The sequence below is a fragment of the Marmota monax genome, unplaced genomic scaffold, assembly GCF_021218885.2.
Source record: "Marmota monax isolate L192 unplaced genomic scaffold, Marmota_monax_Labrador192_F-V1.1 WCK01_AAM20220418_F8-fsc00157, whole genome shotgun sequence".
NCBI lineage: Eukaryota > Metazoa > Chordata > Mammalia > Rodentia > Sciuridae > Marmota > Marmota monax.
Genome location: NW_026694573.1, coordinates 1,389,047 through 1,636,354, shown reverse-complemented (window position 1 = coordinate 1,636,354; position 247,308 = coordinate 1,389,047). Strand labels below are relative to the sequence as shown.

The following is a 247,308-nucleotide window of genomic DNA, read 5'->3' as shown; positions in this document are numbered from 1 at the left end:
TTAGAAAGCTGTACCAGCCACTATTGGATCTGTCTACCTCAGAAAAAAGGGGGATAATGATAATTATCACTGACCTCCTTGGGATCCTCCATTTGGCTAATAGTAAAGCCTATGAAGAATTTTCAGATTGTTGAAGTGTGGGAAGAAGTGGGTAGATCTTGGGGGGAAATGTACGGATCCTGGCTTCATTATCTTTTTTTTTTTTTTTTTTTTTTGGTGGTGCTGGGGATTGAACCCAGGGCAAGGCAAGCACTCTGTTGACTGAGCTATATCCCCAGTCCTCATTGTCCTATTTTTTCAATTCATGGAAACCTAGAAGGCTTCATACTGGATTTGACTATTGTACATAGCTGAGAGTATACAGGCTGATTCTCAACTTTTTTTTTTTTTTTTTTTGTACCAGGAATTGAACTCGGGGACACTCAACCACTGAGCCACATCCCCAGCCCTATTTTGTATTTTATTTAGTGACAGGATCTCACTGAGTTGCTTAGTGCCTCGTTAAGTTGCTGAGGCTGCCTTTGAACTCATGATCCTCCTGTCTCACCCGCCCCCCCAGGTGGTGGAATTACAGGCATGCGTCACCATGCCCAGTCACATGCTGATTCTCACTGACGGTATGACCTCTTTTTGATGGTCCTTGGCCACAAAGCCCAATGGGCACACCTGACTTTATTTCCAGAGCTAGCACACACTATTCTCAAATTCACTTTTTTTCTACAGTCCATGGTGTTTAAATTATACACACCATGTTTAGAAGAGATAGTCAGAGGGCCAATTGCAACGGTACACATAGTACAGGGTTTGTAGGTTGTTCATGAGGCTTGCAGGCCCACTCTTCCAAGAGAGGGATTTGGATGAGACTGCCCTGGGGATAAGACAAGACTACATCTGGAGGATCACTGATTTCACACCCAGCCTATCTTACTGCCCAACCCAGGCTGCGCCTTGTCTTCTGGTTGCTGACATGTAAACCTTCCCTACCCACCCCCACAAATGCTAACTACTGCACTCAGCTCCTGCTCCATACCCACACTCACTTGCTAGCTCATCATGTACTAGACCCTTTCCTGGCTGGCTGGTTTTATGGATCTGCTACACCTGGTTAAGGAGTAGCCAACCTGCTGCCACAACACCAACCATAACCTACTTATAGCTATCTGGGTCCCCATTGCAGGGCCATGTCTGGGTACTCTTCAACCAGAGGAAGAACATGTGCTCTAAGGCCAGAAAGAGAACAGATGTTTCCTAAGATACACTCTGACTTCCTGACAGGATAAGGCAGGTCCTGCATTCTGGTTCCTGGAAAAGCACAATCGGGCCTCTTGTATCGGAATGCATTGATACAGGTTCTAATCCTGGGTGATAGGAGGATTCTCTGATCTTTCCTCAACTCCCAGCCCAGGCAAGAGGATAGAGCTTTCCTTGGGACCCAACTGCAGGGCTCTCAGCGGTAGGGGCCAACCTGGACACCTCTAATCAATGGTGTATTGAGAGTGGCAACTGAAAAGGGTGATGTGCTTCAGTAGCATACCATATTGCTCTCTTGTCAGAGTACCCACCCTTTCAACATCTAGAGGTCCTTAGGCAGGCTGCATTCAGTTGATATGTTTTAGACACTAGATCCCTAGGGCACCTCTGTGCTTTAGGAGCACTATCATTGAGAAACTCCCACATGCATGGGAATCTGATGATTATCTCTAGGGTCCACTGCTGCCTGGTCTCTGACTGGTCTCTGAGGGTCCACAGATCAGAGTCCAGAGGTCCAGTTTCCTCTGTTGTTCTTGGGACTGTTCAGTTCCTTTAGTCATCATTCTCCAAGCCACAGAAAATGAGGGTCAGTACGGCACTTTCCTCACTCTGCATTGAGACCTCTACCTGTTTTAATTATGTCCCTAACCAAGCACCTCAGGCCTCCTGAGCTTTGAGACAGTGGCCCCCAGGTTTTCTACATCATCAGATGTGGGCCCCGCTTCACTTTTTTTTTTTTTAGTTACAGATTGACACAATATATTTGTTTGTTTGTTTGTTCCTTTATTTATTTATTATGTGGTGCTGAGGATCAAACCCAGTGCCTCACCCATGTGAGACAAGCACTCTACCACTGAGCCACAGTCCCAGCCCCCAGCTTCACTCTTTATATTCTAGGCAAACATCTTCCTGAAAGTCCTAGACATCTATTTTAATAGTTCTGGAGATTCTGGAGCTTCTGCAGTGGGTAAGGCCCTCAAGGCCAACAACGCGTTGGAAGAACTCAACAAGAGGTGAGAAGTATGGGGGTATCACGCAGGAACCAGGGGCACTGTGATCTCACTAATATTCATTTTCATTTCTGATCCTATGACAGTCTACTTAGGAAGGGGTTTGGCCACAATCCTAAGACATCCAGCTCCATCCTTCTCTCTCAAGATCATCACTGATACATTGTGACTCCTAATTCCTGCACTGCAGGCAGGTAGCTAGGGATACCCAAATGTAAGTGTGAATGACCTTCAGAAGGCCTGGCACAAGATGGTGACCTATGAGAACTTCCATGTCTTTCAATGGATCCTCTTCCGGATGGAGCAAGGCTAGGCTCTGACTGGTGGCCCCTCCGGCATGCTTTGCGTGAGGTTCTTCTCCAGGGGCCGGCTCTGAGTGAGGTTCTTCTCCAGGCCAGGCGGCGTCTCAGCCCTCAACAGGTAATAATGGGATAGGGGCAAACCCACTGGGGAAAAAAGAGGCAGATGTCAGTCAAGTTATAGGCTGTTGTGGCTGAGCCCCTCCCCAGGGGCTGCATCTTGCAGGCAAGAGGCCCCATTCAGTCCAGCACATCTTTCCTCCCCATGGGAAGAGCCAAGGCTGGAGGCAGCAACAGGAAATGCTGAAATTCATGGCACAGCCAGAGCCAACATGTGAGAAGTCAGAAGTGGGACTGGCTCCTGAGAAAAGGTGGCCCCGAGTTGAAGCCCAAAGTTGGTTTAGTAGGAGGAGAAGAGAGGATGAGAACAGGGAGATAGGTGATTATCGATAGTTATTGTCATGGTGATGGGTAGGTACCATGGAGCAGAACACGTGGGGGCACCTGCTGAGCTCAAAGGGCCAAGGAGTGACAGCTGGTCTCTACCACAGGAGGGACACTCTGGCCTGTTGGCTGGGTGACCTCCCTGGAAATGGAGTCACCCGTGAGGCGGCATAATACCCATCTTTTTCACCCTGAGTTGCCTGAAAGACCTGGGCATGAAGGGAGGGTTGGAATGAGAAGCCAATCCTGGTGGATGCAACAGAATATCCAGAAGAGACACTGGGGCAATCAGTCCTGCACAGCTCTTTGGAAAGCTGCAAGAGGAATGAGTCTTTTTTTGTCGTAGTTGCTATTGTGCATTAATTGTACAAAGTAATGGTGTTCTGTGTGATATTTCCATACTCACACTGATCAGATCCAAACTTTCTTTTTCCACCTCCCCACTTCCAAACCCTTCCCAAACTCTAGTAGTCACTAACCTATTTTCAGGTTGATATTTTTTAGCTTCCATATATGAGAGAGAACATGTGACCCTTGTGTTTCTGTGTCTGGCTTATTTCACTTAACATAATGTTCTCTAGTTTCATCCATGCTGCTAATGACAAGATGCCATTCTTCTTTATGGCTGAATAATACTCCATGGTGTATAGGTACCACATTTTATTTATCCGCTCACTTGTTGATGGACACCTAGGACTAATCCTGTATCTTGACTATGACTCATAAGTTTTATTTTTTTTTTTTTTTTTTTTTACCAGGAACAACCGAATCTCTGCAATGGGGGCCCGGCACCTGGGGTTGGGCCTCTGGGTCAACCAGACACTAAGGATTCTTGTTGTGAGTGCTAACCTCAAGAGGGAAGCCTCAGCATAGACCTGCTCTGTGCCTGTCCACACAGATGCCTCCTCCACCACATCACCAAACCCAGGGCCACTGGGTGAGCGGCAGTATACACAGACTCCAGAGCCCTGATGGGGTCTCTGGGAGGGGGGCCTCCTGGATTACTTTTGCAACTACTTCTTCCTTTTGCCATTCAGTCTCCCACCTCTGGCCTGGCCCATGCTGAGATTCACATTCCTCTTCTGTCCACCTATCCCTCCCAGCACTATGTCCTCAACAACATCTTGCTGACTTTTCTCCTCTTCCTTTTGGGGTGCTCCTCTATGGAAAGTTGCCAGAGAACCCCTCGCTTGGCATTCATCTCCCCTGCTCTTTCTCTTCTGTCCTGGAACCCAGGGTCAATGCAGGTGGATTTGTTTGTCACTGCTCAGACCTACCTGAGGCCTGTGTGTCTAAAGGGAGTTGCCTTTCTTCAGAGTTGCAGGTGAAAAGAGTCACTGAGCAGGGCTCAGAGTGGAAGATGGAGAAGGGAGGGAGCCAGGCAAATGTGGAGAAAAATCTCTGAGGTCTGCTGTACCAATAGCTTGTGCTAGGGGACAGTATCACCAGCTCTGGGGACAGGGTTGGCATCTGGCTCTGCTCCCCATCTTCAGCCTTCCCAGGTCTTCTCTCATTAGCTTTCCCACTCCTTGCCCCTCAAAAACTGTGACCTCTTTCCCAAGCTTACATGCACCTCTCCAGCACTGACAGTCTCCTAATCACAATGAACTCTTGAGAGTTTGTCATGAATGCTTCACCTCCACCTAGGGGTTGCCTCTCAGTGGGAGAAACCAAGTCAGAAGATGGGGGCCAGAGCCTGACCCATGTCTCTTCCCCACACTTTCCCTCCAGTATCACCTCCAGCAGAGTGCTCAGGCTGTTGGTTCTTCCTTTTCTCCCTTTCTCAGGTTCTGTTAAGCTGTTAGTTTTCTCAGTTCTGTCCTTCCTTCCCATCTGCTGCCTGATGATCTTTCTAAAATGACAATGCCCCTGTCTCTTTCTGCTAAACCTTTCACTTCTGATGAATCCAAGCTTTATACCTCATCAATAATAGCACATCATGGGGATCTGGACTCTTCTAAACCCTGCTTCCAAGTTCATTGCTCTTTCCTCAGGCTCTTCAGAATTTGCATGCACCCACGCATAAACATACACACACACACACACACACACATACACAGAGGATACTATTTACCACCTTTGCTTTTGCTCCTGTTGTTCTTGCTGATATGCCCCTATCAGCTTGGTTCTGGGATTATACTCTCCAATGACGACCTCCCAGGTGGTATTGGCATGCACTCTTGCATTGAACTTACCACACTGAATTTTACATTTCTTTTGCCTCACCTTCCCTGAGCAACTGAACTCTTATTTAAGAATCCAGTGTGTTTTGTCTCCCAGCATAGAGCTGAATAGGTGCCTTGTCAGCATCCATTCCATTCCTCTCTTGCCCAGCTCAATATCCTCACCCAGGGCAATATGTCACACAGACACACCTGTTGAGTTGAGGCAGTGGGGCCTTCCTAACCACACTATGAGAAGAAGTGCCCTCATTCCCTTGTAGGTCGCTCTCAGCCTACCTGGACTCAGCTTCTCTTAGTTCTGTGTTGTCTTTCTTAGGTGTCCAGGAATCCCATGCAAACTGAAGGCTGCTCTCATCTCCTCAAGTCTGTCCGGGACAACCCAGCATCTGCACTAGAACTGCTAGATTTCTCTGTAAGAGCTTTTTAAGCCATTTTCTGATCCTCCCAACAACCCTGTTACATCTCCATTTGAGAGGAAAGAAATGGGGATTACAGAAACAAAGTGCTCTACTCAGATACACCAGTGGCAAGTGAGAGTTCCAACGCAGGTCTCAATGCAGGTCATGACACTACTGCAACTCTGCTCCCACTCTGGGCTGGCATCTGTAGCCTGGTCTGATCTTGGGCCTAGACTGTGTTCTTCCTTAGCTGAAAGAGCAGAGGTGGAATTTGGGGGCACCATGCTTAATATGCATGGATGTTTCGATCTGCAGGTTCAGCACTGGGCAAGGGTACCCTTCTTCCCTCCCCCATCCCAGCCAGTACTGCCTGCAGGTGGACTGCACTGCTGGAAGATCCATTTGTGTGACAGCAAGGGAATTAGAACCCACTTTTAATGCCATTTTAATTTTTTTCATGTTTTCTTTCTTTTTTTTCTAGTTGGATAGTTTGCCTTTATTTATTTATTTTTAAGTGGTACTAAGGACAGAACCCAGTGCCTCACACATTTTAGGCAAGCACTCTGCCACTAAGCCACAACCCCAGCCCAATTTTGCTTTTTTAGTATGGGAAAGAAATGTCACTCTTTTCTATTCTATGTCAATTCATCATTAAGGAGAGACTCCAGAATCACTTTGTGTGTGTGTGTGTGGGTGTGCATGCACATGTGGTGTAGGGGATGGAACTCAGGACCTCACACATGCTAGGCAAACACTCTACCACTAAGCTATGTATCCAGCCTGATAAAATATGAAGTTTTAAAGTCTGGTTACCAATCAGTGCTCATTCTAACCTAGATTATTTAATACACACTTGAGTCACAATCATACCAGAACTGTGAAAACAGTTCTAGTCTTCCTAGATTGTCCTTAGAACTCCAAAGCCAGAAATGAGCATGATTTAACCATGTTTCTTCAGTTCTGAAAATGATTATTTATTTATTTTTTAGTTTTATATGGACACAATATCTTTATTTTATTTTTTTGTGGTGCTGAGGATCGAACCCAGTGCCTCAGGCTTGCCAGGCGAGCACGCTACCACTTGAGCCACATCCCGAGCCCCTGAAAATGCTTCTCAACACTGTATCCAATTATTCTAGAATAAGGGGGGTGGATAATATATACATTTGCCTGTTAAACTACATATTTATTCAATACAATATAGGTCATTAGCAGAGACCTCTAATATTACAGAAATAGCACTGGTTTTGCAATCAGTTCATGCCTGGGACCAAATCCTGGGTTCATAAATGTGGGAACTTGCACAAGGTTCTGAACCAAAGAATCATCACACAAGCCAGGCTCTAATGTTCTATTTTCTAGTCTTCAACTGTTACCATTAGTCTAATCTGACTAACCCAGATTTTATCCTCAGCTCTGAGGGGTATGCTTATGACTCTTGTAGTTGAAATCAACTCCCTTCCAGAGCTTAGCCTTTTCTTTATTTTCTTTTTTTTTAAAGAGAGAGAGAGAGAGAGAGAGAGAGAGAGAGAGAGAGAGAGAGAATTTTTTAATATTTATTTTTTAGTTTTATGTGGACATAACATCTTTATTTTATTTGTATGTGGTACTGAGGATGGAACCCAGCGCCCCACACATGCCAGGCCAGCACGCTACCACTTGTGCCACATCCCCTGCCCCTCAGCCTTTTCTTTATGTGAAATGGGGCTAATACCTGCCTTCCAGGGGCACTGTGTACAGGGAGTGGGAACTAGGTATAGTGGTGTGCATCTGTAGTCCCAGTTACTCAGGAGTCTGAGGCAGGAGGCTCTCTTGAGCCCAGGAGTTCAAGACCTGCCTTGGCAACACAGAAGGACTCCATCTGTGTTGAAGATAGTAAATTTAAAACATTTTAAAGTGAAAAAGATGGGATGAGATGATAGACCCTGTAGGTAGGACTTGCACAGAGAAAGTCTCAATTAGTATGCTAGTTCTCTTTTCCTCAGGCCTCTTCCCATGCTAAAGAGTGCCTAAAGATTAAGGTGGATCTCAAGCAGCATATAACCATGTAGCTATCCCCCCACATGGAGAAATAGAGCATGCCATTAAAAGCCCTCCCCTCTTGAATCCCTTCCCTTTTCTATTTTAATACTTTGGGCAGTGTGAGATCGTCATCCATGGGAGAGAAACTGCCTAGAGGAACTTCTTGGAGACCTTGTGTACAAGTAATACAACCAAGTTCTCAGAAAGGAAGAATGCACTGTCTTATCATGAGTTTCTCCTAGGATATGCAGGTGAACAGAGAGTTTGATGACCTCGCTAGCTCAGTGAAGGTGGAGATTCTTCCAGGGTTTTGCATAAAGACTAACACATTGGTGTGGACACAGGGTGAAAGATGTCCCTGTTCATCTTCCATATGTTCCTGTTTTGGTGACCTTGGAAGAGAAAATATAAGAAGGTGTACATATCGCACTTCCAACTACTTGCAAAAATGCAACTTGTCATAGCCCTTTGGGAAGGCAATTTGTTATTATGCACTGAGAGTCATCAAATTGTCCATTTTGATCCAAATTTTTGTGTAATTTTTTCTACAGAACTTAATCAGAGATACACAAAAAAATTGTTGCCTGAAGATGTTCACTGAAATGCTGTTTATGATAATGAAAAGCAGAAGTACCTTAAATGCCCACTAACTAAGATTTGGAACTCTGCAAATGTTAAAAACCCCATGCTCAAACAAAATTGAAGAATTCATGAAAGTACACAAATAGACATGATTAATCTAAATTTTTTTTCCTTTTGGAATTAACACCTGTTTTTTTTTTTTTAAAACTACTGAGCCTCATTCTCAGTCCTTTTTTAAAAATTTACCTTTTTTTTAAATTTTTACACTGGGTCTTGCAACATTCTTAGGGCCTTTCTAACTTGATGCTTTCTGAGTTGTTGGGATTACAGGTGTGTGCCACCACACTCAGTTTACATAATTTACATAATAGTTTACATAATTATAGTTTACATAATTAAAGTATGAAAATCAGGATTAATTTTGGTAATTTCTCAAATGGTTAATCATAGTATTGCCATGTTAACCAGTAATTTTACCCCCCAGGTATATACTCATAGAAACACAAACACATGGTTAGTGCCAAAACTTGTACATGAATGTTCTAGGTGGGTGCTATGGCACAGGCTTGGAATCCCAGTGACTCAGCAGGTTGAGGCAGAAAGATCACAAGTTGGATGCCAGTCTCAGCAATTTTGCTAGAACCTCAGCAACTTAGCAAGACTTTCATCTACTTAGTGAGACCCTGGCTCAAAAAAAAAAAAAATTAAGTACTGAGGATGTAGCTGTGTCATATATCATCCCTTGCTTCAATACCCAGTATTTTAAAAAAGAAAATTTATATCAGCATTACAAAAAGTGGAAATATTCACCAGCAGATAAATACAATGTGGCATATTCATCCATAATAATGGAATATTATTCTGTAATCAAAAGGAATAAAATTTGTAGTTAACAAAATGTTCCTCAGTTGATTTGGGTTATGAGTATATAATTCTGTGAATATATTAAAAGCAATTAAATTGTATCCAGTATTTTGAGAGAATTTTATGATATTTGAATTGTATCTCAGTATATCTATTTTTTAATAAAGGCAAAATATTAATACATATCATATGGATGAAACTTGAAACCATTACCTTAAGTGAAAGAAGCCAATCACAAGACCATATATGATGTGATTCTATTTATATGTAATATCAAGGATAGGTAAATATATAGAGACAGTACATTATGGGGGAATTAAGGGTTGACAGATATAGGATATGGGTTTCTTTGCAGGATGATAAAAATGTTCTAAAACTGGGCTATTATTGTAGTTCAGTAGTAGAATACTTGCCTAGCATGTGTGAAGCACTGGGTTCAATTCTCAGCACCACATATAAATAAAATAAAGGTTCACTAACAACTAAAAAAATATTTTTAAAAATGTTCTGAAGCTGATTATGTTCCGGTTGCACACTTGACTGATAAACTAAAAGCCAAGCCCAGTGTGATGGTGTCTTTAGTCCCAGCTATTCAGAAGGCTGAGGAAGGAGGATGGCTTTACTTAAGGAGTTTGATACTAGCCTGGGCAACATAATGAGACCCCCTCTCAATAAACAAAGAAAAAATTATCAAATTCTATACTGCAAATGAGTAAATTATACAGTATGTGTATTAAATTCCAAGAGACTTGTTAAAATGACAAAAATAGCTCCACTGAAATATTAAGCTTATCTCTACAATGTGGGTTTATGGGTGATTTTTATTTTGTTTTCCTACTGTTTCCATACTTTCTATTCTGAATGTGATAATTTTATAATAAGAAAAATAATTATTACTTTAAAACACAACATAATGAGGACTACAATTAAGTTGTGTATGTTAGCTGCAGCGCAGGCTGAACAAATGTTAGCTGCAGGGTGGGCTGAACACTCACCATCACCCATCTGGTTCCTTATCTCTTGTTTGCCTTAAGGCTGAACACTCAACCCCCACCATCTGGTGCAAAGGAAATCCACATATGGCCCCTGCCTGGTCTGTCTGAAGGCAGAAGATGATACCCTTAGCAACTACTGTATGATCCAATCACTGTATACCAACAAGGCAGCTTGTAGATCCAGAGACCCCATTAGATTTTGGCTATAAGAACTCTTTCCTGCAGGAACTCTCTCTCTCTTTCTTCTCTAGCTTTCTCTCTCTTCTGCTTTGCTCTCACCCACCCCCTCAGTTTGCCCTCTCTCCCTTTTTCTCTCTCGCTTTGCTCTCTCTGCTCTTTCCTTCTCTTTCCTCTCCTTCTCTCTCTCTCTCTCCCTCCCTCCCTCTCCCTCTCTCTCCGCTTTTTCCTCCAGTCAATCAGACACTGCTGCAATAAAGATCTCTTGGTTGCTCTGAGTGTCATGGTCACTTTCCTTTCAATGTACATGATGCAGTTGGACCCTTGAAGAAGGAGGGTGCTGTAAAATGAACTAAATATGTCCCCCCAAAATAATATGTTTAAAATCTAATCCCCTATGTGACTGTATTTGGTGACAGGGAAGGAGAGAATTAAGGATAAATGAGGTTAAATATATGAGGGCCTTATAGCCTAATTTAACCTTAATTAAATGATACAAAGAATTATTGTCAAGAGACCAGGTATTTTGCATGCTACTATCATGTGAGGACATGATAACAAGTGGCCGTGTGCTACCATATGAGTACATAGTGAGAGAGTGCCTTTATACAAGATAGAAAGAGAGGTCTCTCTTCCTTCTACCCTCAAAAACTGTGGGAACTTAAATTGCTTTTTTTTCAGCCAGTCTGTGGTATTCTGTTATTGCAACCTGGGGCTGACTAGTAAAGAATTTGCTCTCCTTAGTAAAAGAGGAAGGGAATGCCATAACTTTTTGCTTTCCCTCACTCTCATCAGACCTCCCTGCATTTTCCTTGTACCAAGGGGCTGTTTCTAAGCATATACCTGATGGTACTCTTCAGAGACTCTTCTTACTTCAGGAAAGTCCCTAGTTCTTGATGTGATATGCCTTATTGTAACGAATGTGTTCGAAACATTTTTTAAACATAAAGAGTTAAAGGTTTGCTTCCTCTCAGGAGACACCAGGAGGCTCCATTCTGGCCATGAGCAGGAATTCCTCCTCCCATGCTTTTCCCAAAAGTGAAATGCACACTGGATCTTAAAGGAATCTGAAATTATTTTTAAGAATGGAAGAATTGGGGGGCTGCGGTTGTGGATTAGTGGTAGAGTGCTTGCCTAGAATGTGTGAGGCACTGGGTTCCATTCTCAGCACACATAAAAATAAATAAAAGTCTATTGACAATTATAATCTATTTAAAAAAAAAAAGAAAGGAAGGAAGAATTGATGATTACTCCAAAGTTCTTCAAAATGGGCACTAGGTTGCAATCCAGATCTTCAGCGTCGAAGGTGTGCCCTCCCTCTCCCTAGTGCCTGGAAATCCACCTCTTCTCTCACTAAAGAAGGGTTCAGTTCCCCAAAATTGCCCAGTTCCCAAATGCTCAAAGAAAATGACTTTTCTGCACCTGAGAAAGCATGGAAGAGGGGGTTGTATTGATTTTCTATAGATGGCAGGAAGGCCTCTTGGAGGTCATCAAGTTCAGAAACTGGAATATATTGAAGAACAGGGAGGCAAGCACACCTGGGGCTCTAGGATGTCGGAGACAAAACGTAATCCCCATTTAGGATTCATAAGCGAAGGCCTTAACTTGCACGATAATGTATCCCCAACAAACGGTGTTAAAGCTGCTCCAATTCAAGGTTCTGAGGACTCTTGAAGCCCCACGTGCACTGCAGCCACCGGGGACTCTACAACCTTCCCGCCGAAACCCTATCCAACCAGAATGCTTCATCACTCTGAGTCGAGTAAAATGACCAATCAAAATGAAATCTGGGGCCTCGGCCCGCCCTGTGGAGCTCTGAACCAATGACCAACTGAGCATTGGGAGTTAATACACTCCAGCGCGCACCACCGGGTCGTTTCACGCATTTCGATAGATAAGGTTGGCTGTGTACAAAAGAGGCGTCGCGGAGGGAGATCAACATAGTAGGATCCTGAGACGGAGGGCGCAGCAGACTAGGGGGGGAGGGGGAGGGGGGAGGGGGGGCATTCAAAGTCCATTACGCAGCCAGGCGGCCAGGCAGAGGGACCTACCAGTGCCTAGGGTGCGGGGCTGAGCTGGGAGAGGAGCCAGGAGGAGTGTTCTTCGGCCCGAAGGCAAGAGAGACCCAGATGGAGAGAGATGTGTAGTAGGGAGTGTAGAAAGCGTGAGGGCAAATACGTTCGGTTCCCAGAGTTGAGCTGTATAAGAACCAGGGTGGCATCCACGTTTAGAAGTTTTTGTTTTAGAAGACACTCATGGCTTGACTTGGCAGAACAGAGATGTTAGGCAGTCTCTAAGGGAACAAAAAATACCAGTGGGGTCGTACAGACAGGGCGGTTTCACAGTTTCACAGCTTTCTGGTCTGGGATCTTCGCTACAAAACTAAAAATTATGGGGATCCCAAAGAGCTTCACTGTGGTTAATAGCTACTGCTGTTTCATATTAGAATATGAAACAAGAGAAGCTTTAAAACTATTTATATATTTACTTAAAAGAAACGCATGTTATTATAAATAATAACTATTTAAGCCTGAGTAGCAAATGTTTGTTAGGTTCCCCCTCCCCCAACCCAAATGAAGTATCCTAAGGATGCCTAAAATCCAATCTACTCTGGAGGCTGAGACAGGGGGATCACTTGAGCCCAGGAGTTTGAGACCAGCTTGAGCAACATAGACAGGTCCCTGCTCAAATTTAACACACACACACACACACACACACACAAGGTATCCTATAAAAAATTGGCACTGAAACTTGCAATTCACTCAAGTCATACTGTATTTAGTACGAGGATATGGGGTTTATATAATAGTCTGTCTGTAATGTTTTGAGCAACTAATAAAAAAATTTTAAAAAAAGAATAGAAATGTAATAAAATTAGTAGTTTTTAAATCACTTCCTCAAGGAAAATTTTCAATGAAACTGATTTTTTTTCCTCTAAGTTTATGGGGGTGGTGCCATTGCCTTGATCACTGCTAAGGTGTCAGCAGTTTTATGCACCCTTTCTGCACCCACTAGGTACTTGGGAGCTCCACTGAGGACTGTTTTGGGAAAAGAGATCAGCAGAAACAAAGAAGCATTGATTGGAGGAGGCACATCTTTATTATAAAGCAAAGGGAGGGCGGCTGCAGATTTGGTGGCAGGAAGTGATATACCTGCATAAGTATAAAACAAGGTCAGCTACAAAGAATATGGCCAGATTATTGGCCTGGGGTTTGAAAAGGTTGGATGAAATTTTCAATAATTTTTTCCTGCAGTGCCTGAGATTGAACCCAGGACCTCATACATCTTAGGCAAGCACTCTACCACTGATCTGCATCCCCAGCACACAAGTAATTTATTTTCAGAGGAGACCAAAGAAATGTAAAGTTCGATCAAAGAAATGTAAAGTTGGAAGATCATTGTGAGGTTGGCAATGCTGAATTTACATGGGAGTTCTCTTGAAAGCAAGGGTGGATTTACTTGGTTGCTTGGATTTGGCTCTTTTTTTCTTTTCTTTTCTTTTTTTTTTTTTTTGAAATGAGGAAATTAAGAGGGCTGGGAATGTAGCTCAGTGGTAGAGGACATGCCTGCATATGGGAAGCACTGGGGTTCATCCCAGCACAACAACAACAACAAAAGAAAAAGAAAGACAAGAAAAACAAAAGTAATGGCAGATTTGCCAAGTCAGATCTTACTGATTCAGGGTTAGCAGAATGCCAGTGATGATATCCTGTGAAATACAGTGTGTCTGGATTTCAGTAATGAAAAATCCTGTATTGTTGGATGGCTTCAAAAGGATTTTCCCAGAGTGCTGAGCAATTTCCTCAGAAGAGCAAGTTCCTTGCATTAAGAGGGAAATTTCTTGTTGTGGTTAAATTATGTAGAGTTTATTTGAGGAAAGGAAACATCACCTGTACATCTCCCAGAAGCAGAGCAGGTTCTGAGAACTCCATCTGACAACATGATCTGAGAGCATTCATTGATAAACTGAAGTGAAACCTAGAGACCAACTTCATTGGCAATAGCCTAGTCAATCGAACAGTCAAGTGGTTGCAGTTTAAATGCTCACTTGTTTACAGGTGACTCAGTCAGCTGACTCCAGGGACTTCTGCAACCAGCTAAGGCTTATTTACTCTGATTGAACCCTGAATGGGGTTGGTCTTTTGAGCCCACTGCAGGTACCCAGTTCAAATGCATAGCCTCCTACAAAATATCCTTTAACATTTGGCATTAGACAAGTTCCTTCTGGAACTGAATGCTCCATTAGGGATGATGGGGGTTTGTTGCATCATGTTAATTTTTTTGAGGGGTGGGTGGAGAGGGCACCAGGGATTGAACTCAGGAGAACTTGATCATTAAGCTCTATTTTGTATTTTATTCAGAGACCAGGTCTCACTGAGTTGCTTAGTGCCTTGCTTTTGCTGAGGCTGGCTTGGAACTCATGATCCTCTTGTTTCAGCCTCCTGAGCCACTGGGATTACAGGCGTGCACCACTGTGTCCATGTGGATTTTTTTTATGTCCTGCAGAGTCTGAGATTTGGTGCTCCTATAAAAGGAAATAGCATATCGAATGGGTATAGTCCCTCAATTTTATTTGATCTCCTCTATGTATTTGCGAAGGCAATGTATTTACAATTGAATAAGTAGCTAGTGAGTGTGCAGTTACCTCCCCTCCAGAAACAGATGCTTCATTGAAGATAGGTATTTTTGTTTTTTGAGAATACTTTAAAAGGGTACAATTGATAAAGTTATGGATAGCTTTATTTATTTATTTATTTTTGATGGTAAAGAAACCATCAAGAGGGCTGCAGATATAGCGCAGATGGTAGAGTGCTTGCCTTATATGCAAAAGGCCCTGGGTTCTAATCCCCAGCAACACCACCACCACAACAACAAAAAAAAAAAAAAAAGAAAAGAAAGAAAGAAAAGAAAAGAAAGAAGACATCAAAAGACAGTTTACTTGGGAGGCTTAGGCAGGAGGACCATGAGTTCAAAGCCAGCCTCAGCAAAAGCGAGGTGCTAAGGAACTCAGTGAGGATTCTCTAAATAATATACAAAATGGGGCTGGGGATGTGGCCCAGTGGTCGAGTTGCCCCTAAGTTCAATCCCTACTACGCCTCGCCACCAAAAAAAAAAAAAAAAAAAAAGACATTGTACTATAAGAGCACTTGTGATATCTGGGAGTCATTATACTCCTAGACTTAAAGGGGTGGGGAGAGAAGGGGAGGGAATGATTACTAGAAGTTGAGAGGGTATCTTTTTGAAGAGTATTGACTGTTGAAAGTAAGTTGTGGCCTGGATAAAGGGACTCAGGCAGTCCATTGTAGTCTGGCATGGAGAGCATCCTGACTACATTTGCTATAATCTCAAGTTCCTGCCACTGCTGTCTACTGGGAAAACCAACCAGAAGCCATAGGGCAAGAGTTAAGATGTCTCAGCAATCAAGCACAGTGGCACATACCTATTATTCTGGTTACTGAGGAGGCTGAAGCAGGAGGATGGCAAGTTTGAGTCCAGGCAGGACAACTTATTGAGATCCTGTCTAAAATAAAAAATGTAAAGTAGCTCAGTGAGAGCGCACCACAGGGTTCACTTCCCAGTACCATACACACACACATGGTCTTAGCCTCTGTCCTCTAAAGTGTCAGAGACAGGTAATACTACCTACATATGAAGCAGGAGAAGGAGTAAGTAGGATAGAGAATGACAGAGGTCAATCTGTCTGAGCAGATGGAAGACACACAGTGAATACCTGGGCTTGGGCCATGGTAATCTGGAACCTAGTCCATCTTTCCTTGCTTAACTCTTCATTTCATTATCTGTTGCCCAGTGCACAAACTGCTCTATCTTCCTCAGTTCCCATTATAAGCCACAATAAGGAGTTCATTATTAACGTTACATGGCTTGCAGGCTTTAAAAAGAATCCTGGTTTTGCAAAGAGGTTTAAGTTCTGTGGCTGACTGTGCCACTTAACAGCTAGAGTGGCATAGAGCAATTCAGGTAGCATAGAGAACAGGGGTTGAAAGTGAAGTTTATGAAAGTACCAGTCACGGAGGCACTGTAAAAATACTAAATTTTAATGCTTTGCATGCTATATGGTTTAATTTCCCTTGAAGAGGAGTGGGTTTCATGTTTATGTTCTGGTTCCCAGCGCGAGTGTATCTCTATCCACGTGGGGCAGGCAGGTGTCCAGATCGGCAATGCCTGCTGGGAACTGTACTGCCTTGAACATGGAATTCAGCCCGATGGTCAGATGCCAAGTGACAAAACCATTGGCGGCGGGGATGACTCGTTCAACACATTCTTCAGCGAAACCGGGGCTGGCAAGCACGTGCCCAGAGCAGTGTTTGTGGACCTGGAGCCCACCGTGGTTGGTAGGTGCTCAGGCCTGCAGGGAAGGCCTTCCTGGGAGGGTGGGAGAGCCTTGGTAAAGTCCCATGTAGACTCCTTGAATCCCTGTGCAGAAAGGAGGGATGTTGAAGCCTATGCTCCAAACTTTGCTGGGTGAGGAACTCACTGGTGTGGACTGAAGGATCTTGACTGTGGGATTCAGGAACATACCTCAGGAAACCTGCCCGGCAGAGAAAAGCTGCTTAACCAGCAGTAAGCTGGGCTGCAGAGAGATTCCCTCCTGGCTGACTCTGCTGGTCAGGTGGCTCCCGTGCACACCCAGTGCAGGGTGCACGGCCTTGGTTCCCTCCTTCATGCCACCCACACTGACATGCTGGCACACTATAGTCTTGAGCTGCCCGGAGCTGGAACCTTAAGTGTAGAACATTCATTGGGTTCCTCTAGATTGGAAGTCCTAGGTAGTTTCCCATAAGAGGTGTAAAACAGAGCACCTTTCATTGGTTCCCCCGGGACATAACAGAATACCTGTGTGACCAGGCCATATGCAATTCCCTGATGGCACGGCCCCGCTGAAGTCACGCTGACCTGGTGACTGCGGGTTTATGAGTGAGTTTTTAATTGTTCCCTTTGATGTAGCTAGGGGTAGGAAAGAAAGATGTACCTGGAGAATCACCCATATGGGCATGTGAGCATTTTGCCCTCAGTGGGAACTGATCCTGCTGGCATTTGTACAACTGTTGACTCTACCTTGTAAGAGCCGTAAGTGGCATTTGTGGTTTGTGTATCACACAGAGATTTTTCCAGTGTGTGCTTTGTAGATTCAGCCCTCCTGCGGCTGTGTCCACCTTAGTGAGTACAGCAGGCCAGGGAGACTCCCAGAACATGGGGTTGTTTTTTTTTTTGTAGATGAAGTGCGCACAGGGACCTACAGGCAGCTCTTCCACCCGGAACAGTTGATCACTGGGATGGAAGATGTCGCCAATAATTATGCCAGAGGCCATTACACCATTGGCAAGGAGATCGTGGACCTGATCCTGGACCAGATCCGCAAACTGGTAGGAAGAGCACCAAGGAGGCTTCTTGAAGAGGTTCCCGGGTGGGGACGGTGGGCCTTGGATTGTGAAAGGGAGGTCATCTGGGGAGGTCTTAGGTCAGGTTCTGGGATCTGACCAAGTCTACAGAGTCTTCTTGTATGGTGTCTGCTGGGATGCATTGATAGCTGTCTTTTGTCTGCTTTGACTTCTGAGGGTAATGCCTGCTGGTTAGGCACTTTATTTGAGTCCATGCGAACTTGTGAGAGCACAGAGAAGTGAGCCTGGCCTGTTGGAGTTCGGTGGTGTGTCTTCCACAGCCTTTGGCTCACATTATGTGGTTTCTTGCAGGCGGATCTGTGCACAGGACTGCAGGGCTTCCTCATCTTCCACAGCTTCGGGGGCGGCACGGGCTCCGGGTTCGCTTCTCTGCTCATGGAGCGGCTGTCAGTGGACTATGGCAAGAAGTCCAAGCTGGAATTTGCCATCTACCCAGCTCCGCAGGTTTCCACAGCTGTGGTAGAGCCCTACAACTCCATCCTGACCACCCACACGACCCTTGAGCACTCCGACTGTGCCTTCATGGTGGACAACGAAGCCATCTATGACATCTGTCGGCACAACCTGGACATCGAGTGGCCCACGTACACCAACCTCAATCGTCTCATTGGGCAGATCGTGTCCTCCATCACGGCCTCCCTGCGGTTCGATGGGGCCCTGAACGTGGATCTGACAGAATTCCAGACCAACCTGGTGCCATACCCCCGCATCCACTTCCCGCTGGCCACCTATGCCCCAGTCATCTCGGCAGAGAAAGCCTATCACGAGCAGCTCTCAGTGGCCGAGATCACCAATGCCTGCTTTGAGCCGGCCAACCAGATGGTGAAGTGTGACCCTCGCCATGGCAAGTACATGGCCTGCTGCATGTTGTACAGGGGGGACGTGGTCCCAAAAGATGTCAATGCGGCCATCGCCACCATCAAGACCAAGCGCACCATCCAGTTTGTGGATTGGTGCCCCACTGGGTTTAAGGTAGGACTGGGTGCTGTCTAGTCATCATGCTTGTCAGCAAACAGCAGGCCTGAATTTTCATGATGCTCCTGAGAACACAAATCCTTTTGGGAGTCAGTGCTTTTTTACTTGGGTTAGGCTCTTGGTTGCAAATTAGTGAATCAGAATAATTTATTCATTGATATCTCTTGAATTTCCTTTCTGAATCACACTATGTATTTGTAGTGAGCAGTTTTAAAAATTTTTGTTAAACCCATGAGTGTTTTTCCCACTTTTCAAGTTTATTTATTTATCTATTTATTTATTTTTAAAGAATATCTTTATTTTATTTTTATATGGTGCTGAGAATTGAACCCAGTGCCTCATGCATGCTAGGCGAGCACGCTACCACTTGAGCCACATCTCCAGCCCCTCAACTTTATTTATTTATTTACTTATTATTATCTTTTTTTAAAAAAATTTTTTTAATATTTATTTTCTTTAGATTTCGGCGGACACAACATCTTTGTTTGTATGTGGTGCTGAGGATCGAACCGGGGCTGCATGCATTCCAGGCGAGCGCACTACCGCTTGAGCCACATCCCCAGCCTATTACTTATTATTATCTTTTTGGTGGTGCTAGGGATTGAACTCAGGGTCTTATGCATGCTAGGCAAGCAATGTACCAACTGAGCTCTATGTCCTCAGTCCCATATTTTTTATTTTGAAATGGTCTGGCTATGTTGCTGAGGCTGGCCTTGAATTTGGGATCCTCCCACTCAATTCCCATGTTACTGGAATTACCACACCTGGTGCACTTATATTTATATTTTTTTAACAGAATATAGTATTTTCTGAAGAACTTTTGTGCCCCATTCTGATGGTAGGATTAGTGTGGGTACATTGGTGATTAATGTGTGTCTTTTTAACTATTTTGAATTTGGGTGTTACTAAAACAGACTATTGTCAGTTAATCTCACTTTATTGTATAGGTATGTAGAAACTAATTTCAGTTTCAATATCCTATGGATTATCCAATTTAAGGAAAAACCTCCATGAATCTTTTTGTGCTGAAAATGGCAATATATATTTTTTCTTTTAGCTTAGAAATTCTGGTGTGAGTTTTATAAAACACAAAACTTGAGTCACCTCTCCACTGGTACAAGATAGAAACTGCTATCTATCTACTCAGTTTTTCTAATAGTAGTTTCCTAAATCCTGTTGATTGTTAAAACTAGTTGTCCTTGGGCTTGGCTTGGCTTGGCTAGATTTTGTTTGGCTTTCTTTTTCTTTCTTCCTTCTTTTCTTCCCTCCTCAGGCATCAAGCCCAGCAAGTTGTGTATACTAGGAGAGCACTTTACCATTGAGCTCTTGTCTTTGGTTTTCATGCTATGTTCCCTGGGTTAGCTAGCCCCTTATTGCTTCTGGTGGCTATACTGCAGTAGGTTATTTTTAAAATATTTTTAATTGTCAATGGACCTTTATTTTGTTTATTTATATGCAGTGCTGAGAATCGAACCCAGTGCCTCACACATGCCAGGCACGTGCTCTACCACTGAGTCACAATCCCTTTAGATTCTTTATTTTATTTTATTTTTTGTAGTTGTAGATGGACAGAATGCCTTTATTTTATTTGTTCATTTTTATGTGGTGCTGAGGATTGAACCCAGTGCCTCACGCATGCTAGGCACGCACTCTACCACTAAGTCACAACCACAGCCCATACAGTAGGTCCTTATCTAGTATTTTTTGCTCTGGGTTTTCTTCTCTAGATCAGGGGTTTACACAGTTGTTAAACTGGCTGCCAAATTTTATAAATAAGGTTTGGTCTGACTAGTCACACTTGTTCACTTACAAATTGTTTATGGTTTTGCATATCAGCACAATTGAGCAGTTTGGACGAAGAATTGTGAAATGTGGAATTTTTACTTTATCACTTTTTACAGAATAAGTTTGGTTCATCCCTGCTCTAGTTGTTACTACACAGTTCTGCCAAAACTTCTGGTCAAGTTACTCCCTGATTCTGAAACATGGAATGCTTCCCCTTTGGTATCTCCTTGAGCATGTCACTCCCTCTCCCCACTTAAGACACAGATAGGCCACCTTCTGCCACTGTGGTAGTAGTATTCACATGACCTTTGATCTACCTTCGTATATATCACAAAGGTTTGGTTGCTGGGTCAGAAGGGGGAGATATTCCCTGAGCTTTCAGTTATATACAGTTCTCGGGATTTATCTGGGTGGAAAATGTTTTGGTTACAGAAATTCACCATCTTGTTATGGAGAAAATCCACAAAGAACACAAGGTAGTGTGTTTTCAGAGAGAAGATGGAGTCCTTTCCCTTAGTACCATAGTTGTCATAGTTGCTTAGACCCAGCCCTTCAGGCACTTGAGACTGAGCCAAGGATGACTAACTCCAAGGCTTATTTTTCCCTGCTTTTTCCTTTTCTGGAACCATTACCCTGTTGACCCAGCACCATGTGTGATACAAAGAAGGGCTCAGTGCCTGTTTGCAGGGTCAACTGAGCATTCTCAGAGGGTCATCAGAGGGCTCCTGCAGTGTATCTTTATATGAGGAAAAGTAGCCACCATTTCTGGGTTTGATATAAGTTTCATGGAATGCTTTCTTCCCTGGCAGGTGGGCATTAACTACCAGCCCCCCACAGTGGTGCCTGGAGGAGACCTGGCCAAGGTGCAGCGGGCTGTGTGCATGCTGAGCAACACCACTTCCATCGCGGAGGCCTGGGCCCGCCTGGACCATAAGTTCGACCTCATGTATGCCAAGCGGGCCTTTGTGCACTGGTATGTGGGAGAAGGCATGGAGGAAGGGGAATTCTCAGAGGCCCGAGAGGACCTGGCAGCGCTGGAGAAGGATTATGAAGAGGTGGGCGTGGATTCTGTGGAAGCAGAGGCTGAAGAAGGGGAAGAATATTGAGTGGAAAGATGAAACTGGCATGCATTCCTTGTCAACTCTTCTGCCACCCCTCAGCATAGGAGCCTTCACATTGTTTACAATTAAAGTTTCAGTATAAACCCTAAATTTCTGTGTGCTGCATAACTTTGTCCATAGGAGTGGATAGGATCTTAGAACCACACAGAAGGCCAGTCCAGACTCCATAGTCTACTGATTAAAGAGGGACTTGGGGATTATATTGCTGTAATGTTAAGGAACCACTGCTGAAATGATTTGACTTGATGAAAGTATTTCAAATCTAGTTTCAACCGGGTGTGGTGATACATGCCTGTAATCCCAGCGGCTTGGGAGGCTGAGGCAGGATTCACAAATTCAACTCAGTAACTTAGCAAGGCCGTATGCAACTTAGAGACACTATCTCAAAATAAAAAATAAAAGGACTGGGGATGTGGGGCTGAGATTGTGGCTCAGTGGTAGAGCGCTCACTTAGCATGGGTGGGACCCAGGTTCGATCCTCAGCACCACATAAAAATAAAGGCATTGTGTTTTGTTCATCTATACCTAAAAAATAAAATGTTAAAAAAAAAAAAGGACTGGGGATGTGGATCAGTCGTTGGGCACCCCTGAGATCAATCCTTAATAAACACACACACACACAAATCCAGTTTCAAAGCATAAAATTTATAAATTCCTAAGGAAACTGAGTTAGATTTTTCCCATTTTTTAAAAAAAATTTTTAATTTGGGGCCTTCTCTGTTGATGAGACTGAATAAAGCATAAGAGTTTAGAAATGGAGGGCTTAAAATCTGAGGTCTGAGGGTAGGATATGTCCACAAAATCCCTAAAACTGAGTCAAATGAGAAAGATCAAGGCAATTTGAGGGGAAAGGGATATTACTGAATTCCCCATAGCATGCATGACTCATTAAGTCACAACATATCACTATAACCTCAATGTTGTGTGGCCAGTTGGAGACAGTGCTCTCCTTCTATGTTCATACACTCACACCTCTTACCTAGTATTGTGAACAGTCCTAATAGGGAATTCCACCTCTTGCACTTCAAGGGAAACACGTTGAGCTGTTTATAATAAAGACCTGGCAATACATATATCTTCTCTTGGACTTAAAAGCTGGGACCAAGAAAGTCAAGTCACTGGTTTAAGTTACTTGGTTAGTTACGCTATAGAAAAACTGGGACCAGCACATACCTCATTCTAAATCTATGGGCTTTCATATGTTCAAAAAATGATAGAGAACATTTGATTTTTTTTCCTTAACACTTTATTATTGAAACTTCCCTCTGATCCTCATGGTTAAAATTCTTACATGTAAATTGAAAAAAAAGTTTCTTGTGTGGGATGACATGGACTGAGGATAAGAATGAAAGCTGGAGCCATGCACTTTGGAATGAAGGAGAATGGGTGTGATGACAAAATAGGTACAAATGAAATCCAAGAATTACACATGCATTATTACTATTTCCACAGTTCTCTTGTCCATAAAAGTTATCATGAGATTGCAATATTTATATATTTGTCGCGACCCCTCGCCGGCAAGGGAAAACACGACACAGGATTCTTCTTTCAGCAGTTTATTCAGGCCTTGTTTCATGTATCATCTTCTAGTGACCCCCCGCCGAGCGCCCAAGCATAGCCTAATAAAGCTTACTCAAGTCCAATCCAAAGCTGCCATGCGGGGTTTTCTCATAGGGTGTTGAGGGACAGCGTGCCAACCTTCCCTAATAAGGAGTTGTTTACCAAGATCCACAACGGAGACCGGCGCCATCTTCTAATGGCGGCAACGGTCTACAAACACGGCTCACCACATATATTCAAATCAATTTAAATGAAATCAATGTTTATAGGTGTTTTGTTGACCCAGAGGGCTGATACATGGAGAAAATATAGGACAATTTTGGTGTTTGAACAGAACTTTTAGTCTAGTGGCTCATTTCAATAAAAATTTTTTGTGTGGTGGCATGTGCTACTGTAGCTGTAAGACCTAAAAAGGGACAGATTTAGTTTATAATGTATTATAAGGACCGAGTTGTAAAGAAGTTTTGGGAGACCATGTCATATACTATCTATCCTATAATTTTAAAAATAAAATAGCCCTAATAAAGTAGAATAAAAGATGCCTTTAAAATCAAAAAGATACCTACTAAAATAAATTGTGTGTGAGGTATAAATGTTTACATAATTTTAAACTTATTTCTGATGTTTTCTTGTGGGGAGAACAATGATTTTGATTCTCAGCTTTTTAGAGAGACTTAGTGGAAGGAGATGGCACACAGCCTTTGCTGGGAGAACAATGGTTCTAGCACGCTGGCAATGCAGTCTGTTCTCTTCCTATGTGCTGCTCCTAGAGGTGCTCTTCCCAGGCCCGCCTCCCTTGGGCAGCCTTGTGGCACTGGGTTGGCGGGGCATCCTTTGGCTGGATCCTTCCCGGCTTCCACGTTCTGCCAGTGTAGGTGCTCCACTAAGAGTAGGGCCGCCTTTGTTTCTTCCTAAGAAAATAACACAACATTAGGAACCAGGGTAAACGCCATTGTCAAAGCTCAATTAATTATATTTGTGTTCCTTGAGTAACATTCACGTTAATGTTACGGTCTGGGTGCCCCACATCAGTCTGGAGTCCTGTGGCTCACATCTGCCTAAATTAGCACATCCCAGAGAAGCCCTTGACAGTGTGCAGGGGGCCTTCTAGATGTCATCCCAGGGATAAAGCAGGAATGTTTTGAAAGCAGAGGTGCATTCAGGGAAAGGATACCCCTACCTGGTCTGCCCTGGACAGTGTACATGATCTGCCCCTCAGCAGGTAACAGGAGGAACAGGCTGCCACCTCCTTCCCAATGTATATTCATACTGTACCATATGTAACTGCCTTGATCAGATTCTGACAGGAAGTACATTCACTAGAATTGAAAGCAGATTTCAGATTTTGAATATTATTTCTCATATTGTTTTTTCCCTACCTCTATGGACTATTCTTTAAATGCAGTGGTCAAGCCTCTTGTTTTCAGGGTTAGCTATCTGTTCCATAGTTGGATTCCTGCTGAGGTTTGAAAACTTGAAATTGTCCAACTGCTAGATAGTTAACCTGTGATGAATCCCACTGGTTCACATAGTCCTTGCTTTGCATATTCTTTTGTGCACAGAAAGAATGAAAGATCTGTAGCCACACTTGGACCAGAGTTTTATTTTAAAGGGATGGCTTCTCCTGGGCTCAAGATATTGACAGTATGAGCAAGACTGAGAAGATCCTGTGGGGACAAGACATGACTGGGAGCAGGCTTGCTCATGGGGTCACAGTCCCTTACACATGTAGAATCTATCTCTTCCCTGGCCTAGCAAGGTATGCTCTGCAGGTTTTGACCAGGATATATGTCTCCTGCTTGAGCCATGATATAGGGTTCCACCCCTATCTCTCCACCTCCAGATTTTTTCCTTGTCCTGATTAGAGACAGGATACCCTGGCTACTTTGAGACCCCTGCTTTGTTTTCCCCTGAAAGTACCGAATCTAAGCTTTGAAGATTCCCAGATACTGATCAACATTGTTTAGGTTGCCTGAAATACTAAAAGATGAAAGTGTTACCAAACTCACAGAAACAAGCCCTCTCCTGTAGCCAGTTTCCTTGAACCTAATATAAACTGTATATGCTGATCCCCTGGGGTTGGGGACATGCCAAAGTGACCTCTCCTATCACTGTATTTCTCCAGGAACATGCTACAGCCCCTCTATAAATCCCTCTAATAAATACTTTGGATTGATCACCCTGATGTTTAGTGCTTCTTTCTTTGACATTCCAACTGGCCTCAAGCCAGGGTGGTTATAGGAGTTCCCCTATTGCTACTTTTGGGGGCAGTTCCAGCTTTGGGCTCAGGCCTTTGATCATGGTTTTTCCATGGCCTATTCATCAAGTTTAGCCAAATAGCCTGCAAAAGAAAACTGTTTTTGGAGCAAAGATGCTACAAGGTGTCTTAGAATCCATGAGGTGGAAACCCATGTCTGAGATAGTAGAGACACTGGCTCCTGCAACTCACTTTTTATGCTCTAGAATCCTCACCATGAAACTCTCCCCAGATTCTTTTTCTTTCTTTCTTTTTTTTTTTAATTTGTAGCATAATATCCTTCATTGATATAGGTGGGGAATTCCTTTAAAGTCTACTAACAAATTGAATTCAACAGTAGTCAAATTCATGATCAATGTTTTCATCAATATTGAAAAGTTTTCAGAATTTTTTGAATATTGCTTTGCTTTGTATTCATTCTCTGGTTGATGAAGGAATTTTGCATTCCTGAAAGACCTCCATGGGAGGAGGGTAATCACCTAGGAATGTCACTTGAATTCTTCAATTGTGATGAGAGCCTCCCCGGATTCTTGTACAATAGGATGGCCCTCCTTATGAGAATTTCCAGAAAGTTCTTCCTTGGAGAACTAGGGGATCTTTGCTGTCTGGTTAGGTGGGAAGGATAACTGTGGTGCCACACTTTTAATGCTGATATCTTGTCCTTGTCTTCCTTTGATTTTCCCCCTGTCTCACCTCCCTGGAGGTGATTACATACAGTTGATCACTCAAGTGATTACATAAAGTTGATTCAATAAAAATGTAGTAACAGGGTACCCACAATTGAGGTGTAGAACAGATTGGAGCATGTGATAGGGTGAAGTTGGGCCCACTCAGCCTACCACTGGCTCACGAAAATGATACAAAGTAGAGAATGGTCAGCAGGAATTTCCTTTGGTACAAGCGGTCATCATTCTTGCCTTCATTGACTGGTCAGTGAGCACAGATCTTGTCACCATTGGTTGGATGGGCCTTATCACTCTCAGCATCTCCTACAATATGCAAATGGTCATAAGGGGCCACAGTCCCTCTGCACGCTAAACCAGGCATATGAAACTTTCTGTATCAGTTAGCCTAATTCTGGGTGCTCAGGTATCCACATGCTGGCTGCAAGGGATGTTTCCTGACAGAAGCAGAAATACAGCTCAGGGTGGGTCAATCAAGCTCGCTCCCAGCAACTGGCAGGGCAGGTCTCAGACATGGGCCTGACTCTGAAGCCAGCTTTTCCTCTTGCTCTGAGTTTCCTCCTTGTCAGGATAATGACCAGGTCCACCTAGAAGATGAAGGATGACAAGGAAATGGAAAGGGACAAATCATGCCCATCTTTAAATCTGACAGGATCAATAAGCCCAGTGTAATATGAAAGAGTGAACAGGTATAAATCTAAATCATAGAAGACATTAAGAAACAGTCTAAGACTTGGGGGTATAGCTCAATGATAAAGTGCTTGCCCAGCATGTACGAAGCCCTAGGTTTAGTCCTCAGAACCACACACACAAGAAATTTATATAATTATATATATGTGAGATAATTAAATGGATTTTTATAATCTATGTATTATATATGTGTTGTGTACAATACATGTACATTTTTAATATATATTCACATATATATGAATGCCAACCCATTTGTCCAGCTGTGATTCTTAGAACCCTTCAGGAATCACATACTTTCACTATTAGTAGGGACACTGATCCAGGCCTCCTCATTTTATGCATGGACAAGGAGGCCAAGGGTTTTAGGCCAAAGGGGAATGGTCTGTAGTGACATGATGGAGAAGCCTTTACAGTGCAGAACTAGTTTTATCAAGAACAGTGGGATTATTAAGGATTGGTGGAGTGGGAGGGTGGTGGCAACTTATGCTCCCAGGCCTGGTCACTTTTAATGAACCAAAGATAAACAAGAACCACTGAATGTTTAAAATATCCTGCCTAGTTCTCTTCAAACTTTCGTGCCACTCCTACCCCTAAAACCAGCTGGTGATCTCTCAGAATTTTATGATCTCCTATAGAAGCAACCCCCAAAATGTATCAGTCTGTCAGCTACCCTGTCATGGTTTGGTGAAATCCAGAAGCTAGGGAGTGGACCAAGTTGGAGTGGGATCCACTCTGCCATTTATCTTTTGAATAGCCTTTGTGAGCCCCAACTTGCCAACCCCTATAAACTTGACTGGCTGACTAGGCAAAGCAGGTAGAGAATGAGGATTTATAAAGATCCTTGGTGTAGCCAAGCATGGTTATGTGTGCCTGTCTAGCTACTTGGGAGGCTAAGTCAGGAGCCCACAAGTTTGAGACATCTTGGCAACATACTGAGAGCCCATCTCATGAATAAATAAATAATAAATAGAAACCTAGTATGTCCTGCTTTTCTCTGTTGGTCTAGGGAGGCTTGTCTCCTTTCTGAGTGGGAATGCCACCTTATGGTGACATGGGTCAGCAGGCATTGGTGTTAAGGAAGGTAAAAACTGGAGTGGGCAAGGAGAGGTAAGAACTGAAGAGAGGGTAAGAAAACACTACAGGATCCTCTTCAGGAGCATGCTGTGGTGAGGGCAAGTAGCATCAATAAGTCTATATCACACTGGTCAGTGGCAAAATAGCAAGCCACCCCAAAATCTTATTGAGCACACAAACTTGTGTCCTGGTAGAGGCCAATTTGGTTCCCCAGGCAAAGGGCACAATCTTCCTTAAGGCAAAAAAATCACAGGTCTGTGCTGTCACCAGCTACTACTGTTGCTCTCTGGCCACAGTAGAGGCCTACCTGATGCTTCCAGAACACATACAGACCTAGTGACAAAGACATACATATAGGACAGATGTACCCATGTGTACTCTTAACTCAGTCTATACTTGGGAAGGCGTTCTTTCATGTGGATGTATCCAGTGCCCCTACCCCTGGGCTTGTGCACGCATGCACAAACACCCACACCCACACACCTTTCCTTGGTGTTGCTGGAAAAAAGTGTTACCATCTAAGTGCTGAAGCAATGCTGTCCAACAGTAATATGATTTGAGCCACATATATATAATTTAAATAGCCACATTAAAATGAAAGGCTGGGGTTGTGGCTCAGCGTTAGAGCACTCGCCTACCATGTGCAGGTCCTTGGGTTCGATCCTTAGCACCACATAAAAATAAATAAATAAATAAAATAAAGGTATTGTGTCCAACTACAACTAAAAAATAAATATTAAAAAAAATAAGATAAAAAATAAAGAGAAAGTGGGAAGTTACATTCAGTCAGTTATTTACAGTACTGGGGATTGAACCCAGGAGTGCTGTACCACTAAACTACATCCTCAGCTTTTTTGTATTGAGACAGAGTCTTGCTAAATTGCCTAGGCTAGTCTTGAACTTGAGATCCTCCTTCCTCAGCCTTCCAAGTCAATGAAATTATAGGTGTGTGCCACCATAACCAAATAAATTATGTATTTTAATTAACCCAAAATATGCAATATACAGTCAGCCCTCTATCTGTGGTTTCCACATCCATGGATACAACCAATTTTGGATTGAAAATACTTAAAATAGCCAGTGTGTTGGTGCCCACTTGTAATTCAAGCACACTTGTTGATGCATACTTGCCTCAGTAGCCTGAGGCAAGAGGATCATAAGTTTGAGGCTAGCATAGACAACTTAACCAGACTCTGTCTCAAAATTTAAAAAATTTAAATAGGGCTAAGGGGCTGAGGGTGTTGCTCAGTGGTAGAATACTTGTCTAGCATGTATAAGGCCCTGGGTTGGATATCCAGCACTGACAAAAAAAAGGCGGGGTGCTGAGGATGCAACTCAGTGGTATAGATCCTAGGTTCAATCCCTACCACCACAAAATAATAAAAATAAAATTGGAAAAAAAATTGCATCCTTAAACAATATAGCAACTACTTATATAATATTTATATTGGATTAAGTATTCTCAAGCTGATTTTAAGTAAACAAGAGAGCTGGGTATGGTGGCATACATCTGTAGTCTCAGATCCTCCAAGGACTGACACAGGAGGAATGCTTGAGCTCAGGAGTTCAGAGCCAGCCTAGGCAACATAGCAAGGCCCCATTTCTAAAAAAATAAATAGAGGCTCAGGATATAGTTCAGTGGTAGAGTGCTTGCTTAGCATACATGAGGCCCTGGGTTCGATCCCCAGCATCATCCAACAGACACACACAAACACCATTCCTTTGAAGAAGTGTTAGATAATTTTTATGTATATTAAAAAAGAATAAGTGGGGGGGCTATGGTTGTAGTTCAGTGGTAGAGCGTTTGCCTGGCATGTGTGAAGCACAGGGTTCGATTCTTAGCACCATATATAAATAAATAAAGATCCATTGACAACTAAAAAAATATTTTAAAAAAAGGATAAGGGAGGATGACATAGGTTATATGCAAACACTCTGCCATTTTATATAAGGGACTCAAGATTTTGGTACTTATGGGGGTGTGCTAGAACCAATACCCACAGATACCAAGGGACAACTGTATTATCATTTCAACATGTAATCAGTATATAGCCATGAGCTGTTGCATTCATTTTTGTACCAGTTCTTTGACATCCAGTGTGTCTTGACTGCAACAGCCATACATGGCTCATGGCTCCCTTACTGACAGCACAGATCACATGACCCATCTTCCACATACCGAACCTCACTCTACATGTTCTGGAGGGACATATTTTCAAAATGTATAGTTTCCCTAAACCCAATTAGAGAACACTCAACTGAATTTAATTTCCCCTCAATGACTACAGGCCCTCACTGTGACCAGCATTCCCCATCTGTGTTTCTGAGGTCTTATGTTTCCCCCTTCTCTGCTGGGCATGGATGAGTCCCTGCAGGCTTCCTGGATGGCTAGGAATCCAGACAGCACCATCGTACTTGCTGTGATTTACAGACTCAAACTCCTGAGTCGGGCTCTGGCCCATGTGGCCTAGAGCACCTCCACACTGAGTTCTGTGGGAAACCTAGGGCAAGTTAACCTCAATGGTTCCAAACTCTGTCATCCCAAATGGATCACTTTGAGCATTCATATTTATTCCACTATATATTTTGTCATTTATAAGGTAGCTGGAATGTTTGTGTGGGTGGATGCTATGACATATAGGCCTTAGAGATCTCTATCTCATCTGGTGGCCCCTTGGCTGCAGCATACTCCTGGCATAGCCCTACCTCTGCCTCACTCCTCTGTATATCCTCCCCACCAACCAGCCACCCCAGTCTCTCCTCTGTCCCCCAGGCATCTTCTCAGGTCCTCCATGTCCTCCCAGGACTGGGGTCTAGTTAAGCTTCCAGGATTGAGTCTTTGAAAGCCAACAACCCTGTAGGGCCCAGCACTTCAGGCCACTCCTGTTCTTGTGCTGAGGCTTCTCCCCACTTCCCTGGAAGACCCATTCTTCCTCTTTGGTGGGTTATTAAACCCAGGAGAGCTTTACTACATCCCCAGCCCTTTTTATTTTGAAACAGGGTCTCACTAAGTTGCTGAGGCTGGCCTTAAATTTGTAATCCTTCTGCCTCAGCCTCCTGAATCTCTGGGATCAGAGGCATGCACCTCTGCACCCAGCTGAGCCCTCATGCATTCACACAGTGCTTCTGCTCCCTGTGCTTCACCCCCACATCTTTTGACTCTCTGTGCTTTTTCTCCCTTTTCCTTCTGCCCCAGGTTAGGCCATGCTCCTACCAGTGGCCAGGACACAACACATGACATACCACTATCCTGCATCTCTGCCTCACTTGGTTCAGCCCTCTCCACACCACACCATCTGGCAGGGCTGCAGAGGCCCTGCCTAACTGGCCCCTCCTGCCCCAACCTGCTATGGTAGTGCTGCAGGTTTATAACTGAATGGACCATACCTCTTTCTATCTTCATCATTGTACGTTTATCTTCTTTCACTGGACCCAAAGCAAGTCCATCTTATCTACCTTCTGGGCCTTCATTGGCAAGAACTGGACCTGATACCTGGGGTTACTGATTGAGTGAGCAGCAATGTCCCTTCAAGTGAAAGAGACCCTGTTCCCAGTCTCTCCTTCCCAGTCCCTTGGCCCTTCCCCACCCTCCCTGGGCCTGAGCTCCAGGCAGTATCTGGAATCTGGAGAACACAGAGGGAGGGTTTGCAGGAGGGTGCAATCAAAGCACCCTGAGGCCTCACACACCATGCTCTGGGCATCTGGCAATACCCAGAAGATACCCCTGTCCAGGATGAGAGAGGAAAGGGGACTCAGATTGCAAGTATGACTTATAGGACAAGCTTACATCACTCATATATATGGTACTGCCAAGGGGGCTGGCAGAAGCCATAGCATCTGTATTATCTTCTAGACCACCTATCCAGGTAGGGGACAGCATCTAAGAGGCTGAGATGCTTCTCATACCTGAGGTTGTGCTCCCAACACTATGCCATGTTGCCTCTTCCCTGCCTCTCAGCCTGCTGTCCTCCCCTGGAGTGGAGACCTTTACAGTGTAAAAGTCTTACCCACCAGAGTTAGTCTCTGGGGCATAGAGGTATTAGCCCCACCCCCTGACCAGCCTAACTACATGTTCTAGAAGTACTGTATCTTTAGTAAACTGAGTTAGAGAGAGTGGCCTGGCACTAAGCTGCAAGGCAGTAATGGCCTGCACATTCTGCCCTTGCAGTTCAAAGCTGCTCTGGCCTCACATGTGCCATGGCAGTTTCCAAGGAAACAAGAGAGCACACCAACCCCCAGAGATAAGCCAATAAACACGACCTGCAAAAGGAGAGAACAAGCAGCAAGAGAACCGGAGGGAAGCGGGGGGCCCTGGAGAGAGAGGCGAGTGCGTGGCAGCTGGGCCGTGGAGCAGAACCGGAGAGGCCGTAGGCCGCAGGGCAGAGGAAAATGAGGACCTTGCAGGGGGGCTACTGTTCCTGGCAGAGAGAAAGGAGGCCTCTGGAAGTCAGAGAAAGACACAAAGAGAGCAGACAGAGGGTAGGTAAGTGAGGCAACCTGAATGCCAGTGCCTGGGGCCTCTCCTGGCTCAGGCATATGGATCCCCAGGGCCCTGGCACTACTCCCCTCAGGGCCCTGCCTGTGTGGCTATCCCAAGTGCTTCTAGGCAGGAAGCCAGCCCTGGATCTCCTTTCATTTGCCTGGAAGATCCTGCTGAATTTCAGAGGGTTCCCAGCAGCCTCTGTGGGACAGAAGCAACACACAGGGAAGATGATCAAGGACAGTGGATCCATGGTGACATACTCTTAATCACCAGCATCTGCTCATTCCCAGTCATGATCAAGAAAATGAGGAAGCCCTTGAAACTTGAGTAGAGAGGTGCTCCAGTAATCCTTGGAGGGAAGCCCGGCTGGCCAGGACCCTGGGCAGAGCTCAGGTCAGGGTGAGGTACAGGCAAGGGGGAGCATGCCCTGGTCTATGTACACTTCCCTGAAGGTTTTAATGCCAGGACAGGTAACAAAGCCATCTTAATTCCCATGCTTGTGGAATGAAGGCATGAGTGAAGAGGCGAGAAGATGGGGCAGGTGAATTCCAGCCTGTTTGGAACACCCTAGGGCCCCCACTCTGCAATCATGATCTGGAAGTGCACTTCCAAGGGTGGCAATCGAGCCAGGGCCTTGAGTCTGTGGATGGCCCTAAAGGTTCTAACAGGAGACTCACTGGCAGGCATCGCCATTCACGGCTAAGCCTGGACTGTACCTTGACACCTCAGCCACCGGGGAGGGGAGAATGGGGCCCAGCTCTGACCTCGGGTCTCCGACACGCCCGACGTGGGCAGAGACAAAGCCAAAGGGTCCTGGGGATCGCTTGCCAGCCTCTGCCCGGCACACATGGACTTGAGCATCTGGAAGACGGCGAGAGGGGCCACGTTCAGATTCAGCAGGTCCACCAGGATCCTGGTGAGAACAAAAGTGATGCTCAGTGAACCCTTCCCGCCACAAGACAGGCCTGCCCTGGAGACCCGACACGGGCTGCGGGCTCTTCTACACCAGTGGGTCCAGGCTAGGGCGTGGCGGAGGCCAGGAACCGGGGTGTTTGCGGGTCGGAGGAGCAAGAAGTCACCACCCGCGCCCGCTCACTTGAACACGTCGGGATCCATGGCGGCGCCAGCCGCCTGCGCCAGCTCATACAGCTCCATCTCCTCGGCGCTCAGCACCTTCTTCCGCCGCAGCGCGAGTTTCTGCAGAGTTGCAGCCTCCAGAACCGGGGTCGCCCCGAGTCCGGGACCTCCGCCGGCAGCCGCCATGTAAGCTGCGGGTAAGACAGCGCGCGCCCTGACCCTGCCCACCAGGCCGCCGCTCCGCCAAGTCGCAGTCGGACGGGAGTTCCCACAGCGCCCTCTACCGGCTGCTGACAACCATCCTTTTCCCTGCAGCGTCCTTGCAGAGCCAACTAGACTTCCCCAGCTCTGAGGGCTGGCATGCGGGGCCATCTCACGGAGTTATTCGAGCCCTAGACTTTTATTGAGGGCCCACTGTGTACTATGTAGTGTGTTAGGCGTGTGGATGCCATAGTGGAACACAGAGATTAGCTTCTTACAACCAGATCTTCCCTGATAGATTGCATTGATCTTGCTCACTTACACAGCAACACCTAGCACAATGCCTGGCTTAGAGTGGGCGCTTCAATGTCGCGTGTAATTGTATTTTGGCGTAGGTCCTCCACTAGGGGGCGCTCCTAGAGAACACTAATGAATGACCTCTGTGCGCACGCGCACTCTTGGCAATGGCTAAACAGGCGTTAGGGGCGCAGATGCTGCAACTGCGCACGCGCTTTCAGGACCACCTCCCTTACATCTCAAACCCTGGCCGGCCTTCGCTTTGCGCACGCGCCTTTCAAGGTAGGGGCACTTTTCCCGCCCGGCCAGGAGGCGTAACGCCCTGCGCATTGTGATGACGACATTTCGGCGCCGGGTCGCCGAATGGCGGCTTCCATACCTGAGGCAAGTGGTGATAGGGGTCCCACAGGTGAGTGACGGGAAAAGCGCGCGAGACAGCTCCATGCTCCGTCGTCGTCGTTGTCCTCGAGCCCTCGCCGAGGCCGTCTCCGTTCTTTCGCGAGCCCCGGGACTTGGACCGGGCCCCGGCTACTCAGCCTGGGCCAGGCCTACAGGGGAGCCAAGGCTCCCGTCTGGGCCTTTATGCCACTCTCCTGGGCTATACCTTTATTCCACCTTCTTGCGCACCCCATCCCGGTAGGTGCTCTGTTAACGTTCGTTGAACGAAGTGATGGAAGGAAAGCTTCAAGTTGAAAACTGAGCCTTGTGAGCTGGGGCTGGGGCTCAGTGGTAGACCGCTTGCCTAGTATGTGTGAGGCACTGGGTTCGATTCTCAGCACCACATATAAGCAATTAAATAAATTAGAAAGGTGTGTTAATAACTAATAAAAAATGTTTTTAAAAAACTGAGCCTTGGGCTCAACAGTGTGGAAGAGCCAGGTGTGGATCTTGGCCCAGCCTTTTTACTTTGCATGGTTCGACTTCTCCGGGCCTCAGTTTTCTCCTCTGTAATAGGAGACTCTTGATACGTTACTCCATAGAACGTTGTAAGGAACAGGTGAGGTCTTATCAGTGGCGCTATACTCTAGATCTGATTGGCACCGGCTGAGGACTGCCGCCACCCGAAACCCCCAGAGTCCTAGCAGCTCTTGAAGAAAGTGGGTGTGGAAGGGGCGGGATGAGGCGAATTCTTGGTGCACTGCGCGCGGAGGGGTGTAACGAGGGTATAGGAATCTTTGCCCTCTTGGAAAGATCCGAATTTTATAACTCTGGGCTACATTTTTTCAGTCGTTGCCTAAGAAAGCTTCCTCTGAGCAAATATACACTTTCACTTCACCTCGAAATCTCTGCTATTATGAAACAGTTCACAATTTTATGTTGCCCCGATCAATTTGGAGTAATGCAATGTTCCCTTTAACCAAGTAGGTCAGGACTGAGGCGATTTCAGTTTTCCACTGAAACTGATAACTAGTATGAATTGAAATAGCCTGGGGGGTATTTCTCTTACCAAGTGGCAAAGATTTGAGTATCCTCTCAACACCCCAACTGCCTACATAACTTCCTTATGCCCAACCAGTCTCCTTCCATATAATCTTCCAGTTGTCACTTCAGCTTCTTTAATTGTGTGCTGGGCAGAGCTATGCCAGGAAAGCTGTCACTAGCAATTTGGTGGGACTCTTCAAGCTTCCTCTTTGCTCAGTCCAACTCTGTTTTCTGTTTTCTGGGAAGAAAGTATGAATCTAAAGAGCCATTCCAATTTTTTTTTTTTTTTCCAGAGACAAAAAGATTTATTTAGGAAAGCAGAAACATTCAAGGGAGATTGCGGGCTATCTCACATTCTGGGCCAAGAAGGGAGAGACAGTCCCATTCCTAATTTTTATTTTTTATTTATTTATTTATTTATTCATTCATTCATTTGGTACCAGGGATTGAACCCAGGGGCATTTAACCACTGAGCCACATCCCAGAGCCCTTTTTATTTTTCAGACAGTGTCTTGCTAAGTTGCTTAGGGCCTCATTAAATTGCTGAAGCTGGCCTTGAACTTGCGATCCTCCTGCCTCAGCTTCCTGAGCTGCTGGGATTACAGGCACACACCATTGCGCCTAACCTCCCTAATTGTTTGATGGCCCATTCAAATGTTCCCTTGACAGAGTTTGCTCTTCTCTTACATTTGTTCACTGTACAGAGCACAAGTGATGTGTTTTATCCATCTGTCTATGAGAGTTCTACTATTTACTAGCTAGGTGGAGGCAAGTGACTTAGAACCTTTCTGCCTGTTTCCTCATCTGTACTGATCTCGTGGGTTGTTGTGAGGATGTGTTTACTATTCTTGTTTTACAAACTTAGCAGCATAAAACAGCATCCATTTTGTTATCCCACAGTTACATAAGAAGAGCAGGCAGGCTCAGCTAGGGTCTTTACTTTTATCTGCAGGCTCTAGGGAAGAATCTGCCTCCAAGCTTATTTAAGTTGTTGGCAGAATGCAATTCTTTGGAGTTGTAGAATAGACTTATTAGTTTTGGACTGCTCTTTTATCTTAAAATCCACTGAATTGGGACTTTTAATTGCATCTGCAAAATTCCTTCACAGCAGTACTTAGATAAGTGATTGAATAACCAAAATATAGGACTTTTGAAGGACTGCCTTTAAGGTAGGATTAGATGACGAAATATATGGAAAGCCCTGAGAACCAGTTCTGGCATCTAGTATAAGTGCCAGTTCTGGCATCTAGTAAGGATTCACTACTACAAGTGTGGCTCTGAAGCTGGCCATCATAAACTGTATGAGAATGGCATTTCTATAAAAAATGGAAATTGACAGGGCAGCATGTGTTCAGTTACACAGATGTTCTCCTGGGCATCTTAAAACTGCATAACATTCTATTGTATGGCAGATACTGAGATTTCATCTTTGTTCTTCCACAGTGGTTTCCTAAGGCAATCATTTTTGACTCTCCACAGGAGGCTACCATGGCATTCCCTCACCTGCAGCAGCCCAGCTTCTTACTAGTAAGTATCAGGTACATTTGGGAGCATTAAAGTAATGATAGTTCTATAGCATAGAGACTTGGGAGTTCTTTCCACCGATCTGAAGAACTTTAGTGGTTGTTTTTAAGGGATGTATGATGGAAATAACACCATACTTAGGGGTTAGAATGCTTAAGCTTGACTTTTCCTCCTTATTGGTATAGGACTTTGAGTTTATGCAATCTCTGAACTCTTTCTTATCTACACAATGCTACCATTCAAATTTAGATGCCATTTTCCCCTACTTCCCAAAGCATGAGGAGGAGTAGTGAGAATGTACATCAGAAATCATAAATGTTGTCAATGAGAAATGGGGAGACCCTGTTATATTGGGGGTAGTTAGGACTACATTTAAGTGTTAAACACGATTCTAGAGAAGTTAGTTATAAAGCAGATATCAGAGACGAAGATTTCTAATTTCAGTTCCCAGAGAATTCTTTTTGTAAACATCTATTTGAAAGGACATTCTTCCTTGGTGCACCCTACTAAAGCCAGTAGGCCTGATACATGGCCTGAACAGCCCAGGTCTTCATGAGTGAGTCCAGTCCAGTGAAATCCACCCTAATTTGGCTTTAGACATCCTTGGGTATAAAGCCCTCTTGTTAAAATTCTGGCATCTCTTCCTGATATGAACATATTTGCATAGAGGTCTATTTTTATAGTTAGGGTTCTTTGCCCATATCCCATGACCTTGGATAGATTTCCTTGGTTCTTATCCTGAATTTTTGCTGATCTCTTCATTTCTTTCGTGGTTAGTGTTGACTACAGTTTCAGGCTGCCATATTTTTTAAGGTAATGAGTCCAGTAGATTCCTTAATATTAAGAGAGAAACTGAGCATGGAGGTATATATCTGTAATACCAGTGTCTTGAAAGTCTTAGGGAAAAGCTCACAAGTTAAAGGCCAACTGTACCAACTCAGTAAGACTATCTCAAAATAAAAAAAGGGCTGGGGATGTCGCTCCAAGGTAGAGTGCACCTGGGTTTAATCCCCATATTGCCAGGAAACAAAGAGAAAAAAACAAAAGCCAAGTGTACTAGTAGATAACTATAATCCCTGCTACTCAGGAGGTTAAAGCAGGAGGATTGCAAGATCAGAGTAACTTAGTAAGACTTCTGTCTCAAAAAATAGGGCTGGGACTATAGCTTGGTAGCAAAGCACCCTTGGTTTAATCCCTAATACTGGTGGATGGGAGTGGAGGGTTAGCTGGGCTTGATGGCATATACCTGTAATCCCAGCAGCCCTGTGGACTGAGGCAGGAGGTTAGGTTTGCAGGTTCAAGGTCAGCCTCAACAGTTTAGCAAGGCCAAGGCTTCTGCTGCAACCCTCGTTATTTTATTGGGCATTCTCACTGATGATCTCAGTGCTATAATCATGAGTGGTTAATGAGGTGAGAATTTTCCAATTCATGTGTACAAACTCAGTGAGTACTTGAGAACTGTGAGAGGTACCCTACATAACACAAATCCTCTCCTGGCTGTGTGGGCTGACACTGGTAGGAACCTCTGCTTGTGGGTGAGTGGAAGTCAGTTTCATTTTGACTCTGCACTCTTGAGGTAACAAGATGCCTAAAGGAGGATGTTGGGAAGCAAGCCTGAAAATTACTGATCTAGAGGAGTATAGAATTAAAACTTCTCTCTTCCAATAGCATTATTTGAGCCACTGATACACACAGGACCATGCGCATGAGGTGCCAGGGACCAGGCCAGTGGTTGTATAACTCATACTATTGCTTAGATTTCTGTTATGTGTTTATTCATTTTCATGTGGTGGCAGGGCAGTACAGGGGGTCCAATCCAGGGCCTCACACATTCTAGGCTAGTATTCTACCACTGAATTACACCCCCAACCCTTTTTTAAGATTTTATTTTGAAATAGGGTCTTGCTAAGTTGTCCATCCTGACCTTGGACTGACTTGTGATCCTCCAGCTTCAGTCACCTCCAAGTAGCTGAGATTACAAGTGTGTGACTATACTTGGTTTGGATTTTTTTTGGGCGGAGGGGGGTAATATATTTTAGAACTTGATGGACCTTTATTTATTTCATTCATTATATGCGGTGCTGAGAATCGAACCCAGAGCTTCACACGTGCTAGGCAAGTGCTCTACCACTGAAACACAACTCCATCTCTGGTTTGGATTTTTGTTTTGATTTGAGCCAGAATATTTGCAAAAACTGTGCAGTGAATACTTCATGTTTTTATTTTATTTATTTTTTTCCTCTTTATTTTCTAGGCTAGCCTAAAAGCTGATTCTATAAATAAACCTTTTGCACAGAGGTGCCAAGACCTGGTGAAAGTCATTGAGGATTTTCCAGCAAAGGTACAGCTCTGCTAGCCTCTGTGTTTGCAACATATCATATAATTTTTACATATCTCTCGTATATAGAGGTATAGAGTGCTATAGCTATCCTATAGTGCACAGGACAGTCCCCTGCAACAAGCAGGTATCCAGCTCAAAATGTCAATAGTGCCAAAGTTGAGAGATAAATCCTTAGAAATATGTCTTAATTCACACCTTGAAGAGTCAAGCCCAAGAAGCTGACCTGGACAAAAAATTAATATCAGATGACAATAGATCATGGTTAAATTTCAGGGGCCTGATTGTGAAAGAATGTTATTCTCCTTTTTAATGTCTCTTAAGATCAGAATTTCTGATATTTAATTAAAAAGTTTTTAATCACAGGTTCACTTATTTATCTGCCCCAAATATAATGTAGTGACGCTTGTTTTGGCATGTAAGTAACCCCAGTAGAAGAAACCAAAGCTGCTCTTCACTGTAGCACAAGGGTTTTTATGGATGCAGGGCTAGCCTTATGAATCTTTACCAAGGAGTGACCTCCTTAGAGGGAGGTGGGCAGTTGTGGTGCAACATAAAGCTGGGATGGGAGTGGGCACTGGTCCTCTGCCAGCTTGCTTAAAGGCTTACTGTACACTGTTTCAGGAGCTGCACACCATCTTCCCATGGCTAGTAGAGAGCATCTTTGGTAGCCTGGATGGCATTCTCATTGGCTGGAACCTCCGCTGCCTACAAGGGCGTATGAACCCTGTGGAATACAACATTGCAATGGAATTTCTAGACCCTGGGTAGGTTGGTTTGCAGCTGGAGAAGGATGGGGTGCTTCCTCATAATGACCCCATTTTCAAATAACTCTTTTTTTTTTTTTTTTTTTGGTGGTGCTGGGGATTGAACCCAGGGCTTTGTGCATGCAAGGCAAGCACTCTACCAACTAAGCTATATCCCCAGCCCTTTTTCTTAAATATAAGAAATAATCAATCAGCCATGTATGGTAATAATCAGAAGGTTGAGGAAAGAGGAGCACAAGTTCAAGACCAGCCTGTGTAACTTATGAGACCCTGTCTTAAAAATAAAATTAGAAAGGCTGAGGATGTAGCTGAGTGGTAGAACACTTGCCTAGCCTGCATGAAGCCCTGGTGGGTTCAATCCCCAGTACAGCGGGGTGAGGGAATCAGAACAAGGTAGTTTGTAGTTGATTTATCCTGTTTTTGTTTGATTTTTTTTTTTTTTTTTTTTTTTAATGTTCAGTGGCCCAATGATGAAGTTGGTTTATAAACTCCAAGCTGAAGACTATAAGTTTGACTTTCCTGTATCCTACCTCCCTGTAAGTAAGCCATGATGGTGAGAATGGTGTTTGAGGCAGAGTGTTCAGGAAAGTAGCTATGATCGTGAGGGGGCAGAGGCTTAGAGGTGTGGTGACAGTGGGCAGGAGAATTCCAGAGTCTGGTCAGAGCTCAGGAGGCATCACACATTAGAATTTTTAATATCAACTTTTTTAAAAAATCATTCCAAACTCTGCCAGTGGAGAAGGCATTATGCTGCCTGATGTGCTCCTGACTGAGCGGCCAACAGAGCCATGTGACTGCTTACTTTGATATTCTGAGCCTCCAGTCTTTTAGGGGAAAATTGAGGAATGACTTCCTATGTGGGTTTAAGAAGCAAGGGAGGGCTAGGGTTGTGGCTCAGTGGTAGAGTACTTGCCTAGCATGCATGAGGCACTGGGTTTAATCCTCAGCATCACATAAAAATGAAATAAAGATATTGTGTGCCCACCTACAACTAAAAAGTAAATTTTAAGAAAAAAAGAAAAGCAAGGGAAATGGACTTAAAAACACACCCAGCTGCTACGCTTGCTGTTTATAACTTTTTTTGAGGATAAAAGGAAAAATTATAAGCAAAACCTCTTTTGTCCAAGCACTGCCCACAGGAAGGACATTATCCACATAGGCAAGTTCTGTGTGCTGGTCTCTTCCTTAGCAGCCTTCCCAAAGGGCAGCACTACCTGGAGGGCACAGTGCTGGAGTCTGCCCATGAGCCCACATTCCTCTCTTTGCAGGGCCCTGTGAAGGCATCTATCCAGGAGCGTGTCCTCCCCGACAGCCCTCTGTACCACAACAAGGTCCAGTTCCCCCCAACTGGGGGCCTTGGCCTGAACCTGGCCCTCAGTATCCTTTGGTGTCCTGAATGGTGGGGAGGCTGTGAATAGCTCAGTACACATCATTGGAGGGTGGCCCACCAATACTGTTTTGCTCCTTGACACTGCTGTCAGATCCATTTGAGTATTACATATTCTTCTTTGCCTTGAGCCTCATCACTCAAAAGGTACAGAAGGAATGCCTCTTGAGTGCCTTCTTGCTTTACCAAGTCCTGCTGTGAAGGGTGGGGGCTTGGCCTGGGGTATCCCTGTAGTTGTTGGTGCTTGGAGGAAGCTAGCTTGGAACCCAGAGCCCACACTAATAATGAGTTTGGTTTTCTAGCCACTACCTGTGTCCCTCCATGTCCGTACTTCAGACTGTGCCTATTTCATCCTGGTCGACAGGTACCTGTCGTGGTTCCTGCCCACTGAAGGCAGTGTGCCTCCCCCACTCTCTTCCAGTCCAGGGGGGACCAGCCCCTCACCAGCTCCCAGGTAAGACGCCTTGGTCATAAAGGCCTGGCTCTTCTATAAAGAAGTGACCCGGTCAGTGGCATTGCCTACAGAGACAGGGGTACCACCCATTGTTTGAGAGTCTCTGATTTTTCTTACCTCTCATATCCCGATGCCAGCCATCCTACTACAGACTGGAGGGCATTTTGTGTTGTAGTTTTTGGTGGTCTGTGGCTTTATTTATGACCTTCTGGTATGGGAACAGGCTTATGTTCTCATAACAACCCTCACCAGTTGTAGCATCTAAACCCCATTGATGTGGCAAGCAGGGTGTAAGGTGAACAATTGTCCTGTGGACTAAAAATAATAGGGGGAGGCCATGGGATGAAAAACCTTTTGTGCCAGGTTATATAGACTGAGCCTAATGCTGTACTGCACATCTAGGGGATGTGTAGCAGTCTTAGCCTAAGTCATCCTGAGCATTCTCTGGATGACTCCATGGAGCCATTATAGACTTTTAACTCAGGACGTCTTGGCCAACTTTCTACAGGAGCCCCTCCTTCTCTAGTAGCAGTTGCCTGTGTTCCTTTCCTACTTCTTAACCTCACTGGCCCAGCTCCTACACTGGGAGGCTGCATACAGGCTGTGTGCTGCAGATACTGACCCAGCTCATATTTGCTGACATATGCACACTAGGCCATGCCTTCAGACAAAACTCACATGTGTGGACTGATGCCCTCAGAGAGTGGAGAGATAGGTTCAGGAGACAGGAGAAGCTGCCTAGGTGACAACAGTAGCTGGTGACCTTGACTGTACTCTGGTTAAGCAGGATTTGGAGGTGGGTTGGAGTCATACCCTCTCTAAGACAGAATGCAGCTTCCAAGAAGTATTCTGTTCTTGGTTTATTTAAACTTTTTATTTGGAAATAACTTCAGACTTACAGAAAAGTAACAAAAATGTTCCATAATCCTTTCACCCAGATTCTCAAATTGTTGACACTTTGCAATGTCTCTTTAATCCTTTCTCTTTAAATTCATTCCTATAGCACGTGCACGCGCACACACACACACACATACGCACACCCTCCTCCCACCCCCCTTGGACTGTTGGAACAACTTATAGATATGCTACCCCAGGACCTCTTAATATTCCAAACTGTATTTCCCAAAAGCTGTTGCATTCTCCTACATGACAATGGTACTTCTGTCCACAGCAGGAATACTGTTGTTACATGGTAGCTAGTACTGCTACCAGTCATCACCTAATCCTCAGACCCTGTGAAGAGTTTGCCGTCAGCCACCCAACTCACATCTGTTACCTAACTGAGCCTGACACAGGCTTGCTCGCTGTGTGCACTGGTTTCTCTAGTGCCTTTCAGTCTGGAACAGTCCCTCAGTCTCTGTCTTTCCCAACCATGGCTCCTCTTAATATACAGGCCACTTGTGTGTTGATGCTCCCTCACTTGAGCTGTCTGTTTTTTGTCCGCTCATGGCTAGGCCCAGCTTGGACTTTTTGGGCAGAAGCACAACAGCTGTGATGTTTGGTTTTTCCCTGGTGTCCAGTTGGGAGACTCATGGTGTCCCTTTGCCCTAATACTGGTGATATGAGCTTGGTCATTGGGTTAAGGGTGTTAGCCAGATTTTTCTATTGTTAAATCCATACTTTGCCCTAAATTAATACTGAGGATTTAGTGGGAAGATAAATTGAGAGTATGTAATCATCACTCATGTTAGCATCCACTGTTGATTCTTACCCAAATCAGATATTAATTGGGCAGTTGCCAAATGGTGATTTTCTGATTTCATCCCTTCAACATTTATTAAGTGGGGACTCTATGGTAAGGAGTCCCTTCTCCCTTATTTATTTATTTAAGAATATCACAGGCTGGAGTTGTAGCTCAGTAGCAGAACACTTGCCTAGCATTTGTGAGGTACTGGGTTCTATCCTTAGCACCGCATAAAAATAAGCAAATAAAATAAAGGTATGCTATCCATCTACAACTACAAAAAATTAATTAAAAAAAAAAGAATATAAATATGGACCTGGGGGTTGTTGTATATGGTTCAATATCTTATATTCAGTTACTGACATCATTGATTTTGATATCCAGATTGCCCCCAGCTTAGACAGCAATAATCCCTAACTCAGGCCTGTTTTCATATCACTGTCAGGACACCAGCCATGCCCTTTGCCTCCTACGGCCTTCATCACACCAGCCTTCTGAAGCGACACATCTCTCATCAGACATCTGTGAATGCAGACCCTGCCTCCCATGAGATCTGGAGGTCAGAAACTCTCCTCCAGGTGAGAGCCCAGGAGGCTGGGTCTGTCTCTGCTTCTATTTCTTTTTTTTAGAAAAATAGTGGGGGTTTTTTTGTTTTGTTTTGTTTTGTTTTGTTTTTTGTTTTTTAATATTTTTTAGGTGTAGATGGACACAATACAATGACTTTTTTTTTTTAATATGTGCTGAGGATTGAACCTGGGTCCTGCTGGTGCTAGGCGAGCGCTCCCCCGCCGAGCCATAATCCCAGCCCCCTCTGCTTCCATTTCAAAACAAACTGCTCAACCACTCTCCACCATATAGGGTAGAATGCTCAAAACATCTTGTGAGCCTGAAGGTAGTACTAAATGTTGGCATTTTCCTGCTGAGACATTTAGAAAACCTGTGAAAAGAAATCTATCCACCTGTTTAACCAATACGCTATTGATGATGTTTTCCATCACAGGTTCCCTGTTCAACTACAAGAGTTTTGTTTTGCTTGGGGATAGAACTTAGGGGTGCTCTACCACTAAACTAAATCCCCAGTCCTTTTAATGTTTTATTTTGAGACAAGGTCTAGTTAAGTTTCCAAGGCTGCCCTCAAACTTGCCTCAACCTCCCAAGTAGTTAGGATGATAAGTATGCACCACTGTTTCTGACTTGTTTTGTTTTTCTCTTGGTGATATAATCATTGCAGTTGCTGGTCATGGTGGCACACACCTGTAATCCTACCACTAGGAGCCTGAGGACTGCAACTTCGGCACCAGCCTGGGCAATTTAGTGAGACTCTATCTCAGAAAGGGCATAGAATATAGGTCAGTGGTAGAGCACCCCAGGGTTTAATCCCTGTAAAACATACACAGTAATAAATAAATAAAATGTTAAAAAAAAAAAAAAAAGATCTAGATATGTAGCTCACTGGTGGAGCACCCTGGGTTCAATCCCTAGTGTCCTGCATTTCCATACAAAAGAAGAAAGAAAGAGGGAGTTTTTTTTAAAAAAAGAGAAATCATTGTGTGAATGCTGTACATCCCACCCTGGTCCTCTGATCCTCTCACATGTTGTTTTAAGATGTTTCCTTTTGAACACCATCTTGTGGGTATTAAATCTTGCCAGAGAAGCATTTTTTTTTTTTTTTTTTTTAATATTTATTTTTTTTAGTATTTGGCGGACACAACATCTTTGTTTGTATGTGGTGCTGAGGATCGAACCCGGGCCGCACGCATGCCAGGCGAGCGCGCTACCGCCTGAGCCACATCCCCAGCCCCCAGAGAAGCATTTTTATGATGCTGAAACATGAGGGCCCTACAAAGCCTCCACTTTGGTCAGAAGGGAGCCACCACCCTTCGTGTCAGGAGATGCAAATGGGAGGGGGCCCTTGCTTGGGCTTGCTCACGTCCTAAGTGGTCCTACCCTTTTTTCTTTTGTTTATATACACATATACATATACATATATAATATTTTTAAGGTGTAGATGCACACAATACCTTTATTTTAATGTGGTGCTGGAATGAACCCAGTGTTTCAAACATTTTAGGCAAGCACTCTACCACTGAGCTACAACCCCAGCCCAGTTCTGCCCTTCTGTGTGCTGGCCACCCAGGCTCTAGAGAGAATCATCTGGTTCTGATGCTAGATTCTGGGGCTGACTTGTTATCCATAGTATTGCTATTGACAGCCTGGAACATGAATAGGATGGGATTTGATCTCCTACCTTGTAGTGGTGTGTGGAGTGCTGTGCTTTTAGAAGCCCCCAGGTTATTTTTCACAGCAGCCCTAGGAGGTAGAAATGATAGGAATTGTCATATTGTTGTTCATAGAGCAGACCATGGTAGTCCAGATGGTTCAAGCTAATGTGGGCTCTGTGCTGTGTTGGCTATGAGGAAGGCAGGTGAACGGACACTTTCAGGACAGAGTTGAAGAGTTCTGTTTCAAGTTGTTTTTGGTACTGGGAATTAAACCCAGAGGTTTACCACTGAGCCACATCCCCAGCCATTTTTTTATTTTTTATTTTGAGACAGGGTCTCACTAAGTTGCTTAGGGCCTCACTAAATTATTGAGGCTGGCCTCAAACTTGGATCCTCCTGCCTCAGTCTCCCGAGTCACTTGGAATTATAAGCCTGCCCCATTATGCCCAGCTAATGAAAAGTTGGTTTTTTTTTTTTTTTTAAATATTTATTTTTTAGTTGTAATTGGACACAATACCTTTATTTTACTTATTTGTTTTTTATGTGGTGCTGAGGATCGAACCCAGGGTCCCGCATGCACGTGCCAGGTGAGCGGTCTACCGCTGAGCCACAACCCCAGCCCAAAAAGTTTTAATTGTGGTTAAAATATAACATAAATTGTATCATCTTAACCATTTTTTATAAGTGTTCAGTAGTACTAAGTACATTCGCATTGTTGTGCATCTAAATTCTGAAACATTTTTTATCTTCAAAAACTGAAAGAATACCCATTAAACAACAGTGATCTATTTTCCCCTTCCCAACCCCCAGTAATTATTATTCTGTTTTCTGTTTCTATGAATTTGACTACTCTAGGTACTTCATATCTTAGAATATTTATCTAGATTACACACAGTATTTACTTAGCATAACCTCCTTTTTAAGGCTGAATTATTATATGGATATATCTATTATATGTACATATCATCTTTTGTTTATCCATTTTTCTGTTGATAGACATTTGGGTTGGTTCCAGTTTTAGCTATTGGGAATAATGTTACTATGAACATAAGGGTACAAATATCTCAAGATCCAGCTTTCAGCCAGGTACTCTGCCTGTAATCCTAGCAACTTAAGGCTGAGGCAGGAGGATCACAAGTTTGAGGCTAACCTTGGCAACTTATTAAGACCCTATCTCAAAAAATAAAAAGGACTGGGCAGGGGCTGGGGTTGTAGTTCAGCATAGAGTGCTTGCCGAGCATGTGGGAGGCACTGGGTTCAATGCTCAGTACCACATATAAATAAATAAAATAAAGGTCTATGGACAACCAAGAATAAAAAAAGGACTGGGCATATAGTTCAGTGGTAGAGAGCCCCTGGGTTCAATCACTAGTACTACATTAGAAAAAAAAAAAAAAATCCAGTATTTAGATCTTTTAGGGTACACCCAATATTCCTAGGAATGGAATTGCTGAATCACATGTTAATTTTATGTTTAATTTTTTTTTGAGGCATCACCATACTGTTTTGTTAGAGTTTCTGTACCATTTTATTATGTTCCCACCAGCGGGGTACATAGAGTTCTATTTTCTCCACATTTTTATGATCAATTATTTTTTGATAATAGCGACCCTGTGGTCAATATTGAAGTAGTATCTCATTTTGATTTGCGTTTCTCTAATGATTAGTTAATGGTGAGCATCTTAGTGGCCATTCATAAATCTTCTCTGGAAAAATATCTATTCAAGGTATTTAGGTGTTTTTTTTGGTGCTGGGGATAGAACCCTGAAGGGTTTCTCTACTGAACCACATTCCCAACCCTTTTTATTTTGAGACAGGGTCTTGCTAAGTTGCTTAAATCCTCACTAAATGGCTGAGGATGGCCTTGAATTTATGATCCTCCTGCTTTAGCCTCCAGAGTTGCTGGGATTACAGGCATGCACCATTACACCCAGAAAGATGTTTTTTCATTTTTCAGTCAGGTTGTTTTAACTTTTTGTCATAGAGTTTTAGACTTTGTGTATATTTCTGGAAATTAACCCTATATCAGATGTGTGGTTGCAAGTATTTTCTCCCATTCTGTGGACTGCCTTACTCTGTTGATAGTATCTTTTGAATCACCAAAGTTTTGGTTTTAATAATATCACAATGTCTTTTTTCCTTCTATTCGCCTGTGCTTTTGATCTCATAATGAAAAAGTCTTGATCAAATCTATTGTCATGAAGCTTTCTCTATGTTTTCTTCTAAGTTTTATGGTTTTAGCTCTTACATTTAGACTGCTGATCCATTTTGAGTTAATTTTATGTGTGGTATTTTATTCTTTTGTATGCGGACAACTGTCTTCCCAGCACTATTTGTTGGAAGGACTCCTTTCCCCATTGAATGGTCTTGGCACTGTTGTCAAACAATTTCGATCATGCTCTTTTGCAGGTTTTTGTTGAAATGTGGCTTCATCATTACTCCTTGGAGATGTACCAAAAAATGCAGTCTCCTCATGCCAAGGTATGTTACCATAGTTGGTCTACCTCTTGCCTTTGACCCTGGTCAATCTGCTATTCCTTGTCCATAGTCTGAGTTAGTTGTCACAGCCTAGATGATGGGACACAGAAGCCCACCATCTACCCCTTACTCAGACGTTGAACACAAATGAGTATTGTTCTCCAGTTATACGGGCAGCTTGCACTTCAAGGGCTAAGCCCTTAAGTGGTCTGTCCTTCTGGGGGTCTCCCTATGTGGATTCTTCCTGTAGCAGGAATGGCTGAGATTTTGGTGCTATTGCTCTGAGGGTAGGGGAAGCTGCAGTTGCCTCTGGGAGTCACATCCTGGTTTCCCCATTGCTATCAGCAATACTCTCATGCTCTCAGGTGAGGTGATAGCCCTCCACAGACCCCTACCACTAGTGAACCCAAACCTTCTTTGCTTGCCTGCACTGCATTTACCTACTCCAGAGCATCAACAACAACAAAACATTTTTATAGTGGATGGGGCCTGCTGCTCTCCTGCATATGGCCCAGCCTGCCTCCTCCTCCTCCCTCCCTTTCTATGGCTTTTCTTCTCCCTCCTTCCCTGGGCAGCATGCTCATTTGCTGAGACATGGAGGTGGCAGAGTCCCTGGAACCTCCAGCTATTTCTGCCTCGGACTGGGCCCATATTAGTGAGTGTCTGCATAGGCACTTAGAGTCACAGCAAGGTTCACATACTGTAAATAACTTGAATCACATACCCAAGCCCCTACCCAAGGCAGCATTAACTGTACCGTCTGTTGCCATGGTTTCTGTGTATAAGTTTGCTCTATAGATGTTGATTTTGTGACAACTCCACAGAATTCTTAAAAATTTCAAGATTTTTAAGAGTCTATGGGTGGGTGATGAAATTAAAAATGAGAAGGGTATGTGATAAATTATCTCAGATTTTGGGAAAGATCATGGTTCTGCTCCTGCTGCGGAGTCCTAGTTCTATAACCCCAGTGCTCTGCTGTGTGGAGAATGAGATTTGTACCTACTGCTGCTCTCTCAAAGCACACGGCACCCCAAATCTCCATCCTTGGCATCACATAGGAGGAGGAGAATGTGGAAAGGCTAAAGACTCTGTCCTGTGCCCCTTGAACACAAAGAGCCTGCAATGCCCTTTCTTCCAGTGCTTCCAATGTAGCCTTGCTTTATGTTCCTAGCTAGCGCATGGCAGCTGGGCTTCTCTCAAGTTGGTTCCCAGAGCTAAACTTCTCCCCTGGGACCCTGGGAGGCTCACTCAGTCCTGTGCATGATGCTTTGCTGCATTGTCTTCCTTTGTGCTTATACTGCCTTCTAAGTGAGTGGAAGCTATACCTACTTTCAAGGGTCAACCAGAAAGGCCCTTCTGGACTGTCACATGAAGATTCTGTGTCTTCATGAGCCATGCAGAAAGGTCAGTGGGTTGTCCATCCTCAGGAAGGAAAGCACCTTCCCTTTTGTCCCCAGCTTCCTCTTGGCCAGACCTTGGGTGAGACCTGCCCAGAATGATTGGCAATGGAAGGACAGTGCCCAAAGAGCATCTGCCCTTTGGCTTCTCCTGTTAAGGCAGAAAACAAAACCCAAGAATACTGAGTGGATGGGAGCTGGGGGAAGACAGCTGTGGAAGTCCCCATCATTCAAGGCCCCTTAACTGCTTATCATGACCTGTGCTGTCCCTATCTTATGGAAGTCCTTGCCAACCCCTCTCTAATTTCTAGATGCAAGAAGTGCAGCACCTAAGTCCCATTCTGGCCAGGCTGGGTTCAGGGCATGCATTCACTGCCCAGTGGCTGGGGGACAGTGACAGCTATGGCTCTGTAGGTGACTGTGGAACTTGCCCTGTGTTTCTACAGGGAGGGGCAGAGACTCAATTGGGAAACTACTCCCAGATTGCTCCCTGAGTGCTGCATCCAAGTCTGGGGTCTGGTACAGAGGAAAGCTATGAGGGGCCTTTGCCATCCTACTGTGCTTCCCACCCGGCCCTGCATTTCTCAGCATTGACTTGTGCATTCTGAGCTCTCCTGTATGAATCCTGGCAGGCATGCTGCTTTGGCAGGAGGCATGGCCTTTTCTGTGCCAGGCCTGCTCTGGGCTGGGTTAGATGAAGGGTATATCAGCAGGCAGTGATGGTGCAGGTCAGTAGGGTAGAGGATCCTGGGCTGGGGACCAGACAGCATGCTAGCTCAGCTGTCACCCTTGTTCCTGGGCTGTCCCAGCCTCAGGGTTCCTGCTGCCTCTAGGACTATGTGGCTATAGCCAAATTCTTGGGGCTTCTTCCATTGAGATCCCTGTGCATTTGGAGGGCAGGGAATCCTAGTGAGGTAGAAGCAGCTGTCTTCCCACAGTTAGGACTAATTTACAGTTGGGACTTAAATTTACAGAATGTGGGGTGTGGAGGGCAGAGAGTGGGCATGGTGGGCTGAGCCTGTGCTTATCTCTGTACCTGGAAACCTGTCCCTGTCCTCTCAGTTCTGAGAGAGAAACATTCGTGGAAGGAGCATTGATTGGATTTTAGACACATAAGAATTGATCATGTCATTTACCTAACTAATTTGGTAAATTTCTTCTCAAAGACAACCAGTGAAATCCAGTACATTACAGTTGTTCCTCAATATTTGTGGGGGACTGGTTCCAGGAGCATTGCCACCTGAGGATACCAAACCCATAAATCTTTAAGTCCCTTATATAAAATGATATAGTATTTGAATATAATCTATGCATATTCTCCTATATGCTTAAGTTACTTCTAAATTACTTATAATGCTTAATTCAATGTAAATATTATATAAATAGTTATTATACTGTATTATTTAGGAAATAATGACAAAAAAAATAGTCTATACATGATCAATACAGTCGCAACTTTTTTTTCCCCTGAATGTTTTCCATCAAAGATTAGTCACATCTGTGGATCAGAACCTACAGCTACAGAGGGCCAACAGCATATATACTTTTCTGGACAGAGAGTCCTGGGACTGGCTTCTCAAGTTTCTCTTTTGAGCTTGGTGCTGTGGTGCATACCTGTAATCCCAACACTTGGGAGGCTGAGGCAGGAAGATCAAAAAAAGATCAGTCTGGGCAATTTAGCAAGACCATCTCAGAATAAAAAAGGCTGGAGATATAGTTCGGTAGTAGAGCACCCTTGGGTTTAATCATCAGTATAACAACAACAAAAATTTTCTTTCCTGAGCCTTCTGGGCCTTGGTGGCTGACAGTATGTCCTAGTGCGGGACCTGGGTTCTGGTGGGCTATGGTGTGCATGTACCACATGTAGTGCAGTCTCTTGGTTGGTGGGAGAGCAGGTTCTTTCGAAGGACAGAGTTGGGCTAACTTCAGAGCTGAAGATGCCTTTAGCTCTAGCAACATTGAGGAGCTTCCCTAGTGATCTTGAGGGTCTGACTGTTTCTCAGTCTGTAAGGCTGAAGAATATGTCCAAATGGGCCTGGCTGTAGGTTTGCCTGTGCTGGGAGGCCCTGGTCTGGACCACTGAGAGGGGTGGTGCTTTGCTGGCCCAAGGCTGCTGGGGCTAAAATTGGTTGGATTGCCACTGACATGTTTTTGTTTTGTTTTGTTTTGTTTTGTTTGTTTGTTTGTTTCTCCTTCCTTCTGGGCTCCTTCTCACTGTTCTTTCTCTCCCCACTTCCCCCTTTCCCTGTCCTGTTTGGTCCCATCTCTCCCTTTCCCCACCCTGCCTCATCTTCCAACCCCCTGACTCTTGTTGGCTTCTCTCTTTGTGTTGTCTCTCAGCTGGAGGTTCTGCACTACCGACTCAGTGTCTCCAGCGCCCTCCACAGCCCTGCCCAACCCAGCCTCCAGGCCCTCCACGCCTACCAAGTACTGGCCGCTCTCGTTTCCTTCCCTTACCCTTGCCCCACAGTGGGAACACAGTGCATGTCAGCACATTGGCAGAGCAAGGTCTGGCTGGGGCCTGCTGCATGTGATTGAGAGGCTAGTATTCAGCAGAGGGATAGTCTGTGAATGAGACAGGAGGCCAGGCCTCCACCTTTGCAGACTAGCTTGGTTTGGGGGTATGTGGCCATGTGACAGAGTGAGGCATATGGCCTTGACGTCACAAAATGTGTCTGGGTGAACCCCAACCAGCAGAGGTATCTCAAGTTCTCAGGTATGAGAGTGAGCTTTGCAGTGGCTCAGCTCACCTTCACTGTGCAAGGTCATGATGCTCAGGAAGTGACCAAGGTGCAGAGGCCTTGGGACTTAGGGGTGGTGTGGGTTCTACCCTGTTCAGAGCCATCACCTGCTGGAGGCTGCAGCTATCCCAAGTCTGTATGTATAGCAAGGGGTGGGAAGAACTCAGGGCTTTGACAGTCTAGTGGGGTCTGGCCTGTTGAGCGCGAGCTACTGGTAGACTCTTCCAATAGCAAATGACATCAGGTGGTAACCTCATGGAGGCTGGTGTACTCAGAATAACAAGTATATCAATGGATTCAGGTCAAGAAGTGGAGTTTAGACCTGTCAGATATTTCAGGGATGATGACATTAGCTTATTTGTGAGAAACAGTGGAAATGTGGAGCCATGCTTGTGGCCAGGGCTCTGTTCTACTCACTCTGGAGAGGATCCCACAACAATAAAGCTTGAATTTGAGTACAAGATAAGAAAAATGGCTTGGCCACCCAGTGTTGGTGGGAGAGGATGGTGATTGCAGCATATGGCAGGGCTCAGAAGCAGGGGTTGCATTAAGGAGGGAGAAGAAGCCTCATGGGAGGACCAAATGTGTAACAGGATCCCTGGAAAAACATCTGGCTCATTCATCCCCAGAGTAGGAGAGGGGTGAGGGAAGAATCCTTGAGAGGTTGGGCCCAGTAGGAAATGCTGTAAGCTTTGGGGATTCATTCTTAGAAAGTAAGCAGGTGGGGACTACAGGTGTAGCTCAGTGGTAGAGTGCTTGCCTAGTATGTACAAGTCCCTGGATTCCATCCCCAGTACTGCATAGAGGCCCAAGTACAACTGTGGCATCATATTTTGCATGGGAATTTGGCCTAAGAGAGTTTAGGGAGTTAGGAGAGAAGTTTTGTTTGGCAAACCTAGCAGGAAAGTAGCCTGAGAGGGTGCCATGTGGTTGCCAGCAACAGGCATCTAGAGCCTGGCCCCCAGAAGCTAGCTCCTCAGATCTCTTAAAAATCCCACCTGGTCCCACCTCAGTAACTCTCAGTGGAGATTAAACAGAGGATGGGGCAAAGTGGGAGAGGTGCACAAGCAGGAGAAGGTGGACTACCAGTTCGTGTGATGATGGGAATGACATCGCATCTTAGGACCCCACGGGTCAGGAATGAGGGTGTAGAAAAGGGTAAGCCTCCTGAATTGGGGTGTTATAGTTTGGCATTGATATTCTTCTATTCTTTTAGTATTAATTAGCATTAACATTATTATTGTATCTTAGTCCGTTTTCTATTACTAATAAAACAAATTGAAAAGAATGGTAAGTTATAAAGAAAAGAGATTTATTGCCTGACACAGTGGTGCATACTTGTAGTCCCAGCAACTCAGGAGGCTGAGGCAGGAGGATGGCAGGTTTGAGGCCAGCCTTGACAACTTAGTGAGACCCTATCCCAAAAATAAAACAAAAGGGGCTGGGGGTGTAGCTCGGAGGTAAATGCCCCTGGATTCAATCCCCAGTCTCTCTTTCTCTCTCTTACACACACACACACACACACACACACACACACAGAGATTTATTTTGGCTCACAACTCTCATTCAAGGTCATGGGGCCACATCTGGTGATGGCTTTGTTGCTGGTAGAGTCCTTAGATGATGCAGGACGTCACCTTGCAAGGGATAAAGAACATGAGACGTACCTAGCCAAACTGGCTTTTGCAGCAGACCCACTTTTAGGATAACTATTCACCCTAATCACCTCTTAAAGGTCCCACCTGGTCCCACTTCAGTAACTCACAGTGGGGATTAAATTTCAACATGAGGGCTGGGTTGTGGCTCAGCGGTAGAGCGCTTACCTAGCATGTACAAGGTGCTGGGTTTGATCCTCAGCACCATGTGAAAATAAGTAAATCAAGGTAAAAAACAATTCTTAAAAAAATATTTCAACATGAGTTTCAGAGGGGACATCATATATTATATTTTTTTTTTCTTCAAAACCATTGTAAAGCTGAACATCATTGTGAGTGCCTGTACTCACAGCTACTCAGGAGACAGATAGGAATGCAAGTTCAAGGCTGTCCTGGGCAACTTAGACATTGTCTTAAAAAGAGCTGGAGGGCTGGGGCTATAGCTCATTGGCAGAGTGCTTGCCTAGCACTTATGAGGCACTGGGTTCAATCCTTAGCACCACATTAAAAAAATAAGCAAGTAAAATAAAGGCATGCTGTCCATCTACAACTACAAAAAAATCTTTAAAAAAACTGGAGATGTAGTTCAGTAGTAGAGTGCTTGCCCAGCACGCATGAAGCCCAAGGTTCAATCCCCGGTAATACATACATACACACACAAAAGGCAGTGAAATTCTTTGTACAAATTAAATTACAGACAAACAGAAGAAAATAACCTCCTGTTTGTAGTTCTATTCTCAGATTTAGTCAGTGAGGTATATCACCTAGATTTGGGGTATTTTCATGACGGAAGCCTGAGTGGATAGTGAAATGGTCAGCATCCTGTGTGTGATCTACTGCACCCGAGGGTCTACCAGGAGACTGGGCCCTATGCTGGCCTCAGCATTGCAAATGTGTTTGAAGCACAAGAAAACTGGGGGGGCGAGTGTGGGAAAGGAGTGTGTTCATCTGATTCCTGCCTTGAGGTGACACCCCAACACCCTGCCTCCACAGTTCAATTCCAAATCACACTACTGCACTCATGCCAAACAAGGGAAACCCTATAGCTAGCAAAAGGGCTGTCCTCTCAGGTCTTAGCCACAAAGATCCTGGATTTGTGCTGTCAATTAGAAGTGTAGCTCACAAGCTTGAGGATGCTCTTGCTTGGGAATTTTAGCTGACCACAGGTTCACTGGCAATGGAGGAAATGACATCCTGGGCTCCTCTGTGACTGAACTCCCCATTTGTCCATGGCCAGGAAGGGGAGCAGGTGGGAGGGCTTGGGGTTGTGGCCAGAGAAGGAACTGGGGAGAAAGAAGAAGTTCCCACTTCTGAAAGGTGATCCCCGGTGAATTTTCTACAAACACCCAGGAGGCAGGTGGGTGACCCTGAGTCCAGAACTCTGGTGGGTTACTGGCCTGTCTCGGTTCCTCGTCCTGACTGGCCAGGATGTGGGGACCCCTGAGGCCCAGCACAGACAGCAGTGCTGAGAATATATGGTCATGTGTTACAAAAGTAGGGCTAAGAAGTACTGGAAAGCACTTTGCAGATTTGCCTATTTAACCAGCCAACCCCAGGGCAGGTGCTATAGGCACTGGACGAATCCCTTCACCACTGAGCTGGTCTTAGTCCAAATCCAGCATTATGTCCAATGAATGTCAGGCACAGTGGGGTCCTAGAGGGTGGCTCTGATCCCAACCTGGCCCCTGCCTCCTGTCGGGGAGCAGAGCAGCTGGCCCAGGGGTGGGATAAGGTCAGACCTGGGGCCTAAGCACAGGGTGTCTCACACCTTCTCAGACCCTGATGCCTGCCTTCTCTGCCTCAGGAATCATTCACACCCACTGAAGAGCATGTGTTGGTGGTACGCCTGCTACTGAAGCACCTGCACGCCTTTGCCAACAGCCTGAAGCCAGAGCAGGCCTCTCCTTCCACCCATTCTCATGCTACCAGCCCCCTGGAAGAATTCAAACGGTCAGTGCAGGGCTGTGACAGGGTTTCCATGGCCTCTGACGTCCTTTTCTGGTGTGCATGTCACCTATCATGACTTTTCCCCAGGGCATGTGGAGTAGGATAAAGGGCAACCCTCTTGCTCAAAGAGCATGTGGGTTCTCTGCAAAGCTAGGCAGGTGAGCAGTGCCCTGACCCTCATGGGCTAGCAGAGTACGTGACTTGTATGGAGCTAGGTGACATGTTGGGGGAAATCACACTGGCACAACCACTTACTGTGTCCTTGGGGTTTTTGTCTTAACTTTCATTTTCTCTGAAGAGAGTAGCTAAAAACAGATCTTTCCTCGATGTTCCTGTCTGGTGAAGCAGAGACTCAGGCAGAGTGGTCCCACTGACTACAGAAGCTGAGGCAGGAGGATCACAAGTTCAGGGCCATCCTAAACAACTTAGCAAGATTCTGTCAAAGTAAAAAATTAAAAGCATTAGAGATCCTCAGTGATAGAGTATCCCTGGGTTCAATCCTCAGTATTCCCCACCGATAAAAGCAGATTCTTACACACCACAGGCCAGGCTACTCTTGAGCAGATCCTCCCCCTTGGGGCATGTGACATGACTGACTCCCTTTCCTTTCAGGGCCGCTGTCCCAAGGTTTGTCCAACAGAAACTGTACCTCTTCCTACAGCACTGCTTTGGCCACTGGCCCTTAGATGCGTCCTTCAGAGCTGTGAGTGTTGGCCCCATTGCACTTTTGCTTTTGTACTTTGGGCCCTGATAAGTAAACAACTGTTAGCACTGAGGCCTCGGAGAAGAGGCCTTGGTGAGCCATATAATTCTTCCTGTTTAAGTTTGCAGTCAACCCTTAGGTACAGAAAAGCCCTGGCTTGCCCCAGCTATATTGAGTGCTGGTCAGGCTCCCAGCCTCACACAGCTGTGCTTAGCTGCTTGAGAGCCCGGCTCCTGAAGGGTTAACATAAGAGTTAAACATCACAGGTATGCAAGTCCCTTGGGAGAATGTGGGAGAAATTCTTTGGCATCTATACTGAAGTCAAGAAGAGACCAGAACATAGGGTATCCCCTGCCCTTTCCCAGCACATCCCCTGCCCACAGCTGAAGTGCAGAACTTCCCACCTGAGCTGCATCCCAGGAATCAGTCTGTAGGCCACCAGATCTTCAGGACACATGTGTCCCTCACCAGGTCCTGGAAATGTGGCTGAGCTACCTACAACCATGGAGGTATGCACCTGAGAAACAGGCTCAGAGCAGTGATTCCCAGCCCCGATGTGTGTCAGAGAAATGGTAAGACTCTACTCTCTTCTCCAAGCAACAAGCTTTCATGGCTGGATGTTGAGCCAGGGGGGGAGGGGGGCTATGCATTAACTGTCTCAGCCCTGCCTCTGTTTACCTTCTTGGCTCTTCTCCCAGTCCCTACAAATGGTTACAGAGGTTGGTTCTTCCTAGACTGAGCTTTATCATGTCCTGCAATGGATTTCCCAAGGAAAACAATGCTTTATCCCCTTGCCCTTGACCTACTTCCTGGCTCAAATGTCACCCCTAAACCATCCCTCCACCCTTCACCAGCACAGAGAAGTAGTCACCCTCTTGTCATCTCCTATTGTTTCTCATAGCTGACTCCCAGGCCTTCCCTTGGCAACCCTCTCCTATTCTTCCCTCTACCCTGACAAGATATGGGCCAACCTTGCCATGGTAGCCTTGGGAAGGGCCTCATCCTTGAAGATCCATTAAGTCCTGCCTCTGTACCACCTTTCTCTCTGTTCTCCCCCCACCCTCCACCCCTTACCCACCAAAACCTGACTTCCTTGAGCTTCCATTTTTTGAATCCTTGACCAGAGTCTAGAAGTCCAGGGAGAAGCAAGGGTTTAATGGGTGAAGACCAGCACAACTTCTGCCTCTAGTGAGTGATCTAGCCTGGAGTCCTGCTCAGGCTGGCCCTTGACCTGCCACCCTGGTCCTCAGGGCACCCTTTGTCCAGGAGAACCTTCTGATGTACACCAAGTTGTTTGTGGGCTTCTTGAACCGTGCTCTCCGCACAGACCTGGTCAGCCCCAAGAATGCACTCATGGTGTTCCGAGTGGCCAAAGTCTTTGCCCAGCCCAACCTGGCCGAAATGATCCAAAAAGGTAAGTCATCAGTCCTGGGCCAATCAGGCAGGTCCCCACCCAGTTAAGCTGGGGCCAGATCCTTACTTGGCAGGAAGCAGCACTTAGGAGAAGAACCCAGGAACCCTGTGCCTCTAGGGCTTGCAGGGTGTCTTAAGTAGTACAAGTTGGTTTGGGAACTTTTAATACACAGCAGGACAGTGAAATCTCTAAGCCTAACTGAACCCCTGAACCCTGTTTTTCCCTGCTGAAACAGGGACAGCATGCCAGGTGGTAGGGCCAGGTATGTCCTAAGAGAGGGGCAGCAAAGCCACAGCTGTACCTTTATTAGAAATGTGATTTTCCTTGGTGATCAGTAGTGTCAAGAGATGATCTTGGTTTTCTTCTTTCTTTCTTTCTTTCTTTCTTTCCTTTCTTTCTTAGAATTATTTATTTTTAGTTTTCGGTGGATACAACGTCTTTATTTTATTTTTATGTGGTGCTGAGGATCGAACCCAGCGCCCCGCACATGCCAGGCAAGGGTGCTACCCCTTGAGCCACATTCCCAGCCCCCTTTTATATTTTTTGAAATAGGGTCTTGCTAAGTTGCTGAGGCTGGCTTTGAACTTGTGATCTTTCTGCCTCAGCCTCCCAAATTGCTGGGATTACAAGTGTGCACCACCATGCCTGGCATGATCTTGGTTTAATAGTATGGCTATGTCTCAGCTTTGTTGTGCCTTCTTGTTGGCACTGCCAGGGGGCCCCTAAGCATCAGGTGCTGGTGCTGGGTCTTTGGGCTGCTGGCTTCACCTACTTGTCAGTACCTGAGCACTGTACTCTGGGAAGCAGGTTTCAGACTTGTGTCCTACCTTCCAGGTGAGCAGCTATTCCTGGAGCCAGAACTGGTCATTCCCCACCGCCAGCACCGGCTCTTCACAGCCCCCACAGTCACTGGCAGCTTCCTGTCACCGTGGCCACCAGCTGTCACTGATGCCTCATTCAAGGTGAAGAGCCATGTCTATGGCCTGGAGGGCCAGGACTGCAAGTATACCCCAATGTTTGGACCTGAGGTTCGGACCCTGGTGAGTGATTGGAGTTGCCACTGGCATGGGGACCCTGAAGATGTAAAAACTGGCAGAACTTGGGAAGGTGCCCACAATTTAGAGAGGAAAGAAGGGAGATTGGGTGTTGAGTAGCTAGTCCTGTGGCTCCTGTCCCCTCTCCCCACTTTTTTTTTTTCCAGTAAAGTCTAATTTTTTTTTTAAATAAAGATAGAATTTGGAAGATCATAAGTCTTAAATCTGCTCTTCCTGGTCCCTTGCCTATGTGGGTATGCATACCTCCTGAGGTCAGCTCCCCAGGGCTGCCCTGCTCAGCTGGCAACAACATCTGTCCAGTGAGTGGCCAGATGCTAGGAGGTGGCCCCCTGAGTTTGGCCTGCCCATGCCTCCCTTGCAGGTCTTGCGCCTCGCTCAGCTCATCACGCAGGCCAAACAGACTGCTAAGTCCATCTCTGACCAGTGTGTGGAGAGCCCAGCTGGCCACTCATTCCTGTCATGGCTAGGCTTCAGCCCCACAGATCCAAATGGCCTATACCCAGCCAATGACCTGGATGAGATGGGCCAGGACAGCATCCGGAAGACAGACGAGTACCTAGAGAAGGCCCTGGAGTACCTGCGCCAGATATTTCGAGTATGAGTTGTGGAGCTTATCCCATATTCAACATGGTCCCCTCCCCAAAGAATTTATTCTCCACGGAATGACCAGCCAAGGGTCTGCACACATGGCCCCAACATGGCTCCTGTCCCAGGGCACGCCTGGGTTCATTTTGTGGGAGACAGGCCTACATCTTGGGTATAATGTCTGGGTTCCCCTTGTCGTTTACTATCAAGAAGCCATGGGGGGGGTCTGTTGTTGTGGCTCGGTGGTAGAGCACTCGCCTAGCAAGTGTGAGGCCCTGGGTTCAATCCTTAGCACCATATAAAAATAAATAAATAAAATAAAGGTATTTTTTTTTAAATAAATGAAAACAGAGAGAGACCAGTGGGTGGAGACCAGTCCCTTCTCTTCACCTTAATTGAAAGCAGAGGTGTTTTCTCTCTGCCAGCTCAGTGAAGCCCAGCTTGCCCAGCTCACGTTTGCCCTGGGGACCACACAGGATGAAAATGGGAAAAAGCAGCTCCCAGATTGCATTGTAGGGGATGATGGACTCATCCTCACTCCTCTGGGCCGCTACCAGGTAAAAGACTCATGTCACCAAGGGACATCCCCTGGTCATACAACCTGTTCTCAACCCTCCTTTGCCTCAGTAAACAGATTCTCTGGGTTGCTGGCAAAGAAGTGTTTTCTGAACTGTCTTCATAATCTTGGTTTCTAGATCATCAATGGATTGCGAAGATTTGAAATTGAATACCAGGGTGACTCAGAGCTACAGCCCATCCGAAGCTATGAGATTCCCAGCCTGGTCCGAGCACTCTTTAGGCTGTCATCCACCATCAACCACAGAGTGAGTGGGCTGCAAGGGTATCCTAATGGCTTCTAGAAATGGGTCACAGAGGATACTCCTGTCCCAGGGTGACACCCTCACCTTTGTGCCCCCATTAGGAGTCAGGGTGAAGAGAGAGCCTATGAGAAAGTTATCCCTGAGTTCTGCGGGGGACCTGGGAGGGAGGGTGCTCTGCTGTCCCTCATGTCACCTACTGTTCACACCTCATCTGAGCTCTTGTTTGTGCTTCAGTTTGCAGGCCAAATGGTAGCTCTGTGTTCTCGAGATGACTTCCTTGGCAGCTTTTGTCGCTACCACCTCACTGAGCCTGTGCTGGCCAACAGGCACCTCCTGAGCCCTGTGGGACGGAGGCAAGTGGCCAACCATGCCCGAGGCCCCAGGCTCAGTCTACGTTTCTTGGGCAGCTACCGGACACTGCTCTCACTCCTGCTGGTTTTTTTTGTGGCCTCTTTATTCTGCATTGGGCCCCTGCCCTGCTCCCTGCTCCTTGTCCTAGGATACCTCCTCTATGCCATGGCCATGACACTCCTGACTGAGAGAGGGAAGCTGCACCAGCTCTGATGAGCCAGCCACTGTCTCCAGAGCAGATCAGTGTGATTTGCCACACAGCCCCTTCCCTGGGCCTGAGGGGCCCTGGCAGGATACTTCCATTTTTCAGCTTCTAGGGGGTGTTTTCCTGCAGTGGGGGAGTAATCCAGAAGAAATAAATGGGTAAATCATCCAGGCTTGGCAAGAAAGAGGGCTTATGAACCACACAGTGTCCCAACCAGAGCTGACCATGGACCCTTCCTTCCTTCAGTCCAAGGCCCCAGAAGCCACTGAGCTCCTTCTCAGAGTTTTTATAACCATTTTAGGATTTTGTCATGTAATGCTTAGAGGCCAGTGTACCCATCGCTGGCTCTAGGCCTGTCCTCTCTGGGGCTCTGACCCAGCTTTGACTTTTAATCTCTGGCTGTCCTTGAAGTGGCATAGTAAGTTGGAATGTCTCTTCCTCATGAGATGCCAGCCTCCACTGCAGGGAAGAATCAAAGTTTCTAAAAAATTCTTGGAAAACTAGATAATGGCTCTCTGACTTAACTTTTAAAGCTAAATTTTCTACTGTATTTGGCAAAGCATTCTTAATGTTCTCCAGATGGCTCAAGGCTGGACCATAGAATTCCACTTTTCAGTTCCATGAAGACCCTCTCAGAGCACAGGTGCTTGTTAGGAGAGTGCTTCACCTTTGGCCCCCAAACCACTGAGCATGTCACTGAATGGGGCCCAGCTTCTGTGGTGCCATATCACACATGGGTATCACAGATGGGCACTGGTCTTTAGTGGGCAAAAGGGTATAGCAGAATCCTGCTAGTTTCTCTCTGCAACCAAAGAGCCAAAAGCATTGTTTGTATCTTCAATAAACCAAGTGCTCAAAACACAATAACCTTTGATAACACTGACATATTCATAGTATAGGACAATTACACATTCACTATCAATGAGAAATCACCAGGGGTCTCACTTTCTTTCATACTACAGATAACATAGTATACATACACCAGCAACAATAGCATCTCAGTGGTGACAAACCAAGCCTTTGTTTTTGGAGTATGTGTGGTTTTTTGAAAAACATTTCAAGTTGTAAATATTGGGCTTTGTATTTTGCTGTAAATCAAATGTGTTTTGGGGCCCACGACCAAAAAAAAAATCAAAGCAAAACTTGTAACTGACCATAGATCTGAATAAACAGGTCCTTGCTTCTGAGTGTTTTGGTGCCTTGGCTCATTCTCCAGAAGGTTTACCTAAACAGGGTCTCTGGGCAGTTGGGATCTATAGAACAGCTATAGCACCCTGATATCCCTTTTCTCCAGTGGCCACAAGCCTGTCCATTTGCTCATTGTGTTTCTCTCCCAGGGCATGGTAGGTTCATGTGCACAACAAAACCAAGGTGGATGTTAACACTGAAATGTCTGGTGGGAAGGATGGGGCTCCAAGGAAGGCATGCTCTGAAGTGGACTGAGCTGTGTGGATTTTGCCCTCTATTTCTCAACACATCAAAACTGGTCTTAATATCAAAATCTGACCATCTGTGGTTTCTAAAAGTTCCAAGTCATGGAAACAGCTAAAACAGCTGCACTGACCAGCCCTAGGTCAATATCTCACCATAAGCCGTCACTTGAGTGTTAAGGTCCCCCTTTCCATGGTCAGAGCCCTGCTGAATGAGCAGCCCACGTTAATAACACCTTTTCAATATTGATGAGGTGAATTTTTTGTTGTTTTGGTCAGTGCTGGGGATCAAACTCCTAGCCTTTGTGCATGGGCCAGAACTATCACTGAGCCTAACCCCCAGCCCACTCCACTAGAGATGACATGTAGCTTTTGCTTAACGCTTTTAGCTTGCTTCCTTTAACTCTGAAAACCAGAATTTTTAAGAAAAGGTTTATTTAGCTCACAACTTTGTGGGTTTTTTTTTTAATATTTATTTTTTAGTTGTAGTTGGACACAATATCTATTTATTTTTATGCTGCACTGAGAATCTAATCCAGGCCCTTGCACGTGCTAGGCGAGCGCTCTACCGCTGAACCACAACCCCAGACTTAGCTCACAATTTTGAATGCTTGAAAGTTCAAATAATGTGATATAGGTTCTGGCAAAAGCATGTGTGGGAGTGAGAGATCAAATCTCAAAAGATGAAACCTGAGAGAGTCAGGCTTATCACAATTCACTCTTGAGAATTCACTCACAATGATCTAAGGACTTTCTAATAGGCCCCATCTCTTCAAGGTTCATCACCTCTCATCACCATACTGAAGTTCAAGTCCCCAACACATGAACCTTTGAGGAACACAACATCCAAATGTAGCAGGGTCAAAAGAATTGCTGGCTGCACTTGACTTGAAACTTAAGCTATTTGGAGCACAGTCCTGAACAAGTATTTCCCAGCAGAGTAGGACCTTTGTAATTATACAGGATAGATCTGAACTAAAACTCAGCTTAAGGTGTACTGTGAAGTCCTCATATCATCCCCTCCACCCTCCCTCTCAGGTGAACATGCTATAAAATCCTTTAGTAGGGGATGGAAGAAATAAACACCAGGCCACTCTGATGCCTCTTCAGCTTTAGTTTACAAATGTCGTCTAAGAAACAGGTATTCCTTTTTTTAAAAAATTATTTTTTAGTTTTAGCTGGACACAATGTCTTTATTTTACATTTATGTAGTGCTAAGGATCAAACCCAGTGCCTCATGAATGCTAGTAAGCGCTCTACCACTGAGGCACAACCCCAGCTCCCAGACATCCCTTTCCATTACCTCCTCATCTTTTTAAAAAAAAAAATTTATTGTTGTAGATGACAGCATGCTTTTATTTTTTTATTTTATTTTTATGTGGTGCTGAGAATCGAACCCAGTGCTTCACACATGCAAGGCAAGCAATCTGCCACTGAGCTATAGCCCCAGCCTTCCCCATTCTCTTTTGTTCTTTCCTTCTTTACACAGTAAAGTCAGAGTCCGAGAGAAATTCCCTCTTTGGAATTTCTACTTAATCTAACTGTATTCCAGCTATAAAAATAGGTTTTGACTTTAATGTCCATGCCAGTCTCTGTGCTGCCTTAAGAGGTCAGAACAAAGAAGTGAAAGAAAAGGGTTTTTTTGGCCACAGCATAGAGTTACAGATTGGAAGATTTTTTTTTTAAGTCTTAACTCTTTAAGATAATATAATTAATAAAAATGAAGAAGATGGGGCTGGGATTGTGGCTCAGTGGTAGAGCGCTCGCCTAGCATGAGCAGGACCCGGGTTCGATCCTCAGCACCACATAAAAATAAAGGCATTGTGTTGTGTCCATCTACATCTAATAAATAAATAAATAATGAAGAAGAGCTTGGCATGGTGGCACATGCCTGTAATCCCAGCACCTCGAGAGGCTGAGACAGGAGGATTGCAAGTTCAAAACCAGCCTAAGCAAAAGCGAGGCGCTAAGCAACTCAGTGAGGCCCTGTCTCTAAATAAAATACAAAATAGGGCTGGGGATGTGGCTCAGTGGTTGAGTGAGTGCCCCTGAGTTCAATCCCCAGTACCAAAAAAAAAAAAAAAAGAAGGAAAAAAATAAAAGAAAAAGAAAATGCATATAAACCAGTAGCATTCGGAGACGCTGGTCAAGCTCTATGAGGAGATCAAGCACTTGCCTGGCACATGTGGAGCACTGGGTTCAATCCTCAGCCCCACATTTAGAATAACTAAATAAACAAAATAAAGATAAAAATAAACCAGTGGATGAAAGCTGGATACAAAAGTTGAAAAATATGCTTGACAATGACTTTTGCTCACATCAGAAAATCTATGGGAAAGTAAATAACTTGGCACTTGGGTCTGATGATGCTTTTCAGATCTTTGGGTCTCTGATCAGGAATCAGCTTCACAATTTTCCATATTTTTCATAAATATGGAGAAATGACTCCATACCAAAAACAGGGTTGAATACCACCACATTAGCCACCAGGCATCAAAGAATTTGGTTGTAACCATATTGAAAATCCCTCTTCTAATATTTCTTGACAGGTTTAGGCCAATTCTCATGTGAGTACAGAATCTTCAATTTCCCAAGGTCAGCCCGAAGGGTGGCCAGTTCTGTCAGGTTAAGCACCAGTCTTGCAAAGAGGATCCTCTAGTGCTCACTGATGGGAACATTCTGAAAGAAGTAGAAAGCTGCTGTCCATGCTTTCCAGTGCCACTTCTTTGCAGGAAACAGCTGCAGGTCCACCAGCTGTTTATGGCAGTGTCCATAGAATGCCTCAATGACACTCATTGGCCTGTTCAAACTTCAACTACAACAACAACTACTACTACTACCACTACTACTTCTTTTTCTTCTTCTTTATTCCTCTTCCTCCCCCCCCCCCCTTTTTTTTTGTACCAAGGATAGAACCCAGGGGTACTTAAACACTGAGCTACATTCCCAGCCCATTTTTATATTTTAGAGACAGGGATTCTTGCTAAGTTGTTTAGGGCCTTACTAAGATGCTGAGGCTGGCTTTGAACTTGGCATCCTCCTACTTCAGCCTCCCAAGCCTCGGGGATTACAGGCCCGTGCCACTGCACCAAGCTGGCCCATGCAAACTTCTATTACAACTCAACTTTTGTAGCAAGAAGAAAATATGTTCTTTCCTGTAGTCTTCTTGATAACCTTATAACCCAGGTTTACTGATATCTCTGCATCCATACAATCTGGCCTAGTGCAATGGTACCTCCTCCTCCTTGTCTCTCTCCCAACAATGTGGTGATGTTTTTATTTTATTTTTTTTTAAAAGAGAGGAGAGGAGAGGAGAGAGAGAATTTTTTAATATTTATTTTTTTGGCAGACACAACATCTTTGTTTGTATGTGGTGCTGAGAATCGAACCCGGGCCGCATGCATGCCAGGCAAGCACGCTACCGCTTGAGCCACATCCTCAGCCCTGTGGTGATGTTTTTAAAGGGTTTGCTTGTTTGTTTTTTTAAGTTGTTGATGAATTTTTATTCTATTTATTTATTTATATGCGGTGCTGAGGATTGAACCCAGTGCCTCACACAGATGAGGCAAGCACTCTACCACTGACTCACAACCCCAGCCTGTCACAAGGGTTTTAAATATCCAGTCCAGACTAGATGAGCTGTGGGTCAGTTTCTTCCACTGTCTAGTCTGGGTCTTCCTTTCACTAACACATCACAGATCAACTCCAAGCAGTTGCTTCCCCTCAAGACAGCAGCAGGTCCCAGGAAAACTGAGAGACCAGCCAGGGAGCATGGGCCTGATTTGTCTTTCTCCTGGCCTTCTTGGAGTCATGTCTAGGTATGTGCATACAGTTCAGAGACAACCACAGATTTTTCTTTCAATTTCTTCAATTTTCAGATGCCATGGCCTATAGAACCTCCATCCTCTGCTTTAAGTCAATAAACCTGTAGTGTCCTATTTGATGTCTAAATGACTAGAGAGAGCCCCCACAGCAAAAGCAGCTCTCCTTTCAAGTACTCACTCCCTTCCTAATTTTTGCCCCTCTCTGATGCCTTCAGACAACTGTTTTTCCTATTTTATCCACATTTCATTATGAATAGATTCTGTGATTATTGGAAGTAATTGGAAGTTAATTTTGAACCTATAATTGTATCTCCTGCTCAAAAAGTAAACTGCTATTAAAAATGAAGCATTAAGACCTACTGTAAATGCAGATGGTTCCAACGTTCAAGTCAGAGGATGCTTTTTAAGTCAAATGTACTCATCTAGACAGAACGTGGCTGTAGGCCCCGCCCCTCCTCCCTCCCCTCGGGCGTGTCTGTTCCCATGGCTACACGGCGCCAGGCCGGGTCAACCCGGCCACTAAGCTGAAGGCGGAGGCGGTGGCAGTGAAGACATGAGCGGGGTGGGGGTGGCGGCTGGGGCGCGGCCCCTCAGCTCGACGACCCCTGGCTCCCGGGCTACATCGCGCCCACGCCAGCGCCCGCTCGCGGGCCTCCAGTACCAGGTACCTCATCCCACACAGCTCGGGCTCAGCGAGGCACAGAAGCGGGTCCTGGACCTGGAGAAGAGCCTGCAGTTCCTGCAGCAGCAGCATTCGGAGACGCTGGTCAAACTCCATGAGGAGATCGAGCACTTGAAGCGGGAGAATAAGGGTGAGTCTTGAAGCTGGGACGCGAGAGACACGCAGCCCGTCTCTCCTGGTGCCCTAAACCCTTCCTGGGCCTGCAGCCAGAAGCACAGCACCATAAGTTCCAGATCCGTTTTGGGATACAGGGAGGGCACAGAGCAGTATTCCCTCACTCCTGGACAGGGCCAGGCCAATCTCATATTCATAAAAGTTTTTAAACAAGTTGAACATACTCAAGTGAGAGTGTACAGCTCAGTGAATTATAACCAAGTATCAAGGGCAGACACTGTCTGGACCTCTCCACGAGTGTCCATGTTATTCCCAGGCAGGGTCTTTCTAACTGCATCCTTGGGGTCTCCTCACCAGCTAAGCCATGCTTGACACAGAATCTGAAGCCTGTTGGGACTCTGGCCTCACTAGTTAGAGCGTCTCTGCCCATCACCTGGTCCCGCTTGCTTCAGTTTCTCTGGCCTGCTTCTAGTTTTGTCTTTATCTGGATTGACAAGGACTCAGTAATGGCATCTGTCATGTTAGGGCACCTTTCCACATATCTTCTTGAGTCTCACCCTGGTTCCTGACACCTGACCTGGCCAGCCCCATATCTGGGCATCACTTGATTATTGTCTTGCTCACATTTGCACATTCATGTCCAGGGCCTCCTGGAGGGCTGGGTTATCATGATTCACTTCTCTACCCCTGGAGCCAAGGCCTTGGCTGGCAGTGTGCCCTGCAGACATTAGGGACATGGTGGGAGATGAAAGAGAACAGCCAGAGGCATTTCTGGCCTAGGGCAAAGACTTGGTAGAAAAGGCTGGCAGGAACTACAAGCAAGAGCCAGTCAGCCATGATCACAAGCCAGGACTCTTGGGGACTAGGAGGGAGTAGGCAGGGCAGGCCAAGCCAAGCTTCTTCTTTCAGAGAAGCTATGGCTTTGAAAATGACAAGGAGAACATGTGCTTGCTTCCAGATCTCCACTACAAGCTAATAATGAATCAGAAGCCACAGAAGAAAGGTAAGGCTGAGGCCCCTTAGTGCCTGATAGGAAGTTACCTCTGTCTACTGCAGCCCCCATCCCCAGATTGCTCATGTCCATCTGGCATGCTAACTCAGTGGGAACTGGTTCTGGGGGAACTAAATAGATGCCACTTCCCCCACAGCTGGGTAACTTTATGCAGTGCAGCAGGTGTTCAGTCTCAAGGCCTGAGATCTGAGCAGATGGGGCTGCAGACCCTTCCTCATCTGAGCAGAGCTCCTGAATCAGGTGGGGGCCCTGGAACAGCCCCTTTCCTCCAGGGCTTCACTACCCTCTGGCTTCTCAGCCCTGTCTCTGGTCCCTTAAACCTTGGAAGAGGTGACTCTGGGTATACTCCCTATGAGAAATCTTTCCTGCCATCATCTCTGTAGACACCATGGGAATGAGTGGGGAAAGAAGCAGAGACTCAGCCTGCAGCACTTGTCCAAGACACTTTCTTGTCCCTGTTATGGCCCATTCTCCTTGCTTATTCCCTAGCCCAGCCCAGGGGTACCCCTATTGAGTTCTTGGGTTCATTCTTCTCCTTACCTTTAGAACATCAGGTGGTCTGACTGGCAAATGGTGCCATTTGGGAACATCCTATCTCAGGTGGTGCCCAGGGCTCTCCCTTCCTGAAGACATGCAGAAAATAGAGTGGAGGAACAACCCTCTGGTTTATCTGCAGATAACCTCTGGAGCAGCCCTAGCAAGCTGTTCTGGGCAAAGTGTAGCCCAAGTTAGTAGCTCTAGCCCTGCAGGACTGGAGGCCCTAATGAGACACCAGGAGAGGTTATGCTCTCACTCAGGACTTGATGTTCTTTAAGTCACAACTTCCTTGCTTTATGAATACCCCTCAGGAGACAACTTTTCCAGTGGCCTCTGTTCCTCTGGGAACTTGGCTGGGTATGGGGCTGCCTCAAGGGAGTGTTGGGTAGAACAGGCAGGACACATCCCCACCAGGTTTGGGGAGGAGTCCCCACAAACATTTAGGACTGAGGCCTGCGAAGGCCAGGAGGTTGGGACACGTGGGCTCTTGGGTGGTAGCTACTCTCATGTTGGGTTGAACCTTGCATGTTCTCTCTTACAGGCAGCATGTCCACATCAAGCTTTCAGTCCAACAAGTCCATCTCCAATTCAACAGTGTCAGGTGAGTGGGCCAGGACCCCCTATGTACTCTGAGCAAGGGCCCTACTGGGCCCAAGGCTGGGGTGGCCAGTATGGGTGCTGACCAGGGAGCTGTAAGCCCATAGTGGTCTTATGTTGGGCAGACTTTGGGAAGACCCCATGGATTCAGGGGAGAAGGGTTAGTTAAAGGGAGCCAAGAAGGGCAGTCCCTGGTACTCTGAGAGCTGAAGTCACAGGAGACTGAGGAGAGTGGGATAAGTCCGTGGCCCAGAGGGAGGCCTTGAAGGAAGGCTACCAAACAGGACAGGGTTGGGATATTGTTGCAGGGCAGCAAGATACTATGGCAGCTCCACCTGGGCAGGAGTGTGATCAGTTGGACTCACTGATAGAGGGGACTCCTAAGTGCCTGCCAAGGCCCCCAGTGGTCTCCCTGGGAGGATGTGCACAGACTGTCCAGCAGAAGGCCCGTTGACCTGTTATGCCCAGATAGGCAAGATGCAGGTGGGATGATCCTGCCCACAGAGCCCTTGCCTTATAACATCTTTTGAGGAATGAAGGGAGCAGAGAGCTTCTTCTCCCATTCTGACTGCCACAAGAGGCCAAGCTTCCTTACCAGTGGGCAATGGGCCTGGGCTTGGGCCTAGAGAATAAACCCATGCAGAGCTCCAGTGCTCTCCCCCAGTTCTATTTCACTCCAAATGGAAGCCAGCTTCCACCTGATTGTTCCGGCGTGTTCAGCAGGCACGACTCATAGACTTTACCCTCAGAACCCCAATTTATTCCTCCCATCAGACCTTCCAAGGGAGGCTCTTTCCATCTCCTATTTACAGAGGAAACCGGGGCAGGGGCAGGGGCTTCTTGGGTGCAAGCAGCTGATCCCAGAGGACTTGGGCAGTGACTGGCCCTGTCGGGTCTGACCTGCAGCCAACTCTCAAAGCAAGGCAAGGCCCCAGCCCAGCTCCAAGAGGCAAGAGTCGAAAGCTGATGCCCCCCAGAAGATGGACCTGGAAGAGGAGCCATTCAGTGCTGCCCTATTTCACAGCAGCAAGCTGGACAGAGTCCCTGGGGTGCAGGGGCAGGCCAAGTAAGGCTCACCTGCATCAAGGCACAGGCCTGCAACCCAAAGGCCCTAGGCTTGCACTTAGTAGGTTCCCACCCTGGGAACAGCAGATTTCTTCACCCACTTCTCCATTGGCTCATGAAGTCAGCCACCAGGCTGTCTGTTGGGTGCTGCCTTCTTCCTCTTCCCTGGGGGTCCTGGAGGGTCCCTGTGCTGACAAGGGCCCCCAAGAGAACCAGTTGCAGCTCCTAAACCTTTCTCAGAGAAAAGAAAAAAACCGATCTGATTTCCAAATTAGTTTTTTACCAAGAACACAGTAAGCCTGGTGTGGTGTACACCTGTAATTCCAGTGACCAAGGAGAATGAGGCAGGAGGATTGTAAATTCAAGGCAGCCTCAGCAACTTAGTGAGGCCCTGTCTCAAAGTAAAAATTAAAAAGGGTTGGGGGATGTGGCTTAGTGGTTAAACATCCTGGAATTTAATTTCAGGTATCAAAAAACAAAAACAAAAACAAAACCAACCAACCAACCAACCAAACAAAACACACACACACACACACACACAAACCACACACACACAAAAACCCCAAAAACAAATCCACACCACAGAGCACAGTGAGTGGGCCTGACTGATTATCTTGGAGTTGGGTGCCTGCCTTTGGAAAGCACTGGGCCAGCAAGGCACAGCAGAACTAAAATCTGGTGACCACTGTTTCTTGGACCTCCCTGGAATGCTAGAGTACATGATCTGGAATAGTGTAGTTAGTTGGACAGGATCCCACTTCTCTGAACAGACCTAACATTCCCTAGAGACCAGCCTGCAGTGAGAAGACCTGCTGGCCATGAGGTTAGGACCCAGTTAGCTGGTCCCCACTTCCCGGAATACCTATCCTCAGTGTACCTTGAAGGGGAAGGGACAGGTCCAGGTGGCTGGTTCCAAAGAACACACCTGGTTCCCAAAGAACCTTGGTCAGCAGAAGGGAGCCAGGCCCAGCATAAGATATGTAGATGGCCCTTTTCCCCTCATGGGCCCACACTGGCATGGACACTGCTGTGGGAAGGGTGGTAAGATCAATTCCTTAGGCCACCTCTGGGCTGCTGTTATGACATTTCAGAGACGAGGATGCGGAGAACTCTAATTCAGGGGCCACCTTTGTGGGGGTCACCCAGCACAAGGGCAGGCAGGTGACAGGAGCAGCTCCCTTGATGAGCCTGCCTCCACACCTGCGCAAGCCCACTACAGTACAGCAGTGCGAGGTAGTCATCCGGCAGCTGTGGAACGCCAACCTCCTACAGGCACAAGAGGTGAGGCCTGGGCAGGGCATGGCCTGGCACCTCTACAGGCCCTACCTTGTACCCCACCATGCCTCTCTTCTCTTTCAGCTGCAGCATCTCAAGTCCCTTCTGGAAGGGAACCAAAGGCCAAAAGCTGCCCCTGAGGAGGCTGGGCCTGGCTCTATAAAGTGAGTGCCCCTGTGCCACTGCCCCAGCCACCAGTGGGACCTAGTGTGGGGCTCACTGCTGACTTCCTTCCCCAGGGACCAGGAGGCCACTCAGTTCCCCAAGGTCTCGACCAAGGGCCTCTCAAAGAAATGGTGAGTTTCCTGGCACAGGAGAGTGGGTAATAGTCTGATGGCCACAGGGAAGAGGGCTGGTCTCAGGCAGGGCTGCCAGCTCTCAGTCCAGCTTCTACCCCAGGGGCCCAAAGGGCTTGAAGATGCTTACAGTGACTGCCCCTTTCCCCATTCCCAGCTTGATTCTGAGCCCAATGCCTGCAGCAGAGCGTGGTATCCTGCCCGCACTTAAACAGAGCCTTAAGAGTAATTTTGCGGAGCGGCAGAAAAGGCTGCAGGTGGTGCAAAGCCGGCGCCTGCACCGCTCAGTTCTCTGAGCCCAGTGCCCACAGCTGGAGGCTAGCTCTCTGTGCAGCAGTTCATATGCTTTCTACTACTTTTAAGCCACGATGTATTCCAAGACTGGGGAAACCCATGACAGATAAAGTACTTGATCTCAGAATTGAGAAACTGTTTATTTTCTAGCTATTATTTTGCTATTCTGCATTAAAACAAAACCAAATTATGAAATAAATATTATGCTACCTGTTGAAGACTGAAAATAAAACTTGTTTCTCCAAGTCCTAAGTCTCCTTCCTCACTGGCTATCAGTTGTTTTCTCCTGGCCATTTGAAGTAACTCTCTGCTAGTTTGGAAGGGACCTGCCTGGGCAGCCAGGGCTTGCTCATCCCATGAGTTGGCAACTCTCCCAGAAAAGAAGCATCTCCCTGGAGGCCAGATGGTTTTCCCCTCCCTTGTCTTGGCCAGGGGCTGCCTTTCCAAGCGATGATTATTCTGGGTCTCCTGCCCAGACTGGACACTGCTAGGGGCAAGATGCTGTCATTTGCTACACCAACACTACTGATTGGTCCAGCTGAGCTGTCTTGGACGGGCCACGTCTCGGGAGAATTTTCTCCTCCAGAATGCCATACCTCCCCTCATCAGAATAGCAGCTGCACATATCACCTTGTGGCGGTCAGTTCAGGGCCTAGTGCCATCCTACAGGCTCTCTGCCACCGTGCTCCATTTCCTGGCCACTAATCTCAGAAGGACCTTGACGAGGAATCTGGGCATGAACCAGACTGAGGAATAGTGTACTGTATCAGGAGCTAAGATCTGGAGCATCCTGGGCTAGACTGGACACTGTCCACCTGCAAGACTGACAGCATCCCTAACAGAACAATGGGCCCCAGCTTCACAGAGAAGAGGATGCAGTGATTAACTCATGAGAAACACGGGAATGATAAATTTATTATAAGAACCACATATGACAGGGTAGTGCACATATAAAAAGGGGAAATTATTATCACCAGAGGGCTGCCAGCTGGTGCTCAGTGTGAAAGGCAACACACGGAGGCAATGTACAGCTGCATCCCACAAGGAGCCTCCACTCTGGGGGCAGCACAGAGAATAGGGTACTCTGATGATGCCAGGTCCTCAGGACAATGCCCAAATGGTCCCTTTTCATCCCTCACAGCAGGGACATGGCATCCTTCACCCAAGAGCAGCACACGGGTACCAGGGACAGGCTCCTCAGATGCCACTGCTCCCTCACAGTGCTGAGTAAGAGCTTCAAAAAGTGTGAGCAGAACCCACCTAGCTGGTGGTAGGGAACTCACTGCTGCCCACAGGATAAACTTCTCTCAAAAATGGAGCCTGTGCCCTTAATCCAGGAGTGTCCCTGTGATATGACCCAACTGCCACAAGTGACACAGCCTGAATCCAAACCGATCAGAGATTGTACTTTAAGGTTTTCCTATGTCCTCCACATTCTCCTATAGAAATGAGTAAAACGTATTCTAACCAGATGCATGGACAAGACCCTGAGTTCTCCCTCATGCTGCTCAGAGTGGACACGGAGCCTGGAGAGATCACAGGAAGTGCAGTCCAAGGAGTGTGGGATCTGATTCCCTGGAGGAAAGTGTGAGGAGAATCTTCTCTAGAAAGTGTCCCCCATGCAGACAGCTCCACAGCCAACTGGCCCAGTACTGTACAAGTATGGGGAAATGTCTGGCAGGTCCCAAGGCAGAAGAGAAAAGCAGGAAAGCTAACCTATCCCAGGCTTTTTAAGGAAGTCAACACCTAGAAACATCCAATATGAGGCATGAGTCCACAGCCCCATCAAGGCTTCTGGCTGTCCCCGCAGTTCTTGGCTAGGAGGCTGAAAGGCAGGCCTGGTGGATGCTCTGTACCCAGGTGTTGAGCAAGGCTGTGACTGAATGCTTGTCAGGAAGCTGCAGCAGCCGGGAGGTCATGCACCGGTGCACTGACTGCAGAAAGGGGTTGGCATCTGCAACAGAGCAGCAGGCCATGAACACCAAACCCTCTCAAAGCAGTCAGACATGTCTGAACCTGGCCCATATGGACACCTCTCTGGGAAGCCCCCCAACCCCTAATCAGTCTCCTGTGCTCGTCTGGAAGTAGGGCTCTCCTCCCAGAGCAACAATGTCAGTGAAAAACTGGAATCTCAATGGGATCTGGACCCATAGGCTTTCCCTCTATGACACCCTAAGGGGACTGCCTATACCCAACATAGTCTCTCTGGAGTCACATCACCCATATAGATCCACATGCACCCAAGCTCCTGGTGGTGGGCCCATGTAAGCCCTGCTGAGCTCTAGGGGCCATCAGGATCAACTGGGTCTATCCTTGAGCAGTAGGCTTGTTTACCCCTCCCTGACTAAACATAGCTGCCCTGGAGCTGTAAGATAGGGGCAAAGGACACAATGGGGGAGGAGGTAGAGAGTCTCTTCTTCCTCCAGGTGACCACTGTTCCTCCCTGTGCAAGGGGAAACAGGAGGGATACACAGGTAATCCTGCTACACAGGAAACCCTGTTTGCCCAGAACTGACCCTTGCCTTTCCTGGGTTCCCAAATGTTTCCTCTTGGTTCACCCACCATATTGCCACTGCCGGTCAATCCACAGTGGGCTCTGGGCAGGGTAGTCAGCAGGCACACTGAGCTCCAGTGGTGGCACACTTGGGAGGTCCTTGTCGTCTGCAACACACAAGGCTGCCTGTGACCTGGCCCAAGCCTGGACCTGACACAAACACTGGCCTCAAAGCCCTGCTCCTGAACGGACCCTGCTCACAGTAAATCCAGTGTTTCTAGCAAGCAGAGCCACTGTGTATGGGGAAGAGGTGAGAGTACATGGGCTCAGGCCTGGGAGGTTGAGGCTAGGCCAACAGGAAGGAGGAGGAGTGAGGACAGAGTGGGCAGCTTGGTAGGATGAGTGCAGGGGCAGGCTCAGAGAAGGGAAGTACTTGTGTCTTGAAGGCTGAGCATTTCATGGTCTCTGGTGTAGGCAGTAGAGTCCTGGGGCTTCCAGGTTAGGATTCACTCTCCCAAGTCACCCCTATCCTACCCGGACACTCACCAAGCTTGCATATCAGGTGGACGGTGCCGTTGTTACTGCAGTGAGAAGGGTCCAAGTTCACCAGGAACTTGGGATCTAATCTGGCCACCTCCCCTTGGAGGACGTTGGGGATGCTCTGCCGATCATCCTCCTCAAACCTGCGCTTCCGGGTACACACCACCGGGGCCCTGGAGGAGGTGGCCATGGTGACCACGCTGGTTACATGCAGCCTTTGGCCTGCAACCCACCACAAGGCCCAGCCCTGGTTGTACATACGTAATAGGTGGGCCATGGATGGCTGTCATGGCTGGAACGAATGTGCGGTACAGGGAATGGTTGAAAACGGGAGAGCGGATGTTGGCCAGGACAGCATCCAGGAGTGGTTGGCATAGATCCTGCTGCTTTGTTGGTAGCACTGGGGGTGGTGGGGGCGTGGGCTAGGGATAAGACAGACAGAGTCAGCAGCTTGAGCTTGAGGCCTCACCCATTGTGAAGAGGACTTCCAGATCCCAAGGCCATCATCCTCACCCATCACAGAATCCTGAGGATTCACCCATAACCTCCACCCCTGTGTAGCCAGTGGTGGCCAATAACTGGATACAGTCCCCCACCCTGGCAGCCCTGCTCAGGCTTTACTGTCTAAGGGCAGCACCTTGTGCTGGGCTGGCAGATGCAGGGTGGCAGAGGCACCCTTGGGACCAAGGTCAGAAGGTGACTTTGTGTTCCCACTCTCCACAGCAATTGGGCCTGAAAGAAGCCTTGTGGGCAGAGTTCCCAGGTTAGGCCTAGACCCAAGCCCTGATTGCCCTTGACCATGAATGCTCCTCCCATACATCTTCTGAGATGCTGTGAGGTAAGCCTTGACTTCCCTAGAGGTGCCTGAGACTCCACTCACCACCGCCATGTCATTCTTGAGTTTTTCCAGGGCGATCTCACACTTCTGCAGGGTCTTCAAGGGACACCTGAGGAGAGAGAGAATGCAGGCTGGTTTCTGTGCAAGAGGGCTTGGGGAATCAGTGACTCTTGGGTGCTGACCCCAACCATTGCCTGCCTGGCCTCTCTAGGCTTTAGTCATTGGAAACCTCCATGGAAACCCCAGCTAGTAGCCAGCTGCTCCCAAACCAGGCTAAGGCCTCAGTCTTATCTAGGCCAGTCCCTGTCCCCCTTGGCCCTAAAACCCCAATGAATAATTAACCCAAGAAGACCTGGAGGGCTGTGGAACAGTGATTACCATTCAACACAGATAAGCAGAATTAAGAGAAACTTCTAGAAAGCAAGCAACAGCTTGAGCTGAGGCAGTGAGATAGGAGAGAAACAATGTGCACAGTTTTGCAGTGCTGTCCCAGCTCAGGTGCTCGTAGCAGCCCATGGCCAGCAGGAAGGGAAAAGGGATGAGAAGACGGCAAGCCATGGCTACCCACATATTTCTCATAGGCATCACCTATAGCTTCATTTCCACAATGAGCCACATGGCTGCTGCTAGCCCTGCAGCAGACAAGGTGACTGAGACATAGCTGCTAGCCAAAGATTACTGAAAAGTTGGGCAGAGCTAAAGATTAGCCTCAGGTAGACGTGGTGAGGCCACTGTAAACCAGGACCTGAGGAGACAAACTATGGTGGCCAAAGGATAGAAGCATGAGCTCCACAGCAGTGGCTGTGGAGTAGTGCAAAGGCTGGGTGCTGGAGGTGAAGTCTGGGATTGAAGCCCCAATACATACCTACATGGAGCCTCAGAGGCCTCTGGCAGGGCCCAAAGACCTGCTGGACCACTTTGCTAAACCCAGGTCATCACAAGCCCTGGGAGCCCTCCACAAGCTGTGGTATAGCACTATTCCGCCCCAGAACCCTCTGCAAAGCTCACCTCTTAGAGGGGTCAGTCAGAATGTCCAGAAGGCTCTTCATCTTACTCAGGTCCTTTTTCCTGTCTGGGACAGAGAGAGGACACTAAGATACAGGCTCTGAGTGTCTGTGGGGCCCCTGCACCCAGCCCTGGCCTCTGGCCCCACCTTCATTCTTGTCAATCTTGTTGATCATCCGGCGCAGGGGCTCAATATACTTGGAAAGTTGCTTCAGCTTGTCCAGGTATTGTTGTTCCTCTGCCTGGCTGGAGCCTGCTGGGCTCATGACGGAGCTGGGGTTCACTGTGGGACATGGTGCATGAGGCTGGCTCTCAGTGAATCCTTAGGTGAGGTGCTCAGGCTCTGAGTGATCTAAGAGCTCTTGCACTCCTTACAAGTTGTAAGGTCTTGTGAAGATGAAGGTGACTCTTGACACCTCCCAGGGCTCTGCCCACCCCAGCCGCAGGTCTCACTTACCAGGGGTATTTAAAGGTCCAGGGGAGGGCACACTGAAGTTCTGTGGGGTGCGAGCTGTCACTGGGCTCTGGGAGGGCTGTGGTGAGGGGCTGGGCAGGAAGCTGCTGGGGGATGGAGCAGGGCCCGAGCTGCAGCCAAATGAAAGGAAGCGGATCTGAGCCAGGGGCACTGGGCAGGCCTGCCCTGAGGGCCAGATGGGGAGGGCCATTCTTGGCCAGGCCTACCTGACATTGGAATTGGGCTGAGAGCCGGGTTGTGGAGATGGTTGGGGAGGGGGAGGCATCGACTGTGGGGTCTGCACCTGCTGGCCCGGCGATGGTGAGGACAGCATAGTGAGGCTGCTCTGGCTGACCTGGAAGAGGAGGGGCTCAGCTGGCTCACTGTCAGACACTCCTGCCTGCCTCCATGCTATTTGCCCACTGTCCCCACAGGCTTCACCTCCCTCATAGCCTCACCCTATATCCTTGTCTTCTTCCAGATGCCATTTAGATTCACTTAGGCAAAAACCCCATCCCTGGGCACATAGCACACAGTGACCAAAGCTGGTGGGAAGGCTAGATGGGCAGCCCCAGCTCTTTGGTAAAAGGCCATGAGGAGTGTGAATAGAAGGTGATGGCCTCATGTGTGCCCTGCCATACCCTGTCTTGCCTGGGATGCTGTCCTCTATGGGTCAGTAAGGACATTGCTCTGCTGTGGGAAAGTCTTCCACAAACTGTCTGCTGACTGCATTGAGAATAAGGCCAGCCATCTGAATCTCCTGTCCTGATACATGCAGATGGCACCTCCCTACTTGACCAGTAGGGGGCAGCAGGGAGATCATGTCTTACACTGTGTCCCACCTGGACCTACTTAATTAAAACAAGGTGGTTGGAAGAGCCATGTGCATATCCACAGGAAGCACCTGCATCAGTCTTACCAGTGACCCTGGTCCCTCAACTGGACTAGTAGAGTCCACTGGGAGAGGTGACTTAGCATCAGAGCTGCCTGGGCTCAGAGCTCGGCTCTGTCATGCAAGTGTATGCACCTGAGTCCTTAGAGGCTGTCCCTGTCCACAGAGCAGGGCTGTTCCTGCTCCCTAGTCTGTGTTGGGAACAATCCAAATGCAGTCATCTGTACCACTATCAGCACCAGGGACACCATCTTTTTTACCTGTGAACTCCAAGGGATTGAAACTATAGTAGTAGCCAGGCATCAGGGACAAGATGTATGTACCCACACCTTCCTGAGGAGAAGTGTAAGATGGCAGTCTAGATAAGAACAGTTGCATGCCAGGCCCTTGCCATAATGTGACCACCCTGAAGGCCCTGCTTGCTTCAGAGGTTCCCAAGGGCCTCAGGTGGCATCTCCCACATCCTAGTAATGAGGTACACTGAGCACCTCTCCTAGCCTCACTTGACTCCTGGACCATCCAGTTTTGCAGACCAGCTCAAGTGCCCTCCCAGGGCACTCTGAGGATACTGATGCCCAACTGGGGCGTCCACACTTCCCTCCCATGTACTCTTCTGCCACAGTGCCAGGAGTACTGGGTAAGGACTACTCTGAGTGGGTTCTCAGCTCCTCAAATTGGGAACAGACTCAGATCCCACCAGGAAAATGATGCCTGCCCTCGTCCCCACCTACCTACCAGTCAAGCAGAGGAGGGCAAGGGAGCTGGAGGTAGTCTGCTCAGTACCACATGGATCAAGCTCATGGAATGAAATGTCACCTCCCTTTTGCTCACTGGCTTCCCCACCTGTTTCCATTGACTGTGTCAGGCAGCACTGCCCTGGGTGCTAGATGGAGACTGCCCCTGGCACTATATGCAATGGGGTGTCAGGGTGCACAAGGCACCATATCACGGTGCTTCCCACATGATTGGGTCAGAGGCTCTAAACCAAAACCATGGGCCCAGGGGACAATAACAGAATGAACTGTTTCCATCACTTTGTGACTAAGACACCCCTGGCTAGGGAATGAAAGGGCAAGAGCAAGGGAGCTTGGACCTCTAATTGGTGGGCCCAGTTACTCCTCCAAGTGTATTCACGCTAATGTGAAACATGTTTCATCTGTAAAATGATGAATTAAATGCAGCAGGCTTCTCCCATGTAGGTCCAATACAATCATGGTGCTGGCTACACTGTAAATCCTGGGAAACCAGGTCAGGTGGTATGTTCCACACATTGGAAAACATGCTTCAGAATCAACCCAGATGCTAACAAAATGTAGGACCAGAACGTTCCATGCAAAGAACTACAGACAGTGCCAAGGAGCAGAGAGCAAAGGTCCTAAGACCCCATGCCCATCCCAGCCCTGTCAGGCAGGATCCTACCTATAGTGAGTTCCTCCCTATCCCTGTCCCTCATGTATCTCCAGGAGGCCCTGCCATCCCTGGTCTTTCCCTAGCATGAGTCCCTACCTGCTGCTCCATCTGCATTCAGCCCCTGCTCAAGCAGATGTCCCTTACAGGAGATGGTCAGACCTTGTCTGCAGCCTAAAAGTTTGCTGCCTCTCTGGCAAATAGTAGCAAGATACCCACAGGGCATCATGGCTGGATATGGCTGCTACAGCACGTAGACTGTCTCACAATCATGTTCTACCTCAGCTCTCAGCCCCTGGGGGCACAGCACATGTAGCTGACACCCTCTGTTTTTAATGAGAGGATGGGGTTCCAAGTAGTTGTGTCTGGCATGAGACAGCATGTCTAAGACAAGGTGAAGGGTGGATGGCTCAGAAAGCATCCAGTGGAGGTAGGACATCCAAGTCCAGGCCAGGGATCATGCCCCAGGGAACCAAAGGGCCTTTCTCCTCTGTCCAGGTAAGCCTGGGTCCCCAGCACCAGGTTTATCTAGTCACCCTAACATAATCTAGAAGCTTCTGCCTAAACTTTCTCCAGGATCCAGGCTGGCACACAGGTCTGCTCATGTATGAGGCTCCTCCAGACCCACCCACACAACTGTCTGACACCCTGAATCCCATTAGCACCTCACTGGGGCTGGGCCATCCAGAGAAAGCCCCAACACTTCTGCTTTGGTCACCGAAGAGCCCCCAGGCACCCACACAGCAAATGGGCCCATCTCAGCGCTTCAGTTGTCCCAGGACAGGACAGCCAGCAGACCCCAGAGGGCTGGAGGTGGGGAGAGATTTCCAGTAAGAGGGAAGGAAAACAAACCACAGACAATCTTTCACTTCCAAGAACAGGAAACCTGGGCCCTTCAGGTTGGCAGTGCTGGGTGGTCCAAGTCCCAAGTTACCTTAGACACACATGGTACAAGGAAGAGCCTAGTACCTCAAACCCACCTTAAGACAGAATTGGCCTACTGAGGCAGCCAATGGGACAGGAAAGAATCCCAGCCCACAGGGAGTAGAGAGGGAGCTGCCAGTGCTGCTCTCTAGTCAGGGAGGGAGCACTTGGGGGAAAAAAGAAATTGCCTTCTATTCTGTCAAGCCACCAGCAAGAACCACAGGATGAGAATGACACATATCCCACACACCCTGCACACTACTTGTTACCTGCATGTCACAGGTGACAACATAAGAGCTCAGAGAGGGGTGACATGCTCATGGTCACACAGCTTGTGTGTTGCAGGGGAAGCACAGGCAAGGTAAATGTGTCTTAGCATTAATGGCACAATCTGCTTTCCTGGGAAAGCACAATAGCTTAGACAGAAGCTGTGGGGCTACACAGGGTGGCCAGGCAAGATGGATGAAGAGTAAGGGAGAAGAACTGGGAGGGCAGAATGGGAAAGGGGCAATGGCCCAGAGGCAGCAGAACAGAAAGGCTGATCTAGACAGCTTCATTCCACAAAGAATCTCAGGACAAGACTGGTACCTAGCTTTCTCTGGACCACCAGTACCTGTTCAACACCCCAGAACTGCCCATTGCTCCTAGCCCAGCACTTAAGTGTGTCCCCTGGAATCACCATCTAGAAATACAGAGGAGCATGGTCCTACTGTGGTACTACCTCCTTATGCCCTCCAAGGGAGTACTAGGACAGAAGCTCCGTGTTACCCAGCTGAACTCTTGGGCTAAGGCACTGTGTCTGATATGTCTGGAACATATCAGACATGCTGTCATGTTTGTCAGAGTCCATGAAGCATTCCTACCGTGACACAAAGATACAGCCATGGAACTAAGGAATAACAAGTGGAAATGTAGGTGTTCTGTTGCTTTTTCTTGACACATCTCTTCTGGGGACCTCTATCTCCGTTGAGTGTCAGTGGGGTTCTTAGGAAAAGGCAACAGCCGGGAGTGGTGGTGCACACCTGTAATCCCAGGGGCTGAGGAGGCTGAGACAGGAGGACTGTGAGTTCAAAGCCAGCCTCAGCAACTGTGAGTGCTAAGCAACTCAGTGAGACCCTGCATCTAAATAAAATACAAAATAGAGCTGGGGATGTGGTTCAGTGGTCAAGTACCCCTGAGTTCAATCCCTGGTACTCACCTACCCCCGCGAAAAAGAAGAGGCTGGAAATGTTGCTCAGTGGCAGAGTGCTTGCCCAAAATATTCAAGGCCCTAGGTTCATCCCCAGCAGCCCCCTACACACACACACATAAGAGTAACAAGAGTAACAGAATGCTTACACTTCCACTAGCTTCTTGGTCCCAATGTGTTGCCACAAGGAAAAAATAAGACATGGTGGATGCTGAATTATGTCCTGCTGAAGAATGAGTACAGGTTGCTAGGGGAGGACAGCAGAAAAAGGATGTGCCCGGAAGACATCCAGTGTTAGGAGACACTGGAAAGCACAAGTAGGTGTAAATTCCAGTCCAGCCCACTGGCCAGATGAGCAACCGGGCAGCTCCTGGCTAGTTCACCACCCTACCCCCACTCGTGCCAAGAACAGAACCCTGGGCCTTGGGCATGTTAGGTAAGTGCTCTACCACTGAGCTATATGCCCAGCCCTTGGCTAGATTTTAAGGATACATTCCTGGGATAAGCTTTCTTTTCTTGAGAGGGTTTGGATTAGAAATACACATCAAAAAAGACTGCCATGGGCTGGGGTTGTGGCTCAATGGCAGAGTGCTCGCCTAGCACATGTGAGGCCCTGGGTTCGATTCTCAGCACCACATACAAATGAATAAATAAAATAAAGGTATTGTGTCCAACTACAACTAAAAAATAAATATTAAAATAAAAAAAAGTCTGCCATGTTTCTGGAGCTAGCCAGGGTGGCAGACGAATGCCCAGTGTGTAGGGCCCAGGTGCTTCACACAATCAGGGATCCTTTGAACAGGAGCTACCCATAGCCAGGTGTGCAGGAGGTTGCAGACGGGAGACAGGCTCTGAAGCCCCAGACAAGCCTAATGTTATGGGACTGTGTGGAGACAGAAGGAGGAAAGTTACTTGAGGGAAGGGTCATGATTACATAGAGCACTGTGTGGGCAGTGGGGTGGTTTCCACACTGGGGTTCTCTTTATCAACTTTTCTTCCTTCTGTAAGTATTTTTAGGGCCACCTTTCTCTCTATGGGCAAGCAAGAATGAGCCTGGATTAAAAAACAAAACCAGAACTTTGCCTAAGTTCCTTATTGCCAAAAATCCTCTGTGGAGACAGAAGTATTTTCTAAATGATACTGCATTTGTCCTCAATACACCACCCCAAAGCTTCAGATGTACACCTACCACCCTGCACTGGGGAAACATGGCAAATACATCTCTGTGGAGTTAGCAGGCATCTTCTGGTGATGACTCTTATCACTGAAGCCACATGAGGATGAACCAAAATTCTCTGTGCATGAACTTTATTTTGGCTTTATCTTACTTTTTCTCTTTCCTCTTTTCTACCTAGCTTCCCTGCCTTTGGGTTTGGGAAGGACTATAGGCAGTAAGATTTATTTAGTTGACACAACTCAGGGGACAAGGTTTATGTGGAAGGGAGCATGGAAGGCTGTGAAGTGGGGGGTGTCTGTGAGAAGTCAAGGTAGAAACACCAGCAGCTGGCTGTGTGGGGAGTGGCCACTGCGCAGCAGTGTGAGAGCAATAAAAGGCCCAGGACAGAACCCATCGCTGCAGGCATGGTAGAGCCCATCCAGGAGCATGGCTCCAACTGGGAAGAGGAATAAGGTTGGCAGTCCAGCAGTAAGATCAAAGTTGAGGGGTTTCTAGAAGAATCCTACTGAGAAGCTGAGGTGTGAGAATTTCATTTGAACCCCTGATCCTCAACATGCCGGCTCCTGGGGCCCTTCTCATTTCTTTCTTTCTTTCTTTTTTTAAATTTTAATATTTATTTTTTAGTTTTCGGCAGACATAACATCTTTTTTTGTATATGGTGCTGAGGATTGAACCCGGGCCGCACGCATGCCAGGTGAGCGTGCTACCGCTTGAGCCACATCCCCAGCTCCCCTTCTCATTTCTTTTCTTTTTCTGGGGGATTACTGGGGATTTAACCCAGGGACAATTTACAACAGATCTACATCTCCAGCGCCACCCCTGCTTTGTATTTTGAGAAAGGGTCTCACTAAATTGCTTAGAGTCTTGCTAAATTTCTGAGACTGGTCTCAAACCTGCTGTTCTCCTGTCTCAACCTCCTGAGCCACCACACCTGGCCTTTCTTATTTCTTAAAAGGGGCTAAATGCTTAAACTGTGTCCTGGAGCACTGAGAAACACAGAACTACAGACACAAAGAACCTAGCCCAACACCTAGCATGTATCACACCCTCAAAATGTTAGGGACTCTCGTTTTTATAAAATCAGTCCTACATGCTGTTGCTGAAGTTATCCCCACCTGACTCTGTGAAGCCAATGGGTACTAAGCCAGAGACCTAGACTTCCTTCTATGAAGGAGGCCATACAGGCACCACCTTACTGGCTTGGTTGTGACTACACTGTGAGAACAGTGCCTACATGCTGGCCCTCAGGGAACAATAGGGCTAGGATTACAGATGCATTTCACTGTAATGGAAAAGGAATTTTAAGGTCTTCTGGCAAATCTGAGATTTTTCACAAAAACACACATAAAATGAAAAGCCCTTGTGATGAGAGAACTTGAGCACCATTTTATTTTCAGAATCTCAGAACAGTGCTTAGCACACAGGACATGCGCTGTCTGTTTAACAAATAAATATACCATGGGATGATTTTAAATTTTACTTGACAATGAAAAACCAGAAATTCATTTCCCTGAAAAGTATAACACATATACAAGTCTATATCTACCTAGGAAAGCGTGTGTATAGTAAATTTTCCATTCTGTGTAATCTAGAACAACTTGGTCCAATACAACATATTTTGGGTGGAGGGGACAAGACAGACTGGGCACTTTACCACTGAGCTACATCCCCAGCTCTTTTTACTCTTTGATTCTAAGACAGGGTCTTACTAAATTGATGAGGCTGGCCTCAAACTTACGATCCTCCTGCCTCAGCCTCCTGAGCTGCTGGGATTATAGGTGTGCATCACCATACCCAGCTCTAACACAACTTTTGTTCATGGTGGCCATCTTCTATGATCTGTGCTGTACAGTGAGCTTCCCCACAGGATTACTGGGTGCTCAAAATATAACTGGTGCAACTGAGTAACTGCAATTTTAGTTTTATTTAATGTTGATTTAAATGTAAATTACCACACATCGTTAGTGGCTACAGTGTTTAGATTGCACAGTCCTAGAAAGCACAACTATTTGCTTGGCTTCTATTTTATTTTACCATGAAAATGACAGCAGCATGATTATCTTAAACTAGAGGGGGGTGGAGCAGATATTTATTTATATCCCCTTGAGAAATACTGCTGGGCTTGGCCTTATTTAAACAAACAAACAAACAAACAAAAAACCAATGACACCTGATTTGGCACTCTGAAAGCCACCGTGCAAAAAGTCACCAAGGATGACAGGTGCGCTTTACAAAGGCGCTCAGAGGAACCCCGAGCTCCCGGCCGAGCCCTATACGCGGCCCAGTCCTTAAATACCTGTGCTGTGGGCTGTCCGCCCAAAGGGATGGAGCTCGACTGGACGGCAGACATGGCAGAAGCGGGTGGGAACCGGGCTCTTACGTGCATCCCGCCTTGGGCCAAGGCTTCAGCAATCATCTTTGAGGACAGAGGGACAACAGACAAGGTGATTGCAACAAGAATCGCAGTGCATGGCAGGTGGAAAGGGTGTGTGCAATCTCTGCAAGAAGGACCGCCAGAGTGAGGCACCCTTGGGGCAGCTTGGAGCAACCTGAGAGGAGGAAGAGTTCAAGCTCACAGCATCTTCAGGCCTGGCTAGGAATCAGGGATCTAGAAGTTGACCCACAAAATATCAGAGTCAGACCTCAAGGGCCAAGGCAAGACAATGGTCTGGGAAACCACAACCTTAGGATAGACTTGAAAAGAAGACATGTCACCAAAGTTTGCTATGAGAGAAGTTGAGGATCACTGAAACAGAAGACGATCTCAGATAAGCCTGCTCAGAAATGCATGTCTTAGAACTCAAGCTCAAACCACTTCCTCTTCTCCAGGTCTCTCTGGGGTTGCTGGTCCTGCTTTCTATGGAGGAATTGGTTTTCTCTCATTAATTAAAAATGGGTGGAGCCAGGCACGGTGGCACCCGCCTGTAATTCCAGCAATTTGGAAGGTTGAGGCATGAGGATTGCAAGTTCAAAACCAGCTCAGCAACTTAGTGAGGCTCTAAGAAACTTGGCGAGACCCTCACTCAAAATATTAAAAAAAAAAAAAAAAAAAAAAAAAGGGCTGGGGATGTAGCTTGGTGGTACAGTATCCTTGGATTCAATTCCTAGTATCAACAAAACAAAACACAAAAACAAATCACAGGGGAAGGTGGGCAGGAGAGCCTTGGTCCTGCCTGGTGGGCTTCCTCCCTTTAAATGATGGATGGACGCACTTCCACAGAGATGCCTGTTAGGGCTGTTTTTAAATGCCAAAGATCCTCTCAGAGGCTAGAACTCCAGCACCAACCAGCTGAACCTTTCCTTGTCAATTTATACTTCATGAACTATAAAGGCAAAAAAGTAGGCTGAGCATTGTTGTGGTTCTGGGCCTGCACATGCCCAGAACTGTCACAGAACACAAACTAGAACAAAACAACCCAGGTTCAGAAAGAATGCAGGACTGACCCATAGGGAGAACAAAAACAAAACAAAAACCATTGAGGTGGAGGATCACTTCAACCCAGGAGCTTGAGACCAGCTTGATAACACAATGAGACCTCATTTCAAAAACAAAAAACCAAAAAACTAACCAACTAACAACTCCCATCAAATTCTAGGAGGTTGTGAGCTGGACCACTAGATCAAGACAGTGCTACAGGGCACTCAGTCCACACAGCAAGGTTGCCAAAGACAGGGCTCCAAAGCAGGACACAGGCTGCAGGAACACCTCTAGCATCACATGACGGGCCCATGCTCACACACATGGGGTACAATGCAGGAGCAGCAGATGCCAACTAGAACCTTACAATCTTAGGAACAAGACAGTCCTCATCCATGTCTGCAGTCAGATTAAAAAAAAAAAAAAAAAGAATCATCTTACTAGAGGCTGAGGAAATGATTCTGATAGTCTATCAAAACATGGGCCAGGTCTCAAAGAGTCTGCCACTCATAGGCCACTGTCAGACACAAACATGTTGGGGTCTGTGAGGGTCCGCTGCCTTTCCCGAGGGAGGTACTCTCCTTGGCTCTCGTGAGAACTGGAGGATGGCAGGTAGGGGTGATAGCATCCATTCACAACTAGCCACTGCAGTCAAGAGAAGCCTGGCTACAGTGCTCCCTCCAGAAAAGAGAAAGGTGCAGTAGGAAGTCAGATGGTTTGAGAGGTGCATTCTTTTCATGGGGGGGAAAATAAAAGATAAGAGGGCCAGTCATGGTAGTGTAGGCCTAGAAACCCAGTGCCTTGGGAGACTGAGGCAGGAGGATTACAAATTCAAAACCAGCCTCAGCAACTTACCAAATGCCCTGTTTCAAAAAAAAAAGGAGGGGGGAGGGGATGCAGATGTGGCTCAGTGGTTAAGCGACCCTGGGTTCAATCTCTCGTACCAAAAGAAAAAGAAGGAATGAAAAGCTCAAGTCTACTTTGCTGCTGATTGGTTTTCTTTTAACCAGAAATTCCAGTGAAAACATGCCAGTAATGTTCACTGGATGAGATGAGCCAGTCACTAACCAATAACTCATATCAAGTGATAACATTTCAATTACTTCTCAACACATAGCTGCCCAGAAAGGAATTTCAAGGAATTCCAGGAATCCCTGCTACAGCTCTAGCTGATTCACTATGTGGGGATTGGGGTGTGTGTGTGTGATAGAGTCCTCTGGGGCTGGTCAAGGAAGAGTGGCTGTTAATTCAGCTACATTAATGCACATCCATAACAAATGTCTGTTTTTGATGACAATTTCCTTCTTCCCTTTTTTTGTGTGTGTGTTTATGTGTGTATGTGTGTGTGTGTGGGGGGAGGGGGGTTGGGCAGGGATACTGGGATTAAACCCAGAAGCATTCTGCCATCGAGCTACATCCCCAGCTCTTTCTATTTATTTATTTATTTTCAACACAATGCCTTTATTTTTAAGTGGTGCTGAGGATCGAATCCATGTCCCGCCCGCGCTAGGAGAGGGCTCTACCGCTGAGCCACAATCCCAGCCCCTCTTTTTATTTTTTATTTCAAGACAGGGTCTAAGTTGCCCACACTAGCCTTGAACTTGAGATCTTCCCACCTTAGCCTCACAAATCACTGGATTACAGGCATATACCACTGTGCCATGGTGATGACAATTCTTGTAACCTGTAAATTATACTATTTTGTTTCGTTTTTAAATTTTGAGACAGGGTCTTGCTAAGTTGCCAGGGCTAACCTCATACTTAAGATTCTCCTGCTTCAGCCTCCCAAGTCAATAAGGTAGCTAAATTTCATGTACTAAAATGGAAGGTTAAAAGATAAAAGCTTAGCCCTGGGGGCTGGGGTGGTGGCTCAGTGGGAGAGCACTTGCCTATCATGTGTGAGGCAACACATATAAATAAGGTAAAGATCCATTGAAAACTAAAAAATAAAAATAAAAAAATAAAAAAAAAGCCAGGAATGGTGGTGCATGCCGTAATCCCAGCAATTCGGGAGGCTGAGGCAGGAGGATTATGAGTTCAAAGGCAGCCTCAGCAGATTAACAATAGGCACTTAGCAACAAGGTACTTAGCAACTCAACGAGATGCTGTCTCTAAATAAAAAACATAAAAAAAAGGGCTGGGGATGTGGCTCAGTGGTTAAGTGCCCTGGGTTCAATCCCCAGTACCAATAAAATAAAGGATAAAAGCTTAGGGATTATGTGAAAGTAGAATCACATTCTGTCATCATTTTACAGGAAAGAAAGAGAAGTCTATTGTGTCTAATAAATTCCCCTGAGGGTGACATCATCTCTCCCACCTATAAGAATATCAGATAAGAGAGATCCAAAGAGCCAGGAGAACATAGCACAGGGCCAACCCAATTCTCCTAGAGCATCCATCCCAAGTGGAGAGTCTGACCACCCATCATCATACTCATTAACTTAGAATGGGTGCAGGCTCCACAGGGGGCCTCTCTGCAGCTTCCAGAGCAGATTTAAAGGATGAGGCATGGAAAATGGATTCATAAGGTCCCCCATCCTGTTATCACTTTCATGGAACTGGCAGTCTGTTCTATAGCTTGAGGCAGCTCACACATAGAAATTTGCAAAACTTTGTTGGTCACTGTATCCTGATGTCAAATTTGTGAGACTATACCAGGGAGTTCCAGTTTGCATCTTTGAGCTCCTAGTGAGACAACTGGCTGATAAGATTCAAGGGCCCTCAAAGTGACTGACTCACTTTTGAAAAGCTGCAGGAAACCATCTAGAACTCAGCCAATGATCACTTGGTAATAGCAAAAAACTGGAAATTACCTAAAGATCCAATAATAAGACAATACCTAAGGATAGAAAGAGACAGAAGAGTATTGTATAGTCACTCAAAATAATGCTGACCAGTGGTTTCTTTTTTTTTCCTTTTTAACACAATGCCTTTATTTTTATGTGGTGCTAAGAATCGAATCCGGGTCCCGCCTGTACTAGGCGAGCGCTCTACTGAGCGCTCTACCGCTGAGCCACAATCCCAGGCCTGACCAGTGGTTTCTAATTACAGGATGCTATACTTTGGGTCTGGAATGTCCCCCACAGGCCCATGTGTTAGAAGTCTGGTTCCAGGTCTAGGGCATAGCTCTCTGGTAGAGTGTTTGCCTGACATCTGTAAGACTATCCATTCCCAGCACTGCAAAAAAAAAAAAAAAAAAAAATTTAAAAGGCTTGGTTCCTAGTTTGGCATTATTGGAAGGCAGTGTAAGCTTTAAGATGTAGGGCTAAATATGGGTATGCCCTTCAGGGAGACTGTGGAAAACTGATCTCTTCCTCTCTTTTGCTTCCAGACCACTATCCAGTGGCAGCTTGCTCTACAACATACTCCCTGCCCTAATGTGCTGCCTCACCAAAGGTTCAAAAGTAATTGGGCCAAGCCAACATGGGCTAAAACCTCCAAAACTCTGAGTCAAATAAACCCTTTTTAACATTATCTCAGATATTTTGCTATAGTAAAAGAAAATTGACTAAAATGCAACAGAACATTTCACTTCTATACTAACATGGAAGATAATGGACATAAAACCCCAGACAGTAAGACTTTGACAATGTGAAAGAACCAGAAAGGGGACACCAAACTGTTTCTCTCTAGACTGTTTCTTCTACATTTCTCTCTACTTTCTATCTGATATAGTTATCACATATAAAGTTTTAGGGATCAGAATACCGTGGTCTCTCTTTGTCTTCTGTGGTAACCCAGGTTCCAAACGAAGGCTATGAATCCAAGAATGCCCCCTCAGGAGGGCTTGTCCCACCAAGGCATAATCCCAGGATCCTGCTGTTACCAGAACAACTTAATGAGTTTGACTAACCAGCCTACATGAGAAAATGCAACATGACAAGATTAAGGACTGCAAGAAAACCTGTAGAAGGAGAAGGACCAAATCTTTGTATGTTGTATCAGCACTAAAAAAGCAGAATATGGACATGTACTCTCTGTTCCTGGGCTTTGAGAACCTATGAAGCTCTGCCACCAGCACTTGGCAATTCCACCATACAACAACAAAAGTCACAGGGCATTGTAGGGGAAGCGGCTCACACTACTGAAAATACTGAAGGCACAATCTCCAGAAAACAAAACCCACTTGGAAATAAACCAAGATAGTGACTACTTTCTAGCCTCCCTAGCTACTAGAGATCCTGAAAGCTTTCCATAGTACCTATGTGAATAGACTGGCCAGGGCCCAACCTCACCTTAACTCCATTTGCCACTGACTCTCAGTGTGTATTTCAATGGGCTGGGAGAAAATTAATAATCAGGTTGTGTGCTCCAGAGGTGACTGTGCCCATGGCTGGCCATGAATCCATGCTAGAACAGGGCCTCCACCAAAAGCAGCGGGGTGTGGAATTAGCAGAAGAGCTACACATCCTACACAGAAGCTCAGTGCAGGGTACTGAGCACACACAGCTGGCATTCTGCTTCTGGCAGCTGATGAACGCTAGCAAAGACACAGAATATACATTCCCTTGAACTAGCAGCCCATCAAAAAGTCAGCACACCAGCTGCATATGTTGCCCGTTCCATGGCTGCTTATTTTCCAAACATGGGATGCAAAGGTAACTTCTCCCTTTCATACTAGTTAGGCCAGAGGTGCAGAGTTTTCCATGAAGTGGGTTCCAAGGTCAAAAAGCAGCAAGGGCAGTGGCTTCCACTGGCAGGGTAGTTACCATGTGCCACTACTGCTGACTCTGAACACACTCTCAACTCCTTTGTACAGCAGACCAAGACGAAGAATTCCCCAGGAGGCCTGAGAACACACTTAAGACATACAGCAGTGGTAGTGAAGATGGCTTTCAACCTCACACAGGCTGGTCAGCCTTTTCTAGCTACAATCGTGAAGTCTATGTTGCATTTCACAAGGCTGCGTTTGAGCAGGCAGGTGATATGGGCACCCTGGGCCCAGGTCACTTAGAGGAAGGTTGTACGTAGCTGTAGCCAAATGTCTCCATTGGTACATGTCTCAGGCAGGGTCCCAGGACTCGAGCAATGCAGTGGGAACCAAGAAGGGCTATTACTTCCTCCCAAGAGTGAAATGATGTCTGACACAAAGGATATACCACATCCTGAAGTGCCTGACACACAAATTCTGTGCAACTGGCCACCAAGCTCAATAGGTTCACAGGTAAGCACTGCAAGAACACAGATGACGGTTTCCTGAGGGCAGCAAGATACACTAAGAGTGCCAGCTGTGGGCTAGCATCCAGCAAAAGCCTCACTACATCAACCAATATGTTCTGATTTTTTCCTAAAGCTAAACCCCTCTGAGTCAAGACTAGCATGTGGACCCAGGAAGGATCCAGGATTCAACTAGACGTCTCCTAACATTATCACCAGCATGAAGGTGAGGCACATGTATCAGAGACAAGTCCTAGGGACCCTGGATGTCTAATCCCTAGACACTAGGCAAGGTTAGAAAAAACATCCTATATGCCACCATTCCACTCACTGGTACCTGATATGCAGAGAATGGGATTGTGCTAGTCAGCAACAAGGAATTGGTGCACACTTCTGCCCACGTAGTGAACAAATCCCTGAAGGCAGAGCAAAGACAAGGATGCCCTCTCCTATACTGCTACTGTGGCACACGCCTGGTGCATGGATTCTAGAGCCAGGTGCCCAATACTGTTTCCATCCTCTTCCTAGTTTTTAGAGATCTAGCAGTCAGTTCTATACAGGAAGCTCAAATGGAAGATGAAATGTGGATGAAACTGTGGTGCTCTCCTCTCTAATGTACCTTCTCAGTCTGGTAGAAAGACAAGAAGATGAAGGATGTTTATTCTAGACAGTTGGTTGGGTCCCAGTAATGACCAAGCAGAGGTGGCTACCCTGAGGATCTTGAAGTTATCTCATAGAGGGGAAAGGAGAGAGGATTCCTCATGCTTTACCAACTAGGCGAATAAGCCAACCAGGACCCTTGTACAGCTTTGTGTGCTAGTGATTAAAGAAGCTCCTAACTCCCAAAGTCCCTCACCTGGACTCCAGGAGCCACCATCTGGGTAGTCTGAGCTGTCTGCACAGCTGCCTGCTGCTGTACCTGGGGCTGCACTTGGGCCTGCACTTGCGGCTGCACCTGCGGTTGCTGGACCACCATCGGAGCTCGCACCTTGAGGAAGGAAGGGAGAATGTATTTTGGAGCAACTTTGGGCATAGAGCAGAGTACCACTATCTCTGTGGTAGCTTTTGAGAACTGAACCTTTCAGAATTAAGGATGGAACTTTCTTGACTTCATGGGCTACGATGTCACCTTACTAGCCATCTCTGATCCTATAAGGTCATCGGAAAAATCCCATACCAGCCAAGTTCTGAGTTGGTGGAGCTGAGCCCCATATCTCCCAGGCGAGCAGCAGTGCAGCCTTCCCACTGGGACCCTCCATACACCTGTTAAGGCATGACTGCAAGCAAAGCCATGTCTGGAGTTGAGCAGTGTCCAGCCTGCTTATTCTCTGGCCAAACATGCTGATGGTCCATGAGATCCCTAAACAGAACCCATACTCCTTGAAGGAAACCAGGTCTGGCCAGCCAGCATCAGGCTCAGCTAGAAAAACAAGCATGGGCAACAGGCAGAGAGGAAAAGCAGGCAACTGAGGGACCGCTGTGTAGAGAAACCTCCACAGGGATGAGGTAGGCCTTGGTCAGACCCAGACAGGTAGCACCTCCCTAGATGTCTCCAAGCTGCAAGACCCAATCCCAACAGGGGACACACCCCACCACACAAAGGTTCAGGTCCCAGTAGGGGTGCCAGGATTGGGGGGTGTCTCTCATGTGACAGGTGAGTGACTGTTCCTCAAAACCCTCCCAGTCTGCCTCTGTGGGACCTCCTCTTCACCCTGATACTCAGTTCAGGTGAGGCCCCTGGCCCCATGCCACTTAATGAATCACAAAGAGAAAAGGCCACAAACACCAAGGGAGCCGAGAAGATGTCCAAAATATGGTCCCCATCATGGCCACCTCTGTCTTGATAGTGATAATCTGTCCTCTGTGTCATGGACTGTATTTACATTGTATAGAGATGTACAAAGAGACTGAAAATAATTATATTTTATGAATATTCTTCTCAAAAATATGGTAATGACAAGGCTAAAAGATCTTGGCTCAGGGCTGGGAGTGTGGACCAATGGCAGAACATGTGCTTGGCATGCCCTATTTTCCAATCCCAGTATACATGTGAGTGCATGCACACATACATGCATACAAATCTTAGCTCAGAACATAACTTCAAGCAGTTATTAAAACACATGGACACCTGATGGATCCTGTGGGACATTCTCCCACATGGTGAGGTTACTTGTCAACCTAATCATCCACTACCTTGAAGTTCCCAGTCACCACTGAAATTGTCTTAGAAGATGGGACACCCCCATGGAGCATGTAAAAGTAGCTCTCAGTACACACATTCCTTCAATTTATACTAGAGTCAAATGTGAGGGCCAGCATGAGGAAGAGCTACCCAAGTCCTAGCATGTAAAGGACATATTATCTATAGCTAAGGAACTTGACACCACTGCTGACAGAGCCACTAGCCATATATGACACCATAAGGGGTGCATGTGCTCTACCATGGGCTTGGCTTGGATACTTACAAATTTCAGCTGCTGTTGAGGGTACAACATCTGTCCAGGGAGGGCTTGAGCCTGAGACACCAAAGGCTGGTTCTGTGACTGTGGCGTGAGTTGTGATGGTTGATTCTGTGCAACTGAGGGCTGCTGAGCCTGTGGCGGTGGCTGGTGGTGCTGTGCGTGATGCATCTGTGGCAGCTGCTGAGGCAGGGCCTGGGAGGGGGGAGGCTGTGGCTGCTGCATTGGTGGCTGGGCCTGCAAAGCTTGCTGCTGTTGCTGCTGCTGTTGCTGTTGCTGTTGTAATTGCAGCTGTGCCATCCTCTGCAGCTGCTGCTGCTGCTGCTGTATCTAGAGACAGAACAAGCAGCACTTGGTTACTATCCATTAGCTTCTGTAGGGCCAGTTCTTCCCTGTGCCACCTTTGGCCCCAGGAAGCCCGGGGGGGCATGAACACAGCATTTTTAAGGCGGCCTTTCCAGTTGACCTCTTACTTGGGGAGGGGAACATGTTCCATAAAAGGGCTCTGGGCACCCAAGGTCAAATGCCAGCAGTCTTTCAGATACTTACAATACGACGAGTGTGTGCCTGTGCCATGGTCAGACCCAGACAGGTAGCACCTCCCTAGATGTGGACACTGGAAGAAGGTCCACCCTGGGATGGCCCAAGGGAAATAACTAGGTTTAAGAAAGGGTAATAAAGAATAGATGTAGTCCCACAGGTGGCCTAAAAGATTGGGCAACTGATATCTGCAGCCTCTCCAATGATGCTGTTTTGTCCCTATAGTGATCAGCAATACACAAGCCTCATGAGGATAGTCAATATCTGCTTTTCAGGATGGGACAGACTAATGGGGCAGAAGAGTCACTGTCAGCTCTGAGAGAAGAGTCTTCTAGATCGAGAGTAGGCAGCAGGTTTAGAGGCACCCCTAGAGCTTCTCTCCCTTAGCCAACACCTGCCATGAGGACAGATGCTGAAACATCTAAATTTTAACAACTGCAAACCATGGGAGAACAAAACAGCTTCTGATCAACAGGGTGTTTAATATGAAATTTCCACTGCCCTATAGAACACCATCTCTAGGAGGAACAGATATTATGCTCAGACACCAAGACACAGACAAAAGAGGAAGTGCCTATGTCCTCAAAAGAAAATGTCCAGGCCAAGCACATTGGCACATATCTGTAATACCAGCAACTTGGGAGGCTGAAGCAGGAGGATCCCAAGTTTGAGGTCAACCTGAGCAATTTAGTGAGACCCTGTCTCAAAACAAAAATAAAAAAAGGGCTGGGCATGTAACTCAATGGTAGAGTGCCCTGGGTTACATTCCTAGTACCACAAAAAAAAAAAAAGAAAGGAAGGAAAAAGAAATGTGTCCACAGCATGATTCAAACATCCCCCAAGTCTCCCTTCTCACTCCAATTAAATCTTTTGCAACGCTCTTACAGTTCCCACAGCACAGAGTAGGCCTGCAGCAAGATACCTGGAACCTGAGAGGCCTCTTCCTGTAATCACAGTACTTTCCTACTAAGCCAGAGATTATTTCTCTTGCCTAATCAACACATTTCTGGTCCATGAAGCAGAGCAGGTAGCAAGGTTATCAAGAGGACCTTTGCTGTCTCTGGGTTCCTGCACCTAGCACTGTGACTGACACCTGTCCCAGGCTCAAGGACTAAAAAAAGGAATTACAATGTGAGAATAGGGGAACACTGTACCTGTTGCTGGTTTTGATGGTGCAACTTAATCAGGTGCTGCTGCTGTTGCTGCTGCTGCTGGAGCTGTTGCTGCTGCTGTACCACTGCTTGGAACTGTTGCTGCATGGCACTCTGCTGCGCTTGGAATTGCTGTTGCTGTTGCTGCTGCTGTAGCGCAGCCTGCTGCTGTTGGAATTGCTGTTGTTGCTGCTGTTGCTGCTGCTGCTGCAGTGCCACCTGCTGGAGCTGGAGCTGAGCTGAAGAGGAGACCCAGATTTAGGCCCAAGTCAACCCAATGGCTGCCCCAGGCTGCACGGTAAGGGAAGCAGTAGCAAGCCAAGGTTCCACTGACACAGCTGCTCTGCAGACAGGAAGGGAATTTGGGTAGAGCTTCCTGCCCAGGCTGCTGCTGGAACCTGAACACTCCTGATCAGACAGGAAGTGGAATTTGTGTCAATTTACTATCATGAATTACTCTATAACAATCAAAGAGAAAAGGGCCAATGCCCAGTGACATAGGCCTGTAATCCCAGCTATATAGGAGGCTAAGGCAGAAGGATCAAGTTCAAGGCCAGTTGGGAATACACAACAAGACCCTGTCTCAAAAAACAAAAGGGCTGGGGTTGTAGTAGCTCAGTGGTAGAACACTCACCTAGCATGTGTGAGGCACTGGGTTGGTCCTCAGCACCACATAAAAAAGAATAAAATAGGGCTGGGATTGTGGCTCAGTGGCAGAGTGTTAGGATTGCACGTGTTAGGCACTGGATTCAATCTTCAGCACCACATAATACATAAATAAATAAAATAGAGGTACTGTGCCCATCTACAACTAAAAAATATATATTAAAAAAAATATATATATATATATTTAAAAAAGGGACTGGGAAGCTGGGCATGGCGGTGCATGCCTGTAATCCTAGTGGCTTGGGAGGCTGAGGCAGGAGGATTGTGAGTTCAAAGGGTTTAGTGAGGCGCTAAGCAACTCAGTGAGACCTTGTCTCTAAATAAAATACAAAATAGGGCTGGGAATGGGTTGAGTGTCCCTGAGTTCAATTCCTGGTAACAAAAACCAAGAAGTTGGGGGGCTGCAGATGTAGCTCAGTGGTAGAATGGATTCAATTCCTAGTACCATGGAAGAGGAAACAAGAGTCAACTAAGTCTAAGGATCAAACCCAGTACTTCATACATGCAAGGCAAGTGCTCTACTACTGAGGCACAACCCCAGATCCAACTAAGTCTTTTGGATGGACAAAAGGCAGTCTCTGGTCATCAGCATTAGCAAATGCTAATCTTCTATCTTTGTGGATTTGCCTATTGTGGACATTTCAAATGAATGGCATCAAACACACTGGGTGCAGTACCGCACAACTGTAATCCCATCAAGTTGGGCTGAAGCAGAAGAATCACAAGTTCAAAGCCAGCCTCAGCAACTTGGTGAGGCTCTGAGCAACTTAGTGAGACTCTGTCTCCCCCCACCCCCTCAAAAAATGGTGTGTGGGGGGGGCGGTTTGGAGATGTGGCTCAGTGATTAAGTTCAATTCCTGGTACCAAAGGAAAAAAAAAAGACCAAAAAAAGTTGTAGATTATTATCAGCTTTACTGATATTTTATTGCCAAATAACATTCCATTATAAGGATTTACCATATTTTGTTCAACAGTCATCAGCTAATGAACATATGGCTTGTTTCCATTTTGGGGCTACTGTTAACAATACTGATATAACAGTCACAAGATTTTCCACAGCAAGGTTTCTTTTGAGGTGATGAAAACGTTCTAAAATTGATTGTGGTGATGTCTGTGTAACTGTGACTGTAACAAAAAACCACTGACTGGTGCATTTTTTAAAAAAATATTTTAAAGTTGTTGATGGACTTTATTTATTTGTATGTGGTGCTGAGAATTGAACCCACTGCCTTATGCATGCCAGGCAAGCATGCTACCACTGAGCCACAACTCCAGCCCCAACTGGTGCATTTTTAATGGACGAATTATATACTAATAAGATCGATCAAGCTGTTAAAAAAAAAAAGTGAAGGAATGAACTGAGAGATCTTTTGTGTGCTTGGACCAGTTTCCCCAATGGTAACATTTTGTAATATTGTAACATCACAATCAGAATGTGTGCTAAAGGGGCTGGGAATGTGGCTCAAGCGGTAGGGCGCTCGCCTGGCATGCATGCGGCCTGGGTTCGATCCTTAGCACCACATACAAAGATATTGTGTCTGCCGAAAACTAAAAACTAAATCCTCAAGATCCAACAATTACTAAGGCGCCCTCTTTTTCCAAAATTTTGTCACTTCAAAATTATATAAAATAGTTTTAAAATGTTACATACTAAGAAAATGACACAGTATGAACTCTTCTGGGTTGGCCTTTTTTTTTTTTTTCTTCCACATAATTCTCTGAAGATCATCCACTGTCTAGTGATACCAATAGCTCCTCCTGCCAAGTATTATTCCATGGTATGAATATTGACTACTCAGGGCATCTGAGATGACTGCAGATTCAGTATATTACAAATAAAACTATAAGCCAGGTGCAGTGGTACACAATCTGTAATACCATAACTTGAAAGTCTTGAGACAGTGGGATTGCAAGTTTGAGGCCAGCTTAAGCATCTCAGCAAGACCTATCTCAAAATAAAGAGGGGCTGGTGAATGGAGCTCAGTGTTGGAGTATCCCTGGGTTCAATTCCTAGTGCTACAAAACAAACAAAACAAACTATAAGCACTTGTGCTGAGTCTTTCTGTTTTTGTTTTTATCGGTACCGGGGATTGAACTCAGGGGCACTTGACCACTGAACCACATCCCCAGCCTATTTCATATTTTATTTAGAGTCTCACTGAGTTGCTTAGTGCCTGGCTTCTGCTGAGGCTGGCTTTGAACTTGCGATCCTTCTGCCTCAGTTCCTGAGCTGCTGGGAATGCAGGTATGAGCCACCACTTCCTGCTTCTGCATGAGTTTTTATGGGAAGCTTCAATTTCTATGCAATAAATGCCCAGGAATGTTATGGCTGAAGTACATGTTTCCTTTTTAAAGAAGCTGTACTGAATTTTACCATCTGCAATATATGAGTGTTTCAGTTTCACCATCATCAGCACTTGATATTGTCATATGATTTATTTTAGCCATTCCTGGTAGGTGTAACAAGTATTATATTTACGTTTTAGATACAGACTTGTAACTCTGTTTAGAATTCAGAAAACATGAGAATGATAATAGTCCTTTAAATTTTTGAGGCTTGCTTTATGGTTAATTTTTATAAACATATTTGCTCCATGCTGTGCTTAGCTTAAGTTGCTCATTACATTGCTCGCTGCTTCTCTGAACATTTCAATTTTTGTCTGCTTAACTAACAATAACAAAAGAAGTAACTGAGGTACTTGTCCAGTAAATCTGTTCATTTTTGTATCTTTCTGTAACACTGTGTTTCCTGAAGGATAACACAGTTGTACTATTTCCTTACAGTTCTACTCAATTTCAGGTTTTTCGTCTTTTAGCAGGAAAAACTTAGATCATTCACATTTATTATGATTACTTACATTTTTAAAAAATATTTTTTTAAGTTGTTGACAGATTATTTTATTCATTTACATGCGGTGCTGAAAATCGAGCCCAGTGCCTCATACATGCCAGGCAAATGAGCTACCGCAGAGCCACAACCCCAGCCCTGATATACTCACATTTTTAAACACATTTCTATTTGTCTCTTCTCATCTTTTCCTTTTCAGGAACTGAACCCAAGGGTGCTTAACCAATGAGCCACATCCCTAATCACCAAAACCCCCTTTTTTGAGACAGGGTCTGGCTAAGTCCCTTAGGGCCTTGCTAGGTTTTCAGGTTGGCTTTGAATTTACAATCCTCTTGCTTCAGCCTCCTGAGTCGCTGGGGTTACAGGAGTGCACCACTGCAATGGCTTTTTTATTTTAGATTGTATTTTCTTTGAATGACTGGCTTGGACTTTGTGTGCTGTTTATTGTTTGTCACTTTTTTCATTATTCCATTTTTTTTCTATTGTTTAAAAATTTCTGTCTCAAAATTAAAAATAAGAAGGGCTGGGATCAGTAGCTCAGTGATACAGTGCCCCGGGCTAAATCCCCAGCAACTAAGCCAGGCTTTAAGCAACTTAGCTAGACGGGGTCTCCAAAAGTGGGGTGGTGGTGGAGTTAGGATGTGGCTAAGTGCCCCGGTACCATAAAAAAAAGAAAGAAAAAGAAAGAGAGGAAGGAAGGCAGGAAGGCAGGAAGGCAGGAAGGAAGGAAGGAAGGAAGGAAGGAGAGCTTACCAATACTTTAACCTCTTTCCCCAATTTACTATTTTTTATATCTTGGGGTACTAGAGATTGAACCCAGGGGCATGTAACCACCGAGCCACACATCCACCCATTTTTAAATTAGGCTTGGAGTGCAGCAAGGCTGTGTAGAAATTAGCTTTGCGCATTATTGACATTTTGGCCCAGATAATTAAATTTTATTTTGTGGGGTACCATTCTATGTAAGACGCTTTAGCAGTATCTCTGGTCTCTACCCACTATGTGCCAGTGGCACCCCTACAGTTGTGACATCCAAAATGATCTCCAGGCATTGTCAGATGTCTCTGTGGTACACAATTGCCCCAGCTGAGAATCAGTGGCTTAGATTTACACACATTTACTACCCCTCATGTTTAATATCTCTTTTCCCACTGTACCCTTATATCTCAAAAAGATGGTTTGAGGGGGAAGAGGAAATGGTGAGCAAATAAAAGACTATGCCTTTTAAAAAGCCTTTTGGTGAAGGTCCTAGATGTTGTTAATCTAAAAATATCTTGTCTCCCCTCGCCTTTTATGAGATTTGCGGGCATACAATGGTTGACAGCTCTGTTCCCAATGCCTTAACATTTTACCACCTTTTATACTACTGCTGGAGTTCACTTTAACCAGAACTAGCTGTTTCTAAGATACTCTCCTGGCTTTGATGTTTGCATTTTTGCAACAACAGGTTAAGACACAGGTGACCTAGTTAGTTCACTTGGGTCAGCTGGCTTTTTGTTACCTCTTCATGAACTATTTTCTTCTGTTCTCTCCATTTTGTGCTCTAGGGCTTCGATTAGAATCTGGTTATATTTTTGCTCTTTTTCAATTATTATTATTTTTTTTTTTAGTTGCAGTTGGACGCAATATCTTCACTTTATTTATTTCTTCATGTGGTGCTGAGGAAAGAACTCAGGTCCTGGAACGTGCTAGGTGGGTGCTCTGCCACTGAGCCACAACCTCAGCCTAGATATTTCTGCTCTGCTCTTCCACATTTTTTAAAATATATTTTTATTTGAACACAATATCTTTATTTTATTTATTTTATGTGGTGCCGGGGATCGAACACAGTGCCTCATGCATGCTAGGCAAGCACTCAATCACTGAGCCACATCCTCAGCCCCTATCTTCCACATTTCTTGCCCTTGCTTTTGTATTTTCCTCATCCTCTTCTCTGTGCTTCATTCTAGGTAATTTCTTCAGATCTAGCTTCTAGTTTACAAATTCTTTCTTCAGTTCCATTGAATCTGCTGTTCACTTATCCATACATTCTTCTTTCAATGTTGTATTTCTCATTTCTACAAGTTCCACTGGGTTCTTTTCAGATCTCCTTTGTCACTCCTGATAGGGCATTTTCAATTGCCATCCTATCTTTTATTTCTTTTCTTTTCCTCAGTACTGGGGATTTAGCCCAGGGCAGTGTACCACTGAGCTACATCCCCAGCCCTTCTTTTTTTTTTTTTTTTTTTACTATTGAGCATAAATGCATCAAAGGTCCCATTCAAAACCAGAGTCCATTAGTAAACTTGAAGAACTCCAAATAAATGATTAGTACACAAAGTTTGGGGTGCTTTTTTTTTTTTTTTACACAGCAATAGCTAACTGATGGCCTTTGTAGTGCTATTAGGGATTTTTTTTTAAAATTTGTTTTAATTAGTTACACATGACAGTACAATGATCTTGACATATCATACATTTGAATCAGATGGGATACAATTTCTCATTTTTCTGAATGTACAGGTTGCAGAATCACATTGGTCATGCAGTCATGTATATACCCACAGCAATAATAATGTCTATTTTATTCTGCTGTCCCCAGCCCTTATTTTAAATTTTGAGACAGAATCTAAGTTGCTTAGGGCTCTACTAAATTGCTGAGGCTGGCCTCAACTTGAGATTCTTTTGTCTCAGCCTCCCAAATTGATGGAATTATAGACTTTCACTACCATGTCCACATTATTTCTTTATTCATGTGGAGTGGACAGTACATATGTAACGATTTTCTGGTGTGGATTCTGAGAGCTTATACATCTGTTTACTATCTTTGTTCTCCCTTATGGTGTCTCTGCTTCCTCTCCTACCTGGTCATTTTTGATTATGTGCTCACTACATTACCTTAATCTGTGCAATTCTCACAGGTTTAAACTGGAGGTGTTTTCCTGCAATCTAAGATGATTCTGGGGCAGCTGGGGGGTACCACAGGCCCCAGAACAAATCCTAGTTGGAGAGAGGAATTCTAGACTTGCTTTCCCCATCTAGCAGTGAGTGACATTTAGCCTTCCAAAGTATAGCCTAATCAGGATCTAGGTATTCAGGAGAAGGGGTCTTCAATACCCAGTCTGTCACACAGCCAGAAGTAGAAGTTATTTTTGCTTTGTTATTTGAAGTGCTGGGAAATGAACCCAGGGGGCTCTACCACTGAGCCACATCCCCAGCCCTTTTTTATATTTTATTTAGAGAGAGTGTCTCACTGAGTTGCTTAGAGCCTCGCTGGCTTTGAACTCATAATTTTCCTGCCTCAGCCTCCTGAGCTGCTGGGATTACAGGCATGTGCCACTATGCCCAGCTAGAAATTATTATTATTATTATTTTTTATTTTTTTAGTTTTAAGTGGACATACAATCTCTCTCTCTCTCTTTTAAAGTCACTTTCACATGGTACAAAATTTGCTACAGAGCAAAAACACAGAGTGGGGGGAAAAAGTCCTTCTTTCAACCCTATACTGCAGCCCCTACCCATATGCACAGTTAGCAGTCTCAGCATTTTCTTGCTAACCTTGGTCACCTGGAGACAATGACAGTGTCCCCTGTCCTACCTTTTGGGAGTCCCTGAAAAATCCACACTTTGACTTCTTGGGGATACTGGGTAAAGACAGTAATCATGCAGTGATGTATGCAGAAGCCATCAGGAAGGGATATCAAATGTCCGTTGGGCAACACTCCTATTTCAGGTAGGCCAAGGAGGTAAGAAGTCTAGAGCAGGGAGGGACAGGAACAGTAACAGGACGGCAGAAGAAAACACATCAACTTTCAATTAGTGCCACCCAGTAGACCAGGCCCTGTGAAAGCTGAAAACAGGATGTGGGCCAAGGTTAGAATAGGGAGGGTGTGGGCAGGATACTAGAGCTTCACCACTGAATTTCTGACAAATAACTGGTTCAAGACAAAGACTAGGATTATAAGGCAAACCATGTAAGCACTCCAAACTCATATATTTAAAAACCATTTCCTATTATAAAACAGAAATCTAAAAAGGAATCCAACCAGTACACAGATCATACTGTAAAAGGTGCTGGAACTTCTGTATATCCTTGCCTAAACCCACCCCATGAGGTGCATGAAATCAGGAGATTGTGCTGAAGAGCTGAGATTGCCTAAGGATGAGATTGGAATGTACCAAGAGTTAGATGGCAAGAAATCAGTAAGAAGGAGAGAATAAAGATAAGAGAGGGAGTGACAAGGAAGGTAGGACGGAGGATGCTTGCAGCATCTGAGAAGGAAACCTGACACAGGTAGAGGCATGTGAGTGATCAGAAGTTTCCATTCCAGTGCTTGGCCCAAGTGCAATTCCAGTTCTTGGCTATAGCTGCCTCGCTGGCAAAGCAGGGAGAGCTGCTCTGCACTCCTCAAAGGGTTACTGTGAGAGATACATGGCAAAAATATACCCAAACACTAAAACCTATATACAGATGTCCACAGCATATTTACTTATAATAGCTCAAAACTGGAACTACCCAGATGTCCTTTAAAGTTTAGATGATAATTATGAAACATCCATTCCATGGCACTCTACACAGCAACTAAAGGAATGAACTATAGGTACAGCTTGGATTTTAAGGGCATCATGAGGAATACAAGAGCTAATCTCAAAAAGTCATGTATCATGTAAGTCTGTTTCTACAACTGAAAAGTGATAGTGTAGAGAGGAAAGGAAGATAGGTAGTTGTCACGGATTAGAGGGAAGGTGCAATTTTTTTTCTTTTTCTTAGCAATATAGCGAACTGAACCTGGGGCCTTGAAAATACAAGGCAAACTTCATCAATGAGTTACATCCCTAGTCCTCTTTGAAACAGGGTTTTGCTAGGTTGCCCAGGCTGGCCTGGAACATCTGATTCTCTTGCTTCAGCCTTCTGAGCACTCGGATTGTAGGTGTGAGCTATCATGCCCTGTGTGAGAGGATATAATTTCTCAGATATGATATAGGAGTTTGTTTGTTGGTGATGATGGAATAGTTCTGTATACTGTGTACAGTGATGGCTGCTTGATTACATATGTGAAGAAATCTCACAGAGCTATATATACTCTTACATGCACATCCAGGAATGCATATAAAAACTGGTGAAGTCTAGCGGCACAATTCACAATAGCTAGAATGTGGAACCAATCTAGATGCCCTTCAATAGATGAATGGATCAAAAAAATGTGGCATTTATACACAATGGAATATTACTCAGCACTAAAAAATAACAAGACCATGGCATTTGCAGGCAAATGGATGGCATTAGAGTATTATGCTAAGTGAAGTTAGCCAATCCCTAAAAAACAAATGCCGAATGTCTTCTCTGATATAAGGGGGATGACTCAAAATGGGATAGGGGGGAAGAGCATGAGAAGAAGACTACCACTAAATAGGGAAGAAAGGTGGGAGGGAAAAAGAGGGAGAAGGGGAGTTGCACGGAAGATGGAAGGAGAACCTCATTGTTATACAGAATACATATATAATGTTATAATGAGAAAAAGAAAAAAAAAAGTGTGTCACATTAGATTGGATAGAGAGAAAAGATGGGAGAGGAGGGGAGGAGAAGGGAGGATAGGAAGGGCAGCAGAATAGAATAGACAATATGATTGATGTATGTACATTCCATGTATGTATTATATGTCAAAATACATTCTGCTGTCATGTATGACTAAAAAAATAAAAATAAAAAAAAAGAATTGTAATGCATTCTGCTGTTATATATAAATAAAAAAATAATAATAAAATTTTAAAAATGAACTGGAAAACAAACAAAAAAAACAACCTGGTAAAGTCTGAATGAAAATCTCGACTTGTACTATTTCTAGCCCTGTGCTGTTTCTCACTTTGGATAATATACTAATTAAGATATTATCACTGGGCTGGGGTAGAGTGCTTGTCTGGCATGTGTGAGGCACTGGGTTCGATTCTCAGCACCACATATAAACAAATAAATAAAGATCCAAAAATAACTAATAAAAATTTTAAAAACATTATCAATGGAGACACTGAGTGAAGGACACATGAGAACTCTCTGTGCTAGTCTATAATTTCCTTTGACTGATAAACTATTTCAAAAATAAAAAGTTACGTAAAGGGTGGGGGGGGGGAGTACTAAAGCACTTTCCAGTGGACACAGTGCATTATAAGTACTGAATCAAAGTCTACGGGAATCAGAAGGACACCAAAAAGGATCCTGGAAAGCAGAAGGAAAAGGTGCTTTGTCCTGTGATTCCCCACCCCAAAGCAGCTGCATACAAGAACCAGGGGCATATCCCACAGAGTGATGCAAAGAGGACAAAGCACCCTCTTCAAGGAAGGGGAGCCCAGTGAAGATGTGGCTGTGAGCCACCAGCCAGGACTGACTGAGGTACAAGAGCAGCACTAGAAAAGACAGCCCTTGTCACACTGGGAGTGGTGGGGTGCTGACATGGCACTGCTTCATAGCTGAGAACCCCCTGAAACATACGTTTCTATTTCAATGACAAAACAACTCTTTGGATGTTGTCCCAGGCCCTCCCCAACCTCCTACAAGTATCCTTCCTCCTGTCCAGGGTTAGGAGAAGGACCTAATATCACTTAACCCTTCTGGTAGCTCAAAAAGGGCTTGAAGCTTTTCTCTCCATACCCAATATAGACAAAAGGACCAAGTTGTTTGTGACTTCTCTATCCTTTTCTTAATATCATCACAAGCAAAGGAGTAAAATGCAGTGTTATCTGCAAAGAAAGTTGCAAATTCTCTAGGAAGTATGGTACTCACTCTGAGGAGGTGCTGTAGACACCACAGCCATTCCATGAGGGGCCATCCCTGAGGTCCCAGGTGGCGGCTGCCCCGAGAGTGCCATTGACTGCCCCATGGCACCAAGGCTACTCATCCCACCCAGGGACTGTCCTGGGCCCCGAGGAGGCATGCTGATTCCGGCTGCTCCTGTACCAGGTCCTCCAGTCAGGCTCTGCAGGGCATTCATAGGGTCTATGGGAACACAAGGCAGCAGCAACTCAGGAAAGTGCCCCTGAATTGGGCAGGCTCAAGGGGCACAGACCTCCTCCCATCTATATATATGCTTTAGCCCCACAAAGCCTCAAATGGTGAAAGCCAGGGTCCCGGAGCCTCCCAAATGCCGAGAACTCTGGGTGTATCAGTCACTACTGCTGGAATGAGAGCCCCTTGAAAGCAGGAAGCATGCCCCTCATTCCTATGCCAGGGTCCCAGGGTCCACTCTGGGGGCTGGAATTGTGGCTCAGTGGTAGAGCGCATGCCTAGTATGGGCGGGGCCTGGGTTTGATCCTCAGAACCACATAAAAATAAAGGTATTGTGTTGTGTCCATCTACACCTAAAAAAAAAAAAAAAAAAAAAAAGGGACCACTCTGATGCCTGCAGCTAATGTGAAAACAGGCTGAGGCCTTGAGGGCAGAGATGACAACCAGGAGGGACTTCCAGAGACAACAAAATCTGAGGGGACTTACTCCTTAGCAGGTGGGAATAGGATGGCTAGATCAGAAAAGTAGAAGGGGCTAGACAGACACTCCCCAGCGAGGGTACAAGTACACCGACACATCAGTGCCCAACCTCTGCTGCCAAGTCTCTGCAGGACACTGCCCCAGGCCAGTCCCGTGGCAAGAACAGCACACCAGAGCAGACTACGAGGTGTAGGAGGGTTCCACAGAGAGCTGAGGGGCAGAGCTCTCAGAACAGGACAGCTCAGTGAGCAATGCCACAATCAAAGACAAGAAGGCTGACCCATCATTACAACAGTGTGGACTCATGACAAAAGGTTACTGCAGACAGATATGACCTGCCTGGGTCACCCTGCCATAGAAATGGGTAGTGCCTAAAGACTCCACACATCAAAGCCAGAGTCCAGGCCACATGTACTTGATCCCAACTGGCTCCATCTGTCTGAGAATCACTGCCCTGGTTGAGGCAGGGCCCAGAGAGGTAGGGCACCTGGCAATTTTAGCTCTGCTGTCTAGGGTGATTCAATCCATACCCTTTCTGACAGGCTAGAGATCAGCAAGAATTTGCTCAATCCCTTCACTGGCAGCTCAGTCAGCAGAGACCACAGCTAAACTGCCAAAATTCCCCTTATGTGATAAAACCCTGAAATTAAAATAGAAACATTTCTGAACTTGTAAAGAAATCTTATATAACTTAAGGGAAATGAATTTACAGCTATTATCTATAACATACTACTACAGATTATAGTTTTCTCTTAGGGAGCTCAGAATCTTTAGACAATAAGAGCTTTGTGAGTTTTTATAATCTTTTTGGTGGATGAACCTGGACAGAGAGGCATCATCTGATTTCAGTTTGCAAGAAAATGAAAAGTGAAGGAGAGGTTGGGTCATGACTACTCAGCCTCTCCTCTGCTGGAGATCTTTTGAACATTCTCCTCAGAAAATGCACACAAAGCATGTACCATCTTATTCCTGCCACCCCAAATCTTAGGATGGGAAAGACTTTATTTTAAAATAAAAAACTCTTACCACTGACAGAAGCTTGAGATTTCTTGTTTTCTATATAAAAAAAACACAAGCAGAAAAACAAAGTAAACAAACTTTATATAAACACATATTTTCAGGGATAAATCAGCTTTGTAGGCATTTGACCAGAGGTTATTTGCTAAAACCGAACTGACCCTGCCTAGAAACAAGGCAAACAGATCTCAGAGAGTCAACCCCAAGAAGCCACTGGTTTTGGCAACCGCATGAGGAGGTGTCTGTTCCTGACAGACTGAACACTCAAGAGGTCTGGGGGCAAAGGGCACCACTTGGAGGTTCATCTGTGGCCTTTGGGAAATGTCCAAGTCTCAGGTACCTTGGGCCTACTCTGCTTTTCCTTCCTTTTCAGGCCCTGAGGCACAAACTGTAAGAGGACACCAAGAAACCATGAAAGATCTAGCTAGAATAGTCCTGAGAATTCATAACACCTCCATTTTCAGATCACTCTGATGAAGAAGATCTCCATTTCCTAGGTGAAAGAACTGAGGCTGCCCAAGACCGACTGGTCTAGCTAGCCCCAGCACATGGGGGAGAATTTCTCTGATACCTGGTAGTCCTAAGATTCCTCCTGAGCCTTTCTATATGAGTCCAGAACACCCATAGAGCCATGTGTCACTAGGTCAAGGTTCTGATGAGCATAGCATAGGGTAGGAGTGTTCATTTCAGGACATCCAGTTGCCTATTCCTCAGACTTTTAGTTCCTTCTCTTCTACCTTTCCCAAGTTCTTCCCAAATTCCCCAGAGAAAGTGAAATCCCATGAAGTCCACCTTGGTGACCATTCTGGTAAAAGGTTAGTGTGGAAAGCAGCAAACCCTACTGAGCTCAGGGATTCTCCATTATCTCTCTGCCCTCATCGACTGAAACTAAAGCTGCACCTACTTCTACAGCCTATATTCTGACTGCCACTAAACCAAAATGGAATGGTTCTGACCTCTCCGGTGCTTACACAACCAGGGTGGGTAGGAAGGCTGCTGGCTGGAGCCCAGAGTAGCCAACAGCATCAGTTTCCTTCAGAGGCAACCGTCACACAGGAACACTCAAGGTCCACATGATTCCACATAACATATGAAAGCACACACACGCAAAAAATCTGTCTCAGGATGTCTTGAAAACTATTTAGGAACTAGGGCCACTGCCTGGTCAGCCTGAGAGAACAACAGAATTCCCTAAGTCAGGGGGACAAAACATGAGGTGAAGGAACCCTCCACATGGCAGGGAACAAGGGGTGGGGACTTAGTAGGATGACCCAGAAGCTTCAAGTCACAGAAACACACATTTATATCAGGCCTACATAGGTGAATAAAGCAAACTATTAAGGAAGAAAGCATCTCATCTGTTCCAGGATAAACTGCTTATTTAAAATTGCCCAGAGTGTAAAGCTTTCTATAAAAACAGAGATCAAGTACACAAGTGAAAACAGCAGTCCAGTATACACCATTTTGAGGCCAACATTTCCATGTCAGAATCAGCATTTTTGAGACTCAGGCTCTGGGAGGATGGAGAATTTGGAATCAAATGCTATGCAGTGAGGAATTTCCCAGAAGCAGACAAGTTGACACAGATGTTCCAACTCAGACACCCAGATCCACCCAGAGAGCTGCCAACAGATAGCAATAGAATTTGCCTCTCACAGTGATCACAACAAAACAGAAATGTGAAATCTTACTTACGAATATCTCGAAAATGGATAATGAGCCTGGCCACGAGGGAAAGGTATTCATCCTAAAAGTAAAAACAGGAAGCAGTTTAAATCCAAATGGAGAAGCATAGCCATGTGACTCCCCCATCCCACCCCCTCAACCCTGGCCAACCAGAGGTTCTTCCTTCAAGGCTGCTGGCCTCTGGGGCCAACTGAGATGGCTGCAGTCATTCAGCCCAGCTCAGCCTCCTCTGGAATCCATCTCTCAGAGGAGAGCTGTCAGTGCTCTGCTCTGCTGCTGATAAAAGGCACAAAGAAACAAAGAAAGAAAGGTACAGAGAGCCTTCAAAAGGCAGCTCCTCCAAACAAATGGAAAAAATCATTCAGCTGAGAGAGCTGGGAGTCACCTCAAGTCCTTTCTTGTCACAGAGGGCAAAATCAGGTCCAGAGAGGGCAAGAAGGTGGCCTAAGGTCAAGGCCTATCAGAAGCAGACGTGTACAGGCCACAGCTGTCTTTACACTACTGGTATGGAAGAGCTTTTGTTTTTAATGACCAGCCTGTTGCTGCCTTTCCCTTGCTGACGTGGTATGTGCACGCAAATCTGCTTGGGGCACCCCTGGCTGTGCCTGCTGGGAATCCATGTTTCACTGCTAGCTACACAGGCAAGGGAGGGAGCAAAATGCTACTCAAAGGTGACAGGTAAAAGCCACTGACTGCCCAGGCCCTGTCTAAGCTGCCACATTTCTGGAACTGCCCAGAAGGGCCTGTCTTCCACTAACTGTCCTGTGGGCACTCAAGGGTGTTCTGGGGAAATCACTACCAAGAAGGATGTCTGAGTTAAAATCTTATTTCAGAGAAGCATACTTCTTCTCCATGGAAATACCCATCCTTCTAACAAGGCAGCCCAGAAGGGGGAAGCCCTTATTCCTATGCTGCTGCACAATCATCCTCCTAAGTCACTGTGGTACTGAGGGTCCACTAGACAGAAGATAGCAGAGAAAAGGGACAAGAAAATAAACATGAATTGGGTGTGGGTTAAAACCTAAAGATACTGTATTTACATCATTATCACTCTTCACCTATTTCCACACTCCACCCTACTGCTATTTTTCAGCTAGGGTAATTAGAACAGGACAACAGGAAGGAGAAAAGGCCCAATGGAAAGAAGCTGGGAGGAATTGCTGAGGAGAAAAAGGTACAAGGAAGCACTGCTGGAACACAGGGAACCTGAGGGGGTTCTGTCAGTACTCTAACTTCTAATGACCCCAACAATTTCTAGTAGGAAAGACAACATGCCAGGGGTAGAAGGGACCCCCATACATACTCAGTTGCCTACCAATGCCACGTACCTGAAAGACCTGGGAAGTGGAAGCAATAGAAGTGTGGGAGCCAAAGGAAACCCGGGAATGGAAATGAGGCAGTCAGGTCTAGGGGGAGAGAACTTGGAAGTCAGCCAGTCCATATTTGACCTCTCATTAGGAGACTGGACTACCTTGTAGGTCTGCAATACCTTGAAAGAATCTGTTGAGTTTTCTCTATTATCATGAAAGAAAAACAGGTTTACGTAGACTTAAGACATGATAAATGATGCTCAAGAGCATGTCCCCAATGCCTTCGGCACAGAAGTAGAACCTAGTTACACCCACTGCCAGTAGTCAGATGAGTAGATGTTACCATGCTACAGTGCCTACTTCCACCTGCCACTCCTGGCCCAGAGCTAGGAAGCCATCAAGGTCTAGTCCAGCTCTGCAAATTTGAGGCTGGGTAGAGGAGAACAGATGCCTTGTGTGAAAAAGGGTCAGTAAGTCACCCTGATGGTCAAGAAACTTTCTAATAGATGAAACACATTTTTAATGTTCTCCCAAAAGCAAGTCACCCAAGAATATGTGGGGCTAAGTCTATGGGTCAGTTCCAGTATCTGACATTGCACTGCTGATCCCCCAGGGCTGGGCTATCTTTTACGCCCCCAGCTGCTTATTTTCTGCTGTGAATGATGGTACCTAACTTACCTCCCTACGGGTGAGAATTTCCAGTCCCTGTCCAGACAGAGAGATAATGGTACTCCCTTGCTCCAAAGCACCCAATCTGCCATAATGGTCCCAGAAAAAAGGGCAAGGGCAGATAACTACTACCTCATCTTCCCTCCAACTCCTCTGCTCATTATCAAAATTTAAAGTGTCCAGGCTACACCCAAGTCTGTTATTACAAGACCATAAACAATAATACCATAGAGGCTGGGGTTGTGGCTCAGTGGAAGAGTGCTTGCCTGGCATATGTGAGGCACTGGGTTTGATCCTCAGCACCATATAAAAATAAATAAATGAAAGGAAGGTACTATATCCATTTACAACCTCCCACAAAATATTAAAAAAATAACTCCATAACAAGAGCAGCCAACACTCAACTCACTCACCCCTGACAACACTCCTCTAAAGACTATACATATATTGATGCTTTTAATTACCCCAACTATCTAGTGCTGCTGATATGTCCAGATCACAGATGAGAAAATGAAAGCATTAAAAAAAAGCTTGAGGGCTGGGATTGGTAGAGCGCTAGTCTCAAATCTGTGAGGCACTGGGTTTGATTCTCAGCACCGCATATAAATGAATGAATAAAATAAAGGTCTGTCAACAACTAAAAAAGGGTAGCCTAGTGGTACAGCATGTGCTTAACATGTGTGAGGCCCCAGGTTTGATCCCTGGCACACCAAAAACACACGTATACAAGCTTAAGACTCAGAACACATGCTTGACGTGTGCAAGTCTTGCTTGCACAGAGGCTCAAAAATATGCCATGGAGTGAGCCTCAGAGAGAGTGGGAGAAGTTTGCACAGTCCGTATAAAATACCATCAACTATGTACTCTGTTACTAAGTGCTGCCTTTTGTGTAAGACCTGGGAAATCCAAAACACTTAAGTCTGTCAAAAGAAATACTGGAAGAATAAACCAAAATCATGGGTAAACAAGAAAGAGTAACTGGGCTGGAAATGAGCCTTTTCCAAACCTACTGGTCTTTGCCATGAAAACATGTAAATCTTTCACCACGGAAAAGATAAAACAGAGTGGTGGCACATACCTATAATCCCAGCAGCTCAGGAGGCTGAGACAGGAGGATCCCAAGTTCAAAGCCAGCCTCAGCAACTTAGACCCTAAACAACTCAGTGAGACTCTGTCTCTAAAAAGAATATAAAAAAGTTCTGGGGATGTGGCTGAGTGGTCATGTACCCCTGAGTTCAATTGTTGGTACCCCCCACAAAAAGGAAAAAAAAAAAAAAAAAGCAGCACAATTCCCTCCAAATTCAAAAACCAACCAAAACAAATGAGTTAACTATCAAGTCAGTGGTAGAAACATACAGGGAAAAGAATTCCTTTAAGTAGCTTTTTTTTTTTTTTTAAACAGGAAACAAAAAACTTAAACATGCTACAAGGATACATTTTTAAAGGACAAAGCTGCAAAATAATCTCAAACTTTTAGTCCACAATTTGTTACCATTTATTCTGAAACCCCTTGAGAGTAAAGCAAGCAATTATGCTAATGATATTGAAAAAACAAGATGTTCATAGTAACAGAAAAGACATGGTTTAAAACCAAAGTAAAAATCCTGCAAAAGAAATCTGAATTGGAAACATCACTTCAATAATACCTGGCTTTTTTTTTTTTTTGTCTTTCTTTTAATTTTGAAACAGGGTCTCATGAAGTTGCTGAGGCTAGCCACAAATTTGCAATCTTCCTGCTTCAGCCTCCCAAACTGCTGGGATTACAGGTATGCACCACCACACCTGACTTATGGGGCATTTCTGTTATTTCAAAAACATGTATTTCTTAGTTCTATTCACAAAAAGGCCCAAAAGCAATGAGCAGAGCTGAGTCCACAATTGCATGCACTAAATGCCATTTTACCCTCAAAAAAGGACTCAGGGATCCTTAGAGGAACAGGCAATCCCAGGGCCTAAATACCAGCAAGCTAGAAAAGACTAAAAGGGTTATGTAAGGAGCCCTAAGAGTGCAGGGGGCATGGGAGCTACCATCAAAGGAGGACAGGACCATGAAAACATCAATGCAAACTACTACAAAGAACTGAAATACACCAAATACACATCCCTGAAGTTAAAACGTTGCTCAAAGAAGAGAACCCATCTGTGGCCCACTGAGGGCACTCTTTGCCCTGGAAGGAATAATAACAGCATTCCTGGTGGTCTAGAACAAGTAATATTTAAAAAAAAAAAAAAATCCTCCCTGATGATAGATAATGCTTCTTGACCAAAAAAAAAAAAAAAACAAAACAAAACAAAACAAAACAACAACTTCCATGTAATAAATATGGAAGAGCCAGAATTAAAGACAGTTATCATTTTGTAATCCTTAATTAAACAATAGAATTATTGGATAATGGAGAACTTTACTAGGAGTCATGCTGCCACCCCTCTAAACCCCCAACAACTGTGCCTCACTGAAGCATCAAGTCACCCAGAAATATCAGAAAAGGTCATCTTGGGTCCATTCTTGCTAACAAGACTGTACCCCTCTGTTCTTTCATTCTAGAACCCAGTTCACAATGAGGGGGCAGGCAGGAGTGAGAGACCTTGCAGAAGACTGCTGGGCTGTTTTTTTCTACAGGCTGAGAGAGGCCTGAGGGGAGAACAGATCCTCATTTGGATCCTGATTCAAATAAACCAACTGCTAGGAAAAAAACTGCTGAGACGTGAACAAGGCCTTTACGCTGACTGAGGTTGGGTTATTGTTAAGTGGGGCCCTGGTGCATGTCCTGTGTGGAGAAATTCTGCAGTTGCAGACATACAACACCATGAAAGCTGAGACCTGCCCTGAACAATTCAAGAGGGACACAGACAGGCCAAACTGCAACAACTGCAGGCTCTACGAGTGTGGACATTTATGACTCTGAAAGTTTTCCTAACATATTTAAAAATCTATCAAACCTCAAGCCAAGGCAGCCCCAACAACATCCCTTACCCCTACCCACTCAAGGAAACCACGCTGCCCTGACCTTGCTACCAAGGACAGATAGACACATTCTCTACAACTTTCACTGATTCCATTTTTTAAAATATAAAAGTTTTAGCTGGGCATGATGGCACATGCCTGTAATCCCAGAAGCTTGGGAGGCTGAGGCATGAGGATCATAAGTTCAAACTCAGTCTCAAAGCCAGCCTCTACTTAGCAGGGCTCTGAGTAACTTAGTGAGAACCTATCTCAAAGCACAAACTAAACAAATATACACACACACAAATATAATCATTTTATTGAAATATAATTCACTTTCCATAAAGTCCACCCATTTAAAGTATACCATTCAGTAGTTTAAAAAATATATATATATATATATATATAAATATATATATATATTTTAGTTGTAGTTGGACACAATACCTTTATTTTATTTATTTATTTTTAAGTGGTGCCGAAGATCGAACCTACATGCTACGCAAGTGCTCTACAGCTGAGCCACAACCCCATCAGTAGGCAATCACTAGTCAACTTTCCATCTTTAGCGGGCTAAATAATAGGCCCCAATATACCAGGTCTGATCCCCTGGAACCCTGTAAGTGTTTCCTTATTTGGAGAAAGGGTTTTTGCAGATGTGCTTAAGGATCCTGAGAAAGGGGAGTGGCCCTTAACTGCAACCATATGTATCCTCATGAGGCGGCGGCAGAATGAAATTTCACTCTCAGAGAAGAAGGTGATGTTAAGGTAAAAAATGTGGCATTTATACACAATGGAATATTACTCAGCACTAAAAAATAACAAGATCATGGCATTTGCAGGGAAATGGATGGCATTTGAGCAGATTATGCTAAGTGAAGTTAGCCAATCCCTAAAAAACAAATGCCAAATGTCTTCTCTTATATAAGGGGGGTGACTCAAAACAGAGTAGGGAGGAAGAGCATGAGAAGAAGATTACCACTAAACAGGGAAGAGAGGTGGGAGGGCATGGGAGGGAAGAGGGGAATTGTATGGAAGATGGAAGGAGACCCTCATCGTTACACAAAATACATATATGATGGTGTGAGGGGGAAGGGAAAAAAGAGAGAGAGAAATGTATCACAGTAGATTGGGTAGACAAAGGTGATGGGAGGGGAGGGGGGATAGGGAGGGCAGCAGAATACAACTGACACTAGTATTACTGTATGTATATACATGGCTGTATAATCAATGTGATCTTACAATCTGTACATGTGGAAAAATGAGAATTCATACCCCTTTTGAGTCAAATGTATGATATGTCAAGATCACTGTATTGTCTTGAGCAACTAATAAAAAAAAAAAAAAGAGCAGAGCGACATTTTACCATATGATGCTGAGTCTTGTAGCCTGCCATGACACATTCATATACCAAGGGACACCAGCAGCTACCAGAAGCTGGAAGATGTAAGGAAAATTGTCCCTGAGAGCCTTTAGAGGGAATACAGACTTACCAACATGGTGATTTTTGACCAGTGATATTGATTTTTAGACTTTTGGACTTTAAAATTAAGAGAAACTAGATTTGTTTGTTCAAATTATGTATGTATGCATTCATTTATTTATTTACTTTTTTATGACTTGGTTTCCTTATAGGAATGGGGATGTAGCTCAGTGATAAAGCAGTCTTGAGCTCAATTCCTAGCACTGCAAAGGAGAAAACAAAACAAAACAAACAACAAAGAAAGCAAGAGAGAATCCAAGTATGCACAAGCCAACAAACGAGCTAAGCATCATGCATCCTTTGACTTGCCCTGTACTTGTTTTTTCCCACAGGTAAATTAGGGAGAATGTTGCTCTCTAGATGTTTGTAAAATGTTTCTCTAGGGCCTGGATACATTCATAATACAGCTCCTGAAAACTGAACAATTAGAATTTAAAATTAGGCTTGTGAACAAATGTTTACTAAAGGCAGTGCAGAAGTCCTGACAGTTATACATTTAGATGAAACTCATCAAAGCAAAGCAACACTGCTAATGGTGATAAGAACACTGGAGCCTCCTTATGAACCAGCAGCACCAAGCACAATCCCAGGACTTTCTAGGAAATCTCAACAGTTAAGAAAATGCTCATCTTGGGCTGGGATTATAGCTCAGTGGTAAAGCACCTACCTAGCACATGTGAGACACTGGGTTAGATCCTTAGCACCACATAAAATAAATAAATAAAATAAAGGTGTTGTGACCATCTAAAATTAAAATATCTTAAAAGAAAAGAAAATGCTCATCTTTTCATGTGTTTACAGCTTCTAATGTATATACTTTATGCTTTTATCAGTTCTAAGTATCAGCACTTCTAACGCCTGAACTCTTGGGCAGGTAAACTCCCTTGATGCAATAGGAATAGCAGAAGATATATTCAGATTCAATGAAAAGCTGGATCTTGGGCTTTTGAGGTCCCTAGAAAGGCTGAAAGTAGGCAATCAATATCAGACGAATATTTGTAAATCCCTCCCCCAAAGAATGGGCCTGATTATCTATGCTCTTGCTCATTTATTCCAGCTGGTTGGTAGTTCAGCTCTTGTTCCTCTTTGATTGATTAGTCCCAAGTGGCCTGCCAGTTTAATGCTCTCTGCTTCTTTTGTCAGGGTTCACTTCTGCACTAGTCAATTCATAATGTACGTGAATATACACATACATATACACAAACACATACACATACCTTCCACACATACACCCCTTGTGTCTCACCCTTACTAAGGCCTCCAGCAACTTAGTGAGACCCTGTCTCAAAATAAAAAAAATAAAAAATAAAATAGAGCTGGAGATGTAGCTCAGAGGTAAAGGGCTCCTAGGTTCAATCCCCAGTTCCAAACAAATAGATACAGTCTCATGGGGCATGGTGGTGTACACTTATAATACTTGTGATCCGGGAGATTGAGGTGGGAGGATCAGAAGTTTGAGGCCAGCCTCAGTCACTTAGCAAGATCTTGCCTCAAAATAAAAAATAAAAATGACTGAGGATGTAGCATAGGGATAAAGCATCCCTGGGTTCAATCCCTAGTACAAAAAAATAAATAAATAAATAAAAATAAATTGTATTCTGTACTGAACACACATAGCCATTTATCATTATTATTCCCTAGCCAATTTGGTACAATAAGTATTTGCATTAGATTAGGTATTATAGTAATCAAGAGATGATTTAAAGGATACCGGAAATGTGTGCAGTTTTTATGCAAGTATTATACCATTTTATACAAGGGACTTGAGCATCTATGAATTTTGGAATCCTTAGGGAATCCTGGATCCAATCCCTCACAGATACCAAAGAACAACTGTTTAATTTTAAAAAGATCAGGCAAACAGAAATACACCCAGTTCTAGGGGCTGGGGTTGTGGCTCAGCAGTAGAGCAAATTGCCTAGCACATGTGAGGCACTGGGTTCGATCCTCAGTACCACATGAAAATAAATAAAAATAAAGACACTGTGCCCATCTATAACTAAAAGAAAAAAAAAAAAAGAAACAAACAAATAAAATTAATATACCCAATAAGCATCTTTCCATACTCCCCTTTAGGTGATGACAGGTGCCAGGATCCCTGACTGCTAAACCTTCCTAAAGTATCAAAAGGCTGCCTGGAATGCATGGAGTTGTTATTATGAACTATGGCCCACCACCCAGACATGGCTATTTTTGTTTCCCTCAGCTCCTTCACATAGAGGAGTCCCATCCATAAGAATTAAAGTCTTCGAGGATTAAAGTGGGTGTCTGAATGTCTTTTGCTTTGCTGGGTGGGAGTCAATGAGAAACATGGCTTAAAAGCATCCACTCTGACACCAGACCCCTAGGATTACAACCCAGCTCTCCTCTAACCAGCCACATGATATTTTGAGCAGGGCAATTAGCACGTATGTGACTGAATTTCCTTGTATGTTGACTGGCAAAAATAATACTGTACCCTCTTTATAGGTCTAAGTGGGGCTCGAGAGATTCACATACGTGAAGAACTCAGAAGATGGCCTTGCACGGGGACATCACATTGTACTCTGAAGAGGAGATCTAGCTATGAAACCTAGAGTGAGCCAATGCCAGGATGGGTAGGGCTTTAACTTGGGGAATGAACACTGGAAGCATGTGTCGACTCTGGAAATTTGGTGAATTCTTCTGGAGAAAAACACTCAAGGTTTTCTCTGCCCTGGAGTATACACTAAACTGCCTGAAGTGCTCATTAGTTCTCCAGTTCCCTTAGAGAGGCATCTTTGGACCTGCAAGCCTATCAGAATTCCAAGGGAAGGTCATCCTCCTTCTCCGTGACTCACTACCTCAGAGCTCCTCTTGGGTCCACAGAGATATCATTATTCCCTAACTTTTCCCCTGCTCCAGAGTCCTACTTTTTAATTTTTTTCACAGCTGTTCTAACAGGGTCTCAGGCAGCAGGGGAGGTTAAAGTGTGCCTGAGTTGCAATTCTGACCTGAAGACAAATACAGATGGCAGTGCCCAAGTATGTCTGTCTCTGTGAAAATGACACAGGAATTTTCCTACACTGTTCTCATAAACACTTCTCTTTCAATTAGCCAGGGCCTCCTTTATAAATTAGGGATTTAAAGCCAACTCAAACAAAGCAAATGGACTGGAATCATTAAGGGGCAGCATAAATAATTCGATATGCAGTAAATGAAAGACTAAGGCAGAGTGAACGGGGATGGTCAGGGGCTGTTGTGTTTCTAAGCACGTCCTTTGGGATGGAAGGCTTACTCTTCAGCTGCTAGGAAGGTCTCTGAGGTAGTTTCCATTATAGCTAGGCAATAATCACTGGCCACTGGTCACGCCAAAAGGCAAAGGTGATTTTCCCAACCCGGAATCTTCACTGGACTTAACACTTCCTGTATGCAGATGCGCACCTATAATCTCAGAAATTAGAGAGGCTGAGGCAGAAGAACTGAAGTCTGAGGCCAACCCTGGCAACTTAGTAAGCCTGTTTCAAAATAAAAAGTAAAAGGGCTGGAAGGGCTAGGGATATAGCTCAATGGTAGAGTGCCCCTGGGTGAAATCCCCATCACACACACACACACACACCCTAAAAAAAATGTCCTGGGGCTGGGGATGTGTCTCAAGCAGTAGAGCGCGAGCGCCTGTCATGTGCAGGGCGCTGGGTTCGATCCGCAGCACCACATAAAAAAATAAAATAAAGATGTTGTGTCCACCAAAAACTAAAAAATAAATATTAAAAAAAATTCTCTCTCTCTCTTAAAAAAAATTCCTGTATTCAAACCTCTGAAGGCTGGCACTTCTTCTTTTTGAAAGCCAGCCACAGTACTATAATAAAGTCTGAGCTCTGCCACTAGAGATACCAGAGTGGAGGCCATACTGGGAAAAGTGACATGCAGTCACCTGAGTGAAGCCTTTATGGACCCTCCAGACAATCCCAGCTACCCTCACTAAGCAACCACATGAGATGTCAGAGCAAAACCAGAAAGGTGCAGCTGGGCAATTCCAATTGTTCCTACTCCGGACTCACAGAATCAGGAGAAATAACTTCCTGCTTTATTCTATTAAGTTTTGGAGTTTGTTTGTTATGAATAAACAATAAACAGTGCTTAACAATGTCTATATTTTTAAAGCTGAGACGGTCAGTTCAATAAGCCTCATCAAAGTTCTTTTAATTGTAAGAAAATACAAACTAACAAAATCAGTAAAATATCCCATCCCCCAAATATATAAATAAAAATAAAAAATTTTAAAAAATTTTTAAAAATTAAAATGAAAAGACCAACAACTCAATTAAAAAACAGGAGAAGGGTCATGCCTATAATCCCAGCAATACAAGAAGCTGAGGCAAAAGGATTTCAAGTTCAAGGTCAAACTCTCTGGCTAACTTAGCAAGACACTGTCACAAAAAAAAAAAAAAAAGAAAAAGAAAAAAATGCTGGCAACTTGGCTCAGTGGTTAATCTCTCCTGGGTTCAATTCCTAGTACAACCCCCACACACCCAAAATAGGCAAAGAATACAAATAGACATCTCTCCAAAGAAAATATACAAATGGCCAACCAGCATATAAAAAGATGCTGAATATCATAGTCACCAGGCGAATGTAAATCAAAAACACAATGGATACCATTTCACATTCATTATGATAACTGTTATGGTTTGGAAGTGAGGTGTCCCCTAAAAGCTCACATGTGAGACAATGCAAGAAGGTTCAGAGAAGAAATGACTGGGTGGTTAAGAGTTTCACCCAATTAGTGATTTACTGAGGGGTAAATAAAGTTGTAGGGTATGGCTGGAGGAGTTGAGAATTGGGGTGTGGCTTTGGTGTATATATTTGTATCTGGAGAATAGAGTCAGTCTATTTCCTGATCAGGGATGCTTTCCTCTGCCACACACTCTGCCATGATGTTCAGCCTCATCTTGAGCCCCGAGAAATGGAATCAGCCTTCTATGGATTAAGACCTCTGAAACTATGAACCCTCAAATAAACTCTTCCTCCTCAATAACTATGCTGGTTGGGTCCTTTAGTCACAGCAGTGAAAAAGCTGACTAAAACAATGACTACAATAAAAAGGACAATAATAAGTGTTGGGGACAAACGAAACCTAATAAGCTTCTGGTGGGTTCAACTGGTACAGCTGCTTTAGAAAACAGACTGATAGTTCCTCAAAAAGTTATACATGGAGTTTCCATGAACCAGCAACTCCACCCCTAGGTATGTATCCAAAGGAAAGGAAAACTTTGTCTACACAAAAACTTTTATAATGGGCTAGGGATGTAGCTCAGTAGAGAAGCATTTGCCTTGTATGCTCAAGGCCCTGAGCCCTGAGTTCTACCTCCAGCACCACACATACACACCCTATAAATATTTTACAGGAATATTTACAGCAGCATTATTCATAATAGCCAAAAGTGTAAATAATCCAAGTCCATCGACTGATAAGTGGAGGTTGGTGTGTGTATGTGTGTACATACACACGATCTACCCATCCACAGACAGAATGTTATTCAGCAATAAAAATAAATCAGGTACCTGCTGCTATAACATGGTTCAGTCATACACCAAAAATAAATAAATAAATAAATATAAATCCCCAGGAATCTTTTTTTTTTTTTTAAATAGTGCTTAGGATCAAACCTAGGACCTCAGGCATGCTAGGCAAGTGTTTTAACAATTAACTACATGCCAGTCCTGTATGACTACATTTATATGAAAAGTTCAGAATGGGAAAATCCATAGCAACAGAAAGTAGAAAAGTGGTTGCTAATGACTGAGGGGGAAATGAGGTGTGACTGCTAATGGTCACTAAGTTTCTTTTGGAAAAATATTCTAAAATTAGATTATAGTGATAGTTCACATAATTCTGAATATCCTAGGCAACTGAACTGTACACCTTAAACAGGTGAACTGTAGAGTATATGAATTCAATCTCAATAATGCTCTTAAAAGAAAAGCAAAATACTTATTACACATGTTCACAACAGAAGCCACCCTGCCCCACTTCAATATGCATGCTCTTGGGGCTCTTCCTTAAACAACTATGTACTCATAAACACACACCACTGTTTCATTTCATTTCATTTCTTCCATTTTGCTTCATTTCTACTAGAAGGGCTCTGCTCTGGGGAGAGCCCATGGAGGAAGCAAGACAATCATATGAAGCCCAAGATAAGAGGCCACATCGTAGAAATCCTTCTACCCACTCCACCTATGCTGTCCCAGGGCTCAGATCTTAACCAATATTACCTGCCTCACTTCACAAAAGGGAATAGGTGCACTTCTATATCCACGCATTAGAGCCTATGGGGCTCAGGGAAGATCCCTGTTGAGCTGAGGCTCAGGAGAGAGTCAGTGCTTACTCCCAGCATTTCCCATTCCATGGGAACAATAGGTTTTGAGGGAGCCCCCTGTAGGATACATAGGGGCTGGCCACAGATTGGAAGATACCAGCAGTGAAGCAAGGGATGCCCACGAAGTATCCTCCTCATTCCATTGACATAGAATGCTGCACACAAAGCCAACTATGTCTGTGATTAACCAGTGAGCAATCAAACAACCCACTCCCTAGGACCCTAGTGTAGAGTTCTCAGAATCTGCAACTTCCCACTCTCTGAACCTCTCTAACAAGGGACTCCACCCAAGGAGACCTTACCCGGGTCTTGGCCTTCAGGAATACATGGCTCTCCATATCCTTGCTAGATTTACTGTGGGCCACACCAGCTTTCCTCATGGCATCCTCACTGAAACACAAAAGAAGAGACATTTACACACAATAGCAAGTCTTAGCCATTAGGCCCTTCATGGTAGCTGCCCCTGGAAGGATCAGGTGCTGTTCCCAGAATGCAGCCTCACTGAGGTCCCATCAAGACATGTAGGGAGGGATCCTCAACAGAGCAATGACAGAAAGCTTAACAAGGGAGTAAGAGGACAGGGCCATGAGAAAGAAGGAATAGGAAAGGTGGTCACCATGAAGCAAAAGCAAGCCACTGGCTTGATGGGAAAGGGGAACTGTTCCTTAGAGACTGCTCACAACCAACACAAAATCAAGCATGACCATTGGGTGGCCAGCCAGTCTCTACTTCCTGCCTTCTGAGTGACCTGGGTGCCTACCCAAACCTGCCACTGAGCACAATGGAACCTCAGTTTCAGAATGTTCCTCTGTAAACTGAAGGGGCCCACAGAAGTCATCTCTCAGTTCCTCCCAAGGAAAGGGTCCCTTTGTGGAACAATTCATGTTCTCCTAACATGACCAAAGAGACCCGCCCCAAATTCAACAGCTTATAGCTGGGGACAGAAGGAGACAGATCACACGAATGTGAAAAACATCTTCAAAACACATTTACTAACAGAGGCACAACAAGAGAAAATATTACTAAAAGTTTTATACCACACTGCTGCTCCTGGTTATAAAGAATTATGCACATGAGCTAAACTCAGTTTTCCCTTGAATGACAGCATACACTACCCTCCTCCATGCCTGCACACATATGTATGCACACATGCATAACACAAACACACAGAGAAAGAACAGGAATGCATTGCTAGAAAGGAAGAAACACGATAGCAGGCTTGAGCTGGGCATCTATCTCCCAAGAGACAGGATGCTCTGTTCTGTTCACAGTCTGCCTTCTTCCCTGTAGTGTAGGTCTTCTTCCTGCCTGTTTTCCCAGCACTGGACTTGTTAATAAACAAACAAGACTTGTCAGGGCTCTGTGGCCTCACTTGAATGGAATAAATAAACCAGTCCAGTCCAGCTGGTGCTTGAAAACACCCTCACCACTCCAAACCCAAACAGGGTACTAAAGAATGCGCATGTGGGGCTGCAGCATCACCCTTGTGATCTCTAAGAAATCACAGAAAGAGGGGCTAAGGTTGTGGCTCAGCGGTAGAGCACTGGCCTAGTACATGCGAGTCCCTGGATTCAATCCTCAGTACCACATAAAAATAAATAAATAAAGTAAAGGTATTGTGTCCAACTAAAAGTAAAAAATAAATATTAAAAAAAAATCACAGAGGGGCTGGGGATGTGGCTCAAGCGGTAGCGCGCTCGCCTGGCATGCGTGTGGCCCGGGTTCGATCCTCAGCACCACATACAAACAAAGATGTTGTGTCCGCCAATAACTAAAAAAGAAATAAATATTAAAAAAAATTTCTCTCTCTCTCTCTCTCCATCTCTCTCTCTCTTTAAAAAAAAAAAAAAACATCACAGAAAAGGGGCTGGGCTGGGGTTGTGCTTGCCTGCCATGTATGAGGCACTGTGTTCGATCCTCAGCATCATATTAAAAAAATAAAGTTATATTAAAAAAAGAAATCACAGAAAGGAGGCTTCATGCTAAGAGATGTACAAACCTGTTTTAATGTAAATAAAAATAAAACAATGTTGACCCGTTGCGCTATTAGATCCTTCATTCAACAAGTATGGTTGGAGTCCCTACTTCTCCTGTTTCCTAAAGCCCACAGCAGAAACCTGTTGCTGCCAAGTGAGGCAGCAACAGGTTCCTGCTTGCAAGGCATCCAGGGGTGGAGCAGAAGCATGAGTGGAAAAGTCCACAGGTTCACAAGAGAAGTGAGAGGAATGATATAAAACAGTAACATGAGAACCAGCCCACATGCAACGCAGGATCAGATTTATAGGCAAGCACAGCAAAGGCACAACACAGGCAAGAGGGCTGGTGAGGACCTGGTGTGCACAGTTGAGGCCAGCATGGCACAGACACTTCACACTGGAAATGGACATGTCACCTGACAGGATTTAAGAAGCATTTTCAATAGGATAAGTGACACAGCACACCTCTGTAATTCACCCGTGACCCCAAGCCCTACAAGTTCCTCTTTCCACTTTCCAACAGCAGTGTCAAGATGGACTGGGAGGTAAATCAACCACACAGGTACTTAGAAGGGGATGAGGGCCACAGAGCCATGGACTAATAGGAGGTCCAAAGGAAGTAGAGCAGAAATAGCAAACATTTGTAGTCTAGCAACACAGCCTGGAGGCTTCCCAAGAGGGAGCAGAAGGCCATGGCCAGTGGCAGTGTAGCCGGGTCACTAGATATGAACACAGAAGAAAAGGGGGTACAGAGGAGCTTGAGGGGGAACATGGTCACAGAGATAGGCTCTGTGCTAGAGAGCACCAGTCACTGAAGGGTAAGCCAGGCTAGTAAGAGCATCCCTTCCAGGCTACCACCAGTCACTTTAGTCATAGTGAGCAAATTGGCCAGTTCCAGATGATAAGGTGCATTTCCACTGAAGCAAAGACAACTGGCATGTGGTCAGTCAGACCCAGAATACAGTTTACTGCAATAGCTTTGAGGTAGTGGGATGACCATGACTGGGCCAAAGAAGCATGTTTGATGAACAGTGGGCAAAGTATACTGAATGCCAGAAGACACACTGGAGGATGCCCTATTCTACCAGGGTATTGTCAGAGATGATGTGGACAGTGTGGGCACCAACTATTAGTGACTTAGAACTGGAGGAGCACTGACCTGGCTAAAGGCCAGAAATAAGCCTATCCTGACAAGCCAGAAAATGCCTCTCAAGAGCAGGAAGCTGAAAGAGGAAAATGGGTAGGTCATTACTGCCATGAGCTGCAAAGGAAGGGCTGTTGCATGGGCTCTAGAGAGCTAAGGAGGAAGGCACTCCATGTGTCAGGTTTCTTCAGGGCAGCCCAGTACCCTCTCATTCCCATGTCCCTTCCACAGTGCCTGCCCAGAGAGCTTCTTCATGTTTGAGGGCTGAAGAATAAATCAAAATGCTCTGAGCACTGTTTTAGTCATATATATACACACACACACACACACACACATATACACACATATATATGTGTATATATATATATGTGTGTGTATATATTCCATCTGCTATTATTGGTATTTATTTTTATGCGGTGCTGAGGATCAAACCCAGTGCCTGGTGAGCACTCTACCACTGAACCACAACCCCAGCCCCTGCTGGGGTTTAAGTATTTTAGCTCTTGTTTCTAATCTACAGATCATAAAATAGAAGACAGGCCAAGCAGAAAGCAGATACTTCTGCCTTTTTTAAATATCTAACTCCACCATCAGCAGACGCCAATCTTGGCTCCCTTGCTATCTTAGTATTTGGTCAAAGGCCCCTGTTCCTTCAGCACTGATTGCAAAGGCTCCACAATTCACACTAGGATCCTCCCTTCTGCAATCTGGCCCCTCAAATGTCAACAAGAGACTATGGTCAGGACCTGGTTACCTTGAGAATAGCACCAGCTTTGGTCAAGATCCCCTTCCACTCACCAACCCTAGAATGCCTCCTGACCACCTGGATCCAAATGACAACTCCTGTATACCCTAAAAACAAAAGTCTTCCTGCAACTGTCAATAAACAGAAGTAAATGAAGTTAAACTATCTCACCAGGCACAGTGGTACACACACATAAACTCAGGGACTTGGGAGGCTGAGGAAGGAGGATTGCAAATTCAAGGCCAGCCTCAGCAACTTAGCAAGACCCTGACTCAAAATGAGAGAGAGAGAGAGAGAGAAAGAGCTGGGGTGGCGGGGGGGGGGGGGGAGGGGAGGGGCAGGGAGGCGGAGAAAGAGAGCGAGAAACCATCTTACAACAAGAAATCCCCAAACAGAGCAGAGTATAACAGTAAGCTTTTGCAGAGTATAACAGTAAGCTTTTCCCCTACACAATAAAGGCTGGAGGTCAGTGCCCGACAAGGGTTTTCAGGCCAGGGGAGGTCAAGGAGCAAATTGATGTCAGCTCACAAGGCTAGACCCTAAGTGGCTGTCCTACCACATCCTGTCCAAAATTGACTATGTGTTCATAGAATATTAGGTGACCACCAAAGAACTGGAGGCTGCAAGGATGGTGTTAGAACCAGGTAACACAGGGGTCTAGAGTCATTCCCTGACTGCAACCAGCCAGCCCTCTTAAAATGGACATATGGATAGACACTAGCTCAAGAGCACATGGCCCTTTCTATAACCCAAGCTATACAAGCTCGCCCTTGAGCCAAGGACTAGCTTCCTCTTGGTCAAGGTTCAGCTAGTATCTGATTTTGACCAGCGCCTCAGAGGACAAACCCATCATTATAGGACTGCAACTCCACCTTCTAGGGAGTTTGAGGATGTCCTTACTGGCCAGACCTGCCTGGAACATAGTAGGTCTTAAAAACACTGCCTGACCCTGCCTGATTAGCTAGCAGTTTCACATGAAGAAAACCTCTTGATATCCTCATCTCTCTGCACCAAGTGCCCATGCCAGATACATGAGAACTCCCTTCACTTCCTCAATGCCACTTCCAACCCCTTAAAGTTCAAACTTGCCCTATCTCCCATCACAAAAGTGGCAATTCCTCAATGGGTCTTGGTCTCTAGTTTCCACCAACAACCTCGACCTACTCCACTCAAGTCACACAACTACCAATAAGTGTAGAAAGGAGTCACACGATGTCCCTGCCTGCCTTGAAGACCTCCTACTTTGTTCCTTATCAGTGCTCCCCAGGGCCCTGGAAACAGTGACTGGCACACTGCTTGAACATTGTACCAGCCTTCTTGGGACCTCCCACCTGCCGCCCCTGCTCTCTGCCTCACAGAAACCCTGTAGTCACCTGTGAAACATCCTGTAGGAATCACTGGTTCCTGTCTGTTGGTCCCACTATACTATCAACACCCTAAGGGCAGAAACAAGGGCATCCACCTCAGGGTTGGAGAACAGGCCATGCACATTCATGGGATATGATATGTAAAAGTAAAATACAACATGGCAGGCACTGGGGGGATCAAAACCCAACCAAGCACATCCAAGTAGTGAAGGTCAAGGTGATTGGGGAATGGCATGTACTGGGGTGGGTGGAGGCGCAGGGCAGCTGGGCCTGGAAGGAAGTAGGCAGAGTAGGAAGGCCATGGGCTTTAATTCTAGTCTGGCCACTGCCTAGCTCTGGGTATTGAATTACTCCATGCATCCAAATATGGCATCTTCAGAGACCTCTGAAGAGCTGAAGACAGAAGAATGGTGCACACAGAGACCACAGTGTGAGGCCCAGCTGGCACAGCTTCTGTCCAGCATGGGCCTGTTGTTCCCTGTATCTAAATTTGAAAACCCAATTTATCAATGAGAATCCTGACTTAGTTCTTGTTATCTAAATCACTGTATGATAAAGAAAACAAAACCAGAAAACCAAGTCAAACTGAATGCCTTGGGAGAATACATATGGACATAAAACTCAAAGTGTGCTAATGCCAGTGAGGCCTATGGTAAGCAGGCCCTGCTCTGGGCTGGCTGCCACAGTCTATCCCCAAACCCAAGTCACAGTGTTACTGTGTCCTCCCTGCAAAGGCTGCACTCAGGATGATAGCAGTTAATTTCTAAGGTACATGGACACACAGGAAACACTAAGTTTATGTTAAAGAAGTCAGAGGGCTGGGAGAGTAGCTCAGTGGTAGAGTGCTTGCCTCACATGGGTAAGTCACTGGGTTCAATCCTCAGCACCGCATAAAAATAAGTAAAATAAAGGCATTGTGTTCATCTTCAACTAAAAAAAAAAAAAAAAAAGAAAGAAAGAAGTCAGAAAACAACCTGCTAGATGGTATAGTAAGACAACATTCCAAAACAGAGCCGCTGCACAGATTTGGTGTTGCTCCTTTCCAGGTGGTGAGGAACTAGCAAGTACCTGTGGCTCCCTTGGGCAGGGTTGCTCCCCTACTGGTACTCTGAGTCACCTGGCACATAAAATCACAATGCCAGCTCCACAGCAACTGGAGGGAAGGGCGTTCCCACAGGTACAATGATAGCTGGCTTCCCCTTGCCCCTGCTCCCTGATCCTTGATTTTTTCTTTCAAACTCTGCTCTGAGGGTCCCAGTTCCCAATGAAGGGCTCTTTCACTTCTCATGAGGCCTCTTCGATCCTACTTTCTCCACTACTGCCCCTGGCACTGCTGGGTCCCTTTCCCTGGTTGACCTTCTTCCCCACTACTGAAGGGAAGCATGAATTCCCAAGAGCGTCTACTGGTCTGGTCTCCTCGAGTACATAACACAAGAAGATTGTTTTTCCTGGATCACAGACTTACCTGCCTGACCTTAGAACAGGAGGCTTTCTCCCATCCATTTGTGTGAAAGATGTTATGTTCTTCCCAAAGGAAACCTCTGTGGGTTTCTTCTAATTCTAAGAACTACAACACTCGTGAGTCAATGACCTCTGGTGGTACAGGAGGAATTTCTGCCAGTCCCACCTCACCCCATTAAAGTGGCCAGCTGGTAAATTGCCACCTGTATATGAAGACAGTCTGTTTCCTCACACAAAACAGAAGCCTGGCTCTTGCACATGGGATCCTTCACCCCATGTATTTAAAAACCTCAAATCATAAGGTATTCTAGAAGACAACAGAGGAAGTTATATAATATCAGGATGATGAAGGTTTTCCTAGCCATGTCACCAGAAGTAGACCCCATAAAGGAAAAAAGATTTTGCCATAGTAAAAAAGATGTCTACCACCTTTATACCACTGATCAATAGGAGAAATAAGGGAAAGGTGTCTCTAATATTCAGTGTTTTCAGCTGCTCAAGTCCAGCCCTGGCATTTGAGACAGTGGCTCTGGCAATCCAATTTCCTTATGTGCTATTCCTGCACTCCCTTCCCACTTCACACCATGTGTAACCAATCCATCAGGAGACCACTGGAAGTTTACTCTCTGGAAAAGCATAAACTGGAGAGGGAGATCAGTCTACCCAGTTGAGAAGGCAGTTAGGATACAGAGAGGGCTGACTCAGTGACCTAATCCACACTAACAACACAGATCTGCCTTCCAACCAGCCCTTCCCCTGTGTCTGGAAGACCATGCTCTGGAGGAAGGACTCAGATATAACCTGTACCCAGATGAGCCTCTAGCAAAACTTCAGTTAACAAGCTTCACCTGCTGAGAGACCACTTGGCCTCAGCCTTGGAGTACACCTCTTAAGAGTGCAATGTCAACCAGGAGCTAGTGGATGCCCTAACACGCAGATAAAAACACCAGAAGAAGAGAGTAAATAGGAGGTAAAAGAAACTCAGAAGAGGGGCTGAGGCTGTGGCTCAGCAGTAGCACACTTGCCTGGCATGTGGCATGTGAGGCACTGGGTTCAATTCTCAGCACCACATATAAAAAAATAAAAAAATAAAGTTCTCTCAATAACTAAAAAAAAAAATATTAAAAAAAAACTCAGCAGAAAAAATAAAATGTAGAAATAGAGATAAGATTGTGCTGCATTCACTAAAAAAGAAAGAATCCTATAAAAAGGGAAAAGTTAGAGATAATTTGGAGGAAATTAGCAAGAGAGCAGAGCTCAAAGACAAAGAAATAGATAAAGGAAAAGGCAGCCCAAAGAGCCAACATTCACACATTAGAGTCAGCCTAAAAAGTGAAAAGAATTAGATTCCCCTAAAATGTCTCAGAGGAACTTCCCCCAAAGGGCAGCACTTAAGTTTGGGGAACATGGTAGATCATCCTGAGGCTCAGCACCACAGACCCTTAAGGTGAAGAACTCAGCTGGCATAGCAGTGGAACACGCATCTAAATTCTCCAGCACACTGGGTGTACTAGTGGTGCATGCTTCTAACTGCAGCTACTTGGGAGGCTGAGGATCACCTGAGCCTAAGAATTTGATGCCAGCCTGGGAAACACAGAGAAGCTGCACCTCCAAAAAGGAAAGAAAAGAAAGAAGGTAATTAAATCTTCCAGGAAGAATGCCCCACTGAGAAGTCAAAATGCACCCAAACTGGCATGGTCTCTGGAAAGTTAACTCCCATGAGCATTTTTCCAGGAAACTAGAAGAATAAGAAAGGGAACCACCAAGAATGAGACACAGAATATAAGAAACAAGAAACAAAACACACATAAACCACAGGCTGGAGCTGTGCAAATGGAGAGATAAGACCAATGAGAACTGTCCTCATCATACCTGTGGCCATTACCTGAATGGCTCCAGAAAGGAGGTTTTGGGAAAGAACTGTAACTGACATAGAGCTCATCATATAGAGCCTGGGGAGAACTGTGCTGAGAAGCAACTGAAAGATATCAGAAGAATTAGCAACAGGTACACAGAAAACTGGGCAGGTTTATTTCTATTTTTTTTTTTTTTTGTAAACTCTCAGAGTTTACAGAATCCTCATTGATGCATGCTAACATGACATTCACAGATTAGGGGTGTATGTGTGTGTGTGTGTTACTGAAGCTTGAACTTGGGGTCTCACACAGACAAGGCAACCACTCTATCAGCAAGCTACACTCCCAGTCCTTTACATTTTATTTTAAAACAGGCTCCAAATTGCCCAGGTTGGCTTGAATTTGCAATCATCCTGCCTCAGTCCCAAAGACACTGGAATTACAAGGAGTGCACCACCACTCCCAGCTAAAACTGGGCAGTTTTTAAAATACATTTTTCCCCCTTGGGGAAGTGGGAAATGATCAACTGCAGAATGCCACTATGCTCAGGTGTATCATTTGTGTAGGCATAAAATGTGAACATTCATTACTGATTTACCCAGAAAGTAAAATAGTGGGAGGATGAGGGAGGAGAAGCAGAGATAATAGCAGTGTATAGGGAATACAGTGCAAATCAACAACAGATAATTCATAACATTCATAAAAGTGATGTCAAGGTAGCAGCATGTGCATATTACTGAAAATCAAGGGCATATGCCAGAAGAAACAGCAAGAGTCAAAGGTAGTCATTGTCTCTGGGGAGGATTCACTGAGTAAGGAACAACTGCAGTGTCTTATAAAAGTCTTTTATTTCTTGAATTTTGCAACTTACATGCATATATTACTTTGACAAAATCTATGGTAAGTAAAAATTAAATGACACAATGTACATAAAAAAGTGTGCCACAGAGATAGGGACCCCAGGAGTTCAAGCTGGAGTCCCCAAATTTCAGAATTTGTTTGACCTGAGCAAATGTGAACTATAATACCTTTTTGTTCTTAAGAGGAAAAAAGTGTGCTAAGAGAAATAATAAATGGATGATAGCTATTATTAAGAAAGGGCATGGTAGCTCATGCCTGTAATCCTTAGGAAGCTTAGGAGGCTGAGGTAGGAGGATCACAAATTGAAATCCAGCCTCAGTAGCTTAGCAAGGCCCTACATAACTGAGTGAGATCCTATTTCAGGACTGACTGATGGAATAAAACACCCCTGGGTTCAATCCCCAGGATTAAAAAAAAAAAAAAGTGTGATTCACCTTTCTAAGCCTTCCTGTTTCCACCAACACTGAAAGAATAGAAATACAAAGCTTCTTCTCCATCAGTTATTCAAGTGACTGCACAATCAGAGAGTAGGAGTTCATAGGGATAAAGGCCAATGCACCATCCACACACTTGAGAGGTGCCTTCTGGCTGCAGCTCCAATGCTTCATCACATCCTGATAGAAAAGTTCCTTCTCTGTCCTTTATTTGCACTTTATTTGGTTCTCATCCAGTCTTCTGACCTTTACTGAATATCCAGAGAGCTATATAGAAGCATCATGTGCTACCCTTAGCCTTCTCCTGATCCTATAGCCAATTTACCACCTCAATGCCCAGGTGGTTTCACCTGTGAGGTCGAAATGCTGAAACACCAATTGTTTGGTCACCAACTGTAACCAAAGCAAAGACAGCCTCTGGACCACACAGGTAGATGGGTATGGCAGCCAAACTATATAAAACAGACCACAACTTCTTCCTCCCCTTTGTTAGCAAACATCTGCAATTCAATTCCTTGACTTTTTGAAGAAACACAAGTGTTGCTGGGCATGGTGGCATAAGCCTATAATCCCAGCAACTCAGGAGGCTAAGACAAAATTGCAAGTTCAAGGCCAACTTCCATAATTTAGCAATGGCCATGTCTGGGTTCATGCCTTAAAACTGGGCGGGGGGTGGCTGGGGATGTGGCTCAAGTGGTAGATCGCTCGCCTGGCATGCGTGTGGCCCAGGTTCGATCCTCAGCACCACATACACACATACAAAGATGTTGTGTCTGCAGAAAACTAAAAAATAAATATTAAAATTCTCTCTCTCTTAAAAAAAAAAAAACAAAAACTGGGTGGCGGGTGGAGGGTGAGGAAATACAAGTGCTTTTCACAAGATAAAAATATATGTGGGGGGGGGCTGGGGTTGTGCCTCAGCAGTAGAGCACTCGCCTAGCATGTGAGAGGAACTAGATTCGATCCTCAGCACCACATAAAAATAAAGGTATTGTGTCCAACTACAACTAAATAAATATGTGTGTATGTGTGTGTAGGAATGGCATTGTGGCTCAGCGGTAGAGCGCTTGCCTAGCATGTGTGAGGCCCTGGGTTCGATTCTCAGCACTGCATATAAATATATAAAAATAATTTTAAAAAATATGTATTTCATAATTTAAATATCCTTTTATGTGTAAGAATGGGAATTTTGGTCTTGCAGAGAGAACTTTTCTAATCATACCAATATCAGACTATAATACTTCCCCTTCAAACTCCTCCCAAGTACTTCTCCCAAGTACTCTGGATGAATGAGATCAATGAAAGAACTAGCCTAAAGAAGAGACTGTTGCCTTTTGAATGGCATGTTCTTATTCGAGCTGGGTCAGAAGACTTCTGACATTTAATCCTATTTGTTGGTTCCTCAAAGGAACCAAGAGAGAGGTCTTGTGATCCCTGTCCTGGTGCTAGCCTGGTGCTGCCCCAGTTCCAGCACACCTCACTTGTCATCAGACAACCACATGGCAGAGATATATATGCTCTGCAACCCAAGATGTATAAAAATGCTTATCCCACACAGTTTTATGGTTTGGGGCAGGAGCCCTATTTTTTAGAGATCTGCACTCAAGCACATACAGCTGAAATCATATGGTATCTGGGATGCAACTTAAAATTGAAAGCTGAAGTAAGAGAACCACAAGTCCAGGAAAGGATAGGGCAGGGAGGGTGAAACAACACTAGCCAAATGTTACTACCTCTCAAAGAATTTGGGAAACCAATTTTCTATTATCTCTACTTCTGGAATTTTTTTTTTAATGTCCATGATGTAACCCCCCCCCCCCAAAAGTAGTAAGCCAAATGCTTATCTCTAGCCCATGGGATGGCTGTGCATGGTCCACAGCTCTTGTGAAAACACCAGGCACAGCCCACTCAGGGAAAGGACACAAGCAGTCAAAACTGGACTCAATAGCCTAGTTCTACTTAAAAAATACATATATATCTATCTATATCTATATCTATATCTATATATCTACATAACTTATATAAAGTTACATGTACACATAGGGCTGAAGGAAATACATCAAATGCCAGTAATGGCCATGTCTGGGTGGAGAGATTATGGAAAACACCTTCCTGTTTTTCAATCCTCTACAATGTTATCTGGAAAGAAATAAAATACTACACCCAAAGTCCTGAATGTACTGACCAAAACAGGAGGGACAAACAGGGCCAAGGCTGCTGTGACTGCTGAGCAGTTTCTTCCAGACTGCACTGTGCCCATCCTCTCACTTCACAATTCTCCACATCTGCTCTGCCTGCTGCAACCTTCCTCCAGGGGCCTCTGCCCTGCCCACTCCAGCTGGACAGATGGGCTTCAACCCAGCCTCCAGGAAAGTCCACCCCCACTTGCTCCTTCAGAGGACTGCTCTTTCAGGCTTGGATGCTGCACCTCCCACTGTCATTTCTTCTTAAATGGGTGAGCACTACTTCCAACATCATCACGTTGTACCACCTCTCAGAATCAGTAAAGGAGCAGGCCTCCTTCCCTGTAGGGGTGCATTCCTGTGTCTCCCTCTCTCTTGCAAGCTTGTGCACGCATGCACACCCACACATGTGCATACTCATAAACACCAAATCCTACCACCCCTTCCCTTACAGACTCTCTCTCCTAAACCATCCTTTCCAATTCTATTGTCACTTGCACCCAGGAGGTCTCAAAATTGAATGTGTATTCAAAATCAACAAGTGTGCGGGCACAAATGTCAAGCAAGTAGAATTCTCCCACACTGCTGAGAATGTATACTGCCACCACTTGGGGAAACTATTCTGTAAATATGCCAAAGGCCACATACTCCTGACCTATCCTCCCACCCCACCCTTGCCCCAACATGCACAGCCCAGAGAATTAAGTGCATGTCTTCCAGCAGAAGACAACACTGGTGCCATTCTTGGTGCTGCCTTCATGCAGCCAACAACTGGAACTAACTCCAATGTAAATTAAGAATAAAGTCAGGCATGGTGGTGCATGCCTGTAATCCCAGAGACTCAGGAAGCTGAAGGAGGAGGACCACAAATTCAAGGCAATTCTCAGCAAATCAGTAAGCCCCTCAGCAACTTTGCAAGACCCCTGTCACAATACTGGGTATATAGCTCAGTGATACAGCACCGCTGGGTTCAATCCTTAGTACAAAAAAAAAAAAAAAAAAAGGGAAAGAAAAGAAAAAAAAGAACCCCCCCCCCAAAAAAACCCTGCTGAATTTCACATGAAAGAGGTCAGACCCAAGATCACCTGATGTGATGCTGATGACAGGAAGTTTAAGAATAAGTCAAAGGGCTGGGGTTGTGGCTCAGGGGTAGAGCACTCACCTACCATGTGTGAGGCGCTGGATTCGATCCTCAGCACCACATAAAAATAAAATAAAGATATTATGTCCACCTATAACTAAAAAATAAATATTAAAAAAAAAAAGAATAAGTCAAAGGTCTCCCTGGCTAACAAAGTCAGAGGAGTGGGTCTGGATTTGCCCTGGCTGTATGCAAGGGCCTGTCCAAGTGCAGATCTGGGCAGTGGCTCGCAACATGGACAAATGTGATATGCTATCAGAAGATTGGAGTCTTTGTGTCATTCACTGTAGTAGGTATGTTATACGTCAATATAAGTACTACCTGAAATAAGGAAGAGCTGCTGAGCCATGGGTCCCAGGACTCTACTCCATCCTTCAGTTGGGACCTGAATGGCCTCTTTTGCCTGAATTCCTACCACAGGGCACTTGGCAAGGACTTCTCTGTTGTATGAATCAAAGCAAACTGTCAATATGTAAGGGCTTCTGGTGACCCATCAGGGCTTCTGAAGGCAAACCCTGAGTTCTTTCTACTTCACAAGAGGGGATCGATCCCACACAGCAAGCAGATCCCTTTTTCAAAGGTCATCTCTGATAAGGAGGACTGAAAGGAAGCTGCAAAGAGAGAAAAGCAGAACAGAAGGGCAGGAGGGAAGAAGGGACAAGTCATTTCTCAACCAACAAGCACTGCCCAGCCCACCCCCAGAGCCCAGCTGACACAGGAAGAAGCAAGGGAAACAGGCTGCAAAAAGCAGTACCCTGGAGGTGGAGGTCTTTCTAGTTTTCCAGCACTTGGCCCAGAAGCCCCTCCCATGTTGCCCTGCTGATCCTTCTCCCAGACCAAATATAAGGGGTACAGCTCAAAAGGTGCCCTACAGCCCAGTCACACTTCACTCCATCTCCCTACTTGCCCCACCCCTACCCCCTTGGGCACATTCTTAGGCAGCAAGTGAAAAGAAGCTTGTGGGGCCAAGGGCTAACAGGAAGCAGGGACCAAAGGAGGTCCCAGGGAGCAAGATAGCATTCACAGAAGCATAGGAAAATGGCATAAATGAGAATGAGGCAGAAACCTGGGGAAAGGCACAGTCAAGGTTTTTACCATCCTTACAACTCTCCCTATATTTGAAACAGTCTCAAAATAAAAAGTTCAAAATGGAGATGTGGGGCTTAGAGAAAAGGTTAGGTATCTCTTCCAAAGACTCACTACCCTAAATAACAGTTATTTCACCTTAAGATACTTAATTCATTCAATATAGGGTCTTTATTAACAGTCCCACATCCGAAACAGATTCGTTATGGAAGTTGAGGTAAGCATCTCCCTGATGGAGCAGTGGTTTAGAGATGATTAAACAAGACTTGGTTCTTATTTTATTTCCTTTTATTCTCCAGAATTAGGTATTCATTTTGCTTATCTATTAAATAGAATCACCTAGAAAAAGCCCCTACTCTCCTCTGTCTTTAAATCAATGTCTAAACCTATCAGGTGGAGCACATCTGCAATCTCAGTGTTTGGGAGGCTGAGGCAGGAGGATTACAAATTTGAGGCCAGCCTGGACAACTTAGCCCGTCCAGAAATAGAAAATAAAAAGGGCTAGGGATATAGCTCAGTTGTAAAGCATCCCAGGGTCCAAAAATAAAAATAATAAATATCTCAATGAAAAAAGAGATCAAGCCGCAGGCAGTGATGCACACCTGTAAACCCAGCCTCTTAGGAGGCTGAGACAGGAGGATCACGAGTTCAAAGGCAGCCTCAGCAACAGCGAGGTGCTAAGCAACTCAGTAAGACCCCATCTCTAAATAACATACAAAATAGAGCTGGAGATGTGGCTCAGTGGTTGAATGCATCTGAGTTCAATCCCAGTACCAAAAAAAAAAGGGGGGGGGGGGTGGTCAAAATTAGAAGTGATCAGAGTTAAGTAGCACTAATGGCCCCAACCTTGGTAGGTTATAGGAGAAGCCAGCACTGCAATAACTGTAAAAATAGCACAAATTCACAAAAAAATTTAAATATGTGAATTTCATGTCAGAAGGCACCTGATAAGAACTCTGTAAACTGAGGTAGTAGGAAACACTGTGAGGTGATCCTTGGGGATCATCAAGAGGGGGTGAGGCCAAGGTTAAAACTTGACAAGGGAAGAGAGATTCCACAGGAGATGAGGTGAGCTTGCCACAATGGGGTCCAGGAAGGCACAGTGTGATACAGGATTCTTGTGCCAGCATGATAGGATTAGTTGGAAGGACAGTTTATGAATGAAAGGGAAAGGGCCTCAAACTCCTTTGCAGGGGTAGACAAAGTAGAATTGGTCTGAAACTGAGAGCCTAGGTGAGGGAGGTTACCTAGGTTGAATGCAAAGCATACAGTGACTTTCCACATCACATTGCTAATTGTGGCCACCCTAGTATGGAGTCCATCACGTCAACATATTTTCAATTACAAAAGGAACGTATGTTCTTTCTTGGCAAAAATACTTTGGGATGGGTGTGGTGGCACATGCCTGAATGCCCAGCAGCTCAGGAGGCTGAGACAAGAGGATCAAAGCCAGCCTCAGCAAAACTGAGGTACTAAACAACTCAGTAGACCCTATCTTTAAATAAAATACAATATAGGACTGGGGATGCAGCTCAGGGGTCAAGTGCACCTGAGTTCAATCCCTGGTACCCCCAAAATAAATACTTTTGCACATATACATACTGAAAATTACAAGGAAAATTAAAATCACTCATCATCAGCTGATGATGCTCATTTTAAAAAACTCAGCTTATATCACACATCGTGCTTGGTGATAGGTTATTGTTGATATTTACACATTATGGAGGGCTCCCATGTCATTACCACCAGCAGCATGGAAACCATCATCTGCAGCTACAACAGTGCTAACCAAGCTCCCTCCCTCTTTGTTTCAAATGTCCCTCTTAGATGATGATGAAGCAATGATCACTACATTCTCATCACCATCAAGCTATGAACACTCCTAGATAACGTTCCTGGAGGAAATGCCTTAGGAAATGGAACTTTAAGGTCACTACTAAAGGGTTTTCCAAAAAAAAGATCCTAATTTATATGTGTCCAATTAATTTTGTTGGTTTACCTGCATCTCGATACAAAGTTACTGTCATCTCTAGATGAATGACTCAGGAGGTGAGCTCCCCATTACCCCAACACCCAAAAAGGCTCATGCTGATGCTCAGGAAACCTGCTGTGGATGGATCCAAAAATCCTGTGTTACGTACTCATGGTAACAGGAATTGATACTAATTCCAAAAACATTCATCCTGTACCTGCCCTAAGGAGTTCAGACTAGTGGAAGACAAGCCTTCAAACAATGCAAGTGCAAATGAGTATCTCTTCACCTAGCATTTGAGTAGAGCAGAGAGTGGAGTGTGGGGAGGACCAGACTCCTAGGAGGAGAACAAACTGGATGCAGAACAGCCGGGGGTAAGAGATATGCTCATCTGAGGAACCACATCAGCCTGGTAGGATGCAGCAAGGGGTGGGGATGGAGTAGGCAGGTGCAGACCCTGGAGGAGGAATGGAGACTCAAAATCAAACCTACAGGCAAGAGACAACTACTAAAACATCCAAAGCATCAAAACAACTGGAGGGAGGGCAAATAGGAGAAACAAGAGTTGGTAACTTTCAGAAGCTGAGTGGTGGGTATATAGACAATTCTACTTGGTTTTATGATTTTAATTTTTCACCTTGAATTTTTAAAAACTCATTAGAATTCTTTACAATTTTTCCTTAATATATAACCATAATAACTGTCCAAAGGAACAATTTAATGGGGGAAGGTACCCCCTGGCCCTACCATGACACTGGCAGGTAAATAATCATATGGTTATGGACCTCCTGATCTCACAATGCCCAGCATGGATTTTCACCTAGCCACAGCCATATAGTCACAAACAGTAGTAACAGATCAAAGACCTATGGTCAGGAATGGATTTAAAGACACACAGTTATGGTAGGTAGGTGTGGTCATTTACAAAAGGAGCTCAGGGGCTGCCTTAAACATGTGGCTAGGCCCCTTTTCCCACTTTGTGGGGTACAAAAACCCATGGAGAGTTGCTAAAATTATAAACAGGAAGTCCACCCCACAATAGGCTCCTCTGTCAGAGTTCCCCAGTACATGCGGCTCTGGTTAATTTCAATCTGTTCCTCCCACCAGCCCTTCAGATGGACACAACCTCTCTTTCTAAGATTAAAAGGTAGTTTGCCTCTCTTTTCTTGCTACAGTCCTATAAGCATTCATTTGTAACATTCAGAGCAATTACAAGAAGCAGTGGCTTCTTCTCTTATCTTATAAATGATGAGTCACATATGTCAACTCATGCCACAGGGCTGCATTTCAGCTGCTAGTGCTTTTGCTGAGAAAGCCCCTAACTCCTGAGCAGAAGGGCTCAGGAATGAGAGCTTACTTTCCTTCAATCATGTCACTACTAGTCTAGAAGTTTAACAATCACTTCCTGATTGCCCACTGGAAGCAGTGCTATTAGGGCCCTGGCCCTATAGAGGTAATCAGAGGAATAAAGCTCCTGGCTTCCGAGAGAAGATATCTAGCAATGGGTTGTACACAAACAGCTATAAGCCAGCATACTCCCTTAAACCACCAAAGACCATGAAGAAGGCAGAGTGACTCAGCGGCCTTCCCACTGGAAAATAAAGGCCAGACTGGCATAGGGATATTGGGAGGCCCAACTGGGAATAGCCACAGGAAAAAGTCCCACTAAAACCTGTTGGCTTCTGACCCACAAGTAGGATCTGGACCTCCAAGTTTAAGGGTATACTCCCCATACTTTTGAACACCCCCTGCCCCCAGACCCTTGAAAGTTGCTGTTCCTTTGCTTGTTTTCTTTGATCCTTGTTTTGTTCCTTCTCACTAAAGAGTACTTGACTTTCTGCTTGTGTTCCAGGCCAAACTCTCCATATATCCTAGGTGCAAAACCTACAGATCATTATTTCCCTTGATGCTTTACTGGAAGAGGTAGCTGACCTGTTTGCCCTTGGCTTACCCATGCTCTCCTGAACCCTTCCTGGCACTTCACCAGCCCCAATACAGAGCCCCCTTCACTGTGTTTCCTCCCCTCTTCATTCTGTTCAGTCCCCAAAACAATCTGCTATGGAGAGGAATAAAAGCCTCAAGAGTAAGATGGCACACTAGTATGGCAATATGTAAATCAATGGATGTGAAACTGATGTGATTCTGCAATCTGTATACGGGGTAAAAATGGGAGTTCATAACCCACTTGAATCAAAGTGTGAAATATGATATATCAAGAACTATGTAATGTTTTGAACAACCAACAATAAAAATTAAAAAAAAAAAGAGTAAGATGGCAGGAAAATTTTATATATATATTTAGTTGAAGTTGGACACAAATCTTTATTTTATTTGTTTATTTTTATGTGGTGCTGAGGATCGAACCCAGTGCCTTGCACGTGCTAGGCAAGTGCTCTACCAATGAGCCACAGCCCCAGTCCAGGAAAATTTAAAAGAACTGGGGAAATGACTGATGAAGTCCTTTCATTCACTCACTGCTTACATACTTTCTGTGAACCTACTCTGTGTTAGGCACTGCACTAGTCACTATAGCCTGCAGACCAAAGACCCACTACTAGCATTAACCCAATAATCCCTCAAGAAGGCCCAGTCCCACAAAGGCCAGTTCAGGGGTCTCTAAAGGTCACTTCTCCTGAGGTCTCTTCAGGAAGAATGCGTGGTCAATGAAGAGCCAATCTGAACCTACAACAGTTTTCCAACTATGCTGTCCCTACAGGCTCCTTTAAGTGTCATTGAGTCCCCTAACCAGGCTCAAGGTATCACCTTCCCTACCCAAGACTACAAAATCTCCTACCTCTGCAAAAGCACAGGAAGAAACAGAGAGCTTAGCACTGAGTTCCCAAACCTCTGTAATGGCTTGCACAGAGGTATTTCTTCATTGTCCCTCCCACTATCCCTATAAGACAGAGTAGGACTCCTACCCTTTCACAGATGAGGGACACAATCCAGAAAGATCAAGTAGTGCCCAAGATTACTAGGCTAAGAAGTGGAGAAAGTGGGGATTCCAGTCCTTCATCACATATGCTATTTCAGGTAAAGAACGCCACTATCCTATGAGAGGTGGCTCATGCAGCCCCCAGGGAAATACTTCCTCCTGCACTCTTCCAAATTGCAGAGGACTAGAGTCCCTTGGGAAACTAAAAGAGTAATTAAGGCCTATCTGAGGGGCTGGGGAGATAGCTCAGTTGGTAGAGAGCTTGCCTTGCATGCACAAGGCTCTGGATTCAATCCCTGGCACCAAAAAAAAAAAAAAAAAAAAAAAAGACCTATCTGAGGGGGTAAACCACATTAGGCTTTACGGGGGGCCACTTAGGAAAGAATCCTGAGTATTTGATACTGAAACAGAGAAGCTGCTGGTCATGAAATCAATGGGGAGAAATCTTACCTATGAATACCTTACATTCTTGATAATACAGGTTTAAAAAATGAATAGGTACTGGGAGTATAGCTCAGCAGGAGAGTGTATACTTAGTATGCACAACATGAACAAAATACTGGGTTCAATACCCAGCCCTTAAAGATAAATAAATAAAAAGAGACCAGGGGCAGGATGCACACCTTTTAATCCCAGCTAGTCACAAGGCTGAGGTAGGAGGACCAAAAGTTCGAGGCCAGCCTGTGAAACTTAGCAAGACCCTGTCTCAAAATAAAAGGCTGGGAGATACAGCTCTGTGACACAGTATCCCTGGTTTCAATTCCCAGTCACTGCCACCACCGCCACCACACACATTTAAAAAAAAAAGGAGAGCGAGCTTAGAATGTTCAAGAATTGGAAGAACCAAAGAGTCTGGAACAAGATGAGAAGACAAACTAGGCCAGGATAAGGGGTTTGAAGAGTGGGACAGCTGAAGTTTTATTGTAATGCTAAGGAAAGGTCACTGATAGGCAGTGGCATGAACCCCTTGACTGCACATCAGCCTTACCTGTGCTATTGGGGGAGGAAGGACTGGATGGAAAGAAAGTAAGGGAAAGGTTGCAGTCCAGGAAAGGCTCAGATAGGTAGACACAGTATGAGGAGGACTAAGACTAAAAAGATTCCTCACACAGGCTGTCTAATTAGAGCTCTCTTAAGCAGTCTCAACTCAAAATCCCTCCTTCTCAGTGGGAGCCTGATTAGCCTATACTTTGTTAGCTCCCTCAATTGAAACCTCTCTGGTTCTTTACTATGCTTTCTTTTTGGAGATGCTAGGGACTGAACCCGGGGGCTTTGCATATGCTTCGCAAGCACTTTACCATTCAGATCTATGCTTTATTGCTTCATACACTATAAATCACTTGGGTTCAAAGTACAAATTCCAAAATAGCTGATCTTAAATAACAGCATAAACACCGGGGAAAGTTAAAATTAAAAATGTGTAAAATACCCTCATGCAAATTCTTTTTCAACCTTGTGAACACAATGAATAAAGACACCAGGAAAGTGAAACCTAGAGGAAAAAAATAAAAACAACAAGTAAACCTGAGAAATGAAAACACCCACATCACATTAGGAAGGACACCTTTGAAACTGCATACCCAGCTGTGCTAAAATACTCTCTCCCCCAAAGGATGCAGGCCCTAATCTCTGGAACCTGTGAATATGCTACATTACATGGCAAAAGGGACTCTGCAGATGTAAAAAATTCCCCCCTGAAGATGTATTTAAAGGATACAGACTTGAAGGAGAGTACCCAAATGAACCCAATTCTAAATTAAGCCATGAAAAGCACAGAATTTTCTCTAGCTGAAATTAGAGATGTGGCAGAAGTGGCCATTGCTGGAAGGGGCCACACAGAAAAGGAACAACCTCTAGGAACAAAAACTGACCCCCGGCAAAAAAGCCAGGAAAGAAAGAGGACATCTCAGTCTTACAAGCACAAGGAAGTGAATTTGGCCAGCAGTCTGAATGGGTTTGGAAGCAGAATCTATTCCAGAGCCTCCAGCAAGAAATGTATACTGACAATATCTTGATTTTAGTCTTCTAAAAGTGTTGTTTCAAGATGCTAAATGTGTGTAATTTTTTTGTAGCAGTAGTGTAAAAATAATACACAAGAGGCAATCTGGCAAAAAGAAAAAGAAAAAGCAGGATGTGGTAGTGCATGCCTATAATCCCAGCAACTCAGGAGGCTGCAGCAGGAGGAAACCAAGTTCAAGGCCAGCCTCAGCAACTTAACAAGACCCTTACTAATAAGGGTGTTAACTTAATAAGACCCTTAACTCAAATAAAATTAAAAGGGCTGGGGATGTAGCTCAGGTGTAAGGCACCTCTGAGGGTTCAATCCCCAATAGGTGCCCCATACAAATGGAAAAGGAACAACTTCAGATCTCCTGGAAGCACAAGGAAACTGAATTATGAAGTATCCATTGGTTGATCTCAACAGCAAAAGGAAACTTTTCAATGTTCCCCCAGCCCTCTGACACTTCTCCAGCCCTCTCTCCTGACTGGTGATGAGGGTTATCCCTTGAGATTTCACCTAGAAGTAACTCAAATGCTTCAATAAAATGCTGTTCAATGATTCTGCAACGTCTGCAGACCTCTCCAGAGGCTATGCTGTGGTGATACCAAGGAGCCACTAACACTACAGTCCCCACTTCTTCCACAGTACTAAGGTTTCCCAGCATTCAGCCAGCTTCCTTTCTTCCACACTGTTTCATCCCACCCCCAGTTAGTCATCCAGGATTGTCCACAACCTTCCCTTTCTCTGGAATCCTGTCTTCCTCTTTCAGTTTCTACCCTAAGCAGGCCTTTATAATCTCCTAATTAAGTCATCCCACAACGATTTTACAGATAAATGTGATAGACAGTAATCTAGCAGAGGGGAAAACAGGATGAAGGACAGGTGTGTGTCCCCCAAGAGCTTAATAAAACTCCCCAAACAGCCTAAATGGCCTATCTTCTGTCCTTGATTCATTTCCAAGGACTCGGGGGATCTTCCCAACACGACCTGCATTTCACCACCTCAAAGTAGGCCACTTATCAAATACAGGCTAAACTCCTTAGCACAACACTCCCAATCACTAACATGACAGCACTGGGTCATCTCATCCATTATCTCCAGGACCTCCTTACTCCCCAACCCTAGAACTCTCAGCCCCAACAAGGTCCCTTATGCAATTAAGTGCTCTCATTTCCCCAGTCTTCTGCTTGGAATGGTAGTATTTCACACTCCTACAAGCCTTGCTAGGACTCAGTTTGTTCATCACCTACTCCACAAGGGTGCTCCTGGTCGGCTAACTGCGACTTTGCAAGAAGCCCCTGCAGCACCCACAGCCTAAGGGAGCACTGCAAGGAACTGTTCCTCTACTGACAGTTCCATCTCCCAGGGCAGTGGTTGTGTTTCTGGCAATTCTGTGGTGAGCACAACTCTCCAGTAAGCTCAGTTAAAAACTGCTAAATTAAACAAGTACTCAGTGGTGAGGGACTGGAGTTCCGTTGGGAGGAGACACCAACTCCAGTTCTTCACCAGCTCCTCCAGAATCAAAGATCACTTCCTGACAGCCGCTTCCTGCCACTCTTTGGCCAAGTTCCTACTACTCTGACGGGTCATCCTTAGCTTCTCAGTCCCTACCGCCCACAGCTCACACACACACTCTCACTTTCTTCCCCTCCCCATGTATATTACATATACCCCCCTCCCGGAAAAAAAAATCCTGAAGTGCTTTTCTGGAAGAGAAACCACGAAACACCTGGTAAAACCACTACGGGCTGCCTCTTTCCCTTTCCGTATCCAGTGTGAACCAAAGCGGGGGAAAGCCCGCACCCAAAGCACACAAATGACGAATGAGAAAACCCAGGACGATGACTCATAAGCCAAGGCTCCATGGTTTGCAGAGTTCAGACCTGGAAAGCTAACAAGCAGCCTTACCCACCAACAGAGGAGGTAACCACCGAGGGCCACGCCCTTGGGCTCACGAAAGTCGTGAGTACCTTTCATCTCTAGGTGCCCTGGAGACCCCGCAGGTTCCCGGGCCGGGATCTAGAATTGGGTCCAGCCTCGGCCTCGCCCCCCGCGCGAGAAAGGAATGTCCGGCCATCCAGTCCCCCGCCCCAGCCCCTACTCACATTTGACTAACCAGCTTCTGCCGGAAGGCGGCGCTCCGCCAATCGGTCTCCTGCCCCGATACGTCCATGCCGGTAACCCAGTTCCCACAAGCCGCGTCCCACCCCTCCTCCTCCTCCGCTGCCGCCGCCGCAGCCGCTGCCGCCTCTACCGTAGAGCCAGGCCCAAACCCGGAAGACGTCCGCGGATCCTTGGCCGCACCGGAAGTAGAGCATGTATTGTGGGAAATGGAGTCACGCGCGAGGGCCTACGGGAAATGGAGTTCTCCTTACCTGTTGTTAGCTTTCCCAGACCCTGGCACCAGGGAGTCATGCGCCCTCTCCCGGAGCGGCGGTCTTTCGTGGCCTGCACCCTATTTGGAGCTGGAGAGAGTGGTTGCTGCATGGAACTCCCTGTGCCGTCCGCTGGAGGGGCTGGCCTTTTAACATTTTCTATGACCCTACTGTGTTTTGGCCTCATCAAGTCCTTGAGGTCTGAATCCCTCAGGAATAGCCAAACTGCCAGTCAGATGTCTTCAGCAATACTTGGGAGAGGGTCTTTCTTTTTTTTCCTTCTTTTTTGGGGGATCGAACCCAGGGGTACTTTACCACTGAGCTACATTTCCAACCCCTTTAAAAAAATTCGAGACAGGGTCTTGCTAAGTTGTCCGCGCTGACCTCAAACTTGTGATCCTCCTGACTCAGCCTCCCTAGCTACTGCTCCAGAGAGGGTGCTTCTTTATCAAATAGGTGTGTGAAAGGTTCTGTTCCCTGCCTTCCTGTGACTGCCAGAACTGTGTCTGAGGAGTGAGTTACCACTCTCGTGACTCTTCTTTCCATTGGATCTGTAATCTCAGATTCTACCCATGGCTTTATTTTGTGACAAACTACGTTTGTTAATTTTCAGTCTTCATATTGAGCTTTCTTCTTGTCCCTGTTATAGAGAACACATTCAGCCCAGTTGGTCCCTGGAGGACTGACATCAAAACAGAGTGAGTGGGAGGCCGAATGAGAGGATTCTGGGGTTCTGAGTATAATTTTATGAGGATAAAATTTCTCCACATTGGACCAATGGACTTATCTTGTGCTCATGGGTGGGGGGTTGGGGGTGGTGTGAGGTGACTTCACAAGAGCAAGGTAAATACAAATCTGACCTTCAGAGAGTAAGTATACTGGCACCTAATGATGCACACTGAATTCTAGGCCCCATCTGGGCTATGTAGACCCCTTGTCTCTTAGCCTTAGGCAGGAAAAGGGTGGGGTGGGAAGGGTGTGACCAAATTCCCCAAAGGAGCCCCTCTTGCCATCAGAGTTTCAGATCTTGCATTGATGTGAAAGCTTTTCACATCTTCAAACTTTTTTGCTATCATTCTCCCAAAATAATTTGTAAAAAATTATACCTAGGTGTGATCAACTTGTCCTGGTTTGCCTGGGATTTTGCAGGTTTTTAGTTCTGAAAGTGCTGAGTTCCTGTAATCACCTCAGCTCCAGGCCAACCAGAATGATTGATCACATTATCTGCACCACCCCACTTGTATATTTTTTAATTGTGATATAATTCACATACCATAGAGTGGTTCTCGATTTTAGGAAATCCTTTTTCTTTTCATACTGAGGATTGAACTCAGGGACATTTTACCACTGAGCTATATCTCTGGTCCCTTTTATTTTGTGACAGGTTCTCACAGAGTTGCTGAGCATCTTGCCGAGATGCTGAGACTGGCCTTAAACTTGAAATCTTCCTGACTCAAACTTTCAATTAGCTGGCTGGGATTATTAGCATGCACCACTGTGCGTGGCCAGTTCACCTTTTTTCCTTTTTAATTCACTTTTTTTTGTGTGTGTGTGTATTTTTTATTTTAATTAACTGTACATGATAGTAGAATACATTTATGCATTTTGATATATCATACATAGATGGGATATAATTTCTCATTTTTTCTGAGTGTACATGTTGTAGAATCAAATTGATCATACAGTCACATATATACATAAAGTAATAATGTCTGTTTTATTGTACATGCCCTCCCCTTCCTTCCCTTCCTATCCCCACGTCCCCTCCCCTTTCCTCCCTTCACTCACTCTACCTAATCTAATGTAACACTATTCTTCTCTAGTGCCTCCTGCCTTATTATGAAACAGCATCCACATATTAGAGAAAACATTCAGCCTTTGGTTTTTTGGGATTGGCATATTTCACTTAGCATGATATTCTCCAGCTTCATCCATTTACTGGTAAATGCCATAATTTCATTCTTCTTTAAAGCTGAGTAATATTCCATTGGGGGGAAAATATCACACACACACATACACACACACACCACATTTTCTTTATCCAGTCATCTATTAGACACCTTGATTGGTTCCATATTTTAGGGATTGTGAATCCAATTTAGAATTTTCAAGTCTATTCACATATTCATAAAGCAGTGTAACTGTTACAATCTTTTGTACATTTTTTTTTTCAATACTGGAATGAACCCAGAGCCACTTTGCCACTGAGCTATACACCCAACCTTTTTTTATTTTGAGTTGCTGAGGCTGGCCTTGAACTTGAAATCCTCCTGCCTCAACCTTTTAGTAGCTAGGATTACAGGTGTACACTGAAAGGCGAGTGACTCACCAAGACACAGATTCAACCAAGAGACTTTATTGGGGGGCTGTCCGAAGGGGAAGAAAAGGAGAGGCAGAGAGCAGAGAGAGAAGAGGAGAGCAGAGAGAAATAGACCAGAGAGCAGGGAGAGAGAGAAAGAAGAGGAAGAGGTAAGAGTGGAAGAAGGCAGAGAGCTTGCAAGCTTTGGCTTAAGAAGGGTTGTATAGGTGACATGGCAGGTGCTGATTGGCAGGGTGACTCAGGAATAGCAAGCAGACACTGGGTCCTGTGGGGATTGGTCAAGAAAACCTTTGAATTTGGTGCTCTTTGGCTTGGCGCCCTTTGGAGAGGAGGGGTAGGGGTAAATGATCCCGTGTTGTTCTCCTGAGAGGAAACTTAACTTTGGCGGGGGGGTCTTCCAAATACCCAACATTCCTCCCTGTTTGTTTTTGTGTTGGGAGCAGGGCAATGAGATTTTCTGGCTACTTACTGCTGGAGAGGGACAACAAGTGTGAAGGAAGGGAGGGGTGGTCAGGGTGTGGGGACAAGAGAAGCATAGCTGTAAAGGCCAGGGCACTGAAGATGTGAATTTCCTTGGGGCCGAAATCGATGAAAGTTCCTTGAAGCCATAGGTCTTGGGTAGTCTCGATCCAATTTTTGTCCCTGCAAATGGGGGGAATCAGCCAGATGTCCTGTTGGAGGGCTTCTATGGATTCCAAGAAGCAGGTGCACCACGTGATAACCCTAAAACACCAAAGACACCTGAAGGTAAGGAGAAGAGGAGGAAAGAGGAGACAACACTTTAGCTTCTGGCCAGAAGTCCAGTGAGAGGGACTGGCTGAGAAAAGACCAGCGGTCAGGAGGAGGCACACAAAAGCGAATGGGCCTAGAAACCCTGTGTGACAGCCAAGTGAAGTTCCCTAGTCGTGTTTCCATTTTGTAGCTCCATATTCACGATGGTGAAGTTCCGTCAGCCCTTGGTGAGGCCTTCATGTAAGGGACAGGTTCCTCCAAGTAGCAAGTAGCTAAAAATCCCTGAGGAGAATCTGTTTAAAGGTCTCACTAGATATTTTGTCTGTTTGATCCTGCAGGAATTTTATGATTCATGGTAGAAAATCACAAAACAAGAAAATCCCAATTATTGGGGCCATCTGGGATGTCTGAGGAAGCCGACTTGGTAGGTGTAAGGGAGGTGGATGCCAGGAGGGTGGCAAAAGACACGGGTGGAACTAGAGTGAGGCATGTTGTTGGGAGGGTTTCTCGGGTTGGGGAAGGTCCTCCTTGGGAAGGGGAAAAGGAACCCTCAGGTGTGAGATGTGGAGCTTTAAAGGATTCTCAGGAGTGGTGGAGCAGACATATTTGTAGTTAGGAGGATGGTGGACAGTCAGTCTGGGCTCCCTCAGTCAGAGGCTGGGCCAGTTTAAGCATTGAAACGCAAATCCATGAAGTCAGCTTGCCTGGAACTCCTGTAGGTGGGCAGCAGTGGGAGTGCACAAGATAATCTTTAGAGGGCCCTTCCATTTAGGTGTCAGGGTAGGCATGTCACCAGAAGGAGGAGAGAAACATACCCAGTCGCCTGGGGTTAAGGGGAAAGAAATGTGTGACATGGAGGGATCAGGTAATAGAGTTTCCTGGTGTTTCCAAATCTGTGTTTGGATGAAACTAAGAAGGAGGTGACTGAGATGTTCTGGAAGAATGCAGGGTGAAGGAGTCATCACAGATAGTAGGGGTGGGCTTCCATACATCACCTAAAAAGGAATGTTTGAGTTGGCCTTTTGGGGAATGCCCAAAGGTGAAACAGGGTGACTAGGAGAAATTTGACCCAGTGGAGATGTAGTTTGAGGGAGAGCTTGGTGAGGGTCTCCTTTAGGATGCGGTTAATGTGTTCTACCTTGCCTGAAGAGGTGGGATGATAGCAGATGTGTAGATTCCAGGGAATGTGGAGAGCCTCAGCAATGAGTTGTGTGGTTTGTGAGGTAAACTCGGGCCATTGTCTGATGCCAACAAGTTAGGGACCTCAAATCTTGGGATGACATCTGTGAGCAAAACAAAGGTGACCATGGATTCCCTTTTGTTGGTGGTAGGAAAAGCTTCCCCTCATCCTGGAAGAGGAGATAGAGATACCTCTTGACCCTGGGCATGTGTGTGAAATCCAATTGCCAATCAGATCCTGGAAATTGTCCGCGAGCCTGGTGGGCAGGAAAGGAGCCTGGCCTGAGAAGGGTATTAGGATTGGTTCTTTGACAAATGGTGCAGTTAGTGGTGAGGTCTTATTAAGCCCCTGAACCATAGGTCCAGGGCTGTTTGAAGACTGCTAGTTGGAAGAGGGTATCAAGATTGACAAGGGAAATGCTGAGGGTCCTTAAGATGAATTCCGACAGGGACACACTGAGCCAGTGTGTGGAATTGTCCCAAACTTGAGGGTTTACCTCCGGAGGGAGAGAAGTAGGGGAGCCTATGGATGTGTGGGTTGCTGCTGCAAGGCTGAGGATAAAAGAAAGGGTGGGATGGAGTGTGATGGAGGTATGAAATTTGGCTAAGATGTCCCTTCCCAATAGGGGAATGGGGCCTTGGGGCATTACCAAAAACTGGCGGGAGAAAGGATAGTGGTAAAACGTACAAGAGAGCTTGGGGGTTTTAAGGGGAAGGATTCTATGTCCCTCTACCCCAACAATGGGGGAACAAGATTGAAACAGTGGGTCACCAAAACTCCCTCAAGACTGAATAAGTGGCCCCTGAGTCTAAAAGGAAGTTAATCAGGCGTCCATCCACCATAATAGTGACCCTGGGCTCCCTGAAAGGTGATGGTGGTCGTAGGGGGAAGGGGAGGGGGGCGGGGGGGGGGGGGATAGTTCCAAGGCCCCTTCAGTCGTCTGTTGCCAGCCCCAAAAGATCCAGGGCTGGGCTCAGGGCGGATCTAGCTCCCCTTCGGGGGCCGGGCCAGGCAATCCATGGCCCAGTGACCCATTAATTGGCATTTAGAGTGTGGATGCATAGGTGACTTGGGATTAGGGTACTCTAACAGGGCCCAGGGCCCTCTTGGGTGGTGGGTCTTTGGCCGAAAATGAAGGGGCCCGTGGGGTAGGTCCTCGTAGAACTTGTGCCAGCATTTACTTAAGAATTAGGGCCACTGCCTGGTCAGTCTGAGAGAACAAAAGAATTCCCTAAGTCAGGGGACACAACATGAGGTGAAGGGACCCTCCACAAGGCAGGGAACAAGGGGTGGGGACTTAGAAGGATGACCTAGAAGCTTCAAGTCACAGAAACACACATTTAAATCAGGCCTACATAGGTGAATAAAGCAAACTATTAAGAAGAAAGCATCTGTTCCAGGGTAAACTGCTTATTTAAAATTGTCCAGAGTGTAAACAGAGATCAAGTACACAAGTGAAAACAACAGTCCAGTATAGACCACTTTGAGGCCAACATTTCCATGTCAGAATCAGCATTTTTGAGACTCAGGCTCTGGGAGGATGGAGAATTTGGAATCAAATGATATGCACTGAGGAATTTCCCAGAAGCAGACAAGCTGACACAGATGTTCCAACTCAGGCACCGAGATCCACCCAAAGAGCCAACAGATAGCAATAGAATTTGCCTCTCACAGTGATCACAACAAAACAGAAATGTGAAATCTTACTTACAAATATCTCGAAAATGGATAATGAGCCTGGCCACGAGGGAAAGGTATTCATCCTAAAAGTAAAAACAGGAAGCAGTTTAAATCCAAATGGAGAAGCATAGCCATGTGACTCCCCCATCCCACCCCCTCAACCCTGGCCAACCAGAGGTTCTTCCTTCAAGGCTGCTGGCCTCTGGGGCCAACTGAGATGGCTGCAGTCATTCAGCCCAGCTCAGCCTCCTCTGGAATCCATCTCTCAGAGGAGAGCTGTCAGTGCTCTGCTCTGCTGCTGATAAAAGGCACAAAGAAACAAAGAAAGAAGGGTACAGAGAGCCTTCAAAAGGCACCTCCTCCAAACAAAAGGAAAAATCATTCAGCTGAGAGAGCTGGGAGTCACCTCAAGTCCCTTCTTGTCACAGAGGGCAAAATCAGGTCCAGAGAGGCAAGAAGGTGGCCTAAGGTCAAAGCCTATCAGAAGCAGACGTGTACAGGCCACAGCTGTCTTTACACTACTGGTATGGAAGAGCTTTTGATTTTAATGACCAGCCTGTTGCTGCCTTTCCTTGCAGATGTGGTATGTGCACGCAAATCTGCATGAGGTACCCCTGGGCTGTGCCTGCTGGGAATCCATGTTTCACTGCTAGCTACACAGGCAAGGGAGGGAGCAAAATGCTACTCAAAGGTGACAGGTAAAAGCCACTGACTGCCCAGGCCCTGTCTAAGCTGCCATATTTCTGGAACTGCCCAGAAGGGCCTGTCTTCCACTAACTGTCCTGTGGGCACTCAAGAGTGTTCTGGGGAAATAACTACCAAGAAGGATGTCTGATATAAAATCTTATTTCAGAGAAGCATACTTCTTCTCCATAGAAATATCCATCCTTCTAGCAAGGCAGCCCAGAAGGGGGAAGCCCTTATTCCTATGCTGCTGCACAATCATCCTCCTAAGTCACTGTGGTACTCAGAGTCCACTAGACAGAAGACAAGACAGAAGAGAAAAGGGACAAGAAAATAAACATGAATTGGGTGTGGGTTAAAACCTAAAGATACTGTATTTATATCATTATCACTCTTCACCTATTTCCACACTCCACCCTACTGCTATTTTTCAGCTAGGGTAATTAGAACAGGACAACAGGAAGGAGAAAAGGCCCAATGGAAAGAAGCTGGGAGGAATTGCTGAGGAGAAAAAGGTACAAGGAAGCACTGCTGGAACACAGGGAACCTGAGGGGGTTCTGTCAGTACTCTAACTTCTAATGGCCCCAACAATTTCTAGTAGGAAAGACAACATGCCAGGGGTAGAAGGGACCCCCATACATACTCAGTTGCCTACCAATGCCACGTACCTGAAAGACCTGGGAAGTGGAAGCAATAGAAGTGTGGGAGCCAAAGGAAACCCGGGAATGGAAATGAGGCAGTCAGGTCTAGAGGGAGAGAACTTGGAAGTCAGCCAGTCCACATCTGACTTCTCATTTGGGGACTAGACTACCTTGTAGGTCTGCAATACCTTGAAAGAATCTGTTGAGTTTTCTCTATTATCATGAAAGAAAAACAGGTTTACGCAGACTTAAGACATGATAAATGATGCTCAAGAGCATGTCCCCAATGCCTTCTGCACAGAAGCAGAACCTAGTTACACCCACTGCCAGTAGTCAGATAAGTAGACTTTACCATGCTACAGGTAAGTCACCCTGATGGTCAAGAAACTTTCTAATGGATGAAACACATTTTTTATATTCTCCCAAAAGCAAGTCACACAAGAATATGTGGGGCTAAGTCTATGGGTTAGTTCCAGCATCTGACATTACAGTGCTGATCCCCCAGGGCTAGGCTATCTTTTATGCCCCCAGCTGCTTATTTTCTGCTGTGAATGATGGTACCTAACTTATCTCCTACAGGTGAGAATTTTCAGTCCCTGTTCAGACAGAGAGATAATGGTACTCCCTTGCTCCAAAGCACTCAATTTGCCATAATGGCCCCTGAAAAAAAGGGCAAGGGCAGGTAACTACTACCTTATCTTCCTTCCAACTCCTCTGCTCATTATCAAAAATTTAAAGTGACCAGGCTACACCCAAGTCTGTTATTACAAGACCATAAACAATAATACCATAAGGGCTGGGGTTGTGGCTCAGTGGTAGAGCACTTGCCTGGCACGTGTGAGGCACTGGGTTTGATCCTCGGCACCATATAAAAATAAATAAATAAAAAGAAGGTATTGTATCAATCTACAACCCCCCCAAAATATTTAAAAAAATAACTCCATAACAAGAGCAGCCAACACTCAAGACACTCACCCCTGACAAAACTCCTCTAAAGACTACACATATATCGAGTTCCGGCAGAGAGCGTGGTGAGAAACGGGAGTGCGGCCTGCTCCCCGGGGCCCTCTGGGACCCCCCCGGCCCCAGGCCGGCGGGTGCACTGGGGGGCCCGAGGACAGAACGCGGCCTCTCCTGCAGATCCCCGGAGCTCCTGCTGCGAGTGCCCACTGGCTGGCCCTGGCTGTGAAGGACCGGTGAACCTGCTGTTACCGCTGTTGACCAGTGACGAGTTCTTGCTTCCCCAATGTTGAAGAATAACACCAAAGAAGCACGCCGAGGCAAGGTCAGAGTAGAAATTAGAAGTTTATTAAAGGACAGCAGAAAAGACTTCTCCTGGAGGAAGAAGGGGACCCAAGAGGTGGAATCCATGGAAGGGATGTTGTCTCCCCTTTTTATAGTTCTTTCAGTAATGGAATGTAGGTGGGAAGGACCGAGGGGTGGGACACAGGTGGGCCAAAGAAGTAATCTGGTCAGGAAGGACTGAGTCAGCACCTTTTTGCTGGGGGCTGTTCATTAACATTTCTTTGAGGTGGACTTTGGCCTAGGGCCTTTTCGGACTTCATTAACATTCCTTGAGTTTCCCGGAATCATTGCCAGCATGGCCTCCATTTTAGATTTCACTCGGTATTAGACCCGATTTACCTAACTACACTGACTACCTAACTTTAAATCTGGCTTCACTGCCACCCAGATGGATGACCTGATGGCGGCGGCGACCTGTCGGGCCCCGGACCCCGAGGGCTGCCGGGTCTTCTGGCTCAATCATGCCCGTCCCAGCTGAAGCCGCCACCTGGGACGTGGCGCCTTTGGGTGGCGGCGGGCGTGGCATGGCGAGAAGAATGGCGGCCGCCCAAACGCCGCGGAGGCCGGCAGGGGCTTCAAGGTCCCAAGAAGGAGGATGGACGCCTGAAAGCTCGACCACCCATTGGACAGCGGAGCCGCACAGACCAGGGCTCTCCGTGAGCGCTCAGTGCCGGCTCCTCGAGACCGCACCTTGTCTTGGCCAACAAAGACCGGAACCGTCCTGGAAGGTGAGCGAAGCCCCGGAAGACGACAACGGGTGGAACGGTTAGCGGCCTCGGGCGGTTGGTGTTCGTTCTACCAAAGAGAGAAACGGTAGTCACAAGCCGCATCTACCCAGTTGGAAACGCCCGCCACCCTTTGGGGAGATTTCCTGGCCCTTTGTAAAAGGCCTGTGTATATAATATGAAAAAGCTGCTCTGAACTTGCCCCCCAACCTTTTAAAACTTGTGCTGCATCTGGACATTCTAAATGTAAAGAGGATGCCTGACGCATGATAGAGTTAGAAAATAACGTCTTGTAAATGTCCGTTTGTTTGAAAAAATCAGAAATGTTTTCTGGAAGTGACTTTGAAATGAATTTGTTAGACCACCTCTAGGAGCGACACTTGTCCACGTTTGTTCAGTGGGTTGTTGGACATGGAGAAGACTGACCGTGAGAAGGAGGTCCTGTGCCAGTCTGGTTTTACGTAAAAAACATTTTTCATATAATAACCATTGTTTTGCGTGTGCATTTTATTACTCATTAGTGTATATATAGTTGAAAATGCTAAATATTTTTTTTTTAAATATCTAGGTTTTCTAGATGTTCTAAAGTGCCTGATATATGTTAAAAGTAGAAGTGGTAAAATATATGACACATTTTGTAAATTTATTTTGTTAAAATTCTTATGAAATGGTTTCTTTTGGGGGGGGGGGTGCAATAGCCAAACCCCTGTTGAATAGTACAGTTGTGTGCTGGTCCTGGGGAGCACCGTGCCAGTGTGCTTACCGAGAGCCAAGAGTTGTCTGGGTTTTGTTTTACTTTGCTGTGTACATAGTGTATATAAAGGACAAATGAGTCCTCCTAATCTACATCTAGCCTTTCTAGATGTTAAAGAGGTTGCCAGTGTATGACAAAAGTAGAATTAGTAAACCAGTTTTGAATATTTTGTGTTAAAATTCCTAGGAAAGATTGTCTTCTGAAAATTTTGAGCATTATAGCCCACTGGGTCGGTGAAGGGCCAGAATGCTCATATTTTGAAGACATTTTCAAATTAGAACTATTGTTACATGTGTGCAGTGTATTCAAGACTGTCATGTACATAGTGGACAAATTGAGTCCTTACTTGAAACATCTAGTCTTGTCTAGATGTTTAGAAGTGCCCGATGTATGTTAAACGTAGAGGTAGTAAAATATCACTTTGTAAATATCTTTTTGCTAAAATTCATATGAAATAGTCTTTTGGGAATGGAACTATTAAACCACCTCTGTGAGCGGTATACTACTGTCTGTATTTGCTCAGTGATGTGGAGGAGGTGGGAGGGAAGCAATTGCAAAAGGTTAGTGTGTTCATATTTGGACATTTTCAGACATCAGTTTTCTATGTTTTGTGCATTTTGTTTTTGCTGTGTATATAGTGTATATAATGGACAAATAAGTCCCAATTTTGTAACATCTAGTCTCTAGATGTTAAAGAGGTTGCCAGTGTATGACCAAGTAGTTAGTAAAATTAGAACATTTTGTACATTTTTTTGTTGAAATTCATAGGAAAGCTTGTCCTCTGTAAAAAGACTTTTGGATATGGATTTGTTCGACCATCTCTAAGTGTTATATATGCCTGTACTTGTCCACTGGACTGAAAATAGAAGGAAATGAGGAGGGAGAGGTTCAAGGACAAAATGGTCATATTAAAAGATACCTCATATTTAAAAAAAAAAAAAAAAAAAAAAAGACTACACATATATCGATGCTTTTAAATCCCCCAACCATCTAGTGCTGCTGATATGTCCAGATCAGAGAAAATGAAAGCATTAAAAAAAAAAAAAGCTTGATGGCTGGGATTGTGGTAGAGCGCTAGCCTCACATCTGTGAGGGCACAGGGTTTGATTCTCAGCACCGCATATAAATAAATGAGTAAAATAAAAGTCGATCCACATTAAAAAAAATATATATATTTAAAAAAAAAAAAAAGGCTCAAGGCATCTGAGAAGGTAGCCTAGTGGTAGAGCATGTACTTAACATGTGTGAGGCTCCAAGTTTGATCCCTGGCACACCACAAACACACACATACAAGCTTAAGACTCTGAACATATGCTTGATGTATGCAAGTCTTGCTTGTTCTCTCCCCCTAGACCTGTCTGCCTCATTTCCATTCCCAGGTTTCCTTTGGCTCCTACACTTCTATTGCTTCCACTTACCAGGAAGGCTCAAAAATATGCAATGGAGTGAGCCTCAGAGACAGTGGGAGAAGTTTGCACACTCCTTATAAAATACCATCAACTATGTACTCTGTTACTAAATGCTGCCTTTTGTATAAGACCTGGGAAGTCCAAATCACTTAAATCTGTCAAAAAAAATACTGGAAGAATAAACCAAAATCATGGGTTAAAAAAGGAAGATGAGCCTTTTCCAAACCTACTGGTCTTTGCCATGAAAACATGTAAATCTTTCACCACGGAAAAGATAAAACAAAATGGTGGCACATACCTATAATCCCAGCAGCTCAGGAGGCTGAGACAGGAGGATCCCAAGTTCAAAGCCAGCCTCAGCAACTTAACCCTAAACAACTCAGTGAGACTCTGTCTCTAAATAGAATATAAAAAAGTTCTGGGGATGTGGCTGAGTGGTCATATACCCCTGAGTTCAATTGTTGGTACCCCCCTGAAAAGGAAAAAGAAAACAGCAAAATTCCCCCCAAATTCAAAATCAACCAAAACAAATGAGTTAACTATCAAGTCAGTGGTAGAAACATACAGGGTAAAGAATTCCGTTGAGTAGCCTTTTTTAAAAAAAGGGAACAAAAAACCTAAACATGCTACAAGGCGTACATTTTAAAGGACAAAGCTGCAAAATAATCTCAAACTTTTAGTCCACAATTTGTTACTAGTGGTATTAAGCCATTTATTCTGAAACCCTTTGAGAGTAAAGCAAGCAATTATGCTAATGATATTGAAAAACAAGATGTTCATAGTAACAGAAAAGACATGGTTTAAAACCAAAGTAAAAATCCTGCAAAGGTAATCTGAATTAGAAACATCACTTTAATAATACCTGGCTTTTTTTTTTCCCCCTTTTAATTTTGAAACAGGGTCTCATGAAGTTGCTGAGGCTAGCCACAAATTTGCAATCTTCCTGCTTCAGCCTCCCAAACTGCTGGGATTACAGGTATGCACCACCACACCTGACTTATGGGGCATTTCTGTTATTTCAAAAACATGTATTTCTTAGTTCTATTCACAAAAAGGCCCAAAAGCAATGAGCAGAGCTGAGTCCACAATTGCATGCACTGAATGGCATTTTACCCTCAAAAAAGGATTCAGGGATCCTTAGAGGAACAGGCAATCCCAGGGCCTAAATACCAGCAAGCTAGAAAAGACTAAAAGGGTTATGTAAGGAGCCCTAAGAGTGCAGGGGGCATGGGAGCTACCACTGAAGGAGGACAGGACCATCAATGCAAACTACTACAATGAACTGAAATACACCAAATACACATCCCTGAAGTTAAAACGTTGCTCAAAGAAGAGAACCCATCTGTGGCCCCCTGAGGACACTCTTTGCCCTGGAAGGAATAATTACAGCATTCCTGGTGGTCTAGAACAAGTAATATTTAAAAAAAAAAAAAAATTCCTCCCTGATGACAGAAAATGCTTCTTTGACAGAAAAACTTCCATGTGATAAATATGGAAGAGCCAGAATTAAAGACAGTTACCATTTTGCAATCCTTAATTAAACAATAGAATTATTGGATAATGGAGAACTTTACTAGGAGTCAGGCTGCCACCCCTCTAAACCCCCAACAACTGTGCCTCACTGAAGCTCAAGTCACCCAGAAATATCAGAAAAGGTCATCTTGGGTCCATTCTTGCTAACAAGACTGTACCCCTCTGTTCTTTCATTCTAGAACCCAGTTCACAATGAGGGGGCAGGCAGGAGTGAGCAAGGCATCAGGGACCAAGCAGAAGACTGCTGGGTTTTTTTTTTTTTTTACAGGCTGAGAGAGGCCTGAGGGGAGAACAGACCCTCATTTGGATCCTGATTCATATAAACCAACTGCTCGGAAAAAACTGCTGAGACGTGAACAAGGCCTTTACGTTGACTGAGGTTGGGTTATTGTTAAGTGGGGCCCTGGTGTGTGTCCTGTGTGGAGAAACTCTCCATTTGCAGGGATATAACACCATGAAAGCTGAGACCTGCCTTGAACAATTCAAGAGAGACCCAGACAGGCCAAACTGCAACAACTTCAGGCTCCACGAGTCTGGACATTTATGTCTCTGAAAGTTTTCCTAATACATTTAAAAATGTGTCAAACCTCAGAGGGAATTCTCATCCAAGGCAGCCCCAACAACATCCCTTACCCTTACCCACTCAAGGAAACCACGCTGCATTGACCTTGCTACCAAGGACAGATAGACACATTCTCTACAACTTTCACTGATTCCATTTTTAAAAATATAGAAGTTTTAGCTGGGCATGATGACACATGCCTGTAATCCCACAAGTTTGGAGGCAGAGGCATGAGGATCATAAGTTCAAACTCAGCCTCAAAGCCAACCTCAGCAACTTAGCAAGGCTCTGAGTAACTTAGTGAGAACCTGTCTCAAAACAAAAACTAAACAAAAATATATATACGTGTGTGTGTTATACATACACACACACACACACACACAGAAATATAATCGTTTTATTAAAATATAATTCACTTTCCATAAAGTCTACCCATTTAATGTATACCATTCAGTAGTTTAATATATATATATATGTATGTATTTATTTATTTGTAGTCGGACTCAATACCTTTATTTTATTTATTTATTTTTAAGTGGGGCTGGGGATCGAACCCAGGGCCTCGAATATGCTAGAGAAGTGCTCTACCTCTGAGCCACAACCTCAGCCCCATCAGTAGGCAATCACTAGTCAACTTTCCATCTTTAGTGGGCGAAATAATAGGCCCCAATATACCAGGTCTGATCCCCTGGAACCCTGTAAGTGTTTCCTTATTTGAGAAAGGGTTTTTGCAGATGTGCTTAACGATCTTGAGAAAGGGGAGCGCACTTAACTGCAATCATAAAACCTCATGATGCGGCGGCAGAAAGGAATTTCACACTCAGAGAAGAAGGTGATGTTAAGATAGAGCAGAGAGACATTTTACCATATGATGCTGAGTCTTGAAGCCTGCCATGACACATTCATATACCAAGAGACACCAGCAGCTACCAACTACTGGAAGATGAAAGGAAAATCGTCCCTGAGAGCCTTAGAGGGAATACAGACTTACCAACATGGTGATTTCTGACCAGTGATATTCATTTTTAGACTTTTGGACTTTAAAATAAGAGAAACTAGATTTGTTCAAATTACGTATGTATGCATTCACTTATTTATTTACTTTTTTATGACATGGTTTCCTGATAGGAATGGGGATGTAGCTCAGTGATAAAGCAGCCTTGAGCTCAATTCCTAGCACTGCAAAGAATAAAACAAAAAAAACCAAAAAACCCAACAAAGAGAACAAGAGAGAATCCAAGTATGCACAAGTCAACAAACGAGCTAAGCATCATGCATCCTTTGACTTGCCCTGTACTTGTTTTTTTCCACAGGTAAAATAGGGAGAATGTGCTCTCTAGATGTTTGTAAAATGTTTCTCTAGGGCCTGGATACATTCATACATACAGCTCCTGAAAACTGAACAATTAGAATTTAAAATTAGGCTTGTGAACAAATGTTTACTAAAGGCAGTGCAGAAGTCCTGACAGTTATACATTTAGATGAAACTCATCAAAGCAAAGCAACACTGCTAATGGTGATAAGAACACTGGAGACTCCTCATGAACCAGCAGCACCAAGCACAATCCCAGGACTTTCTAGGAGATCTCAACAGTTAAGAAAATGCTTATCTTGGGCTGGGATTATAGCTCAGTGGTAAAGCACTAACCTAGTACATGTGAGACACTGGGTTTGATCCTCAGTACCACATAAAAATAAATAAAAATAAAGACATTGTGCCCATTTATAACTAAAAGGAAAAAGAAAGAAAGAGGGGGGGGGGAGAGGGAGGGAGGGAGGGGGGGAGGGAATATACCCAATAAGCATCTTTCCATACTGCCCCTTTAGGTGATGACAGGTGCCAGGACCCCTGACTACTAAATCTTCCTGAACTATCAGAAGGCTGCCTGGAATGCATGGAGTTGTTATTATGAACTATGGCCCACCACCCAGGCATGGCTATTTTTGTTTCCCTCAACTCCTTCACAAAGAGGAGTCCCATCCATAAGAATTAAAGTCTTCAAGGATTAAAGTGGGTGTCTGTATGTCTTTTGCTTTGCTGGGTGGGAGTCAATGAGAAACATGGCTAAAAGCGTCCACTCTGACACCAGACCCCTAGGATTACAACCCAGCTCTCCTCTAACCAGCCATATGATATTTTGAGCAGGGCAATTAGCATATGTGTGACTGAATTTCCTTGTATGTTGACTGGGAAAAACAATACTGTACCCACTTTATAGGTGTAAGTGGGGCTCAAAGAGATTCTTATACATGAAGAACTCAGAAGATGGCCTTGCACGGGGACATCACATTGTAATCTGAAGAGGAGATCTAGCCATGAAACCGAGAGTGAGCCAATGCCAAGATAGGTAGGGCTTTAACTTGGGGAATGAACACTGGAAGCATGTGTCGACTCTGGAAATTTGGTGAATTCTTCTAGAGAAAAACACTCAAGGATTTCTCTGCCCTGGAGTATACACTAAACTGCCTGAAGTGCTCATTAGTTCTCCAGTACCCTTAGAGAGGCATCTTTGAAACTGCAAGCCTATCAGAATTCCAAGGGAAGGTCATCCTCCTTCTCCGTGACTCACTACCTCAGAGCTCCTCTAGGATCCACAGAGATATCATTATTCCCTAACTTTTCCCCTGCTCCAGAGTCCTACTTTTTAATTTTTTTCACAGCTGTTCTACAGGATCTCAGGCAGCAGGGGAGGTTAAAGTGTGCCTGAGTTGCAATTTTGACCTGAAGATAAATACAGACGGCAGTGCCCAAGTATGTCTGTCTCTGTGAAAATGACACAGGAATTTTCCTACACTGTTCTCATAAACACTTCTCTTTCAATTAGCCAGAGCCTCCTTTATAAATTAGGGATTTAGAGCCAACTCAAACAAAGCAAATGGACTGGAATCATTAAGGGGCAGCATAAGTAATTCGATATGCAGTAAATGAAAGACTAAGGCAGAGTGAATGGGGATGGTCAGGGGCTGTTGTGTTTGTAGGCACATACTTTGGGATGGAAGGCTTACTCCTCAGCTGCTAGGAAGGTCTCTGAGGTAGTTTCCATTATAGCTAGGCAATAATCACTGGCCACTGGTCACGCCAAAAGGCAAAGGTGATTTTCCCAACCCTGAATCTTCACTGGACTTAACATTTCCTGTATGCAGATGCACACCTATAATCTCAAAAATTAGAGAGGCTGAGGCAGAAGAACTGAAGTCTGAGGCCAACCCTGGCAACTTAGTCAGCCTGTTTCAAAATAAAAAGTAAAAGGGCTGGAAGGGCTGGGGATATAGCTCAATGGTAGAGTGCCCTTGGGTGAAATCCCCCCCCCTCTCTCTCTCACACACACACACACACACACACAAATTAAATAAATAAATAAATAAAAATCCTATCCACACCTCTGAGGGCTGCCAGCTCCCACTCTTCTTTTTGAAAGCCAGCCACAGTGCTATAATAAAGTCTGAACTCTGCCACTAGAGATACCAGAGTGGAGGCCATACTGGGAAAAGTGACATGCAGTCACCTGAGTGAAGCCTTTATGGACCTTCCAGACTATCCCAGCTACCCTCACTAAGCAACCACATGAGATGTCAGAGAGAAACCCGAACAGTCCAGCTGGGCAATTCCAATTGCTCCTGCTCCTGACTTACAGAATCAGGAGAAACAACTCCCTGCTTTACACTATTAAGTTTTGGAGTTTGTTTGTTATGGATAAACAGTAAACAGTACTTAACAATCTCTATATTTTTAAAGCTGAGATGGTCAGTTCAATAAGCCTCATCAAAGTTCTTTTAATTATAAGAAAATACAAACTAACAAAATCAGTAAAATATCCCATCCCCAAAATATACAAATAAAAAAATAAAAATTAAAAAAACAAACTATTAAAATGAAAAGACCAACAACCCAATTAAAAAACAGGACAAGGGGGGCTGGGGATGTGGCTCAAGCGGTAGCATGCTCGCCTGGCATGCGTACGGCCCGGGTTCGATCCTCAGCACCACATACAAAAAAAAGATGTTGTGTCAGCCAATAACTAAAAAATAATAAATATTAAAATTCTCTCTCTCTCTCTTTAAAAAAAAAAAAAAAAAAACAGGACAAGGGCTAGGGTTGTGGCTCAGCGGTAGAGTGCTAGCCTAGCACATGCGAGGCCCTGGGTTCGATCCTCAGCACCACATAAAATAAATGAAAAAAATAAAGGTATTATGTTTAAATAAATAAATAAATACATAAAAGGACAAGGGTCATGTCTATAATCCCAGCAACACAAGCTGCTGAGGCAAGAGGATTTCAAGTTCAAGGTCAAACTCTCTAGGCAACTTAAAAAGACACTATCGCAAATAATAAATATTAAAATTCTCTCTCTCTCTCTCTTTTTAAAATAAATAAATAAATAAATGGAATATACTAATTCTTACTTAAAAAAATAAAAATAAAAAATAAAAATAAATCAGGTACCTGCTATAACATGGTTCAATCATACACACACACAAAATTCTCCATAAATCACTTTTTTTTTTTTTTTTAAAATAGTGCTCTGGATCAAACCTAGGACCTTAGGCATGCTAGGCAAGTGCTTTAACAATTAACTACAGGCCAGTCCTGTATGACTACATTTATATGAAAAGTTCAGAATGGGAAAATCCATAGCAACAGAAAGTAGAAAAGTGGTTGCTAATGACTGGGGGGAAAATGAGGTGTGACTGCTAATGGTCACCAAGTTTCTTTTGGAAAAATATTCTAAAATTAGATTACAATGATAGTTCTCATAATTCTGAATATCCTAGGCAATTGAACTGTACACCTTAAACAGGTGAACTGTGGAGTATATGAATTCAATCTCAATAATGCTCTTAAAAGAAAAACAAAATATTTATTACACATGTTCACAACAGAAGCCACCCTGCCCCACCTCAATATGCATGCTCTTGGGGCTTTTCCTTAAACAAGTATGTACTCATAAACACATACCACTGTTTCATTTCATTTCATTTCTTCCATTTTGCTTCATTTCTACTAGAAGGGCTCTGCTCTGGGGAGAGCCCATGGAGGAAGCAAGACAATCATATGAAACCCAAGACAAGAGGCCACATTGTAGAAATCCTTCTACCCACTCCACCTATGCGGTCCCAGGGCTCAGATCTTAACTAATATTACCTGCCTCACTTCACAAAAGGGAATAGGTGCACTTCTATATCCATACATTAGAGTCTACAGGGCTCAGGGAGGATCCCTGTTGAGCTGCGGCTCAGGAGAGAATCAGTGCTTACTCCCAGCATTCCCCATTCCATGGGAACAATAGGTTTTGAGGGAGCTCCCTGTAGGATTCATAGGGGCTGGCCACAGATGGAAGATACCAGCAGTGAAGACAACGGCTGCCCACCCAGTATCCTCCTCATTCCATTGACATAGGAGAATGATGCACACAAAGCCAACCATGTCTGTGATTAATCAGTGAGCAATCAAACAACCCACTCCCTAGGACCCTAGCAGAGAGTTCTCAGAATCTGTAACATCTCACTCTATCAAGGGGCTCCACCCAAGGAGGCCTTACCCGGGTCTTGGCCTTCAGGAATACATGGTTCTCCATATCCTTGCTAGATATACTGTGGCCCACACCAGCTGTCCTCATGGCATCCTCACTGAAACACAAAAGAGACATTTACACACAATAGCAAGTCTTAGCCATCAGGCCCTTCATGGTAGCTGCCCCTGGGAGGACCAGGTGCTGTTCCCAGAATGCAGCCTCACTGAGGTCCCATCAAGATATGAAGGGAGGGATGCTCAACAGAGCAATGACAGAAAGCTTAACAAGGGAGTAGAGGACAGGGCCATGAGAAAGAAGGAATAGGAAAGGTGGTCACCATGAAGCAAAAGCAAGCCACTGGCATGACGGGAAAGGGGAACTGTTCCTTAGAGACTGCTCACAACCAACACAGAAACAAGCAAGCATTAGACCACTGGATGGCCAGCCAGTCTCTACTTTCTGCCCTCTGAGTGACCTGGGTGCCTACCCAAACCTGCCACTGAGCACAATGGAACCTCAGTTTCAGAATGTTCCTCTGTAAACTGAAGGGGCCCAAAGAAGTCATCTCTCAGTTCCTCCCAAGGAAAGGGTCCCTATGTGGAATAATTCATGTTCTCCAAACATGACCAAAGAGACCCGCCCCAAACTCAAAAGCTTATAGCTGGGGACAGAAGGAGACAGATCACACAAACGTGAAAAACATCTTTAAAACACATTTACTAACAGAGGTATAACAAGAGAGGAAATCTTTCTAAAGGTTTTATACCACACTGCCACTCCAGGTTATAAAGAATTATATACATGAGCTAAACTCAGTTTTCCCTTGAATGACAGCATACACTACCCTCCTCCATGCCTGCACACATATGTATGCACACATGCATAACACAAACACACAGAGAAAGAACAGGAATGCATTGCTAGAAAGGAAGAAACACGATAGCAGGCTTGAGCTGGGCATCTATCTCCCAAGAGACACGATGGTCTGTTCTGTTCAGTCTGCCTTCTTCCCTGTAGTGTAGGTCTTCTTCCTGCCTGTTTTCCCAGCACTGGACTTGCTAATAAACAAACAAACAAGACTTGTCAGGGCTCTGTGGCCTCACTTGAATGGAATAAATAAACCAGCCCAGTCCATCTGGTGGTTGAAAACACCCTCACCACTCCAAACCCAAACAGGGTACTAAAGAATGCGCATATGGGGCTGCAGCATCACTCTTGTGATCTCTAAAGAAATCACAGAAAGATGGACTGAGGTTGTGGCTCAGTGGTAGAGCACTGGCGTAGTGCATGGAGGCCCTGGGTTGGATCCTCAGTACCACATATAAATAAATAAATAAACAACTAACGAACTAAAGGTATTGTGTTCAACTAAAACTAAAAAATAAATATTAAAAAAAAATCACAGAAAGAAAAGGGACTGGGGTTGTGGCTCAGTGGTATTGTGCTTGCCTATCATGTGTGAGGCACTGGGTTCGATCCTCAGCACCACATTAAAAAAATTAATAAATAAAGTTATATTTAAAAAAATCACAGAAAGGAGGATTCATGCTAAGAGATGTACAAACCGGTTTTGATGTAAATAAAAATAAAAGAATGTTGACCCGTTGCATTATTAGATCCTTCATTCAACAAGCATGGTTGAAGTCTCTACCTCTCCTGCTTCCGAAAGCCCGCAGCAGAAACCTGTTGCTGCCAAATGAGGCAGCAACAGGTTCCTGCTTGCAAGGCATCCAGGGGTGGAGCAGAAGCATGAGTGGAAAAGTCCACAGGTTCACAAGAGAAGTGAGTGGAATGATATAAAACTGTAACATGAGAACCAGCCCACATGCAACGCAGGATCAGATTTACAGGTAAGCACAGCAAAGGCACAACACAGGCAAGAGGGCTGGTGAGGACCTGGTGGGCACTGCTGAGGCCAGCATGGCACAGGTTGATCTCAACACCCAAAGGAAACTTTTAATGTTCCCCCAGCCCTGACACTTCTCCAGCCCTCCCTCCTGAGTGGTGATGAGGGTTATCCTTTGAGATTTCACCTAGAAATAACTCAAATGCTTCAATAAAATGCTGTTCAATGATTCTGCAAAGTCTGCAGACCTCTCCAGAGGCTATGCTGTGGTGATACCAAGGAGCCACTAACACTACAGTCCCCACTTCTTCCACAGTACTAAGGATTCCCAGAATTCTGCCAGCTTCATTTCTTCCACACTGCTTCATCCTCCCCCCAGTTAGTCATCCAGGATTGTCCACAAGCTTCCCTTTCTCTGGAATCCTGTCTTCAGTTTCTACCCTAAGCAGGCCTTTATAATCTACTGTCTAATGAAGTCATCCCACAACGATTTTACAGATAAATGTGATAGACAGTAATCTAGCAGAGGGGAAAACAGGATGAAGGACAGGTGTGTGTCCCCCAAGAGCTTAATAAAACTCCCCAAACAGGCTAAATGCCTATCTTCTGTTCTTGATTCATTTCCAAGGACTGGATCTTCCCAACACGACCTGCATTTCACCACCTCAAAGTAGGCCACTTATCAAATACAGGCTAAACTCCTTAGCACAACACTCCCATCACTATCATGACAGCACTGGATTATCTCATCCATTATCTCCAGGATGTCCTTACTCCTCAACCCTAGAACTCTCAGTCCCAACAAGGTTCTTTATGCAATTAATTTCTCTCATTTCCCCAATCTTCTACTTGGAATGGTAGTATTTCACACTCCTACAAGCCTTGCTAGGACTCAGTTTGTTCATCACCTACTCCACAAGGGTGCTCCTGGTCAGTTAACTGCGACTTTACAAGAAGCCCCTGCAGCACCCACAGCCTAAGGGAGCAAACTGCAAGGAACTGTTTCTTTACTGACAGTTCCATCTCCCAGGGCAGTGGTTGTGTTTCTGGCAATTCTGTGGTGAGCACAACTCTCCAGTAAGCTCAGTTAAAAACTGCTAAATTAAACAAGTACTCAGTGGTGAGGGACTGGAGTTCCGTTGGGAGGAGACACCAACTCCAGTTCTTCACCCCCTCCTCTGGAATCAAAGATCACTTCCTGACAGCTGCTTCCTGCCACCCTTTGGCCAAGTTCCTACTACTCTGACGGGTCATCCTTAGCTTCTCAGTCCCTACCGCCCACAGCTCACACACACACTCTTTCTTCCCCTCCCCCCCCCAAAAAAAATCCTGAAGTGCTTTTCTGGAAGAGAAACCACGAAACACCTGGTAAAACCACTACGGGCTGCCTCTTTCCCTTTCCGTATCCAGTGTGAACCAAAGCGGGTGAAAGTCCGCACCCAAAGCACACAAATGACGAATGAGAAAACCCAGGACGATGACTCATAAGCCAAGGCTCCATGGTTTGCAGAGTTCCTCCCCAGGAAAGTTAACAAGCAGCCTTACCCGCCAACAAAGGGGGTAACCACCGAGGGCCACGCCCTTGGGCTCACGAAAGTCGTGAGTGCCTTTGTTCTCTAGGTGCCCTGGAGACCCCGCAGTTCCCGGGCCCGAGGTCTAGAACTGGGTCCAGCCTCGGCCTCGGCCTCGGCCTCGCCCACCGCGCGGAAAAGGAATGTCCAGCCATCCAGTCCCCGGCCTGGGCCCCGGCCCCTACTCACATTTGACTAACCAGCTTCTGCCGGAAGGCGGCGCTCCGCCAATCGGTTTCCTGCCCCCATACGTCCATGCCGGTAACCCAGTTCCCACAAACTGCGTCTCACCCCTCCTCCTCCGCCGCCGCCGCTGCTGCTGCTGCCGCCTCTACCGTAGAGCCAGGCCCAAACCCGGAACACGTCCGCCGGTCCTTGGCCGCACCGGAAGTAGCGCAGGATTGTGGGAAATGTAGTCACGCGCGAGGGCCTACAGGAAATGGAGTTCTCCTTACCTGTTAGCTTTCCCAGCCCCTGACATCAGGGAGTCACGCGCCCTCTCACAGAGCGGCGGTCTTTCGTGGCCTGTACCCTATGTGTCTGGAGCTGGAGAGTGGTTGCTGCGTGCAACTCCTAGTGCTGTCGGTGGAGGGGCTGGCCTTTAACATTTTCTATGACCCTACTGTGTTTTGTCCTCTTAAGTCCTCGAGGTCTGAATCCCTCAGGAGTAGCTAGACAAACTGCTAGTCAGCTGTCTTCAGCAATACCTGGGAGAGGGTGTTTTCTTTTTTTTCTTCTTTTTTGGGGGATCGAACCCAGGGGTACTTTACCACTGAGCTACATTTCCAAACCCTTTTAAAAATATCGAGACAGGGTCTTGCTAAGTTGTCCACGCTGCCCTTGAACTTGTGATCCTCCTGTCTCAGCCTCCCTAGTCTCTACTCCAGAGAGAGGGTGCTTCTTTATCAAATAGGTGTGTGAAAGGTTCTGTTCCCTGCCTTCCTGTGACTGCCAGCATTGCGTCTGGTAACTCACTGAGGAGTGAATTACCAGATACTCTTGTGATGCTTCTTTCCATTGGACCTGTAATCTCAGATTCCACCCATGGCTTTATTTTGTGACAAACCTCGTTTGTTAATTTTCGGAGTCTTTGTAAAGGACGATGGAAAAGCTCCTTAAACTCAACAAGCCAAAACAACTGTTTACCTGTCTGAGATTTTATTAGCAGGACTGTAGCGGCCAGTTGCAGAAGAGAAGGGAGGAGAGAGAGAGGAGAGGGGGGGAGAGAGAGGGGGGGGGAGAAAGGAGAGGGGGGAGAGAGAGGGGAGGGGGAGAGGGGGGGGAGAGAGAGGGGAGGGGGAGAGAGTAAGAGTAAGAGAGAGTAAGAGTAAGGGAACCAACCCGAACAGGGTATTGATATTTATGGGCTTAACACAGGATGAGGAGGAGCAAGGCGAGTGGGCTGTTACTTCTTTATTGGCTGAGAGTTCACACCACTTCAGAGATTGGAGGTGCGCCATTCACAGGGATTGGAGGTGATGGTTCACGCGCCATTCAGTGCATCATGGACCTGAGCTCCGGGAAGAGAAGTGCTCTGGGCGCCAACTTTCCTGAGCTCCTGGAAGAGAAGCACTCCGGGCGCAATCTTTACCAACATTCCTCCCTTTTTTGTTTTGGTTTGGGGGCATTGTACTAGATCTGGCTACTTCCTGCTGAGTAGGGGCGTTGTGTAGAGGGAGGGAGGTCAGTTGGTTGGAGAACAAGGGCCAGAAGGCCCCGTATCCATGCGCTGAAGGCATCAGTTTCCTCTGGGGAGAAGTCCATAAATGTGCCCTGCGGCTATGAAAAGAAACAGCATTAATTTCTGTCATGTGGTCCAGTCTGTAGGGCTGGTAGAAAAAGCCTATGCCCAGGAGAAGGCAGATTAGAACATATAAAGCTTAAAACCAAGGGCTTATTTCTTTGGCATGGTGGGGTAGAGATGGCCCTTCGGTGGAGTTGTCATTTGGTATCTTCATCTTTCAGCACTCGGTGAAGGTTTCTTGGGATGACTAGATGTGCATGTCCTCTGGCTCATTGGCAAGTAGCTGGTAATCCCTGAGGAGGAGCTGATTGAAAGTTTGGTTAGAGACTTTGTTAAATTTGTCCTTGAAGGAATTTTAAAATGCAAGGAAGGAAGGCACAGAACAAAAAGACCAACTAGAGGTCCCAGTATAGAGAGAATCCAGCAGCTGACAGGGTTTGTGAAGAGGTCCCAATAGGATTGTTGTGCCAATTGCTGATTTCTAAAAAGGGTGTGGGTGTACTGTGTTGCTGTGGGTTCCTAGATCCTATCTGGAGGCCCATTCTTATGTGTGTTCTCCTCTGGAATGGGATGAAGGGTGGTGCGTGACTGTGAAAAACAGAGCTTGAGAGGGTTATCTGGGGATATCTCACAGGTAAATCTGGGCGATTGTGGGGGTCCTGCAAGGTTGGGAGCTGTGGTGGGATTGTCCTCTGGAGGGCTTGCCACCATTTTTAACCTAGAAATATGAATCCAGGGGGTTTCTTTCCTTCCTGTTGGAGTTTTGCAGCATTGGGTGTACACAGGACTACCTGTAATGGCCCTTCCCATTTTGGGGTTAGGGGAGATCTTTCCCCTGGGTAAGAAAAGTAGACCCATTCTCCTGGTTTGAGCGGAAAGGTGACAGCTGAGTTCTCTGGATCTGGAAGCAACCAATCTTGTTGCTTCCATAGCTCAGAGCATATAAGGAAGAGGAGGTGAAGAGTATATTGGTCGGGGAGGGGCCAAGGCTCTGGTGAGATTCCTGTGGGGAGAAGGGGATGACAATACATTATCTCAAAGGGGGAAGCAAGGGATGGCTTTTTTGGTAAAGCCCTCATGTGTAGTAGGGCAAGAGGGAGGAGTTTAACCCAATCTAAATGAGTCTCTAAAGATAGTTTCGTTATGATGTCTTTCATTGTGTGGTTGGCTTGCTCAACCTTACCTGAGGCTTGGGGATGATAGGGACAATGAAAGTGCCATGGGATGGACAATGTCTTTGCCACATTCTGGGTTACTTGAGAGACAAACTCAGGCCCATTGTTAGATTGGATTGAAGCAGGCTTCCCAAACAGAGGGATTACTTTGGTTAGGAGGATGTTAGCAACTGTGGTAGCCCGCTTATTTGAGGTGGGGAAGGCCTCTACCCAACCCGAGAATATGTCTATTAAAACTAGTATGTATTTGAAGTTTTTTACTATGGGCATGTTGGTAAAGTCAATTTGCCAATCTGCCCCGGGAATATGGCCCCTAGCCTGGTGAAAAGGGAAGGTTCCAGGTTTTAAAGATGTATTGGAATTCATTCTTTTGCATATCTGGCATGAGGCTGTGATTTGCTGTATCACTTCTTTATCCTGGGGAGTCAGAGTAAAGAAAGAGTGGAGAAAGGCTTTGAGAGTCTGTGGACTGGTGTGGAAAATGGAGTGGAGGTAAGTAAAGAGGGCATGTTTAGGTGGGTCTCCATTATTGGGTAATGATGGAGAGCACGTGGCAATGAGAGATCCAGTGAGGTCTGAAAGGGCGGCTGACCTGGCTGCCTGATATGATTTAGAATTCCCCTGTGTGATGGGGGAGGAGTCATTTTGGTGTGATCTGCAATGGACAACTCCAAGTTTTTTAGGACGCTAGGAGGCTTGTAGTAGCTGGGTGATGTATGTGGAACTGGTTATGGAGGTTCCCTTTGAGTTCAGGAGACCTCTCTCCTTCCAAATTGCTGCATGAGATAAAAGAATGTGGAAAACATATTTGGAATCAGTATAAAGCGTAAGATTTTTCCCTGCTGCCAATTCTCAGGCTCGCGTTGCAGCTACCAGCTCAGCCTGTTGGTTGGTGGTATTTGCAGGCAGGGGATTGGCTTCTATTACTCGTGATAGGGACACTATGGCATATCCAGCTTTTCTGATCCCCTCATGCATAAAGGAGCTGCCATCAGTGAACCAGGTGTAATCAGGTTGGTCTAGAGGTCCCTCAGTGATATTAATTGGGCATGGGAGGAAGTTTTCTAGAATTTCCCTGCATTTATGTATTGGGGACTGTGTTTGACCTTGGGCCTGAATAGGTAACAGAGTTGCCGGGTTGAGAGGGGTGCAGGTTTGGAAGGACACGGAGGAGTCGTAGAGGAAAGAGACCAAGAGAGAGAGAATTCGACAGGGAGGGAGGGTTTGCAGTCCTTTGTATGTTAGCAAGTCCGTGAGGTGACAAGGGGAGGTGACAGTGATTTGGGCTCCAAAGGTAAGCTTTTGTGATTCCTTTAATAAAACATAGGAGGCCGCTAGGGCGAGGAGACAAGGAGCCCATCCCCGGACAGTTGGATCTAACTGTTTTGAAACTTATGCCACTGGAGCAAAGGTGGGCCCATACATTTGTCCCAGCACCCCCAAGCCTTGCCCTTTGTTTTCATGAACATCTGGCAGGTGTAGAGCTGGTGCTTGTAAGAGGACCTTCTGGAGGGTTCTGAAATGTGGTGTTGCTGAAAGTAACAAGGGCTCATGCTTGTTCCCCTTTGCTAGATCATATAATGGTTTGGCAAGTAATGAGAAATCTGGTACCCATGCCCTAAAATAGCCTGCCAGACCCAGGAACGAGAGAATCTCCTCTTTAGTTTTTGGTACTGGAAGGGTTTCAATAAGGCCTTTTCTATCAGTTGTGATAGCTTTCTTTCCTGGGGAAATGTGGAACCCTAAGTAAACAACCTCAGAGAGAGAGCTGCACCTTTTGCAGAGAAACCCTATATCCTCGGTGAGCAAGAAAATTCAGAAGGGTGGCTGTGTCCGACTTTGAGGTGTCTAATGAGGGACTACAGAGGAGGAGGTCATCAACATATTGTAGGAGGGATGAATCAGGGCATAGAGGGAAAAAATCCTCAAGATCTCCAGTGAGGACTTGTCCAAAAATATGTGGGTTGTCTCGAAACCCCTGGGGCAGGACAGTCCAGGTTAACTGTTGGCAATGTCTAGTTTCTGGGTCAGTCCAGGTGAAGGCAAATATGTCTTGGGAAAAGGCAGAGAGTGGAATCGAAAAGAAGGCATCTTTAAGATCAATAACTGAAAAATAGATGGAGTTAGCAGGAATGGAGGAAAGGATAGTATAAGGGTTTGGAACCAGGGGATGTATGGGCCTGGTTTAAGAATTTATTAACTTTAAATCCTGCACCAAACGGTATGTTCCATTAGGCTTTTTTACTGCTAAAATTGGGGTATTGAATGGAGAGTGTGTGGGACCGAGGAACTCCTTTCTTAGTAAGCTCTGAATGATTGGCTTTAGGCCCTTAAGACTGGCAGTTGGCAGTGGGTATTGAGCCTGGTTTGGGAAGTGGTTAGGGTCTTTAAGATGCACTTCCACGGGAGAACAATTTGCAGAGGATGGGGTTTCAGTGTCCCATACAATTGGATCTACCATTTTACAGGGGAGAGGAAAATGTGTGTTCTGGTGGTCGTTGGGGTCTCCACACCAGACACAAGAGGGTAAAGTCTCTTCTTCGTCAGGGAGTAAAGCCATGACGAAGATATAAGTAGGGGAGGACAATAAGGGTAAGATTGAGGGAAGGATGATGGTTTGACCTCCTACCCGACAATAGGAGATTCAGAGGGATAGGTAGTTCCCCAAAACTTTCTCAGAACTGAGAATGTGGCCCCAGTGTCTACCAAAAAGTTTATGGGACACTCATCCACTCAGATAACCACCCTGGGTTCCTGCTTGGTGATTGAATAGGTCGGGACAGAAGACCCAGGGCCCCATCAATCCTTGGCTGCTAGGCCCAGCAAGTCACTGGCAGGGTGACTGACCTCAGCTCCCCTCCAGGAATTGGGGCAGTTTGATCCCCAGTGGCCAGGACGTCTGCATCTGGGGCAAAGTCTGGGTGGTGCCCTGGGGTTAGGGCAAGCTCTAGCCCAATGTCCTTCATCACCACACTTAAAGCAGGGCCCAGGGGGTTCTCATTGGGGGGGGGTTGTTGTCTCCCTTTCCATAGGTTGGAAGCAGGGCCCAGAGGGTCCTTGTTGTGGGGGTTGTTGTCTCCCCCTTTCCATAGGTTGGAAGGAGCCCTGTAACAACTGGGCCAACATCTGGCATTTTTGGCGTTTTGCTCTTTCATCTCTGTTGTGGTAGACCTTGAAGGCCATGGCCATCACCTCAGTCTGAGGAGTCAAGGGTCCCCTCTCTAATTTTTTTAGCTTTGCCTGGATGTCGGGGTAGCTTTATGAGAAAAAATAGGTCTTAAGAAGTTTCCTCCCATCTGGGGATTCAGGGTCCAAATTAGTGTACTATAGAAGAGCCTTTGTTAGTTGGTCTAGGAAGGCCGAGGGGTTTTCATTTTTCTCTAAGATGACTTTCTGAACTTTATCAACGTTAATAGCCTTTTGTGCTGAAGCCATTAGGCCAGCTATCAGACAGGTAAGAAGGTGGTTCTTACATCCCAGGTCTTGGGGGTCATTATAATCCCAATGGGGGTCTTAGTCTGGAACCGCCAGGGCCCCTGAGGGATGGTGGGCATTAGTCTGATGAACCTAGTCTGCATAGGCCCTAGCCTGGTCCCAGACCCTTCTCCTTTCCTCAGGGAGGAGAGTATTGGACAGAATCATAAAGATCATGAGAGGTGAGGCTATAGGCTTGAGTTAAGTATTGAAACTCTTTATATAAGAGACAAAGTTTGCAGTGTAAGATCCCAATTTTTTCTACTTCAGAAAGGTCAAGGATAGAAAAGGGAACATAAACCCTTAAAATCCTATCAAGCCCAGCAACCTCCCGAAGGGGGGCCACAACATGTGAAGTTTGAGTCAGGTGATGAGATGTGATGACTTGTGGGTTAGGTGCTGTATTTGTGCGTGAACGGGTGGCGAACAGGTGGGGTGGAATAAACTGAGGTGGAGGGACTGGGATGGAAGGAATGGAAGTGGGAGGAGCTTGTGTGGAAGTATCGGGAGGAAGAGGAGAAGTGTCCGAAGAAGAAGCCACAGATGTAGAAGACAGGGAAGTGGGAGGAGGTGAAAGTGGGGAAAGCGGGACTGAGGGCAGGGGAGAGCAGTATGGAGGCAGTTCATCAGCTGGGTCAAAAGTGGATGTGGAGAGCAGAGAAGAGGAAACAGGAGAAGGTGTGGAGGCAGAGAGTGGAGAAGAGGAGGAAGGAGGTTTGAGAGCAAGGAGTAGCTGTTGAGGCTTGCATCGGGTGCAGAGATTTGGATGAGATGGAAGCAAGGAAAAAGCCTCCACATAAGGAATCCTGTTCCACTTCTTTGATCACTCACAGTAATTAAAAGATCCCGGAGTAAATTGAGATCCAGAGACCCACACGTGGGCCAAACATTTTGGTTGTCTAAGGGGTATGTAGGCCAGTCCAGGGTACAGAATTTTATGAGCCTTTTTGGCTTAATATCAGGGGCCAGGCTCAGGGTTTTCAAATTATCTAAGAGGCACTGCAAGGGAGAATCGGCCAGGAGGATCAAGGAAGTTCCCATGCTGGAAGGGCAAGATGGGAGTCAGAGAAAGAGTAAGAGAGAGGGACAGAGAGAAAACCCGGGCCGGAAAAAGCTTCTTTAGAGCTCGGGGCAAATGGAGGATCAAGTGGGCGTCCCCAAAATAATCGACCACTGCGAAGAAATACAGAGGGCACTACCCGGTCGTCACCAGTGAAGTGCGATCTGTGAGACCCAAATAGGGCTGGGGCCGTGGGCAACCTGACGTCAGGAAAGTTTTTCGACTGGAATGAGAGACTCAGGAATGGAGTTCCGGGAGGAACAAACAGAGTTCTGGGAGGAACGGTGTTCCGGACTCTGGTGACACGGGCTGTAGCAATTACGCTAACCCATCCACGGGAGATAAGAGTGAAGAGAGATGGAGGAGTTAGAAAGAGAGAATTAATCCTAAGTCCCAGGCAGTCGATTCCCAGAGGTGTCCTAGCAGAGCACGGGGTCCACCGCGACCCTGATGGGTCTGGGTGGGGTGCATTCCTGCCCTAAAACACCCGGAGGGATTGCTGGACACTCAACTGCCAATTCCCTCATTCTGGTGAGTTAGGGTTCAGGCGCTCATCGGATGGGGGAACTCACCAATCTGAAGGCCGGTGGTGGATGTCAGGCAGGCAACCAGAGGAGTGGACTACGGCAGGAACGGTTGGGCTCGGAGTTTGGGAACGACAGGGACCCCGTCCCGGGTTTCGGCACCAATGTAAAGGATGATGGAAAAGCTCCGTAAACTCAACAAGCCAAAACAACTGTTATAAATCTGTCCGAGATTTTATTAGCAGGACCGTAGTAGCCAGTCGCAGAAGAGAAGGGAGGAGGGAGAGAGAGAGAGAGGGAAGAGGAGAGGACAGGGGGAGAGAGAGAGGAGAGGGGGGAGAGAGAGGAGAGGGGGGAGCAAGAGGAGAAGGGGGAGAGAGAGTAGAAGGCAGGGAGAGAGAGGAGAGGGGGGAGAGAGAGGAGAAGGGGGAGAGAGTAAGAGTAAGAGAGAGTAAGAGTAAGGGAACGAACCCGAACAGGGTATTGATATTTATGGGCTTAACAGGATGAGGAGGAGCAAGGCGAGTGGGCTGTTACTTCTTCATTGCCTGAGATTTCATGCCACTTCCGGGATTGGAGGTGCGCCATTCAAAGTTCGCGCCATTCTCAGGGATTGGAAATGACGGTTCACGCACCATTCAGTGCGTCATGGACCTGAGCTCCCGGAAGAGAAGTGCTCCAGGTGCCATCTTTCCTGAGCTCCCGGAAGAGAAGCACTCCGGGCACCATCTTTACCAACAGTCTTCATATTGAGCTTTCTTCTTGTCCCTGTTATAGAGGACACATTCAGCCCAGTTGGTCCCTGGAGGACTGACATCAAAACAAAGTGAGTGGAGGACAAGGGAGTGGGAGGCCAAACGAGAGGATTCTGGGGTTCTGAGTATAATTTTATGAGGATAAAATTTCTCCACATTGGACCAATGGACTTATCTTGTGCTCATGGGTGGGGGGTTGGGGGTGGTGTGAGGTGACTTCACAAGAGCAAGGTAAATACAAATTTGACCTTCAGAGAGTAAGTATACTGGCACTTAATGATGCACACTGAATTCTAGGCCCCATCTGTACTATGTAGACCCCTTGTCTCTTAGCCTTAGGCAGGAAAAGGGTGGGGTGGGAGGGGTGTGACCAAATTCCCCAAAGGAGCCCCTCTTGCCATCAGAGTTTCAGATCTTGCATTGATGTGAAAGCTTTTCACATCTTCAAACTTTTTTGCTATCATTCTCCCAAAATAATTTGTAAAAAATTATACCTAGGTGTGATCAACTTGTCCTCGTTTGCGTGGGATTTTGCAGGTTTTAGTTCTGAAAGTGCTGAGTTCCTGTAACCACCTCAGTTCCAGGCCAATCAGAATGATTGATCACATTATCTCTACCACCCCACTTGTACATTTTTTAGTTGTGATATAATTCACATACCATAGCGTGGTTCTTGATTTTAGGTACTCCTTTTTTTTTTTTTTTCTTTTCGTATTGAGGATTGAACTCAGGGGCACTTTACCACTGAGCTACATCTCTGGTCCTTTTTATTTTGTGACAGGTTCTCACAGAGTTGCTGAGCATCTTGCTGAGATGCTGAGACTGGCCTTGAACTTGCAATCTTCCTGACTCAAACTTTCAGCTCGCTGGCTAGGTTTATTAGTATGCACCACTGTGTGTGGCCAGTTCACCGTTTTTTTTTAATTCACTTTTTTTTTATTTTAATTTTTTATTTGTTTTAATTAACTGTACATGATATTAGAATACATATATGCATTTTGATGTATCATTCATAGATGGGATATAATTTCTGATTTTTTCTGAGTGTATGTGTTGTACAATTTTATTGGTCATACAGTCACATATATACATAAAGTAATAATGTCTGTTTTATTGTACATGCCCTCCCTTTCCCTCCCTTCCCCTCCCTTCCTATCCCGACTTACCCTCCCCTTCCCTCCCTTCACTTCCCTCTACCTAATTTAATGTAACACTATTCTTCTCTAGTGTTCCTGCCTTATTGTGAATTTGCATCCACATGTTAGATAAATCATTCAGCCTTTGGTTTTTGGGGATTGGCATATTTCACTTAACATGATATTCTCCAGCTTCATCCATTTACTGGCAAATGCCATAATTCCATTCTTCCTTAAAGCTTAGTAATAGTCCATGGACTTAGTAATAGTCCATTGAACACCAGCAGTATGAAAGGTTCTGTTCCCTGCCTTTTTGTGACTCAGGAAGGCAGTCACACCATATTTTCTTTATCCATTCATCTTTTAAAGGACACCTTGGTTGGTTCCATATTTGAGGGATTGTGTATCCAATTTAGCATTTTCTAGTCTATTCACATATTCATAAAGCAGTGTAACTGTTACAATCTTTTGTACATGTTTTTTCAATACTGGATTGAATCCAGAGCCACTTTGCCACTGAGCTATACACCTAACCTTTTTTATTTTGAGTTGCTAAGGCTGGCCTTGAACTTGCAATCCTCCTGTCTCAATCTTTTTAGTAGCTAGGATTACAGGTGTACACTGAAAGGCGAGTGACTCACTGTGACAGTGATTTAACCAAGAGATTTTATTGGGGTGTTGCCCAAAGGGGAAGAAAAGAAGAGACACAGAGCAGAGAGAGGAGAGGAGGAGAGCAGAGAGAAAGAGAGGAGAGAACAGAGAGAAGAGAAAGAAAAGGAAGGGGGAAGAGTGGAAGAAGGCAGAGGGCTTGCAAGCTTTGGCTTAGGAAGGATTATATAGGTGACTTGACAGGTGCTGATTGTCAGGGTGACTCAGGAGCAAGCAGACTCAGTGTCCTGTGGGGATTGGTCAAGAAAACCTTTGAATTTGGTGCTCTTTGGCTTGGTGCCCTTTGGAGAGGAGGGGTAGGGGTAAGTGATCCCGTGATGTTCTCCTGAGAGGAAACTTAACTTTGGCGGGGAGTCTCCCACATACTCAACATTCCTCCCTGTTTGTTTTTGTGTTGGGAGCAGGGCAATGAGATTGTCTGGCTACTTCCTGCTGGAGAGGGACAATGATTATGAAGGAAGAGAGGGATGGTCAGAGTGTGTCGACAAGAGAAGCATAGATGTAAAGGCCAGGGCGCTGAAGATGGGAATTTCCTTGGGGCTGAAATCGATGAAAGTTCCTCGAAGTCATAGGTCATGGGTAGTCTCGATCCAATCTTTGTCCCTGCAAATGGGGGGATTCAGCCAGATGTCCTGTTGGAGGGCCTCCATGGACTCCACGAAGCAGGTGCACCATGTGATAACCCTAAAACACCAAAGACATCTGAAGGTAAGGAGAAGAGGAGGAAAGAGGAGACAACACTTTGGCTTCTGGCCAGAAGTCCAGTGAGAGGGACTGGCTGAGAAAAGACCAGCGGTCAGGAGGAGGCACACAAAAGCGAATGGGCCTAGAAACTCTGTGTGACAGCCAAGTGAAGTTCCCTAGTCGTGTTTCCATTTTGTAGCTCCATATCCACGACGGTGAAGTTCCATCGGCCATTGGTGAGGCCTTCATGTAAGGGATAGGTTCCTCCGTGTAGCAAGTAACTAGAAATCCCTGAGGAGAATCTATTTAAAGGTCTCACTAGATATTTTGTCTGTTTGATCCTGCAGGAATTTTATGATTCATGGTAGAAAATCACAAAACAAGAAAATCCCAATTATTGGGGCCATCTGGGATGTCTGAGGAAGCCGACTTGGTAGGTGTGAGGGAGGTAGATGCCAGGAGGGTGGCAAAAGACACAGGTAGAACTAGAGTGAGGCATGTTGTTGGGAGGGTTTCTTGGGTTGGGGAAGGTCCTCCTTGGGAAGGGGGGAAGGAACCCTCAGGTGTGAGATGTGGAGCTTTAAAGGATTCTGAGGAGTGGTAGAGCAGACATATTTGTGGTTAGGAGGATGGTGGATGGTCAGTCTGGGCTCCCTCAGTCAGAGGCGGGGCCAGTTTCAGCCTGGAAATGTGAATCCATGAAGTCAGTTTGCCTGGGACTCCTGTAGATGGGCAGCAGTGGGAGTGCACAAGATAATCCTTAGGGGGCCCTTCCATTTAGGTGTCAGGGTAGGCATGTCACCAGAAGGAGGAGAGAAATATACCCAGTCACCTGGGGTTAAGGGGAAAGAGATGTGTGACATGGAAGGATCATGTAATAGAGTTTCCTGGTGTTTCCAAATCTGTGTTTGGATGAAACTAAGAAGGAGGTGACTGAGATGTTCTGGAAGAATGCAGGGTGAAGGAGTCATCACAGATAGTAGGGGTGGGCTTCCATACATCACCTTAAAAAGTATGTTTGAGTTGGCCTTTTGGGGAATGCCCAAAGGCGAAACAGGGTGACTAGGAGAAATTTGACCCAGTGGAGTTGTAGTTCGAAGGCGTCCATGGGATAGATCCCTGTAGAGCCTGTGCCAGCATCAGGGTTTCTTGCTTTCTGGCCTTCTTGTCCCGGTTATGATACACCTTAAAGGCTGTAGCCATGTATTTAGTCTGAGGGGGTCAAGGGTCCCCATTCCAGTTTTTTTAAATTTCGCCCAAATGTTGTGGTAGCTCTGGGAGAAGAATTAGGTCATTAGGAGCTATCTCCCATTGGGGGTTTCAGGGTCTAAATTTGTATATTGTTGGAGCCCTTAGTCAGTCTATCTAGAAAGGTGGAAGGGTTCTCATTTTTATCCTCAATAAGTTCTTGGAGTTTTAGAAAGTTTTTTAAAGTTTACCACCTTCTGAGCCTCCATCTGGGTCCAGCAACTAAGCAGGTGGAAAATTGGTCCCTCACAGGTAATCCTGAGGCAGTATTGTAGTCCCAATTAGGGTCCTGAATAGGAACTGCCCAGGCACCTAGCGGGTGGGCTGGGTGGTTTGATGGACCTCATCAGCAAATTATGGGCTTGTTCCCAGACCCCCACCTGCATTCTCTGGGAGAAGGTTATTGGCCAGGATCATGTAAATGTCATGAAAAGTGTGACCATAGGCTTGGAGTAAGTATTGAAACTCCTTTATGTATGAGGCAGAGTTGATGTGTAGGAACCCAAGCATTTTTCAGTCTGTGAAAGGTCTCTATGGAGAAGGGCATGTGGACCCTAACAATCCCTTCTGCCCCAGCAACCTCTCTCAAAGGAGCCATAACTTGAGTAGGGTGTAGCCGTACAGACTGTGCGTGGGAATGGGTGACAGGAGGACTGAAGGAGAAAGTGGGGGCAGGGCCCTAAGAAGGAGGAGCCAGAGGGGCAGCCACTGGTGCAATGGAGGGAAGAGGAGAGTGGGAGGAGGGGTTTGAGCAATGATATGGTGGCAGTGGTGGCTTGTTGGCTGGATTCGAAATCCATGGATGAGGAAGCAGAAAGGGAGAAGGGTTTATAAGCCAAGATGACATGCTTTGGGTTGCAGTACATACAGAGAGATGGATTCGAGCAAAGGAGGAAGAAAGCCTGAATATATAAAATCTCTGCCCATTTTTTCGATTGTACACAATAATTGTAGAGATCCTGCAAAATAGCAGGGTCTAAGGACCCATAAGGGGGCCAATGGTTAGAGTTATCTAAGGGATAATTGGGCAAATCCTGAGTAGAGAATTTTATCAATTTCTTGGGTTTGATCTCCGGGGTTAGGCTGAGGGTGTCCAAATTGTCGAGGAGGCATTTGAGAGGGCAGGCCAGCAGGGAGGAGGTGCCCCACCTTGTGCTACAAGGAAGGGTATGTTATGTTGACTGAAGAGGCATCCCACTGGAGCCAAATATCAGAACCAGACCTCAGACAGAGGATACGGTCCTCACCGAAATCCTCTAGTGAGGGGCCCTCCCAGAGGGCCGTGGGAGCTATGGGTCACCTGGTGCCAGGCTTTTGGATTAAGAGGGGGAGTAGGAGACCCAAGCTCAAGGAGGGAAGGGGGTTTGTCAGTTCTCAAGCTGGCGGAGGCCTGTTGGAAGGGGAAGACTCCAGGAGGACCACTGTGACCATGAAGGTCTGTATGGGGTATATTCCTCCCCATGAGACATCACAGGGGCTGCCAGACAATCAATGGTCAGTTCCCTGTTACCATGCCTCTGCGGGTTTAGGAGTCGGTAGAGGGGGACTCACCAATTCGAGGGCCGATGGTGGATGCAAAGGAGGCAATCAAGAAGATGGGTGCAGGTTGGTTTCCTCTCAGGTGGTGATCTCTGGCAGGGAGTCCCATCCGAGTTACAGCATCAATGAAAGGCAAGTGATTCACCCTCACCTGAGAAGGAGATTCAACCAAAAGATTTTATTGGGGGGCTGCCCAAAGGGGAAGAAAAGGAGAGGCAGAGAGCAGAGAGAGGAGAGGAGGAGAAAAGAGAGAAAGAGAGCAGAAAGGAGAGAAAGAAGAGGAAGAGGGCAGAGAGGAAGAAGGCAGAGAGCATGCAAGCTTTGGCTTAAGGAGTGTTGCATAGGGCTGGGGTTGTGGCTCAGTGGCAGAGCTCTTGCCTCACATGTGTGAGGCACTGGGTTCGATTCTCAGTGCCACATATTCATTTATAAATAAATGAATAAAATAAAGGTCCATCAACAACTGAAAAAAAATTTATTTTTAAAGAAGGATTGCATAGGTAACGTGGCAGGTGCTGATTGGCAGGGTGACTCAGGAACAGCAAGCGGACATTGTGTCCTGTGGGGATTGGTTGAGAAAACCTTTGAATTTGGCATTCTTCAGCCCTTTGGAGAGGAGGGGGAGGGGTAAGGGATTCTGTGATGTTCTCATGAGACAGAAACTTAACTTTAGTGGGGAGTCTCCGACACACCCAACATTCACCACCACAGGCAGTTTATATTGTACATTTTCAAGTTGACATCTAAATTATTACTTTGTGAATTGCTGGCAATATATCTCAGTGTAGAGCACTTGACTATCATGCATGAGATGCTGAGTTTGATCCTCATAAATGCAAAAAATAAAAAGAAGAAATTAACTTTTAAGTCAGGCACAGTGATGTGTACCTGTAATCCAGACTACTAGGTGGTGGAGATGAGGCAGAAGGTCACTTGAGTTCAGGATTTTGAAGCCAGCCTGAGTAACACAGCAAGGTTCTATCTCCAAATAATAACAACAACAACAATTGATAATGGCAGCACTGTAATCCCAGCTACTTAAGAGATTGAGGCAGGAGCATTACAAGTTCAAGGGTAGCATCAGCAACTGGCCTCAAATAGAAACCCTGTCTCAAAATAAAAAGGGCTGAGGGTGTAGCTCAGTGGTAGAGCTCCCCTCAGTTAAATTCCTAGTATAACACACACACACACACACACACATACAAAAGAATAAGGTGGACATCTTGTCTAACTCAAGAGACATTTTAATAGGGTCCCTAGGATAACCCTCCCCATCTTGCCTCTGATTTAAGAAGATGCATAGAGCAAAAGACACAAGATCCACAGATAGACAAAGAGACAAACAGAACCCTAGAGCCTTTCTCTCCTTGCTATTTGCTGCAAAGTGCTATTTCCATTTGGGTTGGTGGCATCCAGAGTAATAGTCCATAGGAAGAGTCTCAGTGGGTGACCAGGAAAGGGAAAGAAGAGACAGCCACAGAACCTGGCCTCAGGGAGAGAGGGAGACCACAGGAAGTTCAATCCTGAAGTGAACCTTACTCCCTTGATATCTGCAGGACATTCTAGAATCTCCAGTATGGAAACCAGTGGTTTAAATTCTGAGAAAGAGATGATGGATGAAGCTGAAGGTGTTCAGAGACCAGACCTGCATCCTACATCTTGTCCAGGGGATCTTTACCTGGGGTAGACCTCTCAGATAGTCAAGTCTCCAGCCAGTTGGTTCTTTCGGGGTACTCTGCCATGGCTGGTCTCTGTTACTGGCCATGTATTTCCTAGACACCATCTGAGGCCTGGCTGGAGGAAGGAGTTAGATGCTTCTCAGGCAGATAAAGTTTCATATATAAGTCAGCTCCTTGGTCCTACAACAAAATAATCAAGGCAACTTTATGAAGAGAAAAGGTTTATTTAGCTCATACTGACATGACTCCTGGTGCCAAGCCTTAAAGCCAACCCACTCATCCCTGTGAAGAAGCAGTAGCAGAGCAGTGTAGTGGAGAAGCAGTGCCATATTGACAATGTGGGTGGGCTAAAGCACACTGTAGTCCAGCTGCACCATGGACTGCCTGCTGCTGCCCTTTGCTGGTGTCCTGGATGCTGTGCATCCACATGGCTACAGTTGTTTAAAGTCCACCATGCCATGCGAAAAGAATTCAAAAAGAAGATATTGGTGGTAAGCTGCTAGGGTCTACTGCAACACATTAAGAACTACAACATCATTTCTCGGCTGCAGAGGTCTGCAGCCTAGGCAAACTCTACCCACCAGCAGAAATGGAGAAACTCTGGTTTCAATAGTTTTAGAGGTTCAAAGTCCAAGATTCATTGGAGGTTGGGAACACTTGGCCTCTGGTAAGGGAAATAGATGGTAACACGTTATAGAGGGAGCACATATTAAATCAATCAGTCACATTTCAAACAAAGGTGGAGAGAAAGACCTGAAACCCATAATCTCCCAAAGCCTATCATCAATGATTTAAGGACCCCTGAGTAGGCTCCCCACTTTTGGAGGTCTTAGTGGCACCTCCTAGTGCTGTCATCTTAAATCTTTATATACAGATTTTGGGGGAACATTCAACATCTGTTTTAGTCAGATTTTTAGCTTCTGTGACCAAAACACAGAAGAGGAGGAATTAGAGGAGGAAAAGCTTATTTGGGGGTTCATGGTTTTGGAGGTTTCAGCCCATGGACAGCTGCCTCCATTCTTTGGTGCCCCAAGTGAGGCAGAACATCTTGGCAGAAGACTATGGTGGAGGAAAATGGCACCAGGAAGCGGTGTGAGAGAGATGGGGGGCAGGGCCTCTGCTTAACAAGGACAAACTATATACCCTAAAGGCATGCCCCCAGGAATCCACCTCCTCTAGCCACACCCTACCTGCCTACAGTTACCATCCAGTTATTCCTATCAAGGGAATAAAGCACTTACTAGTATTTAAAACTCTTCTAATCTAAATTTCCTTGCATTGTCTCAAATCTAAATCATAACAAAATGCAAACCATAGCACTTCTGCTTAGAGAGCCTCGCGTGAATCATTCAAGCACTGGCCCTCTCCCTGAGCTTCACCTAGGGCCCTATTCAATTTCCTTCCTTGGTGCTCAATCTCTGGAAGGTGCTGACCTGTATTTTCTTCCATCCTAGCACCAATCAGATAGGACCCCTTGCTAAGGTTTGAATATGTTTTATCCCCCAAGGTTTCCTATACTTGGTCCTCAGTGTGATGAAATTGAAGGATGGTAGAAACTTTAAAGAGGTGGGGCCTAATGGAAAGTGTTTAGGGAATGGGGCATTACTCTCAGAATGGATTAGTGACCTCTCTGAAGGAAGAGATTCTGGTCTCATGGAATTTAATTAGTTCTTTTTTAAAAAATATTTTATTAGTTGTTGGTAGACCTTTATTTATTATGTGGTGCTGTGGATCGAACCCAGTGCCTCACACATCCTAGGCAAGGCAAGCACTTTCCACTGAGCCACAACCCCAGCCCTTGAATTAGTTAAAAAAAACTTTTGTAGTTATAGATGGACAGAATGCCTTTATTTTATTTGTTTATTTTTATGTGGTGCTGAGAATTGAACCCAGTGCCTAATGCATGCTAGGCAAGTGCTCTGCTGCTGAGCTACAGCCCCAGTCCTTGAATTACTTCTGATGAGAATAGATTGCTGTGAGGATTGTTGGGAAAACATATAACGGCAGCAACACCCCAGAGAAAAACCCCAACATGGCGCCTAACGACCCTCTTTCTCCTCTTTTTTTTCTTTCACTGGCACGAAACGTTCCCGCCGGCGCCAATGTTCAAATCCTGCGGGTGGGAAGCCTTAGCCCCAATAAGAATTAACTTCTTGAGCTCCGGAACTGACATATGGAAGAGCTTGCCAATAAACGGGCGACCTGTTATCTACCTCAGCCCTGCTACCTCTCCTTAGATTTATATAAACACACAGCCTTTTGTAATAAATTGGAACCTCTCCGGTGATCTGTGTCATGTGGTGTCTCCCATTCGTAGTGCGGTGCGGTGTCTTACAGTGGTGCCGAAAACCCGGGAGACGGTGTGCTCGACAAACCGAGCCCCCGTCTCTGTCACTGCCATCACCAACGACACATTTCACCCTTGTCTGTCTTTTTGGGCGCTGGCTCCCTGCACTCACCACTGATCGGGTTTAGGTAAGTTCCCCCTCCCCGGCTCACCAACTCCCTTCGGGCTGCCAGCAGGGGATGCGACCGTGATTGTCCAGCACGCTCCTGATGCCCAGTAGGGAGGAGGGAATGCACCCCACTAAGACCTTCACTGGTCGCAGTGGACCCTCTGGTGACCCGCTTCCCTTTGGGGCGTGAGGCTTCTGGGTTTACACGAGAGAGGCTCCCTATTTTCTTCCTCCTCCGCAGGAGCTGCGTCCTGCTGGAGCTGCATCCTGCGGGAGCTGCGTCCTGCGGGAGCTGCGTCCTGCTGGAGCTGCGCCCGCTGAAGCCGCGCCCCGCCGGAGCTGTCTTCAGCCCAGAGTTGAACTTACGGCCCGAAGCTGTGCTCTGCTGGGGTTCTGTCCTTTCCTTCCTTGACTCTCTCTCGTTCTGGTGGAAAAATTTTCCTGACATCAGGTTGCCCACGGCCTCGACCTTACAGGGTCACACAGACTGCACTTCGTTGGTGACAACCGAGCTGTGCCCTCTGTGCCTACTCGCAGTGGACTGGTCACTTTGGGGACACCCACGTAATCCTCCATCTGCTCTACACTTCCAGGAAGCCCCTAGAGCCTGGTTTAATTCTTTTTCTCCCTTTGCTGTCCCTTCCTCCACTCTCTAACTATGGGTGCCTCCTCATCTATACCGGAAACCTCACCACTCAAGTGTCTCCTTAAGAATTTGGCTACTCTCTCTCTCCCCGGACCTCAAGCCCAAAATTCTTATCAGATTCTGTACCCAAGATTGGCCCGCATATCCATTAGATAATGACAGTCATTGGCCTCCAGAAGGCTCGTTAGATCCAAATTTCCTCCGGGACCTTTTAACTATTGCCAGCGCCTGAAAGGGTAGAAAGAGGTTCCCAGGTCTTCCCGTCCTGCCTTCTGCTCTCTGCTCCTGATCTTCCTTCTAGGCCCTTCCCTTCCCTCTTTATGTCTGCTCTCCCTCCCAGCGGTACCACGTCCACGTCCCCTCCCTCTCCCTGCTGCAGCCACTGCCCACGGCCCTGCCTGCGCACTTCCCCTCCTCTTCCTCCGCGGAGACATCCCCTCCCCTCCTCTACCTCAGCCCTGCTACCTCTCCTTAGATCTATATAAACACACAGCCTTTTGTAATAAAGTGGAAACTTTCCGGTGATTTGTGTTGTGTGGCGTCTCCCATTCGTAGTGTGGTGCGGCGTCTTACAAGGATGGCCTTAGGCCTGAGCCTAAGCAACTCCATTTTGAAAACTCCAGTCTCATTAAGCACACCAACAGAGCCCTCCAGAATGGCCTCAGACAAGTTACTTCCCCCAACCCTGATAAACAGAATGAAGCCTCTGGCAGGCTGTCCTCACCTGCTAAGAGGGAAAAGCAAGAAGATCAGGGTGGAGACCACTAGACCAGATGTTTCTGACCCCAGAGTAAATGATATCATGGAGAAATCTGGTGGTAGCTGATAAGGATTGAAAGGGGTGGGGGTCAAAAGCCCCAGAATTTAGTATAAATAATAGAGCTAATAAACAGGGATTCAGCCAGCCGAAACAAGGATGCACTCAAGCTGGAGAGCCTGATGAAGACCTGGACTGACATCCCATCACTTGTCATCGTTTTCCTGATCCTTGGCGTGATCCTCACCGCTCTCAAACTCTACTGCCTCCTCTGGATCTTGGTGAGAGCTGCAACTTCTCCCTGCAACCCTCTCCTCAACCAGTCATCCACTCCATTCCAAGAGAAGCCTGCCTTGGTTCTGGACCTGATCATCAGGGTCTGAGTGAGTGTCCATCTGCTGGACTTAACACCTAAGGCTTGAGACTTTTGATGTGACACTTGAACACTTGAACTTAGCATGCAGAGGGAATGTCTGTCATTAGCCTGTCATGATTAAGTGTTTGCAGTGCTTAGAATTAATCTAGAATAGTTTGCTGTGAACTAATTAATCTAGAATTGTTTGCTGTGAATTGATTATGTCTCTTGCAGCACCTAGCATTAAGGATTTCTTGATTAAAAACCTATAGAGTAAAATTGTATTTCATAATTTAAGTGAATAAAGCAATGAAAGGGGCAGAAGAGAGTGGACATTCTTTATTTCTCCCCCTCAACTGCATACATCACAATTTTGCCCCCTCATGACAATTGCTATAAAGTTAATTTGACTTTCTTGATTCACTTGCTGGATTCCTGTCTTGGACATAACCTCTCTGTCCTTCTCACATTGGCTCCCTTCATGAGGCATCTGCCATATATGATATAGCCAGAAGGCTTTCACCAGTATCCAAAGAGATGAAATCATACATTTTCTTTCTTTTTTAAAATATTTTTTAGTTGTCAATGAACCTTTATTTTATTTATTTATTTACAGTGCTGAGAATTGAACCCAGGGCCTCACACATACAAGGCAAGCACTCCACTACTGAGTCACAACCCCAGTACCCAGTCTTAGATTTCCAACCACAAAACTGTAAGTTAAATAAACCTAATTTCTATAGAAAGTAACTAGCCTCAGAATTTCCATTATAGAAACCCAAAACAGACTAAGACACCCTTATACCTTATTTGACCTTGAGCCTACAATTTCATACAGGTGAAGGTGGGAATGGTTATAGCTTCTATCAGCAAAAGATGGTAGAAACTTTTGTTTACTGAACTACATTCCCAGCACTTTATATTTTTTATTTTGAGACAGGTGTTAGGTCGGTTTTCAGGTTGGCTGAGAAACAAAGCACCAAGCAACCCGCATGCAGGAGAAAGAAGCACCAATCAGGCACCCACAGAACTACTTGTCAATCAGCAGGGTCTCCTGACTAATCCTGGATCTTAGCAAGCTCCCCTAATCAACCCCAGTAGGACAAGGGACTCTAAAAAATCCTTTTACTGTCCCAAGCTCTCCCTTCTTGCCCTAAGCCCAATAAAAATTCCAGTCCGATGGTGCCCTGCTCGCTTCTCCCCAGACCTGCCCTGTTGGTCTGGAGGGTCTCACCCAGGAGGGGAATCTCAATAAAGCCTTGTTCAGCAACGCTTTTATAAAAATATTTTTTAGTTATAGATGAATGCAATATCTTTATTTTGTTCTATTTACTTTTATGGGTGCTGAGGACCAAAACCAGTGCCTCACATGTGCGAGGCAGCCACTCTGCCACTGAGCCACAACCCCAGCCCCTGTTCAGCAACCTTTTTAATCTGCCTCCTTTTGGTTGCCACTGCCTAACCTTATAATAGAGTCTTGCTTAAGTGCTGGTACTGACCTCAAACTTGTGATCCTACTGTGTCAGCCTCCTAAATATCTAGATTACAGGTGTGCACCACTATGCCTGGCCATGGTGGGAAACTTTAAAAAGGACCAAACTTGGGCTGGAGGTGTAGTTCAGCAGTAGAGCATTTGCCTAGCATGTATGAGACTCTAGATTCCGTCACAAGTACTATACAAAAATAAAAAGAGGGATAAAGACAGGACCAAATGATATAAATCCCATGATTCAGAAGCAATAGTATGTGTTTTGGTAAATTTCCTTTGCCCCCTCTCTCAGTTTAAAAAAATGTAACATCATATATTTGGATCCTGTTGTAAATCAGACATTATAGTATAAGCCTTGTCCCAAGTGTTAGCAATTCTTAATTAACTGAAAATTTCATTACAATGTTGATTATAGAAATAAATCATGGTAGGGCTGGGGATGTGGCTCAAGTGGTAGCGCGCTCGCCTGGCACGCATGCGGCCCAGGTTCGATCCTCAGCACCACATACAAAAAAAGATGTTGTGTCCACTGAAAACTAAAAAATAAATATTAAAAACTCTCTCTCTCTCTCTCTCTCTCTCTCTCTCTCTTTAAAAAAAAAGAAAGAAATCATGGGAAAATCTATGTAAAACCCAATATAATGGATGTAAAGATGATTTTTTTTGATACTGTGAGTAGAACTCAGGGTTTCTCACATGCTAAGCAAGTGATTTACTACTGAGCTATAATACCCCCAGCCAATAAAAGATGATTTTAATAGCAATATCATGCTATTAACTATATTTTTGGTATTCAGGAGTATTGAAATGTACAAATGGAGACCAAAACTGGCCTTTTCCACAGTAAGGGAAGAAAACAATTGAAATTCTCCCTGCTAGAACTTGCATGTGCATAGACAAGAATTGTAATTATCTACAATGTACAGAATTGTAAATTATATCAAGGACAATGAAAGACTAGATCTGATAACACAGAACAGTGTCTATTAGCCACTGCATAGTCCTCCCTTGAAGCATAAAATTTTCCCCCAAAAGCTCATGAGTAAAAAAGTTTAGAGGTAAAATGATTAGGTTGTTAGAGCTTTCACCTAATCAGTTCACTAAACCATTGATGTGGAATAACTGGGTAGTAACTATAGGCAGGTAGGATGTGGCTGGAGGAGGCAGGTCACTGGGGGCATGCCTTTGGGGTTTATATTTTGTCCCTAGTGAACAGACCTCTCTCTGATTCCTGACTGCCATGTCCTAAGCTGCTTTCCTTTGCCATGATGTTCTGCCTTGCCTCCATCCCAGAGCTATGGAATTGGCCATCTATGGACTGAAATCTCTGAAACTATGAGTACCAAATAATCTTTTCCCCCTCTAAAATTATTCTTTGTCAGTTCTTTTGGTCATAGCAGCAAAAAAACTAACTAAAACAATATTAGATAATTTTAACAATTTTTAAACCTTTTTTCTAAGAAAGTAGCACTTTCCATACCCATAAGTGGTATGGAACATTCTAAACTGACAAGGCCTTTGCCAGCATTGCAGATTGTCCCATCATACCTTGCTCATGAGGCCATGAATCAGTGGAGCATGCCTACAAGCCCAGTGACTTGGGAGCCTTTGGCAGTTATGCCAAAATCTCAGTCCTTATCCCCAATGCCAATCCCATAATAATAAGGTTTTGAGAAAAAGGATGAAGAAGTTTTATTGACTTGATAGCAAATGGGAAAACTGCACTAGGACACATTTCTCAGAGGCTATAATTCTCACTGCCAGTGGCTTTTAAAAAGGGGGACAAAATAGCTCTTTTCCAAGAATCTTTATCAGTAGATATAATTAACATTCAATTTATATCCCCGAGAGCTGTTATTTCAGTTTCCAAGTAATTTCTTTTTTCTTGTGTGCAGTGAGCAGAAGGACAGATAACTTGGCTTAAGACAGGAAGAATGTTAATTTTGCTTTCCCTTTGGTTAGGGAGGGGAAGAAGGATAAGAGTATGGAAAAAAAATGTCCATTTTTTAAAAAAGCCACCAGCCAGGCAAGTTGTGCATGTCTGTAATCCCAGTGACTTGGGAGGCTAAGGTAGGAGGATTCAAAGTTTGAGGCCAGCCTGGGTAATTTGGTGAGGATTTGTACCAAAACAAACAAGGGCTTGGGATGCACCTTGATGATAAAGTACCCCTGGGTTCAATTCCCAGTACTGCAAATTAATTAAAATAAAATAAGCCACCAGTGTTCAAGCACCAAGGTTTATATTCAAATGAAAAGGATTCCTGATACATAAAAGAAACCCATGGTACAGAAGAAGGCTAGCTTGGGCAACACAGCAAGAACCTGTCTCAAACTAAATAATTGCGAATGTTCCTCAGTGGTAGAACTCTGCCTAGCATGCAAAAGAATCTGGGTTTAATCCCGAGAACTAACTAATGTCTCATGGTGTGAGAAATAGAAAGTCCAGTGGTCCATTTTCAAAATATGATATTTAACCTTAAGTGTAAAATTACTGGGGATATAAGACCAACTGCTGGAGGGAAAAATAAAGCAGAGTGGAAAGTTACCAGCCCTTTACTAATACAATAGCACAATAGCCTGCAGATGTGGAAGATTCAAAGTTCAAGCACCTGAACAGCCCCTTGATAAACAAGAAGGGGGAAGGAGTTGGTCTGACCAACGTGGATAGAAATATTTCTATTAAGAAATAGTAACTTAAATGAAGAAGCAAGACCTGCTATGTGCAAAATGTGCTCACCCCAGGAAGATCTTCCCTCCACAAAAGAACAAAGAGAGATGGAGACAAAAGGTGCATTTTTAAAAAATAACCCAACAGGAAACAGTAAAACCTAGACAATATCCAGGAAGATTGTGTATCCTATAGAATCAACCAAAGGTGGAACTGAGGAAGGGACCTTGTGCACTAGGAGATGAAATACTGATTGTAACCAGGCAGGGTGTGCCTGTTCACCAGACACCTGATCTTGCAAGGCCATCTGTAGGAGGCCATCCTCACATGTGATTTGAATTACCTCCCTGGCTGGGTGAGAGGCGCTTAGACACAGTGGTGTTAAAGCCATCCCACACCCTTTCCCAGGTCCGAGGGCTTGTCCATGCAGAGGCGTGCTGGCCACTGACCTGAAGACCCAATCGCTGGCCCTGACCTTGAGATGCTGCTCCCTTTAACCTTCACTGGATGGGATTTTCCCTTGAATTTTTTGTTCCCCAATAAAAGCTCACTCCCTGGTGTGCTCTCACTCTCTCGCTAGCCTCTTCTGTAAACCTTGCCACCGCATTAGGTGGCTGGAGGCAGGAGCTAGGAGAAGCTGTCTCTGAGCTGTGTTAAAGGTAATGAGGGTCTGTCTCTTTAATTTAAAACTCACTAGCAATTTCTTAAGAATTGAACCTTCTTTTATGAAGCTCACGCTGGTCGCATGGCAGAAGTGGAGCCCAAGAGGGGGCATAATAAATTGACTAGGTTAACTTAGGGAGCGCGCTATAGAAATAAGGAATTGGTGACATCTTTGGGGTCACGGAAGTACCAGGCAGTTTTTTAAGCAAAGAGATGTTAAACTATTAATAATGGGAAATTCAACTTCTACTGATAAGGACATGTATTTGACTATTTTAGAGACAATAATTAATCAGAAGGGAAAGCAAATTAAAAAGACTTAGTTGCTTCAATTCTTAAAGGTTGTAGGTGAATGTTGCCCTTGGTTTTGTGACCAAGATTCACCAAATTTACATGCTTGGGACAAATTAGGAAGGAAATTACATAAAATCTGCCTTTCTAATGAATTACCTGGAAATTTTGAGAATATACAAAAGGTTTGGACTGCATTAGAGATTTGTCTTTTTGATTACATGGGCCATAGTCCATGTCCCGCCCCCACCAAGGTCTATTAAAAGGTATTCAGAGAGCTATTAAGTCTATTCAAATGAAAAACTGCCTGAGGCTAAGGAAATCTCCTTTCCTTTAAGCTAGTTAAAAACAAAAAGCCTCAGAGTGAAACCAAAAGTAAAAAATGTAACCTTGCTTGAGCCAAGCCAGAATAGTCTGGAAAAAGATCATAGAGAAGAAAATCAGAGAGAGGAAGCCTCCGGAGGGATAGAAGTTTCTTCTCCCCAAGAAGAAATTCTGGAAGAGATTCCTAGAGAGATAGAAAGTCCTTCTCTCCCACGTGGCTCACAAGCCCAAATTCAACATGGTGGCAGTGGAGAATCCACGGAGGAGTCACAATCTGAGGGAGAGGAATCAGACAATGAAATCCAGGATTTACTGGGAAATTTCAACAGGCTGTGTTTAACAGCACCTGTCCAGGCTATTCAAATCCGGCCATTGTCTGTTAAAAAGACAAACTTTAACATACTCTGAGTTAGCAATGACTTTTCATACTCCATTCCAATGAAGTATTAGGAAGGCGCAGGAAGCTGGGGAAGATACCAGCGAATTCCAGCTCTTCCCAGTTTTTGAGCAAATTAACGAACAAAATCAGCGGGTTCACGTCCATGCAGTAATACCCTTTAAAACTATTAAAGAGTTAAAAAATGCCGCCCAAATTCACCTTTCATGCAAAGTTTGCTTGAGACCATTTACTCTCAACTGCTTCTGATAGACCCAATCTGATCTTTTCTTAAAATTGGGATCCATCTTGCACAAAGCCATGAAAAGATAATTTCGGCTTTACTATAAATTACTGCAAATTCTGAACCTGCTTGGAATGCCTGCCCATGCCTTGAACTCACCCATTCCTGGCTCTCTGACCAGATAGCAGCCCTCTCTGAAACTTTAGTGACACCTCATAAATATTGGCCTTCCCTGGCCAGACAACGACCCTCTCTGAGGCTCTAATGGTCCTCATAAATTCTGATGTTGGGGCCAGCAAAAAATGTAAACTACCATTAGTGTGAAGCTTGTCAGAGTTCTATTATCTGTAACCCCCCTTTGTGTAACTTTCTGGGCTATAAAGCTGGGCTGCAGGAAAGCTGGGGTTGCTGTCTTGTTCCCGCCATTCTGGGAGGGAGAGGCAGCCCAGCCGGTCGAAATAATAAGCTTGCTTTAATTTGATTTTAATTGGAGTCAGTGGTCTTTTCTTGCGTCCTGGTCTAACAGTTTGGAGGTCCCAGCGAGATGACGCTGGCAGACCAGATCACAAGACCAGACTGCTGGAAATTCTAAAGCCGGCCTTCACTTCAGGGCTCCGGGCTGGAGAGCCACTCTAGGGGGTGTGCACCTTGAGAGGTTCCAAGGCCTTGGAGTGAGCCTTTGGTCCCCAGAGAACTGCAGTGAACTGCTGCACTAAAACTATCAGCAAGCACCTGGTGGAGGAGGCCTCCATAGGTAAGTGGCACCTTAATAACATCTGGTATCCAGTTAAGGGAGATCTCTCCTGATGACAGAGAGGTGGCCTGGTGAGGCTCACATATACTCCTGTCTGGACAGTAACGAGAAATAGTTCTGTCCTCTGTTCTGTTCTGTAGGGAATTCCTCTGGAAGGGTAGAGAGGTGCCGACGGGCATGCACGCACTCCTACCCCGGAGCTTTAGCAAGACGTTGCATTGCTCCTCTGTTTTTCTGTTTCGGCCCCGGGTTTTTGTTTTCTTGTGTTTTGTTCTGTGTTCTATATGTTTTTTGTTTGTTTGTTTTTGTGCCTTTTGTTGTGTGATTTCTGTGGTAAGAACTTAAGGATATTGGACGTGAAAATGGGTAATAAAGCAAGTAAGCCTGACACCCCTTTGGACTGTGTTTTAAAGAACTGTGATAATGAACTTTACCCCCCTTTGTTAAGCAGGATGAGAGAAGCCCCTAGCTGGCTGCCTGGAGCACACCCACTGCAGAGGGCAATGCCTGCTGGGGATCTAAGAACAGAGTATCTCCCAGATTAACAAGTGAACTCCTTTAAAACCCCTCGTCCGTCCAGATCAAGAGAGTCACAAAATTTGGGGCAGAGTCCCCTGTGTTTCTCCTTTGTTAGCAAAGCAATAAACCTCCCTTTTTCTTTTTCTCAAAACCCTGTCCTCATTATTAAATTGGCATTAATTGGCTTCAAGGTCAGGAACTGAACTTTCAGTTACAAATTTTGATACCACCACCACCACCACCACCCCCCGGAACTTTTTGATAGCTGACCACTGAAATGTTAGGAGATAGATAGATAGAACGTGCCTGGGGTGGAACTGAACCAGAGGAGCTAATCCTGTAAGTAAAAGGAGGGACTGAGGGATTCCCAGCAGCTGCCAAAGCCCTGTTGCTTTGGGGAATTCCCACCTTCCTTCCTTGCACTGTAAGGATTATGCCCCCCTCTGTCTTCTTTAAAAAAAAGAGAGAGAGAAAAAGAAAAAGGGGACACTAAATGCAATAAAGTCGCCATGGAGACCCTTGATTTTACATTTCAGGTTGCCCCTCTACGAAAACATCTGGTCCCCTTGTGGGGACATCTATGGAGCCACTGATGTAGATTTTTCTCTTATCTGCTCTGTTTTAAAAGTTTCTGTCTGTCAGCCATAGTCTGGAGCTCCTTTCTGTCTGTCTGTCTTGTGTCTTTGTTTCTGGCCCTTTAAAACATGTGCAATAGTGTGTTGATATTATAAATTGTTTCTTGGGAATGATCTTGGCTGAATGTGTGTCTAAAAGATGATGTTTTATTGTAACAATCTGGTATCTGAATGGGTTTTTGAAGCATTGCAAAATCTTGCAGTTAAAAGTTGGGTTTAGGTAATTGTTTAGTTTATGATTTCAGATAATTCATGCCAGAGAACTTAAATACTTAGGATGGAAAACTAAAGAACTCTACTTCCAAGTTGGCAAGTAACTTCCCAATCATTCAGTCTTTTTTTTCACCAATTTTGAATTGGGTAGCCTGGGAAAATGTCACTGTGTGTACCAGTGCATTAATTTGGACAAGGATAGTAAATCATAGTATGGTATCTGTTGACAAAACAAGATGTAAAGATATAAAATTTTGTGAATTGTATCTTAAACTTGTATCATAATTTTCAACATCCGAACCTGAAAATTATGACTTATGGTTAAAATGCCTTAGGCCTGAGGTATCTGCTCAGAATAACAGTTTTTCCCTGCTCCTTCCAGACCTCATCCAGGACTTATGTTGAAATGCAAATGAAAGAAGCCTGCAAGATCAGTAGGAGACTGATCTGAGGCCTAAGGGGAAAAAAAGTAAATTGTATGATATTTACTGATTACTGGCCAGTCATTTTTTCTAGGACTATTGTTTTTTCCTTAGATTCTGTATTATTTTTTGAGCTTGTGATTTTGATCCTACAGACCTAGGTTAATGTTTTTCTGATCAGTTCTACCTTTGACCAACTGTGGAGTTTTTGAAACATTGCAATGGAGATTTCACCTGTGAAAAGCTACAATGCCTTTACTATTGTTATGTGTGCACACTTGTGTTATGTGTTGTATGTCTATATATACATATGTCCATATATCATATATATGATATACAAATTAACATATATAAGGAGCGCTCATAAAAACAAGTTTTAAAAAGTGGATCCAAAGATCTTTAATTCACGTGATTTAAATGGTTCAATTTAAATTGGATAAACAGATAAAAATAAATGTCTTTAAATTTAAGCTTAAAAGTTTTTCTAGGTGTTAAAAAAACTCATAAAATATTAATGTCTATAAAATGTCTAATATGCCTTGGTTCTAGGACTTTTCCTTCAACAACAACAAAAAAAATGGCTAGCACTGTTCAATACACTTGCCTAATATTTTTATAAAATAAGTAAAGTAAATTTGATATGGGATTACTCATTCATGAGTACTTTTGTTAGATACCTGATTGATTTACTAAGGTCTGTATAAGTTTGTACTAAGGTCTGCATAAGATTGTAAAAATCAGTCATGTGTTAAAGAGACAAAAATTTCTTAAATCATAAGTTTACCCATAACATTGTGTTTATTAAGTTTTGTTTTTTCTAGAGCGAGCAACCATAAAAATTAAACAATGGTTAAATAAGAACTGTTATTTTAGAGCATTATACTGTCATTTTTTAAAAGCTAAACTTGGTTAATATAAAAACATCAATGTAATTGTGATGCTATTAATGTGCTCATATCTTCCAGGTATACAAGTCTGTAAGGCAGAAACTTTAAAAGAGCATTATATCAAGCTGGTGTTCTGAAGTTGTATGGTAAAAAATATATTGGGGATTTATTTACCTGTTATCAATAAGATATGTAAAGTTTTATGTTAATTTTTACATTGGGGAACAATTTAAATGTATTTTTAAGTTAATAAGAGCCCAATCTAGGGGCTGGGGATGTGGCTCAAGCGGTAGCGCGCTCGCCTGGCATGCGTGCGGCCCGGGTTCGATCCTCAGCACCACATACAGACAAAGATGTTGTGTCCGCCAAATACTAAAAAATAATTCTCTCTCTCTCTCCCTCTCTCTCCTCTCTCTCACTCTTTCTTAAAAAAAAGAGCCTAATCTATGTAAAGGTTAAAAACTTTCAGCCTTTCTTTAATTCATGTTTTAAATGTGATATCATATGGTGTTAGCTAATGTTCATGTGACCTCAAACAATTTATGTAAACTTTGTAAAATGGTATTTAAAAAGCAAAGATCAGTTTTAGAACAAGAACATTTAAGATTTATAAAGAGCCCTGCTTTACCTGAGATAAGGCTCTGTGTCCCATCTTACTACATGTGAGAATGACTACAAAAGCAGTAGGCCAGATTTTAGTTCATTTAAAGTTATGTTCAAAAGTTGTTTTTTTCTGTCAAGATTACTAGGATCTCAAAAAGGGGATATAATGTATAACTCAGCCAAAAATTCAGGGTAGCTATTACACGAACTAAATGTTTTTACTCTTGTTAATTTTATTTTGTAATTTCCTTATAAGTGATCTAAAGATTCCCTGTTAGTGTTTTACAGAAGTGTTGCTTTAAGAACACAACATGGGTTAATTTAAGATAATAAGCCATCACCTACAAAATAGATAGGATAATACAGATCCCAATTAATAAAAAGATAAATAATTATAAAGTTATAGACATTAAATCCCAGTACTCTTAATATAAGGCTGTTAAAATTTATTTGCTGGATGCTTAAGATTAAGTTTTAAAATTAAAGTTAAATTAAAAGGGCCAGAAAAACCAATATTTGGCTCTTGCCCTCTGAGTCAGTCTGAATCCAGGGAACAGGGGACTTCTCTAAAGAGCTTTGCAACTCTGGGCCACATAACCTCCCCATCAGGGAGATTAATGAGACCGCTGGAGAACAGAAAGCCAATCAGTGCATTTGCTATGAAGAGGAGGGTCATCAGAGAAGGGAGACATCCCTGATGCTTCTGAGGGAAGCCATATGGTCAAGCAAGGCCTGTACCCATCCTAGTGCAAATGGCACTAGCAGAACTGAGAAGCTGCTCTCAAGTTTCCCCAGGAATGACACCTCATAAATATTGGCCTTCCCTGGCAAGACAACGACCCTCTCTGAGGCACTAATGGTCCTCATAAATTCTGATGTTGGGGCCAGCAAAAAATGTAAACTACTATTAGTGTGATGCTTGTCAGAGTTCTATTATCTGTAACCCCCTTTTGTGTAACTTTCTATAAAGTTACACAAAGGGGGGCTATAAAGCTGAGCTGCAGGAAAGCTGGGATTGCTGTCTTGTTCCCGCTGTTTTGGGAGGGAGAGGCAGCCCGGCCGGTCGAAATAATAAGCTTGCTTTAATTTGATTTTAACTGGAGTCAGTGGTCTTTTCTTGCATCCTGGTCTAACACTTCTGCCGAGTGACTGGGTCTCAATTGCCAAGGCTTGCTTGAGTGGGGGGGATTTTTTTACTTTGGAGATCATACTGGTCAGATTTCTGTGCTGAGCAAGCAGAGTAAAATAGGATACAGGATCTCCAGAAACCAGTGGAGATGTTTTTAGGAACGGGTGAATTTATTGATTTGGAAAGGCAACTAAATTATGAATTCGAGGTGTTCGATCAGATTACAGCCTGTGCAAAGAGTACCTGGAGACAGATTGCCTCCAAGGACCAATCTAACTTAGTTCTGACTAAGGTTAAGCAAGGCTCCAGTATATAATAAAGTAAGCTTTATTCTGACTCCATGTTGTGACTCTATCAAACCGCCAGCTGTTCCATTGGGGACTCGTGTCGCTCCCTGCGACAAGGGTATGTGGGAGACAGGCTGGACTAGCCTGTCATCTCCCAGGGGCTGAGTGAGAGAGTAAGTGTCGAAACCTGGCCCACCGCCCAGCCTGGCCAAGAATCACACCGAGTCAGGAGTTGAGTCAACCATGGAGGTGCAGCAATCTCAACTTCATTGTGTCAGGGACAAGGTTATATAGTGATAGAAGGAGGGAGTAAGAAGAGACAGTAGCAAGAACCAATAAGGGGCAGTTACATCACTATCACTAAGGGGCCTAGGCGGATTTCAGATTAAACCATTAGGCAGGGCTAAAGTCAAAAAAGCCCTGGCAGGTCAATCCAGCCAGGTCAAGTATACGAAAATGCTCTGGAAGAACCCAGAGGCCACCTCAGCCAATACCCAATAATGGCCGTGGTCCCAAAGGTAAAATGTCCTAACAGACCCGGCGCTTGTGAATTTATTGTTAAACAATTGTCATTTGAAAATGCAAATAAATATTCTCAGGATGTTCTCAGACCCCATAGAAAAAATGGCACAGTTTCCGAATTTATTCGCTTGTGTTCTGATGTTGATCCAGCCCATTTACAAACAATTACACTCTCCACTGCTTTAAAAGAAACTTTGCAGCTCCAAGAATTTGCATGCAGACTCCACAGGAGGTGTTATATCTGCGGGAGGAGTGGCCATTACCCGCGAGATTGTAATACTCATAACTTTAAGCCAAGGGCTTCCTCTGCTGTTGGTAGTAGATATTACAGGGTTGAACCCCACGTGGCGGATTAAGATGGCGCTGATCAGCCCGCCTTCTTGTTGTCATTTCCACCTGGCAGGAAAACAAAAAACTTCTGGTGGGCCCTTCCCTGGGCTGAAAAAACAAGGGAATTGGAGGAAAGGTCACGCAATTTGATGTCATGGGCGCCGACCATGGGGAGCTGCCATTCTTATCTGAGCGAAAATCACAGACAGTTTCCTTACGAACCTCAATGACAATTGAATTAAATCCTGAATCCGGGCCTCAACAAATCCCTACTGGGATTTTCGGGCCACTCCCTAGAGAAAGTATAGGGTTAATTTGGGGACATAACAATTTAAAAGGGGCCATCGAGGTAATACGTGGAGTAATAAATTCTTGTTTTGAAGGAGAATTAAATGTTACTGTAAAATCAAATTATGCCCTTCAGCTTACTCCAAAAGATACATTTGCTCAATTAATTTTATTACCCTGTAATTTGGATGAACACCCGCAAGTAAATTCAGTTTCCAAACCATCAGAGTGTACTGGTCTCAAGTAGTGTGGCAGGAGCGCCCCCTACTGGAACTTAAAATTAATGATAAAATGTTTAAAGGAATTCTCGACACTGGAGCTGACATTTCATTTTTTTTCCAGTCATTTTTGGCCTAGAAATTGGCCCTTACATGTAGCACCAGCTAGCCTAGAGAGAATTGGACAAATCTCACAGCCTGCTCAAAGTGCAAACTATCTCCATTGGGAGGATCCTGATGGGAACAGTGGAATTTTTAAACCTTATGTGTTAGAGTCCTTACCAGCAAACCTATGGGGAAGGAATATTTCAGCTAAAATTGGATTATTATTAATAACTCCAAATTCTATGAGATCATTTGAGGAAGTTAATCAAGGGCTTCTTCCTGGAAATGATGAGGGAACTTTTCAGGGAGAACATCTGCTTACAAACCAGTCTCCTCCACAGAGATTAGTAAATACTCCAAACTAAAATTTTTACTAGGGTCCCTGAGTGTCTCCCTGATCCAAAAGAGAGCAGAAAAGATTACCTGGCTCACAGAAGAGCCTATATGGATTTCTCAGTGGCCCATCTCAGGGGAAAAACTTAAAATAATTCATATGTTAGTTGAGGAACAACTTCAGGCTGGCCATATAGAACCAACACTTAGTCCTTGGAACACCCCCATTTTTGTTATTAAGAAGAATTAAGGTAATTGGAGGTTACTACAAGATTTAAGGGCAATAAATCATGTGATTCAGCCTATGGGATCATTACAGCCAGGACTTCCTTCCCCCACAGCCATCCCTTTAAACTATAGCTTGATGGTAATAGATCTAAAAGATTGTGTTTTTTTTCTCAATAAGGTTGCATCCTGAAGATTGTGAAAAATTTGCCTTCACTGTCCCAGCAATTAATTTTAAAGAACCTGTTAAAAGATATTTCTGGAAAGTCCTGACTCAAGGATGCATAACAGTCCTACCTTATGTCAAAAATTTGTGGGTCAGGAGATAGCCCCTATAAGGAATAACTTTCCTGATTATTAATTTTATGGATGATATATTATTGGCTCATGCTAATCCAGAAGTACTTTCAGAAATTTTTACTCAGTTAGAGGCTTCACTTAGACAATGGTTTTATGCATTGCTCCTCAAAAGATACAAAAAATGCCTCCCTTTCAATATTTAGGTCAGATAATTTGAGAACGTACAATCCATCCTCAAAATCTGCAGATAAGGGCTGGGGATGTGGCTCAAGCAGTAGCGCGCTCACCTGGCATGTGTGCGGCACGGGTTTGATCCTCAGCACCACATACAAACAAAGATGTTGTGTCGGGGCTGGGGATGTGGCTCAAGCGGTAGCGCGCTCGCCTGGCATGCGTGCGGCCCGGGTTCGATCCTCAGCACCACATACAAAGAAAGATGTTGTGTCCGCCGAGAACTAAAAAATAAATATTAAAAAAATAAATAAATAAATAAAAAAATAAAATAAATTAAAAAAAAAGATGTTGTGTCCTCCTAAAACTAAAAAATAAATATTCAAAAAAATTTCTCTCTCTCTCTCTTAAAAAAATCTGCAGATAAAAGTTAAGGGGTTACATACCCTTAATGACTTTCAAAAATTATTAGGATATTAATTGGCTGAGGCCATCCTTAAAACTAACTACTTCTGATTTAAGTCCTTTATTTCAGATATTGCAAGGAGATCCTTCTCCAACCTCTCCATGTCAGCTAACAATAGAGGCTAGGACAGCTTTATAAAAGGTTGAAAGTACAATTCAAAATGCACAGCTTACTAGAGTTAATCCTAGGAACTAATGTATTTATTAATATTTCCAACTGTGCATACCACAATGGGAGCCATATGGCAAAGATTGGGAGTTATTGAGTGGATTAATTTAGCCCACTCTTCCCAAAAGACATTAATTCCTTTCCATGACTCTATTGCTCAATTAAAGGTAGGATGAGAGTTTTACAATTAATTGGATCTGAACCTGATATTATAATTATTCCATTTTCTGTTCAACAAAATAATTGGCTTTTTCAAGCTTCTAGTTTATGGCAGATAGCTTTTGCTGATTTTCCTGGTCAGATAGATAGTCATTACCCTCATGATAAAATTATTCAGTTTGCATCAATAACACCGCTTATTTTTCCAAATTGCCCAGCCCATAGACGGAGCCCTATCAGTGTTCACTGATGGTTCAAGCTCAGGTAAAGCAGGTTTTTATAGCCATGTTCACAGAGGTAATACAAATCTCATATACTTCTGTCCAAAAAGCGGAGCTGCAAGCTCTCATCTGTGCCATAAATTACTTTACAAATGAGCCTATTAATATTTATTCTGACAATTTATATGCAGCCAGAGTTACCAAAAATATTGAAACTTCAGTTATTGGATATACCTCATCACAAGAGCTATTTAAATTATTTCATAATCTATAAAAGGCAGTGCAAATGCAAAAATACCCATGTTTCATAGGACACATACAAGCTCACACTAATCTTCCAGGACCTTTAGCTTCAGGTAATGACAAGATTGATAAATTAGTAGCTGTTTGTCAACAGATGTCTCCATATGATTGTGCACAAGCTTCACATTCCTTGCATCATCAGAATGCTACTAGCTTACATAAATAATTTAATATTACCAGAGAACAAGCTTGTCAAATTGCAAGTCACTGCCCTAAGTGTGTTATTCACACTCCATCTCTGCCATCAGAGGTAAATCTCTGTGGATTAAAACCAAATCAAATATAGCAAATGGATGTAGCTCATATTCCTCAATTTGGTAAGCAATGTTATGTACATATGATAGTTGATACACATTCTAGATTTATTTTTGCCACAGCGCGTACAAAAGAAAATACTCAACATGTAATTTCTTATTGCCTAGCAGCCTTTGCTGTGTTAGGATGCCCTTTGCAGATTAAAACAGATAATGCACCAGCTCTTCTTTTCAACAATTTTGCCAAGAGTTTCAAATTAACCATAAAACAGGAATTCCTTATAACCCCCAAGGTCAAGGCATTGTGGAACGAGCTCATTTATCTATTAAGCTGCAGTTTCAAAAATTAAAAGGGGGGAATAGGTTTATGACTCCCAAAAATAGCCTCAACCGTGCCTTGTTTGTTTTAAATTTTTTAAATTGTGATGTAGAAGGTCACACTGCAGCTGAGAGAGATATATGTCTTCTACAACAACAAGCCCTTTTAGGCAGAGTTTTGTGGAAAGACTTACAAACTGGTCAATGAAAAGGCCCAGAACCAGTGATTATGTGGGGCAGAGGTCATGCTTGTATTTTTCCAGAAGGTGCTTTCCGTCCTATCTGGTTGCCTGAACGCACAATCAGACATGGAAGAGATAGAACCTTGATTCAAGCGACTGAAAATCGACCCAGAGAAGCCTCCATTCAAAAGGAAGAGATATCGAAGAAGGATGAAGAGGAACCAACATGACCCAGCTGAAAAGCTGATCTCATCGGAAGACGTGAAGAAGCTGATAAAACAAGCTTCGTGAATAATTCGACTCCTACGAAGAAATAAGACTCCATTGATGATTGTAGCTACGGTGATTGCCCTTCTGGGCTGTCAGGTAAAAGGGAGTCGAGCAGACCCTTACTGGATGTATTTCCCAGATCCACCCCCTGTACATCCAACTGTGTGGACTTGAGAATCTATTCCAGTGTTTACTAATGACTCATTCATGATGGGAGGATTTACAGATACTCATATTACTCCCAATCATGTGACTAGATTTAATTATTCTGGTTACAGTGCCCAATTACCTTTGTGTTGGTCTCACGATAAACATGCTGGCTGTCTGAGAGAATCATTTGAGGAAAAGACAGCCGTTGGGAGACCTAGACTGACTAATCATACTATTTATGGAGACTTAAAACCTTATAATAGATCAGTGATTAAAATGGGACTTTCCCATAACAAACCAGTCATTTCTGCAAAACCTCCACGAATACCTCACTGTCCAAATAGTTCTACAACTGAGATTGGCACCTTTCCTAGATGAATAGATTGTGTAAATACTTTTCCTACACAACATAAAGTGTCTAGAGGTACTGGGTATATTTTAGACTGGTCTCCAAAAATTGATAAGAGACAATTATGAAAAAATTCTGCTATGATACCTGCAGGATTTGTTAGTAATATTTTGACTTACAGTGAGGGTGGTATTCAAAAAGATGTTTGGCACTTAATTGCTGCCTCAGAATTCTTATATTTTTCAGACAAGCCTTTACCAAAATTTGTTGGCAAAAGCTGTAAAGAGGGATCTTGCTATGGCTTACGAGCCTGTGTCCAATCTCCTTACATTTTAATTATTGAAAATGTAAAAGTTAAATGGATAGATGACAGATATGTAACAAATATAACCTAACCAATTGTATTACTAGATATAATAGAGGAAAAGGAGTGCTGATACTTCATCAGCCCTCTTTTGTTTTATTGCCTGCTAATATTTCAGAGCCATGGTACGCTGATGCTGCTTTTCAAGTCTTACAGCAAATTCATACCCAGTTAGTGATACCTAGACGTGCCATTGGAATTATAATTGTTGGAGTTTTGGCCTTGGTTTCTTTCATTGCATCCACTGTCACAGCCTCAATAACTTTATCTCAAAATATTCAACATGCAAAATTTCTTGATAATTTAGCCCAAAATACTTCCAAGGCTCTGTGCAATCAAGTAAATATTGATGAAAGGATTGAGACTAAGTTAAACACCTTAGAGGCAACTGTTATAAATATAGGTAATGAACTTTTGACTTTAAAATTTAAGGAAAGGCTTAAATGCCACGCAAATTATAAATATGTTGTGTTACAGCTGCCAAGTGCAATGCTTCTCTCTGGGATTGGGAGAAGGTCAAGAACCATTTGTTGGGTATTTGGCAAAATAATAATAATAGCTTGGATCTTTTGGAACTCTATCACCATATCCAAGATATTCAAAATAATTGAGCTGACTTTTCGGATTCTTCTTCTTTGGCTAATCAAATATTGAAGGAATTAAATGGATTTAACCCTGGAAATATTCTTAAACACTTGGCCTGGTACATTATTGGATTGTTCTCTTTGCTGTTAATTCTTTTTTGTGTTGTAATTGTAGGATGGCGAGTCTTCAGAGCAAGAGTGCAGAGACTCAAGAGTAAATCATCGCCTGCTTTTTAAAAGAAAAAAGGGGAAATATGTGGGAGGCCCTCCTTGCACGTGATTTGAGTTACCTCCCTGGCTGGGTGAGAAGCCCTTAGACACAGCAGTGTTAAAGCCATCCTACACCCTTTCCCAGGTCTGAGGGCTTGTCCGTGCAGAGGCGTGCCTGGCCATTGACCTGAAGACCCAAGGTAATGAGAGTCTGTCTCTTTAATTTAAAACTGACTTGCAATTTCTTATGCATCGAACCTTCTTTTATGAAGCTTGTGCAGGTCGCGTGGCAGAGACATCATTAAAGTCCTGTTTCAGATGCACCTTGTGCTCTGATTCCATTCTTTGGGTTTGGGCCAGTGAACTTGTTTCTTACAATGGGAAGGCAGTCAGCGAAAGCAAAATCCAGCCTGACACAAGGCTGCAGTACTAGAAACCCAGGTTTTCCAAAAAAAAACAAAATGGAGGAAAACCCAATGATTAAGATTTTGGATACACCCCAACTGTCTAAAACTTGAGATCCTCATTCAAATAAATATTCAAATATTCAAATAAACTTGAGATCTTGATTCAAATAAACCCAAAGAGCAATGAAGAAAGACGTATGAGATAACAGAAATGCGATTTCATCAATGAATGTCTGGTGATAGTGATATACTCAGAAACCACCGTGGAGAGAAAGGGCAAATGCATTCCTGGTCTTATTTCATGGCCTGACTGTAGTCAAATGATAATATAAGTTTTTCCCCCCTACTCTCTCACTGTAATTCATAGCTTGTTAACCATTAAGATTGAGCCTTACCTATACCCTCTCAAACAATCTCTACATCATTAGAGCCAGAATGCTCTCACTGTTATTGTTGGGGTATCCAGTTAGGGTCCAGGTTCTTGGTGTCCCAAACCAAGAATTGAGAAAATCACACAGAAGTAACAGACAAAGTACAGCTTTATTTATTTATTTTGAGGCCAGGGATTGAATCCAAGGGCACATAACCACTGAGTCACATCCCAGCCCTCTTTATGTTTATCTTTCTTATTTTGAGACAGGGTCTCATGAGGTTGCTTACAGCCTCACTAAGTTGCTAGGTTGGCTTTGAATCTGTACTCCTCCTGCCTCAGCCTCCTGAGCTGCTAGGATTACAGGCATGCACCACAATACCCAGCTAAAGTACAGATTTATTGAAGGTGAAGGTGAAAGTAGCACTCTGTAAGGTAGAATAAAATGGGCTGAGTGAGAGAGAGGCTCAAGGCCATTGGTGTCTGGAAATTATTGTCTTTTTAAAAATTTGTTCTAGGGGCTGGGGATGTGGCTCAGGCAATAACACGCTCGCCTGGCATGTGTGCGGCCCTGGGTTCGATCCTCAGCACCACAACAACATAAAGATGTTGTGTCCGCTGAAAACTAAGAAATAAATATTAAATAATTCTCTCTCTCTCTCTCTCTCTCTTAAAAAAATTTGTTCTAATTAGTTATACATGATAGTACAATGCACTTTGACACATCATACATAAATGGAATATAAATTCTCATTCTTCTGGTTGTACATAATGTAGAATCACACCAATCATGTAGTCATATATGCACATAGGGCAATAATATCTGACTCATTTTATTAACCTTCCTACTCCCATACCCCCTCCCCTCCCTTCACTCTTCTCTGCCTAATCCAAAGTAACTCTTCTTCCCTAGCCACCTCCCTTATTGTGAATTAGCATCTGCATATCAGATGGCCTTTGGTTTTTTGGAATTGGCTTATTTTGCTTAGCATGATATTCTCCAGCTCCATCCATTTACCAGCAAATGCCATCATTTCATTCCTCTTTGTGGATGAGTAATATTCCATTGTGTGTGTATGTGTGTGTGTGTGTGTGTGTGTGTATATATATATATATATATATATATATATATATATATATCACATTTTCTTTATCTATCATCTGTTGAAGGACACTTAGGTTGGTTCCATAGTTTAGCTATTGTGAATTGAGCTGCTATAAACATTGATGTGGCTGCCTCACTGTAGTATGCTGATTTTAAGTCCTTTGGGTGTAAACTGAGGAGTGGGATAGCTGGGTCAAATGGTGGTTTCATTTCAAGTTTTCTGAAAAATCTTCATACTGCTTTCTATAATAGTTGCATAAATTTGCAGTCCTACCAGCAATGTATGAATGTACGTTTTTCTCCACATCCTCGCCAACATTTATTGTTGCTTGATTTTTTGATAATTGCCATTCTGACTGGAGTGAGATGAAATCTTTTAAACTGCTTTTCTCAAATTGCTAGAAATGTTGAAAATTTTTCATATATTTGTTGATCGACAGTATTTCTTCTTCTCTGAGGTGTCTGTACAATTCTTAGCTATTTATTGATTGGGTTATTTGTATTTTTATGTTAAGTTTCTTGAGTTTTTTATATATTGGAAATTCTTGTCTTATATATGCTGAGCTGTGAGATGTTCTCTTCTCTATTTGGACGTGATTAGAGACCTTGTCCCATTTACTCCCATTGGTTACCTTATGGTACCTGATTAGAATACTGTCCAATTTCCCCTCATTAGTTACTTTAGAATAGCTAATTAGAATATTGTCTACTTTATCCCCAGTGGTTATTTTAGAATATCAAACCTGTGGCAGGAGTTATCATGGACAATAAATCCATGATGATAAGTAGGAGCTGTCCTTGGTAATGAGACTTATTATAAATAGGGACATGATGACTCATCTCCCTGTATGGTCATCCAGTGGCATTTTTCTTGTACTGCCATGTTGGTGATCCCTGAACTCCTACCTAACATTTCCCTCTGAGAGACATGCTCCCAGAATTATTTTGGGATACCTGAGGGACTGGAGGTCTTATCTTCTTATGGCTGCATCAGGCCAACTGTTGTCTCTGATTATTTCGGATTCAAGTAAATCTTGTCCATTTGTGGGATCAGTTTATAGCCTTGCCTTAGTAGAAGCTGTAGTTTGATGACCTAGATTTAGATGAGACATAGATAGTTAAGGGCATTTAGCATCAGGGAAGTCCAAAGGTCCATGGTGGCAGTTGGTGGGTCAATGGGTGAGGTGTACATAGGGCAGGGATCATGCTAGGACAACAATAAACAAGACAGCAAACATTGTTTTTATTTTATTTGTTTTAAAACAATTAGCACAAACGCTATCAATATTATCTGCCAATTTCTGAAAACCATGAAGACAGTATCTCATTAAAGCTTAAGGTGGGTCCAACATGGCATTGATTTGTAAGTGGAGGTCATTTAAAACTTTACAAACATCAGCAGATTTGTTAGAATATGTACACAATGTTTGGTTTTTATGCCAACTTATTTCTGTAAAATAACTTTCTATTAGTGTTACCTCTGTGTTAGTAGAAGGATCCCCTTAGTTGTGTCACTTAAGGCTCTCTTGGTAATTTTAGGGCTTTTGTGCACCATATTACATTTTTAGGCCAATTTAAGGGATTATTATTGGTGCTAGATGATCAGACCAGAGAAAAACAGAAACATAGTTCCAGTCTGTTTATGTAGGAGGTTAGGGAGATTGCTAGGTCTGTGAGATTAGGCTCAGATTCACTCAGGACAAACTTGTGATTCTATCAGAGTCCATTGTGATAGTTATTATTAGGCACTCCCACACAAGAACCCTTTGTTCATAATCTCCCTGTTTTACTTACTTTTGGAAGGACTGACACAGTGTACATCTCAAGTTACATTAAAAGAAACATTTTTCTTTCCTTTTAAATGTCCATGTATGAATGTGCTTTGGTAATACTCTCTAAGTGTTTAAGACCAAGTTGGTCAAAATTTGACCTTGTTCCTATGTATTGTTAGTCAGCTGAAATTCCTCAGGGGTCACTCTTGGGAACATATGAGAAGCCTCTTGGCTCTTTTAGCTTTCTCTCTACCAGTTGTGCCATCTGGCAGAATGGGTCAGGGTTGTTTTATTTTGTTTTTGGGTACTGGGGATTGAACTCAGGGGTGTTTAACCACTGAAGCACATCCCCAGCCCTTTTTAATATTTCATTTACAGACAGAGTTATTTAGGGCCTTTCTAAGTTGCTGAGGGTGGCCGTGATCTTCCTGCCTCAGCCTCCTGAACTTCTGGGACTGCATGTGTGTACCACCTCGCCTGGCTTGGGTCAGGGTCTTGCTGACCACATGCGGCTTCTCTTGGAAGCATCCAGGACACTTCTCTTTCCAATGTCCCTTTTTGCAGAATGTGCACTGGTTGGTTTCCTATTCTCTAGGGTCCTCTCAATCACCCTGAGTGGGAGGTCAGGTGACTCACCAGAGTTGCAGGTCCCTTACAGGATTACTATCATTCCCTGGGTCCTGCTGACCTCAGAGGGCAAGAACCAAAATATTGGCTTCTTTTTACCTGACCCTTTACTTAATTGACTTTATTCTCCAAGTTTGGGTTTTAAATGCCCAGCAGGCCAGTTTTACCAGCCTTAAAGTGGGAGTACTGAGTTTTAATTTTGACATCTACAATTTTACAGTTATCCTTTCATTTAATTGGGATCAGTACTAGCACTGAAATTCAGCATTATATTCCATCTGTCCTATAGGTGATGGCTTATTACCTCAAATTAACTCAGGTTTTCTGTTAAAAGTAACACTTCTTTAAATTACCAACAGGCATCAATCATAAAGTTTTACAAGGAAAATACAAAATGAAATTAAGAAGACCAAAAACATATTCAGTTTGTATAAAAGCTTTGAACCAATAAATATTACATATAAAATCTTTTACCAATTTTACTTTCATTTAACACTTTTAGGGCTGGTGTTGTGGCTCAGTGGTAGAGTGCTTGCCTAGTATGTGTGAGGCACTGGGTTTGATTCTCAGAACCACATATTAATTAATTAATTAAAAATAAAGGTCCGTCAACAAAAAAAATATATAAATTTTTAAAAAACTTTTACACCTTTAAATACCTTTTATAATTCACCTAAACCTGTATTTAAGTTTTTCATTATGTCCTGTTTATTTTGAGGCCACAGTAATCTTTACAACACAAAACAATTTTTAAGCCAATTCCAAAAAAACCAAAGGCTGAATCTTCTCTCTAATATGTAGATACTGACTCACCATAGGGGAGGGTTTGGAGGTTCACTGGATTGGAGAGGGGAGAGAGTGGGTAAGGAAGAGGGAATTGGGAATAGGAAAGACAGTAGAATGAATTGGACATCACTTTGCTGTGTTCATATATGAATGTACAACCAGTGTAACTCTACTTCATGTACAACCACAAAAATGAGAAGTTATACTCCTTGCATATATTATATGTCAAAATACATTCTACTGTCATGTATTACTAAAAAGAACAAATTTTAAAAAATCTTTGTTTGTGGTCAAATAAAATAAAATAAAGTGATCAGACACCTAATAAAATCTCCCCCCCACACACACACACAAAAAAAAACCCAGTGTACAAATATAGCTTTAAATAAGCTTAAGTCTAGCCTACTTTGGAGTCATCCTAACACCACTCACAAGGTGAGAGGCAGTCTTAATTCAGGTAAGGCTGGCCTCTTGACAAATCTTAGGTAAAATATTTCATTCCTGAAGCTGATCTTTGCCTCATTTTGAGTATCATTCTACATAGTTCTCACATATTATTTCCTAAGTCTCTGTGAGTATCAGTTAACATAATACAACATGATATCTGAGATATGGATCAAACAAAAGCTAAGAAAGTTCTTAACTTCCTTTTTGTGGAAAAAGTGGCAAAATGTTTTCATGTTCCTCATTGCCAACCTTCAAAAAAACAGTCTTTCTTTACTATTTCACCAAAACACATTTAAATTTCTATCCCAGGGGCTGGGGGTGTGGCTCAGTGGTAGAGTGCTTGCCTAGCACGTGCAAGGCACTGGGTTCGATCCTCAGCACCACATAAAAATAAACAAATAAAATAAAGATATTGTGTCCAACTACAACTAAAAAAAATATTAAAAATAAATAAATAAATGAATTTCTATCCCAGTGTAAAAAGTAGTAAAAAAGTTTACATATTACTTATTGATGTCATGTTACTTTTATCTATTTACAGAACATTAAAGTGGCACACACCTGTAATCAGCAGCTTGGAAGGCTGAGACAGAAGGATTGCAAGTTTAAAGCCAGCCTCAGCTGCTTAGACCCTGTCTCAGAACAAAAATTTTAAAAAGAGCTGGGGGCTGGGGATATAGGTCAGCTGGTAGAGTGCTTGCCTCACATGCACAAGGCCCTGGGTTCAATTCCCAGCATCACACACACAAAAAGGGCTGGGGCTGTGACTTTGTGGTTAAGTGCCCCTGGATTCAATACCTGGTATCAAAACAAACAAAAACCTACAAAACATTAAAGTGACATAAATAAATTCTCAACCAAATTTGTTATCTTTATGTAAGTCTGAAAGATACTATTGCTATAGACAACTTTAGTTTGGAGAATACCAGCTTGGTAAAGTATTCTCCTAAACTTTACATTTTAAAGGACTTGTGTACTTGGAGGACATGACTATGTCTAATACATAAAGAAGCCAATAACAGTTAGTGTCACAATTACACAGATGTCATTATATTAACTGAGTTTAACTCTTAAAGAAAAAATTAGAATCCATAATTCAGGGTAACTATAATCACAAGTGTACATAGGTAAACAACACTGACAAAAATCAAATGATAACTTTAAATCTCTTGAATTTAGGAAACAATGTTAATGATTGTAACTAGACTTAGTCAAAGCAAACAGTTGTAAGTCAGGTTTTTAAATGGCATTGTGGCCCTTTTATCTCAGATATAGTGTATAAAAGAGCATTTATGGGTTGCCTTGTCTGTATTACACCTACATAATTTCTATTTTCAAGCTTTTACATAACACTTAGACAAAGCTCAGACAAACATATTTAGTTCTCAGATGTGTAAATATCTCTAGCCACATAGATTTATGGTGTAAACTATAATAACCTAAAATAACAGTTGTCTGTTTAACTAGTTATAAGATAAATATTTAAAAGACTTTAAAACAGATACAAATCCTAATTCTTTTAAGACTTACTTTCCTGAATAATAAAACCTAATAGACACAAGAAATTATTTTGATAAATAAGGGCAACTCAATGTTCTAAGAAAACCTTGTTATTTTAATACACAGACAATTAGATTCTGGATTATATCAGTACATTGAAATTTGACCTTAGAAAAAGTCTTAAATAACTTTGACCATATTAATTATATCCAACTTAACCACACAAACTTTTTGATATTTACCCGCCATAAGCCTTCTGCAACTTGCTGGGCTGGGGATATAGCTCAGTTGGTAGAGTTCTTGCCTTTTGCAACTTATTTAGACACTAACCACAAAAAAGGAAAAAATACAAAACCTTCTGCATCTTGCTTAGACACTAACTTGTTTATATCCTTAGCATTGTCCTCTCTTTTGTCTTGGACTTTAAGACAAAAATGTTACTTTATCTTACAAGATACTTTATCATCTAGGAACATTTCTAGTCTCCTTTTAATTTTCTGTAAGGATATATATTTCCATATCTGAAATATTTTTTTAAAAAAATTTTTTTAGGGGCTGGGATTGTGGCTCAGCAGTAGAGTGCTTGCCTAGCACCGGCGGGACCCGGGTTCGATCCTCAGCACCACATTAAAAAAAAAAAAAAAAAAGGCATTGTGTGGAGTCCATCTACACCTAAGAAATATTTTTTTAAAAATTTAGTTGTAGATGGACACAATGCCTTTATTTTATTTATTTATTTATTTATTTTTATGTGGTGCAGCAAACTTCCTAGGAAGCAAACTTTTATAAGTCAGAGCCTGGGTTATTCATTGGTGATGGGCTTAGCCCTTGCTATTGCAGGTGAAGAGCAAGCTTCAAAACTTCAAGAACCATAAGGGGAGGGGACAGGAGGAGTAGGCACATTCCCACCAGCTCCTGGAACTGGTAGCCCCTGTACATACTTGGAAAGTAGGCTAATATCTGTGAGCACTGTGGTCAAGGTACAGGTAGGTGGAGGTGTCAGCCTCTGAGTGAGTGGGCTCTTGCAGGAGGAGGGCAGGGTAAGGTGTTTGGGCAGAAATGGGGTCAGCATGACTTAACTTCTAAATTAACTCATAGTTATGTTAACAGGCTAACAATTAGGAGTAGTCTGTCAACCATGATGGATGCTCTAATCAAATGTTCAGGTGGCCACTCATCTCCATGGAGGCATCTCTACTCCCACCATCACCTCTCTTTAATCTCCTTCCTTAGAACTCTCCAAAGGAGAAGATCTCTTTCTTTTTTTTTCATTATATTTGAGTTAACCCTTGAATGATTGACCTCTGAATAGAGATATCAGAAAAAAATGGAGAGCTAAAACAAACAAATAAACAAAACTTCCAGTTAGACAAAATAAGACTAATCAGAACACAATATTAATTTAGTCATCCAGGACCAAAGGTGAATTCACCAGAAAAACTATGAGAGGTTTTAAAAGAAATGACATGACCATAATTCTGTACTAATGGAACTCATGGAACATCTATCACACCAGAGTGCACTTTTGGATCAGATTAGAATCAGCCCAGATATTTAAATAATGTGGGGACCCATTAGGTCCTCAGGAAAATGTCCTTAAGGACAAGGAGATTTGCACATGTGGGATATTTCAATTCTGGAGTATAAGAACAGATGAAACAACCATTTATGTCCCACAGCAGTTTGAATTTAAAAGTGCCACTTTTTTCTCTGGTCTTGAACTGGTTTTGGACAATTGTTTATGCAGCTTACATTCTAGATGCAAACTTTGGAGAGATCTGGCAGAAAGCTAAGGAGTAGGAAAAGTTGCCATTTTGAGCACAAGAGGCAAAGAGCATTAAATAGGGCATTTTGACCCTAAAAGGTGGAGGGCACTCCTTTACCTAAGATGTGAATTAGGAGACTTGAATTAGGTCCCATGATGTTCTGTCGGTCCTTAAGGCTGCAGTGGTGTCCAAGTTTCAATCAAGAGACCTTTTGATCTTTACTAGAATGTGCTCTATCCAAAAAATCAAATAAACAAAAAACACCAATTATCAAGATTTTTCCTCTAGTCACCAAGAATATGAGGTTCAGAAAAGACTGAAATGGAGAAAGCAACCAGAAAAGAATTGGGATAACTGGTGATAACCAATAACCATTGATAACGGGGTGTATGGTGCCTGGCAATAACACACCAAATATTAGATGGCTCCAATCATCTGGGTTATCCTTGTCATTCCTGAAGGAATATTATAATCCCAATTGGGGTCATTTATAGGAACTGTCTCCGCCTGTTTTCCATCTGGGGTACAGGCAAAAATCTCATCAGCCTTCCTGCAGGCTGCCTCATTGATTTTTTCCCTCTCCATTGGGGTGCAGTACACTGTCAAGATAAACTGAATGCATCTCCAGGACAAATCAAAAGCCATGGTTAGGATTTGAAACCCATCAGCAAATTGGTCTGGGTCTTCTGAGTATTTACCTAGTTTTTCTTACACTGTTGGGTGTCTGTAACATTGAAAGAGAATCGCACTCTCATGGTCCCCTCTGTTCTAGCCACTTCCCTGAATGGTAACATGAGGGCATCAGGGTCATAGAGACCATAATGGGTCTCACTTTGCTATGCCAAAAGCTTAGTAGCTTTGGGGAAGGGTTTGGCCTGTGGAGTTCCTCCCTGGAAGGATCATATGGAGGAGGTTGTCATAACTGTTCCTTTGAGAAATTAGGAGAACAGTTTAATAATATCCAGGATAATGGGATTTGGGGAAGTTACCTTAGGGGCCTTCTGTGGGATCTTGTCATTGTATAGGAGTAGGTTTTGGTATAGGCTATGAAGGTTTGGATGGAGAAGACTTTCAACTACTTGCTTTGTCTCTGCAAAAGAGGTGTAGTTACAGGATGGTATTATAATTTATTTGGACTTTCATTCAGAGGCCATTGTTCTGAATTTCCTAGCTCATATTGGGGGAAAGCATTATTACAATAAAAAATGAATATTTTTTTTCTCAAAAAATACATATAAATCATTTCCAGTGATGGAGGATACATCTGAGCAGGGAGTCTTTTGGAATGGAGGTGGTCCCTCCCATGTTGGCTATTCTGGAAAGGGATTTTTAGGTCCTGTAAGCAGGCTCTGAATTTCATCCAAGGCATTCCTCTTGGGAATTAGGGACTTTATGATTGAATATTTCCTGGAAACTCTCATAGAAATCCCATAGTAACCTTTGAAGCCAGCCATCTCTGGTCCCTATGTTGGGTATGCATCACTTCCCTTGAATTCATATGGCCAGGACCATAAGCCCCCTGTCTACCAACTGTGGGATGCAACATGCCTCATTCCCTTTGGAATAGAATCTTTTTTTTGTTTGATCCCTTTCTAGGGGCTGTGAAGTCCCAGATGTTTTCTTCTGTTAACAGCATCATAATTATTCTTTCTTTCCCAGTGGTAGTCTCCCTACTCATAGGACCAAAAAGAACCCATATAGCCCTATTCATGAGGGGCCACTCAATGGCATCCCAGTTGTTCCTATCCCATCTTTATGGGCTTATTAAACCCAGAAAAAAAAGAGAAAAGACTGGTTTTATCTTGACTGTTTTGTTTTAGTTGATGGTCAAAGATATGGGTAATAATCACAGCCATAGCTCCCATTACTCATAGGGAGGGATTTTCAGATAAACATAAAAAAAAGGATGATATGCCGCAGTCTGGCTGGGCAAAATAACTCGGGGGTGGGGGGTGGGGGGTGGGTGACAAGCAACTTGTGAAAGTTGAAACAGTGGAAGCCGCTTTATTGTAGGACAGCAGAGGTATTTATACCTAACTCATTATACACAGCTTGTTTCAATTTAGCATCATCCAGTTACAGCAATTAGTCATTAAGGAATCCTCATCATCTTAATAATTACACACAGCTTAACTTAATTAACATCTGGATACAGCAGTCAGTCATTAAGGAATCTCCATCATCTTAATGGCTTGCTGGTGTTACTTCTCAAACCACTCCTCCTGGTAAAGTGCCAGGCGCCATCTTGACTTGTCTGTGGCCCTCAACAATGATAGATATTTTGGAGGAGATGACACCCACAAGCAAGGAGTGATTGATAGAAGAAGAGTGAAAGTCCACAGAAGGTGGAAGAAGAAGGCTAGAAATGGAGCAGAAGAGGAGACAGTCATGTTGAGCTCTGGTTTAATTAATTTCTTTATTCAGAAGCCATGGGGTTGGAGTAATTGATAATTGAGCAATGTGCCTGTGTTGGTGAGCTTTTTCTTTTGTTTGGTACAGACTGAGTCTAACTGTGGCTCACTACCAGATTATCCTGTTAAGGAAGTCTTCATGTGCAGGGCACTAGAGTGAATTTTAACTGCCCAACCCATCCCACTGAGAGTGTGTCAAAGAACCAAGAAGTCTGATATGCTATTATGCAAGTAAAGAGGAGAGAAGGGGAGAGAGAGCATATAGGCTCACAAGGAGATTTAAAAAGTATAAACAGCGAAACCAAATATTCCAACAAACTAGGTCAAGCACATGGTGGGGAAACTAAGCAGTATCTCAGAGTCTGTAAGGTCTCAAGGTCTCTACCATTTTAAGCTATAGAATCTCCAATGTTCTGAACAGAAGTGCCTTCTGATTGCCTCAGAGATGGCCCAGAAGACAGTCAGTTGTGCCTCAGTCCTCATGTGGCACTATTAGAGAGACTGATAAAAAAGACAAGTAGACCTAGGTAGTTGCAATGGGGGAAATCCCCCAAAGGAGCTTACCCCCTGCCTGGATGACTGACCAAGATGTTATCATTGGGGTCCAGGTCCTTGGTGTCCTGAACAAAGAATTGAGCAGAGGGGTGGGGATGTGGCTCAAGTGGTAGCGCGCTCGCCAGGCATGCTTGCGGCCCGGGTTCGATCCTCAGCACCACATACAAACAAAGATGTTGTGTCTGCCGAAAAAAACTAAAAATAAATAAATATTTTTTTTAAAAGAATTGAGCAAATCACACAGAAGTAACAGGTCAAGTACAGATTTATTGAAGTAGCACTCTGTAAGGTAGAAAAAAGTAGGCTAGGTAAGAGAGAAGCTCAAGGCGCTGATGTCTGGTAATTCTTGTTTTTTATGCTAAGCTGTGAGATGTTCCCTTCTCTGTATGGACCTGATTGAAGACTTCACCCCATTGATCCCATTGGTTACCTTATGGTACCTGATTAGAATACTGTTCAATTTCCCCCCATTAGTTACTTTAGAATAGCTAATTAGAATACTTTTGCCCATTGGTTATTTTAGAATACCAAACCTGTGGCAGGAATTATTGTGGTAATAGGACTTATTGTTAATAAGAACATGACGACTCATCTCTCTTTTTTTGTTCTTCAGCAGCATTTTTCTTGTACCCTGCCTCTGCCATCTTGGCATTCCTGAACTCTTACCTAACATCACCATTGGACAAACAAAATAAAGGGTAAGAACTGTTAAGGAGTCATCAAAAAGGCAAATTCCCAGGACCTTTCTTACTTGCCATAATTTATAGTCTCTTCAATTTTTCACCTATGTGGTCTCTTTTTTTTTCTGTACTAGGGATGCAACCTGGGGGCATTATACCACTGAGATACACCTCCAGCTCCTTTTATTTTTCATAATTGTGTGTGTTAGGGAGAGGTGCTGGATGTTGAACTCAGGGCCTTATACAGGGTAGGCAAGCACTTTAAAACTGAGCTATAGGGGCTGGGGTTGTGGCTCAGTGGTAGAGTGCTCACCTAGCATTCATGAGGCACTGGGTTTGATCCTGAGCACCACATAAAAATAAAATAAAGATATTATGTAAAATAAAAAATGAGCCTTATTCCTATAGCCCTATTAAAAAAATTTTTTTTTGAAACAGGGTGTTGCTAAGTTGCCCAGACTGGCCTCTAACTTACAATTTTTCTGCCTTGCAATCCTCCTGCCTCAGCCACCTTTACTGGGCAGCTATAATATCACTCAGGAGGAAAAATACACTCTCTACTCCTGAAATATTAAAAGTCAACTGGTAGAAAACTAGGTTTTATTCAAAGCCAATTTTGAAGGAAGATTAAAGAAACTTCATTATTCCATCTCCAAAAACCTTTGTAAAGAGAAAAGCTTTTAAAAAGGGGAACAAAAGACAGAAATTTCACAGGTTTTGAACAGGTTTTACTTCCAAGTCATTATGGCCCAATGGGTTTTCACGTTTTTTTAAAAATTGCTGATGTATCTTTATTTTTAATTTTGGGGTGCTGGGCATTGAACCCAGGAGCATTTGACCACTGAGCCATATCCCCAGCCCTATTTTGTATTTTATTTAGAGACAAGGTCTCACTGAGTTGTTTAGCACCTCACTTTGATGAGGCTGGTTTTGAACTTGCAATCCTCCTGCCTCAGCATCCTGAGCCGCTAGGATTACAAGTGTGTGACATGGAGCCTGGATGAACCTTTTTTTAAAAAAATTTATTTATATGCAGTGCTGAGAATCAAACCCAGTGCCTCACCATGCTAGGCAAGTACTCTACCACTGAGCCACAACCACAGCCCTGAATACTATATTTTGAAAACGGACCACCAAACTTTCTATTGCTCACACCTTGGTGCCCACATTGTGGGGCTTTTGCCCTTGTTCTTTGATTTGACTGGTTCCAAATTAGAAGGGAAGTGGAACAGTTTGAGTCAGCCTCAGAAAACTCTTTTTAATCAGTAAGTTTATGGAAAGATTAGATCTTAGGCTGTAAAAATAAAATAACTAATAAGAGCAAATCAATCCAGTCTGTATAATAGATTTGAACTAATATACACATTTTTTTAGTTTTATCATCTTCAAAAAAAAGTAACTTATTTGCAAAAGACAATCAGGTCAGGACTGTGCTAGAGTGCCTATTAGCTAGAATCCTTCTCATGCAAATCAAGGTTAATCACCCTCTGGGTAGAAAGTATCTCTAAAATTTAGGTACATTTTACAGAACTATAAAAACTTTAACAAGAATTACTATCATTCCATCAAGAATAAACACATACACTTAAGTATATAAAGTCACAGTACAATATATACAGTTTGAGAAAAAAAAAACTTTTTATTTATTTTTTGTTTTTTTTTTTTTTATTTTTTGGTACCAGTGATTAAACTCAGAGGCACTCAATCACTGAGTCACATCCACAGCCCTATTTTGTATTTGATTTAGAGACAGGGTCTCACTGAGTTGTTTAGTACCTCACCATTGCTGAGGCTGGCTTTGAACTTTCAATTCTCCTGCCTCAGCCTCCCAAGCTGCTGGGATTACAGGAGTGCACCACCACACCCAGCTGAGAAAAAAAAAAAAAACTTTTTAAAATAGCCAGTCTTAAATATATCTAAATTAAAATCTTTAGCTTTCGATATTAACTATAGAGAGCTTGCTTTATGATTACCAACAATATAGAAGTCATATTATTATATCATATTATTATTACTTAGAGAACTTAGCAAGTTAACAATTTAGTTACCCTCACAACAATCACAATTAACAGCATTATACCTATATGCTCTTATGGGCTCCTTGGGGTACAGACCGGCTTAGGGACACATTCTCCATATTCTCCTTGTAGCCATTGCTATATGGTAGTCTGGTGCCTCCCACCCCCATCCTGTATTGCCACCACCTCTGGACCAGCTATATGATTAGGTCACAGTCTTCATGCTTGTTGCCCTAACATTAATTGAAAGTGTAATTCAATGTAAAGATGCCATGCAATTCATCAGACATAAGCAGAGTGGAGCTTTTAACAGAAAGTAACTTTTGTATTTGGAGAAGTATTGTCATAAAATACGGTTGCACTTCAAAGATTTCAATGGTCATAGAAACAACTGTTGCATTGAATAAAACTTGAGATGAGACCTAATTTGACATACACAGTAGCCAAAATAATGGCTTTTTGAGTAAGACTGATGAAGCTTCCACAGAAGTATTGAAAAGCAGTTTTACTAGGGTACAAGCTTGACAGACTCTTAACCTCTGTGTTTGGGTTATGATCAACATATGTGGACAATTAGCAAAAGATTCTGTTCTTCACTATTTAAAATATTCTTATAATTTATACCAATTTACCTTTCCTGAAATCATGTAGTATTTAATTAATGTCTTTAAATCTATTTTATGCCAGAATCTTATTATTAGATAAGAAATTTAGAAAGATTAGGTGCCAAAATACCCAGCACAATACTTTTATGTTTTTAATATCATGTAAAACCAAAATTGCAGGAAGTAAGAACACTCCAGAACGAATGAGATTTATTCCTTCAGTCATTTCAAACTTTATAGGGCCTATATGGTTATTTGCCTGCTCACTTTATGTTTGCATCTTCCACCAGTATACCTCAGGTTTGCTTTTAACCATTGGATTTTTGGGTTTTGCTTTTTTTTTTTTTTTTTACCAGGTCTTACAGTGATTATTCAATTATCTTACAACTGGAATATAGACCCCAAGCTATGTTCACAGGTAGAGAAAGTACTCCCATGCTGAACATCATCGACTTAAAGTAAACCATTGGCCTGGTATAATGGGAAGCCAGGAAGGGCAATTTATGCCCAATCAGTACACATAATCTTAAAGGACTCCAACAGTAACCATAATAAAAAACAATATTCCTTAAAGGAAGAAGCCAAAAATGGATTACAACCTATCATAGATGAGCTAGTTCAATATGGACTTCTTAGATTTAGCCAATCTCCCTGCAATACCCCAATTTTTCCTGTTTTAAAATCCAGGGGCAGGGCACTGGGTTTGTAGCTCAATGGTAGAGCACTTGCTTAGCAACAGTGAGGCACCACATTAAAAAAAATCAATATAAAATAAGGTTAAATTCTTAAAAAAAATCCCGTGCTGGGTGTGGTGGCACATGCCTATAATTCAAGTGGCTCAGGAGGCTGAGGTAGGAAGATCACAAGTTCAAAGCCAGTATCAACAATGGCAAGTCACTAAGTAACTCAGTGAGACCCTGTCTCTAAATACAAAATAGGGTTGGAGATGGCTCAGAGTGCCCCTGAGTTCAATCCCTGGTACACCCCTACCCCCCCCAAAAAAAAAAAAACACAACCCAATGGGGAATACCAACTGGTGCAAGACCTCAGGCTTGTCAATGAGGCTGTGTAGTCCCTGTACATCCGTTGGACACTGACCCTTATACCTTAATCTCCCCAATACCAGGATATACCTCCAATTTACTGTGCTGGATCTCAAAGACACTTTCTTTTAAGTTCCCCTACACCCAGCATCCCAATACTTCTTTGCTTTTGAATGGGAAAAATCCTTTTATGAAGGAAAGATGATAATATACGTGAGCAGTCTTCCCTCAAGGATTTAGGGCTAACTTTCATTTCTTTCTTCTCAAAACCTGGGCAACCAACAACTTAGACTCTTAGCTTTCTTCTTAAAGAAACTAGATGGTGTGGCAGCAGGGTGGCCAGGGTGCTTGCTGATAGTGATAGCTATAACTCTCTTAGTGGGAGAAGCCACTAAGATTTCCTTAGGACAGCTTCTTGAGTCCAAACTCCCCATCAGGTAAAAGCCATCCTAGGAAGAAAAGGACACTGTGAGTGACTGAGAAAGACTTGCAAAATACCGGGCAATACTCCTAGATAATTCTTAGGTCACTGTCCAGGAACTGTAACACTCAACTCAGCCTCTTTAATGCCCATCAACCCCCCAAATGACCACTCAGATGAAGAGGTTTTTCTTCAGATCTTTGCTACCTAACCAAACTTATCTGATCAACCCCTCCCTAACCCAAAGAAGAATGTTTTACAAATGGTAGCAGTTTTGTCCAAAATGGCCAGAAAAGAGCTTGGATATGCACTAGTTAGCTTAGATGAAACCACAGAGGATAATCCTCTGCCCCCAAGGGACTTTAGAAGTCCAAAAGCCAAACTGATTACCCTAACTAGAGCCCTTATAAAGGGACAAAATAAGGTATGCAATGTGTGTGTCTGTGCTAAATATGCCTTCATGGTGCTTCATGCCCATGCAGCCATATGGAAATAAAGGGGCCTCTTAACAAGTCAACAACCCTGAATCTTTGACAAATTCTACAACTACTTCCCCAAGGCAATAACAATTATCCATTGCTGAGGGCAGCAGAAGGATATGTCAAAAATGTCCATCTACAACAAAAAGTCTGATCAAGCAAACCAGGAAGGCAGCTCAAAGGGAAGCAAGAACCTCTGCCATGGCCTGTTCCCCTTTCATGAAGAAAGACTTCCAGTATATACCTCTGAGGAGAAATCAGCTGCTAATGGCCAGAGTTCATAGACATGGGGGTTTATGGTAAGAGGATAGCCAGTTGTGCCTACCTATATCCCTACAATGGAAAGCCCTTAAGATCCTACATGATTCCTTTCATGTGGGAAGAGAAGTCACCCTTGGACTAGCTGCTCAGCATTTTTGTGTGACATAACAGATCCAATGAGAAAAACTTGTAAAACTTGTCCCCTCTGTTCTTATAACCCCAAGCTAAAGCTTGCTCCTCTAATTAAACTCTTTCAGCACAGGAGAGCCTATTCAGGAGAGGATTGGCAATTGGATTTCACCTATATGCTCGCCTGCCAAGGTTTCAAATGTTTACTGGTCCTGGTGAATATTTTTACTGGATGGGTTGAATCCTCCCCACATGGGATGAAAATGCCATGCAGGTGGCTAAGGCCTTATTAAAGGAAATAATGCCAAGGTTTTGGGCTTCCCCAGAGCCTCTAGAGTAATAATGGACCCTCTTTCATCTCTCAGATCATTCAAGGAATAGCTGAGACTCCAGGAATCAACTATTATTTACATTCTGCTTAGAGACCCTGATTATCAGGAAAGATAGAAAGAGGAAACAAGACACTAAAGTGTACCTTAGCAAAATTTTGCCAGGAAACCCCTGAAACCTGGGTAACCAACTATGTTACCCATTGCCCTCATGAAGATTTAAAATATACCAGAACCAGGTTAAATATGAGTCCCTATGAAATGCTATATGAGCACCCTTTCCTATCCAAATATCTTATAGCAGATCCTGAGACAGCCCACCTCATCAAATATATCACAGATTAATTTTCCATATACATTGTAAGAAATCAGCTCCTTCCAGGTCCTGCCCTGTAGGTCTGTCTATGTATGCATCTGGGGGAACACATTTTAGTAAAAACCTGAAAGGAAGGATCGCATAAGGACTACTTAAAACCTAGGTGGAAGGGACCCTACCTAGTAATCCTAGCCACTGCTATGATTGTCAAATCAGCAGCTGGATACTGGAATGAAGATTGCTCCTACCTCCACAGATCCAGACGTAATCCCAAATCAGTCAGCCAAGATCTGGTTCTGTGAACCAATTGAAGATCTTAGACTCCTCCTCAAGAAATAGCCATCTAAAAGATAAGTGAATGTCTTCTGGTTCCCCTGTAATTCCTCTATCCCACCTGTGGTAGGCTCCAGTTTGGGGGATTATCTTCCTTTGGGGACCTATTATGTTTGTGATTCTGCTATTTTTGAAGCTGTATTCTCAAGGATATGGCCCTTTGCTCTCTCTGTAACATGAGGTTACTTCTCCAGAGGGCCATACTGTAAGGGTAAAAGAAATTGAAGTTAAAGCGTAAAAGTTAAAGGGTAAAAGACCGGGTGTTGTAAAAGTTTCTAAGCTGCAAGGTCTGAGTTAAAATGTAAAGGAGGTATTGTTAGGTTTCTATGTTACCTGCAAAACCTGAAATTTCGGTAGCTGTTAAGACAATGCTTAGAACCGCCCAGTAAACATTTCCCCTGATTGTCTGGTTGTTTAATAACTGAAGGGGTCTGTGTGGTTGCACACAGGCCTTGCAGGGCCTGAACCAATCAGTTTGAATGTGTACCCGCCTTAGGAATGACCTATCACTCCAGCCTGACCTGTTCCCGCCAATGAATGAACTAATCAGGTTTAGGAGTTGTTGTTCAGTTTTCCCGCGCCTAATGATGATTTGTTCTAAGGTATACAAAGCCCTCCGCCCTCCCCCAAAAGTGTACTTAAGCAGTGCTCAGCCCCTGCTCGGGGCTCTGGGCTGCTTTCCCTTCTTGAGTGGGCACGGAGCCCCAGCATGCTGGTTCAATAAATCCCCCTTCTGCCAATTGCATGAGTGGTCACTTGGTGGTCTCTTTCTCCGACGTTTCGCGGGACCCTTACAATACCTTTCCCCATTTCTTATTCTGACTCTGGCCAAACCTTATCTTAATATGGGAGCCCATCCCTCCAAATATAATTTTTGGAAAAAAACTCAATACCATGGCTTACTGTAAGGAGTGCCCAACAGAAGATAACCCAATTGTTAAATTCCAAATAACTCAATGTAAAACCTTATTCTCAGACAAGATCTCTACCTTACTTTTTACATCTGACTGGAGATCTCTATTCCTAGAAAATAAAACAGTCAGCATCATACAACAAAACCCTCTGTTTAATCCCTTAATGACAGTTATTGGTCAGCCATAGGGACTGAAATTTCTGGCTAAATTTTTCTGGGGCATTGGGGCTTACGCTACAGGAGAATCTCCACCTACACTATTACTCCATTGAGCCATGGAAGCCTCCATCCAGAGTAATATATTAGATCTATTTTGCCAAATAGATGAACAGGGTTATGTTCCCCAAGATAGATCCTACTGGACATAACTTTGGAACCTGAAAATTCATCTACCAATGGCAGATTGACAAAATGGGCCTCTTTTCTTATGGTCCTTGCTGAGTTGACTGGAGCCATTGGAACTGTAGTAGTGGAAGTCTCCCTTGGATAGCAGACTAGGTTTCTCAGGACACTCGCTGGCTCTTGTCTAAATGAGTGAGATCCTAAAGCTCCTTATAAGAGCATCTTGACTCACTGGCGGACATTGCATTTCAAAACAGGAGAGCACTAGCCCTGCTGCTCTGAATAAAGTGGGACTTGTCCATACATAAAGAAGAATGCTGCTTTTATATTAATAAATCTGGCCAAATACAACAAAACATCAACAAATATTAGAAAGAGCCTATATGCAGGGTCAATCCTGAAGGGCACAGGGTGGCTATTCCTAGCTTCTTTCCCTACTGAGTTACTTAGTGACTTGCCATTGTTGATACTGGAAGAGGTGAACGTAGCTCAACCCATGGGGCTGCAGGAAGGCATGCCTAAGCATGAAGACACATTTGGTTGTATTATTTCTACCCTCAAGATCGGGGTTACTGTCTTCAGCAACTTTAGAGTAGCCAGATCATGGGCAGTCGGGGATGACCAACAGTGCCTCAACTGATCAGGAGAGGAAAAACGCTGGTCACATGACATGATGGTCTCCCACAGCACTATATAGAAAACATTTAATATTATTATTAACTGTGGGCCTAAAATACCCACAGTTCAGTTTTATGTTTTAGTGAGGGTTTCTACCTCACTGAGAAGCAGTCTTCCCACTTTATAAGTCTGGGCTGAAGAACTGCTGAGCTGTGCTTCCTTTCTTTACTCTTCCATCTTCCTAGCAGAAAAATGTGTTACTAGACTTTAAAGGCATTCTTATTACAAACAATTTTAAGTTACTTATCACAGATTTACTAAAATCATGTGAATCAAAATGTATTTGGGGGCCTGAGGCTGTAGCTCAGTGGTAGAGTGCTTGCCTCACAGATTTGAGGCCCTGGGTTCGATCCTCAGCACCACATAAAAATAAATAAATAATAAATAATGATATTTTTTTTAAAAAGGCATTTCGGAGCCTGTCAGTGTTGCACATACCCGTAATCCCAGTGACTCAGGATGCTCAAGCAGGAAGATGGCAAGTTTGAGACTAGCCTGAGCAATTTAGTGAGACCCTGTCTCAAAATAAAAAATAAAGGGGAGTGGGAATGTATGTAGCTCAGTGATAAAGTGCCTCTGAATTCAATTCCTAGTACCAAAAATAAAAAGAAAAGAAGAAGGGTTTGTATTAATTTTCTTTCTTTTTTTAAAACTAAGGATTGAGGGCTGAGGTTGTGGCTCAGTGGTAGAGAGCTCACCTAGCATGTACAAGGCCCTGGGTTCAATCCTCAGCACCACATAAAAAAAATAAATAAATAAAATAAAGGTGTTGTGTCCAACTACAACTAAAAAATAAATATTAAAAAAAAAATACAGGCAGCAGAATACAACAGACACTAGTATGGCAATATGTAAATCAGTGGATGTGTAACCGATATGATTCTGCAATCTGTATATGGGGTAAAAATGGGAGTTCATAACCCACTTGAATCAAAGTGTGAAATATGATATATCAAGAACTATGTAATGTTTTGAACAACCAACAATAAAAATTTAAAAAATAAAAAATAAAAACAAAAAAAAAAAACACACACACACACACTAGGGATTGAACTCAGGAGTGTTTTTCCACTGAGTTATATTGCCTCTCCTTTTTAATTTTATTTTGAGAATTGGGCTCACTAAATTGCTAGGGGTCTTTCTAATTATTAAGGCTGGCCTTTAAATTATAATATTCCTGCGTTAGCCTCTAGAGTTGCTGTGCCACCATGCCTGACTTGGGCTAACTTGCTATAAGTCAATTTAGTATCATGCAAACAAGTTAATACATAAGCATTTTAACATGTAGGTGCATACAGGAGAAAATTTAATACTTAGGTTTAACAGGTACTATTTTATTTATTTGTTTTTTGGTACTGGGAATTGAACCGGAGGCATTTAAGCACCGAGCCACATCCCCAGTCCTTTTTATTTTGATATAGGGTAAATTGCTGAGACTGGCCTTGAATTTTCAATCCTGCCTCAGTCTTCTAAATCACTGGGATTACAAATATCTGCCACTGCCCATCAAAACATTTGCTGTTTTTAAAAGCCAGACTTTTGACCTGATATTGAAAGTAGTCTGTGAAGTTTTATATTTGCATTTCCAAAGTTAACACCAGGTAGAAATATACATTTTAAAGTCTAAAGCTGGCAAAACTTGAATGGCAAGTTTCCTTTCCAGAGACAGATAAAAACAAGATAATCATCATCAGATAGAGGAGAAAATTAAAAGTTTTAATTAGAAAAACAAAACATGCAATTTAAGCATGCAGAATCAAAAAAGAAGTGAATCAGAGGAAAAAAATCATGAGCTCAAAATAACACAATCACATATAAATTTAGTCCTTTTTTTTTTGGTACCTGGATTTGGTATTTGGCCACTGAGCCGCATCCCCAGCCTTATTTTGTATTTTTTTTAGAGACAGGGTCTCACTGAGTTGCTCCTGCCTTAGCCTCCCTAACTGCTGGGATTACAGGCATGTACCACCTCACCCAGCCCAATTATTTATTTTTTATTTTAAAATATTTTTGTTTAGTTGTACACAATACCTTTATTTTATTTATTTATTTTTTAATGTGGTGCTGAGGATTGAACCCAGGGCCTCGCATGTGCTAGACAAGCGCTCTACCCCTGAGCCCCAGCCCCAGCCCCAGCCCCAGCCCCAGCCCATTTATTTTTGATAGAGGCCCTTCTATTGACTGAAGCAAGGATTATGCTCAGGAAATGTTTGGAGTTATTAAAATGTGCTGCTTTTAGGAATTGCTTCCCACTGTTTCACCAATGGGCTGGAAAATTCCTTCTTCAGATGTGAAGCCCCATATCTCAATCGGTAAATGGAATTGATGGAGGTGAGGTGTGGAGAGTAGTCTGAATCCTGCTGAGTTACTCCCTGAAGAACAAAATAGTAGCTTTCTTATTGTGCCTAACCCTGAGTTATTCCATTTTGAGTGTAAGTGCTAAGGAGAAGGAACACCTTGTTTCTCCAAGTATACAACAACCATCTGCCTAGCACGATCATAAGGTACAACTGATAAATAAGTGAATTATGCTAATAGAACTTGTCCAATTAATCAGAAGCACATGGATGCATGGGAGTATCAAATTCATGTCAGAAAAACCAGGCCTATGAGGTTACCAAACACACCAGACCACCAAATGAAGCAACCCCCTTACCTGAGGCCCATAAAAAGACAAAACACAATGGCACCCTGACCTTATCACCTGGTCACTCATCTTGAACCCTGACCAAGAAAATCACCTCAATGATAAACTTCCCATTTCCTTTCCTATCAGGCTTCAGCAAAAGGCAGTTTATCCTGCCTGTGGGAACCGTGCTCTGAAACTGAAACTGCCATCCATTTAAACCCTCTGCTTTGACAACTCTGCAGAACTGGTTCATTAAAATCCTTATCTGAGGGCTGGGGTTGTATCTCAGTGGTAGAGTGCTTGTCTCACCCAGGTGAGGCACTGGGTTCTATCCTCAGCACCACATAAAAATAAATAAACAAAAATAAAGATATTGTGTCCATCTACAACTAAAAAAAAAAATTTAAATTCTTATTTGACCTCTTTTTTTTTAAATGGACACAATACTTTTACTTTTTTTTTATTTCTCTCTCTTTTTTTTAGTTGTAGTTGGACACAATACCTTTACTTTATTTATTTATTTTTAAGTGGTGCTTGAAGATCGAACTGAGGGCCTTGCACATGCTAGGCGAGGGCTCTACTGCTGAGTCACAACCCCATCCCCTAATCTGACCTCTTATGGTAACTCCTGGACTCTGCATTCATATCTCTTTCTGTCTTGGTTACTGGAAGAGTGTCCTATAATCTTGCAGCAGTCTTATCCCTTTCTTAGTCTTTTGTGACCTATATATATTATTATGTGAAGTATGTGTGACTTATGTGTTATAGATATTTGAAATTAAGATTGGAATAAAAGAACTTGAGTTTGCCTGGCTTATGAGGTGACTCACAATTATTCAATGAACTGCCACCACTGAAAGTGGTATATTCTGTGAATTTATTGCTATACAACAAATTCTGGCATTATGGGAAGACACATGTTTGGTCTATGTTAATGACATAGCTCACTTACAACATGAGAGTTGAATAGAGCTTATTGTGTACTTTCCAACTTCCTAAAATTTATTTTTAAAAAATTTTTTATTGTTGTAGATGGACAGAATGCCTTTATTTGTTTATTTTTAGTTGGTGCCAAGGATCAAACACAGTGCCTCACCAATGAAGTAATGTTTTAGAAGTTTTCATCTGCAGTAGGAAGGAAAGTGATAAATCCTCTGGGATTTAAGTATCTCAGCAGCTATAAGAACCTTCTCTATTGTTCCAGCTGCAGGTTCAGCTAGTCATAAGAGCATTTCAGCCTTGAACTCTTTCCTCCTCAGAAATTGCTGCTGGTCTGAGTTATGTTGCTTAAGGGAAGGATTTCTCTCCTAGCTGGCTCGCCAAAACTGTTGCTGGATGGTTGTAATACCACTCAAGAAAAAAGAGGTTAGGTTGTAATGCTCTCTGCTCTGAAAAACTAGCCTGTACCTCAGAGCAAAGTCTGTCCAAGGAAGGAGCATGACCTTTGTCCTTGGAAAGACCCACAGAGCACTCCTAGGCACATACCCACCCTGCTGAGTTGTTTATCTACAAATAACAGAAGAGATCTGCTGCGCCAGGTGTCCCTGACTCAGTCAGGCTAGGTGGGGACCCATAGCAACCCCCTAGCAGCCACCAATCAGCATAAGACAGAGAAATACCTGGGATGCCAGATGAACCTCCCAGTAGTTTATGGTAGTTGATAACATGTTGGGAAACCATGTAGTTCAGCACGCACACCCCTCTTGGCTTAAACCAATCAGTTCAAATGAATCCCCCTCTTGTAGTAACCAATCACCCTACCCAATTTGTTCCCGCCAGTGAATGTGCTAATCATATTTTAGAGTTGTTTTATGATTTTTCCTGCAGTGTGTAAAGATTTGCTAAGAGATGCTATGATGTATGTGAAGACCCTGCCTTCCCCAAAGAATGTATAAAACTGCTGCACACCCTGGGCTTGGGGCCTCTCAGCATCACCAGTTGCTGTGTGCATGCGGAGGACCGAACTAGCTCGCAATAAACACCTCTTTGCTGCTTACATCGATGTTGGTCTCTGGTGATCTTTTGGGGGTCCCAAATTCGAGCATAACAGCTCCAGAAATATTTGGAGTCAAATTGGTAGGAAAATAGGCTTTATTCTCTCTCTCTCTCTCAAAAAAAAAAAAAAAAAAGATATTGTGTCCACCTAAAACTAAAAAATAAATATTAAAAAAAAACCTACTGTCTGGGATATTCCAAGTCCTTCTATCACCTCACACCACAAGCCCATTCACTTCTGTCTCAAAACCCCCTCCATTTTCTCTCTTGCCCAGCTCTACTTGCTACTAAAGCTCTGGATTCCTCCAGAGACTCTACCTCTAGACTAAGGGACTAAGGGACTGACATGATGGGCAAAAGGTGTTACTTATGCAGTCAAGGGGGAGAAATAAGAATGTCCATGCACTTCTGCCCTTTTCAATGCTTTATTCACTCAAATCACTCAATACAATGTCACTCTATAGGTTCTTTTTTTTTTTTTTTCAAATAAGCTGCAGATGGACACAATATCTTTACTTATTCATTTATTTTTCACTTGGTGCTTAGGATCAAACCCAGTGCCTCAATATGTGAGCAAGCACCCTACCACTGAGCCCCAGCCCCAGCCCACTCTATAGATTCCTAATCAAGAAAACAACAATTTTTAATGCTAGGCAGTGCAATAGACATAATCCACAGCAAACAATTCTAGATTAATTAATTCTAAACATTGCAAACACACTTAATCACAACAGGCTAATGACAGACATTCTCTCTGCTTGCTAAGTTCAAATGTCAGATCAAAAGTCTCAAGTCTTAGGCTTTAAGTCCAGCAGACACACACTCACTCAGACCCCAAGGATCAGGTCCAGAACCAAGACAGGCTTCTCCTGGGGCGGAGCTGATGGCTGGCTGAGGAGGCGGTCCTAGGGAGAAGTTGCGGCTCTCACCAGGGTCAATGTGTGGCTATAGAGTTTGAGAGTGGTGAGGAAGATGCAGAGGATCAGCAAACAATGACAAGTGATGGGATGTCAGTCCAGGCCCTCATCAGGCTCTCCAGCTTGTGTGCCTCAGTATCGGCTGGCTGAATATATGTTAATTTGTTCTATTATTTATAGTAAATTTTGGGACTTTTGACCCCCCCTTTCAATCCTTATCAGCTACTACCAGATTTCTCAGTGACATCATTTACCCTGGGGTTAAAACATATGATCTGGTGGTCCCCACCCTGATCCTTTCACCTTTCCCTCTTGTGGAGTGAGGACAGCCTGCCAGAGGCTTCACACTGAGTTTATCAGGATGTGGGGAAGTGACTTGTTTCTGAGGGCCCTACTGGAGGGCTCTGTTAGGTGTGCCTGGTGAGTTTTTAAAATGGAGTTGCTTAGGCTCAGGCCTAAGGCCATCCTCACAGGGACCCAGAACTCTCCTGCATTGTAAAGCCCTAGGGAGCAATCTCCCTGCCCAAGGCCACACTGAAGCTAACATTGAAATACAAAGGACAGACTCAGCAGGCTTGATAAGAGGCCTAAGGAAAAGAAAAATAGTGTCAATTTAACTTTTTTCCTTGGCTACAACACAGAAGAATAACTTCAAAACTTTCTCAATCTCCCTGATCCTACATGCCCATTTCACCTTTAGGGCTGAAAAGCAGGGATTTGCTCTAGGGGTCCTTGGACAAGTGCTGGGGCTAACCTTTGCCTCTGTGGCTTATCTAAGGGTCCTAACCCTACTGTTCAGGGATGGGCCCCTTGCTTATGAACAATGGCTATTACTCTCCACTCATTAACAAGTCAAAGAAACTCACCTTTGGGGTGAGTTGGTTTCTACTTGATACTCCTCCAGGCATAACTGCTACTCTCAGGCTATCTCCTCCCTGCTCCTCAGGACTTTTCCACCTCTTCTCCTATTACCCATTCATGCATTAAAACTCTTTTAAGGGGAAACTCCACCTACCATTTGCCAAATCAACATCATCAAAAATTTGTGGAGGAGTTTCTTCCACATCCCTCCCACATACAGGAAGGCCCCCTTTCTCCTGGCAACATACACAAGGTTCACAGATGGCTCCTCCTTCCTTCAGGAGGAGTTCATTAGGCAGGGTACACTATAGTCTCTCTAACTTTGGTTGTGGAAGTGGCTCCCCTCCGGAGCAATAATACATCCAATCAGCAGGCTGAACTTGTTGCCCTCATCAGAACCTTCACTTTGGCAAAGGGAGCCAGCCTCCCTCAATGTCTACACTAACTCTAAATACGCTTTCTACATACTTCTCTCCTACTCTGCTAGTTGGAAGGAGTGCAGATTCCTTACCACCAAGGGAACTTCAATTACTAATGCCCCCTTTATTTCCGATCTCCTTCAGGCCTCAAAGCTTCCCTCTGCCACTGGAACTGAAGGATGGTAGCTAAGTAACCCCCTTTTCCGAGGGCACTTCCTTTCCTGACCTTTCTCTTTGTCATTGGCCTTAAGGGGCTCAATAATAAACAAAAAAGAGGGGAGTATAAGGTCCTTGCTTAGCACCTGGGTGGCCATCTTAAGTGACAGCTGTCATTTTAAGAAACAGTTCACTTTCCCACTCCAGGGCATTTCTGAGAAAGGCTCATCACTCCTTCATACCAATCCAACACTTCACCACCTGCATTAGTACCCGCCTAGCTCTAATCTCTGAGCCTGTCCCATAAAATTCCCCAACCCCAAGCCTGTTTTGCCTCTCTCCATCTATGGAGAGATTTGCCTTTATTTGTCAGCTCTGATAAATAAACTCTCGTGTGTGTGTCTCTGCCTGGTCTCTGTCTTTCATTTCTCGCTCACCCGTCTCCTAGTTCTTCACTTTCCTTTCAAAGACCTTGCACACTAGGGGATAAAAATGCTGATTGTAGGACTGGGATTGTGGCTCAGTGGTAGAGCGCTTGCCTGCCATGAATGAGGCACTGGGTTCAATCCTCAGCACCACATAAATGTAAAATAAAGATATTGGGTCCACCTAAAAACTAAAGAAATAAATATTTTTTAAAAATGCTGATTGTACCAACTTTAGGTGTGACTGTTTCTCTCAGATACTTATCTTTCAAGATTGTCAGTAAAAGCTTCCTTTTTTATTTTTATTTTTTAAACATTTCTTTAGTTGTAGATGGACAGAGTATTTATTTATTTATTTACTTATTTTTATGTGGTACTAGGATCGAACCCAGTGCCTCAGGCATGTGAGGCAAGTACTCAATCACTGAGCTATAACCCCAACCCCAAGGCTTGTTTTTTCTATACCTTATGTATCTTAGTTCATTCTTTGCGTTTGGACAGTTGAGTGTTTCTCACAGTTAGGCTAGCCCCTTTTCCCTCACCTCCTATTCATCAAGGAGCTATGAATTTGTCACAGTCTGGTGTTAACTGTTAGGTCGGTGGCGACTTGGTGGCGACTTAATGGCAACTTAGAACAAAGCAGCCCACACCGAAAAGAACATCAATCAGATGCCAGCAGAAACGCCTATCAATCAGCCAGATCTCCTGACTAACGCCTGTTAATCAGCAGGACCCCCTGGCCAATCCTGGAGTTCAGCCAACTCCCCTGACCAACTCCAAGGGGGCAAGGGACCCTAGAAACACCTTTTCCTGTCCCAAGCCCTTCCCTTCCCATAAAAGTCCAGTACGGTCGAGCTTCCACGCGGTTTCCGCCAGGGAGTGATATCTCAATAAAGCCTGTTCAGCGGCCCTTTTAAATCTGCCTCCTTTGGCCATTGCCTGCCCCGACTGATCTGACATCTTGGTGCCGACACCCGGGCTTCTCCCTCAGGGGATTGAAGCCCATCCCTTCCCCCTTGAAACGAACCAGGAAATTTCTAAGCAGCTCTTTCCCTCTTCCTTCATCCAGGCCCACAGGAGTGGGGTAAGTTCCTCCTTTCCCCTGACCTTCCAAACCCTTTCTGTCTGTCCGCAGGGTCTATCCGTAAGTCATGCGCGTGCCATAGGCCCTGCCCCTTCTGCTCAGGGCTCCGGGGACTGTGGAGACGTCACAGTCCTCCTGAGAGTCCCTCGCCAACCAGGTTGGCCAACCGCTGGGGCCTGCTGAGGCTGTAGGGACGCCTCAACCTCCGCCCTGCCCCGTATCTGTCCGTAGGTGAGTGCGGACAGAATTTGGGATGCCTTCTTCTGCTCTCACTCACCCCCGAGGGTGCCGGAAGGTCATGGGAAATGCAGAGTCTTCTCCTTAGACCCCAAAGTCCTTGGGTGTCTATATTCAAATTTTGCCAAGTTAGGCCTCATTCAAGAACTGCCGCAGTCTGGCTGGGCACACAATCATGAGCCACCACACAGCTTGTAGATTCAAACAGCAACTCTTTATTCCCGAACTCACACCAGCCGTCTACAATCACGTTCTGGGGAAATCCACGTTCTCTGCCCAAATCCACCTCCACTGGGCTTCTATCTCCAAAATATACTGTCTGAATCCCGTGAGAACTCAAGGGGAACTCAGGCAGCAGGATATGCCCTATTCCCAGCAGGAATAATCTTAAACCTTAAACCTGGAACCTAAACTGGGAACGCCCTAAACACGATTATCTTAAAACCGGGAACACCCTAATCTGCCTTGGTCCTTGAGCAAGGTCACCTACATTCAGTGTCACTGCAACATGTCAGCAACATGGGGTACGCTGGCAAGGAAATTGTCATACCTACTTGGCTAATGGCTCCCAGCAAAGAACCGCCTGGTATTTTACTGCACTGAGACAATGGGTCACAATGGCCCCCAGAAGGAACTGTTGATTTTAAACCCTCACTGAATTGGACAATTTCTGTCGCCAGACAGGGAAGTAGGAAACAACGATCAGGTTTTTTGAGATTCGCTCCCGTCCTGCCCTCTGCTCTCTGCTCCCGACCTGCCCTCTGCCTCCTTCCCTCTGCTCTTCACGTCTGCTCTCCCTCCCAGCGGTACCTCGTCCCCTCCCCCTCCCTGCTGCCACCTCTGCAGCCTGCAGCCCTTTCTGCGCGCTTCCAGTCTGCCTGGCCACCAGACACATGCGCCCTTCCCCACAGGTGAAGCAGCTGTTCCCCTAACCGAACCTAACTGGGACTATCAAGATGGCCAACAAGGTCGCCGTCACTGTGCTCGCATGGTCCAATATCTTATAGCAGGCATGCAAGCAGTTTCTAATAAGGTAGTTAACTTCGATAAACTGAAGGAAATTACCCAGAATCCTGATGAAAATCCAGCCTTATTTCTCAACCCGCCTTACAGAGGCTCTCATCAAATATACTAAGCTGGATCCTGAGTCTCCCTCTGGGGCTACAGTATTAGCAACTCATTTCATTACTCAATGAACCCATGATATTAGAAAAAAGCTCAAACGAGCTGAGGAGGGCCCTCAGACCCCCATCCAAGACCTGGTGAAAATGGCCTTTAAAGTTTATAATGCCTGAGAGGAGTCGGCTGAGTTAGCTAGGCAGGCTCAATTACAGAATTACACTCCAGACCCAAGCCTTGGCAGCGGCCCTGAGGCCTATGGCTCAAACGAGGGCTTTTCGGAGGATCCAGCATTCCTCTCCGTCAGGGGCTTGCTTCAAATGTGGATGCGAAGGTCACTGGGCTCGCCAATGCCCAAACCCACGGCCTCCTTCCAGGCCATGTCCCACCTGTAACCAGACAGGACATTGGAAGAGCAACTGCCCTATGGCTGGCCCTTCCTCGGCGCCTCTACGCAGGGGTATGACCAGTCAGGCGGTCCCTTCTCTTGAACTATTGGGGTTCGCAGAAGACTGAGGAAGCCTGGACTCGAGGACCCCTATCACCCTCGCCGAGCCCAGGGTAATGCTCCAGGTAGCGGGTAAGTCCATAACCTTCCTTGTGGACACGGGGGCTACCTATTCTGACTTGCCTGCCCACTCTGGGCCTCTGTTTCCTTCCCAGGTCTCAGTTATGGGGATTGATGGCAAACCTTCCTCCCCAAACTGAACTGCTAAGCTGGCCTGTGCCCTGGAGGGACACCCATTCACTCACTCTTTTTTGGTCATTCCATCTTGTCCAGTTCCTCTCCTAGGCAGAGATGTTCTCCAGTTACTAGGAGCCACCCTCCAACTGCACCCCAAAAGTACCACCATTCGTCTCCTTCTGCCTTTAATTCTTACCCTCTCTAATGACCTGACATTAACTGCTTTTCATTCTGCTCTTCCCTTTGTTGTGGGAAGCAGACTGGGGAAGCACCTAGCCACACTCAGAGAGTGAGAGAACTAAAGTTTATTGGGCCACCAGGCCCAGAGGAGTCTCTGCTCCAAATTCTGATCCCTGATCTACAGTTTCTCACAACATTTATAGGCTTTCTGGTGTCCTAAAATTTCTAATCTACGGTTTCTAGTTGGAAGTGTGTTTACTGAAGCAAACAATGATAAGAGAAACTGGCACTTTTCACAGGCATCCCATAAATCTTTAACCTTTGTGCCTGAAAACCTCCCACAGGGGTGTTTAAATTTCAAAAGGGTGAAGTCAGATAGTTATTTACAATCCAAAAGGTTGGGACTCCTGGTTAATTGGGTATCCTGAAGAAAGGTTCTCAGAAGGAGAGAGGAACTGTCTCTTTCCACAGGCAGTTCTTACTCAAGATAATGTTGTTATAATTTCATTTTACAACTGGGTTTTGTTTTGCCATCTCACCTTACGCTATTTTTCTTACACTTCAAGTAATTTTACATTTAAGGCTAAATACTGTATTCTGAATGGACCACCAGACTTTCTTTCTTAGAAAGAGCAGAACAACCCCTTTTCCCAATCAGTAACAAAATTATCTAGGAGGAAGAGGAGGTCAAAGAGAGGATATTGATAGATTTTCTGACAGCTATTTAAATTTCTGAGCATGAGAAATTCGGGCAGAGTTCCTGGGATCATAGTTCAGGTGTGGTGGACACAGATAGAAGAGGATTTGAAAGCAGCCCTGAAGTTCTAGGGGTTTAGCTCAGGGGCAGAGTATTTGCATGATGCTCTGGGTTTAGGCCCCAGATCTGGAGGAAAAAAAAAATTACAGTAATTCTGAAGAATAAGCCAGCCTTGAAGAAGTCCAGTTAAGTTAACTGTTGCTCTGAGATATAACTGTTTCCTCTCAAGAGGGCTAGTTGAATAGCTATTGTTCAGATAAATAGATTCTTAGGAGGTTCCTGAAAGAAACAATATAGTAACTTGCAACCTCCTCATCCCCAATAGTCAAATCCTGTTTGCTGAGCATGGCATAATTGTAAGGTCTTTGCTTAGCATCTGGATGGCCATCTTAAGTGACAGCCGCCATTTTAAGAAAAAGTTTGCTTTCCCACCCCAGGGCATTTCTGAGAAGGCTCACCACCCCCTCATACCAACCGAAACCTTCACCACCTGCATTAGGATCCACCTAGCTCTAATCCCTGAGCCTGTCCCATAAAAGTCCACAACCCCAAGACTGTTTTGCCTCTCTCCATCTATGGAGAGATGTGCCTTTATTTGTCAGCTCTGACAAATAAACTCTCGAGTGTATCTCTACCTCGTCTCTGTCTTTTATTTCTCATTCTCCCAACTCCTGGTTCCTTGCTTTCCTTTCAGTAATGATAGTTTATCTCAATGAAGATTAAATGGAATGCAAACTTTGGGTTACATAAACTGTATGGTATATCTTTGCAATTTGTTTTTGTGACTTAATAGTTTGTGGTTAGTTCTACCCAGAGCCTTTGCAGGTCAATTTACAGTAACCATGTGAAACATACTGAATTTGATGTCCCCACCCAATTAAGAGGAACTTTCTTGCTGAGAGAAGGAAGATAAGTCTGGCTGCAACCAGACTCCACCCTCACAGGTGCTAAAGAAGTGAGAGAGCAGAGATTGCCTGCTCAGGCCTGTCTAATGCATGATAATTGATCTGTGTATGTATTTCTGGCCCTGCCTCTTCTCCATTAAAAGTTATGCTAATTCTAATTTTTAGGGATTTCAGAGATGTATTTTTTTAAGTACTGGGGACTGAACCCAGGGGTACTTTTTCATGAACTATACCCCTAGTCTTTTTTATTTTGAGGCAAGTTCTTGTTGAGTTGATGAGGGTCTCACTAAATTGCTGAGTGTGGCCTTTGACTTGCACTCCTCCTGCCTCAGCCTCCCAAGTTTCTGGAATTACAGACACAAGCTACCTGTACCCTGCTGAAGATGAAACTTTTTTAAAAAATATATTTTTTATTTGTTCATGTAACTTCATTTTATTCATTTATTTATATGTGGTGCTAAGAATTGAATCCAGTGCTCACACATACTAAGCAAGTGCTTTACCACTGAGCCACAACCCTAGCCCTGAAAATGGAACTTTTGAAACCATTGTTTCTTCCATTGTTCTAAGAAGTTGGCTTTGAATAAAATTTATTTTCCTACTAATGTGAATCAAAATATTTCCAAATATTTCTGGAGCAGCAAGAATTATGGCCAAACCTTTCTCCTCCCTGCATGGGATCTAGTGCTACCAGATAACACTTACATTTTATTTGTGCATGTTCACTTTTTCACATTAAAAAAATTAATTGCATATATTTCAGTATGGTGATGCATAGCTGTAATCTCAGTGTCAGAAATACCAGGGTGCCACAAGGAATCCAACATGTGCTCAAAAGTAGCTCAGCAAAGCAAACTTTACCTCTGCAGAAGGGTATACTACTGAACATTACCGCAAGCAGGCACACTTGGCTGGCAGTTGCCTGTTTTCACCTCTAATGCAGCACTGTCCCTTGCTCTGATAGGAGGAGCTCAGGGTTACATTCTATACAATTGGCTAATTTTAAAATTGGGGCGGACAAAGGAAGGGCTAGAGTTAAAATGGCTATGACTAGATCTCAAAATGGCTATGATTTGATCTTACATCCCAATCAAGGCTAAATACTATATTCTGAAAATGGGCTGCCAAACTTTTTCTCACATCAGTGACTTGGGAGACTAATGTAGGAGAATTGAAAGTTCAAAGCCAGCCTTGGCAACTTAGCAAGACCCTGTCTCAAAACATAATAAAAAGGTTTGGGGATGTAACTCAGTAGTAGAATGCCCCTAAGTTCATTCTCTAGTATCAAAAAGTAAATAAATAATAATTTTTTAAAATATTTATTTTTAGGTGTAGTTGGACACAACACAATGCCTTTATTTTTATGTGGTGCTGAGAATCAAACCTGGGTCCCGCCCATGCTAGGTGAGCACTCTAACGCTGAGCCACAATCCCCGGCCCTAATAAATAATAAATTTAAATAAAGAATAAAAGGGCTGGGGATGTAGCTCCCTAGTAGATCACTTTTCTTAGCATGCACAAGGCCCTGAGTTCCATTACTAATATATCACACACACACACACACATACTGCAATAAATATCCTCCACTATGTTGTCTTGTTTCCATGTGGGATATTTCTCCAATATTGATATTCTAAACTACTGGATTGTAGAGAGGCACTTTACATTTTTAAAAAATATTTATCTATTAGTTGTAGTTGGACACAATACCTTTATTTTATTTATTTATTTTTTTTATGTGGTGCTGAGGATCAAACCCAGGGCCTTGCACATGCTAGGTGAGTGCTCTACTGCTGAGCCACAACCCCAGCCTGGCACTTTACATTTCATTTAAATGTTGCTATTGCCCAATGTCCTCTGAATTGCTACTGCCAAGTATCCCCTGAATCTTTTGAAATATTTTCATTTTGTTTTGTTCTTGTCATACAGTGTCTTGATATGTTGCCCAGGCTGGTCTCAAACTCCTGGGCTCAAGTGATTCTAACACTTCCTAGGAGCTGGGACTATAGGTGAGTACCACCATATCTAGCTCTCTATTAGTTATCTAAATTTCCTGCATAATAAATTGCATTGCAGCTAAGCAACCTAAATTAATAATATTTCTTATCTTTCAAAGTTACTATGGCTTCAGGATTCAGGTGAGGTTCAACTGGTTAGTCGTGGCTCAGAGATGCTTGTGAAATTCTAGATAGATGGTCTATAGTCATCAGAAGTCTTTGCTAGGCTAGAATATCTGCTTCCAAGGTAGCTTACTCATAGCTGGTGTGAAAATAAAGGGAAAAACACAATGAAAGCAACCTTAAAAGAACTTTTCAAAATGAAGACTGGTGGTCATTAAGGAAGTAGGACTTATGCGCATTTCAAACTGCCGCCTGGGAATGTGAAAATTGAGTCACATTGAGATAGGAATTTGAGGATACAGAAAAAGAGAGAGTGTGAGGCATGAGAATTGCAATTTTGAGGCCAGCCTCAGCAATTTAGTAAGACCCTATCTCAAAATAAAAAATGTTGGGGATATAGCTCAGTGGTAGAGAGTCCTTGCATTCAATCCCCAGTACTGTAAAAATAATCTAGTACATGGGCTATGGGTGTAGCTCAGAGGTAGAGCACTTCTGTAGGGAGGCCGTGGGTTCAATACCCAGCACCACCAAGGAAGGAAGGGAAGGAGAGAGGGAGGGAGAGGAAGGGAAGGGAAGGGAAAGAAAGAAAAGTGAGAAAGGAAGAAAGAAAAAGAAACAATGAAAGGAAGGAAGGAAGGAAGGAAGATAGATGTTCATAATAACAGTTCTGGGAAAATTTTTGCTTCATCTATGAGAGCCACCTTTGATAGGCAGAATCATAAGGTGAGGGAAGAAACCCCTGGATCTGGAGATGTGGAGCCTGATATGATCCCATCACCAAAGATGGGCCCAGGACCCTAGGTGAGTAGCCTGCCACTTCTCAGTTTGTCCCCAGGGGAGTCACTGGGCTTAGTGCCGTGGTGGCCTCAATCTAAGACTTTCCCTTGTCTTTATTTATTTATTTATTCTTGAGATGGGGGTCTCCCACCAGGCATAGTGCCTGTAATCTCAGGAACTTGGGAGGCTAAAGCAGGAGGACCACAAGTTCCAGATCAGCCTGGGCAACTTAGCAAGACCCTGACACAAAATAAAAAATAAAAGGGACTGAAGATGTAGTTCAGTGGTAGAGTGCTTCTGGGTTCAATCCCCAGTACCTAACAACAACAATAATAATAACATTATTATTAAAATGGGGTCTCCCTGTGTTGCCTAGGCTGGCCTTGAATTCGTGGGTTCAAGTTATCCTCTAGCCTTAGCCTCCCAATAAGCTGAGACTATAGGCACATGGCACCATGCCCAGGTATTCCCCTCGTACAATGTATTTTTGGCATAATATATACACATAAAGTATAACTTATTTTATTAGGTCCTACTCTTGTGGTCACACATGATGTGGGGTTATCCTGGTCATGTATACAAATACAAGGCTAGGAATATACTCCTCTTATTTATTGATTCAAGTACAGAAAAAAGACTAGTGTCCCAGTTAGCAGAAAGTAGTATGCATCACAGCCAAGAGGAAGTGCCTACCGATGTGGTGCACTACCCAAAGAACTACTTACATTATTATCCCTATAGTGTTTCCGACAAAAATGAGACAAGGTTACATGTTTATATGCCTAAAGCTTTTTACTAACATTGGTAAAAAAAGACTTTTTTAGGATTTTTCGTTTGCCCAATATCCAAATAGTTCTTTTTCCCTTTTTCAGCATTAGGTGGTTACTTTTGGAGGACTTTGAGTCCCTTGAGAATAAGGAACCCTAAAGTTTAAGAGACTGCTGGTGAAAAAGTTCTGCCAAGGGCAGAGGGATGAGGAGGTAGGGGCTTGATGCAGGAACATAACAAAAGAATCTGGGAACCATATGGTAGATCAAAAGGATGAAGGAGGGGCAGAAGCAAATAGAAAAAGGTCTTAGAAGGGCCTGTTTGGGAGATTTTAAGTTTCCCAAAGAAGCCAATGAAGTGCCCATATTAGCAAAAATTATGCTACCTCTAGCTGGCTATGGTAGCGTACACCTGTAATCCTGACTACATGGGAGGCTAAGGCAGGAGGATCATAAATTCAAGGCCAGCCCAAACAATTTAAAATTTTTAAAAAGCCAAGTGCCGTGGTCCATACCTGTAATTTCAGCAATGGGAGGTGAAGGCAGGGCTGCAAGTTTAGAGGGTCTAGCCTGGACAACTTAGACCCTGTCTCAAAAATAAAATTAAAAGGGCTAGAGATGTAGCTCAGTGGTAGAGCACTTGCCTAGCATACATGAGGACCTGGACCTGCATCTCCTGCACAAACAAACACTATGCCAACATATGCCTGTCATCCTTATAAAATTGGCTGTTTTGGTTAGATTCTTCTCCACTTCCTGTGTAACATTCCTTCCTTCCAGGTGTAGGTCAGGACACCTATCCCTTAAGTGTCCTCCGGAGAAGGGGTAGAAGATGATCAGAGAAACTTTCTTTTCTATGGGTTTCTCAATTTCCTTCATCTTTAAAGGTAATAAGAGGTCATATTTGGGGGTAGCACTTTCTATACCCACCAAGTTCCAGACCATATTCTAGGCATTAAAGGTACAGCCATGAAGGAACAGATGAGGGTCTCGTCCTCAAGGAATGGAGGCTCTCTGCTACTGTTGTTTGAATATGTTCCTCAAAGTTCTTGTGTTGGAAACTTAATCCCCAATGCAAAAGTTTTGAGAGGTGGAAGCTTTAAGAGGTGAGTAGAGATATAACTCGGTGGTAGAGAACTTTCTCTCTATCTATTAGCTCCTTACTCCACAGTGAAGACACTGCCTCTACTCTCTCCCTTCAAGCTAGGGTCCTATCTGTACTCATCTCAGAATCCGGGCTGTCCATGTACTCCTACTGTCTTCACCTCAGTCACTGCATGCCAACTCCTGTCACTCTGAGGGAAGGGCTTCTGTGAATCCCGCCAAAGGCTTCCATTTAAGCCTGTTTCTACTGCTATAATGATATACCTTAGACTGGGTAATTTATACACAACAGAAATATGTTTCTCTCAGTTCTGGAGCCTAGGAAGTCCAAGATCAAGGTGCCAGCAGACTCAGTGCCTAATGAGGGCTGGCTCTGCCTCAAAAATGGCACCTCTCATGGCTTTCTTACATGGCAGATGGGGTGACTAGCTCCCTGATGTCTCTTTTTTTTTCTTCAGTTTTTTGGCGGACACAACATCTTTATTTTTATTTTATGTGGTGCTGAGGATTGAACCCAGCGCCCTGCGCATACCGGCGAGCGTGTCACTGCTTGAGCCACATCCCCAGCCCCTCCCTGATGTCTCTTTAAAAAAAATCTTTTTTTTCAGTTGTATTTGGACACATACCTTTGTTTTATTTATTTATTTTTATGTGGTGCCGAGGATTGAAACCAGTGTCTCGCACATGCTAGATGAGTGCTCTAATGTCTCTTTTATAAGGGCACTAATCCCATTTGTGAGGGCCCCAACTTTATGATTTAATGACCTTCTAAGTGCTCTACTTCTTAATTACGATTCTAATATATAAGTTTGGGGTATGTATTAGCTTTATATTACTGTGACAAAATGCCTGAGATAACCAACTTACACAGAGGAAAGGTTTATTTAGCCTCAAGGTTTCAGAGATTTCAGTTAATGATCATTTAGCCCTATTGATCTGAGCCTGTGGCAACACAATACATCACTTAGGGAGGGTATGGAAGAGGAGGTCTCTTCACTTAATGGTTGATGAGAAGCAAAGAGAGAGAGGAAAGGGCCAGGGTTTCACAATCCCCTTCAAGGGCATGCCCCCAATTATCTACCTTCTTCAACTTCTTAAAGGTTCTACTACCTTCTAGGATTACCAAAGATTGGGGACTATGTCTTTAACATATGGGCCTGTGGGACACTTAAGATCCAACTATAGTAGTAGGGAGGCACCAACATTATAGCATTCTGCCCCTTGTCCCCCAAATTCATGTTGCTTTAACATGCAAAATACATTCATTCCATCCCAATAGCCCCCAAACTCTTCACTTTTCCCTGCATCAACTCTAAAAAGTCTAGAATCTCACCTAAATCAAATAGATAAAGGTGAGACTCAAGTATGATTCCTCCTGAGGCAAACTACTTTGTATCTGCAAACCTGTTTGATCAAAGTATATACTTCCAAAATATGATGGTGGAACAGTGATAGGATAGGATAATCAAAAGGGAGAAATTAGAAAAAAGAAATAGGTCCCAAGAAAATCTAAAACACAACAAAGTAAAAAACATGAAATCATCTCCCCACCTTCCTTTTTCTTGATGCTAAGGACTGAACCCAAGGCCTCATATATGCTAAGTATGTACTCTACTACTGATCTATGTCTCCAGCCTAATAACATTAAATTTTTAATATATATATATATGTGTATATATATATATATATATATATATATATATATATATATATATACAGTACCTCATGTGTGCCAGGCAAGCACTCTACCACTGAGCCACAACCCCAGCACATAACACTAAATCTGAAGCCTCAAGAATAATTTTCTTGGACTGAGGCTGTGGCTCAGTGGTAGAGTGCTTGCCTGGCACTTGTGAGGCCCTGGGTTCAATCCTTAGCACCACATAAAAATAAATAGAATAAAGGTATTTAAAAAAAGAATCTTTGATTCCATATCCCACTTTCTAGATACACTGGGGCAGGGTTTGAGTCCCCAAGATCTGTGGTCTTGTCCTCATGGCTTTACTGGGTATAGCCCAGGCAGCAGCTCCCATTTGCTGGAGTCACAATTTGGAATTGCATACTGGTAAGCTCCACTGGTCTGCAGTTTCAGAAGCAGTCCTGCCCCATGGCTGTGCCAGTCACTGCCCTAGGTAAGGACTTTTTACAGTGGCCCTTGTGGCAGTTCTCTGTCTGGTAGTTTTTTATAGTGGTCCTTGTGGCAGTTCTCTGCCTGGTAGCCGAGGCTTTTCTAGGCATTCTTTGAAATCTACATGGAGGTAGCTGCACCTCACAATTTATGCACTCTAGGTTGTGGTGAAGATGGCACCACACCTGGGGCAGGCAAGGAGTGCTATGACAGAAATTGGGGAGCCAATAGGTGGGTGAGGTTCCTCTTCTGACATCTTTCTATTCCTGAGGCCTTGATATTCTGGGCCTGTGATGCTAAAGGCAGCATTAATAATTTCTAAAATGCCTCTGGGGTCATTTTTCCACTGTCCTGATGAATAGCACCTGGTTTCTATGGTTCCATACTGATCTCCTTATCATAAGATTGTTTGGCCATACCTTGGAGTTCTTTTCCAGATGTGCTTATTTCATTCTTTACAACATGGCCAGACTAAGAATTTCTGAAATGAATCTTTATAAAAAAAACATATTTACTTATTTATTTTTATGCAATGCTGTGGATCAAACCCAGTGCCTTACACGTGTAAGGCCAGCGCTCTACCACTGAACTACAGCCCTTACTCATAAATCTTTTTAAAAAATTATTTTGTGGTACTGTGGATCAAATCCAGTACTGGGCCCTTTCCTGTGGGGAAGGCCATGAGACATGCCCTTCACTGATCTGGGCATGACTTTGGTTCTGTCAACTCTACCCACCATGAATGCACAGATGGGTGGAACACTCTTGCCTTAGTTTCTCTATGAATCTAAATAGCTTTTTAAAATTCTTGGCTTAATATAGTATGGATGCAAGGGCCTCACACACACTACTGAGTTACACCCAAGCCCAGTTTTCCAAGTCTTTTTTTTTCTTATTTTTTTTTAAGTTATTGATGGACCTTTATTTTATTTTTATGTGGTATGGGGATCGAACCCAGTGCCTCAAACATGCTAGGCAAGCACTCTACCACAATTCCAGTCCTGCTTTATTATTATTATTATTATTATTATTATTATAAATTCTGTCCTTAATCATTTCTGTCTTCTCACATTTTACTATAAGTGGTCAAGGGAAACCATGCCACACCTTCAACACTTGCTTAAAAATTTCTTCTACCAAAGATGCAGGTGTGCACCATTAAGCCCAGATAGATACCTTTGTGTTCATTTTTGTTGCAAAAGTAGCTGAAACCTATTCATCCAACACAAAAATTATATTACCTTAAAAAATAAAGAAAGAAAAATCAATGTCAACAGGTTACTCAGGATGGCTGGGGACAGGCTTCAGGATTGAGAGCAGCCATTTACTCCAGAATGTACAAAAAACAAAATCAACACCTGTTCAAACTGGCTTTGTATATTTTCCCTACACCCGGCAGGGGGCGTGCGACCTTCAGAGGCCTTATCTACTTTAAGAGAAGTGTGCTGGCGATCAGAGGCACACCCCTATAGTCCCAGCTACTCTGGAGGCTGATGTAGGACCATCGCTTTTGCCCAGGAATACTAGACCAGTCTAGGCAGCTGGGCAGCATAGCGAGACACCATCGTGTGTGTGTATGAATGAGGGAAGGCGAGAATGAGGAAGGGAGTGAGAGAAAGAGAAGAAATAAGGAAGGGAATGACTGAGTAAAGAACGGAATGAGTGAAGGAA

The 247,308-nt window shown here is 44.3% G+C and overlaps 6 protein-coding genes across 27 annotated transcripts; 3 read left to right on the top strand and 3 right to left on the bottom strand.

The window, feature by feature from the left end:
- Positions 1 to 16,352: 16,352 nt before the first annotated feature.
- LOC124077046 (tubulin alpha-3 chain-like) lies at positions 16,353 to 21,512 on the top strand. Its single transcript, XM_046421250.2, has 4 exons — positions 16,353 to 16,578; positions 17,462 to 17,610; positions 17,938 to 18,618; positions 21,216 to 21,512. The coding sequence occupies exons 1-4, from the start codon at positions 16,458 to 16,460 to the stop codon at positions 21,510 to 21,512; spliced, it is 1,248 nt and encodes a 415-aa protein (XP_046277206.1). The 5' UTR covers positions 16,353 to 16,457.
- Positions 21,513 to 23,067: 1,555 nt separating this feature from the next.
- Mzt2b (mitotic spindle organizing protein 2B) lies at positions 23,068 to 33,895 on the bottom strand. 3 transcript variants are annotated; one of them, XM_046421097.2, is made up of 4 exons: positions 33,371 to 33,895; positions 33,039 to 33,187; positions 32,052 to 32,231; positions 23,068 to 23,998 (listed from the first exon to the last, which is right to left on the bottom strand). In XM_046421097.2, exons 1-4 carry the CDS (start codon positions 33,721 to 33,723, stop codon positions 23,841 to 23,843), a joined length of 840 nt encoding a protein of 279 aa, XP_046277053.2. In that variant the 5' UTR covers positions 33,724 to 33,895; the 3' UTR covers positions 23,068 to 23,840. The 3 variants fall into 3 exon arrangements, with proteins under 3 accessions (XP_046277053.2, XP_046277051.1, XP_046277052.1); XM_046421095.2 differs by lacking the exon at positions 32,052 to 32,231 and having other exon boundaries at positions 32,991 to 33,187; positions 33,371 to 33,630; XM_046421096.2 differs by lacking the exon at positions 32,052 to 32,231 and having other exon boundaries at positions 33,371 to 33,615.
- Positions 33,896 to 34,109: 214 nt separating this feature from the next.
- Smpd4 (sphingomyelin phosphodiesterase 4) lies at positions 34,110 to 62,186 on the top strand. Of its 8 annotated transcripts, none has more exons than XM_046421091.2 (20): positions 34,110 to 34,131; positions 36,715 to 36,798; positions 39,050 to 39,136; positions 39,758 to 39,900; positions 40,361 to 40,436; positions 41,169 to 41,277; positions 41,382 to 41,434; positions 41,590 to 41,741; positions 43,871 to 44,003; positions 48,057 to 48,128; positions 51,863 to 51,949; positions 55,723 to 55,868; positions 56,478 to 56,568; positions 57,040 to 57,140; positions 57,819 to 57,982; positions 58,817 to 59,022; positions 59,399 to 59,632; positions 60,048 to 60,179; positions 60,318 to 60,446; positions 60,678 to 62,186. In XM_046421091.2, exons 2-20 carry the CDS (start codon positions 36,760 to 36,762, stop codon positions 61,005 to 61,007), a joined length of 2,484 nt encoding a protein of 827 aa, XP_046277047.1. In that variant the 5' UTR covers positions 34,110 to 34,131; positions 36,715 to 36,759; the 3' UTR covers positions 61,008 to 62,186. The 8 variants fall into 8 exon arrangements, with proteins under 8 accessions (XP_046277047.1, XP_046277043.1, XP_046277046.1 ...); XM_046421087.2 differs by having other exon boundaries at positions 34,119 to 34,258; XM_046421088.2 differs by lacking the exon at positions 34,110 to 34,131 and adding an exon at positions 34,147 to 34,258 and having other exon boundaries at positions 36,751 to 36,798.
- Positions 62,187 to 65,786: 3,600 nt separating this feature from the next.
- On the top strand, positions 65,787 to 72,370 carry LOC124077050 (coiled-coil domain-containing protein 74B). Of its 3 annotated transcripts, XM_046421261.2 has the most exons (8): positions 65,787 to 67,065; positions 68,008 to 68,052; positions 69,140 to 69,199; positions 70,102 to 70,261; positions 71,352 to 71,541; positions 71,620 to 71,699; positions 71,775 to 71,831; positions 71,989 to 72,370. In XM_046421261.2, the coding sequence occupies exons 1-8, from the start codon at positions 66,807 to 66,809 to the stop codon at positions 72,125 to 72,127; spliced, it is 990 nt and encodes a 329-aa protein (XP_046277217.1). In that variant the 5' UTR covers positions 65,787 to 66,806; the 3' UTR covers positions 72,128 to 72,370. The 3 variants fall into 3 exon arrangements, with proteins under 3 accessions (XP_046277217.1, XP_046277215.1, XP_046277216.1); XM_046421259.2 differs by having other exon boundaries at positions 71,352 to 71,699; XM_046421260.2 differs by lacking the exon at positions 68,008 to 68,052 and having other exon boundaries at positions 71,352 to 71,699.
- Positions 72,371 to 73,020: 650 nt separating this feature from the next.
- Med15 (mediator complex subunit 15) lies at positions 73,021 to 145,615 on the bottom strand. 8 transcript variants are annotated; one of them, XM_046421252.2, is made up of 18 exons: positions 145,459 to 145,615; positions 122,493 to 122,580; positions 109,453 to 109,504; positions 107,767 to 107,796; positions 106,039 to 106,251; positions 95,774 to 96,009; positions 94,086 to 94,409; positions 92,477 to 92,608; positions 85,342 to 85,461; positions 77,684 to 77,811; positions 77,460 to 77,587; positions 77,151 to 77,285; positions 77,006 to 77,069; positions 76,040 to 76,106; positions 75,421 to 75,581; positions 75,166 to 75,332; positions 74,688 to 74,786; positions 73,021 to 74,079 (listed from the first exon to the last, which is right to left on the bottom strand). In XM_046421252.2, the coding sequence occupies exons 1-18, from the start codon at positions 145,524 to 145,526 to the stop codon at positions 73,943 to 73,945; spliced, it is 2,349 nt and encodes a 782-aa protein (XP_046277208.1). In that variant the 5' UTR covers positions 145,527 to 145,615; the 3' UTR covers positions 73,021 to 73,942. The 8 variants fall into 8 exon arrangements, with proteins under 8 accessions (XP_046277208.1, XP_046277209.1, XP_058427729.1 ...); XM_046421253.2 differs by having other exon boundaries at positions 92,540 to 92,608; XM_058571746.1 differs by lacking the exon at positions 74,688 to 74,786.
- Positions 145,616 to 148,064: 2,449 nt separating this feature from the next.
- Positions 148,065 to 176,224, bottom strand: LOC124077052 (mediator of RNA polymerase II transcription subunit 15). 4 transcript variants are annotated; one of them, XR_009224622.1, is made up of 5 exons: positions 176,210 to 176,224; positions 168,476 to 168,614; positions 164,795 to 164,882; positions 151,672 to 151,723; positions 148,065 to 148,771 (listed from the first exon to the last, which is right to left on the bottom strand). XR_009224622.1 is itself a non-coding variant. In XM_046421263.2 (5 exons), exons 1-5 carry the CDS (start codon positions 168,439 to 168,441, stop codon positions 148,734 to 148,736), a joined length of 369 nt encoding a protein of 122 aa, XP_046277219.1. In that variant the 5' UTR covers positions 168,442 to 168,563; the 3' UTR covers positions 148,065 to 148,733. The 4 variants fall into 4 exon arrangements, 3 of the variants coding, with proteins under 3 accessions (XP_046277219.1, XP_046277220.1, XP_046277222.1); XM_046421263.2 differs by lacking the exon at positions 176,210 to 176,224 and adding an exon at positions 154,962 to 155,066 and having other exon boundaries at positions 148,065 to 148,789; positions 168,374 to 168,563; XM_046421264.2 differs by lacking the exon at positions 176,210 to 176,224 and adding an exon at positions 154,962 to 155,066 and having other exon boundaries at positions 168,374 to 168,561.
- Between the last annotated feature and the right edge of the window lie 71,084 nt (positions 176,225 to 247,308).

Coding starts and splice junctions, on each gene's coding strand:
- Smpd4 (XM_046421087.2), top strand. CDS start 34,184: ATGACGACATTTCGGCGCCGGGTCGCCGAATGGCGGCTTCCATACCTG. Junction 34,259..36,714: donor TGGTGATAGGGGTCCCACAG/GTGAGTGACGGG, acceptor GTTCTTCCACAG/TGGTTTCCTAAGGCAATCAT. Junction 60,447..60,677: donor CATCCACCATCAACCACAGA/GTGAGTGGGCTG, acceptor TTTGTGCTTCAG/TTTGCAGGCCAAATGGTAGC.
- Med15 (XM_046421252.2), bottom strand. CDS start 145,526: ATGGACGTATCGGGGCAGGAGACCGATTGGCGGAGCGCCGCCTTCCGG. Junction 107,797..109,452: donor TATCCATTTTCGAGATATTC/GTAAGTAAGATT, acceptor TTTTTTATATAG/AAAACAAGAAATCTCAAGCT. Junction 106,252..107,766: donor ATCTCAAGCTTCTGTCAGTG/GTAAGAGTTTTT, acceptor GTGTTCCCATAG/ACCCTATGAATGCCCTGCAG.
- LOC124077046 (XM_046421250.2), top strand. CDS start 16,458: ATGCCAAGTGACAAAACCATTGGCGGCGGGGATGACTCGTTCAACACA. Junction 16,579..17,461: donor CCTGGAGCCCACCGTGGTTG/GTAGGTGCTCAG, acceptor TTTTTTTTGTAG/ATGAAGTGCGCACAGGGACC. Junction 18,619..21,215: donor GGTGCCCCACTGGGTTTAAG/GTAGGACTGGGT, acceptor CTTCCCTGGCAG/GTGGGCATTAACTACCAGCC.
- LOC124077050 (XM_046421259.2), top strand. CDS start 66,807: ATGAGCGGGGTGGGGGTGGCGGCTGGGGCGCGGCCCCTCAGCTCGACG. Junction 68,053..69,139: donor TCAGAAGCCACAGAAGAAAG/GTAAGGCTGAGG, acceptor TCTCTCTTACAG/GCAGCATGTCCACATCAAGC. Junction 69,200..70,101: donor CTCCAATTCAACAGTGTCAG/GTGAGTGGGCCA, acceptor TCTGACCTGCAG/CCAACTCTCAAAGCAAGGCA.
- Mzt2b (XM_046421097.2), bottom strand. CDS start 33,723: ATGGCCCCGCATGCCAGCCCTCAGAGCTGGGGAAGTCTAGTTGGCTCT. Junction 33,188..33,370: donor ATGGATCCCGACGTGTTCAA/GTGAGCGGGCGC, acceptor TGTTCTCACCAG/GATCCTGGTGGACCTGCTGA. Junction 23,999..32,051: donor CTTGTTCTCTCCTTTTGCAG/GTCGTGTTTATT, acceptor TTATTTTCTTAG/GAAGAAACAAAGGCGGCCCT.
- LOC124077052 (XM_046421263.2), bottom strand. CDS start 168,441: ATGGACGTATGGGGGCAGGAAACCGATTGGCGGAGCGCCGCCTTCCGG. Junction 164,883..168,373: donor CAGAAGCTGGTTAGTCAAAT/GTGAGTAGGGGC, acceptor TTTGTGTTTCAG/TGAGGATGCCATGAGGACAG. Junction 155,067..164,794: donor TCCTGAAGGCCAAGACCCGG/GTAAGGCCTCCT, acceptor TCTCTTTGGTAG/AACGAACACCAACCGCCCGA.